The sequence below is a fragment of the Octopus sinensis genome, linkage group LG8 (genome assembly GCF_006345805.1).
Source record: "Octopus sinensis linkage group LG8, ASM634580v1, whole genome shotgun sequence".
NCBI lineage: Eukaryota > Metazoa > Mollusca > Cephalopoda > Octopoda > Octopodidae > Octopus > Octopus sinensis.
The window spans coordinates 106,337,567-106,625,924 of record NC_043004.1 but is presented as its reverse complement, the minus strand read 5'-3'; the positions used below and the strand labels follow the sequence as shown (position 1 = coordinate 106,625,924).

The window sequence follows — 288,358 nt, the reverse complement described above, 5'->3', positions numbered from 1 at the left end:
CTCGGGCCGACCAAAGCCTTGTGAGTGGATTTGGTAGACGGAAACTAAAAGAAGCCCGTCATATATATGTATGTAAGTATGTATATATATATGTATATAATATATATATATATATATATATATATATATATATATATATTATATATATATATATATATATAATATATATATATATACATATATATATGTCTGTGTTTCTCCCCACCAACATCGCTTGACAACCGATGCTGGTGTGTTTACGTCCCCGTAACTTAGCGGTTCGGCAAAAAGAGACCGATAGAATAAGTACTAGGCTTACAAAGAATAAGTCCTCAGGTCGATTTGATCGACTAAAGGCGGTGCTCCAGCATGACCACAGTCAAATGACTGAAACAAGTAAAAGAGTAAAAGAGTAGAAGAGATGAAAAGACGTCCTACAAAACATATCACACCTGTATTAGTTACAAAGGTAAACTATGTTGTTATATTCTGAATCGACATTCTAATCAAGTGGAACATTTACAAAAAGAGAACCCCGAGTCAAGTTTACAAAAAAGAAAAAAAAACACAGCTCTTGACATACTGATTCACTCTCTATAGCAATACTCGAGTATCAAAGTTGTCAGGCATGTATACACTTGCATAAATGATATTCTACAATAAGTTACGTCCTGGCATTTTTCCTAAATTTCTCTTGGCTCTCGGGGTTATCGAACAACTTTCCCTCGTAGACCTAAATGTCTGTTTATAAGACATTTCTGATATATTCGCAACCGATTTGAAATATTACCAATAAGGCGCAAGCATAGCTGAGTGGTTGAGAAACTCGTTTTAGAACTACGTACGTGGTTCCAAATTCAGTTGGCATATTGGGAAAAATGTCTTCCAGCTTCAGCTCCGGGTCAGCGAAATTTTTTTCCCACGAGAGTTCCGGACCCCAGTTATGAACTCATTTGCATACAGCCGATCAGAGCTAAACTATCAAGCTGATTTATGAGCGCATAACATGTGAGGGACGATAAGGTAAGGTCACTTGGGTCAGGAATGACCATATTTCATTTCTCTTTTAATAATGCTCGTTGTTCTTGTTCTTGTTCCAACCATGGCTGCCTCTGCGTAGTTATCTGTGTTGTTGTTTACTTTGTAAAACAGTAAGGGAAGAGGGGTTGCCAGGATATCACCCTCTACCCACATTTTCTTCATCCGCATCTTTACCGTATGGGGCCCTAACAAAATCCGGTATAGATTCAAATCTGTCTAATTACTTGTCTCCTTCTAAAATCAGGCATAACTTGGCGATCGGTCGACTTACAACACCGTTCTTCGTCCTGAGTTTACTAGTAGAGTGTGTTTGTTAACTTGACAAGGTCAAGGTGAGCTCTGCTTGGTTGCATGCAAATGAGTTCATTACTGGGGTCTGCAACTCACGTGGGAAAAAAAAATTTCGCCTCTGGGCCCGACCAATGCCCTGTGAGTAAATTTGGTAGATGGAAACTGTGCGGATGCTTATCGTGTGTGTGTGTGTGTGTGTGTGTGTGTGTGTGTGTGTGTGTGTGTGTGTGTGTGTGTGTGTGTGTGTGTGTGTGTGTGTGTGTGCGTGTGTGTTGGAAAACTAGAAGGAAGAAGAAACCGGAAAGACAGCTGGAAAACATTTGATGGTCGGTTTTATCAGTTTGTCTTCAGAACTTTGCAAATTCGTGGGTGGGACAGAAGATCGGGGAGATCCACCACTGCCAACGCCTGAAGGCGTGGCACATGAAAATCACTTTATTAGTTAATGCATGAAAATAAATAACAGATGGGACGGTCACTGCTAGAATGCTTTTTATGCAGTGGTGTAGTTAGAGTGTGACACTCGGGGCAGCCCTTCAGTTTGCGCCTTTACTCCCACCTCCAGTCCCCAGTTTATACACAGCAGATCCACAAATATCACCAAAGATGGAGCTCCCTCTTACCTCACCCTCGTCCCCTCTTATTTACGCTAGTATTTTGATCATAAGTTGTTTTTTTTTTCGATATAAACCGACCCGGGACTAAACAATAATGAAACCAACAAGTAAAGTTCTCCTTAGTCGCTCCACCTGCTAGAAATAGCAACTAAAAACCTCCCATGTAGCACCCTAGCTCTCCAAGAAAGAAAAAAAAGAGCATACATTCAGATTGTATGATGGAGTCCTATACTTACAGTAAGACGGTGGTCAGAGTGAATAGAAAATCCTTGATCATCGTTCTGTCTGCTCGACCATGGGTCAATCTAGGTTTAAAGAATACCTGGGTGGATTTGGCTACTGAGAATACAGGTGTTGGGGCTCTCAATTCAAATAGACTTCCTTCTATTTTATGTACCCAAGTCGAAAAATCAGTAGAAACTCCCACTTCGACTATCAGTCCCTCATCCGCTTGTCACATTGTGGCTCCCCCACCCCTATTCAGATCAATATTTACGTATTGGTTCTGATGACTAAAGACCAAAGATTAATCTCTCACGACTCACTGACACTTGGCTACCCCAACTCTGTAATCCGGGTGCAATCTGCAAACTTCTACACGCGCGCACGCACACACATACACACACACACAGATTCAAGAGAATTTTTCTGAAGACTAAAAAGGTGGGAGGGGAGTAGCATTACCGAAAAGGTGTGGCATCCGTAATATTAAAGGTGTGTTCATAGCGATATTAAGGACGTGATTGGCTGGTTGCTTGCTTACTTTCTTATAACATAGAGGCGTGGCTAGTGAAACTCAGACACTCCCTAACTTACTGAAGTGATCACTTATTAAGATAGATTAAGGAGGTGGGTGTGGTGGTGGACAGTCCCCACCCTCTTCCTATTGTCATCCCGTATGGCAATGAGGCTAATACCCTAACAGGTAATTCAGAATAGCATAAGATAATGCTATCTTTTCGTAACTTATTTATTTGGAGTTTTGCCTTTTAGCCGTTCATGTCTGCCGGTCATTTGTTGTACACTCGAAGTAGAATTCGATAAACAAGGGATCTGGAGAGAACCGTTAGGACACTTGTAAGGGAAACAGCTTTTGTCTTACCTACACACAAACATAGTTATACTTATAGATACACACGGACACTCATATACATACATGTGTGTGTGTGTATGTGTATGTATGTGTGTGTATGTGTGTGTGTATGTGTGTGTGTGTATATTTCTTTCTCTCTCTCTCTCTCTCTGAATGTGTATGTGTGTGTGTGTGTGTGCATCGATACATAAATACAAACACATACACACAAACACACACACACATACACACACACATACACACAAACACACACACGCGCGCAAATACATACATACATGCGTATATACCTACAAACATACATGCTCAGATATGTACCTACATTCATACGTGAATAAGTACAAACGTATACACAATACATACAAATACACGTGTACGCAAGCAAGCACACACACACACACACACACACACGCGCAGAGAGAGAGAGAGAGAGGGATAGAGAGAGAGAGAGAGAGGCTGTGATCCAGCACAGACCCTTAGCCACGCTGGTTGAAATCCACTAAGGACCCCAAGAACCCAGTAATCTGTGACTCAACGCAATGCAAAACGAAGGAGAAGAACGGACGGACGGAGACCCACAGCCGTGAGAAGGTGAGTAGGATGGAATTTATTTATTGTCTCTATTTTACCAAAATATGACCGTGTGGGTCTTGTCCGTCGCTAATGGGGTGCACCGGACGACACTGACCCCTCTCTCTTCAATGGTGCACCCTCAGTTTTACAATGACACCCTATTTCGAAACTCCATTATTACAAATTAGTGCCCAACCAGAATATTCTGCAGCAATCCCAGGCACCAGAGTCTGGTGACGGGCCTGCGTGTGGTTATGAAGCTCACATTACAAGCATGTGGTTTCGGGTTCAGTTCCACTGGGTGGCATCGTTCGGCAAGTGTTTTTTTTTTGTTTTTTTACTATACCTCTGGCCCGACCAATGCTTTGTGAATGAATTTGGTAGACGGAATCTGTGGGGAAGCTCATCGTGTATGTGTGTGTGTGTGTGTGTGTTGGAAGTGCGCGTGTGTTTGTACTCCCACTGTTTGACAACCGTTGTTGGTTCGTTTACGTTCCCATAACTTAACGATTCGGTAAAAGAAATCGATAGAATAAGAAGTAACCAAATCTTCCTCTAATAATATCACAACCACCTTTGCCTGAGTGGCGTTCGTTACGTAGGTTCTGATCCCTCTTCCTACATGCACACACGCACGCACGCACGCGCACACACACACACACACACACACGCACGCACATGCAAATTCTCTCTTTCTTTTTCTCTCTCTCCCTCTTCCTTGCTCTCTCTCTCTCTCTCTCTCTCTCACACAGTTTTCTTTTATTAAAACTGAAACTGAGAGTTTGTGTCGCGACTCAGGTTTCACATCCTGTTAGAATATCTATTGAGCACTCCTTTCTCATTCGCTCGACATTAACCTACATACGTGTGTGTGTGTGTGTGTGTGTGTGTGTGTGTATCTGTAGTATATATTTCTTTACTACCCACAAGGGGCTAAACATAGAAGGGACAAACAAGGAGAGACCAAGGGATTAAGTCGATTACATCGACCCAGTGCGTAACTGGTACTTTATTTATCGAATCCGAAAGGATGAAAGGCAAAGTCAACCTCGGCGGTATTTGAACTCAGAACGTAACGGCAGACGAAATACCTATTTCTTTACTACCCACAAGGGGCTAAACACAGAGAGAACAAACAAGGACAGACAAACGGATTAAGTCGATTATATTACGACCCCGGTGCGTAACTGGTACTTTATTTATCGAATCCGAAAGGATGAAAGGCAAAGTCAACATCTGCGGAATTTGAACTCAGAACGTAACGGCAGACGAAATACCGCTAAGCATTTCGCCCGGCGCTCTAACGTTTCTGCCAGCGCTACTAATAATAATCTACTCTAGGCCGAGGTCGATAAAATAAGCAGGGTTTGAGCACTAGAGACGATGTAATACTCTGGGACACTTCTCCAAATTCCAAGAACTGTAATTAAAATAAATTGTCCTATTTAGAGCGACGTTTGGGTGTTTATGTCAGAAATCCTTATAAACTATTGCGTAAGGTGATAGCCGCTGGGCGATATGGCTATTTAGTTTCGCCCCAGAGATAACTTCTACAACAGTTTCGGTTTGACTGATACCGTTTGAGTGGAACATGTTAACCCAGTACAGCCTGTTGCACGGTCGAACTGAAGGTGACTAAACCAGCAGGATCACCAAGCTTACTGGGTGAGTAGCATTGTTTTTGGACACCCCGTGGGATGAGAACAAAACAAAATCTTTCAAAGGTTGGATGAACTCAGGAGAATCAAAGGACATCCAATTATGTAATATATATATATATATATATATATATATATTATATATATATATATATATATATATATATATATATAATATATATATATATATATATTATATATATATATATATATATATTATATATATATAGTTAATCCAAAGAAGAAAACACAAAAAAAACACAACGCGAGGACGTGGAACAAATATAGTGTTATTGGATGCTCAGGAAAGAAAGAAAGAAGGAGGGTTTAACGTTTCGAGCGGAGCTCTTCGTCGGAAACATAGGAGAAGGAAAGATCCAGAGAAGGGAAAAAAAATCGCCAACGGTACACACGAGGTCATATATATATATATATATATATATATATATATATAATTCTTTTATTCTTTTACTTGTTTCAGTCATTTGACTGCAGCCATGCTGGAGCACCGCCTTTACTCAAACAAATCAACCCCAGGACTTATTCTTTGTAAGCCTAGTTCTTATTCTATCGGTCTCTTTTACCGAACCGCTAAGTTATGGGGTGGTAAACACATCAACATCTGTTGTCAAGTGATGGTGTGAGGACAAACACAGACACAAATATATATATATATTATATATATATATATATATATATATATATATATATATATATATAATATACATACATACATACACACACACACACACACACACCACACACACACACACACACACACACACACACACATATATATATATATATATACGCACACGCATACGACAGGCTTCTTTCAGTTTCCGTCTACCAAATCCACTCACAAGTCTTTGGTCGGCCCGAAGCTACAGTAGAACACGCTTGCTCAGAGTGCCACGCAGTGGGATTGAACCCAAAACCATGTGGTTAAGAAGCAAGCTTCTTACCACTCATACACGCCTGTCCTGTCATAGAGTCTCGTCAGCCTCTCAAACCTAAAGACATGCGTGAAGTTAAGGCCTTTGTGGATGTGAAACCATTGGTCACTCTACAACCGGACATAAACGTAATTACTTTTAATACATTACTTCTCTACGCTTTTTCGGATACATGATACATTGACGATATATATATATATTATATATATATATATATATATATATATATATATAATATATATATATATATATATATATATATATACATATTACGGAGATGTACTTGCATAGCAAGTGACCTGATCTGTGATCGTGTGCTGAAACAAAAGACTATTGCAGCGTGGAAGGTGTTTATAACCCATTTAAAAACATTCACGAAAACAGTTAGATTCACTTCAACATTTAAATTTAATTTGCCAAAATATTTTCGTCGCTTTGAGACTGCGACCTGTTCCCTGACAAAATTATGTGCAGCACAAAATTTTGTCAGTGAACAGCTCGCAGTCTCAAAACGACGAAAATATTTTGGCAAATCAAATTCAAATGTTGAAGTGAATCTAACGCTTTTTGTGTGTTTCTTAAATGGCTTATAAACACCTTCCATGCTGCAACTGTGTGTGTGTATATATATATATATATATATATATATATGTATGTATCTGTATATGTATATGTATATGCATGTGTGTGTGTGTCTGTGTGTGTGTGCGCGTACACGCGCTAGAGAACTACAGTAAGAGTACACATGTCTGTAGAATGCTCACCCATTTACACATTAATTCAGGAGATAATTCATTTAAGCGAACAACAGAATCATCATCGTCGAACGACGGAGAACCACACGCGCGCGTGACACTTAAAGACGCATGGCCTAGTCATTAGGTTGTTTCCTTGGCGATCGGCAGATTGTAGGGTCGATTCCCGTACCGGGCAGCGTGTTGTGTTCTTAAGTAATGCACTTCATTTTACTTTGCTCTAGTGCTGTATAGGGACCAGCGCATGCAAGAATAGGCTCGACGTATACCTCTGTCTGTTATAAAAGGTGACGAAAAGAGGTTGGAGCAGGACTTGCACTCCGATCTCAAAAAATCCTCATTAGCAACGTCTACCCAAACAGACCCATGGGTTGAAAGGTTATCACCTAAGTGGTGCAGGGGCCTCACCCGCCAGGTGACTAGTAGGTAACTACTAAGTGGCGGATGCAGCGACGCACTGTCACAACGCAGGAGCCATGTTGCTGCTGCTACTACTACTACTACTACTACTACTACTACTACTACTACTACTACTACTACTCGACACAGCTGTGATCAAGCAGATTTATGATCAAAGGAATTCCATTCGCGACCATTCTGTTATATAACAGTATCTATGACTACATTATATAATATAGCCTTTCCTCAATTCAGATGGTAAAGTGTGATTTAAAGGTGATTAAGTTGCTATTTCTAGCACGCCAAACGATCAAGTGGACGCTATCAGCGTTGACTCGTAATGACGATTAATTATATGAACAGGTAAAATCGGTAGAGCTTCAGGAAAATATTGGGCAGCAATTTAGTTAAGACCTTTGAGATATTCTGAGTTCAAATTAAACCAAAGTCAACTCTACTTTTTCTCTCCTCCCTGGGTCGATAAAATAAAGTACAACTCAAGTGACAGAGGTGGAGAAATAGACTAAGTCTACAATGACCACCCGTCCACACGCACGTGCACACACATACACACAAACACACACGCACGCACGCACGCACGCACACACGCACGCACGCACGCACACACGCACGCACGCACGCACACACGCACGCACGCACGCAGACACTTTCTGGTTGCATGGCGTTGTTACTAGATTAAAAATGATCAAACGCTTGTCCTTTGCCCGGTTGCTTATAGCGACATCTATTACTCATTGCTAAATGAGCATAAGGCCTCGATTTGGGGGAGGGGGTGAAGAGAGTAGAAAGATGGTTGGCGGTTTCACGTCCAGTACCTTGGGCAGGTCTCTTCCTTAACTCCGAGCCGACCACTGCATTACGAGTGAATTTGGTGGACGTAAACTGTGGAAGCCCGGCGTACACATACAGGTGTGTGTGTGTGTGTGAGAGAGAGAGAGAGATAGAGAGAGAAAGAGTGTCTTTGTGGTTATCTTTGTCCTCACCATCGCTTGACGACCGGTGTTGGTTTGTCTACGTCTACATTAAATAAATGTCTGCAGGAATTCTATTCGACGTTCTAACGATTCTAGCAAACCAGTACCGGTTTTATTTTAATTGTACTTATTTTATCGACCCTCGGAGCGATGCAAATCAAACTAATCTCATTACAAAGAATAAGTCCTGGGGTCGATTTGCTCGACTAAAGGCGGTGCTCCAGCATGGCCACAGTCAAATGACTGAAACAAGTAAAAGAGTAAAAGAGTACACAGGGGACTATATGTTCAACTAAACTCTTCTAGGCGGTGCTCCAGCATGACTACAGCCTAATGACTGAAACAAGTGAAGGGCAAAAGGTAACGTGTCCTTGTTTAAGACAGGATGTTATTTAAGGGTTATTTGGCAGCCAATTTGAAGTCGATTATGCGCGCATGTTTGTTTGAAAGCTTATGCCCTCCGCCATGTTGGCTTATCTTGCAAGTACGACAACAAGTAGACGAAGACTTCCGCAGAACTCTGACGACACAATGGCTTCTGGGATTCACCGATAAGAATGTACAATATTGTATATTTGTAATGTGCGTGTGAGTGCGTGTGTGTGTGTGTATGTATGTTTTCTAACATTATATATATATATATATATATATATATATATATATATATATATATATAGGCGTAGGAGTGGCTGTGTTGTAAGTAGCTTGCTTACGAACCACATGGTTTCAGGTTCTGTCCCACTGCGTGGCACCTTGGCCAAGTGTCTTCTACTATAGCCTCTGGCCGACCAAAATGGAAAGAAGCCCGTCGTATATATACATATATATATGTGTGTATGTGTGTGTCTGTTTGTCCCCCACCCCAACATCGCTTGACAACCGATGCTGGTGTGTTTACGTCCCCGTAACTTAGAGACCGATAGAATAAGTACTAGGCTTACAAAGAATATAAACATACATACTGTAGCCATGCTGGAGCACCGCCTTTAGTCGAGCAAATCTACCCCAGGACTTACATACATACATACATACATACATACATACATACATACATACATATCTATCTATATATGTGTGTGTGTGTGTGTGTGTTATTTAATAAAAGTTTGATTGGGCTCGTGAAACGAACGTAGCTCGCTGTGCATAGGTAATCGAATAGAAGTTCAAGATGGCTAATGGAGATTGCGCTGCTATTGCTCAAGCCAGGTTCCCTGGCGCCATTGATATTGATACATGAATACAAAAAAGAAAAAAATGCAAGAATAAATAATTAATTGGATATTAAATGCAGAGGGCATCAAAAACATAAACTACGAAAAATATATGAGGCAGAAAACGAAAACTATATTATTGGGTTGTCCGGAAAGTTTGTGCCGATTTATAGTAGCTTACCTTTCGACTTATTTTATAACATGGTTGAGTCCATAAAATAGGATTTGACTACACCTCCATTTAGAGCACAGTTTAAGCTATCTTTTCGTGGAAGAAGGTTTACCTTCCTATAACCTGTGTTAATTCTGTAACCCTTTAAAATGGAAGATAAGAAAGTTCATTTTCAATACTTGATGCTTTTCTTTTTCCGTAAAGGGAAAATGCCTCACAAGCAACCAAAGAAATATGCGCAGTTTACGGTGATGTTTCTTTATCCGAAAGAACTGTACGGAAGTGGTTCGCAAGGTTCCAGGCTGGAGATTGTAGCCTTATTGACAAAGAGCGATCAGGCAGACCATCTACTACAGATGATGACCAAATCAAGTCATTAATTGAGAATAACCCACATTGCACATCCCGAGAACTGGCAGAAAGCCTCAACCTATCAAAATCCGTCGTTCATGAGCACCTGGTAAAGCTTGGGTACAGTAATCGCTACGATGTTTGGGTATCACATGAGTCAAGTGAGAAGAACCTTTTGGATCGCATTTCCATCTGTGATTCGCTTTATAAACGGAATGAAAACACACCTTTTTAAAAGCAAATTGTGACAGGTGATGAGAAATGGATTATCTACCGAAATATTCAGAGAAAGCGATCCTGGAGTAAGCGACATGAGCCACCCTTAACCACCCCAAAAGCGAGTCTTCACCCTAAAAAATGTCTTGCTCTGTGTCTGTGGAGGATTGGAAAGGAATTCTGTACTATGAATTCTCCCATGTAACCAGACAACTAATTCTGAGAAATACTGCACTCAACTGGACGAGTTAAAAGCAGCAATTCAAGAGAAACGTCCAGAATTGGCCAACAGGAAGGGTGTTGGTTTCCAACATGATAACACAAGAGCGCACGTTTCTTTGGGAACCAGATAAAAATTGCTGCAGCTCGGCTGGGATGTGTTACCCCCAGCCTCCATATTCACCAGATATTGCTCCTTCGGATTTCCACTTGTTCAGGTCTCTGCAGAAAAGTCTTAATGGTAAAAATTTCAATTCCTTGGATGATGTAAAAAGATACCTTGATGAGTTCTTTGCCATGAAACCACCTCAATTCTGGGAAGAGCGTATTTTCAAGTTAAAGCAAAGATGGAGACGCATTGTACAACAAAATGGTTCATATTTGGTAGATTAAAAATGTAATGGCAAGTATTTATTGACCTTTTTCTTCCCTTTAAAAATTGGCACAAACTTCGGACAACCCAATAGTTACTGATTGTCACTGTTTTGAATTTTTCGGCAAATAAATCAATCGTTAGTTTCGGGGATTGGCACAATTTTCACTCTTTTTGTCGAAATTGTTTTAATGTTTCTATTTACAGCTTCCCCCTCTTAAACGTTTCCTTTGCAGTAAATAAGTGCATAAGCACTGTCATTTCTTTAAGGATCTGATTCATCAATGTATATATGAAATGTCCTTTGTACTAAAATAAATTACCTTATTTACTCAAGCATAGGTCGCACTATTTTATACTTGATTATAACTGAAAAACAAAAAAACTTGGATGCGATTTGTATAGGAGGCAAAGCTAAAGCTATAAAGGGAAACGATTTTATACCAAGAGTTAACAGAAAATTAGAGGTGCGACTTATACACAAATAAATACGACGGTAAACATGCAGACGTCAGAATGATATTGTATTGCATGTTTGTTTTTTTTTGTTTTTGCTATTATGATATGTGTTGCAAATACAAAGGTAAGTTATCGATGATTTACGGGCACGATTTGGTATCGATTTGGAATCGTTTTTCTTATCGGTAATGACCTTTGGAAACGTTTGCACAATTTTGTCAAAAAAGAAATAATGGAAACCTTCCGTCAGCTGAAGAATGATAATTTGACGCCAAGAAGAAAAGGGGACTTTTCGATAAATGACTCTTACCATTTTCGGGAATAGTGGCATGATGCTGTATACTGGATTTTGTATTATGCTGTTATTCACGAGATTCCAGGGTCAGTTTACGTCGACATGAACAGCGAACAACACACAACTGCGACCTGTACGAGATGCCAATTGAGAAGACTCCTCTTCTGCAAGAAAATACCGGTTCCAACCGTCAACTTGATGTAAGGGAAATAGCGATATATTGTAACTTGAAGGCGGTGAGATGGCAGAAACGTTAGCACGCCGGGCGAAATACTCAGCGGTATTTCGTCCGTCTTTACGTTCTGAGTTTAAATTCCGCCAAGGTCGACTTTGCCTTTCGTCCTTTCGGGGTCGATAAATTAAGTACCAGTCGCGTACTCGGGTCGATCAGATCGACTGGCCCCATCCCCATAAATTCCGGGCCTTGTGCCTAGAGTAGAAAAGAATATATTGTAACTTGGGTCGAACAGGTTTGAGACAAATGGTTTCATATAGTAATGACAATATCGAAACCATTTAAGACGGCGACGGAATGGTTAACACGCCGGGCAACATGTCCAGCAGCATTTCGTCCATCTCCAGGTCCTGAGTTCAAATTCCTCCGAGGTCAACTTTGCCGTTCATCCCTTCGGGGTCGATAAAATAAGTACCAGTTTAGCCCTGGGGTCGATGTAATCATTTTACCCCTTCTCCCAGTTTGCTGGCCTTATGCCAAAATTTGAAACCAATATTGAAATTATTCAGAGAGGAAATAATACTGTATCTTGCAGCTGTCAGAAACGCAATATTTCATATGGTCGTTGTCTCTACATTCTGAGTTCAAATGCCGCCGAGGTCAACTTTGCTTTTCGTGTCGATAAAATAAGTAGCAGTTGAACACTGGGGTCGATGTAATCGACTTACCCCCACCTCGAACTTGCTGGCCTTGTGCCAAAATTTGAAATCAATATTTCGTATGGTCTGAACATTTTATTGTGCTCTCTGCAACTACAACAGTCTTTGTATTTCATAAGCTAATTAAGGATAGAGGTTATGAGAGACTGCACAGATTCTTTGGGTTCAGGAGGATTGAGAGTCGGCCAGAGGAAGAAAACCCATTCTGCACGCACAAGAATGGTACAGTTTGACAGGAAGTTTACAGCACACGAAAAGAGAGGTTGATGAAGATTTTAGTTGAGAGGCTCAGTTAGAAGGTTCTCATCAAAGACATGGCTGAAGAGCTTGTTGGTATAGGGACAGAGATGGCTGGAGAGCTTGTTGGTATAGGGACAGAGATGGCTGGAGAGCTTGTTGGTATAGGGACAGAGATGGCTGGAGAGCTTGTTGGTATAGGGGACAGAGATGGCTGTATGATTAAAAAGGCTCGCTTTGCAACTACGTGGCACTTTGGGCAAGTATCTTCTACTAGAGCGCAAATACGCTGTCGGTTTCAGCAAAACACTGCAATAGTTCACGGTAATTTCTTCAGTTAAGGCTGTCACTTCCTTCATCATTTTGTCCACGTAAAGGCAACTCTCTTGTTTACACTCGTACAACACTGCATCTGTCAACTGCTTTGTTATGTCGTTCTTTTTCCAGTTTAGCAGACTCACTAATGGCTGTCACAATATCGTACAGTCCGAAAGTCTTCAAGCTTTCATAACTACTTAAATGACTCACTGATTTACTGTGATGCTTTCAGTCACTCAGGATGTTTTCATAATTATTATAGCCTCCACCTGTCCACGACTGATTAGCTTTTAGTTGAAACAATAAATATGACCAGCCGTAGAGTTTCTCTGTGGCGCAAAGCCAATCAATTGCACAAAGCCAATCAATCTCTTTATACCATTTTGTCTGGAATGTTCGAGTTTCAACTTTAGTTTTCAACGAAGAAGTCGGCCTGCCTACTCGAAGAATTTCACGTTTTCCCGCGATATTTCTAGCCCCAAATAGCTTATTATTTTTCTTATATCTAGTACTATGTGTTTCTCCACTTCTAAGTTAAGGGTAAAAATAAAGCAAACCCTGCAAATCACAACTGATCTTTACACACAGACACACAGAATAACAGCAATCGAACAACGACAGCGGAGTGCACAACAAACACCAGCAATCCGACCGTCGCTTATACTCTTAACAAGAGATGTCAGTTAGTCTTTTACATCTACGATGCTCGTTCGTATTAGCCTGAGTTGCTGGGTAATTTTTCGTTCCTTTAAGAATATTGTAGAACGGAAACTTTTCATAGATTCGAATTTAAATCTCTACAGAAGCTTGTTGCTTCCAGAAAACATTGAATTTGAATTCCTTTTAATTTTCACGATTATAGATAACAACTCGGGTTGTAACTTCTGAGCCCGAGTCAGGCGAATGTGAACGATGTCGAGAGAACGTCTGCAACGAATGACATTTTTTGACTCAGGGCAACTCTAAGACGACCGCCAGACGGTGAACGAAAAGAAATGAACTGCGACCAGGCTCAATAAAAGGAGCCCGATTTCTTGGCTGCAATTACACACTTGAAGAAGTCAGTAATGAAATCAGCTTGCAAATACACGTTCACTTTACTAAATTTATACTCAGGTTAAGCCCGAACAGCCACAGAGCCGGGGTCACCACTGATATATATATATATATATATATATATAACATAAGGGACTAAAGCCATCTGAATATGGCTAGGGACAGGGCAGGGTGGTGGGGGTGTTACTGTTGCATTTAGCCCCAGGCGAACATCAACGTCGCCAGATAGGCTTGACACCATCACGGCGTCCTTTATCCTGCAAAGGGAGATAATTCCCCGATGAAGCGGAAACCACACACGGACCTAGGTTTCAAGGTGTATTGCCTATCATCAACGTGTGGTAGGCCCCCGCTTCCTCGACGAACAACTCACTCTGCAGGATATTTATATATAGATTTTCAAGCAAAATACATTTGCTGATTTCGAAAATCTGTTCGACAGCAATAATAATTCTCTAAATGAGATATAGACGCCGTGATGGTGTCAAGCCTATCTGGCGACGTTGATGTTCGCCTGGGGCTAAATGCAACAGTAACACCCCCACCACCCTGCCCTGTCCCTAGCCATATTCAGATGGCTTTAGTCCCTTATGTTATGGAGCAGTTACTGTCTATATCTCATTTAGAGAATTATTATTGCTGTCGAACAGATTTTCGAAATCAGCAAATGTATTTTGCTTGAAAATCTATATATAAATATCCTGCAGAGTGAGTTGTTCGTCGAGGAAGCGGGGGCCTACCACACGTTGATGATAGGCAATACACCTTGAAACCTAGGTCCGTGTGTGGTTTCCGCTTCATCGGGGAATTATCTCCCTTTGCAGGATAAAGGACGCCGTGATGGTGTCAAGCCTATCTGGCGACGTTGATGTTCGCCTGGGGCTAAATGCAACAGTAACACCCCCACCACCCTGCCCTGTCCCTAGCCATATTCAGATGGCTTTAGTCCCTTATGTTATGGAGCAGTTACTGTCTATATCTCATTTAGAGAATTATTATTGCTATATATATATATATATATATATATAATTACATATATGCACATAAACATGTGTATGCGTGTATGTATGTATATTTGTGTGTGTGTGTGTGTGTGCGCGTATGCAGGAGGGTAGTTGATTGAATAGGCCTCAGTACTTGATTGGTACTTTATTTTACCATCTCCTGTCTTCGTGTTTGTCTCCTTCATCGCTTGATAACAGGTGTTGGTTTGTTTACGATAGAATGAGTACCAGACCTGAAAAATAATAAGTCCTGGGCTCGATTTGCTAAACTCTTCAGCGCGGTGCCCCAGCATGGCCGCAGCCCAATGACTAAAACAATTAAAAGATGAAAGATAAAACAAATAATTTATTTTAATTAAACATAATCTAAATTTGTGCAGTGGTTTATTATTCATAATCTCTTTTAACATTCCATCCAAAATGTCTTTTTAGATACTTGCGCCTTTGTTACATTTTTATGGAAACTTAATAACAAACGATGAGAAGTTTTATATAACGAAATTATGTTGGACCTTGTCACACCATTCTTTCCTACTCTAGGCACAGGGGGAGGTACTTAATTTATCGACCCCGAAAGGATGAAAGGCAAGGTCGACCTCGGTGGAATTTGAACTCAGAACGTTTCTGCCAGCTCGCCGCCTTAATATGTCAGAATCATTAATCATATTTATACTCGCTGATAACACAGTCCTGATTCTTTTCTTTTTGAAAATGTGTCTAAAATATAAATATTGCATCACCTGTATCAACCACACAATCTTTTGTTGTTAAACACCGCTAATCACAATGCGCCTCCAATTCCATCTTGATTGCGCTCTTCTTTTCCATCTTGGTTCAAATTGTTTCACTAAACCATCTTCCTATCCTTACAGAACCTTTTCTGAGTGCCATTTTCCGATCTCTAGTATACCATTCGGTAACTGCACGAGTTCATCACAAATATTGCATTCCAAATTTTGAAACAAATGGACTTCGTATTTTTTCAACAATCCATCCTTTTTCATCGAATTTTTCATGATTAAAATGAATTTGTTTTGATATTTTTTCGTTAATGTTCGTCGTCATTTTTCATACATTTGTGTCATATATATGTATATGTGTATGTAGCGTTCGCAAAAAATTTTTTATCTCGTTTGGCTTAACAGCCCTCCTGGTTTGTGTTACTGTTATTCTCCGTTGTCCTGTTTATATTTTGTACTGTCGTTACTGTCCTGTTTTTGTTACCATTTTTACCCCTCCGCAAAAAAATCTCAAATTTTATTTAATTTGATTTCTGCGGGAAGGAAAATATCATTGAAGTCATGTATCGCCTGGCCTTCGAAACGTGGAGTAGATGAAATTAAGGCGACTGAAGAAGGGGAATTTTCCTTGTTTGTATGTCCTGTACTCTATTTTTTCGTCGTTTAAAAAATTGTCCATTTCCTCGGTTTTGTGTTAATGTTTTCGTTTCTCATTGTGTTCGACGTTTTTTTTTTGTGTCCTGTAGAGGTAGGTACGTACATATATGTATGTATATATGCATATGTTTTATTTATTTATTTATATATGACTGAACGCACGCATCCATTTCTAAGTAAGATTGTTCTTAATATATATATATATATATATATATATATATATATATATATATATATATATATATATATATATATATATATATATATATATACATACCGTATATACTTATTTATTTATTTATGTAATTTTTACGAGGAAAAGTCCGATGAAAGCGAAATTCGGAATACGAGGGGACGCTGAACAGTTCCTGGCTTTGGGTAAAAGAAAATACGGGAGGAGGATCAGTTAATTATGATTTCATTCAAAATATTCCCCTCCCAAATTCACACACTTATTGCAGCAGTCCTTGAGGTTTTCTAAGCCCTCTAAAAGAACTCGGATTTAAATACCTGATTTAAATATTCCTCTGCCAACACCTTCAAACATTCAGTGGACTTCATTACTCTCCATTTCATATTTGCCTCACCACAATAAGGTACATATCGGTGACAATGTGTTCTACTGACTAGGTTAAGAACCACTCATCTACACCGACGATTCTCACCACCGATAAGAAGGGGTTTCAGCTACGGTTTTTACAAGGGAGTTCAATAATATATATATATACAGACATCTCAAAAGTAAAGAGATTTGCCTCTTTATACGTAAGTATATACACACGCACGCGCGCACACACAGATGCACAATGTGTGTGCGTGTGTGTGTGTGTGTGTGTTTGTGTGTGTCTCCCTACCATTTCACAAATTGCTTTGATTTGTTTACGTCCAATAACTTAGCGGATCGGTGAAAGAGACCGGTAGAATAAATATCACCTTTTAAGAAAATAGTACCAGGGTCGATTTGTTTGAGTGTCATGGAGTGTGAACCTGTACATTGTGGATCGACCTGCAACAAATAGCGAAATATCCTTAAAAATCCCACCTGTCGTCTTAAAACCCTGTCGTCTCATTTCATGGTTGAGCTCCGTCCAAATTGCTGACACCTTTCAGAAGGACACAATACCACACGGTCTCATTTCTTTCCTCCAAGCAGTTACGTAGCTGTGGGTGGAGCTTAGTTTTTTTTTTTTTTTTTTGTGGGTGGGAGGCCTTGCACAAATGATGCTTTTACGGGGGCGGCACTTTTGGATCTAGAGCTGGGGTGGGGGACATACCTATGCAAGTGTGTTCCCCCACCACCTAACTTCGTCTCCTCGTAACTTCCAGAAAAATGGATATCTTTTAATGGAATTTTCTACAAATATGCTTCAGATGGTGTAGATTCCGATTACATCGGAATTTGTTGTGAAAACTTTTGCCGGGGAGCGGAGAGAGAAGTTTTTTAAAATTCACACGAATCGGCTTTGTTTCCCTAAAACTTTCAGAAAATGGATATTTTTTAAAGAAATTCTCTACAAATATCTCAGAATGTGTAAATTACAATTATATCGAAATTTAATGCGAAAAGGAAAATGGTGAACACGCAAACGTACATACTGACACACTTCACAATTTTTCGGGAAATTTCAAGTTCCATTTTGTGGATATTTGTTATGTGTCATTATGTATACGTGTTTGTTTGTTCCTTTTCAAGCCATGCTTGGCTCATAAGGGTCGGTTTCCCGGTTTCCTTGGCGTATAGGTTCCTCACCTGGACGGGAAGCCGGTCTGTCGCAGGTGAGCTGCAAGATGTAGGAGAGGAGGAAAGAGTGAGAGAAAGTTGTGGCGAAAGAGTCAGCAGAAATTCCCCATTACCTTCTGCCGGAGCCGAGTGGAGCTTAGGTGTTTCGCTCATAAACATACACATCACCCGGTCTGGGATTCGAACCCGCGATCCCTCGACCGCGAGTCCGCTGCTCTAACCACTAGGCCATGTGCAATCACAAGTATATGTGTAAGCCCACTAATTTTTTTTCATATAATTAATCGTAATTTCCACACTCTGAAAGGTATTTGTAGAAAATTAATTAAAAAGTACAAATTTTTCTGAAAGTTCTTAGTGTGAAGTTTTTGAAACTGCTCCCCATCTACAAAAAAAAAATTCATTGCAAAATACGATTTCATCTAAACCATATGAAGTGTATGTGTAAACAATTTCGTTGGGATTTTGCGGAGGGTCAAAGTTGGTAACAAAAACAGGACAGTGGAGATATACAAGGTAACCGAACGAAAACAAACATGGAGGATCGTTAGACCAGGCGAGGTAAAGTAGCGAACGCTGGAGAAATATTGCCTTTGACAAGAGAAAAGATAGAAGAGGAGACAAATAGAAATACGAGCAGTCTGTACGACAGCACTGAAGGAAAAGAAAATGATCACGCGAGGAAAAGAAAGATAGACGATGGTCACGTGTGAGCAACGAGAGAGAGAGAGAGAGAGAGAGTAAAGGAGAAGGGAGAGAGAGAGACAGAGAGAAAACAGTGAAGGGAATAAAAAAGAATTAGAGAAAGAATGAGAGAAAAAAACGAAAGGGGGAGAGAGAACAGTAAAGGGTAGAGTCACATCAAAAATATATTAAGATAAACTTACTTTGAAATGGATGCACGCGGGTGTTATTCAAATATTTATACTTCCGACATATGCTCAGTAACTTAATTTGGTTTCTAAAGGAACATAATAAACAATTTGGTTTGAAATGGAATATTCTATCTAGATCCTTTCCATATGATAAAGGTAAATCCTTTTGTCCGCTCTGTACCGAAGAACAGTATCTCATTCTGTTCTCGGAGAATTCTCTTGTAAACACGTTTACAAAACGCGTTTATCGTTGCAAACATTAGCAAAACCATACCTTTAGTTCCTATAAACACTTTCTACCAATCTATATAATTCAATTTTTGACTATCTTCTTACATTTCATTTCCCTTACAAACATCTATTTACACGCCTTTAAGCTTTATTTCCACTCATCTATCGTACTATATTTCGCCACTCTTAATTTTCTGTTAATTTCTTTCTTTCTCTTCCTCTTTCTCTAAATTGCCTTTGACGTTAAATCTATTAACGGTTTCTTAAAAAAATAACTTGCCAGCGTTCTCTTCATCATATACGCGGTAATCACATTTAGTTAAAATGGCTAATTGATGTATTTTGTTCTCTTTTTTCCCTGATGAGATGATTACATTGTTTTACATCATTTTATTCCCTCAGGAATAATACCAATGTTTTCTTCGAAACATATGTCGAAAGTAACACCTGCGTTTAATTCTATTTCTTAATTTTTCTATGTCATACAAGGACATTTCACTAAACCTTGGAACTTCTGCCTTTATAAGTAGGCTGTAAAATCCTTGGCACTTTTATAAATTTTTGTCTCCCTGGTAACTATTTTTTCCGTGGTATTTGTATACATTGAAAAAATACACACGCACATATAATAATACTAATAATAATAATAATAATGATAATTATTATTATTATATTATTATTATATTATTATTATTATTATTATTATTATTATTATTATTATTATTATTATTATTATTCAGTAGTTTTATTTTTATAGCGTGCTTTCACTTCACTACCGAGCGCAGCTCTGTGTGCCTTGGGTATGTGCTGTGATTTGTTGTGATGCTCTGATGGTTATTGTATGGAAAGTGTTCTGCGTAGGATGTGTGCAGTGCCTAGTAGTGCAATTTTCTGTATGTTATATGTGTTTGTAAGTCCTGGTGTTTTTGTTATGTATTTGTCTGAATATTTTTTTATCATGCCTAATGCACCTACTATGATAGGAATTGTTTCTGTTTTCAGATTCCACATTCTAGTTACCTCTATTTCCAGGTCTTTGTATTTTGAGAGTTTCTCCATTTCTTTTAGAGACACGTTGTCATCTGCCGGTATTGATACATCAATTAGAAAGCATTTTTTTCCTTCATGATCTCTGACAACTATATCTGGTCTGTTGGCCTTAATTTCTCTATCTGTGTGTATCGGCATATCCCAGAGTATGGTTGCTTTCTCGTTTTCTGTGACCTTTTCTGGTGTGTGCCTATACCATCTTTTTTCTGTTGTTATTCCATAATGTTGGCATAGTTTCCAATGTATGTAGGTTCCAACTCTGTCATGTCTGTGAATATATTCCTTCTTAGCCAGGACTGGGCAGCTAGAGATAATATGATTTATTGTTTCTTGTCCATCTCCACATATTCTGCAGTTACTTGTAATATTTCTTTTCATTACATGTTTTTGGTAATTTCTGGTGGGGAGGCTTTGGTCTTGTGCTGCAATTAAAAATCCCTCTGTTTCTGCTTTGAGTCCTGAGCTTCTCAACCATTGCTGGGATTTTTCTTTGTCTATTTCTTTTGCGTTTAGTTTAGTGCAGTATTTACCATGAAGGGGCTTTTCTTGCCATCGTTTTATCATGGTTCGTTGCTGTTCTATGTTTAGTTTGGATTTCATTTGTTTTATAGCTTTTGTTGTTTCTTCATCATCATCTTCTTCTTCTTCTTTGTGTTTATTAGGTGGTATGATTTCTTGTTTGTATTTGTCAGCTTCCTTAAATACTGAGAACAGTTTTTTGTTTTGCTCGTGTTTTGCTGCTATCTGGATCAGTTTTCCTTCCTTCTGAAGTAGGTATTTTTGCAGTCCTATGGTGGTTATTTTATAGTAGTTTTCCAGCTGTATAAGGCCTCTACCACCTTCTATACGTTGTATATATAGTCTTTCTATGTCAGATTTTGGGTGATGCATCCTAGATCCTGTCAGTATTTTTCTTGTTTTCCTATCTATTTTAGACAGTTCATTTCGTGTCCAGTTAAGGATATTGTAGCTGTAACTTATAACTGGGACAGCTAAAGTGTTGATACCTATTATCTTGTTTTTAGCATTGAGCTCTGTTTTTAGTATTGATCTAACTCGTCTATAATATTCTTTTTTTATTTTCTCTTTCATTTGTGTGTGTTGTGTCTTATCTAGTTCATGGATTCCTAAGTATTTGTAAGTTTGGCTTTGGTCTAATTCTTTTATTTCGTTGGTTTTATCTAGTGTGATGTTGTTACTCTTAACTAGTTTTCCTCTTTTCATGGTTACTTTGGCGCATTTTTCTAATCCAAATTTCATATCTATTTCTTTGGTAAATCCATGAACTGTCTTTAATAGTGTTTCCAGCTGTTTGTCATTTGCAGCGTATAGTTTTAGGTCATCCATATATAAAAGGTGGCTGATCGTTTTGCCGTAACATTTATATCCGCATCCAGTTCTATTTAGTATATCAGATAGAGGTGACAGTGCCAAGCAGAAAAGGAGTGGAGAGAGCGTGTCTCCCTGGAATATCCCTCTTCTAATGGGGATGTCTTTGGTTTTCATGAGTCCCTCTTTTGTTTGGAGGTGTAGGACTGTTTGCCATTTATTCATAGAGTGCTCTATGAATTTTATGATTGTTGGTGCTACTTTGTTAATGGCTAGTGTTTCGAGGATCCATGTGTGGGGGATGTTATCAAACGCCTTTTTGTAGTCAATCCAGGCCATACTGAGGCCTTTCTTCTTTCTGTGGCTGTCTTCAGTTACGGCTTTATTAATCATTAGTTGATCTTTACAGCCATATGAGCCTTTGCGGCATCCTTTCTGCTCTTCTGGGAACAGTTTGTTTTCGTCCAGGTGCTTGTTCAGCCTTTGCGATAGCACTGCGGTAAATGCCTTGAACATTATTATATTATTATTATTATTATTATTATTATTATTATTATTATTATTATTATTATTATTGTATACAAATACCACAGAATGCGCTCGTAAAAGTTCCTATGTATCTTGTTATCGGCCACCACAAAAAAATTTCAAAATGGACTTTTGTTTTATTATTTGCACGCCTGCTTAGCGGTATTTCGCCCGTCGCTACGTTCTCAGTTCAAATTCCGCCGAGGTCAACTTTGCGTTTCGTCCTTTCGAAGTCGATAAATTAAGTACCAGTTGAGTATTGGGGTCGATGTGATCGACTGTACCCCTCCCTACAAAATCCAGACCATGTGCCTATAGCAGTAAGGATTATTTACGTGTCTGTTCAATCATTAGAGAAACACAAAGGGTGGGGAGGTTTTCGAACTTCCTCTCTCTCTCTCTCTCTCTCTCTCTCTCTCTCTCTCTCTCTCTCTCTTAGGCTTGTCGTGATGAACCACAAGTAACGCCCAATGATTTTTTTCTCTTTCTTTTTATTTTTATCCTTTCTCTCTCTCTTTGATGAGTTGTAACGATTCATAAGTAACACCCAAAATTTAACGGAGCTTCACTATTGGTGTAAAATGGTAAACATCGGATTAACAAAAAAAAACATAAACATTAATGTAAATGCCCGAGGAAGCAACACATGTGATAAAAACATACTCAAACTTCATAGGTATTAGAAATAATATTGAATGATATCAAATGGATGTGAAAATGTTCTCACAAATGAACATGTGAGCTACAGAAACGTATGTCGCAATACATTAATAAAATCTAAAAATTTCCATCCACAAGTTATATATATATGTGTGTGTGTGTGTGTGTGTGTGCGACGAACTCTACCAAATCCACTCACCAGGCTTTGGTCGGCCCGAGGCTATAACAGGAGACACTTGCCCAAGGTTCACTTGGTGGACATGAAATCACGTAGTTAGGAAGCAAACATTTTAACAAAACAAGCATGACTGTAGTTCCGTCTTAAAGCATGGGCATACTGGACCCGTTGGGTGACTGGTTATAAAGTAACAGGGGAAAAAGTCACAGTAATAAAGTCAGAATTTTGGCTAGGAAAAAAGTTACAATTAATTTATGGGATCTGGACAAAACCCCCTCGAACCCCCACTTCCGGACAAAACCCCTGTGACTTTCTTTCTTGTGACTTTATTACCGTGACTTTTTTTCCTGTGACTTTTTACCTGTGACTTTTTTACCTGGATTCGGCCTCACATGTCAAGGGGCCCCAGTTCTTATGTGTGTAGGTTGTGACTTGCTGTCAATAACTGAATACGATAGGGCTCACTACATTGATTTGCCTAGGGACCTATAATGCAGCTAAGACTATTCTGCATGCCTTCCCTTCAATTTATGAAGAGACGATGTACCGGATTGATTCAAAGCCAGAATATAAAGGGACATAACTAAATACTATTAAACATTTTATCTGGCGCTCTAACAATTCTCAACATATATTCCTTCTAAATATATTAAAGAATCTTATAGAAATAACAGTTTCCACTGGTGTACATAACTGAATGAGGATGCATGCCTTTATTTCGATTATTATTTACTGATTTCCTTTCCTTTCTCTTTGTTTTCTCCGTTTTCTTACTGTAAACCTTTATAAATTATATTCTTTTCCACGAATTATTGCACATAAATTTAAATGTAAAAGATTGTTTCATGGCTCCTACGACTTTTAAGGCTTCTTTAGTTTATGCTAAATCCAGCACCGGCTGGGCGTGTGTTGATTGGGTCGACTTTCGTTCAAATTATTGTATCCCTACTTTTAACCAATTTCCCCTTGTGCTTATGTAGGAACTTATCACATTCTTTCGAACTCTAACCTGTCGTTATAGAACTAAAGTAGCCTCCGTTGTTCGTCGTGCTATTATAGTTCAGCCTCGCTTTGAAGCCTTCTAGTCTTAATCTATGTCAATTTATTCGCGACTTCATCCTGAAAAAGTTCCTCCGCCCGAAATGTTTAGATACTCAACTCGATGGTACACATACTACTACGCAGCAGCTACACTGACAAAAAGCGTTTCTAAACGCTTTAAGCCGATTAATAAAGATGTCATCAGGATGAATTTTAAAATCAATTATATATCTTCAAAAGAGTTTGAATATATTGTTGACGTATCTACGTATGATGCCGCTATAAATACTCTGCATGTGATGATATGTCCAACTAAGGAATGAAATATATGCACGGCATGTGTTGATTACTTGTCGACAAGAATGGTTCACTACATAAATATTACAAACATTAAAGGTCTTAGCAAAGGATCACAACATTAAAACAGTAACTGTGGAGTGTATCAAGCCAGTGTAGCATTTTCTAACGTGTCTCATCTCTGATATCCTCACTTTGTTGTGATATTATCCTGAGACAAAACTGCCATGAACTCTACTCTTCTGTCGAGATTCCGTTTGGTGGTGCTGGGCCTGTTCTAACAGCCTGTGGTCTCACTACTGCTTCAGTTCCCACTTTCTTTGTTTGACAATCTAAAAACTGATTCCAAACTCATGACTACTAAAGCTAGATCACATTCTCTGGATGACCAAGAATTTATAAATTCCGAGCTAATACGTTTAATAAAGAGGGTTATTACTGAGCCGAATACTGAGTCTCCTTGGCAGGCGCAGATCTAGTAATAGCCACGAGAAACGTATGGTCGTCGATTATTCAGACAGTAAATCACTATAGGTTGCTAAAGGCCTGCTCTGTACTAAACATCGAGATGGTTGAGGAAGTGACATAGGATAATATCTTCAGTACGCTTCACCTACGAAGTACTTACTTTCTGATGGACAAACCTTAAACTATATTTGCGACTGCCATTGCTTGTATCAATTCAGACGGATTCCTCTTGGAATCACAAACTGTGTAGATACGGTGACATAATTGAAAAAGGACTCACAGCCACTTTTGCATATATGGACAATGTAACTGTGGCCATAACAAGAGTGTTCGTGATCACAACTTGAAGTTCTTAGATACAGTGAACAAGTACAACCTTACTTTAAACAAAGTATGTTATTACGCTTTTTGTTTTAATTTTCTTTCATTAATACGCTCCAGCTTGGCACACAGATATGCTGTGGGAATAGGACGTCTATGAGCTTTATCATTTTTATTACTATTTAATCGGTTCTATACTGCTATGAACTGGTTAAATGTATATCCCCTCAACTTAAGTACTCAAGAAACACTCGCCTCTCTTTTGTTCGCAACTCCTATATTATCTCATTCCCTAGGACTACCACCATCCAATTTTCCATTCCTTTCCCCCGAAATTCCTTCTCTATGTACGTTTTATTTCTGCAGACGTCGATTTATAAGATGTTGAAGCTAAACATAGACTGTATCAACCTCATAAATTACGGAAACATTGTTCTGTCTTTGTAAATAAACAACAATAACAATAAAATCATCAAATCAGGAGATGATTTTTTCCCATTTGGTATAATTCATGCATTCGTCTTATTGTTTAGCACTGCACGTTGCGAAGTACTTATGGACGCGATATGTTATTAGTACCGTATTGAACTAGAGAAAAGTCAAATTAATACCAGTAAGTTAACTCAGCACTCCGCGGTACCAAACGATACGAAAATACTTATATCCGGCACCCTACTAACTGCCACAACTGATGACTTTAATTCAAGTGTTTTGATATAGGTTTCAAATTATGGCACAAGGCCAGCAATTTAGGATGAGAGGTAAGACGATGATATCGACCCCAGTGTTCAACTGGTACTTATTTTATCGACCCGGGAAGGATGAAAGGCAAAGTCGACCCCGGCGGAATTTGAACTCAGAAAGTGGAAAACAGACGAAGTGCTGCTAAGCATTTTGCTCGGCGTGCTAACCATTCTTCCAGCTCGATGCCTTACAAATGTTGTATTATAGGGATCAATCTTACTGAGCCAAGTTTATGATTTATTATATTATAGGGATCAATCTTGCTGAGCCAAGTTTATGATTCAGCGTCAATTCTTGATTGTAACGCTTAACGAGATTACTATGCAGTACAAGGAAAGTAGACAAAGGTGTAACTTGGAGCTTAGTGACACAAGATAATTCAACAGAACAAGACATGTGACTATTCTAACATCCGAGCAGAGGATGACATGAATCATCTGATTATTAAGACATTGAGTAGTTTGACATATCGCAGTAAAAACTGAATGCGAGGCAACTAAAGGTGGTCTGCCTCGGAAAAGTTATTCAGTTAAGTTTTTGATATTGAATAAAAAAAAAAATCTCTTTCTGTCTGTCTGTCCGCCTCACTCTCCCTTTCCTTCTGTTCAGAAACGTTCGATTTCTTTTCCCATCACGGTGTACGAACTAAATGTGTCACGTGAGTTTGGATTCTGTGATGTTTTGTGGCCAAAAACTATATGGTTTAAAACAGCCAAAATATAACTTACATCTATGAATTGTAACACAAGGTAGGATGAAAGGCGAAGTTGACTCCCGAAAGATTTGAACTTAGAGTATAAAAACAGATCTTCATGCTACAAGAACCATTACTATTTAGCCACTCCACTGCCTTCTGATTTACAATATTGTTCTGCTTCAATCTGCTTATATATAGCGTTAACACTACAACGAAAACGAGACGCCATTAGGAAGATACCTCACAGATGGCTACTAGTACCAAAATGTCGATTTCATAAAAATATTTCTTAAATATTTAAATGCCAGGCTGACATACCAAACTGGGTTGCCATAACACAAGCAAACTTTATGGCCAAAAATGAAAAGACCGCCCTGGAAGAGGACTTAGGGCCCATAGCCTGTCTTAACATTATACAAATTCTACAGAAACTGCCTGAACCAGTTCTCCTGAGACTATTGGGAGACTAATAATAGAGCCACTGACGAGCATGTAGGAAAAAAGGCGGATGCGCCGAAGAATTTTTGGTAAATAAAGGTTTGCTAAATTAAGAAAAGATCGAAGGCATCTTGAGATAGTATGGCTTAAATAAAGAAAGGCATTCGATTCTATTCCCCACTCGAGGCTATTGAAGTCAGTACAGCTGGCAAAAGTATCTATTGTCATTACTTGCTGCCAACGAAAGTCTCATAAAGATCTGCTCTTTATTCCTCACACATAACTTAAAGTGGAATGATTGCCTCTGATGTTATAAATATTTCAACGGAAATGTAATGAACAACTTCCTAGATTCGAAACCAAGATTCGAAACCTGATCTACATCATTCTATAGATTCTTTCCTTTAGCACCACACCACACGGCCGATACAATAAAGAGAAAATTGATAGAACACCTATAAATGTCAGATGGAAAAAGGAGACACAACCGTGTAGAATGATTAAGAGAACGTTTATTGATGTAATAACATGTGTGTCTGTGTGTGCATCATGTATACAGAATAACAGACAGGCCGTCATGAGAACAAAATGTATGTGTGTATGTAGACGTAGATGTATGTGCGTGTTAAGAACATATAAGGATGGCAATGAAGAAGAGACAGCGAAAGAGTCTACAGCCATCGAAGTAAGGAGTAAGTTCACAGACACAAGAAAGATAAATAAGACCAGTTCGTAGTCATTAGTACACGGTAGTTGAAATACTGTATCAAGAAATCGCGGCCATGATCCGAGCCGGTTGCAGGTACATGTCGTACGTGAAGTCGTGGCTGTGATGCTGCTGCCTGGGTCACTTGATACAGGAGTTCTTCCAGGTTGTACATTCGCTGTTGATCCATGGTGAAGTAATTCACGAACAGTGAGGTGTTGGAACCTGGGTGAATTGCTTGCTGAGCTGTGTACGTAGAGAGATGCTGCTGACATGATGGTGGCGACGAAGAAGGAGGTAGCCGTAATGCTGTTGGACGAAACTGGTAAATCTCAACGTAGCTGCTTTGGTGGTGTTGTCTGGCGTTGTCGCTGGAACTGGCTGTGTCTTTGTGGTCAGTGGCTAGACTTTAAAAGGTCTGGAACCAAAGACTTCGAAAGAGAAAAGGCTGAGTTTTTATAAGGAACTGTAGGCTCAAAACAAGGTAGAGAACAAGCTGTCCCACGTGATCTTATTTAGGGCCTCCGCCTGGGTTATACGCAGCAATTTGGCGCAATCGAGTAAGAGATAAATTGCACCAATACCAACCAATCAGAGTAGTGGGCACAACGGGATCCAAATAGCGGCCAAAGGCTAGCTGTTCCCTGCTACGTTCGAATGCACGTATATATAATAAAGGGAGAGAGGAATTTCAGAGTCTACGCTACACATTGTAGCACCAGCACTGATACTAACATTTGAGATACTTCACTGGTCTATAAAAGATCCGGTCCAAAGACATTAAAATCTGCAAGATCCTAAATATCAAAAGCAAACTTTCACAGAAAGTGATGTAGACAGACACTCAGATGAAAATAAGGAAGAGGCTTATAATCAGTGTAGACAGCCTTTGACTGCTGTATAATATCACTCTGACGTAGTTAATTATTTTACTTTGCAAGATCCAATGCCTGTGCACCAATAAGTGATCGATCCTATTGTAGTACGACCGTACGAAAGATGGTGACGAAAGAAGGTCTCTTTTTAAATGCCGCACGGTCGCCTACAAAAGAAGCCAGCTTATGTGCCAAAAGGAATAAGGAGAAAACACAACCGTATAATGTAAGAGAAAACGGTTCGTGTCATAAGAGTGTCTGTGTACCTGTGTGCGTTATAAGTATGTACATAATAATACAGAGCATAGAAAGAGTCTTTAACAGGACGCTAGATGAATGTTCAGACACAAATGGAGATAATTACCAGTTCGTAGTAATGGACACAATAGCAGAGGTTCAGAATTTGGGGCAAAATGTGGAGAGCCGGTTACTACGCGTGTAGAGGTTGTGGATGCTATCCTATGCCGGGTTACTTGGTACAGAAATTTCTCGCAGGTAGACCTTGGCGAACATTCACAAACAGCGTGAAGTTTAAACCTGGGCAATGTTGCTGTGTACGTATTGATGTTGGTGGTGTAGATAAGCTGAAAGGTGACATTAAGGTGAAGGCGACGGTGGTGAAAGGTCCTGAAATGCTGCGGTGGTTCTGGTGTCGCAGTCGCTGGAACATGGCTGGGTCGCTCGAACTGGCTGTCTGTCGCTGGATGCTCTGAGGCCAATGATGTAGAACCAAAGACGAATTACGGTTTGTTGATCTAACTTTTAAAGGGTTTTGGGAGCTCCAGAAAAGAACCTAGAAGACTCTGTCAGGGGACCTTATCTGAAGGTTACGATTGGTTGGTTTACGCATTGGCGCGAAATAAAACAAGAGATAAACTGCACCAAAACCAACCAATCAGAGTAGCGGACACAACAGGGCCTAAGCAGCCGAAGGCCGGCTGTTATACGCCACGTCCACATTCGTATTACATCTCCCAAAGAGAGATAATGTCTTTCACTAAGCGCTACACTATTATTGACTATTTCTCTGAAAATCTGTTACATGTTACCAACAGCTAAGTAAAATTAAATAGTGTTCTATCTATTAAAAAAAGTAAGCAGCTAATCTGAACCCACGAACCATGGGTAAGTAGTTTGATATACTATCCACTAGGCCATTTCATCCCGAAGTTTAAGTCTGTATCTTACAAACCAACAAGGATTGATTTATAAGGCGTAGACTAGAAATAGCTCTCAAATCAACTTCAAATAATATTCTACCGTCTTGAATAAAAGAGAGATTAGAAAATACAATTTCTGTTATAATAAAAACAAGAAAATGAAAAAAAAACAAAACAAAACATAATGATCATGACGGAACGCTTTTTATGACAAGTTTGCTCGGTCAAAGCTCATTTGGTGCTAAATGACAATTGTCATATAATGGCGATTCTTCGGTATTGGTATCCAAGGTGTCGGTATGAGGAGATGATATCATTTACCTTCTTTTTCAGCCTAGTCTCTTTGTCATGAGTGGAGATTGTGTAGGCGAATGATGTCGTCTATCATAAGCCTATATAATCTTATAATTTAAAAATTCGGGTGTTGTGAGAATAGGCGCAGGAGTGGCTGTGTGGTAAGTAGCTTACTTACCAACCACATGGTTCCGGGTTCAGTCCCACTGTGTGGCACCTTGGGCAAGTGTCTTCTACTATAGCCTCAGGCCGACCAAAGCCTTGTGAGTGGGTTTAGTAGACGGAAACTGAAAGAAGCCCGTCGTATATATATTTATATATATATATATGTGTGTGTGTGTGTGGTGTGTGTGTGTGTGTGTGTTTATCACCCCAACATCACTTGACAACCGATGTTGGTGTATTTACGTCCCCGTAACTTAGCGGTTCGGCAAAATAGACCGATAGAATATGTACTAGGCTTACAAAGAATAAGTCCTGGGGTCGATTTGCTCGACTAAAGGTGGTGCTCCAGCATGGCCACAGTCAAATGACTGAAACAAGTAAAAGAGTAAAGAGTAATGAATGAATTTCATTATTATAGAGTTAAAGGTGCCCATAGTCTCTGCAGGACTTCCCAGGTATCTGAGATTGATATCTGAGTTGACGCTGAGGGTATTGGTGATATTATTTTGCCCTGTCACCACAAGGATATTCTAGCTACGAATATTCCGTCGGTTATTACATCTAAGACTAAACTGTTTAATATAAATTCTTTATTTTGAAGACGATTAGGACGATACGGTATGACTTGAGGGGCATTTGGCTGCTATTTTTAACAAGCACAGCGATTGCGTAAAAGTCACCTTTTTAACTCGTGGTGTTTGGTTGATACCTTCTTGGCATGAGCGGAAAATAGGATTTAAATTTGAGGATCGAATTTTATGGAGCTAAATTTGGACGAAGTGTTTAGTGGAAGAGGCAGGTGTACATGGTGGTGTGTGACTTTTCGGTTAAGAAATAAACCATTGTATAATTAGTAGAAGAGACAGAGAGGCTATAGACACAGTGCAACGGTAGGATAGTTAAGAAGGTGCTGCATAATGGTGAATATTTATCTTATCGAATAAAATTACCCTTTATTTTTGTTATTAAAAGGAAGGGGTATGATTTTAATTTGTGTGGGCTAACATACAATATAAAACTCTCTTTTGACATCCTATAGTACGTGAAAACAACGTTTAAACTATTTGAGCACCACCAACAACATTTCGACAGCATCGTTTACCTTGTAGAAAGTATTTCCGGTGGAGATAGCAACTGTCTGTTCCCAGTCTTTATATTTGCAGTGATCGCAAATGTTGATTTACCCCTGTTTTACTTCAAAAGAAGGAATGTTTGCTATTGATTTAGACCAGCTTACCTCAGGAATCCTCTAAATCGTTGAAATTACTGATGACACAAGACATTTGACATGACACGTAGCTTAAGACAGGCGCATTACACTGCTGTGTAGTCTTGTACTCAACTTGTGCACTCTCTGCAACTTACTGTAAAGGCTACAGTTTCAAATCTCAAAAGTTTACATTTCTACAGCTAAACGTTAGTGAACTATGACTGATGGAAGAGTTATTACATTTTAGTATTGGATGGAGGTCTCGTAGATTCAGTTGTGATCGGGAGGGCGAGTCAAGAGATCAACGTGGCATAACTACACATGTCTGCTTCGACCCTCTCCCACTCCAATTTGTTTCTTTACGACTTTCGGAAAAATGTAACGTTTTTTTAATGAAATTTTCCAGAGATACATTTTAAAGGGTTCTCAACCGGGGTTCATATAAGATCTTGTTAAAATTTATGTACAATAAACTGGTTATATTTCTACAAAACATAAGATATTTAGACATATTTTAATAAATTCTTAATAATATTTAGTCATAAAAATATAATAGGAGCTTTTAGACACCGAATAACTATGAGGGTCCAGTAAAGTAATATAGGAATCAAAGAGGTCCTTAGGCCAAAAAATGGTTGAGAACCTCTGGTGTAAATTAATTTGTTGTGAAATTTTTTTTCGTTAGAGAAGGAAAGGAGTTTCGGATTATTCACACGCCCCGATTTGTTTCCTCATAACCTTCAGAAAAATCGCTGTTTTTAGATAAAAATTTTCAAAAAATATGTTTCAGGTGATGTGCATTACAATTATGTGGGAATTTGATGTTAAAAAAAGTTGGGGGTGGAGTCGGATAAGTCAGACACCTCGACTTTGTTTCCTTCGTAAATATTGATGAAGTGGTTGAATTGGATTTCCCTTCCGAATTTTTTCCTCATCATATTCCAATATCATCGTAATCTGTTTGTTGAAATTTTTATGAGAAAATATCAGTTTTCCAGCAATTTATGAGAAAATAAAATAGGGGAAGGGCATACACACGTAGTTATACCACCAATGCTAGTGGAACCATTAGAATGGACATCAGTGCCATGGAGAGGGGAGACTGGTATGCGTAAGTGACTGCTGGTCTTCCATAAACAACTCTGCCTGGACCTGTGCCTTGGAAAGAACTGCACAAATGATTTGTATATAGTGATTGAATATTAGTCTTGTATATTAGCTCCATCAAATTGATATTGCATGTACAGGTGTATGGTGTACCACATATCAGATGTCAAAATGATTACGGAACAATGTGAGACAAAGTGTTTTGCTCAAGAACACAACAGACCACTTGATCCAGCGATCAAAATCCTGATCTACGGATCATGAGTGGGCACCCTAACCACTAGGTCATGTGTCCTCATTGTACAATAACTACACATTGAATGAATACATACCAGACTGAAATAAATACTGTGCTTGCTATAACTGACTAAAATCTTGTTAGTCTATCAACTGCTCTGGTCTATTAATCTGTCCATCTATAAGTCAACTGCTCTGGTCAATCTGTCTTGTAGCCTAACAGTCTGTCACTCTTTTCTATTTGTATGTCAGCCAATCTACCATTCTCATCTATCTGTCTGTTAGTCTATCTACTACTCTCATCTATTTGTGTGTTGGTTAGTCCACATTACTTCATAAGGGAGATGGGACTGTTTTCCTGGTTTGTTTGGCATATATGGAGCAATCTCAAGTATAACCAGCAGAAATTGCAAAGATAATCTGGAACTCGACCGAGGTTAGAAAACTCCGAATGACCTGTCCTTGTTTTCTTTGTATCGTCTGTCTGGATGTTTTGTTGTCCATTTTTTGTATCACCTAACTGTCTGGATGGTTTGTGTTCTTGTCCCATTTTTGTATTTTTTGTATATAAAAATATAGCGATGTGCATACACTTTGGTCTCTTATATGTAAACTGGTTATATTTCTACAAATTTTGTATGACTCTATTATTCTTTCTATTCTTTCCTTCTTTCTATCAGTCTTTCACACTTACCTCCTTCATTCCATTCTTCATTCTTTTGTTCCCCCTCTCTCACATTTCCTGGCCTTCTCTTCATACTCACTTTCCCCCCCCTTTCACTTTACTCTGTCCCTTTCATTTTTTCTTGCATCTCCTTAATTCGTCTATCCCTCTGCCTCTACCTCTTTCTCTTCTCTCCCAACCTGACCGGTGTTCAGCAAAGCCTGACCTTTCTTTCGTGGTTTGACTACCATCCGTGCAACATCTGTATTCTTCCCTGTGTCTGTCAAATCTTATGTCCCTGCTGTAAGCCCTTACTTCCACACATACCAGCTTAATTTAATTCATCTTTAGTTGAAATATACCTTTGTTATGTCCTGTTATTTGCACTTGTATTTGTGTAACATTTCTCCGGTTTTTTTCCGGCCTTGTTTTCATATACATTTGCTGCTTTCTTCCATGGAATCTAATGCTCTTAGCTTAGTTTTTTCCTTGGGACTGGCCAGATTGGAGCAATCTCGAGTATAACCAGCCGAAATTGCAAAGATAATCTGGAACTCGACTGAGGAAAGAAACCTCCAAACGACCCGTCCTTGTTTTCTTTGTATCGTCTGTCTGGATTTTTTGTTGTCCCTTTTTTGTATTACCTAGCTGTCTGGATGTTTTGTGTTCTTGTCCTATTTTTGTATTTTATATATATATATATATATATATATATATATATATATATCATCATCATCATCATCGTTAACATCCGCTTTCCATGCTAGCATGGGTTGGACGATTTGACTGAGGACTGGCGAACCAGACGGTTGCGCAAGGCTCCAATTTGATCTGCAGCTGGATGCCCTTCCTAACTCCAAAAGATATATATATATATTCCTCCTTGGATGGGACACCAGTCTGTTACAGGATTACTCATTTTTACCAGCTGAGTGGACTGGAGCAATGTGAAACAAAGTGTCTTGCTCAAGAACACAATATATCCTCCAGTCCAGGAACTGAAACCACAATCTTGCGATAATGAGTCCAACACCTGAATCACTAAGCCATGCACCTCCATTTCATTTGTCTGTTAGTCTGTCTTATATTCTTGTCTCTCTGTTCGTTAGTCTCTCCATACCACTGTCTCTATGTCTGCCAGTCTATCTATCATATTCATCTGCCTATCATTCCATCAAGCATTCACCTGCTTAACCAGCTAACACTATGTTTGCCTAATCTGTCTCATAGTCTCTCTTTTCACCTTGTCTCTGTACAACAAGCATCTTCAAAAGCACTTATCCAACAGACACACTGCTCTCTCTCTCTCTCTTTCTCTCTCCCTCTATCTCTCCGCCCCTCCCTCCCCCGCTCATTCCATCACCTTGTCCTCCATACACTTTCTTATATGTAATAGGACCATAATATCTCATCAGATAACGCATCATTATAGTTAAGTGTATTTTTTATCATCAAAGAGTTTGCTCCAATTTCCAATAATAATAATAATAATAATAATAATAATATATATAACATGAGCTGTTTGTCTTGCCTTAAAGTTTGTTGTCCTCTATAACAATTACATATGTTATGTATATATATATATATATATATATATATATATATATATATATATATGTTTGTTTGTGTCTGTGACAATGTTCTCATGTAAATGTGTACTTATATGTATTGCTTCATTTTAATATGTACATGACTATAGTTGCGTACGCCTGAATATGTACACATTTATACTCTTACATGTGTGTCGGTTAATTTGTGCGTGTGTATGTTTATGTGTGAATGTATGTACTATCTTAATCTATATATGCATGTATATATGCTAGTCCTGTGTATATTAACTTAAGTGAATATCTGTGTATACATATATCAGTATTCATCTGTGTGTATACATGTGTGTGTATGTATATCTATTTGTTCCTGTCTCTGCACATATGTATTTATTACATATACAGCTATGTTTGTTAATGTGTATTTATCTTATTGATAGTTGTGGGTGTTTGTCATATTTAACCCTGTGTGTGTATACACGAACTGTATATGTTTGTCTGTTGGTGGCTTTCTGTGTGTTTGTATTTATCTGTGTGTGAACATGTGTGCTGATAAAATTCATACCCACTCGAGTCTGTAGTGCGTGGGAGTAAAGCATTTAAAAAGCTTTGCACTTTTCTCTCCTCCCACTACACAATCATTGGTGAATGTATGTGGTTGTGTGTGTGTGTGTGTGTGTGTGTGTGTGTGTGTGTGTGTGTGTGTTGTGTGTGTGTGTGTGTGTGTGTGTGTGTGTGTGTGTGTGTGTACTTTAATATACTAATGAGTAAATATATATGCCAGTGCCGCTGGACTGGCTCCTGTGCAGGTGCCACGTAAAAAACACCATTTGAGCATGGCTGTTGCCAGTACCGCCTGACTGGTCCTCGTGCCAGTGGCACATAAAAGCACCCACTACACTCTCAGAGTGGTTGGTTTTAGGAAGGGCATCCAGCTGTAGAAACTCTGCCAGATCAAGATTGGAGCCTGGTGCAGCCATCTGGTTCACCAGACCTCAGTCAAATCGTCCAACCCATGCTACCATGGAAAGCAGACGTTAAACGATGATGATGAAATGAATATATGTATATATATATATATATATATACACACACACACATACACACAGACACAAACATATATACATACACACACATATACACACACATACAGACACGCGCACCCACACACACATACACGCACACACACATACACACACACATATATATCCTATAACTTGGTGGTTCAGCACAAGAGACTGATAGAATAAGTGCCAGGCTCAGAAAAATAAGTTCAGGGGTCAATTCATTCGACTGAAAATTCTTCTAGGTAGTGCCCCAGCCTGGCCTCAGTCTAATGACAGAAACAAATAAAAAAAGAAGGGAAAAGATATACATGTATATCTGAACCTCCCAGATGAGGATGACAAAGGACCAAGATACCTGGCGCCTTGTACTCAAAAGGATCCATCCTTCACAGCAGGAGTGTTAAGGCCACTCTCCCTGTGAAGAGGACTGATGAGCAAGAGTCATGCGCCAGTACCATTTAAAAAGTACTCATGCCGGTGCCATGTAGAAGCATTTGTATGGTGCCACATTAAAAGCACCCAGCTCATGCTGTAAAGTGGTTGGCATTAGGAAGGGCATCTAGTCAAAGAAATCAAGCCAAATCTGACTGGAACTTGGTGCAGCTCTCCAGCTTGCCAGCTCTGGTCTAACAGTCCAAGCCATCCCAGCATGGAAAACAGATGTTAAAGGATGATGATGCACACACACACACACACATACTTAGTGCAGTATATCACACACGCACTACACATGCACACACGACCCATTTCTTCCCTCATACTCTAACTTCTAATTTTTCACCTTGTAAGCTACAAGATGACCCCTCAACTGCTGGTGCCACGAGAAAAGACACTCTGTGAGTGATTGGTAAATCAAACAGCAGCAATGCATGGAGTTTCTTAGTTGCACTGGCACACGACTGTTGCAGGCCAATCCTCTACACCAGGGAAGTGACCTTAATGCTTCTGCTTTGGAGGAGGGGTCTTTATGAGTACAACTAGGCACCAGGTATATCGGTCTTTTGTTATCTCGTCTGAGAGGTTCAGATATATATGCATATACATATATATTTTTCATCTTTTTTTCTTTACATTAGACCGAGGCCATACTGGGGCACTTACCTTGAAGGAATTTTCGTTGAATGAATTGACCCCAGTATATATTTTTATGAGCCTGTTACTTATTCTATCAGTCTCTATAGATTATGATATATCTATAATACATTAAAAGTGAGCTTGAATCTTGCTTGCTTGCAATGTTACTCAGCCAAACTGGTGCATAATGGGAAAATACTATGAATTAAGTTGCCCTTGAAATGTAGGGGTTCTTTGGGATATAAATATCCAAAATGGTGCATAATGGGAAAATATTCCAAAAATAACTTAACCCTGAAAGGGAAGTACTCTTATCTTTCGATTAGATACACTGATGTGACAACGAAAAATACAATTTGTTTTTTATAGTAAAGGTTTCTATTTTCACTTTCATTAAACACAATATTTTAATAATTTAGAAATATTTCTAAGTGAATGTGATTTCAAAAATGTAAGTTGTTTGTACAGTAAGTATTTATATTTTAGCTTTCTTTAAACTGACAATATTTTAACGTTTTTTAAATTATTTTCAAGTGAATATCATCACAAAAATTATTTTGGCATACCTAAAAAATATTCTGAAGTGAAAATGACTTTAAAAACATGGTAAATATTTTGTAAAAGATGCGTTTATAACCTCGGTGTTAAATAAAAATTTCCATAGTTTTTTTTCGAGTGCATTCAATGTATCTCACCTCCAAAGATTTGGCTGCTATTTCTAGCACGCCCTGCTATCGCATAACAGCCATTTACGATAAAGGACCTGAAATACCTGTTACATGATAGTAAGGTGTGCAAGAAATAGCAGCCAAATCTTTCCTTTTCTGGGGAAAGGAGCCATTTACGTGTGATTTTGATGTCACATTTGTTGAAAGCATGTAAAATAACCCGGAAAAGAAAAAAAACCCACAAAACAAAACTCAGACTTTCCCAGTAACCCAATGGGTCACAGATAGTCTATCATATATATATATATATATATATATATATATATAATTAATGTAGGATAAAATTTTTTTTCGGGAAAAAAATTTCATCAATGGCCAGCATATCAAAAAATACCTTTAAAGGTTAAATTTATAAATAATTTACAAGATAAGAGCGAAAGAAAAATTCTAATGCCAAATGTGCCGAAACAAAAATTTTCAATAACCATTATAATTTATGTGTCTCGAAACAAACCAATAGAAATTTCTAAAAAATTCGTTATTACCGTATTGGTCCAATTACGGAGTTAATTCATAAGAATTTTCTCCTCTTCAGCGGCAAATACGCGAGATATAAGTGAAATACTTACTCATACCCATGGAAAAAGCAAGCACTAAGTCCTGAGCAGACCTAAGTACCCCAAATATATCCAAAATAGAAAATCTTCGGCACATCTTGAGACATGATTTATAAATTTAACCTTTAAAGGTATTTTTTGATATGCTGGCCATTGATGAAATTTTTTTCCCGAAAAAAATTTTATCCTACATTAATTATAAATTGAATAGTGTTCACTTCTGGATTCTCTCAATCTGTGAAAGTTTCTAGTTCGAATCACACGTGTCTCGAGATGTGCCGAAGATTTTCTATTTTGGATATATTTGGGGTACTTAGGTCTGCTCAGGACTTGGTGTTTGCTTTTTCCATGGGTATGAGTAAGTATTTCATTTATATCTCGCGTATTTGCCGCTGAAGAGAAGAAAATTCTTATGAATTAACTCCGAAATTGGACCAATACGGTAATAACGAATTTTTTTAGAAATTTCTATTGGTTTGTTTCGAGACACATAAATTATAACGGTTATTGACAATTTTTGTTTCGGCACATTTGGCATTAGAATTTTTCTTTCGCCCTTATCTTGTAAATTATATATATATATAAGACAAAAAACTATCAATTCTTGTATTTTAAATGTCTCTTGCATCAGAAGGTACATACATATAAACGAACTGAAAAGATGGAATAAAGCACAAGGATATAAATTACAGAATCATCGGTTCTATCCTTACTACAGTACTGTTTGGTTAGTTGCATTATTTTGGATACCTTCATGATTAATAATTGGGGTCTAATGGACTGCTAACTTCCTCTAAATATGGCCTTGTGTCTAATGCTTAGTGCCTGCTGCCACACACACACACACAGTCATCAAAAACTGACTGGCTAGCCTATGTTCCATGGAGAATAATCAATATCCTGGGTAGGGTCCGATGGTACCCAATTGTCTTGCCTACGATACACAAGTTGATAAGTCAGGGATAAACTCAGAACTCAACAACCAGTAAAACTCCCAAGACACTCTCAATGAAATTTTTAAAAACATCAGATAGTGCACAGGCATGGCTGTGTGGTTAAGAAGCTTGCTTTCAAGCCATTTTGTCTTGGGTTCAATTCCACTGCATGGCACCTTCAGCAAGTGTCGTCTTCTACTACAGCTCAATTCCAACCAAAGTTTTGCAAGTGGATTTGGTAGACAGGAACTGGAAGAAGCCCCTTATATATATATATATCATCATCATCATCATCATCGTTTAACGTCCGCTTTCCATGCTAGCATGGGTTGGACGGTTCAACTGGGGTCTGGGAAGCCCGAAGGCTGCACCAGGCCAGTCAGATCGGGCAGTGTTTCTACAGCTGGATGCCTTCCTAACGCCAACCACTCCATGAGTGTAGTGGGTGCTTTTTATGTGCCACCGACACAGGTGCCAGACGAGGCTGGCGAACGGCTACGCTCGGATGGTGTTTTTTATGTGCCACCGGCACGGAGGCCAGCACATATATATATATATATATATATATATATATATATATATACACATACATATATACAGGGTGTCCCAAAAGTCACTGATAGATTTCAATTTTTAATAACTTCCTTAACTTTACAAATAAATGCTTGAAAGTTTGATACAATATAAAGGACATAATGAAAATTAATATGTACAAGTGAAATTATGCAGCACCACTACATCACAAATGAAAAATGACTGCCATTTTCGGCTTCGCACACCCGTGCTCTTCCCAGAACTTGCACCATAACACCTTCAAGAGTTTCAGACCCGACTTCTTTGATTTCTTTATTTATGTTCTCCTTCACTTGCACCTGGGTCTCTGATTTGTTGATGTAACCCCTCTCTTTCAGGCATCCTCGCAAGAAAAAAATCCAGGCTAGTCAAGTCTGGGGAACATGAAAGCCATTTAAAGTAGACCTCACCCATGGTCCCAGCAAGATGGAGCAACTGCTCATACCACAAGAGAAACAATAAAGTTGCTACAGCAGTGCTTTGGAGAGAGAATAATCTCCTGCTACGGCAATGTCATCTGGCCTTCACATTCCCAAGACTTGACTAGACCAGATTTTTTCTTGTAGGAATACCTGAAAGAGAGGGTTTACGTCAACAAATCAGAGACCCTGGTGCACCTGAAGGAGAACATCAATAGAGAAATCAAAGAAGTTGGGTCTGAAACCCTTGAGGGTGTTATGCTTTAAGTTTTGGAAAGAGTACCGGTGTGCAAAGCTGAAAATGGCTGCTGTTTAAGCGATGTCATTTTTCATATGTGATGTAGTGGTGTTGCAAAATCTGGTGTTGCATTATGTCCTTTATATTGTATCAAAATTTCATGCATTTATTTGTAAAGTTAAGTAAGTTATTAAAAATTGAAATCCATCAGTGACTTTTGAGACACCCTGTATATATATATATATATATATATATATATATATATATATATGTAGTGTATTGTTCTGTAATGGTTAGATCAACAGAAAAAGTACTCCATCTGATGAGAGATAAATATTGTTAGTTTGTTATGCCATGTGGGCAGTGTCTGAAGATTGTGCTAGGACACCAGATGTGTTAAAAAATACTGTCTGGCATGCTCTCATCACATGAAACTAATAGTAGCACATGAAAACCTTATATTGTGTTTATTAAATAATATACACACACACACACACACACATATATATGTATATAAATAGATATATGCATACATACATAAATAAATAAATAAATAAATATGAATGTGTGCGTGTGTTTGAGTATACCTTTGTCTTGAAAATCCTATAATGGTTGTAAAATGAATGAATATTACTGTCATACAAGTGAAGTTGTTCATTTCCAGTTTTCCGTGAAAAATGCCTGGCTATGGGAAAATGTTACTTTGTTAGGAAACAGGCGAAGGTTGGTGACAAGAAGTGCATCCTGCTGTAGAGAATATGCTTCAACAAATTCCATCAGACCCATACAAGCAAGGAAAAGAGGACATTAAATGATGATGATGATAATAATAAGGATGAGACACTAAACTTATTTTGAGTCCCTTATTCAGTAACTGTTTTGTTTTTATGCAGTTTTTTAAAAACTAAATACCTGTGTGTGTGTGTGTGTGTAGATGAGATTAAATGTATGTGCATAAATATTTGTGAATGTACATGTGTATATGCTGAGAGTAGACAAGGTATATGTAAGCGTGTATATATTTCTATGCGCCTGTGGACATGTGTGTGTGTGTGTGTGTATGTGTGTGTGCATGTGCGCTTGGTTATGTCCTTATAATCCCTTAAAATAAAGCCAATTCTTCTAAGAGGAGACCAAGAAAAGTATGTGGAACCATCAATGTGTGTGTGTGTGTGGGGGGGGGAGATGTGTGATGTGTGAGGATATTGGACAATAAGGAAATAGTTAACATATACTGGAAGAGATATATTGACTCAGGTTGTGGAAGGGTAGGATTAGGGTGGAGAGGAGTGTGTGTGGGGGGGATAGACAGAGTTTCAGTAAAGGTCATCTGACATACTGTGGATGGGGACTGGACATTCCTTTCAGTCCTTGTTGATTTGGTAGAGAGTGGGGTAAACACCAGCCTTCCTGTTTCATAGTGACAGTAGTGGTGGTGGTGGTGGTGGTGGTGGTGGTGGTGGTGGTGATGGTGGTGGTGGTGGTTGTAATGATATTGATGATAGTTGAAGTTTGTGTGGTGAGGGCGTAAGAGATGGGTGTTGGGTTTTCATGGTAATGAAAGTTAGCGATAGAGTGGTAGTAATGATAGTAATAATGATAATAGTAGTAGTGGTGTTGGTGGTTGGCAGTAATGATGGTGGTGGTGTTGGTCGTGGTGATGATGTTGGTCTGGTCATGGTGATAGTGGTTATGATGCCATAATGGTGGTGCTGGTAGTAATGTTGTTATTGTTCAGCCCCAGTCTGATCAAGCAAAACCTGTAATCAAGTGTGCTCCAGATATGCCCATCCTATTTTTATTTTCAAATGGTGTATCTAGCACTGTACTATCCAATCTATATCCCCTTCTTAGATTATAGTAGAATTTATGGGGGGATTTGACTGCTGACATACTGGTGTTGTTGCTATTTATTGTTGCACTGTCCAAAGTTAGCCCTGAGCAAGAAGCCCTATAGCACAGAGGTAGTCAACTGATCCCTTTTCTTACCTCTCTCTCAGTCCTATCAAGTACTTCCTCCAATTCTCATCCCCTAACAGTTATCACTCCCCTATCTTATGGTACTACTCAGCTGCTGTAATTACCTGAGAGCAGAATCACTCATATGACACCCCCTCCTTTCTAGTTATCTCATCTCTCTCCACCCTGCTCCCAGGAACCATTTCCATTCCTCATTATCATCCCTGCCCACTCTATTTCTACCAATCACCTCCTTGCTGTCCCTTCAGCCACTGTTCCCTCTCCTCTATTTTTACTCCATTCTTAACACTTCTTTCATCTGCTATTATTTTCAATGTCCTCTCATATCTATCATCATGCCCCACTTATGTACCTCTATATTAAGGTGGTGAGCTGACAGAAACATTAGCACGCAGGGCAAAATGCTTATCGGTATATCGTGTCTTTACGCTCTGAATTCAAATTCCACCAAGGCTGACTTTGCCTTTCATCCTTTTGGGGATTAATAAATTACATACCAGTTATATACTGGGGTCGATCTAATCGACTGCCCACCCCCTCCCCAAAATTTCGGGCTGTGTACCTATATATCCCCTCACTTTCTGCTCCTACAACTTGCACATCATCCCACTACTGTCTCATCTCTTCCCATTCTTAAGCCATTCCTCTATCCCTCACCTTACCCTCTCCATACTGGTGTTTCCTTTCAATCTCACATCCACCATTATCACTCCCTATAATTACCTCTACCCCTATCTCTAGCCATCTGTTACTCTCACCTCACTTTATTATACAAGTATCCTCTTTCTCATCCCTTTCTATCATCTACTGCCTGTATCCTCTCCTAAGCTCACCCTCTTGTACCCCATTTCTACCTTCCTTTATTTCCTTCAGCCATGTATCTCCTCTACAAGATTCTTGTACTTGTCCCTTAATCATACTTCAGCCTTTCAAAACCTGGCATAAAGGCACCTACCTTCACTCTCCCCTTGCAAGTAGTGGGAGTTTTCTTTCCCCCCCCGCCCTGGTACTTTTTCTATCTTGCAAGTTTACTCAGCAACCACACTAGTGCCGGATCACACGGTATGCTCTGTAAATTGGTTGGTATTAAGAAGGGCATCCAGTTGTAGAAACCATGCCAAAGCTGACATTGGAGCTCAATGCAGCCCTGCAGCTGGCTGGATCCAGTCAAACCATCCTTCCTTTGCCAGCAAAGAAAACAGATATTAAATAATATGTTTGTATGTATCTATGTGTATATCTATCTACCTACACATATCTATCTATATCTATATATATATATATATATATAAGAGACAAATTAAAAATAAAGATCAATACATATAATTCTTTTATCAGAGCAAATTTGGCTTACAGTTGTTTCCAGTAATCCTTATAGGTACATTACTGATAGGTTTATTCAATTGGTCTATTGATCAATTAAGGCAAATTGAATGACCTAGGGAAATTAATGCTACTTTTGTCAGAGCCATTTCTGGATATAACAAGCAGAGCCCTTGATGATTGGCCATTCCTCAAGTGTTCTGTTATATCCAGAAATGGCTCTGACAAACGTAGCAGTAATTCTTTTAGGTCATTCAATTTGCCTTAATTGATCAATGGACCAATTGAGTAAACCTATCAGAAACGTACCTATAAGGACTACTGGAAAGAGCTGGAAACCAAATTTGCTCTGATAAAGGAATTATATGTATGACTGTTATTTCTAACTCGTTTCTTACCATTCTGTGTGAAAAACCAGTTTATCTGGAGCCCATCCATAGATTTACAATATAGAATTGTGATGAAACATAATGTGGGACCCTACCAAAAGATTAATTTGAGTTCTTCATTAATCTAAGTACTCTTGTTAGCCTGATGCGCCAACAGAGAGCTTATGAAATATTTTGCCTGGATTGATAATCCCACACTATTTGTTCTGTTATAAATATCATAAAAATCCATGTAATTTATGCACTTTTTTCGCAAAGACAAAAATAAACTTCAGTGGGCATGTAAATTACATGAGTAGATCGTTTCCAGAATTTTTTTAGAATTTCTTTTTTTTGTTGAAGAATGACATACAAATGTAACATTTGTATGGGAAGTTGACACATTTAGAATACATTTTCACAGAAAAAAATATAATGAAGTTGACTTTTATTTAGGCTGGACGGTATAAAGCTTACTTTTTCTGTATAAATTTACTAAAACCATTAAATGGTTACCTATTTTTTGAAGTTTGACATTCATGATGGCAATCACAGTCTGGGCCATATTTTACATTGCTTGGAGTTTTCTACCCATCACAATGGAGCCCAACAATTTCCTTAAATAAATCAGTTTTTCTCCGCTTAAGAAGTCTAGCTTGCATTTGCCTCCAGGAAGCTATTGCTCACTTTCTCCACGTTAGGACAACGAAATTCATCACTGCTGACATCACCCCTACCAGCTCTTACTGCACCTAACGATGACTCAACATGATAATTCATCCTTGTGCATGTAAACTTACTAAGTGAATATGACTTAGCATTCCTATAGAAACCTTCATTTACCTTGTACGATGTTTAATGTCATTTCACATTCATGTTGAATTATGCAGCAATCTTATGTTCTCTTCATAGAACACTTGTAATGTATGTATTACCAGTTCTTTTGGTATAGTAGATTTTTGCTATTCTTGTTTATGTCTCTTCACAGACGTGTACATTCTAACAAGCCGCTTCTTAAACTTCGCACCTCTCTTATTCAATAAACACTGGGTTAAACTTGCGAAGCTGTTTATTTTCTCCTTTCGATTTTTAATGTTTATTTTGGTGGGTTACCAAACTATCAGTTTGGTCCCCTGGCTAAAACAGTAATGACAAATTTTAAAGTTTGCTTGACATTTTATAAGTGTGAAAGAGATCAAAATTTCGATACTCCGTATCAAAGGTTCTGACAAGAATGGGCAGAAAATCAGAGCTTGAGACAAGAAGGCACTTTCGACCAATCAGAATTCTGTTTACATAATCAGTTTGATCGGTCACCTTTCTTTGTCGGTCGAGTAAAGTGTCATCCAAGCTGATGTTTATTGGTAATTAAACTTATTTTTCAACACTTGTGCGCATTTATCAGTTCTGTTTTGTTGATAAGAATTATCGACTTCTGTGATCATGATTTTGAGAAGACATACAGAAGTATGCTAAAGATCAGACATAATCTCTTGTGGGCAAGAAATGTAAAATAAAGTTTATTATAAACACCACAAATACTTTGTAATTTAATAGCATTCAATGTGAGAACTGTTGAACAGAAATTATTTTTGTTTAATGGAAATTTAATAAAATCTAGTCAGGCGTAAGAGTGGCTGTGTGGTAAGTAGCGTGCTTACGAACCACATGGTTTCGAATTTGGTCTCGTTGTGTGGCACTTGGGCAAGTGTCTTCTACTATAGCCTCGGGTTGACCAAAGCCTTGTGAGTGAATTTGGTAGACGGAAACTGAAAGAAGCCTGTCGTATATATGTATATGTGTGTGTATATGTTTGTGTGTCTGTGTTTGTCCCCCCAACATCGCTTGACAACCGATGCTGTTGTGTTTATGTACCGGTACTTAGCAGTTTGGCAAAAGAGACCAATAGAATAAGTACTAGGCTTACAATGAATAAGTCATGGGGTTGATTTGCTCAACTAAAGGTGATGCTCTAGCATGGCTACTGTCAAATGACTGAAACATGTAAAAGAGTAAAGAGTATAAGTAAGTGAAATTATGTTAAATACAACTAAACTAAAAACCTTTTTCCCCTAGCCATATCAGCAATTCCGAAAACTTTTGGGTGCAAATTTTACACAAGAAGAAGCTTTTTTTTAACAATTTTTATCCTGAAAATCACCTGCGTAAGTTACACAGGTGTGTAAATTTTTATGGTATATATATATATATACTGTAAAAATTTGTACACCTGATGATAATATATCCTTCACAGATCTTTCTCATTTAATATTTTCATTTTGTTGAGAAGGTGGTCTGAGCACAACTTATTATGATGTGTAGCGTGATGTCTTTCATTGTTCGTTGTGAAGAGATTGGTAACCGAGGCCAGGCTGGTCTTGTCCATGATGGATCTAATGTATTGCATATACATCACTGTTGTCGTTTCTTTCACTTGGTTGGATATGGTACCTGTGATTGGATATGGTACCTGGGATTTCTCTCAGTATGTTTGCGCATCATTCTGCTTTCATTTCTGTATCTTCAAAATGAGTTATGAATATTTTGGAAGAGTTATATGTAACTCCAGATATTTTTGTCTTCTGTTTATGTTGTTGAGTGTGAGAGCTGGTTGTATTTTATGTCCTCATATCCATCCACCACATGTGCTGGTACAGACATGTCCTTTGCCTCCTTCCAGATTATCCTACCAGGACCTTACTCTTGTTCAATGTAGCAGCTGTGGGCTGGAAGAGGCGCTGAGGCAGGCCCCACATTAGATAGCTGGATGTGATTAAGGAAGATTGCCAGAAACTCAACATCATCTTGGAGGATGCAGAGGAGCTGGTACCAGACCACCAGCATTGGAGGACACTGGTAGACCTGGTCGGCTCTACTCACAATGATGCTTCTGGAATCATTAACTTGGGAAGACCCTGGCCCCATCAAGCAAAAGCATGATTGAGTAAGTGGTTTTACTAGCAAAAAAGGAGAAAGTGGATTTGATAAGTGCTACTTTGACACAGTGTTGCCTGAAGAATGGTGAGATGTTGATGTCATCTATATATAAAGATGACTGTGTGTAGAGATATGGGAAAGTTGTGTAGATATAAACTGAAAACAATGCCTTCTGGTTAATTAATAATTATCATTCTGACTCTGGTTCACCAAAACCAATTGGTAAAAAATTATTTTCAGTAATAAAATACGATACACTGAAATGTAAGCAGTTCAGCCAATTGCCTTCATACCATAATTCTGTTTGATTCAGCAAAAGATACATACTGACCTTCATCAATAACGGTCAAATTAACTGGCTGTATACAATAAAAAAACAGAACTGCAATTGAAGCGGGGCAGATGCTAGAACAGATCCAGAAGTGCAAGTGGGGATGGATAAGGAACACGTTAAGGAAACCAACATCCTGTGTAATAAGTCAGGGAGTGAGGCAGGAAGAAGAGAGGATGCTCTAAAGACAGCTGGAGGTGGGATAGTGGGGTAGGGTGAATAAACAGGGGTCCAACTGCAAAGAAGCAGAAAAAAAGGCTCAGAGTGGAGATCAGTGGAGAAATATCATCAATAGCTTAGGCTCTACAGCGAGCATAATTATCAAGCATCATTGATTAAGGCTACATGGAAAAGTTCATGGTTCAATGGTTAATAATAGAGAACATGCTGTTGTACACCAACATGGTAACATAGAAAAATAGATGTCCTCTTTCTCTCAGTGCATCACATTCATTCCAAACACATGTTCCTCCAATTGCATCTTGATTCACAGAGACACATCTCATTCCTCTGATCCTCTCATAGCAGATCATTGGCACACACCTTTCAGCTTTTCTCCATGCTAAGTAACTGGACAACATGAGTACACACAAATATATATATATATATTGGATCAACCCATAAATAATGCATTTTTTTCAATTGCATGAATCAAAAGTTGGAGGGGGAGAGGATAAACTACCTGCATCAACTTGCAATAAAAGCAGATAGTAATTTTACCTTGTCCTTATTCTTAGTGCAAGTTTTAAAGAGTGCAGTTCGATTTTAACACTTATTTTTCCAAAGCTATAATGGAAGTGACAAAGAAGCATATTCAGCATATTTTACTTTATGAGTTCAATTTATTGCCTTTAGGCAAGAATGCAATGGAAAATGCAAGGAATATTAATGCAGTAAATGGGGATTGGACAATAAGTGTAAGCCAGTGACAATGGTGGTTCCAGAAATTCTGAGCTGTAAACTACAACGTAGATGTGCCTTGTCCTTGAAAATCTGTTCAGCTCGATGAAGATGTCCTGCAAACCCTGGTGGAACAAAATCTTATTGTAACTGTTAAAGAACTAGCAGAGAAGCTAGGATTTGGTCATTTAACCATTTATTGACACCTACGTGCCATCGGAAAAGACAGCAAATTGGGTCAATGGGTTCCCCACAAACTTTCCATGCAGAAAGTGAATGCATACTTTTCTTTGCTGCCACGTCCCATGAATGAACCTTTTTTGGACAGAATAGTGACTGGTAATGAGAAATAGGGTCTCTATAAAAATGTCAAATGCCGAAGACAATGAGTAGGGAAAGGAGAAACACTGGCGCCCCAGGCTAAAGAAGGTCTTCACCCACGTAAAGTGTTGTTATCTGTTTGGTGGGATGTGAAAGGTTTAGTCCACTTTGAAATTTTAAACCCAAACCAAATAATAATAAAGGAGATCTACTGTGAGCAGCTTGAGCAACTCAGGTCAGTGCTAGAAGAAAAACAACCATCTTTGGTTTCAAGATGAAAGATGTTCTTCCATCAGGATAATGCTCAGCCACATACAGCGAGGATGACATTCCAAAGGCTGAAGCAGTTTGAATGGGAAACGATACCCCACCCACCATATTCACTGGACATTGCCCCATCTGATTATCATTTATTCCACAGTCTTCAAAATCATTTGGATGGAATAAATATGAATTCTGTAGATGAGGTCAGAAGAGGCTCCTCTTCCAAAGTTCACTTTGGAAGATGGGCCTTGAAAGTCTACCAGATAGATAGGAGAGCATTGTTGAAAATGAATGGGAGTATATTTTAGATTAAAGAAGAACTTTATAGAAATTTTGAAAAATAAAAGATGTATAAAAAAACTACCTCATTTATGGGATGACCCAATAAATATATAGCATCATCATCATCATTTCAACATCCCCTTTTCCATGCTTGGATGGATTAGACAGAGTTTATTGAGACTGATTTTCTACAGCTAGATACCCTACCCACCACTAGCCCTCACCTGTTTCAAATCAAGATAATGTTTCACCTTGGCCAAACATGTATTTGCAGAATCCTGGAAACGAATGACACTCCTTGTATAACAGTGACACTCATTACACCTATCACACAATGTCAAGACAAGAACACACACGCTCACACAAACACACACACAACAGGCTTCTTTCACTTTCCCCTCAATCAACTCCACTCACAAGGCTTTCGTTAGCCTGTAGCTTTAATAGAAGACACTTGCCCAAGGTTGTCACATAATGTTACTATGTAGTTGAGGAGCAAGTTTTTTAACAGCCATACCTATGCCTTGATGATGATGATGATGATGATGATGATGATGAACTATATAAACCAAAACTGTTTTTCTTATATCAGAATCACACAACATAAAAATTAAAGGAATCAAACTATAGATAAAATATGATATAAAATAAAAATATATTTGAGACAATAGTTACATTACAGTAATTATATTCTCAGTGTGCTGATGTTCCTTCAAAAAAATTAAATAATGAAAGTTCAAAAGTTGAAGGAACAACAGCTAAAAAACAGTGAAGAAAAGTGTCTGGGATCCTGTAAGAAGGTCATAAGCCCTTCCAGCAAATATGATTGAGGGGTCAGCTGTTAAATTACTTCACTGCTGACAACACATTATAAAAGATGACTGAGGTACAAGATATTATCACCAATGGTTACTTGTTGTCTCTCTTACAGCATCACCCTTTCCTTTTTTGATATTGTTACATCGTGTATTACATGAAAGTTGCAGTGTAACAAGTGTTTGTGTATAATAATCTATATTTCTCTACGATGTCAAAACATTTGTTAATAGTACAATCTTTGGTTATCAATAGCTTTTTCCACAATTTTGACTGTGTGGCAGTACAACATATAACCATTCACAAAGAATTGTATGTTGTACTCTAACAAATAGTGACTAGTTTTTAAAGGTAAAAATGCAGTTATCTTAAATGTTTCACTAAAACATGTGGTTGCCTCAAATGCATGTCATGTTACAATAGGTTATATTAGTACATGGCAACAACTAAGATTTATAAAACAACCTGTTGCTATATTGTATTACTATATGCAACATGTTTTAACTAAACTGTATGATACAACCTATTGTTAAGTAAAATCCATATTAGCAATGTAAGAAAGTTTGTAATACAAAATGCTTTTAATTAAAATCTATCTTAATTCCCATGGTTACTAAAAATTTATAATACAACCTGATATTAACTAAAATCCATATTGATCATTGATTACCCAAAGTTACGTGTTGCCATGAATAATTTCTCCAAAAGTCATTAACTAAAAAATGGACATTATAACAAAAATTAACAATTTCAACAACCTATATCTTAATTTTAAAACAGTTATTCTCATTATCAAGTCTTTGGTAATGACAAAAATTTTCTTCTTATAGAAGAAAGTGCATAAAAATATGGTTACTATTAACTGAAGAAATAGATTGATCATTTTTCTTTTTTTGTAACTTCACCTGCACTGTTACACATTTTTTTCTGCTTCAAAAATATGGAATGCAATTCACCACTTCTTGGTGGTGATGGCCTTTCTGACTGCTGCTTGGCAACTGTACACAAAACGATGCCAATATCTTCCAAATAAGTTATATATATGTACATGTGTGTGTGTGTATATATACATATGTGCATGTGTATACATATATATATGCACAAACATATATATGTACATATATGTATATACATATGCATATATATTAAGATTATTTACAGTTGTCTTAAACTGTCTCAACCAATTTTAAAATTCTTTCAGGTGATGTACAGCCTCAAGTGAATTCCAGTCATAGAAAAGTCAGTATATCCAATAAAAATTCTGTTTTTTCTCAGTAATCGAGCCCATAGCCAAGCCCACTCCATCTGTCAGGGACAGGAGGAAAATATCGATCCATGGCTTCTAAGAACCGACTCTTGTACAATTCAGGAAACACAACTGTTGGCATTTTAGCTGTAATTATATAAAAAGGAAAATGATATTAAAAAGAAAGGTTGAAAAGAAACAGATTATAAATTTGATTAAATGAAAGTACAAATGAGTTGTGAAAATTATGCAACACAATTTGAAACAACTCTTGAAATATAATAAAACTTACAGGCACCACCCAGGAATCCTGTAGCTTTTACAACCATCTCAAGCTTTTTGTCCCATGTGAATGTTCGAATGTAATCTGAAATAAAGAAAATATAACAATATCCTGTATTTTATGCTATTTTAAGTTATTTTATTGTATTCTATGGTTTATCTTTAAACAGAAATATTTCCCTAAGAAAATTTAGGATAAGAAACTACCATTTTTGAGTTCAAATGTTTATTTTTCATGCATTTTGTCTTTATTTTCTTTTAATTATCTCTTCCCAATGTTTTCATGTTTGCATACAAAAACTTACCCTTTTATTTACAAACTATTTCCATCAAGCCTCATTAAAATTATTGGGAAGAAAAGAAAGAAGTTATTCTTGCACTGGTGGCCTGGTCCAATTGTTTCAAGCAGAGTGAAGTCCATCAAACGCCCCAAAGTGCCAGATGGTGGTGTGAAATTAGGCAAAGAGGTAAGACAGCCACCCAAGAACAGGTTCAATCATCCAAAAGATTTTCACATAATTTCTATGTATCTAATCGTCTTATAAATCTTGGGTTAACTAAATGCTTTTGTAAAGACACCAACCAATGAGATACACTGTGAGAATGAACCAAAGGACGACAGGATTGCAGACTGCATAAACAAGAAAAAAATAGATTTGAAAAAATCCACTTACCTATAATACCAACCACTAATTCTTTCATTTGATCGTCCTGTCCAACCAACAAAGAGTAGTCCATGATGAAGTTGCTGGCTAGAAATTTGGAATCACTGTCAATAGCTTGAGCTAGAACAGCTTTCGAGTGAGGTCTGATGTAGAGAGGAGAGTCAACACTGACTGAAAGAGGGAGAGAGAGAGAACACACAGATCAACAACAGGGTAATATAAAGTTACCATGTTTTATCTTGGTATTTGCCATTGTCAATAAATGATCAGGACATTATATGGCCCAGAAAGCCTCCCTCAGAGTTTTGTTTGGGTGTGAACATAGAAAAGAAAAAAAGAAAGCTGGTTTGGCAGAAATTGAAAAGTAAAGTACAAGTTTTGTGGTATGTTATCAATTACAATCACTTCCAATGAATGCCAAAGAATTCAATGTGTCATTCCCTAACTGAATCTGTTTAGCTTGTCTCTACTGTAACAATCACTACAACCTATGAACATAGACAGACTGCATGGCAAAAAGACCATATGGCCCTAAGGGATTCAACAACATTTAGTGGCAAATACATGAGTGTATACCAGATCTGAATAGAGAATCTTTTCTATTAACTAAGACTAGTGATGTCACCGTCTAGTAAGCCACTAGTGTATAAATAGTATATATAGATATTGTACATAAATATATATTTTCAAAAGGAAAATAATAGTCCAAAAAATAATAATTTTGAAAACAACAATTAATCTCAGACATTTAGGCCTCTGATTATCAATAGTTTATATATAACCATTTTATAGACCTGGGTGGTCATAGCAGATCAACAACAACAGGAGTTCTTCATGCCACTACTTCCAGAAACTTACTAAAAATTGTATTAACATTGTTTTTAATCTTTCTGAACATTTTCTAGTCTCTTGTAAACAATAATCCTGGATTCCCAAACTTCACAGACACAATAACAGAAGCAGCAACAGCAGTAAAATTAAAAATCAATCCTAATGAGATGGTTGTTCCTCATCAAAATGTTTTATTAGAAGACCTAAAACAAACCATTAGAATGTTGCCTTTTGCTGAGCTACTGTAATGGTTTTTAACCAATAATTTCCAGTTTTAACCAATTATTTCCTGATATTTCTGCAAACTCACCTTGAAGAAAATTCTGATCTAACAACACTTCTTCTTCCTGTTTCCCAGATAAATTGACCAATCGATTTCGAACAGATCCTTTCAGGTCAAACGTCTATAATTAGAAAATATTTTGACAAAAATTTAATAAAGTGTAATAAAACAGAAACATCACACATTCAGTTGTTTGTGGTTTATATTCACAACAGCATCATTGGATGATTCTACAAATTTTGAATATTTACATATAAAGAAATCAAATCAAAATTGCTGATGTGGCTGATGATAGTCCATTGACATTTCCTCCTTGAGGTCCAACATCCTGAGATCGGTCCTTACCACTTCATCCCACGTCTCCCTGTGTGTCCCTCTTCTGCAGGTACCATCTGCTTTCAGTGATCGGTACTTCTTTATGTAGCTGTCCTCATTCATATGAATCACATATCCAAACCAATGTAATCTTTTCTCTTGCACGCTACATTTGATTCCTCTTATGCCCAACTTTTCTTTCAATACATTTGCACTTTGTCATACAAGCACACTGATGTTGCACATCCAATGGAGCATACTACCTTCATTTCTCACCAGTCTACAGATGTCTTCTGCTTCAGAACCCATGCCTCACTACCATGGAGTATAGCCATTTGCAAATAAGCATCATATAGTCTACCTTTCACTCTGAGAGAGAGTCCTTTTGTTGCCAACAAATGTAATAGCTTTCTGAACTTCCTCCACCCAATTCTTATTCTAGAGACAATACTTTCAGAGCATCCTCTGCCATTGTTAATTTGGTTACCTAGGTAACTGAAACTATCTACAACCTTGAGATCCTTCAAGGCATTTGAGAGAATCTAAGTCCTGCCTGCTTTTAGTGCTTATTGTCCCTGCACATCTGCCACATGCAAAGACGACTTTATCTGTTAATCTACCTGTGATACCACTGCGTCTCTTACGTGTCCCTAGTTTACACTGGGTGCAGCAAATGGAATTTCTTCCGAATCCTTTCCTACATATTGAGCAAGGCCATTTACCATATGGAAAGAGAGTTTCATCTTCTTTCTTACTAACAACAACTTTGGTCTTTGTTAGGTTAACTTTAAGGGCCTTTGATTCTAGGTTTTGTTTCCATGCCTGGAATTTCTTCTCCAATTCTGCTAAAGATTCTGCAGTAAGAGTAAGGTCATCAGCATATAGCAGTTCCTACAGGCATCCAGTTTTGAATTCCTATGTTATGGCCTGGAGGACTATAATGAATAAGAGTGGGCTGAGATATGAGACCTGGTGAAACCCTACCTGTATGCTAAATTCATCACTGTATTCATGGCTGACTCTCACCTTACTGACAGCACCACTGTACATGACTTGTACTCTCCTTTACTCCTCTACTTCCAACTTCCTTAGAGACCACCATATAACAGTGGAGAACTCTGTCGAAAGCTTTCTGCAGGTTGACAAATGCTAAGTACAATGGCTTACTTTTGGTCAAGTACTTTTCCTGCAGCTGTCTCACGAGGAAGATGGCATCTGTGGTACTCTTCCCAGGTACAAAACCAAACTGCATCTCATCTAGTTTAATTCTATTTCTAATCAATTGAGCTATAACCCTCTCAGTAATTTTCATAACTTAGTCTAGTATTTTAATGCCTCTGAAGTTGTTTCTATTTAAGACATCACCTTTACTCTTGTAGCAGTTAAATATAATACTACTCCACCAGTCATTGGGGATGGTGCCTTCCTGAATAACTTGATTAACTATATATATATATATATATCTGTATATATAAAAGGCAGGATGTGTGTACGTGAATATAAATTATGCACGTCCACGAATTAGCATGCATGTCGCTCCAATTTTAGGAGGACATTCGTCATGACTCTACTTATTTTTCCCAGGGGCACCAGCAAAAAGCAGTAAAAATAAATTTTCAACCAAAACTTTTAACAATTTTCAAGTTGGAGAAATCACCACTGTTTGCAAACAGGCGTTATATCCCCTTCTAGCGATGAGTATGTTTTTGTTAAAACTTTTGTTGTCTTTTTTTTTCCATCGATGAAAAAAATATTTTGTTGATATATGGGCAACACACACACGAACACGTATGCGTACAAAAAACATGTATGCAATAGGTGTACGTACGTGTGTGTTGACCATATATATATATATATATATATATATATATATATATATATATATATATATATAAACCAATTTCAATGGATTTTGCCCAAATTTGACATCGATGTTACTTAGTTTGGTTTGAAATAAAGAACTTGATTCGCTTAATAATCCTTACTTAATCCCAGGCAAAGCTGGGTTATACTGCTATGCCAGCGCCGCCCTGACTGGCTTCCGTGCCGGTGGCACATAAAAAGCACCATCCATTTGTGGCAGTTTGCCAGCCTCGTCTGGCACCTGTGCCAGTGGCACGTAAAAAGCACCCACTACACTCATGGAGTGGTTGGCGTTAGGAAGGGCATCCAGTCGTAGAAACATTGCCAGATCAGACTGGGCCTGGTGCAGCCTTCTGGCTTCCCAGACCCCAGTTGCACCGTCCAACCCATGATAGCATGGAAAGCGGACGCTAAACGATGATGATGATGATGATATATATAAATATATATATATATATATATATATAGCAGGAAAGCGGGAGAGAGAAAGAAGCTAATTTTTAATTACAAATGTTGATTCAAATGACTACTGTAAATATAAAAAGGAAGAAAATAGCAATATCAAGTAACATGGATTTAGAACAGAAAGATGTTCAGTTGTGCTGTTTACCTGAGAGACTTTTCGATTGTATAACAAGTTCTCCATCACCAACAAATCCTGCTTCATTACTGTGCTGGTTTGATTGTTACGAAAACCTATCGTATAAACTCCTAGAATCTTTGCAAGAACTGTTGGTTTCTGAAAAATTAACAACCAAAACAAAACCATTAAAAATCTTTATATTTATGCAAAAGTGCATCACAAATTAAATAATTACTTGGAAATTATAATTATTATTGTTGTTATGTGAGCAGTATGAGATGTGATGTTGTATCATCCAAATTATCTTCCTGATCAAAACAACTTCACTTTGTGGTGCAGCTGTTCCTTTAAAACTGGACATGAAAAGGTGACAAAAGCAGGAAAAAACTGGAAATCTTAAAATGCAGTAACATCAAGGAATGTTTTTCTCAGAGAAGGGTCCTATACCAAATTTTAGTCTCTACTTTCTAAATCTCTTCTGAGAAAGTCTCTATGTGGCCACTCAAATGGTTAAAATCAGCAACTGAATCTCTTCCAAATCATATTCTACCATCTAAAAAACACCTTAGAAATTGTATGATGTAGTCCTAGATACATTTAGTCCGAGGGGAAGAAGACAGGACACTGATGGCTTCATTGAAGGCTTGCTTGCTTAAGACATAAATGGTACAGAATGACAACAAAGAATATATTTTCTTCCTCACTTTAATTCATAATAATGTCAAAAGCCATTCAAGAACCAACTAAAGAACAGTTGGATGACCACTCAACCTGCTGGAAGTAGCAGCCAAACCTCATTCAGTCTTACAAAAGAAAAAGAAAAAACAATTTGAACAATGTATATCTAAAGATAAAATTGGATAGTCGAAGAGCTGGACTACTTTTGATCAGGTCTGATCAATGAAAGCAATTGTTTATGAAGTAAAATGTATGACCAGGATTATAAAGCAGAACATTAAGAGACTTACTTGTTCTAGGTAAGCTTTGGTAATGTATTGGAAATAGTTGGGTGCAAACACTTGGAAAGAAACTGCCTCTGCATTAGACATCTGTTTCAGGATGAAACGATTATCTGTAAAATTCAACAAAAATAACAAATAATGGTATAAAAAAGCAATATATACACAAACAAAATTTTAATCTTTTCCAGTGCCTCTGAAAGAAATATATTTATTCAAGCATTTTGGTATTAAATGATGCTCAAATATCTGTAACTTCTTAAAGTTAATGTTTGGCTTTTATCTGTTGCCTTAAGAATGTAAGTAAACAACTATTAAACAAAAAATTTTGCTAATATTTTTTAAAAAAATGTATGCAATATTTATTATGGATTTAACATCAAAGAAACAATATTCTCAACAAGACTGAGGGAGTGGAATGGAAGAAAACAACACAGAACGAAACTAGATGCTTTACAAAATGCTTAGAAGATGGCTGTCATTAATCTGCCTGAGTCATCACCAAACTAATGTCATCTTGAAAAAAATCCAGTCACTGGAGATGGATGCAAAGGGATGATGGAACCTGGTCAGAGAAATGATGTACAGGTGTGAAGCAGGTTAATGATGTTTGCCTGTAGGCAAGTCAAACCTGCAGGACTCCACAATTTGAATGGTGGTGATGATCTCCTGTGATGAAAGGACTTAAGACTGAATGTAAATGGTTAAATACTAGTCAATTGATCCAGTGGGGGCAAGGGGATCGCATCAGTAATAGGTATGCATTCTATCTAATGACCCCTATCATCCTACTGGTGACCAGTATAGGGAACTTTCAAAAGGCAGCACTGGCACAAACAAGTTGCTTGCAACTGCTAGTAATTTGTTTTATCTATCAATTCTAAAAATTCTCTTTTTAGGAATAATAAAATGAGTCCAAAGGCTGGTTCTCTTTCTTCTCCAAGCAAATTAAAAGGCTTTGTACTTAAGAAGAAATCAATATCTTCAGTAAAAGAGAGAGAAACATATTCAGTTCTTAATACTCTGGTTATGAAACTTGAGTTACAGCCATACCACGTTGAAAGCACCAGTTCTCAACCGATCACCGAAGTTAAGCAATGTCCAGCCTAGTTAGTACTTAGATGGGTGACCGCTTGGGAAACCTAGGTGCTGTAAGCGTCACACATTTTAATGGCAGTGCATCAGCATGGCTGAAACTACAGCAAAAACAAAACAAAAATGACTGAATCTTTGTGGTGAAAAATAAAAATAAATAAAGAACCAGAAGATATTTACTGAGAAAATTTGAATGTCCTGACTGAGCTCCATATTACTTGTTTTTGTTATTTATCTAACAAGTTTGACATATTTTCTAACTTAGCAATAATTATTAGCTTATTAATATTTTTATAAAATCTATCTTTTAAATTTTCTATGAGTGGCTGTGTAGTAAGTAGCTTGCTTACGAACCACATGGTTCTGGGTTCAGTCCTACTGCGTGGCACCTTGGGCAAGTGTCTTCTACTATAGCCACGGGGCTGACCAAAGCCTTGTGAGTGGATTTGGAAGACGGAAACTGAAAGAAGCCTGTTGTATATATGTATGTGTGTGTATTTGTTTGTGAGTCTGTGTTTGTCCCCTCAACATTGTTTGACAACCGATGCTAGTGTGTTTACTTCCCCGTAACTTAGCGGTTTGGCAAAAGAGACCACTAGAATAAGTCCCGGGGTCGATTTGCTCGACTAAAGGCAGTGCTCCAGCATGGCCACAGTCAAATGACTGAAACAAGTAAAAGAGAGTAACCAATTAAAAAGAATATCTCAGGAATTTATTCTAGAAATCCTTTGAGCTGATCTCCTAATATTAATAATTTTGTTATTTATATTTTTCATGTTTGTTTCCTGTCTTAGAAGTCATATGGCAACGTCACTAGTGCTGGTTGCACGAAAGAAGCACTCAGTACACACTGCAAAGTGGTTGGCATCAAGAAGAGCATCCAGCCATGGAAACCAAACCAAAGCTGACATTGGAGCTTGACACGTCCTTACGGATTGCCAGATCCTGTCAAACCAGCATGGAAAATAGACATTAAATGTTGATAATGATAATGATCATGGTGATGATGATGGTGGTGATGATGATGGCGATGATGATATATATGTATTTATGTGTGTGTGTATTTAAAAGTTTTTGCGAAAAATACTTGATTCAATCATAATATTTAAAGAAAGATTTTCTTAAACATTATTAACTATTTGAAAATAATTTTTTTGGAAACCGTAACGTCTCAAATCTTATGGAAAGATTTATATATACATAGGCAGTATGGCACCGACATGAGTGGCAGCAGGCCATAAAAGGAAGAGTAAGTCAGCCGTTCTGCAGGACATTGGATAACTGATACGGCAGAGGAGTCGTAGACCAACTGTTTGATGGTTATTGTGATCAAATAAAATGTCTGATGGTTATTGTGATCAAATGAAATGTCTGTACCATCAGACAACAGTTGGATGTCAAGCAGCAAGTGAGTTGCTACGGTAGGGCAGCCTGCACTCTTGTACACCACTTGGTATTTAGTATGGAGGCCCAGAGAAGCAGTCTGGTGGCAGTGGAGGATGCCAACAGCATTACTTACTGTCCAAGGGCATTTTGTTCAGAGAAGTCTGAACAGAACAATCAATGTCAATTTATAATGGACAGCTTCCACACCCGATATATATGTGTGTGTGTGCATACAGACATGTATATGTGTGTGTTGTTTTGCATTCATGATTTACACCAAACAGATTTTTTTCAGAGCTATGATTTAAAAGGCCAAGTCTACAGAAATATGTATACATACCACAGGTCTTTGAAAAAGCTGATCTCGATTTTCCACCTTTAGCCGACCAATGTTGACAGTGATTCATTGAGCGAATAAAACTGAAACAGATGACATGAATAATATGGTCAAATTCCAAAATGACAAAAAACGGCACCATTATTACCATCAAGTGAAGGGACTACCATCAAGGGAAGTGGGGCAGTACAGAAATGGTAAATAGTTTACAGCACAAAAGAAATCACTTTAAACTAGCTATAATAGTATTGAAAGTGGTTTATATGATTGGAACTATAATTTCAAAGTAGTCATGGTGTCATAGTTAATTGCGAAGACTGTGCAATTAAAAAAAGTAGGAGAAAACTTTTCAAATATAAAGTGGAAGTATACAAAAATAAACATTATTTTCTATCTTACTGTTAGTTTTGTTTCATTTTGGAAAATATATTTATTTTATGGTTTATTATTGTTTATATTTTGAATTGCAAATATATATGAGGCCACCAAAATCTTTTAAGTGCTTAGGGTCTTTATGGGTCTTATTCCAGCTCAGTGCTAGACATGCCCATCACTAAGGAGGTACACTGGACAGCACTACTCCCACACTATTCAATGGTGCACCCTCAGATTTAGAAAATACAGTTTGCAAAAAACCTTCCCACAATACATGGTTCCGGATTCAGTCCTATTGCAAGTGGGACTGAACCCATTTGGGCAAGTGTCTTCTACTATAGCCTCGGGCTGACCAAAGCCTTGTGAGTGGATTTGGTAGACGGAAACTGAAAGAAGCCAAATCGTTTATATGTATATATATATATATATATGTATGTGTGTATATATGTTTGTGTGTCTGTGTTTGTTCCCCCAACATCGCTTGACAACCGAAGGTGGTGTGTTTACATCCCCATAGCTTAGTAGTTTGGCAAAAGAGACCGATAGAATAAGTACAAGGCTTACAAAGAATAAGTCCTGGGGTAGATTTGCTTGACAATAATATCTTATTCCCACATGAAGCTTCAAGACTTAAAAATGAAAATTTATTTTTCTATATATGCAAAAATTTGAATGAAGATATTACAGGTCTGAGGTGTCACATCTCAACTCAAATCCCTCGTTGCAACAAAAACAAAATTGTTACAGTTACTTACACATCTTCTCCGGCAGGAAATACCAAAGAACGTAGTTGTCTGAAATGTTCAGCGAAATGTACACGGCAATAGAAACGAGATGAGGAATCAGAAAATTCTAGAAAATGGAAAATAAATTAAAGTTAAAATAATTAAGAAAAAAAAATGTTTTGTTAATTAAATCACAATTTTTTAGACTCATCTTTCTTCAAATTGGGTTCAAATTGGATGAAACCAGAGAGACTGACTTGTCTGTCTAATGATATCAAGAGAAACAGATACCAGAAAACATTCTATTTACAGGAGTTATAAGGCAGTGATTATATTATTTTGCTTGTTATGTTACTCAGTAATAAATGCTCTTTTGAAGCATTGATTTATGAACAAAGGAAATATAACAGTAAAGACTGCAGGGTGGGTAGGTACCACTGACAATAAAGAAGCTAGGGGAAAATGAGAATGGAGAAAAAGATGAAATGCAGCAAAAATTATGAAGATAATGAAATAGCAAAAAGAAGAAGCAATAAGAAAAAGAAGATGAAAATAAAAGATGATTTGAAAGATGGAAAAGGAAGAAAAGAATAAAGTAGGAGGAAATGTTGAATTAGAAACAAAATATGATGAAGGACTTACGGATATCAATATGTGGGTTAATGGCCACCTTGCAGGGTTTGCTTTTCTCCCCATCAACAGGAATTGAACTACTTCCATCATTAACATCTGGAGGAAAATATTAGGGAATAATGATATGTACACATTTATTACAAGAACATTGATGTACAATGATTGTTTGTCTCAAGAATATAGGATATTGGAGTTCAAATTTTGCCCAGTCTCAACAGAATTAAAAACAGATTAGACAAGTAAAAAAGAAAATTGAACATGTCCAGGCCTGCATCCCACTCAACCACACATTTTATGACACAGTACAATCCCAGAGTGAAATACAATATTGACTAGTTACCAGTGGACCCATAGGTCACTTCCATACTCTTTTGATCAGTAACTTCTGTGCCACAGGTCTGCTTGAACAATAAGACCCATTCAACTGATGTTGATATGAGTCAGCAATATTGTATCACCACTCACCTCAATCTTTTGTCATGTCATCTGGGACAAATCCAACATCTTCAGATTTGACTATATCACATCTTCCTGTAACCATATTTGATCATCCTCTTCCACTGCCCATAGCCAGAATTAGTTTTCAACTGACACTCATAATCTATCCACATCATACATTACCTTTGCCGGTGCAATCATCTCTCTTGCAGATTTCAGCTGATGTCTTTAATGCCCATATGCTCTCTCAGCTCACTTGCACACTGCTTTTAAGCAATTTCACATTACACATCCTATACATCAATTCATTTCTCTCAAATGCAGATAAAGATCTGCATTCAATACATGTCATACCTACATGTAGCATCAAATCTCTTAAATAGATATGTTTCATTTAACAAATATAATGCTTCTTTTTTTCAATTTAAGAGACTTATATAACCAACTGCTTTTTTGAACATCATTTACCAAGGAAGCTGCAAGTTCTATTTAATATCAAATGGGGGAAAAAATATAATATTTATATCAAAAAGGGTTTCATTTGTATCAAACTAATCTTTTGATTAAGTTCAGGAGTTTAATTTTTAATCACTCTTATCTTCATTTTTACCCCCTAAAAAATGTACAAGTCTATCAAAATAAGTAGTATGTTTATTAAGTTTCTATGTACACACACACACACACACTCATATATATATTAGTAACAGTAGGTAGGGACACCATATATCATTTTGCAACCATTATATATTACCAAGTATATTACAAGTTTATAAGTCATATATATATATATATATATATATATAATATATATATATATATATATATATGTAGAAGATTGAAAAGGAACACATGAGTTGATATATATGGAAAAAAAAGTCAAGATAGAAAATATAGAAAATGCTAAATAATTTTATAAAAAACATTTGAAAAAGTCTCAATGACTGAAACCGGTACTGCAATGTTTTTTTATAAAATTATTTTAGCATTTTCTATCTTGACTTTTTTTTCCATACACACACATATATATATGTATCATCATCAGCAGCAGCAGCATGGAAAACAGACGTTAAACGATGATGATGACGATGATGATACATATATATATGTGTGTGTGTGTGTGTGAGATCATCATTGCTTCTTCATATATATATATATGTATATAATGTAGAAAACTGAAAAAGACAAAGTGTAGAAATTGTGTTGGTAACACCATCTCAACAAACACCCAAAACTTTAGATTAGTAAGTGTAGCTACGTAGAATGTATATTTATTATTGCTCTGATTCTGTAAAAGTGAATATGCTTTCTGCATTTGTAGACGAGTGTATAATCACATATTGCATATGTGTGGGAAATGAAAATGTTTCAAGTTAATAATAACTGTGGACAAATTACATCATGTCACTATGACATGCTGTAATTAACAAACACATAATCAAAGCAAACATAAACAATGTCACACACATTGGCACAACTGTTCTATCACTAGCTACACATTATATTACATATACAGGACAGACATAAAATCACATCAATCTTAGCAGAATTTTTCCAATTAACCAAACATTGAGAAACGGCAAAAAAAAACAAGAAGCTGCTGGAAAATTAAGAAAAATTTTTTGTTAAAAACAGCTAATAATTGGACTTTCAAAAGTCTGAGGAAACTGTACAATATTAATTTCAGTTGGTAATAATAATAAGAAAAAACACCAAAACACCATGAATAAAAGGCATGTACTATTGCAACTAGCTGAACTATGGGACAAGACAGATTAGTAAATGGCTTTATGAAAGAGCATACAATTCATAGAATGTTAACATGCAAAGCAAACACTAAGATTACAAAGCATACACGTGCAACAAACAGTGTATTCATCATAATTCCATGCATTACAAGACAAACAACATCTTGTTTATTACAATCATAATATCAACTGCCACCACAAGCATTCTAGTGATATTTTTTGCTGGAAAAGTAAAATTCTCACCATCATCATCTTTATCATTAACATCATCCTCATCACCACTTTCATCATGCTGTTCTATTTCTTCCTTTGCAACTTAACCAAACTTATTTTGTGCCAACCATCTATTTCTTTGCCAACATGTCCTCCCACTCATCTCACCACATGTCTACTCTACACTAACATATTACAATGACTATATACTAATTAATCAAGGGTAACATTTTCATTCAACTGCTAATTGGTAATGATGACTTTGTCCTAATCGTTATAACATTGCTACTGAGAAACTGGTTTAAATTTGGCTTTTGGGCATTTGTACTTCCAAACTGGAAAGTGTACAAAAATGCCACTTCTATGACATTGGTTCATCTTGTCATTTTATGAGCCTGCAAAAATAATCCCTCTTGATGCTGTCTTTATTGAAATAAAGTAGCTTTCTAGAATTAAAGCATGTTATCTTCTTAATTCATCTAAACAAGGTTTGTTTCTAAGACTGAGTCATACCTCCAGTATTAGTCGTAATCTCCTATCATTCACAACTTTGAACCAACCAAATATGAACCAACAATATAGCCTCTACATGGTCAACTAGCTTATTAGAAACAGCAGTTAAACCTCTCTCAAATTACACACTGCTGTCTTAAAAAAAGGATACATTTCATAATGAAATGTGTCCTCATTATCATCATGTAATATCTGTTTTCTATGCTGGCATGGGTTAGATGGCTTGACAGGAACTGGCAAGGCCAGAGGCTGCACCTGGTTCCATGGTCTGTTTTGGCTTGGTTTCTACAGCTGGATGCCCTTCCTAATACCAATCATTTTATAGAGTATACTGGGTGCATTTTACATGGCACCAGCACCAGTGCTTTTTACATGGGATTCAGAGAATTTTACAAATTTCAAAATAAATGGTAATCTGATGGTGCAAGGTCAGGGCTATATGGTGGATGTAACTTCACTTCCCAAAAGTTAGCAAAGACATGTGTGGTCTAGCATTGTCATGGTGGAACACGATTCCTTTACGATTTGCCAATTCTGGCCGTTTTTCTTTGATTGCTTCCCCCAGTTTCATAGTTGTTGACAGTAAACATCTGAATTGATTGTTTGGTTCCTTGGAAGCAGCTCAAAATACACAACACCTATGTAATCCCACCAAATTGACAGCATGATCTTTTTTTATACAATTCAGCTTTCAATGTGGTTTGTACTGGTTCATTATGCTTGGACCATGATCGTTTTCGATTGATGTTATGGTAGACAATCCATTTTTCATCACCAGTGATGATTCGTTTCATAAAGCGGTCGATTTCATTGCGTTTGAGATACACATCACAAATAATGATTCACTGTGTTAAGTGAATCTCTTTCAATTTATATGGAACCCAAATATTGAGCTTCTTAACGAGTCCAATACATTTTAAGAGATTTCCAATTGTTGTGTGTGATACATTTAACCTCTCTGCAATCTCTCATACAGTTATATGACAATCAGATTCAATTATGGCTTTGATTCGGTCATCATCAATTTCAGTAGGTCGATCAGAACGCTGGTCATCTTTGAGTGAAAAATCTCCAGAATGGAATTTTTCAAACCATTTCTGACCATGTACGTTCTGTTAAGCAATCACCACCAGAAACTTCACATATCTCTTTGTGAGCTTCAGCAGTTTTCTTGCCTTTACAGAAATAAAAACGCAAAATATGGTGAAAATGTTCATTTTTGCACTCCATGTTAAAATTGACACTGAACTAACAGCTTTAAACAAAAGTATGCACAATTTGCTTCTAAAGTAAGCTAACAGTAATGGCTATCAAATGTCAAAAGGTAAAAATCATAACATTGACAAAAGTCATTCAAAAATATCGTAACTCTATCTATTTGGGAAAAATGAAATTACTTTCTTGCCAACCAAATACTTATGTGTGTGTGTGTGTGTGTGTGTGTGTATATATATATATATATATATATATATATATCATCATTACCATTTAATGTCCACTTTTCATGGCATGGGCTAGACAGTTTGACATGGAACTGGCCAGCTGAAAGCTGTCCAAATTCCAATTGTCTGTTGTCACATGGTTTCTATGGCTGGATGCCGTTCCTAACACCAACCACTCAAACAGAGTGTGCTGGGTGCTTTTTATATGCCACCAGCATTTATACATATATATATGTGTGTGTGTGTGTGTGTGTGTGTGTGTGTGTATATGCACACACTGTGTATATAAATACCCACCACAAGGTCAAGTCCATGTTGCAGGATGGTAGCTTGCATGCCTCAATGACCTTTGAGATCTATGCTAATGGAGTGCAAGTTCCTAGTGTTTCCCATGCTAGACAGCTCAAGAGATAGAGGCCCAACTAATAAGGATTACCTCTTCTCAGACATAAAAATGGGTTTGTGTAGGGCCAGCTTCCCTATTTAGATAAAATCAAAGTTGGAAAAGCATCCATTGCAATTGAAAACCAACAAGACCTGGGAGAAGAAGAGAGAAGGTAGCTCAGAGTCGAGAATAGTGGAGAATAGTAGTCATCAATGGCCTATGCTTCAGTGGGATGGAAGAGCTTAAATAAGTATGTATATATATATCTTTTATTTTTTACTCATTTCAGTCATTTCCCTGTGGCCATACTGGGGCATCACCTCGAAGAATCTTTAGCTGAATGAATCAACTCTAGTACTTTTTTTAAAGTCTGGTACTTATTGTATCAGTCTAATTTCCCAAACTGCTAAGTTATGGGGATGTAAACAAACCAACATCAGTTGTCAAGCTGCAGTGGGACACACATACATTTATATATTACAATGGTCATCTTTCAGTTTTTTATCTACCAAATCCACTCACAAGAATTTGGTCAGACTGAGGCGAGTTACTTCAGACCGAGTTACTTCCCCAAGGTACCATGCAGTGGGACTGAACTTGGAACCATGTGGTCAGGAAGCAAACTTCTTACCACACAGCCACATTGGAATCTAAAAGATAAATTACAACATCTTTCCACAAGGAACCCAAAGGCAAAAGCATTCTTTCCAAACAGAGAATTGAACCTTGGCTGCTGCGGTGAGAGTGCAGAATCCTAACGACTAGATCATTTGGGACACCTGCATGTATATATAGTTTTCTAAATGGTTACATTTTATACAACTTTCTAAATCACATCAAATGGTGCTAAGTAGGAAATGAAACAAAAGTGATGGCAGAAAAATGACGTTTAGATGATGAATTATTAAAATTAATCAACTGTAGTTATTTGTGAGGAAATAGTCAAGATAAAAGCATATTGTACACATCAGCAATCCTCCAGTGAGGGTGAATGACAGCCGTGCAGAAGTTCAAGATTGAAAATCAGGAACAACACAACTACAAGTAACAAGTCCATACCCATTCCACTTTCTACACTGTCAGCATCCAGCTTTGGATTGTAGCGGACTATGTCTATGAGATCAAACTTGTGAGTCAGTTTGGGGCTTCTTTCTTTCGAAGTACTGCCACGTAGAAAGTCAAGTACCCCAGAATGTTTGGATCCTGTTTGAAAGAAGGTAGTTGACCAAAGCTTAGATTGAGTCAGGATTAGCAAATCATTAACAAGAAATACTTTGTGTGTATGTAGGTGTATGTAAGTGTGCACATATACACGTGCATTCATGCATGTGTGTGTCTGTGTGTGTATATGTGCATTTAATGCTTTGTGACCATATTTTTAGTGAAATGCATGACATACGCATTTTAATTAGATCTGAAAATAATCAAGAATTTGAAAGAATTTAATAAAAATGAGGTTTTTCATTAATCTGATGTTTGGAACAAATTGACAAAAAAATTCTCACAAATTTTTGATGGAATATCTTAAAATATGAATATTTTAAAATGGGAAGGTTTGTATCATGGAACCAGAAGCAATTTCAGGTGGGTTGGTAACAAAAGCTTGAGATACATTGAAAAGAATATAAATAATATGGAGAGAAATGTAGAAAAACAGGTCATGTCAACAAGGGGTAAGCAGATATACTGAGAAAGAACCTGAAAACTGAGTATTAGTATTTAATGAAAAAGGGTCTGTTATCTATATTGTTCTCTTATGCACATCTGTTGCCATGCAGGAATATCTTACAGAAGATGAAAAATTATGATCAATGATTTAAAAGCAAATATGAAATTATATAGATACGAATAATGTTGAGTTGCAGGATTCTTCCCACCATGTAGCTTGGTGAGCAAGTCATCTTGTATTTTCTGCCTTACCTGTTTATTTGTTTGAAATCACCTGAAGATGGCAAATTTTTGTCTTGATATCATCTAAGAATGTATCAAAAAATGCTGCCATAACAGCTGTTGTGAATTTTGAACCCCATTTCCCACTTGTGTTCTTTTATGTATAAAAGACACAAACACAGACACATAACTTTCATCATCCTTATTGTTGTTGTTGTTGCTTGTTCATTTCTAGGCTGAATAGATTTGATTTGTAATCAAAGTTACAACTTCTTAGGAAGGTCAAAAGATCATATTTCACTTTCACGTTTCATTTTTGCTTTGGTTTTTGGATGCCTTTTACAAAGTGTAATGGGTGCATTTTATCATGTCACCAGTTTGAGTGGGGATGTTTTACATTCTGTAAGATTAAAGAGTTTTCATTACTCTCTAATGTATTTCTTAGCTGAAATCAAAGTGACTGAGAAGGTGAATAAACGAGAGAGTAATGACCAGGAGAGTGGCGGAAAGTTGTAGGCAGGGACAGAAAGAGAGTGTGGAGGATAATAATGGAGGTGGACAGTGGTAAGAGTGAGGGATGTCGATAACAAATGACCTGACACAGAAAGGGTTGTGGTGGAGCATATCTCTAGCTCAAGTACAGTAACATTTAAGGAAAAAACGATGCATTTAATCAGACTTGGAGAGAAATTCTGAGCTTTTACTACATGGTTGACGTGGTCAAAAAATTGTGAGAATAGGATAGTAGTTTTAGCAAGAAGAGAGAGGATAGTAGTTTTAGCAAGAAGAGAGAGAAAAGGTCAAGGTAGATGAAGGAGTCAGTATCTTTACAGTGAACAGAGGTGAAAATGAGAATTATAAATAAGTGACAGAGATATGGATGACAGTAGCAGAAATATTGGAGCTGCTATAGATATATTCTAAAGAGAGGTAAAAATGAAAGGTCAAAAAAGATAAGAAAACAATAAGTTAATTTGTAGGGAGTAGAGTAATGCTGATATAATCATCACTGTAATGATCATGGAAGTCTAGGGAAAGATGAAGAAAACAGAGCACAGATCTGGGTCTCAATACAGCCCAAAAGAATGTTAGTATCTGAGTTGCCACGGTCATACTGATAGTTTACTGATAGAATTTACTAGAGAAGTAAAAACAGTTGAAGGAAAGAATGAGTTCAGCTAAGCAGGGAAGGTGACACTGAGTTCAAGTGAAGAATAGTGTTTAAAGAAATGTTTAAGTGTTAAAAGTATATCATTAGGGGGGGACGACAGTGTATGAGGATTTTACACCCATGGTGAACAGGTATGTGTAAGTCAATGACCAGGAAAAGAAATTCTGAAGGTTAAAGCCATTGCTGGTATCCTAGATATGTGATGGCAGGGTAGCAACAGGAAACGACATGGGTCTATCAAGCAGTTGACAGGACGATTAAAATGATAGGGTTTCTATAGCATAGAAGCACATGGCTTAGTGGTCAGGGTGCTGGACTCATGATTGTAAGATTGTGGTGTTGATTCATGGACCGCGTGATGCATTGTGTTCTTGAGCAAAACACTTCATTTCACATTGCACCCAGTTCACTCAGCTGGCAAAAATGAGTAATCCTACAATGGACTGGCATCCTGTCCAGATGGGGAATATATACACCATAGAAACAGGAAACTGGCCCTATGAGTCTATATAATTCGGGAAGGAACTTTACTTTATTTACTTTGTGTAGCATATGAAGAAAATACCATATTTTAACGTGTATAAAGAACCCCCAATTTGGGAAAAGGTTTTGTAAGGGATTATAATACTATTCATGTATAAAAAACTCCCATATTTTTTAACCTAATTTTTGACAGAAAAAGGGTTCCTTATACATGCTAAAATACGGTGAGTATGAAAATAAGAGTTATGCTGATAATGAGGTCAGCAGCAGAGGAAGGAAAGGCAACAAGAGAGATTATTTCTTTAATAATATGAGATAGCAGTTGTTGGTTCTGAAGTGTGCAATTCTTAGGTAACCTCACCAGATGATTTGATTCTTTCTCATCTCTTTTATGATGTACTCTTCACTGCATGATCTCCTGACTTCTCCAATCTTCCTCTTCCATGAGACCTATCCATTTAGAATGCTTGAAACTTATTTTAAAAAACTGACGTCTTTCATATGCACCAGATGCCCATAACAGCATTGTTGTCTTTCTTGCACATGCCATCAAATGCCTCTTTATGTATTTCATACAAAATACTTTAAATAAAACAGTCTTCAGTACACTTAATGCTATGTGCATGTGTGCGTGCGTGTATACTTTTTTATTTATTTGTTGGTTAACAAAGTTACCAATGGTTTCATGTGAAGAGAAATCTCTTCACAATTATCAGACCTGGCACATAGGAACATTGGTGCTCATCTCCATTTTGGATGAGAATATATGAAGCTACACAAGACTTTATGAGATTTGGGGATAAACAAATATACAGCTCATGGGAGGTCTTAATCATTTTATGTGAGGACATTTGTGCACATGCATATCCATACAAAATATGTGCACACATAAACACTCACACACATAAGCGCATGTGTGTGTGTGTGTGTGTGCATGGATAGATAGATGGATAGACAGATACACACACCCACACCTGCATTATGCATTTTGTGTTTGAGTATGTGAACATTATTGTGGAGTTTTACAGATTTTGATACCAAACTTAGTCCATGGGGTTGTAAATTCTTAAATCGATGGGGTTTTGAATTCCTAAGTTTGTGTATATATGTATTTTTTCTGTGAATCATGTGATGTCATGAATATGTGCAATGCATATATATATATATATATCTATGTAATGAGAAAATCCAGCATAAGTTTATGGGGGTTGGTGTGTGTCTTTTATGCACAATGTATATATAATGAATATAATCAATGTGTAGAGAAGAACCTATCCAGGTTGAATGGGTGGTGAAGTGGGTGGGTAGTGGGAGTCAGGATCATGCTTGAAATTTTGATGTATGAATTGTTGCTTGTGTTTGCAGGTGGAGGCTTCCTCCCTCATCTTAATAAAGTTCACTGCTGATGTTATGATATTTACTTCTTTTGGTGATGCTGAGCTTGCATTTGCTGCCCCTTACTCTGTATTTGCTAGCCTTAGCTATAACACTCCAGTTTATGGGGGGAAAGGGCTGCTCATGCCTCTCTCTTTAAGTGTCCATACCATATTGGCATAAGATGTTATATGTCTTTTGTTTTTATCTCTGAATGAAGCTAAATACTGCATATATCTCTCTTTGAAAGTGTTTCCCATCATTCCAATACAAGTTTTTTGTTCTGTTCAAATCTGTAATGCTGGCCTTGTACACTAATTCTTTTTCCAAGTACAAATTGTTCAGAGGATAGCTGTCCAGAGATCTAAAATTACAGGATCTTTGGGGATGTTCTGAGTGTTGTTATTTTCATTGTGGTTGAAAATGATTGACTCTATATTGGGGAGGCAACTATCACTAACTTTGTATTTCTATTGAAAATTATGTGGTACTTATGAGAGTATTGGAAGTGGTTATTTACAAGTTTCAAGAATTTTCTAGCTATGTTCGTGGCTACATTCCAACTACATGGGGGATTATACCATAAAATTTTCCTATGTCTACGTCTTCTTGGTCTATCTACATTAGGTAAAATATAAGCTATACTACTTTTTAAAGTTGGACTTTTCTAATGCAGCATTGTAGTATGGAGTAGCCTTTTTGGAAGTAGATTTATCAGCATGTAGGTTGGAAACTCACCTACTAATGCTATTAACTGATTGTTTGTTAATTGATAACGCATAGTTACAGCCTATGTCCATATAGGATATATTTTCATTTGTTATATGGTAGGGTTTAAATCTGCCTGTACTAAGATTCATATTAATGTTTAGGAAATTAACTTCTTTAAGATTAGTGTTAGTTGTAGTTCTTAAGTTTCAGTTGGTTAAATATTGTCCATAACTTTTTCCATATCTTACCCATATTGTGCCCATTTTTGTTATATATATATAGCATAAGCTTTTCAATCCAGTGACATTTTAACTTAACTCTATTTAACATCAATTTTTCTATGGCAGAAATGGATTAGACAGGTTGGTAAATCTTAACTTTTTTTAAATGGATACTTATCATTACATCAAGTAGTAGACATTGACACAACCAGTGCTGTAATGTGAAGATATGAATATTCTGTGTGTAGCAATGACTAGGTAGAAAGAATATATTTGACGGAATCTAATTAAGGTGGGTATTTGTACACATAACAGTCTAAGCTCTTTAATATATTTCTGACATTGGTACAAAGACATAAATTTGCTGGGTAGGGGTAGAGTTGACTGAGGTGCTTCATACATAACTGACACTAGTTTTATCAACTCAGAATGAATGGAAAGCAAAATACAACCTAAAGTAGTAAGACCAAACATCATATATATATATACATGTGTATGATGTAAATACTTCAACAGTGAACAAATATATTTGTATAACAAATATCTAATAGTACATAGCTGGTAAGTATATTCAGCTGCATATCCACAAATTCCAGTACACAAGAAAATGCTATTAGTTGTACATGTGTGTGTTTGTTAAAGCACATGACCTAGTGGTTAGGGTGTTGCATTTATGATTGCACGATCATGGCTTTGATTACCAGACCAAGTGGTGTGTTGTGTTTTGGAGCAAAACACTGCGTTTCACTTTGCTCCAGTCCACTCAGCTGTCAAAATCGGCAACTTTTAGATAGATTGGCATTGCATTCATGAGGAATGTTGGCTTGCTTGCCTAGCCAGTGGGGTAGCATCATTCAAAAAGCTACAACAATGCAAGAAAATGCAATGTGACCAGTGGTCTATAACGTCATCCAATAGTCTGGTCAGTACAGTGGTGTGTGTGTGCGCGCGCATGTGTGTGTGTGTATAAGTTTTTGCAATTTTGCAATGACGAACTCCTAGGTACTTGCTTGACTGTATCCATGTTTTAGATCCGTTTAAAGATGGATGACGAGGCCTGTTCAATGGCGGCAAGCTGGCAGAAACGTAAGCACGCCGGGTGAAATGCTTAGCGGTATTTCGTCTGTTGTTACGTTCTGAGCTCAAATTTCGCTGTGGTTGACTTTATCTTTCATCCTTTCGGGGTCAATAAAATAAGTACCAGTTACGCACTGGGGTCGATGCAATTGACTTAATCCCTTTGTTTGTCCCCTCTGTGTTTAACCCCTTGTGAGCAATAAAGAAATAAAATATAACAACTATATAGCAAATGGGGCTTCACTTTGGCAATAAAAAATTCAGTATAAACATTGTTTCAAGTGTGTTGTACAGGCTAAGATATAACATAAATGTATTCAAAGGGAACATTGGCTGTTTTGATAAAAATATCAATTAATAAAAATTATACAAATTTAAATGAATTATAAACCATAAAAATTATATAATACAAAATTAGAAAAAAAATAGATGAACTGATAATATTTCATCTAATGAGCTATACAGAAATACAATCTTCATTATTACTGATACACTAACAACATGATGATCATAGAAGCTAAACTATTTAAGATAACAAAAGGTAGACATTGTGTTAGTATAGTGGTTTATGCTCTACTAAGATATAATAGTTACAATCCAGTAAAATCAAAGTTATTAAAAAACAGTTACCTTGCTCAGGGTTAGAATTCAAACCTACAGTAGAAGTCTTCAGTGGAAGATTCCTTGCATTTTCAGCCTTCAGATTTCTCCGTTGATGTTCTGGACTGAAGTTAAAATAAAATAGATTAATGCTAAATCTCAATTCAAGGTCTGGAGCTTCTTAAATGAAAACAAATATATTTTCTATAACTTCTGAATATGAACTGAATGTTGTTAAATGTATGGAGGTACATGGATTAATGGAGGTGCATGGCTTAAAGGATGCACATGGCTTAATGGAGGCACATGGTTTAGTAGTTGGACTCATGATCCTAAGATTGTGGTTTCAATTCCTGGACTGGGCGATGTGTTGTGTTTTTGAGCAAAACACTTCGTTTCTCATTGCTTCAGTCCACTCAGCTGGCAAAAGAGAGTAATCCTGAGACAGACTGGTGTCCCATCCAAGGAGGAATATATATGCCAGAGAAACCAGGAAACTGGCACTATGCTCCTTACAGAGTAATGTCAATCAATCGTAGTGTATTGTTGAAACTTATTATTAGGTAATATATATTGTCTGGAAAATACTTCAAGTCTGTGGTTTGTTGTATAATATAAGTAATGGAAGAGTATAGTGTATCAAAATATTGAGTTATATTCAGATGAAAGATCTGGTTTGAATGTTTGCAACAGAGTAGACTCTGCAAAAGGCACCTAAGGGCCAGGTGGTGATGTTAAGCCAGATACAGATTAAGATTATCACCCAAACTGGAACTCACAACTGAAAGAATATTACACAGTGGCAAAGTCCTCTATACATATGAGGATCAAAGTATTATTGTCATTATCATTTAACATTTGTTTTCCATTTGGACAGTTTGACAACAGCCAGAGGACTGCACCAGACCCCACCGTCTGTTGTGACATGGCTTCTATGGCTGGATGCACTTTCTCATGCCAAAGTAATGAATTAAAAATCAATTAAAAGTACCACAGTAGAATATAAATCACAATGTTTACTTGATAATAAAAAGTTTACATAATTATATTACATAGCTATATTTCTAAGAATAGTAAGAACTAATTAAGCTTCTATGTAATATTCTTTGATTTTATTTACACAATAATTCAATTGATATATTCTCAAATCATTTTCAAGTGTAACAAATAGTTTTAATACACATATTTTATTAGTCACAGTAACTCATAGTATTTCAGACAAGGTATATTTTTGGATGTGAGAATATAACAAGTCAGATGAAAATTAAAATGATAACAGTAGCTCAAACAGTTGCTAATTTAATAAACACTAGCAAAAGCAATAATTAATTTTGAGTATCAATTTATTACTTAAGAGGAAATTATTTATTTCACAACTGGTTAAAAGCAGCAAAAATAATTTTCTTTTTATAATTAAAACAAAGGAATTATACTTCTTTGAGTCTACTTAATAAATAAATAAATGCAAAAATAAAATAATTAACAATATTAAAAAGGTATAAAATAATGTGAGCATACCTGGGTTTGTGGTAAGACTATCTGTTAAGTATACTACTAGTTTAACAAATTGTTAAATTGAAAATATACTACATTCACGCAAGCTAAATAAGCATATTATAGAATGTTACAAAGAAATACCATACATTGACTTATTTCTATAATGAACTTTGATGTAATTTCAAGCAATAATGCCAAAAAAATTTTTTTTTCTTTTCATTAAGATCATATTTTATAGGTAATATATACAGTGACAGCAATAATAACTAACCAGCAGATGATATATGTATAGTTGATGCACATAAAGAGAACAGCAATCATAACTAAATAAAACTAAATATAATAGTTTGAACCTACCTTGCAGAAGGTGAGTCTCTCTGTACAGAACCAAGTTGACTTTGAATTTCTTGGAGTCGACAATGATAATCCCGAGAGCTATAAGAAAAAGAAATAAATGTTAGACTATTAATTTTAATATTGGCTTCAAATTTTGGCACAAGGCCAGTAATTTTGGTGGAGTGGGTATGTCAATTACATCAACCCCAGTGATCAACTGGTACATATTTTACCAATTTTAAGGCAGTGAGCTGGCAGAAACATTAACACACCGGGCAAAATGCCTAGAGGTATTTCGTCTGCCATTACGTTCTGAGTTCAGATACTGCCGAGGTTGACTTTGCCTTTCATCCTTTCGGGGCTGATTAAATAAGTATCAGTTAATCACTGGGGTCGATGTAATCAACTTAATCCCCTTGTCTGTCCCCTCTGTTTTTAGCCCCCTGTGGGCAATAAAGAAATAATTATTTTACCAACCCTGAAAGGATGAAAGGCAAAGCTGACCTCAGTAGAATTCAATTTCAGAATGTAAAGATGAATGAAAAGCTGCTAATGATTCTGACATCTCATTACCTTACATATTACCTTACAATGTGTCAGTTATTTCACCTTTTCATCCTGTGAACATGCTTTGTTCCTTTACAAGAAAATACCTTTAATCATCATCATTTAATGAACTAGAAAAGGTGATGCTGTTTCATAAGTCTAAGACAATCGCTGTGAGTTGATGTCTGTGTTTTCCCTGCTGGCATGGGTGGATGGTTTGACAGGAGCTGGCCAGCTTCCCAGGTTTTTGTTTGTCTATTTTAACATGATTTCTATGGCTGGATCCCCTTCCTAATGTCAACCACTTTACAGAGTGTACTGGGTACTTTTTACGTGGCACCAGCATAGGTGCTTTTATATGGCACTAAATCACAGAATAAAATTATAGCTACAAGTAAAAGAAATCAAGTGCTTGATCAATGAAAACCACAACCTACCATCTTAAAAAAGGAAATATACATCAGATAATGGCAGTCTTAGATACACACAAAAAAAACAGACAGTATGTCATGGGTGGATGCACTTGATCATAAATTTGCTTGATTTGGGCTGACTAAGCACAAAACAATAACAAAAAAACAATAAATGATTTTATATCTCGGATATCATTAATAAAGAAGAAAGAACAACAATGAAGTGGGTCTTACCTGAGAGCATATGCAATGATGGAGCTTGGTTCTGTATCGTAGACAATAACAGGAATACGTTCACATTTAGCCAGCAGAGGATGTTCATGAGCTTCACTGAAATTAGAGAGGACAAGAAGAAATATCACCAGGATCTCTTTTGAACAGACTCAAAATCCACAAAGAAATGTAACTAGGGATTCTTTGAATAGACTCTACATTATCTATTTGACTGGAATTAGACAGTCTAGTCTCTTTCCTTTATCATTAAGTGGTTAGTCCTCCACATTACTTCAAAAGGGGCACAGGGCTAGTTTCAGGTTTCTCTATTGTATATCTTCCTCCCTGAACAGGACACTGGTCCCTCGCAGGATTACTCATTCTTACCAGCTGAGTGGATTAGAGCAACATGAAATGAAGTGTTTTGCTCAAGAACACTATGCATCACCTGGCCCAGGAATTGAAACCGCAATCTTATGATCATAAATCCAACACCCTAACCACCAAGCCACACGCCTCTACTTCATCATTAAGCAAGTAGTAATATCTGCAGAGACACATAGTCAATGACACACATTGTGCTGATTGATGTTATCTAACCTATATTTTGAATAACAATATTTAGTCATTAAGCAGCATAAATTCACCACTGCTCTATTTTCACTCTCTGATCATGTAAGTCATCTATTCTACACTCTCAAAACTATCATGGTATTCTAAACAAGAAAAGGAATAGGGGAACTGTTGATGCTGAAAAATAAGTAAACCAGTAATGTATAAGGGGATAGTAACACACACACAAAACAGGTTTCTTTCAGTTTTTGTCGAGCAAATCCACTCACATGGCTTTGGTTGACCTAAAGTTAGAATAAAAGACACTTGCCCAAGGTGCCACAAAGCAGGACTGAAACAGAAATTGTATGATTGGGAAGCAAACTTCTGGTCACATAACCATGTCTGCACCTATATATATATATATATATATATATATATGTACATAAACAGTGTGGGATTATTAATCTGGGCAAATTTGCTCCAATAAAGGAAAACTATGTAATGACCATTATTTTTAGTTTGTTTTATATATACAATATATGCATACATACACACACACACATGCACACATACATATATACATGCACATATATATACATACACACATGCACACACACACACATACACATACATACAGAGAGGGGGTTCAGGCAGACAAGCAGGCAGACAGCCATTATTTAGATATAACTCTCAAGCAGTTAATACCTTAGACAAGGTGATCATTGCTGATATTACAGTTAAAATTCTGCAGACTTCCCTACCAAATTCTGTCAATACACTTACTTTATCAATTATGGAACAGTTACATACTGTTATTTTTAAACTAAGACAAACCAAAGAAGAAAAGAATATATTATAAAGATATTCATATCCATTACTCACAAAGGCATTCTCAAACTTGCCATGTTTCCAGTGGATGTACGGAACCCAGGTATTCGACTCAATACTGTCCGTTTCTTTTCTTGTTCTTCATTCCCAATATCATCAGTGTTATCTATTGGAATGGAGAGCAAAATTTTACAATTGCTGACGGCTTTGCTAGAGAACGTAACAAAGATGTTTCCATTAAGCACAACATTTTGATGAAGAGACTAAATATGAGAAAATTAAGAATTGATATAGGGGAATGGAAGAGATAGAAGAATGTGCCAAGCATTATCCTAACATTTTACTCATACAAAACAGTAAAAGAAACATAATAGAAAGAGTTTTCTGGTAATAATTACACATCAGAGCTCCTAATCTAAGCACCAAAACTTCCCATCAAGTGTAATAAACCAGCCTAAAACAACACAAAGTAGCAAAGGAACTTTATTAAAGGCACATGATTTGTAGACAATGAAAGAACTTCTCTTCAAACTCATTTGGTTTACCAATACAACAGCCAAATATTTTTTCAAATAAAACTTTAAAACAAGACTCATAATCTTTGCAGGCTTTCCCAGTCTAATGAGATTGATGGAGTTGATGGCCATATGAAAAACAAGTATGGGGAAAGAGTTAAGTATCTGCTTCAAACGCTTGCATCAGAGTAAACACAACTAAAGAATGTTTCTAGAACTAATCTCAACAGAGAAGTATTATGTTTAGAGAGCTGATCAAACATGAACACTTTTGTCGTTTTATTTCTTTTGAAATAAACTGCTATTGTTTCTATTTATTTAAAAAATTTAGCAAAAAGGAAAAAAAATTAGTTAAAATAACTCATTACTAAAGTGGTGTTTTGGACATAACATGGAATTTTGCAGAAAGGTTTTAATTACGATCATTTTAAAACATGATTTTCTATACTGTAGAACCAGGGCTGGTCTCAGACAGTTGGTATCATAAGGGCTAATAGTCCAGCAAATCTAACAGCCAAAAATATCACAATAGTTCAATAGATTTTATGCCACACTGCTCTGTGAATTAAGTTTTTGGTTCACACTTTCTCATAATCAAACATAGTTTATGAAATAGTCAACAGAGTTTATAAAATGAATATTATAGTCTTACATTGTAGTAAGAAAAGAAAACAAAGCAGACCACAACTGGGGTATTGGACTTGTAAGTATTCTCATTTGTTACAAATGGTCTATACATCTGCCTGATTATATAACTGGATGGAATTACACAAAAAATAAAAATAAAAAACTAAATTTTAGAAAAGAGAAAGAAAAATGACAAATAATGTCTCATTGATTTTGAAAGATCTGTTGAAGGAAAGAAAACAACTCACATTTCCTGTCCCTTATTACAACCCTCAGTTTACCATCTCTTTCATCTCGAACATTTCCTGGTGAAGAAGACTCTTGACTTCCAAAAGGTACATCACTTTTAGGTGATGAATTTAGATTAGAATCTAAATTACCAACTAATAAAGTATCTTTGGTTGCTAGATGATAATGAAATGGATAAAATAATTGATCCATTAATATATTGAAAACAAAACAGTAACAATCACACAGTTAGATAAAGTCAAAATGAAGAAAGTTGAAAAATTCTTATAAACAAAGTATTTAATTCTTCTTGAAGATGTATGAACAACAGATATGGAATGCAGTGGAAACTGTTATTAGTTGAGAAGGAAGGTTTAATGAATAGGGTGATGATAACATCATGAATGGTGATGTTAAATATCACTTGCTTATTTCATGGGCCCAAAATCATGTAAATTGTGAAAACAGTCTAAGCATAAGAAAGAAAATGGGAAGATGTCCAAATACTGTAATCCCTCGACTGTCATGGGTGTTATGTTCCAAACTGCCCTGCGATAGGTGAAAATCCGCAAAGTAGAAACAGTACTGTACTGTATATTTTGTTTTATTATTTTCATAATTTGTATGTATTTATTTTATTATAAATGCAAAACAACAACATGGAGGAATCGACGTAAGCTTAAATAATAAACGGTGATAGGGGAACCGCTACATGGTGAGGGATTAGTGTACAAAATATTTGTTACAACTACAGAATCCCTATACTTTCCTATGACTACATATAAACAGTGCATATAAGATAACTGGCAATTAGAAATAACTATTAGACTCCCAATTCAGTGTAGATTATGAATAACTGGATTTGTACCTATTCATATTTAGTTTCCCTTTGAAAATAGATGTACATGGCCTTTATTTGGCAGTTTAGAACTGACCAACTGATGCTAATTGTTATTTAACAGTTCACAAGGATTCAGTGACCCATAAACACGAGTCTGTATATTTATTTAATAGAAATGATTTTAACCTGTCCAGTTTTACGTCACTGGATCATTTGGAAAAGCGGATTATGCTGAGCAAATTACACTAAATCGTAACTCAGACTTGACTTGCAAAAGGATGAACTGGTAGAGTACTAGACTTCTAGCTGAAAGGCCAAAGGTTCATATAATTAAACCCTTACATCCTCAGTCCTCAAGAGTAGAAAACATTGCAGAATTATTGGCAGATACACAACAACAAATGCATACAGTCATAATCTAGATAATGTACTGAACTGCTTGGTGGCTGTTACTCTACTATTCAAAAGATCTTTGTTTGTTGTGTGTACCTCAGAATGGTTGTACAACAGCTGAAGTACATACACAAAATAGAGGACCATCAATTATTCAGTGCAGGTGTATTTTCTAGCACTGAAGAGGAAACCCTGTTTTTCTCTATGTTAGGGAGATATGTCTGACAAGAAAACACATTAGTGATATCCAAACCTATTATCTGTAAAACCTGTGAAGTTTTAGCTAAGTATTTAAGAACAATAACTCATTTATTCCCCAACACTAAGAATTGATTGGCTACTTTCACTTCACATATCCTCCTCCTCAATCAATTTAAAGTAACTCTTTCATCAGGTATATGTCAGTCACCAACATTTCATCTCCATGCTAGCTAGTGTGGTTGTCTCCCTTGCATCCATTTGCCACTGTTTTTAATAATAATATAATAATGAAATTATTGTACACAGTGCTCAGGTGCACCACAACTTGTCAAGAGTGCGTATAAAGCATATGCAGTAATGTGCAAATGTTTGAAAAGTGAACAGTGTATGAGTCAGATACATGTTTGCGTGTGTATGGAGGGGAGAAAATCAGGTGTAGTGTTGGAAAATCTCAGGAAGCATGGAAGTTTTGAAGAATGCAGTTTTGCCCAGTCACTTTCGTAACTCATATGCATCCAAGCAATTCCACAATGTAGGAGCCTATGTGTAGTTATTTGATCTACTAGATATGGTAACCAAATCACTCTCAGACAACATCTTACAAGCTTGAAAAATAAAAATTGAAAACTTTTGCCCAAAGTACAGCATGTCTGTGAAACAAGCAGACAGGATGGTCCTAATTAGAATATTCCTGATCATAGCTCTCAGTCAGAGGCAATTTGGAGCTGAACAACAACCAATTTTGCAAATAAACATTGTTCATCAAACAGATTCAACTCACCGTGTTCTTTAATTGTTACAGATATTCTGCCTTGTTTCATTACCATACACTATCACAATCCCCACAGATATATGTTGTATAACTAGCTTTTCATTCAGAGATTACTTCATTGGAGGAATATCATTTAAGATTAGTGATTTTTGCTTTGCTTCAAATGATTTTTTTTAAGGAAGAAAGCAGTCAGTCTAAAGGGACCTTCCAAGATTAGTAACATATGAGATGTCATCAACATCATCACTTAACATCCGTTTTATCATGCTTGCATAGATGAAGCAAAATTTATTGAAGCAGATTTTCTATGGTTGCCCTTTCTGTCACCAACCCATACCTGTTTCCAAGCAAGGTAAGATTTCCCCTTGGCTAGACATGTTTTTGAGAATATTGGAAATGAATGGCATTCATTTACAACAGCTATACTATGATAATACAAAGCAACAGAGACACATGCACACACAATGGGCTTTTTTCAGTTTTTGTCAACCAAATCCATGAGCAAAGCTTTGGTTGGCCTAGGGCTACAATAGAAGACACTTTCCTAAGATACTATGCAGGTGAGACAGAACTAAAAACCATGTGGTTGGGAAGCAAACTTCTTAACCACACAACCATGCCTGCACCTACAAGAAATGTTAATTTGGTAAATGTTATTAGAGTGGTGGAGTGATATCAAAAGCATTCGACAGCTAGACAAAATATCTTGCAGTATTTGATTATGTATATCTATATTCTGAGTTCAAATCCTGCCTATATTGGCTTTGGTTGCCATCCTTATGTAGTTATTATTGTTTGCACTAAGTCAACCTTGTTTGAAAGAAAATCTATGAACAAAGGCATCACAGCCAAGATCATTATATCTTTCTTTCAGGGGAGGTCTCTGCTATATTTGTCTAGGTCAAGCAAATATGCAAAGAATCGTTTGTTAGTGTAGTCCTTCTCTGATCTATAAAACAAGTAGAAGTAACGTACTAAGACTGATTCAATTGTCTATATAACTTCAGTATAGATTTAAGGTCTTGTGTTATAGTTAGACATTGATGTGGTTAATGATATTTATAAAAAGTTGTAGGTTGGTAAAATATGCGAGGAATTAAAAGACAGAAAGGGAACTAAAGGTAGTTCTAAAGAGGAAAGTCAGTGTACCAGTTGATAAATAAATACCGAGGACAATAAACTGAATATAAATACAATTTATTGTAGGTGCAATAATGAAATCAACAAACTATACCTGAAGTTCTGTCAGAAATATCTACTTCAGTGTTAACAGAGATATCTTTATCATCTTGTGGAATTGGTAAAGGCGACGAAGATGCTGGAAAAACAAAAAAGGCTCCAACTATAAATAGGTGTACAGGAGATATTTTTTAGAAAACATTTTACATCTGAAATATATGTTGAGTGATGAGACACAGAGCAACTTTATATAAAGCTATCATTTAAGGGAGCCACTTGATCCAACAAGGAAACCTCATGTGGTTCATAAGCAAGCTACTTACCACACAGCCACTCCTACGCCTACTATATATACATGAAAAGAAACGAAGTGTACGTACCGGCTGATATAGTAGTACCACTGGAAGCCTGAGAATCAGCTGATTCCTCTTCAACGTAGATGTCAGGTGCTTCAACCTGTGGTGTGTGATGAGGACTGTTTGACAAAGTTGAATTGTAACTACCCTCTGCAAATGATTGGACAGATGCTGGATAATTGTCCACCTGCAAGAAACATCAACCTCATATTATGCTGAACCTGCTTATGTTATTTAAACCACAGAAAGTAAACAACACAACAGATAAATAAACAAAGGTCAGTAGTATTTATACAATAAATGTTCCAATTAACTCTATACCAAAATATATCTCTAGAATTACACTAAAACAATGTTAGAGTTCTACCATTAACCCATTAGTATTTAAAAAAGCCATTTCTGGGCCAAATATTTAATCTGTTTTATGTTCAAACAGATCTAGCCTCTCACACCTACCATACAATGTTATTTTAAAAATAAACAATCACAACATCAAAGTTTTGGAGATAATGCATGATTAATTAAAAACAATGTGAATAAATAAGCATTACATTTGACGAAGTAATATGAATGTTAATGGGCTAAGGAAGACTATACCAGTTTAGTAAGTTAATTAATTAGGTTTTATTCAGCTTCACAACAGTTAATATCCAAATATATTTTGTACATAGAATTATATAATTTCATGATCTACAGTGTATTATGTAATTTTCTTAATAAGTGTCATGGCTGTGTGCCAACCAACAGATTCTCACTTTTTATAGAAGGGATCAGTAGCCTTATTCAGAAGGTTCCTGTACTATGAATATATTCCCCAGGAAAGAAGTCCCAGCCTGAGACATTTGTAGAAATGGATGAAGGTTTGATGCTTGAATAACATGCTTCCCACATGGCCTTAGTTTCACTAAAATGTAATCCTATGTTAGCTATGTAATCCTATTTAGAAAAATGGATTAGCACTTTGGAAAGTGATAAGTGGTCACCATTTTTTTCCAGTTTTCATTCTGCAAGAGAAGGGACATCTATAGCCACTTGTTATAATGAGTTAGAAAAGTTAATAAGTAGAAATCTCCTGAAGCAAATTTATTATTTAAGCCATTCAGTGAAACAGTCAGATCAAGATAATAGATGGTTTCTTGATGTCTTTGGCTGGGAGATATTACTAATGGAAAGGGAAGCACTCTTCTAGTCCAAGAGAGAAAAACTCTATCAGCACTCTAAATGTGAGTCTCAGGAACCTGTAGTGGTGGGTTCTTGTTTAATGCTGCTTTTTGTGTTCAGACATTCACAACTAAATCATTAAATATATTCTGATAAAATAGAAATGATGAACTAATAAAATAGTATATGTATCATTTTACTAGTTTCAGTCATTGTCTTTAAGAGTCTGGTCAGACACATTGACCCAAGTACTTATTTTAACACACTCAAAAGGAAGAAAAGCAAAGTCAACTTGTTGCATGGGATTTCAACTCAGAATATAAAGGGATGAAACCACAAAGCATTTTGTGAGATGCTATACCATTTCTGTCATGCAGCATCATATATAACTTATAGAGATTGTGGCATATACTGTTGGAATATGTTCTAACAGACAGATGTCTGGCTACATTAGAAGGATAGTAGCAGTGCATTGAATCTACTAAGCTGCATATACACTCTTTTACTCTTTTACTTGTTTCAGTCATTTGACTGCGCCCATGCTGGAGCACCACCTTTAGTCAAGCAAACTGACCCTAGGACTTACTCTTTGTAAGCCTAGTACTTATTCTATCAGTCTCTTTTGCCAAACTGCTAAGTTACAGGGATGTAAACACACCAGCATCGGTTGTCAAGCGATGTTGGGGGGACAAACACAGATGCACAAACACATACACACACATATACATATAAAGTTAATCCAAACAAGAAAACACAAAAAAACACAACAACGCGAGGACGTGGAACAAATATAGTATTATTGGATGCTCAGGAAAGAAGGAGGGTTTAACGTTTCGAGCGAAGCTCTTCGTCGGAAACATAGGAGAGGGAAAGATCCAGAGAAGGGAAGACGGAGGAAAAAAATCGCCAACATATATATATATACACACATGTATACAATGGGCTTCTTTCAGTTTCCATCTAGCAAATCCACTCACAAGGCTTTGGTTGACCCAAGGCTATAGTACAAGACACTTGCCCAAGGTGCCATGCAGTGGGACTGAACCCAGAACCATGTGGTTCGTAAGCAAGCTACTTACCACACAGCCACTCCTATGCCTATATATTTATAAGACATTTACAATCGATTTTTAAGACAGCATGTTTCTACAACATTTTGACATTTACAAAAGACAAGTACCAATGAGAAGTAGCTGTCAATTCTTTCCAAAACCACACCCTGCCATCTTAAAAACACACATATTGGATAATGTAGTTCAGATATGCTATTTTCTTGCAAAAACAAAAAAAAAAAAAAATGGTTATGGCTTGATTAAATTTGATCATACATCTGCTTCATCATCATCATCATCATCGTCGTTTAGCGTCCGTTTTCCATGCTAGCATGGGTTGGACAGTTCTACTGGGGTCTGTGAAGCCAGAAGGCTTCATCAGGCCCAGTCAAATCTGGCAGTGTTTCTACGGCTGGATGCCCTTCCTAACGCCAACCACTCCGTGAGTGTAGTGGGTGCTTTTTACGTGCCACCCGCACAGGTGCCAGACAGAGCTGGCAAACGGCCACGAACGGATGGTGCTTTTTATGTGCCACCGGCACGAGGGCCAGGCGAGGCTGGCAACGGACATGAAACGGGGCGGTGCTGGCAACGGTCACGAAACGGAAGGTTCTCTTACATGCCACCGGCACTGGTAACACATCTGCAATTTCCATTGATCGATTTCGATTCTGATCCTCACTTGCCTCAACGGGTCTTCACAAGTAGAGTTTTGTGTCCCAAGAAGGGAAGGTATGCATACGTAGGCTGGCTCCATCCCATGTAGAAGGCCACGGGTTATGGACTCACTTGTCCTGCCGGGTCTTCTCGCGCACAGCACACTTCCAGAGGACTCGGTCTCTAGTCATTTCCTCAGTGACCTAAAGTTCGAAGGTCGTGCTTCACCACCTCGTCCCAGGTTTTCCTGGGTCTGCCTCTTCCACAGGTTCCCTCAACCGCTAGGGTGTGGCACTTTTTCACACAACTATCTTCATCCATTCTCGCCACATGACCATACCAGCGCAAACGTCTCTCTTGCACACCACAACTGATGCTTCTTAGGTCCAGCTTTTCTCTCAAGGTACTTACACTCTGCCGAGTGTGAGTACTGACATTACACATCCATCGGAGCATACTGGCTTCATTTCTTGCGAGCTTACGCATATCCTCAGCAGTCACGGCCCATGTTTCACTGCCATGTAGCATGGCTGTTCGTACACACGCATCATACAGTCTGCCTTTCACTCTGTGCGAGAGGCCTTTTGTCACCAGCAGAGGTAAGAGCTCTCTGAACTTTGCCCAAGCTATTCTTATTCTAGCAGTTACTTCTTACTCTAGCAGTTACAAGGTAGGTATTTGTGTGTGTGTGTGTGTGTGAGAGAGAGAGAGAGAGAGAGTTTGATTGAGTCACAGTAATAAAACTTGCCTACGGAAACAACATTATGGCTGTTTGAGGATTTGAAGTGATGATATTCCAGTTATTAGTGGAGTTTTTTAGTTTACATATTTGAATCTCCATAATATTTTTATTACAGATTGATTTTATTAGATTTGTAAAATGGGATGAAATAACACTTACCACATCTAAAGATGACTGATGTTCCTTCACAGCAGGGCTTTGTGTTTTGGACTTCTCTTTCTTTTGCACCAGAAAATCTTGAATTCTTCAAAGAAACAGTTTAAATTATTATTTGTATTGTTAATTATAGCACTATTAATAACATTAATGTATAGAACTGTGAAATATATTCAAGTTAAGCATTTGGGATATAAACTCCTACTAATGAGGTAAACATATTATTACAAAATCTAGACAAATCTGAATTCAAAGACAGGAGAGGTTATCAACTCTATGTTTAAACTTAAGGGTTCTAAGCAAGTAAAGAGTTTGTGAGCTAAATCAGAGAAATATACTCTTGCCAGGAATATATTCATTTCACAAACTGATTTGGATTAAACTTTATCATAAACTCATCATCCAAATGTTTGAGAGAAAAAATTGCTTTAGAGAGTTTGGGCTAAGACATGGCTCCTGTGCCGGTGGCACATAAAATGCACCATATAAACATGGTCAATGCAAGTACCACCTGACTGGTCCCATGCTGGTGGCACATAAAAAGCACTATTCAAGTGTGGTTGTTGCCAGTGCTGCCTGACTGGCTCCCATTCTGGTGGCACGTAAAAGGCACCATTTAAGCATGGCTGATGCCAGTACCGCCTGACTGGCCCACATGCCGGTGGCATGTAAAAAGCACCCACTACACTCTCAGAGTGGTTGGCATTAGGAAGGGAATCCAGCTGTAGAAACCTTGTCAGATCAGATTGGGGCCTGGAGCAGCCCTCTGGCTTGCTAGTCCTCAGTCAAACCGTCCGACCCATGCCAGCAGGGAAAGCAGACGTTAAACGATGATGATGATGGTGCTGACTGAGCAAGAACAGAGTTCACCTATTGGCCTTGTTGTTTTTGACTTTATGTTATATTTTTCTGCTGCACAATGTCAGTACTTATGCCATTTTGTCGGGTAGTGAGCTAGTAGAATTGTTATCATGCTGAGTGAAATGCTTAGTGGATATTTCATCAGTCCTTACATTCTGAGTTCAAATTCCACTGAGACCGACTTTGTAGTTCATCCTTTCAGGGTCAAAAAAGTAAGTACTAGTTAAACACTGGGGACTATGTAACTGACTTAACTATTCCTAGGTATGAGTATAAAAAACACTGCACCCCTCTGCCAACCTATGCTGAGTAGGCTCATCAAACCAGTATGATCTCAAGATCAAATACACAGTATACATATCAGACAATGGCTGGGTGGTGAGAATATGTTGAGGCTTTTGTCCTGCAGTGGGCTGAAAATGGGCAATCCAATCCAATCCACTGCCATTTCATATACTTAAGAAAGCTGAATGAACTTAAGAAAATTCAAACAAATTCTTACTTTGCATTCCAGTTTACCACTGCTTCTGCAACCATCTGTGTTAAACTTGTCAGACTGTCTGCGATTTGATTGCTCAAGGAAAAACAAACTTCTGTCAAAGAGAAAGCATAAAAAAGATTTTCATGAAATTGTTGTCACTGAAACCTACCCAACAGCCACAGCTCTTTAGGTCATCTAAAGCTGCAAAGATGCAAACTAGCTGTCAATGTTGAGTTACTAGTCTTAAAAAGGTTACTCAGATTTTTAATAACTTTACTCATGCTACAAAACTGTAAAAGCAACACAAAAAAATGGCCTTACCTTCATTTTCAAATTTTCCCTCACTGTTTTTTTTACTCAATGACTCTAATAACTGCAGTTTCTGGTGGATTTCATCAGCATGTTTATTCAGGGAAGCCCTCTCACTCTATAATTCATGACAGAAAAACAAAATCAATAATAATAGTGATTTACGACAATTGTAAATATTTTTTGGAGGAGGGCGATAATTAATTTATAATTGACTTAATCTTATTCAATAACAGACTGGGCTTATTTTATCAAACTTTGAAGAAAGAAAAATAAAGTTAACCTTGGTGAAATTTGAACACAGAAAGTAAAGCAATGTACTACCATATTCAATGGCATATAAGATGCACTTTTTTCTGAAAAGATACCTCAAAAAAAAAAAAAAAAAAAAAAATCACCCTGGGTCATGTATGTGAAATTGGATTTAGATTTCATGCTTTAATGAACTCAAAACTTTTTTGTGTGGGTATGTGTATAATACATGCTATTAATTTTGATTATATTAATGTTGATGTGTTTCTCAGTTGTGGTCGTCTGTGTCTTTTTCTCATTGTTGTAGTAAAAAAAAGTGTATTGTGCACAGGTCTCGATGACGTGGTGTAACAGCTGTAGTGAATGGTGGACATTGTCATCATGTGGTGTGCAGTAGACAAAGGATGTATTTATGATTTAAATTATATTAGATAAATTAGTATTTAATTGTTAATACCAACAACTATAGCCAAGAGGCTTAGAAAATAATTCTTAGTAGATATTATAATAAAAAAATATATTGTGCACAAAAACAGACTGAATTTCATCATGGTCATGTGGTACATGGTTAAAGTAACTATGATTTATGTTTTAAATTATAAAAATTAAAAAATTAGTATTTAATTATTAATACTAGAGGTTATAACTAGGTGACTTACAATATAATTTGTAAGTGATTAAAAAACTTTGCTGATATTTCCGTACTCTCACAAGTAATAATTAAAAATTAGGAAAAAATGTTTTTAATTACAATTGACCATATCAAATTATTGTTTAGGCAACCTAACACCTCCTTTGTTTTTCAACACATTAACCACACACACATGCACGAATAAACTAAAACAAGGTTGCATATACACAAGTAATGTTTTTTTTTTAAATACATTAGAATGCACAAGTGCACAAGTATCTGAATTGAATGCTGAGTCTACTAATGATATACCAACCCATTGGGATGTGGTTCCTTTTTCTATCAAGTTCTGACCCTGACGAAATGCTCAATTCACTATATTCAATATGAATCTTTGATTTAATTTTTCTAATTAGAATTAACTGATTGGACAGGGAAACAATTGTAGGTTCTGTGAGTTTGATATTGTTTGAAATTGGATTTGTTTCAATAAATTGATGTCTATATGTCATTTTCGCCATTTTCTTCTTTTTCTTTTATACACACACACACATACATATACACTCACACACACTGACCTTGCCTGTGCTTGTGCCACATAAAAAGCACTCAGTCCACTCTGCTGTGTGGCTGATGTTAAGAATGGCATCCATCCATAAAAACCCTGCCAAAACAGACACAGAAGCACTTGTGCAGGTGCCACATAGAAAGCATACAGTACACTGTAAAGTGGTTGGCATTAGGAAGGGCATCAAGCTGTAGAAACCATGCTGAAACACAATTGAGGTCTGGTGCAGCACTCTGGCTGACTCCAGTCAAACCATCCAACCCATGCCAGCATGGAAAACAGACATTAAATGATGATGATGATAATGTGCTGCTGAAATTGGGATGCATATGATATGCCTATGTGATATTCATGCCATCAATTCTGTTAATGTTCTACTGAGTAAAGCATCGAGCTGGCAGAAACGTTAGCAGACCAGGTGAAATGCTCAGCGGTATTTCATCTATCTACATTCTGAATTCAAATTCCGCCAAGGTCGACTTTGCCCTTCATCCTTTCGGGGTCAATAAATTAAGTACCAGTTGACTGGCCTCCTCCTCAAAATTTTCGGGCCTTGTACCTAGAGTAGAAAAGACTATTCTACTGAGTCTATCACTTATTACTTTAAAAACACTTACAAGAATGTTTATAATGCTTGTTTTATACAGACATAATACTCAGTAATATTCATTTAGAAGATAAGAGAATTGGAAAGCTGACATTCATGGCTTTCCCACTTAGTAATATAAGGGAAATAGTGCTAAGTGGAATTCAAAAACAGGCTGGGAAGTCACGTCAACATACCAAAACCTCTACAGAAGAATAATAATATTTTCAAAGAAACTGCAAAAAATTTATTTCAAGTTAGATTTTTTTATAGTAAAATTATACAAAAGTAGAACAGAGTGGAAATATAAACAGAATTCACCTTCTGGAAAGCCAGATAGTCTGTGAGTATCTTTGACTGGTTCTGTTGTAAGGAGTAATCATTTTGCAGTTTGATAGTTTGCTCCCATATAGCATTGTATAAATCCATACCTCTGTAGAGAGACAGAAAACTGAATTAAAATAATCGTAAGATTAAAATATACTTTACAAATACAAATCATTCTATATTTGTGTGTTCATGTATACATATGACCTTATTGTATGAAAACATTAGTGTGTTCAACAAATACTTACGGTGAACAATGAATGAAGCCCCCTCTCTCTCTCCCTATATGTGTGTGTGTGTGTATATATATATATGTGTATATATATATATATATATATATATATATATATATATATATATATATATACATATATACACACATATATATATATATACACACACACATATGTATTAGAGGGAAACCACTATGTGGACACCCATATGCTAGAAATAGATCCGATATGTAATCGTGGTGAGACCGTAGCGGACCTATTTCTAGCATATGGGCGTCCACATAGTGGTTTCCCTCTAATATATATATATATATAATACAGTTTTACTGAACCTTCAGTTTTTTTATGCTAGACCACTGGTGTGCAATCGATGTTAATTAAATTAATATCTAATTTCTCACCCTTATTTTAAATTTAAAATTAAATTAATAAGTTCTCTAACCGGCAAAGGCTGCTGTAGTAAAGTATTATCTGCAGCATCAATTTTTCTGGTAATTTAGTGCGCCAAAAGGAGGACATTTAAAATAGTAGCCACAAGTGTAATGGGTAGGACAGTTTTACAAGTCTGACTCTGTGTGGACGTCTTAGTATGCAGTCCTACAAATTATAGTCACCTTGGACGGTCGTACTGATGATCTACGGACAATTACGTAAGTAAGATTGCATAATTTGTTAATAGTGAAACATGTATATGAATAATCCATATTTTTATTGCTTTTTCTTTTGTCTTGCTCGATTACGTTTTGGTTGTTTTGCTAAATTTTACTTGAGAACATTTCTTGGTGGTGAGACCGTAGTGGATCTATTTCTAGCATATGGGTGTCCACATTGTGGTTTCCTCTAATACATATATAATACAGTTTTACTGAACCTTCAGTTTTTTTATGCTAGACCACTGGTGTGAAATCGATGTTAATTAAATTAATATCTAATTTCTCACCCTTATTTTAAATTTAAAATTATATATATATATATATTATATATATATATATCCTTTATCTTTTACTTGTTTCAGTCATTAGACTGCAGCCATGCTGGGGCACAGCCTACAAGAATTTTTGCCAAATTGATAAGCCTTTACTTATTCTATTAGTCTTTTCTACTGAAACGCTAAGTTATGGGGATATAAACACACCAACACCAAATGTCGAGCAGTGGTAGTGGATAAATGTGACACACACACGCAAGCATAAATATATGTGTATAGTATTTTTACACAGGTTGAATAAGCCTACCCAACCATCTACCTTTTTTACTGGCTCATAAGCGAAATATTAATGTGAGTGGTTGAAAATGTTACTATTAGCAACTCACAGAAAAATCTTTATGAGAAACTCACAAAGAAACAATAACCTGTAACTTACTTGTGACTAAGACTGACAGCTCTTCTGTTAAGTTCTGCAGGAAAACAAGGCTGATGATGATATTCAACAACAATAGAGGGCAGAGCAACCTCACAAAGTGAAACGGTGCTGTATCTGAAATAGAGGAAACCAATATAACAATGTTAGATTAGTGTGATTTTATTTAGTATATAGTGTTGTATATATGACGGGGTGCTGAAAAGTTCCTGGCTTTAAGGGTATCACAAAGGGCTTGGTTGGAGGTCCCAGCCTTCTTAGTTCTTTTATAGAGCTTAGAAAAACTGAAGGACCGCTGCAATAAGTATATGAATTTGAGAGGGTATTTTCTTTTACCCAAAGCCAGGAACTTTTCAGTACCTACTTGTAGATTTGTAAATTTTTCAGTTAATATGTACTCACTTGAAATATGCTACAATGTCCTTGTATCCAAAATATTGACAGTGGTCATGATGTAAAGAATGATTGCAAGGTTCAGCACTAACTCGCCTTTTGTACATACTTCCATGAAATCTCAATTCTAAGTATTTAGAGAAAGACATGTTCCAAGTGTCCATTGTCATACGCCCTAATGGGGTAACCTGAAAGAATGAAGTCATAGTGAGAGTGCAAAGTTCACTACATGGTCTCTATTGCACAGAAGAAGAATGTATTTATTCTGGGAAGGTTAGGTACTGCACTTAATTCATTAAATACACATCCGATTTGACTACAATCTCATTACATGTATTTCCTAGAAGTAGTACAATATCATTTTTGTATGTATTTTTATAGTCATACAGCAAGCCTGGCCAGTGCCAGACACCTGAAACTAGCAAAAGAGTATATAGAAGTAATCTCCATATTAACATTCACTGGTCACTTTCATTGGTGCCATAACAGCTTATGCTTTGGTGAACTCATTCATTTCCATAATTACAATCCAAACAAATACAGAAACTACTAGTGAATGGACTGAGAAAAATGGTTTCTAAAGTATAATTAGCTTTTGTTGTTATTTAACTCTAGATTAGTCATGGTTGAGCAAATCAATGACAAAAGGTATATCCCAGCAAGACAGTCTTCCCTTTAGTGTTCTAGGAGTACATTAATGAATGCTTTTTTTCCCTTTTAAAACAGGAGCACTTCCTTCTCTTTTAAGACAGTAGTACTTTCTCCTGTCTACTTTCAGTATTTCGCCACATCTAGAATCCCCAACAAATCTAAGGGGAATTCTAGATCATCATCATTGTTTAACGTCCATCTTCCATGCATGCATGGGTAGGACAGATGTGGTGAAATACTGAAAGTAGACAAGAGAAAGAAAGTCAGAGACATCAAGTGAGTCTACCTTACTTAATGGTACTAACATAATGATAAATGAAATAATGAACCAGTGAGTCTAGAGTTTTGGTAAAATGTTACCGGTAAGGTGGGAGAATAGCTCCTTGGACATGATCTAAAATAAAAAAGGGGTGGTAAGATGTATGATGTACATCCAAGTTATATAATGTCTTTCAGACCTGGAAAGTCAACTATGAATACATCTGTTCAAACAACTTCTATAGAGATATTTAAATATGATGAAATTATCTATCTTATTACAGATGATATTCTTAATGGAGTATGTCTGTGTAGTTAAAAAAGAAAAGGTATAAGAAATCACAGTGCATTACCTGTTTGCATTTGCGACACCGACTCCACATGAAAATATTCTTTTCAGCTCCAGGAATGATGCGGTCAAGCTTGCGAAGATCCACTGTGATACAACTATTCTCATGTACAAAGCGTCTCACGTGATCGACCATTGGAGTGTCACAGGACTTTGATGGGCAAACATAAGACTCTCTAAACAAAAAGAAAATTTTAAAAAAATGTTTAATTGATGGAAACATCCATAACAACTTTTACAATAAACATTTCTAGAGTGCAAACATCTTTATTTTAAATTTAGCTTATTTTTAATTTAGCTTCATCTCTTGCTTTTTCCATCATCACCATAACTGCTATCCTCGTTATCTTTGTTGGTACCATCCGCAGTGTCATTGCTATCATGATTCCAAACATTCTCAATGTCATAATCACCATCTTCACACTCATTGTTATAATCATTAGGGTCTTTATCATCATCATCATTGTTGCAGTGAGGGTAGGAAGCAGTTGTCCTGTTGCCATTCACCTGTACTTCATATAACTTTCTATCAAACCTATTATATGCCTAATGTACAATAGTTTCCCTAATGTGTTATGAGAGCAAGGTTATATATTAAAGTGGGGGAGGATCAACTGGCATTTATTTAGAATTCCATAAATTATTTGATATTTTTCTGCTTTAGAAATTCTTTACAAAATATTCAAAGACATGGCTATGTGGTTGAGAAGCCTGCTTTCCAGTCTTGCTTTCAAGAAGACACTTGCCCAAAAATTTTTCGAAAGTTTTCACGGAAAATTTTATCCAAAAATTTTCACCGAAAATTTTACCCAAAAATTTTTCGAAAATTTTACCAAAACATTTTTCGAAAATTTTACCCAAAAATTTTTCAAAAATTTTCACCGAAAATTTTACCCAAAAATTTTTCTAAAGTTTTCACAGAAAATTTTCACCAAAAATTTTTCGAAAATTTTCCCTAAGAATTTTTCTAAAAATTTTTCCAAAGAATTTTTCGAAAATTTCAACCAAAAATTTTTCAAAAATTTTCACCGAAACTTTTACCAAAAACTTTACCGAAAATTTTACCCAAAAATTTTTCCAAAATTTTCACAGAAAATTTTACCCAAAAATTTCTCGAAAATTTTCACCAAAAATTTTTCGAAAATTTTCCCTAAGAATTCTTCGAAAAATTTTTCCAAAGAAATTTTCGAAAATTTCAACCAAAAATTTTTCAAAAATTTTCACCGAAACTTTTATCAAAAAATTTTTCGAAAATTTTACCCAAAAATTTTTCCAAAATTTTCACAGAAAATTTTACCCAAAAATTTCTCGAAAATTTTCACCAAAAATTTTTCGAAAATTTTCCCTAAGAATTCTTCGAAAAATTTTTCCAAAGAAATTTTCGAAAATTTCAACCAAAAATTTTTCAAAAATTTTCACCGAAACTTTTATCAAAAAATTTTTCGAAAATTTTCACCAAAAATTTTTCCAGAATTTTCACTGAAAATTTTACCCAAAAATTTTTCCAAAATATTCACCGAAAATTTTACCCAAAAACTTTTCAAAAATTTTCACACATTTTTTCGAAAATTTTCACAGAAAATTTTACCAAAAGATTTTGCAAAAATTTTCCCCAAAAATTTTTCGAAAATTTTTCCCGAAAATTTTACTCAAAAATTTTTCGAAAATTTTCCCCCAAAACTTTCCCCAAAAATTTTTCAAAAATTTTCGCCAATAATTTTTCGAAAATTTTCACCGAAAATTTTAAGAGCATGCCGACAAATATCAAAGATGGTCCGAAAGAGATCAAAGAGGAGTGTTGACAGAGATGAAAGAGCGTGCCGACAAAGATCAAAGATGGTCACGAAAGAGATCAAAGAGGAGTGTTGACAGAGATCAAAGTGGGTGCCGACAGAGATCAAAGAGGGTGCCGACAGAGACCAAAGAAGGCCCCAACAGAGGTCAAAGAGCCTGCCGACAGAGATCAAAATGCGTGCCGAAAGAGATCAAATAGGGTGCCGAGAGAGATCAAAGAGCCTGCTGACAGAGATCAAAGACGGTACCGACAGAGATCAAAGAGCGTGCCGACAGAGATCAAAGAGGTTCCTGAAAGAGATCAAAGAGGAGTGTTGACAGAGATTAAAGAGGGTGCCGACAGAGGTCAAAGAGCCTGCCGACAGAGGTCAAAGAGCCTGCCGACATAGATCAAAGAGGGCGCCGACAGAGCCTGTCGACAGAGATCAAAAAGCATGCCGAAAGAGATCAAAGTCGGTGCCGAAAGAGTTCAAAGAAGCTGCAGACAGAGATCAAAGGAGGATGCCGACAGAGATCAAAGAGGGAGTCGACAGATATCAAAGATGGTGCCGACAGAGATCAAAGAGCGAACCGACAGAAATAAGAGGAGTGCCGACAGAGATCAAAGACGGTCCGAAAGAGATCAAAGAGGAGTGTTGACAGAGATCAAAGAGCGTGCTGACAAAGATGGTCACGAAAGAGATCAAAGAGGGTGCCGACAGAGATCAAAGAGGGTGCCGACAGAGATCAAAGAGGGTGCTGACAGATATCAAAGAGCGTGCCGACAAAGATCAAAGTGCGTGCCGACAGAGATCAAAGAGGACGCCGACAGTTCAAATAGCCAGCCGACAGAGATCAAAGAGCATGCAGAAAGAGATCAAAGAGCATGCCGACAGAGATCAAAGAGGGTGTCGACAGAGATCAAAGACTGTGCCGAAAGAGATCAAAGAAGGTGCCGACAGAGATCAAAGATGGTGCCGAAAGAGATCAAGGAGGGTGCCGAAAGAGATCAAGGAGGGTGCCGACATAGATCAAAGAGCATGCCGACAGAGATGAAAGACGATGCCGAAAGAGATCAAAGAGGGTGTCGACAGAGATCAAAGACTGTGCCGAAAGAGATCAAAGAAGGTGCCAAGAGAGATCAAAGATGGTGCCGACAGAGATCAAAGAGCGTGCCGAAAGAGATCAAAGGTGCCGACAGAGATCAAAGATGGTGCCGACAAAGATCAAAGAGCGTGCCGATATAGATCAAAGATATCAAAGAGGGTGCCGACAGAGATCAAAGAGGATGCCGACAGAAATCAAAGAGCGATCCGACATAAGTTAAAGAGGAGTGCCGACAGAGATCAAAGATGGTGTCGACAGATATCAAAGAGGGTGCCGACAGAGATCAAAGACTGTGCCGAAAGAGATCAAAGAAGGTGCCGACAGAGATCAAAGATGGTGCCGACAGAGATCAAAGAGCGTGCCGATATAGATCGAATAGGGTAACGACAGATATCAAAGAGGGTGCCGACAGAGATCAAAGAGGATGCCGACAGAGATCAAAGAGCGAGCCTACATAAGTTAAAGAGGAGTGCCGACAGAGATCAAAGATGGTGTCGACAGAGATCAAAGAGGGTGCCGACAGAGATCAAAGAGGGTGCCGACATAGATCAAAGAGCGTGCCCACAAAGATCAAAGTGCGTGCCGACAGAGATCAATGAGGACGCCGACAGTTCAAATAGCCTGCCGACAGAGATCAAAGAGCATGCCGAAAGAGATCAAAGAGGGTGTCGACAGAGATCAAAGACTGTGCCGAAAGAGATCAAAGAAGGTGCCGACATAGATCAAAGATGGTGCCGACAGAGATCAAAGAGCGTGCCGAAAGAGATCAAAGAAGGTGCCGACAGAGATCAAAGATGGTGCCGACAGAGATCAAAGAGCGTGCCGATATAGATCAAAGAGGGTAACGACAGATATCAAAGAGGGTGCCGACAGAGATCAAAGAGCGAGCCGACATAAGTTAAAGAGGAGTGCCGACCGAGATCAAAGATGGTGTCGACAGAGATCAAAGAGGGTGCCGACAGAGATCAAAGTGCGTGCCGAAAGAGTTCAAAGAAGATGCTGTCATAGATCAAAGAGCCTGCCGACAGAGATCAAAGAGCATGCCGAAAGATATCAAAGAGGGTGTCGACAGAGAACAGAGATGGTGCCGACAGAGATCAATGAGGGTGCCGATATAGATCAAAGAAGAGTGCCGACAGAGATCAAAGATGGGGCCGACAGCGATCAAAGAGGGTGCCGACAGAGATCAAAGACGGTGCCGACAGAGATCAAAGATGGGGCCGACAGCGATCAAAGAGGGTGCCGATAGATATCAAAGAGGATGCCGGCAGAGATCAAAGAGCGAGCCGACAGAAATTAAAGAGGAGTGCCGACAGAGATCATAGAGGGTGTCGACTAAGATCAAAGAGCGTGCCGATAGAAATCAAAGAGTGTGCCGACAGAGATCAAAGACGGTGCCGAAAGAGTTCAAAGAGAGTGCTGACAGAGATCAAAGAGCGTATTGACATAGATCAAAGAGGGCGCCGACAGAGGTCAAAGAGCCTGCCGACAGAGATCAAAGAGCATGCCGAAAGATATCAAAGGGTGTGTCGACAGAGATCAAAGATGGTGCCGACAGAGATCATAGAGGGTGCCGACAGAGATCAAAGAGGTTGCCGACAGAGTTCAAAGAGGGTGCTGACAGAGATCAAAGAGGTTGCCGACAGAGTTCAAAGAGGGTGCTGACAGAGATCGAAGTGGGTGCCGATAGAGATCAAAGAGGGTGCCGACAGATATCAAAGAGGGTGCCGACAGATATCAAAGAGGGTGCCGACAGAGATCAAAGAGGATGCCGACAGAGATCAAAGAGCGAGCCGACAGAAATTAAAGAGGAGTGCCGACAGAGATCAAAGACGGTCCCGAAAGAGATCATAGAGGGTGCCGACTAAGATCAAAGAGCGTGCCGACAGAAATCAAAGAGGGCGCCGACAGAAATCAAAGAGGGCGCCAACAGAGGTCAAAGAGCCTACCGACAGAGATCAAAGAGCATGCCGAAAGAGATCAAAGAGGGTGCCGACAGAGATCAAAGAGGGTGCCGACAGAGATCACAATATTTTTCGAAAATTTTTGCCGAAAATTTTACCCAAAAATTTTTCGAAAATTTTCACTGAAAATTTTACCCAAAAATTTTTACCAACAATTTTTCGAAAATTTTCTTTTGAAAGACATCATAGTATATACATTATAGTTATAATCATAGTATATATACTTTCTCACACAACAATTACAATATATTTATTTTAAATCATTTATTTATTTTAAATCGTTCATCTTTCTTCCCCCTCTCTCTCACTCACATTACTTTGGGTGCGAAAGAGTTTTGTTTTTATTTTACACCGAGTAAAAAAGTATTTTGTTGACAATCCATCTATTTAACAACAAAGAAACAAAGAGGTGAGTAGCAACTTGTCAGTGAATTACACAATATAAATGGGTACAATTTCCGGGGCTTCCACCACACCCACTCCGATTCACAGACCACAAAAAGGGTTTTGTTGCATATTAGTAGTTGATTCCACGCTAAAAAAAACCGATTATTTTTCTTAGTGAAAATCGTGAGAGTGTTAATCTACAAATTTAACATTTTTCCATTCATTTCTGTTTATGAACATGTATGCATGCACAAAACATGCAATAGGTGTACATACATACATGTGTGTTCGTGTCTGTTGCCCATATATATTTATATTATATTATATATAGATATATAATATAACCAATTTCAACGGATTTTGCCCAAATTTGACGTCGATATTACTTAGTTTGGTTTGAAATAAAGAACTTGATTAGCTTAATAATCGCAACTTAATCCCGGGCAAGGCCGGGTTATACTGCTAGTATGTGTACATATTACATGTACATCTATATATATATATATATGTATATATATATATATCTACACATAAAATGCAAAATACAAAGTTATATCTTGATATCGCTAGTGATAACAGTACTCAAAATATATAACAGACTGGAATTGTTAGCCCGTCTCTTGTAATTTCGATCAATTGTATCTTGTCCTTCCTCTTGTATAGAAGTGTGCTACAATCCAGCCTACCTCTACTTCTGGTGGGGGGTGGGGGGCATTTTAAATTTGTTTCCGGGACGTCCTATGTCCCAGATATAAAGGTAAAAATAAAATATTTCCACTTTGCAAGTTCGAGTCAAGTACTCCCTTGCACGCTCCTTTGACTCGAACCTTGTTTCTATTGTGGCGAATTTACCGCCTCTGATTAGATATCTTTCATAGTCGCACCAAGACACTTTCGAAGGTGCTTTCCTCCATGTGTTCAAATCTTCTTTTTTCTCTACATTGTATACTTTTTAGACAACAAGTGATGCGCCATTCTTCGTTGCGGTGACCCTCGCGTAAGTCTCCATGACTGAGGGTCAACGCTCCTTCTATAAAAAGTAACGACACGCAGCGACAAGCGCCTCGCGCGATTCGATCCTGTTTCGTCTCTTTCTACAATTTTTCACTTTTTTCACTCTTTCACACAAAAATAACGTCTGACTCTGACAGCATAATATCAGGTACTCAGTAGAAGCATCTTTCGAGAAAACAGACATTACATACAGCCAAATTTCATATAGATACTTAATGCTAGCTAATTAGCAAATAATCTAATGTAAAAGCCGTGCACACCTCCATCTGGACTATTCCATTTCTGCACGCTAATTTTATTTTTTATTTATTCCCATTCATGTGAAACCACTGATTCAAGTTCAAGTCATGGATGCAATTTTATACCAATTGCTATTTTTACTTTTTTTTTATGTTACGATTATATTATACTTTAGTTTGATTTTAATTATTACTTACTACATATAATTCAATTGTTATTATTATTTTATTGCTAAAGTGAAAGTATCTGACATAAAATAGAGAAATGTTTTTGTTTCACTTTTAACACATAATACTGAAATAGTGGAGAAGATATGATATTGCTATGGGCTCGCTCTAGGTAAGAAATTGAACATTTTTTTTTGCCCATGAAACTACATGGACCCTAAGTAAGGCATGTGTAAAATTTGAATGAAATCGGTTGTGTAGTTCTCAAGTTTTAGGGAATCGTAGTGGAGAAGATATGATATTGCTGTGGGCTCACCCTAGGCAAAAAGTTGAACCTTGGGCAAGTGTCTTCTACTATAGCCCAGGGCTGATCAAAGCCTTGTGAGTAGATCTGGTAGATAAAATCTATGAGATACCTACTGTATATATAACATACATATGTGTGTGTGGGGGGAGGGGTCATGTTTGTTCCCCACTACCACTTGAAAACTGGTGTTGGTTTGTTTATGACCCTGTATCTAAGCAGTTCCGGACAATAAGTATCAGGCTTATAAAAAAAAAGTACTAGGGTGATTTGTTTGACTAAACACTCAAACATGAAAAAGATAAAAAGATAACCCTTCTGTAGTTGAGATAATAAATACCAGTAATATACTGGTTCATTCTTCAGTGAACACTTGACCTTGTGTTAAGTATGAAATAAATAATTTATCACACACATTTATGATAAATAAAGTATCTAACTGTCTGGCATTTGTTGTTTAGCCCCAGGCCAACTTGGATTCATGATCAAAAAGTACCCTGGTTATGACCATTGTATTTTTTGTTTTGTAGTTTTTCTACGGTGTATCTAGGATTGCATTACCTTCCATGTGCCTTCTTTCAAGATAGTAGGATGTGACCTGAAGGAGATTCAGCAACTATTCATGTAAGTGAGGCAACCATGGATAAGCTCCCTTTTTGGCTCAGTAGACGTCTCCAGTGTCAGAGAGTTATCCTAATTAGCCTTGAGAAGAAATACTGAGAATTGGCATTCCCCAAAACCATGAAAGTAACAGGAAAATCCATATAAAACAAAATTAAATTAACTACACCTGAGAATAGAAACAACTTCTGACAATAAGTATTGAAGAAGCTTCTTTTCTACTGCACAATGACTATCATAAATAAGACAAGAAAATATTAAAATACTAACTCACCTGAAGCAAAATCGCTCAAGAAAACCTCCAAGAGTCACATCATTCTTGCCGTAAAATTCCATTGTCACAATCCTAAATTTCAAAATAAGAAATCACAATGAAATCATTTGCAGTACTGGGTAGTACTGAGTCTCTGAAAACAAATTTCAGCAGTACAGACATATATAAATATTTGATATTTTTCTGCTTTACAAATTCTTTAAAAAATATTCACAGACATGGCTATGTGGTTGAAAGCCTGCTTCCCAACCATGAGGTCTTGCTTTCAAGAATACACTTGCCCAAAGTTCCATTGTGTGGCACCTTGGGCAAGTGTTTTCTACTATAGCCCAGGGCTGATCAAAGTCTTGTGAGTAGATCTGGTAGATAGAAACTATGAGATGCCTACTGTATATATGTATGTATGTATGTGTGTAGCATTGTGTTGACATCATGTAAATGAGTATCGTACAAGTGATAGTGTTCATTTCCAATCCCTGCTTTGAAGCAGGTGAGTGTCGGCAACAGGAAGGGCATCTGGCCATAGAAAACCTGCCTCATCAAATTCAATGAAACCTAGGCACATCAACACGTAAAATGCTAGAAATGGCTATTTCACATGAACAACAATAAGATAAACAACAATAAAGGTATAAAGTATGGGTAGGACATTGCAGATGTGTAAGTACCAAATTCAATTTAAACCATAGATCTGACTCTGTGGGTGGTTCCAGGTGTGGTGTAAGTATAAAAAAGTTCTGTAACACTATGCTATTTATGTTCTCTCAGTACGTGGAATCCTGAAATGTTTTTTTTTCCTCTCTCCATCTTTTTTCTTTCTCCATTTTCTTTTTCCTCTCACCACTTTCTGTCAAAGAGTGTAGTCTTGAGATGTCAAAGACTTTTCCATTTTTCCCAGCATCAAACTAATACACCTGCTTGCTATTCCTTCACCTGTCTCTGTCTTTCATTTTCTGTACATTTAAAATATATACACTAGTATCCAAAAGTTCAAGCTCACCTACAAAAATTTGGTTTGAAGTGGAACTTTTAATTCAATGTCATTGATTTAGATGATCTTTTTGTATAAAAATATGGAATAACAGATTGCATAAAATTTGGGGTTTATTCAATATGGAATAACACTATTTAGTTTTATATGCAAATAATCAGATTTCTTGATAGCAAGCTTATTTGGGAATGTGGTCAAAAGCATTTTAGCAACATTGTAATACATTTGGATTATTTCCACTGCTTATGTGCTGGCGGTTGAGATAACATCATTTAATGACTGTGTTAAATGTGTTACTGTTTCTTTCAGGTTCAGTTATTTAAAATAAGTAAAATTAGTGAAATTCCTAAAAATCAACCTAAATAGGGGCAAAACCAGTAGTTTATTATTACATAATGAAGGCTATAGTTTTTAAGATCAAGTTTCCTACACTGCCATCCACTCCACCATTGTAAGGTATAGTGAAACAGGATAAAATAATGACAGGGCTGAGTCAGGTCATCCAAAAGTAACTTCTAAATCACAGGATAAGTCCAGCAGAATTACCAGTCTTCGAAATAGGCACCTGACAGCAAATGAAATCACAGCACATGATCTAGTAGTCCTCTACTAGAATGATGAATCAAAGTTTGAAATCTTCGGATCCCAGCGTAGAGTTTATGTGAGGTGAAGAATTGGTGAACAGCTGATTCCTGAGTGTATAGTTCCGACTGCAAAGCATGGTGAGGGAAGTGTGATGGTCGGGGTGTGTTTTGCAGGGAATAGTGTTGAGGACATTCATTGAGTAACAAGAATATCAAACCAAAATTGGTATCACTCTATCCTCCAGTGTCATGCCATTCCATCTGGGACGAGGCTGATCAGTGATAATTTCGTGCCGATGCAAGATAACAATCCTAAACAGACTTCTAAGCTATGCAAAAACTATTTACAATAGAAAATGGGTGGAAAAAGTTTACTGTAATGGAATGACCAACCCAATCCTCCGATTGCAATCCCATTGAAATTGTGTGGGATGAATTGGACTGCAGAGTCAAAAAGCAACAACCAAGTAGTGCAGAAACCCTCTGGACACTCTTACAAGAGGAGTGGTAAAATATTACCAGTGAATATTTGCTTTCATTGCTCGAAAGAATGCCCAGAGTATGCTCCGCAGTGATCAAGGCCAAAGGCGGATATTTCAATGAGTCTAAGATTCAGAGTTTTCCTCAGACTTTTCACAGTTTTGCTCAGTTGCTGAGTTAATTGTCATCCATTGAATGTAACTATACATTAATAAAATATTTCACCAGGATCTCTCACTTATTTCCATTTTATAGATGTTTTTTCAAAATAAGTTGTGGTGTTGGTGGTGCTGGTGTTGCACCTGCTTTTAGACTAGTGTGTGTGTGTGTGGTGTGTGTGTGTGTGCGTGTGTGTGTGTGTGTGAATGCATTTGCCCGTATGCAACAAAGTTAACAAAGCATAATTCAACCTGAAAGAACAAAGAATGAAACAACTTGAAGTACTGAAAGAAAAAAATAATAAATGCAGCAATATTTTAACCTCTGACTCAGTTGTAAGTAATATAAAATGATAACATTTACCAAGGATTAACACATGGATTAGGAGCATTTGAGGAGTTGCTGGAGAAACTGCTGAACAAAACAGACAGATGTTGGTGGCTATAAAGATCTAAACAGTCACGCTGAAAACAGAGAATGAAAACAGAAACTTAGATTGGTTTGGGAAACAAATCAATAAATATTGTATTATAGGGATTAATTGGATAAAGTTAATACTGTCAATGTTCAGAGTTAATGGTTGAGCTAAGGAACAAACATGTTCAGGTGTGATGGCACTCAGAGAGGAAGGATTAGGGTGGCACTTGCTGTTGGGTCTAGACAGTTAGTAACACATACGAAAGATTGAGGGAAAGGATGAAAAGTGAAGAGGGAGGCAGGACTCTGTGTGTGTGTGTGTGTGTGTGTGTGTGTGTGTGTGTGTGTGTGTGTGTGTGTGTGTGTGTGTGTGTATGTATGTGTGTGTGTGTGAGAGAGAGAGAGTCTTTGTTTGTAGTCTCATAGTAAAAATATTGTGCATTGATTGTAAATAAAATCACCGTTCACACAAAAATGGTATCATTTCTTTGCAACCTTCCATGAAAACATGTTCGGTCATTGAGATATCTGTTCATGATTGAAGGACCAGGAGAAGTATTAACTTGAAAACAGATGATAGTTGGTGACGGTAAGAACATCCAGGTGTAGAAAATCTACCACATTGAATTCTACCTGACTCATGCGTGTATGGTTACGAAGATGTTACAGGTACAGCACCAATGACACAGCAATCCATAGCTAAATGTATAACCTGTCTGCATTAAATGTACACATTATTGTTGCCAGTTCTTAGACATACTGTAGCCAATGGTTTTCATAGCCAGTCATTTCCTTAACTTACTTGTATTCAATATCTCTCCAAGTTATCATTCTCTATCGGATCGATTATACCTTCCTTTTGCTCTATTCACTGTAGATCTTTACATTTGCAGCAAATACCTCAGATAGCAGCTGCTATACAGAACAGAGACCAAATCAATAACCGTAACCCAAAGAAGTAAAGTTGTGGTTGAGCTCACACAAGAACTACCATCTATTCACTAAAGTGACTTTTACCAAACTACCTACAACTCATATACACAAGGCTTTTCATAGCCAAGTGTCCACTAATGGACTCTTCCTAATATCAATCATCACTACTAGTGAGGTCATCATGCAGCCTGCAAGACGAAGATCCTTTTTGACTGAGTTGGGATGCAGTAGAGAGGGAGATGATTTTATGCTATGGGATTAGGAGTTAAAATATGAAAGAAGGGGCCAAAATAGAACACACACACACAATCACCATCACCATCATTTAACATGTTTCCCATACTGACATAAGTTGGATGGTTTTCTAGGACTGTACCAAGCTCTATTATCTGCTTTGGCATGGTTTCGGTTGGTGGATGCTCTTTCTAATGCCAGCCATTTTACAGAGTGTACTGGGAGATTTTTTTGCATGGCACCAACACCCAATACACTTTGCAAGACAAAGATCCCTAGACTGGAAAGACCCCTCGGTATATATAACTGCTCACCAAAACAACAATGTTATATTATTCATATGATTCTCATATTCTCCTCAACATTCATTCCTTTCACATTATTTATGACATTCCTCTCTTCTGTATGCATCATTTGCATATTACTTCATTTGCATATTAGTTTTGTGATGTTCGAATCTGAGCTGCATGATATGCACTATTTATAATGGTTAGAGTAACATGTCACAGCTACATTGATTTATCAACTAGAAGAGAATCCAAATTGAACCATTGTTAAAAGTATTCCTGAAGTTTTATTTATCATGGACAGAATCTATAAACAACAACACAGTTTTCATCCATTTTTTTCAGCATCACATATCACATTTCTCACACATCATTCATAAAGTCTGGCTTATATATTATATCTCCAATATTTATCTACAGTGCTACCACTGTGATTAAATTAGTCTGGTAGCCTGCCTTCAATACTAATAGTATCACCAAGGTAATATAACTTACTTACTATTTCCCATGAAACATCTGCTTACTAGACAACCTTCAGCAGATCAATAAAATTCATACCATGAAATATCTTTTATAAACAATTTATAAAATCTATAAACAAATCTATAAAATCCATAACTCACCTTCTGATCATAATAGAATGATACATAGTTAATATCATTTTTTATTTCTCCATTGCTTGTCTTTTTAGCCACCTCCTTGCATTCATCATGATAGCAGCTCCCAGACTGGGTTGTTTTAATACGTCCACCTCGAGCACGAAAATCAGACAGAATGTCCTACAAATAAAATAGATGAATTTCTTTCTTTTAAATTTGACTCAATGAGACAAGATCTTGTTGGCTCAAATTAGAAAAACTGGAAATTTCATTCATGCATAACCCAGATAGAAATATAGATGATGATGATGATTATGAAGATGGTGGTAGTAATGGCGATGATGATGATGATGATGACAATGATAACAGCAATGACAATAATGGTGGTAGTGTCAGCAGTGGTGGTGGTGTCATAATGGTGAGATGGTAATGAAAAAAACAATAATTAGGTTTGTGATGCAGATGAAGAGCTAAATATGATGAAAATTGGCCTCGATTTTCAAAGGACACCACATTCTTCTACACAACCTACGCCACTTGGTAGCTGGGGTTCATGTCATGAGAAGTTAGAAGAATCAAAATAATGAACTTATCATCATCATCTTTTAATGTCCATTTTCCATGCTGGCATATCTTGGACAGTTTGACAGGGGCTGTTGAGCTAAAGGACTTCATTAAGATCCAATGTCTGATTTGGCATAGTATCTATGACTGGATGCCTTTCCTAATGCCAACCATTTCACAGAGTATGCTTTTTACATGGCATCAGCACAGCTAAGGTCATTAAGTTACTCACAAGACATGACCCCTTAACTGAGAGAGTGGGGGTGTAATATTGGCTTCATGCCAAGTTATAAGAAGTTAAAGTATGATAGAGGGACAGGCGTATTACAGTAGAAGAAATACATGGCTATGTCGTGTAATCTACACGTGTTGACTGAGCCAGTGAGAGCCCCTATGTGATTGCTTGATCTGCTACAAATTGCAAACAAATCTTTTACAGATAACATCCTACCTTTCTTCAAGAAAACATGCAATGGATATAGAGGCAGAAAATGGTCATGTCTAGAATAATTTTGATCATAGTTCTTCCTGGTCAGGCTTGATATAAGATTAAGCAACAACTACACATCTTGATAAATAAAAGTGTTTGTGGTTAGTGAGAGCACAAGTCAAGAGGAACCCTGGTTTGATCACATACTGCCTTAAATCTATTTTTCTATTCTTACATAAATTCTATCTCTACAGTCTACAATATAAGTACAGCTCAGTCACCAAGCAAATATACTAGATTACACATCTTCAATGACTTGAAAAGAAATATTGCCCCAGTTTTCACATTTGAAATTATTTTGAAAGAACATGGCAAAAATACTGATTGCAGAAATTTTTTCTAAGTAAATTACTGTGATACTTTGTTGAAATTAAGCTGCTTTAATTCAACACACTTCAGTGAACATTCTAGTACATTTACTTGATGATTCTCTCATCACTAGCTCAACAAGTATAGTGAAGTCAATGATTTTCTGTTGAGGTCATAATAAGACTGGAACATGTTCAAAGTTCTCTCTCTTGATGAAAATAATTAAAATAAAATTAGTCATGACTAACAGTGATTTTTTTCTTTTTCACATAACTTTTAACTTAATTATATAGAGAGATATAGTGGCAGTAGTATCCATTAGATACAATAGCTTGTAAAATACATAATATATTGTAATCAGTCTTCCCTTGGAATTGAATACTGTTTTAAGATACTTGTCTGCACTTACATAATACCTCTCTCTTTTCCTCTCAATACACACGCACACAGTACTTTTCTCTCAGGTACAGAAATATTTATTTGCTTATCATAATAATGTCAAATACCTACCTGTACAGATGGGTCTTTCACTGGTTTTTCAAGTTTCCACATGATAAAAGGATGTGCCTCCGTAATTTCTACATTTTTTTTGTTACTGATACGTGATACAACATCGGTATCAAAATATTTTGGTCGATTGTCAATGTTCTTTTCACTTAAAGCTGGAGAGAAGTACATCTCATCAGGGAAATACTTCCGCAAAGTTGACTTCAAGCCATTAGTAGTCTCTAAATATGGTGGATCAATTTTTATGTAAGGTGAGACAGATAGAACTAAATCTTCCAGTGCTTTTCGAATTTTCTGCTGTTGAGCGACCTTCTGCTCTTGAAGTGCAACAGAACTGTGAAATATGGAGTCATCCTTCGTTGTGAGATAGTTGTGTAAAGGATCAGAAAAATCAGTGAGTTCTTCTATGCCAGGTTGTTTTCGACTGTTGCTCATGACATCTTTGCATAGTTTATTGTCACTGCTTTGACTGACTTCTGTTGAAATGTCTAGAGACGGATCATCTTCTTTACTAGATTCAATGTCCTTCTCTGAAGGTTCACTATCAACTACGTCTGTATCACCAACTTCTTCAACAAGCTGAAGAGACAAAGTCATTGAACTGGCTGTTTTAAAAGCATCTCTCCTACATTGGTTATTAAATACATGTCCCCTGTTATCTATCACATCTTTCTGTTCACTATTTACATCTTGTTGAGAGTCTCTCAATTCAGAATTAACATCTGATATGTCAGTGTCTAAATTAAGACCTATTTCATCCCCAGAGGGTGGAGGAAGGCCAAATTCGTCCATAATAAATGAAACTTCAAGTTGAGAATGATATGCTGCATAAGTCATAAACTGCATTATTTTTTTCACCTGAAATTAAAATAGAAAATGTAAGTAAATAGGTGCAGGCATGGTTATAGGTGTAGGTATAGCTATAGGTGAAGTCATGGCTTTGTGCTAAGGTTTACATCTCAACCACATGCTTTCTGATTCAGTCTCACTGCATGGCACCTTGGGTAAGTGCATTTCACTACAGCCTCGGGCTGACCAAAACCTTGTGAGTGGATTTAGTCGATGGAAACCCTAGTGGTTAGGGTGCTGCACTCATGCATGGTTGTTAGGTCGTGGTTTCAATTTCTGGCCTGAGTGTTGCATTGTGTTCTGGAGCAAAACACTTCATCTCACTTTGCTCACTGTGACACCTGACATATGGTGCACAGTGCACCTGTCCAGGCAGCATCAATTTGATGGAGGGACGGAGCTTATGTACAACACTTGCATTTGATCACTATAAACAAATCATTTATGCTGGTCATTCAGCAGAAGCTAAACACTCACATATCGTCTTCAATGGGAAAGTCCATTGTATGCATGAGCACAACTTTTTCCTTCTCTCTGTCTAATTTTCATATGATGATGATGATGTGTGTGTGTGTGTGTGGTGTGTGTGTGTGTGTGTGTGCATCAGTGAAAGATATATACAGTGGCAAGAAACTCCTGCTAAATTGATGCATGGAACAAAAATAACTTGTGGTATTTACTGCACCATGATTACAAACATTTTCCTTCTACCCTTACCATAATAGACAAACAGTGAATTTGTGATTGGTTCATTAGAAACCAATAGGCAACAGAAAGTGTACAATGTAAACTAAAAAGAAATATAATGAAAATAAACATAACAATTTTCAGATCAATACAATCATCTAATCAAGACAATCATATAATACATTGTATTAGAAAAAGGATAGACAAGGATTCAAGCAGACACCATCATGGCTGTCTAATTAAGAAGCTTGCTTTGCAACTCAGGGGTTTCTGGTTCAGTCTCACTGCACAACACATTTGCCAAATGTCTTCTACTTTTTTTCCCCCACCTTTCTTTATTCTGGTTATTTGGCTTTCAGGAATGCCAAAAGTAACCAGAAAATATTTAGTTATATACTCTGTTATACTGAAGGAAGATGATAAGAAAGATTTTCATATCAATGTTTACTTACTCTTTTCAGTTCACTGTTATGAGACCCTCTCAAAGTTACTGTACAAGCAAGGTGTTTGGCACAATCATCAAAGTATAACAGTGTCTTGGTGTGACCTTCAAAGGTACATTAAAATATTTATTAGGCATATTATATATATTTACACACACAGAGACATACACAGTCATGCCTATATTTATATATAAACATATGTACATGCAATCTATTTTAAACATATATATATATATTAAAGGAAATAGAGAAATACAATTGATATAGTAAGAATTTATTTACATTATAATATGATTATACTATAAAAAGATATAATATAATATAACAAATAATTAAAACAAATATATTTCCTACAATTTGTTTTGACTTATATCCACTAGTGAATTTATAAAAATTCACATTTATGAATATGAGGGTAATATTTGTCTAAAAAATAGACAAAATTTCATGCAAGCGCTGCTAAATCATAAAATAGACTGATTTAAAATATACCTGTGTTTACAAGCATGAGTGTTAATAATTTAAAAATAAATTAAATAAACAAAACAATATCTATATATGTATATATATATATAAATATATATATGTATAAATATATATGTATACAGTAGTGAACAAAAAGTTTCTTTTTTGATGTTAAAATTTGATATATTTCATCCACACAGAAGTTATATCTATTATCAGCAATTTTATACCATCTAGGATGACTAAGTATTTGACATTTAATGTACAATTTCATACTATCCTTTAACTTTCATATAAACTTACTTTAACTAGTACTGTTCAATCTATCCCTGTTCCTAAAGTATGTTCATGATTTGCAATTCGCTTTTTAATAAAATTTTCAATTGATCCTATGTAAAAATAATGTTTCCCGTTAAATTCAACTCTACACCTATATACAAGGTTATTTTGCGTACAAAAATTATTGAAATAACATTTATCCTTAAATCTACAATCACAAGTTCTAGCAACATAATTTTCAGTAATAGAATTATTATTATTTTTATCATTATAAAAAATGTTTAATTTTTTGTTATTAATTGAAGAGATAATTCTAAACATTAGTATTTAGTAGAAACTTTTGAATTACTGAATTGTTGATTAAAAGTGTTTTTTTAATGAATTTAGTGTCTGAATAAAATATATCCTTGTTTATTTCTTCAAAATAGTATATAGAAATTTTAAATAAAATATATTTCCTACTCCACCATAAATTCTTAACATATATGTTTTATTATATAATAAAAATGGTCAGTGATTATTTTTAGATTAAAATATCTTTAGATTAATATTATCAAAGATGCACAAGAACATTTTATGAATGTTGTAATTGTTTTGTTTATTTGATTTATTTTAAAATGATTGATGCTCATGCTTGTAAACACAGGTATATTTTAAATCAGTCTATTTTATGATTTAGCAGTCCCTGCATGAAATTTTATCTATTTTTTAGACAAATATTACCCCTGAGGGGATTCATATGCATGAATGTGAATTTTTATAAATTCACTAGTGGATATAAGTGAAAATAAATTGTAGGAAATATATTTATTTCGATTATTTGTTATATTATATCATATTATATTATATCTTTTTATAGTATAATTATATTATATAAAAGAAACAGGCTTGGAAGGCCTGGAAGAACGGTGGTAGCAGGGAAGGGTATCAGACTGCCAGAAGGGAAGCTAGGAGACAGGTCTATCTAGCCAGAGGGGAAGCAGATAAGAGAAAATTTGCCAATGTGCTGCGCCGTGAGGATGAAAGACTTGAGGTATTTCGTGTTGCAAGACAGTGTGTGAGAGAGAATCGTGATGTGGTAGGAGAGAAATGTGTTCGCATAGAGGATGGTTCACTTGCGCTAAATGAGGATGCAAAGAGAGAAGCTTGGAGACGCCACTATGAAAGGTTGCTGAATGAGGAAAATGAATGGGATAAAGAGAGTCTGCCGAATGTTGACCCTACAGAGGGACCAGCTATCCGAGTTGATAGTTCCGTGGTAGCTAAGGCAATTAGAAGCATGAAGACAGGGAAAGCCCCAGGCCCATCAGGAATTACTGCAGAGATGCTCAAAATATCTGGCAGTGTCGGCTATAACCTAGTCACCCGTATAGTCAACCAGGTGATACACGAAGGAGTCATACCCAATGACTGGTGCAGCAGCATACTAGTCAACTGCTACAAAGGTAAAGGTGATGCCCTAGATACAAATAATTACAGAGGTATCAAGCTGTTGGATCAAGTAATGAAGGTTACGGAGAGGGTCATAGCCCAACTAATCAGAGAGAGAGTTAGTTTAGATGAGATGCAGTTTGGGTTCGTGCCAGGGAAAAGTACCACTGATGCTATATTCCTGGTAAGGCAGCTGCAGGAGAAATACCTAGCCAAAGATAAGCCCCTGTACCTGGCTTTCGTTGACATGGAGAAAGCTTTTGATAGGGTCCACCGATCCCTTATCTGGTGGTCAATGAGGAAACTAGGGATAGATGAATGGCTGGTGAGGACTGTGCAAGCCATGTACAGAGATGCCGTAAGTAAGGTTAGGGTTGGCAACATGTACACAGAAGAATTCAAAGTAGAGGTTGGGGTCCACCAGGGTTCAGTACTCAGCCCCCTCCTATTTATCATAGTACTCCAGGCAATTACGGAGGAATTCAAGACAGGCTGTCCCTGGGAGCTCCTCTACGCTGACGACCTTGCTCTTATTGCTGAGTCACTATCAGAACTGGAGGAGAAGTTCCAGGTGTGGAAGGAGGGTTTAGAATCAAGGGGCTTTAGAGTCAACCTAGCTAAAACCAAAGTACTAATAAGTAGGAAGGTAGACAATCCACAAATATCTTCAGGAAGATGGCCCTGCTCGATCTGTAGAAAAGGTGTAGGTAGAAACTCTATAAGATGTACCCAGTGTAAGCTATGGACACATAAGAGGTGCAGCAATGTCAAAGGTAGGCTAACTGGGAAGATAGTTTTTGTATGTGGCAGATGCTCGGGAGCATTAACCTCCGAAAATCTGCAGAAAACAACTTCCGTCACTTTCCAGGGGGAAAAACTAGAAGTAGTTGATAGCTTCCGTTATCTAGGTGACCAAGTCAGTAGTGGGGGTGGGTGCGCTGAAAGTGTAACTGCTAGAATAAGAATAGCCTGGGCAAAGTTTAGGGAGCTCTTACCTCTGCTGGTGACTAAAGGCCTCTCGCTCAGAGTAAGAGGCAGACTGTATGATGCGTGTGTACGAACAGCCATGCTACATGGCAGCGAAACATGGGCCGTGACTGCTGAGGACATGCGTAAGCTCGTGAGGAATGAAGCCAGTATGCTCCGATGGATGTGTAATGTCAGTGTACATACTCAACAGAGCGTTAGCACCTTGAGAGAAATGTTGTACCTAAGAAGCATCAGTTGTGGTGTGCAAGAGAGACGATTGCGCTGGTATGGTCATGTGGCGAGAATGGATGAAGATAGGTGTGTGAGAAAGTGCCAATCCCTAGCAGTTGAGGGTGGAAGAGGTAGACCCAGGAAAACCTGGGACGAGGTGGTGAAGCACGACCTTCGAACTTTAGGCCTCACTGAGGAAATGACCAGCGACCGAGACCTTTGGAAATATTCTGTACGTGAGAAGACCAGGCAGGACAAGTGAGCCCAGCCCACTTATGAATGCCTTTCCTCCCTTGGACACAAAGACCTGTTGAGGCAAGCGAAGTCGATATAGAACCTCATCCGACGACAGACACCCATGCCAACCCCCCATGCTTGCGAAGACATGTTGGGGCAAGCGAAACCGAATTGAACCAGCCAGGATCCCTGGCCTGGTGGTACGTAAAAAGCACTATCCGACTCGTGGCCGTGGCACGTAAAATACTCCAATGCGACCGTACGACAGGCACCCATGCCAACCCCCTTTGCTTGTGAAGACATGTTGGGGCAAGCGAAATCGAAATAGAATTGAACCAGCCAGGATCCCTGGTCTGGTGGTACGTAAAAAGCACTATCCGACTCGTGGCCGTGACACGTAAAATACTCCAATGCGACCGTACGACAGGCACCCATGCCAACCCCCTTTGCTTGTGAAGACATGTTGGGGCAAGCGAAATCGAAATCGAATTGAACCAGCCAGGATCCCTGGTCTGGTGGTACGTAAAAGGCACTATCCGACTCGTGGCCGATGCCAGCACCGCCTCGACTGGCTTCCGTGCCGGTGGCACATAAAATACACCAATCTGACCGTGGCCGTTGCCAGCCTCGCCTGGCACCTGTGCAGGTGGCACGTAAAAAGCACCCACTACACTCACGGAGTGGTTGGCGTTAGGAAGGGCATCCAGCTGTAGAAACATTGCCAGATTAGACTGGAGCCTGGTGCAGCCTTCTGGCTTCCCAGAACCCCGGTCGAACCGTCCAACCCATGCTAGCATGGAGAACGGACGTTAAACGATGATGATGATGATGATGATGTAAATGAATTTTTAATATATCAATTGTTTTTCTCTATTTCCTTAAATATTTATATATTGAAATTATACTATTTTTAAGTTCGGATTATTTCTCTAATATATTGTCGTACCTAACTGAAGAACCAATGAAAATTAGATGTTTTACATCCCTTTGAAGGAAATGAATTTTTTCATTGGATTGACTATTAATAATTATATATATATATATATATAATATATATATATATATATACATATATTGTGTACATGCATAATTCATTAAATATATGATGTGTGTAAGTTCTACAGCACAACAGCTTGGGCGGGTGGCTTCTACAGTTTGATCAAAGCCTTTTGATTGAATTTGGTAGATGGAAACTGAAAGAAGCCCATCTTGTACCTCTGTGTATTATTGAGAGTTTATAAATTGATGATCCGTCATATGTGTACTTTATTATATTAACACAAGATGACACATGAAAGAAGTGGTAGAGTAATGAACTTAATGCCAAAGAGCATTTAGTTCCATCTCTTTTATCAATGATATAGTGTAGAAAAATATCAATTGACTTAGCTCTTCATTTCCATATTTCTGGTCATGCACTAAAGTTAGAAATCAACATTGAAATATCATAGATATAAGTACATACAGCTAGATTGAAACTATCTGAATGTTTCAAACTGAAAATACTTAGAAGAATTACATTAATGTTACATTTACCATTTGGAAGCTGGAAGTTTTTCACTTTAAATGAATTGCAAAACCCTAATTTTGGTTTATTTACCAGTCCATCAATAGAACGAACTATTTCTGCCTGAGTACATCTTGATAATCTTTGCATTACACTCTGAAAAAGAATTAAAGTATTTTTTCTCAAAAGTTTACACATTTAATGCTGTATGAGAGTACAATGCCCACCCCCCTGGCAAGAATGGACTGGACCACTACATATAAATAGAAGCGGTCTGAGTAAGTGAAGTAGTCTGTGCTAGTTCCACAGTTTGTGTGTTGATAGTTCAAAATTTACAGTTCAAGTTAGCATGTTGGATTGTTGGCTCTCAAAAGATTGTTGCTATGTCACATGTGGTTACTGTTGTTTGTTTTGATTATATTGTTATTACACTGTTGCATTGTATTTGTTTATTCATAAGGATATAACATTTAACATCAAATATAATGCACCATCGAAATTAAGTATTTTGTGAACAGTAATTGGTCTCAAAAGTCACCACAAAAGTTAGGGATGAGCTGCTGGATAAAGTTAGTGTGGTTTGGGAAAGGAATTAGAGAAAAATGCCATTTCAGAAATCAGAACTGGACTAAGAGATTCTGAATTTTTAAAAAATTGAACCCTGAGGTTGAACAACCTTGTCATATATGAAAATAAATGCAAACTGACTTGACAACAACTTATCCCACCATATAATCAAACAGTGTACAACAGAATGCATATAGTACAATAATAAATCAGATAAAAATACAGCATACCAGATGAGCAAGATATCTGAATCACCTTCCAATATTTAATTGGTTACATGTCAACAAACATGGTATCAACTGTGTGAATTATCAAAGTCATGAAAATATTAATAATCAAGATGCCTTAGTGTAGTCCATATGAATAACATTCTTCTATATCCATTATTTCTTCAATATAATCATTCTTTAGGAGTGAATATACTTTTCTTAATAGAGAAGGAAGGTTCTGTTGTTTGATAAGGAACCTTCACTGAGAATCCATTCTTTCTCTGTAGATTAAAGCTGCAAACAAATCCACCAAGTGGACACTTAAGAACCCTTATAATATTGTTTATGTCTTTTTTAACCTCCACATCTCCCATTATTGAATTTGAAGCTGACCATATTTCTATGAAACTAATTATAAGATTTTAAAACTATCTCTATCATTTTATCAACAACTTCAGAAAATCTGTGGAGACACGTGGCTTAGTGGTTATGGTGTTGGACTCATGACCAGAAGATTGTGGTTTCGATTACCCCGATTACTTAGCCAGGCGATGATTTGTGTTCTTGAGCAAAATGCTTTATTTTGTGTTGCTCCAGTCCACTCAGCTGGTAAAAATGAGTAATCCTGTAACAGACAAGCATCCCATTCTGGTGGGGAATTTATGTCATGAAAACCAGGAAATTGGCCATTATGAGTTGGCATGATTCAAGCAGTTACCTTTCCACATACAACCTTTGAGAAAATCTGCCTTCAAGCATTGGTTGTTAATTATAATTCCTAGTCAGTACTAACAACCCATCTCTTCTGCACCATTGTATTGTCATTGCTGTGTCACTTAATTCAATACAAGTTTCTACAAATATTAAATTTATTAAAAGTTTTTAATTTGTGTAAAAATTTAATTTGAAAAAAAAAAATTGTGGCTGTGATGTTAAGGTAGTGAGCTAGAACAAGAGGCACAGCAAATGTATGGTTTAGGTACTGGATACTAATGCAGATCTTATTACTGTTATTTTCCTGTATCCCTGACTTAACCCTTTCATTGCTGTATTTATTTTGAGATGCTCTGTGTTTCTTTCAATTACTTTAAATATAAGAAAGAATTTAGTAAAATAACTTAGTTATCATTCAGCTAGTGTTAGGAACATAAATTGTGACTAAGGTTTGGTGGAAGATTTTAATTCAAAACTTATGAAAACAAGTGATTTGTACTCAGAGTCAGAGCCGGTTTCAGCCAGGTTGGTAATGAAAGGGTTAAAGTACTTAAATCTGACAGAATAAAAATACAGGTCTCATTTTCTATTTCAATTGGACAGGTTAGTTGTAGGGAGTGCATCCTAATGTAAAATTAGTCTCCTGGTATTATTTTTCTTTAATGATTTGGTCTGAAGAAAGGGTTTGTCACAATACGAGATTGGAGAGATAAATGCAACTGATGTTTTTAAGCAACTACAAATCAATGACGGTAGAAAAATATAGGTAGAGAGGAAATTCAAGAGAGGACATTGTGAGGAGAAAGAAAACCTGAGTATAGTGGTTTGGGTGAGGTCGATAACATGAGTAAGCAGAGTTTGGGTGATGAGTGGACAAGAGATAAATGAGATAATTGGCTTTGGGTAGAGGTGACCCATGACCAGCCATCTTTGAGAAGAATAGGCCACAGTAATAGCAGTAGAAAATCCAGATGCCTGCATGCCAAAGATCAAAATACTGGCGAGTGACTCCATATGAACTGGATAGTGTTTTCTTGGATGCCATTTAGGATATTGATGTACGTAGCAGCAGCACTGTCCCAGGTGTAGGAGTTGTATTCCATTGTAGATTTCACTTGAGCTTCATTGAGAGTTAGCAACAGTTGGGAGCTTAAGTATTTTCTGGTCCTAAAGAGGAAAACCAGTGTTTAACATGCAGTTTTGCTACATTGTGGATGAGAGATCACTCAGAGAGAGCATTAGTGATTGTGAGACTTAGCATTTGTCATAATTTGGAGAGATTTAGTTGTGTGTTGTCTATAACTTAGTGGTACTATTTGTAAGTGGTGTACAAAAGTGTTTTGTTGATATGTGAAGGGAGGATATCTTTGTGTCTTTGAAGGAGATAAAATTAATGTGACCCCAAGGCTGGACAATGTTTTGAGATTTCTGTTCTAGCCTGTACATGCAAGCATGGAAAAATGACTATAAAATAGAAACAAAAAAGAAAAACCAACATCCAAATAGTGCATAGTTAATGTAGCTGACACAAGTCCAAGTTGGTCCCTTATCTCTACCCTCTGGTTTGGTGTGGTTCTTAAGTTGTCTTTCAGTAGTTTTTAAGTGCATGAGAACTATCATTTCAATGGAAACCAACAACTAAAATTCTTGAAATACATGAATCTAAAAGTGTACTTACAGTTTTGGTATTGAAAATTAGAATGATACCAGCTTCTAAGAGAAACTCTTGTGCAAGTCGACATACTGATTTCTCCACCACAACGACATCTGGTTTCAAAGCACACACTTTCGCAACACTATTTTTTAAAAACTCTCTTTCCTAAAAATATAAAATGTAATTTAATTCATAATTACAAAAGTGAATTTGGTATGTAAAAAAGGTACATCATAATGTGTTTGTGCCTATGTATTAATTATACAAACATTTCTTATCAAATATCAATTAAAGCATACAAAGGATGTTCATTAAAGATTTTCCCTGACCCACTTCTAGTTATTGCAGGAAAAAGAACTTGAACAGGTAAAATTATACATGTCTCTACATATCACATTGTAAATAGCCGCTTTCCACTAGTTTCTGTTGGTCTTTTATGGCTGCTGAAGTGTACTAAGGTGTCATAATGGAGGCAGCTAAATGCAGATCACTGATCAGGTTCTTATATTTGTACACCAAAAGAGATTTTCAATGAGCTGAAAGAAGTTTATGGTGATAATGCACCACCATACAACGTAGTCTAACACTGGCATTGCTTGTTCAAATGTGGTTGGACATCGGTGGAGACTGCTCCTATTCCTGGACAACCAAATTCTGCTATTGATGACAACACCATCCATAAAGTGGAAGCTGCCATTTTGGAGGATTGACACATAACTATTTGGCAACTAGCCCAAGAAATGAAGATAAGTGTAGGGTCCATAGAAAAAAATCATTCATGACCATTTGCACACGCGGAAGTTGTCTGCATGATGGATTCCCAAGATGCTCACACCTTTTCAGAAGCAGGAATGAGTTAATTGCTCCTAGGCTCTTTTGGCAATGTGCCAAGAAAATGAGGAGGACTTTTTCAGCAGACTTATCACACAGGATGAAACATGGGGCCATCACTATGATCCTGAGACTAAAGTCCAGTCAAAGCAATGTTAAGCTTGGTTAGTAATAAATCAAAAACTATGACGTGCATATGTATGTATGGATGTATGTATGTATGGATGGATGGATGCATGCATGCATGTATGTATGTATCATAGCTTTTTTTAATGAAATAAGTGTAGAGCTTCATAATTTATTGCTTGATGGTATTGTTTTGTTCTTCTAAGTGTATTAATATGAATTCTGTACTGATCAAATTTGCTGAAACAGCCTCCAGAACTAATATTCTAATTATTTTTGTTTGCTTGTTTCTTTCTTTCTTCTTTTATTTATTTCTATTTTTTAAATGTATATGAGAGGGGAATTGAAATTTGAAGCTCACCTTTCGAAAAGATGCCTCAGTAAGATAACTTTTACAAATAATTAAATGATCAGATGACAACAGATGTAGAAATGAACATTTTGAACTACTACGGGTATTGTTATTTTTGATGTTCTTTCAAATGTGGTGGTGAGTGTGTGCACATATATATCTTTATCTTTTACTTCTTTCAGTCATTAGATTACAGCCATGCTGGGGCACCACCTTGAAGAATTTTTAGTTGAATGTATCCCCCCCACCCATCCAGTGCTTACCTTTTATAAGCCTGGTACTTATTCTATCATTCTCTTTTGCTAAACCACTAAGTTATGGGGATGTAAACACACCAGCACTGGTTGTCAAGCAGTGATGGGGGACAAACATAGACACACATATATATATGCATATATATGATTGGCTTCTTTCAGTTTCTGTCTACCAAATCCACTCACAAGGCTTTGATCAGCCTGAGGCTATAGTAGAAGACTATAGTCCAAGGTGCCACACATTGGGGCTGAACCCAGAACCATGTGATTGGGAAACAACCTTCTTACCACACAGCCACATCTGCACCTATATATATATATATATATATATATATATATATATATTTCAAGTTGGGAATTTTAATCTGGTTTAACACTTTTATTACCATACTTCTACTGAAATATACTGCCTTTGTTTCAATTAGACCCGAAAATGATGAAGAATTTAATAAAATAATTTTGTCATTATTAAGCTGGTGCTTGAAACAGATTAACATGAAATTTTGAGGGAAATTTTAAGCTGGTTCACTGTAAAACAGAAAGTTTGCACCATTTCAGACAGGTTGGTATCAAAAGGATTAAAACTACGACACCCTTGCTGGAAGTAGAACAAACACACACAGACAGCATAGGCAGCATCAATGCTTTAACATCCAATCACCAGAAATAGTTTGGATAGGCCCATTACATAGCATGTCACAATCATGTTGGTCATTTATTAAATCTTCTGCATAGTCCACCATCCTGACGTTTGAATTCTTCATACTCTTCTTTGACTTCTTCAATTTATTTCACTTCAATGAGTAGCCACCACCTACAGTACACAACACATTTTCACCCAGTGTTCAGTTTCCATTCACATCACAGGTTGATGCTAGCAAGGTTGTTTCTCCTGCACACTTCAGCCACCCGCTCAGCTCACTCTCAATCTCTCACAAAGATAATCATTAAGAATCAAACCAAACTTCATGAGGATTAACATGGTGCTTAAAAGTGTAATTTGTTCTGCATTGGACAGCCAAAGCATGGTCCACTCTAAATAAACCAGACGTCTAGAAATCAACCCTGTCAGATAACCTTAAGAGGAATTTTTTTCTGTACATCAGTAGAGTCAGTCATTTTATGTGGAGCAACAGCCTGAATGTTTATCAAAAAACTGGAATCCAAGCTAGATGGAACTTACACCGGAATGGTAAGAGCAGTCTTAGACGTGTCTTGGAGATTTGCCTGTTACCACCACTATGACAGAAAGGTGCTTGCACTTTGTAGGACATTGGTGGCATGCTAAACAAGAGCTGGCAAGTGACCTACTGCTATGGATGCCAAAGCATGGCCATACTTGAGCAGGTCATGTGAACATAGTGCATGTAGATCAACTCATCAGAGACACCAGATACTTGCCTGATGACTTCCCTCAACTAATGCAGAACCAAGATGGATGGTGTGTTAGAATTTAAAATGTCTGAGCAAGCTCAATCAGATGATGATAATGATGATGAACATGACACATTCATAGAGAATAAAATTATAAAAATTACCTGAAGTATTAAGGGTTCCAGAGAAGAAAATTTGTTCTCAACTCGTTGATAATCAATGGCACCTTTCAACAAGAGAATTTTTGGCTTTGAGACAGTTGTCTGCATTTTCTTGTGAGCAACATTTTTGCTACAAACGACCCCATGGATGACAGCAGTCTGATTTCTCTGACCTCCAGAAATCTAAGAAGATAATATTTGGAATTAGAAACTAGAAAAACTACGCATATGCATGGATATGTATGTGTGTGTGCTTTTACAAACTAATATATAGCAACCAATTGGTAAATTGCAAACACTTTTTTGATCTGAGAGCAGTCTGAGCAACATCTTAACCCCCAAAATAAAAAAAGTGAAAAAAATTTTTCCCAAAACCTTCAAAAGATGGTCAAGACCAGAATAATAATTAAAACTTGCATCATGATAGAAACCTTGTAGCCAATTCAAACACACTCACTTACAACCACTACATGATATGAAGACAAAGAGACAACTACACACATACACACACACACACACACACATTATGCATATTTACATACATATATCTTTGGTGATGTAAACAAGAAAAACAGAATTCAAAACATGAGTATATATGATTTTTTTACTAATAATCAGAAGTTACAGAGGGGCTCAAGGGTTGAGAGTTTCATACTTGAAACCCTTGGCACTTGAATTACTCTGTAACTTTGGCCAATAAGAAGAAAAACATATATACGAACATACATTTCTATATACATATATATCATCATCATCATATTTCTATCTATGAGATCCACTCACAAGGCTTTGCTCAGTCAGGAGCTATAGTAAAAGACTACAGCCAAAACTGGTTAGGAAGCAACACCTGCATCTATATGTAAGTTATTTTACATGAACACTTACTAGTTGTTACTATACACTGAACATCATGAAATTTATAAGCTAAGTAAAATAACTACCTTTTTTATTTGTACATATTTCCGTATATCCATGTCATCTCCTTCATTACGTACATCAGGACTTACAAACTGGCTGACTTTGTGGGCTGTTTGCATGATGGTGCCTTCCCAGGAGAGTGGTAAGCCTTCTTGATTGAGCAACTGGCGCACCAAGTTTGACAGATGTTCCTTATGAACTTTTCTGGATATAATAAAAGAACCAGCTTATCAATATATTCCTGTGAATGTTAGTTCAAGTACATGCACAGTCAAACCTACATATATACAAATACAGACATACATATACATGGTGGCTGTCTTCTACTCCTCATGCAAAGTCTGACCACCTACTGTACCTACACCTTAGATCCATCATGGTGTCTGATGTGGTTTTTTAAACCAGACAATATACTGAAAAGATACCAACATAGATTGCATATTCTGATTTGGACCACCAAGAGCTACAGTTAAGTTCTGATCTTTTTGGATCTTAAAATACACATACATACATGCATGCATATATATACATACATATGCAAATACATGCACACACATACACACACATACATACATTGTTCAGTCATCTAACATCTGTTTTTCATTTATAATTTTCTGCAAACAGGTTTTAATCTATACAGAGCTTTACACACAGCATTTTTTTCAGAAATAAACTTATTTTCGGAAAAGGAAAACATGCATGTGAGTGCATCTCTCTCTCCACCGTGTATCCTTACAGGAATGAATTTATAAAAAAATATTCTTGTCAAAATGCAAAGCATTATTCCTCAGCAAAATCAAACTCCATCTATTTTATATTTAACTTTTTGAATAATATCTTTGAAAACTAAATATTACTCTTTTACTTGTTTCAGTCATTTGACTGCGGCCATGCTGGAGTACCACCTTTTAGGTGAGCAAATCGACCCCAGGACTTATTCTTTGTAAGCCTAGTACTTATTCTATCGGTCTCTTTTGATAAACCACTAAGTTATGGGTATGTAAACACACCAGCATCAGTTGTCAAGCGATGTTGGGGAGACAAACACAAACACACACACATGTATATATATACATATATACGATGGGCTTCTTTCAGTTTCCATCTACCAAATCCACTCACAAGGCATTGGTCATCCGAGGCTATAGTAGAAGACACTTGCTTAAGGTGCCATGCAGTGGGACTGAACCCGGAACCATGTGGTTGGTAAGCAAGCTACTTACCACACAGCCACTCCTGCACCTATTAAATTTCTTTGTGTCATATAAAAGTTACACATGGAAAATCGGATTTACTGGAGTCATTTCCTATAAAAACCAACAGACAGAATAATTTTTTGATACAACACAAGCCAATTTTTGAGAAAGTTGGAGAAATGCTCTTTTATGTAAAGGAGAAATAACAAGCATTTTAGTTAAATGCAATGCTATAAGAAAACATAGGACTGAAGCTAGAAAAATAAAATATTTATAAACCCAAAATGAATTATGTAAATCTATTATGATGAGAAGGATTTTGTGAAAGAAATTTTATTTTATTTTTGAATTTTTGGTTAGAATGATTACAACATGTAGTGTATTTGAGACTAGATTTGTAAAAAGTTACAATTATATAGCCATCTGTGTATCATACTTGATGTATACACACTGTTTATAGGTCAGTTACAATAGTATTTGTCCTGCAGTCTATATAAATATACAAACCTTAGCCTATCATATGCCAAACAGTCTTCTTTCTCTCGAAGTTCTTCAGTAGATCGCCACCCTTTGGCACAGATAATAGGTTCTACAGCATTTCCAGATTTAGACACAAATAATGTACCTTAATAAACAACAAATTAACAAAGAAAACATCAAAACAAAGTATAATACTTCATATAATACTTCATAGGTCGTTATATTTCCAAAAGGAATTTAAAGGCATTTGAAATATAATTTAAATGACTATAGCATAATTCAAGAGCAAAAAAAAAATTTTTTCTTTATATGATAAAAATTATGAAACTTCTAGCAACTAAAAATAAATCTTTGTCATTAATGATGAACTCAAAATAGAGAAAACCATAAATTATAGCATGTTAGGTTAAAAAAACCTTTGGACAGAGCAGCCTTCAGCTTTTTCTCATCCAAAGGTATTTTAAAATCAATATTTACATCCTGTTATTACTTTATCTATTTTAAGTTCCACCATTAGAAAAGCTGTTTATTATTACTCATATAATATCATATGCAGATAATAAGACAATTAGTAGAAAATATTATCTTTATGAGTTTTAAAGTCTAGATATTGTTATTGGTGACAACTGGCTTTACTAATAAAATTATATCTAAATTTTCATTGCACCTATAAATCACCTGGCAACTTAAAATTTCAGTTTCTATATCTGGTTGGTTTAGGAAGAAACCTCTGCGTATTAGCATGACCTGTGAAAAATAGCAGCTAAATGTTTTTCATATGACACATCTACAGTCTTAGGAAAAATATGAAGGGACACCTTTAATAATGTAGTCCTAGGTAAACTACAGGTAAAATCAAGATGATGTGGTAACAGTTGAAACTCCTGATCAGACATATAATAATAATAATGGTTCCAAATTTTGGCACATGGCTAGCCATTTTGGAGGAGGGAGTAAGTCAATTACAACAGCTCCAGTGCTCAACTGGTATTTATTTTATTGACCCTGAAAGGATGAAAGGTAAAGTTACCTCTGTAGAAATTGAACTCAGAATGTAAAGACGGATGAAATGCCATGAAGCATTTTACCCTGTGTGCTAACAATTCTATAGCTTACCACCTTAAATAATAATAATAATAATAATAATAATAATAATAATAATAATAATCCTTTCTACTATAGGCATAAGGCCTGAAATTTAAGGGAGGGGGACAGTCAATTACATTGACCCCAGTGTTCTACTGGTACTTAATTTATTGATCCCGAAAGGATGAAAGGCAAAGTTGACTTTGGCAGTATTTGAACTTATAACACAAAGATGTACGAAATGCTGCCAAGCATTTTGCCCAGTGTGCTAATGACTCTGTAAGCTCACTATCCTAATGATGATGATAATAACAATAAAAGGGTTGATTGCTACCTAGCTAAGATATCAGGATAATAGTGTTCATGGGAACTGCTCATATTCTATGTAAAATATTGTCTATGTAATCCCCCAAACATTTTAATCTGTAAACAGTGTTAAAATACATTTAAATGTACATAACAGCAAACACCTTTTACTGTCAGCTTAACGTCACAGAATCATCTTCTAATCAAATTACTTTTAAAACAAACTTTTAATCTGCTTATGTTTTGACAGACATTCTCTAGAACAATACCCTGTTCAAAACCAAATATATGGCACCCTAGTCACAACACCAACTTGAACTTCTGACTTGCTGTCTCTTAAGGTCTCTGGGTGAGACTTGGAGTCAATTTGTACAAACACAAAGCAAAAGCCAAACAACAACAACAACAACAGCAACAACAATAACAACAAATGCCCTGATGCAGTACCAGACAGTGGCTCTCATGGCTTCTGATCTTAACTGATTGGAAGTGTTATCATGTACATTGTTTTGTCTTGGTATAAAAGATGGGCTACAGCAAATATTCTGCTCAATACCACAGATTTGCTTGTCAGTTGTTTGACCTTAACCAGTTGAGCATGTCCCTTAGTGGCTGACGATATGTGCATCTCTGATCACGAGCAGAAGTAGTGGGGGAGCATCATAGCCATGTGTTGAGAGGGATTCTTTGGGGTTTGAACAATTTACCTCTGGAATATTGGGTGTTTCGTTCAACATCCTTAAGCAACCCTTATTCGGGGACATTTTAAGCAGGATGGGCTACTTGACCTGAAGAAAATTCTAATTGGGCCCCATCTCCAAGGTCATGTGCTGTTTATCTTGATATGAGATCACCATGTCACGCACATATGGTTGTGATGCATGTGCCTAGTGTACCCTTATCAGACGGGTAGTCATGATGGGTATACTGGGCTTTGTATATTTTACCCCAGTGTCACTTTGATGGCATGCACTGCTCTCTCACTCAATAATAATAACAATAATAATGGTTTCTGATTTAAGCACAAGACCAGCAATTCTGAAGGGAAGTGTGAGACAATATATATCTTCACCTCCGGTACTTGCCTGGCACTCTCTTTTATTAACTCCACAAAAATGAAAGGCAACATTTATCACAGCATGATTTGAACTCAGAATGTAAAGAACTGCAACAAATGCAATGAGGCATTTCGCTTGATGCTCCAACAATTCTACTAGCTCACTGCCTTTATAATAATGTTTCTGATTTAAGAATGAGGCCAGTGGTTTCAGATAGTTATTTGATTAAACTAAGCCCAGTACTTGACTGGAGGCACAAAAGGCAAATTTAATCTCAGAGGGATTTGAAGAGAGAACGTAAAGAACTAGAACAAATACCACAAGACATTTTATCCAATGCTCTAAAGATTCTACTAATCCACTGCAATGATATCATAATGAAAATGTTTTAAAGAAAGAAAATTCATAGTAACGTACCAGTAAGAAAATCATCTGGGAGTTCTTGACGACATTTTGGTAAAGCATCAAATTCATTCAAATCTGATGATGAGGCTGGAAAGAAGACAAAACTTTGAAAATGTAATTGGGTTAGATTGCCCATAAGCCCACTGCAGGATGAGGGCCTCAGCATGTTCTCTCCACCAGAGAATGGGTTGAGATCACACTGGTTTGATAAGCCTGCTCTTTCACACCAGCTCAACATGGTGTGACAGAAGGATGCAATTTTTTACACTCATAAGCATTTTTAAGCAGTAGTTTAAGTCAATTACATCAATCCCAGGGCTCAAATGGTGCTTATTTTATCAACCCCAAAAGAATAAATGGCTAAATCAACCTTAGTGGTATTTGAACTCAGAATACAAAGATAGACAAAATACTGCTAAGTATTTTGCTCAGCATGCTAACAATTCTGCCAGTTCACTGCCTTTACTAAAATGTGTCTTTTTTAAAATGGTAAATCTGAGAAGGACTCTTTTGAAACTTTGTGAAAGAATATTTCTTTATTGCCCACAAGGGGCTGAACATAGAGGGGACAAACAAGGATAGACAAAGGGATTAAGTTGATTACTGGTACATCCTGACTGGATGAAAGGTGAAGTCGGCCTCGGCAGAATTTGAACTCAGAATGTAACGGTAGATGAAATACCACTAAGCATTTCGCCCAGCATGCTAACGTTTCTGCCAGCTTGCCGCCTTCTTGTGAAAGAATATTTCTGAATTGGAAAGGGCAGAGTAGTGGAGCTGACTAGATGTTAGCAGGGAGTGAGTACTAGAGAACAACAGATTTAACCCTTTCATGAACAACTCGGCTGAAACTTGCTCTGAATACAAATGTCTTTTTTTCGTAAGTTTTGAATTAAAATCTTCCACCATACCTTGGTCACAATTTATGTTTCTAAAACTAGCTGAATGATAACTAAATTATTTTACTAAATTCTTTGTTATATTTAAAGTAATTGAAAGAAACACAGAACATCTCAACAGAAATACAGTAACGAAAGGGTTAAGGAGTACAAATGGGATACACTGCAAATGTTAGGTGAACATGTTATAATAAAGACATATATGGTTATGATATGTTGTAGTATTGTTATTTCCATAACTGCATTATAGAAATAACAGAGCTGGTTGATTGATGGGTTGATAAGTTGAGAAGGTGCCAACTGGAATCTTATATATAATCATCATCATCAGTGTTTTAATGGCCACTGTTCCATGCTTGTATGGGTCAGATGGAGTTTACTGAGGCATATTTTCTAGGGCCAGAGACCATTCCTGTTACCAACCCATACCTGTTTCCAAGCATGATAATATAATTCTCATGGCTAGACATGTTTATGCAGAATATCAGAAATTAATGGCATTCATTTACAATAATCACATAATGTCAAGACAAAGAGATAAAAGCATGCACACACACACACACACACGACAGGTTTTCTTTTTTATCAAACCCACTCACAAAGTTATGGTAAACCAAAGGACTATAGCAGAAGACACTTGTGTGAGATTGAACCCAAAACCATGTGGTTCAGAAGCAAAGTTCTCAACTGCAATGCCTTGTGAGTTACTTTGGTAGTGGGAAACTATACAAAGCCTATTGTAAATGTGTGTGTGTGCATGTATGTGTGAGTGTGAGTGTGCATGTGTGCATGTGTGTGTGTGTGTGTGTGTGTGTGTGTGTGTGCATCTGTTTCCGAGAAAAAAATTACTGAAGTACAAACTGTCATTTCCCTTGTTAACAGATGTTTTGCTGGCTCACCACTTTTGAAAACAGGAAAAAAAAAAGATAAAGACACCTTTGTTTGGAAAACGAGCAAGAGTTAACAACAGGAAGACTGGATCAGCTATAAAACAACACCACAATAATATGTTTGTCTAACTCATGTTAGCATAGAAAAACACATGTAAAAAAGAGAGAAATAAAGTGTTTTGACAAAGAAACAAGAAACACAGGATTAATGACTAAGAGAGGGGCGTAGGGCGACCTGCTGTGCTTGAGGAGACCTATTGAGTCAAGTACATCAACATTAAAATAAAAATCAAATGGATTTTGTAGTTGTGATACCCGTGCTGGTGGCAGGTTGGGCCTCACAGAGGCAATGACGGAATACAGACACCTCTGAGATATGCTGTGACTGCAAAGACCCAACAAATGAAGTGAGTTCAAGACTCGCAGGACGGTCTGCTGTACTAACCTTGGATTGTAGGGTGACCTGCAGTGCTTGAGGAGACCTATTGAGTCAAGTTCATCAACATCAAAATACAAATCAAATGGATATTGTAGTTGTGATACCCGTGCCGGTGGCAGGTTGGGCCTCACAGAGGCAACGACGGAATACAGACACCTCTGAGATATGCTGTGACTGCAAAGACCCAACAAATGAAGTGAGTTCAAGACTCGCAGGACGGTCTGCTGTACTAACCTTGGATTGTAGGGTGACCTGCAGTGCTTGAGGAGACCTATTGAGTCAAGTTCATCAACATCAAAATAAAAATCATATGGATATTGTAGTTGTGATACCCGTGCCAGTAGCACATAAAAAGCACCATCCGAACATGCCGATGCCAGCAACGCCTTGACTGGCATCCATGCTGGTGACATGTAAAAGGTACCAACCGATCGTGGCCATTTGCCAGCCTCCTCTGGCCCCTGTGCCGGTGGCACGTAAAAAGCACCCATCACACTCATTAGGAAGGGCATCCAGCTGTAGAAACACTGCCAGATCAGACTGGAGCCTGGTGCAGCCTCCTGGCTTCCCAGACCCCAGTTGAACCGTCCAACCCATGCTAGCATGGAAAACGGATGTTAAATGATGATGGTGGTGATGAGAGACATATTAGTGTTCAGATTAAAAGAACTGCAATATGGTCACATGACTCAAGATATTTCTACAATGAGATTACAGAAGAAGATTTAGAATCTCTGAGAAACTTGAAACTTTAGATTTTAAATCATCAGGTTCATAATCTGTTAATGATTGACATGTCTCAAACATCAACAGCTATTCATGTTAGAACTGAAACAGCTCATGCACAAATTTGCAAAGTAATTCACGGACATCAAACTCAGTTGAAGAAAAGGGAATTATGAAAACCAGACATAAGTGCCAGTGTCATGGGACAGAAAAAAAAACCATCCAGAACACAGTGTAGAGTGGTTGGCATCAGGAAGAGCATCCAGCCATAGAAACCAAGCCAAAGCTGATTTGGGGGCCTGAGGCAACTCTGCAACTTGTCAGATTCTGTCAAACTGTTCAACCCTGCCAGTATGGAAAACAGACATATGATGATGATTGGGGAGGAAGAGGAAGAAGGTGAGGAGAGAGGGAGAGGAAGGGAGGAGGAAAGTAGGGGAGGAAGGGAGGAGGAAAGGAGGGAAGGAATAGGAGAGGGGGAGAGAGTAGAAGAGTGGGAGGCAGTAGAAGAGCGGTAGGAAGGATAGGAGGATAAGGGGACGGAGGGGAGGAGAAGCATGGAAAATCAGATGGTGGAAGAGATTGTGGTGACAATGAAGGAGATGAGCAAAATGATAAAAAGAAGGAACTAAACTCTATTAATAAAACTAATAATGACAAAATTTGAATCTCTTACATTTCTTATTTTCAGAAATCCTTGGTTTGGTTGTAGTCGTCTTGTTTTGAGAGGAGTCAAAGTGGTTTGCATGAACATATAAATCCCCTTCATTGTACTTCTGACTACCAAAGAAATTACTAACCTGTTGATCATCAGACAATGAGACTACAAAGAGAAGAATGAAGTTTATTATTTTATTTTAATATAAAGCAACAGAAAAATGCACAATTATAAAGAGTAAATAAGTGGAGGCACATGGCCTAGTGGTTAGAGCAGCAGACTTGCGGTCGAGGGATTGCGAGTTCGAATCTCAGACTGGGCGATGTGTGTGTTTATGAGTGAAACACCGAAGCTCCACGTGGCTCCGGCAGAAGGTAATGGCAAACTTCTGCTGACTCTTTCCTCCTGCATCTTGCAGTTCACCTGTGACGGACCGGCGTCCCATCCAGGTGGGGAACCTATACGCCAAGGAAACTGAGAAAATCGGCCCTTATGAGCCAGGCATGGCTTGAGAAGGAACAAACATAAAGAGTAAATAATAATCTTAGATATTCTTTTATGCAAATATTAATAAATCTAGTAGGCATAGCTGTGTGGTTAAGAAGCTTGTTTTGCAACCACATGGTTTCAGGTTCAGTCCCACAGTGTGACACTTTAGGTAAGTGCCTTCCACAATAGCCCCAATGCTTTGTGATTGAATTTAATAGATGGAAACTGTGTGAAAGCCCATCATATATTTATGTGTGTGTGTGTGTGTCTATGTGCTTGTCCCTAACCACCATTTGACAACCAGTGTTGGTTTGTTTACAGCCACATAACTTTGTGGTTTGGCAGAGGAAATCAACAGAATAAGTATCAATTAAAACCTTCAATGTGGTGCCACAGTTCAGTGACTAAAGCTCATAAAGATAAGATTCCATTTGGCAGATATTTTCTAACTGCTTTACTTGAATTAAAAATGGAACCATTGTCAGCAACCAAGTAGAAGACTGACTATTCTGCTGCCATAGCAATCAGTAAAATAAAGGGTAAAGAACCCCTTCAGTTATTAATGACCATGGGATTGCACCTTGAAAGTTCCCCTCCAAGGCACAAGTCCTGGCAATGTTGTTTATGGAAGACCAGCAGTCACCCATGCACACCACCCTCCCCGCTCCATGCCACAGATGTTATCCAAGGGAAAGGCAAAGGGGCCGACACAGCTTGGCACCAGTGACATCGTAACTCATTTCTACAGCTGAGTGAACTGGAGCAATGTAAAATAAAGTGTTTTACTCAAGAACACAGCACACAGCTTGGTCCAGGAATCGAATTCACTACCTCATGGTTGTGAGTTTCACACTCTAACCACTGAGCCATGTACCTCCACTTAATGAATTCCAATTACTTACTGTTAATACTTTCATCTTCATATTCCTTGTTGTTGATTTCTTTTAACCAGGATGGTTCAAAGTTTGTTTCAACACAAGGAGGCATATTAGGAGGTGGCGTCTGTTCCAAAGCATTGGCAGCCTGAAATAGAAAGAAAAAGATTTAGCATCTCAAAGGATATCTCTTTTGTATTTGTATCCTACCCACACTGGTCCTAAATCCTAACTGATAAAATATTTCCCATCTACAGTGAATCTATTCTTTTTGTGTCTGTCATCCTTCTATGGACTCCTTGTAACCAAAATGTAAGTCTCAATATTTTAAAATGTCACATCATACACTAAATGGTAGACTTTCAAGTTGATTGATTAGACAGAGCTACTCCAGTGAGTGCTGGAGATTATTCTCTTAGTCAACATTCTCTACACCACTAAACCCTGACTGACCATTCTCAGAATATACTTCAATCTTGATCAGTAGCTGACTTCCTATAAACCTTAAATAAGATGCATATTGCAATAATTGTCACATATCTGTGACACTGTTGCAGCATGATACATAGGTATTCTAGAGAATAACTGAAAGATGACCATTTAAATTGGTTAAAAACGCCTTCCCTATAACACTAACCACTGGCTTACACACTCTTTCTTCTCTTAGATGCTACTTCAAAAACCTCTTCTCCTCTGACAAAGTTAGCTGTACACAACTCCACTCAGGCCCACTAAACATATCCATCTCCCCTTCTCTCATCATCCCTGCTATATCTCATTCCTGATCACATACCAAACCCTCTTTCCCAATACTTCCTTTTCAAAACCACTACCCACTGGAATTATCTCCAATAAATATCAACCTCCAAGATCCTTAAACTCAATATCAACCTCATTGACTTCACTAATCTGAAGGGACCAACTCAAAGTTATGAGCACTGTTCCTTTCCCTCTGAGATGTTAAAAAGAATTTTAACTAGCTCTACTGATGTAGTCTACAATACACGGAGGAAGTTCATCACTGTTATCAATTAAGACACATTCATACACAACTAGAACTTACACAATTCAGACTGGCTTCTGTGCTGGTGGCACATAAAAAGCACCAACCGATCGTGGCTGTTGCCAGCCTCCTCTGGCCCCTGTGCCAGTGGCACGTAAAAAGAACCCACTACACTCACAGAGTGGTTGGCGTTAGGAAGGGCATCCAGCTGTAGAAACACTGCCAGATCAGACTGGAGCCTGGTGCAGCCTCCTGGCTTCCCAGACCCCAGTCGAACCATCCAATCCATGCTAGCATGGAAAGCGGATGTTAAACGATGATGATGATGATGATAAAAGATGTCTTTGTGTGAAATTAATGCTTCCAGTTATGGTTATGCATTAGTGAAATTACAACTAGCTGGAACTTGTAAGTTTCAATCCTTCAAAGGAACTATTGAGCCATTCCAGTAAACAAAATTTATTAAGAGCAACAGAAATACGAGAGATATAAATTTCATATATTTAAAAAGTAAAATCTTGGTCTTATGAAGTGATGTAGAAGTCTTTTTGTACTTCTGTGGTTTGGTCACTGAGGCAACCGTATCTGTTGGAAATCAGTTACTGACGAGTTTTTATAAACCTTAGTAGTTTTCATTCTTTCTGCTATTTTTCTTCACTTTTTGTTTTCTTTTTTTAATTATATTCAACTTTAAGTATTACAAATACATATATATGTAATCATCTCTCCATCATACATTAGTTGATCAAGTCAAAGAGAGAGTATCTACATGGTCACTGAACCTGCTAGATATAGCAGCTAAATCTTCCTCAGATTAGATAATGCTCTCTTAAGAAAAGGAAACACACATTGGATGATGCATTCCTAGTTGAATTATCTTGGAGAAATTGAGAGGATTTCAGCTGAACAGGAACAATAACAACATTAACTGATATTTTTAATGCCCAGTTACTCATGAAACACAGAAAAATACTAACCTTATATTACAATAAGTTAAGGTAGTGAAACATCAAACTCATTCAATCTTTTCAATATTATAGAATTCAAATCAACTCATCACTTTAGATTTTTCTCACCCAAAGCATTGTTTAAATAAAGTTCACATACTGACCTCTCCTGGTTTGTAAAGTGTGTAATCATCTTGAAAGAAGGACAGCTGTCGGCAAACTGACTCAAGATATGAGGCATCAATAAGTGCTTGACCAATTGCAACAGCTTGAACTCTGAAAGAGAAAATAAATTACATTCAGATATGAAATAGGATTGGACAGTTAACCCTCTAGTCCATACTTACTAACTTTAAAATAATTGAATTTCATTTAACCATTCCTTAGTTGAAAGCTGAAGAAAGCCACAGTTAATGTGATTCCGTTTCAGACAAACAAATACAAATAAAATGTTAATTAGTGTGCTGATTTAATTACAATAATAGTTGCAGTTTGAAAGGAAATGCGAAAGAGAAAAAAGACCCTGAAAATACAGTCACTGACATGACTGTATGGTTAAGAAAGTTACTCTGTAATGACATAATTTTGGGTTCAGTTCCATTGCACGGCACCTTGGGCAAGTGCCATCCACTATAGCCCTGGGCCAAACGAGGTCTTGTGAATGTGTGTGTGTGTGTCTTTGTGTATGTCTCCCATCACCACTGCTTGACAACTGGTGTTTGCTTTGTTTACATCTCTATAACATGGCAGTTCAGCAAAAGGAACTGATAGAATAAGTACTAGACATAAAAAAAAATAAGAACTGAAACTGATTTGTTCAATTAAACCCATCAAGGGTGGTGCTCCAGCATGGCCACAATCTAATGACTGAAACAAGCATCAGATAAAAGCCTATGCTAAGATTTATGCCAGAACGGTAATCCTCTAAGTACAAACACAATAAGAAAATATATTCACCGTTTTGCAGCCTTTCCATTCCTCAGAAGCCATTCGACCAGTTCTTTTCCGGTCACACAATGTTGGTAGGTTTTTAAACGAAATCGGTGACTCTGCATTTCAACACCATCTTTGGGATGTTGAATGTGACGCCAAAGTTCCCGTAACTGCAGAGAATTCTACAAAAAAAAAAGGCAAATAGAAAAACAGTAATATCCAGCTGTGCAACGTATTTAAACCTTGAACTATTGAGCTTTAATGATTATTGCCAGTTCACTTCAGTTGCTTAGAATATCTTGAATGTCTTGCCTAATTTAGTTCCATGGATTAAATAGAATAAAGAATTCTCTTTTCATTTGCAGTCTTTAGAAAATAAAGAAAAGAAGAAGAGACTTAAATCTGAAAATAACATTGGGATCTTTAGCATGACTAAGTGCTGTTTGATAAATAAATAAAACTCAGAGTTCAAACAAAATATTAGTAATTTGCATTGACAAAAATCATTTAATAAAGTTTGGAAGTTTGAATGAGTTTGTATGCAGATATAGAAGCTTAATCTAATTTGTGGAATTGATGGGGGGAAAAAGAAGAAGAGTTACCTGTGTTAGTTTCTTACTTTCATTTGCAATATTTTCAATACTAGCAAATTCTGGTTGATGAGTGAGGTCAAAAGGTGCCGATACCTTATTTGACTCACCATTGGTAATATCTGGAGAACTGTGAGACCTAAAAAAAAAGTTAAATAATAATATCATTAATGATTTTTTTTATATTGGCATACATAGGAAATTTTCTTTTAGAAATGAAGACAATAGTAACAAACAGTAGAGGTGAGGTAAGAAAAATCATGGTATTCATGCCTTTCTCAACAGCATTAACATAACTTTACTGTTTTTATGGCTGATCAAACCTTCTTCAATACAGAAGCTTCCCGGTTTGTTTTTGTGTAAGAGTAACATAATTATGCCAGTTATGCTCTGTGGTGCAGAAACTGGGACATTGTACAGAGAAATGAAAACAGATGATAGATGCCTTTGAAGTGTGAATCTTTCACAGACTGAGCAGAAAAAGCTGGGAAGACAGGATAACAAATGCTGCAGTACTAGAACAGCTGAAAGTCCCAAGACACTTATTGTTAAGAATCAAGTCCACAAAGCTATCATCATATTTTGGACATACAATGCAATACAAGCCATTGCCCAAGACTGTTCTGATAAGTAATGGAGGAGAAAAGAATATGAGGCTACCAGAGACACTTGTGGACCAATGACATAAAAAAATGGACTGAAAACAAGAGCCTGGCTGATAATATTCATGCAGCACAATTCAGAGAAAACTGGAGAGTCTTAGAAAGCTGACCCTTGGACACAGAGATGACACCTGGGAGATGGATGATGAGTCAAAGCTAACTTTTCCATTATGCACCTTTACTGTATATGAGATAGGTATTTCAAATTTTTTTGCTATTCCAATATATTTATCAATATATATAAATTCTGTTCTTGAATTCAAGACCTGGGAGAGGAAGACCTTCCCCTTAGGGAAACTTATAATATGGTACAACAAAATCCAAGAGGAACTCACACTTTAATGAAACTAACAGCCAACATTACACTTCAAACCCTGACCTTGGAACCCACAAGAGAGGCAGAAGAGAGAGAATGCCCTAAAAATAACTGGAGGTAGGATTCTGAAGCAGAGCTGAAAAACAGGGATCTAATTGGAGGGAAGCAGAAAAGACAATTCAGAACTGGGAACAGTGGAAAAAACATTGATGGTCAATGCTCCACAGGGAATGAAGGCTTTGAGTAAAACTTCACAAACTCTCAGAGATGAGAAAAAAATCTGACTTTTTCTTTTTTTAAATGTTGGTTTATAAACTCATGAAAAATAATCTTTGGATGGTTAACCTCTGATTTACTGATTTTTAATAGAACAACATTTTAAATGGTTTAGTCTCTGCTCAACATCAAATACCCAGTAAGTACACATGTGCCCAAGCTGAAATTGAACTCATTAATTATTAAATACAGAATTGCCAGCAGGGAAACTGGATGTTAAATGATGATGGAAGGTCCAAAATTCTTATTCACCATGTTATAGAAAGCTTAACAGTAATTTTCTAAAAAAGTAATGAGAAAAACTATGACAGTATAGCTTAACAAGGGATTCTAGAGACTAGAGAGATACACTAACTACAATGGCTTCCTTAATTTTTTTTTCAACCATTTCTTTAAAATATAGTTTCCAAACATAACAAAATCCAAGTTCATTCCAAGCATCAAACTGCCCATGATGTAACTGAGTTGTGCACTATTAATGAACTGAAAGTTTATATCTACTACATTTGCTATGTGCATTTTGTTGTGTCTCTGGCCAAGACTATTCCTTCTTGTCATACTTCTCTGGAAATATATAACAATAGATGAGTGTTCTATCTATAAACTAGTGTTGCTCTCCCCTACTTAATGCTACAGAAAAGGGAGTTAAGAAATAACCCTTTGAAACTTCTGCCCATTTTTTTTTTTATTGGATTGGTCTGGAAGGAGTTGTGCCCATGGCATTTGCAGGCCCTATATTACTGGTAAGGTAAATGCAATTAATGTCTCTCTTGAACAACTCCAAGTCATTAATTGCAGGTAAAAACACACACAAGGAGGGAATGCCAGACAACCAATGTTCTGAGACAGGAGTAATGCAGTGGTTACTGTAGGAGGTGGGAAGGTGGCTACAATATAGGTGATGGTAGACAAGTGAGTCAGGAATATCTTAACAGAGGTGACAGAAGAAGAACCAGCTCTAAATGGCAGAAGTCATTTTAGTAGCAATAGAAAAGAGATTTGTGGGGGGTTAGAGGCTGAAGTGTGTTTGTGAGTGAATTCATGTCAGTTTGTTGGATAATCTTTCTTTTGGATGCAGCCAAGGGGTGAGTGTGTCTAACATCAAAACAGTCTCACAACTATGAGTTCACTCTTTTAATTAAATAACTTACCGGCCATGAGGAATTTGTTCATCCATAATTGAACTAGTGTACCTCTTCTGAAGAACAGGGGTCCACCAGCCACTATCTTTACCACCTGATCCACTATTGGCAGGTGGTAAGCTCTCCCCACTCTGAAGTGGATTCAAATTCTTCAAGTCATCTTTGAAATTCTGAAGGTCTCCAGAAGTGCTACCTTGTTGTTTTGTATATGTTGTAACTGCACGACAACAATACTCACACACACGCACACCACCTACAAAAACAAACAAACAAAGAAAGCAATAAATATATAGTCATTATTTATGTCAGGAAAAAGGGGAAGAGGATTAGCCGAATCAGTCGTAGTGATGGGCAAAATACCTTGCAGCCAATCAAATTCTAACGAGGTCAAATTTGCCTTTTCTCCCTCAGGGATTTGATTATATAAGTACCAGTACTTTCATCTTTCAATCAACTTTACTCCATCCAGATAAATTTGGGACTTTATGCCTATGTTGAAAATCACTGTCATATTTTAGTGCTGTTGATACTACTGGATTGAATGGTACTGCCCAGGTGTCGAAACCATAGTGATATCCACAGCTTATGATGGAGGTACGTTGGATTGTTGGTATGGCTGTTATTGTGTATGCGGAATAGTTTTATAAGACATCCATTTGATACAATATAAATCTGAAGAATAAACAATGCATCAGACAAATAATTCCTTACAATATTTGTTCTGGTACTCTATGTTCTGAGTTCAAATCCCAGAGAGGCCAACTTTGCTTTTCATCCTCCTGGAAATCAGTGAAATATAATACCTGTCCAGGGTGGTGGATTTGAGGAATTGTTAGAGTGTTGGACAAATTTACAATATTTGGTGCCAGTGCTGGTGCCATGTAAAAAGCAATTAGTTCACTCTATAAAATGGCTAGTGTTAGGAAGGGCATTTAGCCATGGTTACCATGCCAAAACAGACAACTAGAACCACAAAATTACTATGATTATCACATAGCTCTTGTCAAGAAAGTCACCAGGACTCATTCATCAACCTGACAGTGTAAAAAGAAAGACAAATCTTTATTATGTTATATTCAACTGAGCAGCCTTTCTCAAATCACTGGTTCATGAAATAAGACTGGGCTCTAACACTGGTTGGATAGTTTCAATAAAGTTTCATTGATTATAATCTAATCAAACAAATATCTGATGTTCACCAAGATTACTACAGGCAATTGAGATGGTGGACTCAGCATAATTTATTGATTTACTAAGTTACTCATTTTATCTTGTTATTAGAACAACACATGTCTTGGCACCCATTATGGGAAGATAAAAAAAGATCCAAATAAGATCATGATAACTAAGCTGCATAGGAGCTAAGATTCAATCGGAAGTCCATATACTATAAGTTGAAATTTTCCAACAGACTGTCTATCTCTTATGATGGAATGGCTTAGCTCAAATAAATGCTTCTAACCATAAAATACTTGATTCAAAACATGTCTAACCTATTCTAGAATGGTGACACGACAATGAATATCATAGTTTTGTTCTGAGTATTTCACCAACAGAACAATATGAATAAACATCAAAGGAAACTAGAGTACATGCCAAATTCATTAAATTCAATGCCTACATATATCACTTGTTCAATAGTATTATTGCATTTCACTGTTCGAACAACAGCTGGCAAGCAACTCAAAAGTGACACCGTAATTGAATTCTATCCTCTGAATACTAAAGCCTCAGACATCTACTAAATCTTAACAACGGCTGTTAACTACATAAAGCCTGACATATTTAAAGAAAGAAAGCATTAACCTAGGGAGACTCATACTCAAATGTTTCATGACAAAAGTGATAAGAAAAATGGCTACTTGATAATGAGGAATGATGATTACAGTGAAAACCTGTTTTACCTCTGTGGCCCATGATCTTTCCTGGTAATTCTTGATTACAGCATTTGCTGCAAAAGATCTGGCCACAAATCCGGCAGTGGTGGCGCCTTCTTAATGTGGTAAATTTATCCCCACAATCATAGCACTCCCTACAGCTGCTGTCAGGCATCCAATATTGCTTAAAATCACTTTCTTTCTGCAAAAAATATCAAATAAACAATATTAACCCTAAAATATTACAGTTCAATATCAACATCATCATCATAGATGTGTGTGTGTGTGTGTGTGTGTGACTATATTGTGACAACTTTCAGTTGCTGATGAGTAATTTTAGAAATTGTCATCATCATCATCATCATTTAACATCTGCTTTCCATGCTGGCATGGATTAGCTAGAAAAATATTCAACCCTTTTGCATTCAGGTTTCTTTGTCAAATGCATGGCTTATTTATTCATTGCTTTGAATTAATCATGCATTATCTTGTAGCTTCAAGATTTCAACGGTGTGTTTGTATATTTTTAGAATGACATTGAAGGGTAGGTGTGAGAGGTCGGATTTGGTCAATTTTAACACAAAACTAGCTGGTGCCCTGCACTCCGCACAGAGTGGAAGGAATTAAGAAGAAGAACAGTGCAAATTGAAGTAAGCTATTACGGATGTACTTAATTAATTAGTCTTGATAATTGTAATGTAACACAAGGTAAAGCATACCAATACTTTTAATTATTGATTCATAACAAAGTGAAAGTGTTGTAGTCAGAAATCCAAAATGATAAAAATGCTTGAAGACATGATCCATGACCTGCACATCTTTATATCCAATCCACTTGCCATGTGTATACAGACGTATATATATATATATATATATATAGACGTATATATGCCCAAATGGAACAAAACAGTTATAAGATGTCACATTAGAAAATGACTTACTGAGCTTCCTCTATCTAAAATACTGCTAATGCGACTAAGAACACTTGTCAGACTTCGACGTTGAGGGTTCATCGGGCTATCAGGGTGTTTTGTCTGCAGCTCAGCATCCTCGGAGACACTGCTTTCTTCCTCAGTCTCTGCAATATCAAAGGGAAAAACCATGTAATGATACAATTTCATAAACTCATTATATTTCTAGAACACAAATGTAAAAGTAAATAAAAACAAGAGCACTCAGAGAGCACAAATCTCCGCCAAGGCAACACAAATGTCCCCTCAACGATTAGCCAGAGATGATTTTTAAAATGAGAAAATCTGAAATAAACTTGACTGTTCTCACAAACAAGAATACTAAAAATGAACCCGACCACTCTCATAGATTAAGTAAAAAAGCCAGAAAAATAATACAGAATCCCTGTCCGGTACTGGATTGATCCCAAAATCTTATCAGTTCATGCCAGTCATGAGGCCAAACCTCCCGGAAAGTTTCATCCGAATCCATCAAGCGGTTCTTGAGATATTTTGTCCACAGACAAACAAACACGAATGAAAACAATACCTCTGCCTTAGCGAAGGCGGAGGTAATAATTGCAAATATACACAATGTGGAAAGACAAAAGTAATCAAAAGGTTGTTGTCACTATATTAGGTAAGAGATCAATAGATACATACATAATAAGCTGGAATAGAGATAACTCTGCAATATTTAAAGCTAACCAATGGTGATGGTCACAATAATAAATTATTAAGTCAACAGGAAAAATCAAAGGAATAGTATGTTGGTTTCAAATTTTTGGCACAAGGCCAGCAATTTCAGGGAAGAGAGCAAGTCAATTACAGTGACCCCCAGTGCTCAACTGGTACTTATTTTATCAAACCAGAAAGGATGAAAGGCAAAGTTGACCTCAACAGAATTTGAACTCAAAATGTAAAGATAGATGACATGCTGCTAAGCAATTTGTCTGGTATGCTAACAATTCTGCCAGCTTGCCTACTTAAAATGAACAGTATATTGTCATCGTTTTAATGTCCACTTTTACTTGTTAGCACGGATTGGACAGAATCCGTTAAGACAGTTTTTTTTTTTTTTTTTTTTCACAGTTGGATGCCCTTTCTCTCACAACCCTCAGCTGCTTCAAACAAGTTAATACTTCTCCGAGACCAGATGTTGCAAAAGATTGGAAATAAACAACACAACTTGTATGACAGTGATACTCGTTTGCAGCTACCATGCGATATGAAGACAAGGAGACACAAATACACACTCTCTCTCTCTCTCTCTCACACATACAATGAGCTTCTTTCAGTTTCTTATTTCTTTACTGCCCACAAGGGGCTACACACAGAGGGGGCAAACAAGGACAGACAAATGGATTAAGTCGATTATATTGACCCCAGTGCGTAACTGGTACTTATTTAATTGACCCCGAAAGGATGAAAGGCAAAGTCGACCTCGGCAGAATTTGAACTCAGAATGTAGTGGCAGACGAAATACCGCTAAGCATTTCGCCCGGTGTGCTAATGTTTCTGTCAGCTCACCGATTCTTTCCGTTTCTACATACCAAATCCATTCACAAAACTTTGGTCAGCCTGGAACTATAGTGGAAGATCACATAGTTGGAAAGAAAACTTCTTACTCTCATAGCCATATCCGCACCTATAGTCATACTTTTCAACAAAACAAAAATATAAAAGAGAGTAACTTCAAAACTAAAGAACATCACAGCATTAATACTAAATAAAGAGTAACAACTGCCTGAATCACTATATCTCTATTGTAATTCTCTAAAGAATTGACAGTTTGTAGTTTGTCCTTGGTTTTACCACTGTATCTGGTAAAGGCACTTACTATGTGATGTATTTGAACTCTACTTGAAAATAGGTGGTATTAAGAAGTGAAGTACAGTTCACTACTGTATGTAGATATTTTGGAGAAGTACAAATTATGGTTATAAATAAGAGTCATTGAAGACTGAAGACAAAATTACTGCTGTAAGTAGGTACTTTTTTTACAAAGTACATTCATTGCTGTAAGCAGTGTATAAACTCTTAATACTTTCATGTTCAACTTTGCTTTAAGATAAATTAAGGTCATCATACTTCAAACCAGCAGGGAAAAAAAAGTAATTAATTAATAGGACAATAGATTTTCTGTAGACTTACACTTTCCTCTCTGTTAAAACTCATAAAAATTGAGTTTCAAAAGAAGAGATACTCAAGACCAGCTAAACGAAATTCAGTTTTAATTATTTTTGCTATTACAGTAAATAAAATGAATGACGAAGCTACTTCAAACAATGGACAATGATTTATGTATTTTAAATTAGTGAGGTCATTGCCCCAGATTTCATTGTCATCATCATTTAATATCCGCTTTTCTATTGCAAATGGATTAAGCCAATTATATCGACCCCAGTGCGTAACTGGTACTTATTTAATTGACCCCGAAAGGATGAAAGGCAAAGTCAACCTCGGCAGAATTTGAACTCAGAATGTAGTGGCAGACGAAATACCCTTCCAATTGCAAAGCCACACCTGTTTCCAAGCAAGGTTAATATTTCCCAATAGCCAAACAGGTTTTTCATGGAAGACTGAAAATAAACAACACTGCTTGTAGGATGACGATGCTCATTTATAACCATCATGTGATGCTGAGGCAAAATTGCACATCAACATACACACACAACAGGCTGCTTTCAGTTTCTGCCTACAAAATCCACTCACAAGCCATTTGTTGGCCTGGGGGTGGAGATATAGCAGAAGACAGTTGCCTAAGATACTACCCAGTAGGATTGGCACAAGATCACATGATTGGAAAGCAAATTTCTTAACCACACAGTCATGCCTGCACCTATTTGTGAGTTCAAATCTCAATAGTGCAGTGACTGATTTTTCTCTTGCTGAGGTTGATGATGATAGGACCAAGTAAATTGATTGCATTCCACGACTTAATAAATAAAAGGTCCTTTGCTTAATGTATTTTATTATTTTCAGGTAGAAATAAGGCAGGGAGCTCGTAGAATCATTAGCAAACGAGGCAAAATGATTAGCAGCATTTCGTCTGTCTTTATGCTCTGAGTTCAAATTCTGCTGAGGTCGACTTTGCCTTTCATCTTTCCGAGGTTGATAAAATAAGAGCCAGTTGATTACTGGGGTCGAAGTAATTGACTTACTCAAAACTGCTGGTTTTGTGCCAAAATTTGAAATCATTACTTTCATACAGAGAATGAATAAGAGTGACACAGAGAGAACCAAAAGATGTGAAGTGCCACAAAGGATTAGTAAAGTAAAAGTTTTCTCACCAGGTGATGAAGTATTGCTTTCCGTCTTGAGCGGGCATTGTTTAACGGCTGAAACATTCTCCACTGCTGTTTCTTCTGATGGTTCATTGGCTGGAGATGGTGAATTACTTTGTGCATCTGGAACATCTAGAGTGATGAGAAAGAAAAAAGTGAATATCTAATTTACAAGTATGCCAACATTTGTAAACATCCATCTATTTATAGATTTCTCTCCAACCATTATTCCCCTATCCATTTATATGGGTGTGTCTGTCTATGTGCCTCTAACTTCTAGTTATAGATTATTTTACATAAAAAGAACTTATTACCATCATCATCATCACTATTTAATGTCTGCTTGCCAGGCTGGTATGGTTTGGGTGGTTCAGCAGGAGCTGACAAGCCAGAATATAGTGCCAAGCTCCAATGTCTGCTTCGGCATGGTTTCTACAGCTGAATGCCATTCCTAATGCTAATCACTTTACAGATTGTACAAAGTGGCACCAGCACCAGTGAGGTCACCAAGTAACTCACAAGACAAGACCCCTCAACTGAGATGTGTGTAATACTGAGAGAGGTGGTAAAGAGAGGTTAAAGTTTGACAGAGGGATAGAAACAGGTGTCTTGCTATAGAAGAGCCCTGAAATAAATGGAAAATATAAAACTTTCATATTGATATTTTGTAATTGTTTACTACTCATACAAGTGACACTGGCCAAATCATATTGAATTGAGAATTCATATTGAGCAACTGTCTATAGTTGAACATGGAATAGTTGAGCACAAGCATAGCTCTGTGGATATGGAGCTTGTTTTGTTACCATATGATCTTGAGTGTTGGGTTGACCAATACATTGATAGATGGAATCTGAGTGCATGGAAACCCATCATATACATATAGAGGTGTGTGTGTGTGTGTGTGTGTGTGTGTGTGTGCATGCTCATATGAAAGTATTGAGGTAAAAAAAAAGAAAATCAGTGATGTCTTGTAACATTTCCAACCCAAACAATTATCCCCTAGCTCTACGCTTTCAAAAATAAGAAGCATAAATAATCCCTCACTAGAAAAATAGGTAAGGGTCAGTGACAGAAAGGACCGCCAACTATAAAACAATGCCTTGCTGCGTATTCATCCAACCCAAGCCAGGATGAAAAAAGAAAAAAAAAATCAGGCATAATAAAATGAGTTGGACAAACAAACAAAACATTAAAATTGTTTCCAGATGGCAAGAATGGTTTCTGTTTCCTGAGCAATAAATAAAGCAATTTTTACTACATAATATTCAGAACACAGTAATAGGATATCATAGCATTTAGATTAGTGACATACTTAAAGACAGTCAAAGAGTTACACTGTTTAGAGGACAAAATTAAAAAATGAAAGTCAACCAACTCTTATGCCACTTGGTAGGGCCACAACTGAGAATTTTAAGTAGTTTCAGCATACAACAAAAACATAAAATATAAAACACAACAAAAGAAAGCTTTTTCATCGGTCAATGCTGGAAGCAAGTTAATGGAAATTTTTAAATATATTTTACAAATAAATATAATACATATACACATCCTCCTCATTATCATCATCATAATTTAACGTCCATTTTCCATGTGACGTGGACTGGACAGTCTGACAGGAGCTGGCAAAGTGGAGAGTTGCATCAGGCTCCAATTGTCTGTCTCAGCATTGGTTTCTATGGTTACTATGGCTAGATGGCTTCCTAATGCCAACCACTTTAAAGAGTGTACTGGGTGCTTTTTATGTGGAACCAGCAAGGCACCAGCATGCGTGCTTTTTACAAAGCACCTCCCAAGGCGCTAGCACAACTGGTTTTTATATGGCACCAGCAGGTTCACCAAGTGGCTTACAAGATAAAGACCTCTCAGCTGAAAGAGGGAGTGTAACTGAGAGAAGTGGCTGTGTGCTGGGCAAGTGGTTAGAGTATGATAGAGAGAAAATCAGAGGGAGTAAAAGAGGGCTAATCACAGGGAACAGTGTGAGGGAGTATAAATAGTAGAGGGGATGGAGGGGGATGTTCCATAAGAGTGTGAGAGGAGATGTTTAGGGACAGCATGTGATAGTGAAAGAAATTGGAGTGGCTGAGAGGGGACTATGGCATACATGTGAGGGCATGGAGAGTGTGCGGATAGACGTGTGGGAGAGTTGAGGGGCCAGCATCGAGTGTTAGGGGTGCTGGAAAGAGGAGTTGTGAAGGTGTTTTGACAGAAGATAGATTGTGTGTGTATGTGTGTGTGTGTGAGTGGGGCATGGCCATACAGGATGTGCCTGTATGTATTGATGGTTATGATTTTACTTAGCTTGACGTGTGTCTTCTCAAGCACAACAAATTGCCAGAAGTCTCGGTCCCTTGTCATCTCCTCTGTGAGGCTCAACATCTAAAAATCATTTCTCATCATTTTATACCACGTCTTCCTGGGTCTACTCCTTTCACATGTTCCCTCCACAATTAGAGACTGGTACTTCTTTATGCAGCTGTCCTCATCATACCTGACGACACACTGCAGTTTTCTCTCTTACACACTACATCTGATGCTTCTAACACCCAATGTTCCCTATAAACCACTAACACTCTGTTCTACATGCACACTGACACTACCCATCCAATGAAGCATGCTGGCTTCATTTCTTTCAAGCCTTCACATGTTTTCTGTAGTCACAACCCATATTTCACTGTATGTAGCTGTTCATAGACAGGCATCAAACAATCTACCTTTCACTCTGAGGGAGAAGCCCGTTTTTACCAGCAAAAGTAGCAGCTCTCTGAACTTTGCCCAGACTGTTCTTATTGAAGCAACTATACTTCCAGAGCTTCCTCCTCCACAGCTAACTTGGTCACCTAAGTAATGGAAGCTATCTACAACTTCTAAGGATTACCCTGGACATTTGAAGAAGTCTATTTTCCATACATTCTTAGTGTTTATTGTACTTTCAATCTGCACTCCTCACAAAGACTACTTTCTCTGTTAACCTTCATGTGATACCACTGCACCTCTTATATATCTATAGCTTGCACTGGGTACAGTGTATTGAATTTCTATCAAAACCTTTTCGACACATTGAGCCATGTGAGCATGTCTGTGTTTTCTTGAGTGTCGCTATCATACCAGCATAGTAATTTCCAATATTGCTTGGAAACAGGTGAGGGTTGGCATTTAAAACTTGCCTCAATAAATTCCATCTGACTTACACAAGCAAGTAAAAAATGGACATTAAATGATATATATATATATTTCTACATATTCTAATTACCTCTAAGTCTTATCAACAGATATAAATAAACTTTGCTAAAGAGACTCTACCAAGATCAAAAATAGATTTCTTACCTTCACTAGTTAGCTATCAATACAAGATCGCTTAACTTACACACACGCACACACGCGTATCTATTGCTTACTCCGGAAATGTTATATGAGAACATATCATGCAAAATCTGAAGTTTTGTTAAAAGGTGAACAACACACACAAAGAAAAGCTAATAAATTGATTTCAGTATTAAAGTAACAGCCAGGGAGAACATTGACAGGCAAAGTCAATGTGAACAAACAAAAATCTTTAAATTACAAAACTAAAAACTAATTTAAGAAATACTATAATAAATGTATGAAGGCACATGGCCATGTAGTCAGGGTGTTGTACTCGTGATAGCAGGATCATGGTTTTGATACCAAGACCAGCAGCATGTTGCGTTCCTGAGTAAAATGTTTTATTTTGTGTTGCTCCAGTTCACTCAACTAAAAATGAGTAACTATGCAATGGACTAGCATCCTGTTGAGGGAGAATGTTGGCTTGCCCACCTGGCCAGTTAGGGTGACACCATTTGAAAGCTACAACAATGCAAGGAACACATTGTGATCAGTGATGATAAATCTATATGAAACAAGAAAACTTTTACTAAAGAACACATGACTGAGAGTAACTTCTAACAGAGCTTTAAAGCCAAAAACAATTAAATCCAAGAATATTCTTTGAACTATTTGGGCCATTGTGTCTGAAAGATTTAGAACTACTGACTTAGTGTCTTAATAATTTAACCTCAAAATAATAAAAAGAATTACTGTATTTTAACATAAGGAACCTTCTTTTGTCAAAAATTTGGTTAAGAAAATATGGGAGTTTCTTATACATGGATACTATTATAATCCCTTACAAAACCATTTTTTCTAAATTTTAAACCCCAAAATTAGGGTTCCTTATACACGTTAAAATACAGTAATTTTTCAAGCTGATTTTTCAGTTTTTGTATTCCATTATTTTAAAAATTCTTTCACTTGTCCAAGATATGATAGAGTTACAATGAAGAAAACACAATATTAATCTATGTTTAGTATTATTTTCAGTGCTTTCAGCAAGTATGAGATACAACTTGACCATGTTTCAGCATTTATCTGAAGTCATCAGCAAAGCATAGCTTTCAGTGTACTTGCCAAAGTATTGATCACAAAACAAATGTAAATGTACTTAGTGATAAAATGTAGTAAAATTACAAAGTAAGCAATATTGTACACTGCATGGCATAACTCCAGATCAAACAAAGGTTAATGAGTGTGATTAGGTCAATGGAAACTATCAGGAAGCACATCAGATGTAGGGTAAAGTTTGGTAAATTATTCCAGAGTGGTAAATTTAATTTGTTACCTTGTTTATCACTAACACCTGGCCTTTGATTACTTTTTAGAGGAGTCTATTCTTATGCAAGCATTTGGGCCAGGACACTACACTAAAGATAAATTCTTCCAACCAAAAAGTTTATAGATACAGCCTTTTTGTCTATGACTAAAACATATAAATGAGTTGCTTTAAATGAATTCAATACTAGCACAGCCATTTGACGCTCAATTACTTTTCTTGGGTCCCATGGAAGAATGCATAAGAAAAGCAGTCAAGTATTGATTTCTAAATTATTACAGGAAGAAGTCTTCATTAGGTGTCCCCAAACCCTATGACTTACACAACATTTCTACTAATAACAGGATTAGAGGGAAGAAAAAATAACACATCAAAATATTGTTAGTATTATATAGCAAAATATATTCAATACATGCTGGTTCAGACATTAAAAATAATAAATAATTCTTCACATACTAGTTGTTGTCTCTAAAGGCATGTTTCTGAAAAAATATATACAATTTATATATATATATATATATATACAAATACTGGTAGGAATTACAAAGTGTATGTGTACATATGTTTTATGAATTACATATTTAATTAGATAATGAATTTCAATAGTTGTTGCATTCAACACATGAAATTAAAATCTGAGATTGTGAATTGTCTCAAATCCATGAATTCCATTTACTACAGTAGACCCTTCCCTGAAAATGCATACATTATACTATTTCCCACTGTATATCTCTTGTCTTCTATCAAACCTTATTTTCTATCTTAGTTCTTGAATCCATTACTAACCCTCCCTGCCTGGCTCCTTCATTGGAATTTCAGCATCAACAACAGGGTATTTTTGTTTGTATGTATATATGTATGTGCAGATTTGTATGTTTTATGTCTCTTATATAGTTGCATATCTAGACATGCTCATATATATTTAAATGATAAACTTCTGGAAAGTTTTACAGATTTTTACAGTTCCAGTGATTGACTGGATGTGTAGTCTTCGAATTAGCTTTCTCCTTTCTGATTTTGAGAAACCTAATTTCTCAAGATTGGTATTTAGGCAGTGTGTTACATATCCCACAGCCCCAATAATTACAGGTATAAACCTGAACTTGTCATCTGGATAGAATAACTACAGATTTTTCAATAGTTCAGCATAAGTGTTCTCTTCTTCACTGATCTTCAGCTTTACGTTAACATCTGCTGGGCAGCTAATTTCCACAACTGTGCAGTTTCTCTTCTCTATCCCAAATCTTTATATCAGGTCTGTTGTGCTTACATTTTATTGAGGCCTTCACTGGTACATTCCACCAGTATTCCATTTTATTACGAGTGGCTATGGCTTCTATCATATTGTGGGCTCTTATTTCTTTGTCCTCGGAATTATCCTTCCAACAGATTTCATTATAGAGTGTCCTAGCCACAACATCTCTCCTATTTCTTAATTATTAAATCTTCCACTGAAGAGAGAGCTGGTTTCCAACAAAGATACAAGGCTCCATCTTTGGGATGTAGTCAACACAGACAAATTCACATTTGGAACTTGAGAAAAGTTTTGCATATTTTTACTGTTCCACTCACAGATTGCATTTGTATGAATTAGCCAGTCATTTTCTCTTTCTGAAAATCTCAGTTTATCCAAATTCTCCTTTAAGCATTTACTAACAAAACCTAGTGATCCATTTGTTATTGGTATGAATATGAATTCATAGTCTGGATATAGAAGCTGGAGGTTTCAAAGCAATTATCCATCGATATCCTCTTTTTCTTTGATTTTCAAAGAGATATTTACATCTACAGGGCAGATGACCTCTATGATAGTACATACCTTTGCCCCTATGTCCAAAACAACAACATCCGGCCTATAATGCTTACATTTGGCAGAAGTTTTGATGGGAATATTCCACTAGTATTCCTTGAGTTGGTGTTTATGAATGTATTCCATAACTGAAGGATTTACTAAGTTTATTTCAGGACAGTCTTTTTTGCGGATGGCATTGTAAATAGTTTTAATGACAACATCATGCTGCATAGGGAGGTAGTACCATGACAGCATTTTAGGGCAGCTGCTAATCACATGCGTGATGTCTTCCACAAAAACATGACATAGCCTACACACGCGGTTGCACCTTGAGATTACAAGAGTGTCACTGTCTCTCTTGTTCACCAGGTACTTTGTGGCAATCTTTTGTTCCTGGATTGCAAACACAAAGCCTTTGAAGTGTGATGTGATGTAGTGGTCTTGGGTCCAAGAGAGGGTGCACTTCGTGTCAATTCTGCTATCTTCATCAAGCTTCCGGGCAATATATTTGTAACAGGATCAGTTTCAGTATCACTGGAGGGGTGTCCAATCTGATCCCGTCACATTCAATTTTAGTTAAAATAACAGACAAGTCAGGCGATCGATGAACACAGCAAAATGGTTGTTTATTTCTCATCGAAATGTAGAACTGGTGTACGTGTTCTCTGGAGGGAAACCGACAGCTGAATCTGTAGTACTGATTCTTGTTTGTTAGTCGAAATGATTCGTCGTGGTTCACTGCTTGGTTGGTATGAAGTCTTCAGAGACTGCCAATACACGTCCGTTCACGGGTGCTGCAAGGGCCAGAAAGGATGAATGAGCGAACCGCGTTTTAGGGGTCAGTTTCCCGCACATGCGCATGGGGAAGACTTCCGGTGGCCAACCGGAAGTAATCCCATTCTGCGCATGTGCGCTGAACCTTACACAGCAGCATCACTACATATTCATGCATAGTATGTATGTATGTATGCATGTATGTATGCATGTATGTATGCATGCATGCATGTCAAATTAATGTGTTTTAGTAGACAAGTAATAGCAGCAGTATTCTAGTATGTTACACCTCACCAGGAATGATTGACATTGAGGCACTTCAACAAAGAATACTTGGAGAGTGTTTGTATTATCTTCCCTTGTGTATGTCATTAGGTTGTTTCTTCTCGGCCCCTGATTTTCTGCAGTTACCAATTTCCTGCTGTCCAACAAGAAGGACCACACTGGTCTCACTAGTCTCAAAATTTTTGCAAAGGCTATGGGTACGACTCCTCCCTCCAGATGAAACCGTTATAAAAAAAACAAATAAATAGATAAATAAAATGCACATGGTATCTGGGTACTTTATAATTTTATGATATGTACAGGCACAGCCTAGCACATACATGTATCATTTTCTTGGGGTATGTAGGCATGTGTACATGTATGTATGTATGTATGCATGCATGCATATATGTATGTGTGTGTGTGTGTATGTATGTATGTATGTGTGTGTGTGTGTGTGTATGTATGTATGTATGTATATATGTATGTGTGTGTGTATGTATGTATGTATGTGTAGAGAGAGAAAGGAGAGGAAAGAGAGAGGAGAGAGATAATATAGATATCTCTATAATTATAGTGAGAAAAGAGATAATATAGTCACCAGAAAGTGCTCAGATAAATCTGAAGGTCAGAAGATCAAACTCCTTTGTCCATGGTAGGTAGCTCTGATGTAGGAAATCACTCCTCATCCCTGCTTTTGCTTATCTGCCTTTTCTGCGCCACCTCGACTGGCTTCCGTGCCGGTGGCACATAAAATATACCAATCCGACCGTGGCTGTTGCCAGCCTTGCTTGGCACCTGTGCAGGTGGCACGTAAAAAGCACCCACTACACTCACGGAGTGGTTGGCATTAGGAAGGGCATCCAGCTGTAGAAACATTGCCAGATAAGACTGGAGCCTCGTGCAGCCTTCTGGCTTCCCAGATCCCCGGTCGAACCGTCCAACCCATGCTAGCATGGAGAACGGACGTTAAACGATGATGATGATGATGATGATAACAAGCATGTGAACTGGCTTCTCCAAGTACTGAATGTGTCAACAGACAGCATAAATTCTGAAGTATGGTCTGAGCTAATGACCATGAAGTCAATAATGGACAAATTAAATCTTAAAGCTACTATGTTACAATACAGACAATTTAATTACATTTTTTTACACATCATGTTTTCATATTCCATTTCATAATATCCTATGCTTCTTATTAATTTATTGAAACAATAGCTACATTACTATTTTGTCTCACCTAATCATGAAAATATAGTTAATTACATTGTTAAACATTTTTTTTTTTTAGAAATTCAAATGATTTAAAGATAGTAGGGTGTGTTTTGGGGGAGAATTAGCTGCTATTTCTAGCAGTCCAAACAACCACATCAAGGCTTCTGCACTAACTTGTCCTAGAAAATATGAATCTCATTTTTGTCCTCCTCTTTTATTCCAGTAAAGAATTGTCTAATTGTAGTATAGCAGCTTTAACCCTTTAACACGAGATTACTCTTTCAATGCTAATTTATTCACGTTGTTTTGAATTTATAATGCATTATCTTGTAGCCATGGGATTTTGATGAAGTGACTGTATATTTTTTAGACTAACATTGTAGGGTAGGTGTGAGAAGCTGGATCTGGCCAGTTTGAACGCAAAACAGGAAGAATATTTTGGCCAGATATGACCAGTTGAAATACTAAAGGGTTAAGATTTAATTTGTTCAGGAGTGACTAAAGGGTCATCAACTCTGGTCATACTATAGCATTGAGTAACCTGTCTATTGACACACTGAACACTCAGAGTGTTGATACAGGTACTGCCAGGTAACTTGTTTGTTGACATACCTTGATGACATCGCTGAAATAAATGATGCCAGGGAAAAATTAAGGTCTGAATATATGCTACAAAATCTTAGGTTGTTGCCAACAGAATTAGAACCACAATACAGTGACTGGAGATGACTGCTGATGATAGTAAAACATCTCCATAAAACTAAATAGCACTTTTAATGGAGACTAAAATGCCAACAAGTCAATGACTGGTCAATGATGTGGTTATTTGAATAGCTAGAAGTAGCAGCTAAATAGCCATCCCCTTGTCCCACAAAAGCCACTACTATTCTTTTATTCTTTTACTTGTTTCAGTCATTTGACTGTGGCCATGCTGGAGCACTGCTTTTAGTCAAGCAAATCGACCCCAGGACTTATTGCTTGTAAGCCTAGTACTTATTCTATTGGTCTCTTTTGCCGAACTGCTAATTTACGGGGGCATAAACACACCAGCATCGGTTGTCAAGCGATGTTTGGGGAGACAAACACAGGCACAAACATATACACACACACATACACATATATATATATATATATATATGACAGGCTTCTTTCAGTTTCCGTCTACCAAATCCACTCACAAGGCTTTGGTCAGCCCAAGGCTATAGTAGAAGACACTTGCCCAAGGTGCCACAGAGTGGTCTGAACCTGGAACCATGTGGTTGGTAAACAAGCTACTTACCACGTAGCCACTCCTACTATCTTTAAAAAAAATTTAAAAAACAAAAACACACTAGATTGTAGTCTCAGTTACATTTATGTCCGAAGAAATAATATGGTACAGTCACAGGCTGACAGGGATGAACAGGACTAAACACAACTAAAATATCTGATTTCTTAAAACAGTGCAGCCAACATACTACTTCTTGTTAGCACAATAACATACCAAATGTACTTCTTCAGCTGACATCGTTTTTTTTCTTTCTATTTTAGAGCCATGCTTAATGTCACTGAGAACAATAGGGTGAGCGACTGTTTTATCTCCTAACAAAAGCCAGTCTTAATTGAGTACTACAATTTTTCTTCTAGTCAATTAAAAACATATACAACATAGACATATATGGGTGCTTGTTGGCATGTATATAGGTGTGTATTGTGTGTGTTGGTGTGTAGGTGTCTGTTATTTAGGTGTGCTGTGGGTTACATGAGTAAGTATTAACATGTTGACTACACATTTGTGGTAAAGTTTAGAGTGTCTTCTATATACAGGTGTAGGAAATTATGTGTTAAATCAACACAAGGATTTCCCCAAATGGAAACTCTGGTTATGATCATAGAAGTGGTTGCACAGTTTTGAGTTTTCATTTTGTTTTTGGATTTTGTTTTTTTTGTAAGTGAAAAAATTATGTTGAAATTCATTGCAATTTAATAATGGGGAAATCATTGGGACAGTGGGTCTTGCATTATGGAATTTCCTCATTACAGCAAAGTTTTCAGGAATGAATATTATAGTTATGTGTTGGTACTCAAGTGGAAATCAGAGGTAATCCTCAGTTGGTGTAAAGCAAAGTAAGGATGGGCATCATCACTGTTGGTATCATTATTTAATGTTCATTTTTCATGCTGGCATGGGTTAGATGGATCGACAGAAGCTGGTAAGGCCAGAGGCAATACTAGGTTCCATAGTCTGTTTTGACTTGGTTTCTACAGCTGGCTGCCCTTCCTAATGCCTACCACTTTACAGAGTGTACTGCGTACTTTTTATGTGGTGCCATCACCAATGCTTTATGCATGGTACCAGCACCAACACTGATGCGCTTTATGCGGCACCTTAGTGCCAGTACCTACATATAATCCAAGATTATATTCACACATTCAAAACAAATTCACCAATGTGTGTGTGTTATATATATCATCATCATCACTTAATGTCCATTTTCCATGCTGGTATGGATTGGATGGTTTGACAGGATCTAGCAAGCTGCAGGACTGCACTGAGCTTCAATGTCTGTTTTGGCATGGTTTTTACAGCTGGATGGCCTTCCTAGAGCCAACAACTAGACAATGTATACTGGGTGTTTTTTTCGTGTATCCAGCACTAGTGAGGTCATCACATAATTTGCAAGACAGGAAAAAAGGAAAAAAGCCTCCCTTGACTAAGTGTATGTGTGTGTGGGGGGGGGAGAGTATCTGCGAAGGAGAAGTGTCTGTATGCTGGGTGTTGAGAGGATAAAGTATGATAAAGGAACAAGAAGAGAAGCCTGACTAAACCACATTATATGAGGGTTGGTGGGAGTAACTGAGAAGAAAATAAAGATGGTAGTGATGGGGTAGCAGAGCAAAGTCACAAGGTGCCAATATTTGTCTACCTTGTAACAATGTTACCATTTGCTAAGGAATCTTCAGCAAAATTTCACCCTGAGGCATAACAGGGTGGTTAAATTGTTAGAATCATGATCCTGAGATTGTGGTTGTGATTACTTGACTGGGTAACATGTCATGTTCTTGAGCAAAATACTTTATTTCACATTGCTCCAATCCATTCAGCTGGCAAAAAGTGGATAATCCTGTGATGGGCTGATGTTCCATCCACAGGGTGGGTGGGAATTATCATGTCATGGAAACTAGAAAACTGGCCCTATGAATCTATATACATCCCTAGTGATAGCATAAGATATATGTTTTTCTTTTTTCTTTCTTTTTTCTCTCACTCATACATATCCAAACACACATATATGTACACACATACACCAAAAATGTAGATTATGTTATATTTCTGCAGAAGACAACACATGTGATTGGTAGTTGTCCAAAAATGTCATCAAGGTACTACCTCCCTACATGGCACAACACTGTTGCAAAAACAATGTACAATGCCATTCAGTAAAAAAAAGAAACTGTCCTGGAATAAATACAGAGAATACACACACAAACATCAATACATTCCCATCAAAACATCTGTCAAGTGTAAACATAACAAGTCAAATGTTGTTTGAGACAAAAAAAGTATGTATAGTCATAGATGTCAGCTGTCCTCCTGATGTGAACATCTCTTTGGTTTTCAAAGAGAAAGAGAATAACTATGGACAACCGCTTCAAAACCTCCAGCTTTTATATCCAGATTATAAATTTGCATTAATACCAATTTATACCAATTTGGTTTTGTGAGTAGATTCCAAAGTGGCAATATGGGTAAGCTAGGGTTTTCAGAAAAAGAAACCAATCAACTGATTTGCACATTACAAATACAAACTATAAGTGAAATAGTAAAAATATGCAAGACTTTTCTCAAGTTTAAAATATGACATTGATTTTGTTATCTATATCCTAACGATGGAGCTTTGCATCTTTGTTAGAAACCAGCTCCTTCCACATGGGAGGAATTTAAATAATTATCATAAAAACAGAACACACACACAAGCATTATGTATTGGAATGCTATCATTATAAAAATTGTACATTTAAGTCATATCTTCAAAAAGTTAACATGCAGTTTCAAATACTATGGAAGATAGAAAATAATCTATTCTTTAATATATTTCAATTATGAATTTGTTAATATTTCTAAAATATTCAGGTTTTATGATTTTATAGAACATAAAAATTGAACTGCTAGTTTTTATAATGCTCGAATATATTTGAAATTTTTTAAGCAGTTTAAAAGTGTAAGAAAATTTAAATGTGAATGAAAGATTCAATTATTTTCTGTTTTCCATGATATTTGAAACTGCATGCAAACTTTTTGAAGATAGGAACTTTAGTGAAAGCAGCATTCCAATATATATTGTCTACATCTTTTGTGTGAAATATAATTGTCTTCCAGGTATTGTCACAGACAGTGGTTGAATTCTTTAAAAAAATATGGTTTTGTATCTACTATATAAATTCAAATAGACATAATTTTTAAATGGAAGATTTTAATAGCCTATTTAAATCTCTAACAATTCTTGCACAATATTCATGGTTCAACATACTCCAGGACTTTAAAACAGTTGCTCAGTATAACTGAGCAACATACCATGAAGCCAGCCAGAGAAAATGCCTCTTCAAAGATGATGACACAACAAAGCAATGAGCCAAAAAAGAGGCTGCAGCTTTGCATTCTCTGAGCAAGATGAGCTTTGTTATTATTATAAGTGTTTACTCATCATCTGATCCTTAGCAACTTTGACTTAACCATAGGTCAGTGTTGATTCATTCAGCTATCTCCTAGATGGTGATGCTCCTGTATAGGCATTATCAAAATCCATTGACTGAAATCAGTAAAAGAATATGTTATTCGAAGTTCTTTCTCAAAACATATTAACTCATATTCAGTGAAACTGATGTTCCCTTTCTGTATGATGAAAAGTTACAATAACAAAACTTAGTACCAGATTGTTAGAAAGTTATAAGAGCTGTAGGGTTGGCTTGAAGACGGAGAACTATACCTCCCTTTTTTCTAAATTATGAATATGTCTTCTTCAGATAAATTCCTAAGATTCTTTAGTAAAATTTATTGTTTACATTTTTGTCAACTAAAGAAAAGGACAGTGAGTATACCAAGTACAAATTATTAAGAATAATGAAACCAACCTTTGTTTCTTTTAAAGAACCAAGAAAAAAATCCAGTTGATGGCTTTACATCAGAGATTAGAGGACCAAATTCCGTGAATTCTGAAGGTGTATTTTCCCAGTGTTTTTTGTTTGCCATGTGCAAAATATGGCATCACTTTCTGTGGACCCTAGCAAATAAACAAATAGCAATTTCTTACATATTGTAAACATCCTCATAAAAATGAAAATAAGGATAGTGTTACATTGTATACTTTTTATTACGGCAGAAAATTTACAAACAATTATGGTTATTAATATTTGGTTTTTATATCAAATCTTTTCCCTTTTATATAGAATCTTATATGGCCTTCATATTTCTTAAATTATTCAATCACCAAGGGAGACTGCAATAATGAACAAACCAATGAATAACTCATGGTTTGGTCTATTATGATAAGTCTGAGAAATAAACTATGTTGTAGCAAGTAAAATGTTTAACCTTTTTCTTACCAATATTTGTTGAAATACACTGATATTGTTTCAATTAATTTTGAAAATTATGAAGAATTACGTTAAAAAAAAAAAATGACATTATTAAGCTGATGTCTGAATCATATATTAATATGAAATTTTGACAGAAAATTTTACTTTAGATCACTTCAAGACAAGAAATTTTTTATCATAAAACCAGAGGGGTCTTCTAGAAGTAAAATCACAGGAAAACTAAATGAAATGAATGTTGTTCAAAATCCCATGATAACAACCTGCCCAAAACTGCTGGTATTAAACTGTTCATATTAAATTAAAATCTTACCTGAAATCTTATTATAAGAGTAATAACACATTTCAGAGTTAAAAATTCCATAACACCATGTGAGAACCCTTTTCCCTTTGAGCTGTATTCTAAACACAAGCTTATAACAATACATGAATGAGAAAGCTAGAGAGCTTTCATGTAGTCACTTACCTGCAAGAAAATAACAGCCAAACACCTCTCTCATTATATCTTATTGCTTTAGAAGAAAAATGCATTGACTAATGTAGTAATAGATACTCTATGTCTTAAAAAGATAGTACAGTCATGGCTAGAATTTTGTCAATGGTCTGTTACATTAAACCAGGGGTGGGGAAACCCCAATGCACTAGCACATTTTATTGCATCCACAGGCTCATATACTCATATGTACAAAATCTAATAAATTTTTCAATTACACAATTTATACAATATTCATATGCCTATTTGCAACATAGGTCACATTTCCATTATGGCTAAAATGGTTAGACTTGAACAGAAATTATCTGGTAATTGCCATTTGAATGAAAATTTTGTTTACACTACAAAACACATATTGCTAGGTTTGTACCACCCCCTTGAGACCCAACAACACTCTAGCTGAAAAACATAGAATACCTCATAAACAATATAAATGTCTTAAATTCAGTGGCAGTGTTAATGAAGATGTTACATGTTAATTTAATGTGTTACATTTATCTTTATTAATGTATATCGAATTACAGATAGATATATACAAGATTTACACAGATAGAAGAGTATTTCTTTGGAAATTTTTGCCCACCCCACTAAAAAGTTTGCCCACCCCACTAAAAAGTTTGCCCACCCCTGCATTAAACTGACCAAGTAAACAACCACTAAATCAGAAAAAGTTGGTTATTTTTAATCTAACCCCCTCCAAGTTGTTTATAACTTTGAAGATGAAATGAAACAAGGTATTGAATCTATACCTGTAAGAAATATGATCACAAAGGTGTCAGCTGAATGATGGATGTGTTTGAAAATTACTAATTGGTGAACTAATGTACAAATGAAAGCGGGTAAGGAGGAAGTTCAATAAGGTAAGGTTAAATATGCAGATACCAAGATTCTGGTAAAAGAGGAACAAAACTTTATCTCAACAGAAAGATTAAGCATTATTATCACCAAGTGTTTAGTAATCAAGAGGAAGCCATTTGTTTCATAGATAACGTTCATGATATTGCTCATTTGTGATTGATGGAAAGTCTTAGATATGAAAGAAACATATTCTATAATGATGGAAGGTCAGCACTAGTTTCACGGCTCCAGAAGCAAATGATATCCATAAAATAATAAAGCCTCTTGAATGCAGTTAGAAGATGTTAATGATTTGTTGTTTGTTTATTAGATCCAGAGAACAAGAAGCTGACCCATTCTAATTGCAGAAGCTGACTACTGTTAGTAGATGGATATTTGATTTGACTTTGAAATAAAGTAACAGTCGTGTTGTTTCTAAACATTATTTCTGTTTCAAAATTTTATTCTAATATACCTTTTTAAATATATATAAATTATATTTATAACCAGTAATATTTCCCAGTGTCTACTGCAGCATCTAGGATATATATAGAGAGAGTAAACAATACTCTTAGTTTTCTGTCTGGAGATAAAAAGAAACAGATTTCAGAACCAAGTTTCGTAGCTTGTGACCTTCTCCTTGAAATTATGTTCCTCTATGCAAAACTTCAACATCTAGGTGCGGAATTGTGGTCTACTACTTAGAACATAGATACATGTATACATTCATTTTTAAGATATGTTATTAATATCTGAATGCATGAGGTGAAGAAGGGCTAGAGAGGTAACAGATCCTACAGTAACAGATAAATTCCTGGAGTAGAGATTAGATAATGGTACTATTAAAATATATAAAACATCAATTCAAGTGACTAGATCAGAAAGTAACATTGGGGTCTGTTAAGGTATAAATAACCTACTAAAAAAACTAAGGCACAAGTGAAAAAGAAAATAGCAGCTAACCTGAAGTCAGAAAAATAAGGAAAAGAAAACAGTATTTGACCCAAGTTATTCATTTTAAAAGAAATAAATTTAATATTTAATTCTGAAGTATTCCTTTTCAATGGTGCCAAAGATCCTGAATCTTATGCAAAATGAGAAAAGCTTTTAACTACTAGGTTAATGGCTATGTTAGCTGAGTTAGACATGTACTGGATATAAGGGACATCTGAGAAAAATATACCCCCACCAGAACAATTAAAAACTTCATGAGCCCTAAATGTGCAAAAGTTGTAATTAATAGTCAAAGTGACATCTCTATAATTAAATAGTAATAAATTGTGAACCATTTAAAGTCGATAGCCTGCAGCAGAGAAATTCAAGCAACGTAATACTTGACAAGAAGTCTTTATGAAAATAACAGATAACAATAACACATTCACAATCCTGTCCTTCATTCAGAGTTGCACTCACAACAATTATATCCCCATCCATTTCATTATCATAAAACAGCTATGACAGCCAGAAACTTGAAATTAGGTTTTCTCTAAAATAAAGTTAATAGTTTGACTTTTTTTTTTTAGCTAGATTTAATTGATTCTGGAATAATTAGTATGCAGTTACTTTTAATTATAAATAGCCTGTAGCTACATTATTGTCAAAACAAAGTTCTCAACCAAGAGAGATGCACTAAATAAACAAAACAGAAATACAATACCTAAACCCTGCAGATGTTAGAATCTAACCAGTTTCTGGTAACTTGAAATTTCCAAACAATACAGATTGAGCAGAATATAGTTTAGGTACAGGCATGGCTGTGTGGCTAAAAAGCTTGCTTTGAAGTCATATGGTTTTGGGTTCAGTCCCACTACGCAGCACCTTGGGCAAGTGCCTTCAACTATAAACTCAGGGTGATAAATGTCTTGTGAGTGTATTTGGTAGATGGAAACTGTGTGTAGGCTCCTCTGTGTGTGTGTGTGTGTGTATGTAAACACACAGCATTCAAGCTAAATTTGAAAGTTTGCATAAAAAGAAAACACAATATCCAAAACCAGAAGTATTTCAAAAAATATCAGCTAGATTGTGGCTGGGAGATAACAAACCACTCAAAGTAGCCACCCCCAGCTTCAGAATCTGGTGCATGCCTTCCTCACTGTATCCCTGGGTAGATCTTCAAACACCTCTTTGATGTTGCCCACCAGCTTGGCCTTGGTGTTTCAGGCAGAATGGTTGGTGCCTTTCTAAACTGTGCCCCACAGGTAATAATCCATGGGATTACAATTGGGGGAATTTAGGAGGCCAGAAATTGGGATCATAGAAATTCTTCCACAACCACTTCTGAATCTCTCTGGAGGTATGGCAAGGAGCCAAATCCTGCTGCTATGCATATGGCCTTCCACCAGCAACCCTCTCAAGTCAGGGTTTGATCACAGTTTCAACAGCTTCATATAGCCATCTAAAATTATATTAAAGCTCTGGTCAAAGATGTGGGACAGCTTGACATCACCATTACTGGAGGCCCATGCAAAGACCATCACAGTTTAAGGGAACTTGGTTTTCATGATACATGGTATATCACATGGATTGTAGACAAGCCACATGTTGTTTTGAGTGCTGTACAACTGGTCCTAGCAGTTCTTTTCATCTGAGAAGAACCAGACGATCCCTGGGCCAACAGGATGCTGTAGCTTGTTGAGGAGCTTCTTTACCTTCATCAAGCTGTTCTCCTTGGCCTTGACTGTCAGAATTTGACCCTTGTGTTTCTTGTACAAGTGGTAGCAAAGGTCCTCATTCATGGTGGCGACTCGAACACACACTTCTCTTGCCAAAGCCTGGGTTCCTTTGGTCTTCCATCACCTTGTCTTGCAGCTATTGGATGAATTCCAGCATGCAGTTTCAGTCAGAACACCAGTTGTGTCTCTTCCTGCAGGCAATGGCTTTGTTGTGTCCATTGCAACTATCACATCTTACAATCTTGACAGTGTTCACAGAACATTGAGTAGTTGTCATGATGTCGGCATTTTAATACCCAGCGAGTCATCATGACAGGTAACAGTACAGTCCAAATTCTACAATTGGCAGTTCATTCTTAAGAATGCTTAATAGGAACAATCAAACAACATCGGCTACCTCAGAGCTATTTAAACTACCTGAAGATACATTGAAAAGCTCATCATGTTTTTTCACTGAAAAATAGCTGTCATAGTATAGCAATGATTTTCTAGCATTTAGAATGAGGTTGATGTCAGTTTCAGAGATGGCTGCATAGTTTTTGCTCAACTCAGAAGATATCAAACTGGATAAACTTGTGGCTATGCTTGTTCATGATGTTGTGAAACCACCTAACAATCTCACTATTACAAACCCATTGTTTAAGATCACTGGCCATCCTGATTCTAATGTTGATGATGTCAAGTATATGCTCACTGATCCTGTCTATTTCACTCTTCATAGAGTTGATGAGTCTGCAATTAGGGTTTCCAATGAAGTTATCCTTGTAATCTTTCAGTAGGAGTTAAAGTTTATGCATACTACACCTATGTTTCTAGGCATTTAGCCTCATTATTAAACAAACTGTTGGTACTACGGCTGTTTTTTTTTTCATAAGTGTGCACGAAGTTGCTTATTAAGAGTGAGACGTAAGTTTATCAATCTAATTGATATGCATTTTTTGTAATTATAATCATTATTGCATGAAAGAGCAATGCATGCCATCAAAGTGACACTGGAGTACAAATATACAAAGCCCAATATACCCATCATGACTATCCATCTGATAAGGGTACACTGAGCACATGCATCACAGCCATATGTGTGTGATATAGTGATCTCATATCAAGATAAACTGTGCATGACTTTGCAGGTGGGGGTCTAGTTAGATTTTTCTTCAGGTCGAGTAGCCCATCCCACTGAAAAGGTCCCTGAATAAGGGTTGTTTAAGGATGTTGAATGAAACGCCCACGTTTTCAAAGGTGAATTATTCAAACCCCAAAGAATTCCTTTCAACACATGACTATGATGCTCCCCCCACTACTTCTGCTTGCAATCAGAGATGCACACAACATCGACCATTAAGGGACATGCTCAACTGGTTAAGATTAAGCAACTGACAAGCAAATCTGTGGCACTGGGCAGAATATTTGTTGTAGCACAGCTTTTATACCAAGACAAGACATGTACATGATAGCACTTCCAATCAGTTAACATGAGAAGCCATGGGAGCCACTGTCTAGTATTGCATCAGGGCGTATTATTATTATTATTATTATTATTATTATTATTATTATAACCTCCACCTTAGCGAAGGTGGAGGTATTGTTTTTCAGTCATATTTGTTTGTTTGTTTGTCTGTGAACAAGATATCTCAAGAACCACTGGATGCATTCAGATGAAACTTTCAGGGATGCTTGGCTTCATGACTAGCACAAACTAATTAGAATTTGGGATCAATCTGGTACTGGACACAGCTTCTGGATTATTTTTCTGTTAATTTACTTAATTTTTGAGAGCGGTTCGGTTCATTTTTAGTATTCTCGTTTGTGAGAGCGGGTGAGTTTATTTTAGATATTCTCATTTTAAAACTCATCTCCAGCTAATCGTTGAGAGGACATTGGTGTTGCCTTGGCAGAGGTTTGCACTCTCTGGGTGCTTTTGTTATTATTATTATTTATTATTATTATTAAATACAATAAACACACACACACATACATACATACATATATATATATATTTATATTACACACGCACACACCATGTAAGAATCCATAAGTCAGAAAAAATATGCACTCGTATATTAGTCAATAGTATATTAATCAAAGTGTACAGTATTTATAATCATTATGGCCATCTTACAATCAGTTTCACACTAGGGCTTCAATGGAGCAATGGAGTTATGTATGGATGTATGTAAAGACACACACACACACACACACACATCTCTCTCTGTATATAAAACACACACACACACATATATTATATATATATTTATATATATATATATATATATATATATATATATATATATATATATATATATATATATGTATATATATATATATATATATATATATATATATGTGTGTGTGTGTGTGAGAAGTTCACTTCACAACCGCATGGTTGTAGAGTGAACCTCTGATCTTCACAACTATATCTGCACTTATACACTGCTGAAAACTAAATCCTCACACAAAAAAAAGGAATAAATAAAAATAATAATAAAATAGATGTAAAAAGTAGGTAAGAGAAATATTGAAAGAAAAGAATTTAAAAAATGGTAAAGAAAAGCTTTGGAAACAATTAATTTAAACAACAGAAATACATGTGTGAAAAGTAATCCTATGACAACATAAAAATTGAAACGACACAAGATATAAAGAGAATATTTAAGTGTAGCATGTGGTGAACCTATGAATAGATATCGTCATAAATAGATTGTTGATTGTGGTTGACTCCTCTGCCTATTAAATATACACTAAGAGGGTAAGGTACTGGAATTATAGGAGTCATATGAGCTGAGTGGTGATTAAGATAATTAATTAGTTCAAATCTTTCAACAGACATTGACACTTCTTTTAAGCAAGGTCCCAAAGGTCACTGAAAATAGGCTGCAATCATAATAGAGAGTGGTACAAGGTGAAATAAGTTTGGGGGATTTTGGATAGAGCCCGTCTTTGAATAGAATAATGCAGTGGTTGTCAGAGAGAAACTCTAGCTGTGGAATACTCTGCTCCATAGAATTTAAATTCATAACCCAGATTTGTAGGAACCACTAAATAAAATTTTAGCATTGAAAAATGAATATGAAAAATAGCAAGAAAAGCAATTCATATGAGTTTAGTATTTTATTCAGTTTATTTAATCAATGTCACATGCTTGTATAGAGCTTTCACTATCAAATTAATTGGAACATTTATATAAATAAAGTAATTAAGTGTCTACTATAAGACTTCTGCACTGTAATATTTCAGTTTGAAACACATGATCTGAAATCAAGCCAATTGCCAAGCCATCCTGTAATTATTAATAGATATGGTTCTATGTTGAATATGGCTTTATTCATGTCAACCATGGCAGCGTGGCTGAGAAGTTTCCTTTGAAACTACATGGTTTGGGGCCAAGTCCTATCCTGCAGCACCATAAATGTTTTCTAAAGCCCCAAGCAGACCAACACCTTGTGAGTGAAACTTAGCAAATGGAAACTGTAGGATTACCAGTGAACAGATAGATGGATGGATAGAAAAAGGAGGGAAAGAGAGAGAGAGAGATTTGCATATGTGAGTGTGTGTGTGTGTGTAATGTTGATAAATAGCAGCTTGTCAGTATCTGAGTGAAATAGTGATGATGTTTACATTCCTTACTGCTGCCAAAGACCTGTGTAAAGCAATCCTTTTCTTGAAGAACAGGTAAGGCTTAATGACACAAAAAAGACATAAGGCCCTGTAAAATCCTGCCACAAATAAATCTCTGTCCAACTCATACTAGCATGGGAAAATGGTTGTTAAATAAATTAACAAGTGAATGTGTTTGTATGTGTGTGTGTGCATATCTATTAACAGGTTCACTTTACTTCTCGTATTATTTAAAGTTTTGTGGGTGTGGAAACATGACTCAGTGACTTTGACATCAGAATCATTATGAATGCTAGGATGTCACTTCTATTTCATAATGATCCATACAGGGTAAAAAGAAGGGTGACTCGCTATTTAACATATCCATAGGTTATATGACAGGGCCAAGGTCACTGACCTCACAGGGCTCTTCATCCTTGATACTCTAAGAAAATATACACACCCACACAATTTGGCCCAATACAGAGTAGACATATGAGTAACTATGCCATGGATAAGTTTAAGAAGAACCTTATTAGCTTCTTCAAAGAGTTCAGCTTATCCATAAATGTCACCACCAACTTAACAAAAGTTGAATTCCTGGATTCTAACCTACACTTCAAAGCAAGCAAGTACTTGCTACTCCAACAATGAGAAAATTGTTAATAAATATTCTAACCACCCACCATCTGTAATTAGTAACAGGTATCAGAAGAATCTCCAGCTTAACATCAGACTGAGAATTTTTCAACAGGGCAGTACTCTATTACAATACGGTTTTAGCAAGAAATGGCTTTACTGATAAGTTAATATACATGGAGTGTTACCTACCATATCCACGCACAAAAGAAGAATGGTTATCTGGCATAATCCTCTATTCAACCTAGATGCTTCTACTGAGTTAAGCAAAAGCTTCCTGATCTTAGGCAACATTTTCATAAAAGTGATAGATACCATAAGCCTTTTAATTCCCATAACATTAAAGTCAGTTATTCATGCTTAGAAAATATCACTTCCAACATCACATGCTATAACAGAAGCAAACGCACAACCACACAATCTTCATCCTACACTCCCAATTGCTGAAATCCTACCAACTGTCTAACAGGAGGATCCTACGTCTTGAAAGCTGTGGTCTATACAACCACCCTAACACCATCCAATGGTATTTATAAGCCACTATACAGGCTTGACAGTCAAGAACTACAAAGGGAGACATCCACTGCATGTGTACCCCTGCAGATATAGGGACACAGAAAACCTCATTTCCTTATCCTGCTTTATCTGGAGATCCTATGACTGCAGCAACATCTCGGCCAACATCAAATGGCATATAATTGACAGTCCCACCTTATTTACTTGGAGTTCACAATTGCCAACTCTGCCTCCAAGGAAGGTTTACATACTCCAACAGCTTGCAGTATGCATTAATAGAATGTACTTCTAATGTATATTAAGCTATTGACTTGGATCTTGATATATCACCCTAAACTGGGTTTATACTATGCTTGTTGAGCATACAGAGATTACCACACCCATTCCTGCAAATCAATGATCCAGCAGACATACCACCCACATCTGTACCAATCATCAAAAGCATGGATGACATAATGGCATTCACCCATTGTTGCTAAGTTATCACTACATCTACATGACCATAACTGATCATCAGACATTAAACATTCTTGATAACACAGAAGCTATTCCTTAGCATCTCATATTTCAAGAGCTGACATCAATGACACTCCAGAGAACATGCACTGACGACAAAACGACATTAATATCCCACTTGATTCAACACATGGAGTGCTAAATCTGTTATGCTAAGGAATTCTGGGCCAGGAATGCAGAGGATTTCCAAAGACTAGAAATAAATGAAACACAATTGTTCCATTTGATGTAAAATTTGTGTTTATGAATAATGGAGAGAAAAATTGGACACAAGAGGAATGGAATGTAGTAGAAGAAAGGAGAGTGTGCTGGTGTGAGTATGTGGTGTGTACAGAGGATAACAGCTGCATGAAGAAGTGCTACATGCTCAAGTGGAACCTGTAGAAAAGGGACACTAAGGAAGAACTTATGATAAAATGATGAAGACTGATTTGAAGAACTTGCATTTCACAAGGTAAGGGAGGAGATAAACAACTGTGTCAACTGGTGACACATTGTGGGATAAGACCATTCCACCTATGCAAGAAATACAAGGCAAATGTTAAAATTGGTATTCATGATGACTGGGAGGAATAGCTAACACCTCCACTCTCAAGTCTACATCTGCTGCCTAACCAACCTCTTTGTCACTCTCTCCATCACTCATTTTACATTCATTCATCTCTCCATTACTCACTTCCTCTTCCATTCACTATACTATGCAGGAGGTGAAAATAAGGATGGCAATGGATTTCTCCTGTCCACTCCTCTCATCCACCAAGTATACTGTGTACACTGCATAATGAAGGATGATACCAGATCTACCCATATTTCAATCTCTTTCCTTCCAGACTATCATCCTTCTCAGTTTATCTCCTCCTCGCAATACAAGGCCTGTGTATAAGATATTATATCAAACTTGCTTGTACCTGACACTCTCTACCATCAGCCTTCCAAATGGATAATGGTACGCTTGCACTTAGTGATTCAGAGAAGAAAGATGCACGGAAGTGTCACCATGAAAGGTTACTAAACATGGAAAATGAATGGGAGAAGGAGTGTTTACCAAATATTGAACCAATTGAGGGACCAGTCATCAGAGTTGATAGCAGCATAATAGATAAGGCAATTAAGGACATGAAGACAGGGAAAGCCCCTGGGCCACCAGGAATCACTGCCAAAATGATTAAAATTTCCAGTGGCATGGGATACAGCTTAGTCACCCATATAGTTAATCAGGTTATTCCAGAAGGCACCATCCCCAACGACTGATGTAATATCATTATAGTTAGCTGCTACATGGGTAAAGGTGGTGTCTTAGATAAAAACAACTACAGAGGTATTAAACTGCTAGACCAAGTCATGAAAATTTCTGAGAGGGTTATAGCTCAATTGATTAAAAATAGAATTAAACTAGATGAGATGCAGTTTGGTTTTGTACCTGGGAAGAGCACCACAGATGCCATCTTCCTTGTGAGACAGCTGCAGGAAAAGTATTTGGCCAAAAGTAAGGCACTGTACTTAGCTTCATTGACCTGGAGAAAGCTTTCGACAGAGTTCCCCGCACTGTTATATGGTGGTCTCTAAGGAAGTTAGGAGTAGAGGTGTGGCTTCTCAGAGCTGTCCAAACCATGTACAGTGGTGCTGTCAGTAAGGTGAGAGTTGGCCATGAATACAATGATGAATTCAACGTTCAAGCAGGGTTCACCAGGGCTCAGTTCTCAGCCCACTCTCATTCATTATAGTCCTCCAGGCCATAACAGAAGAATTCAAGACTGGGTACCCATGGGAACTATTATATGATGATGACCTTACTCTTATCACAGAATCTTTAGCAGAATTGGAGAAGAAATTCCAGGTATGGAAACAAAGGGCCTTAAAGTTAACCTAGCTAAGACAAAAGTGATTGTTAGTAAGAAAGTAGATGAAACTCTCTTTCCATATGGTAAATAGCCTTGTTCAATATGTAGGATAGGAGTTGGAAGAAATTCCATTTGCTGCACCCAGTGTAAACTAGGGACTCATAAGAGGTGCAGTGGAATCACAGGTAGATTTACAGATAAAGTCGTCTTTGAATATGGCAGATGTGCAGGGAGAATAAGCACTAAAAGCAGACGGGACTTAGATTCTCTCAAATGCCTTTGAGGATTCAAGGTTGTAGATAGTTTCAGTTACCTAGGTAACCAAATTAGCAATGGCAGAGGATGCTCCAAAAGTATTGTCTCTAGAATAAGAATTGGGTGGAGAAAGTTCAGAAAGCTATTATATTTGTTGGCAACAGAAGTACTTTCTCTCAGAGTGAAAGGCGGACTATATGATGCTTATGTGTGAATGGCTATACTCTATGGCAGTGAAATGTGGGCTCTGAATGCAGAAGACATGTGTAGACTGGAGAGAAATAAAGGTAGTATGCTCAGTTGGATGTACAGCATCAATGCACATGTATGGTAAAGTGCAAATGTATTGAGAGAAAAGTTGGGCATAAGAGAAATCAAATGTAGCATGCAAGAGAGAAGACTATTCTGGTTTGAACATGTGATGCATATGAATGAAGACAGCTGCATAAAGAAGTACCAATCACTGAAAGTGGATGGTACTCATGGAGGTGGGAGACCCAGGAAGACAGGGGATGAAGTGGTAAGGACCAATCTCAGGAAGTTGGGCCTCACGCAGGAAATGACAATGAACCGAGATGTCTGGCAATATGTTCTTGAGAAGACCCATCCACGTCAATGAAACTGAGTTCTTGAAGTGCTGTGTCCCATCCACACTTAACAAGACAACTTCTCACACACTCTAACCACAACAAACCAAACTACGTCTCTACATCTCTTCTTTTCTTCACATATCTGCTTCATGTACTTTGTTTACCTTCCACACCCCAATCCTGTCCTCTTGGCCCTGTGCCACTGTATCATTGTTCTCCGCTTACCCCCATCCTGTGTATTCTACCCACATGTCCTGTTTCACTCTATTATTGCTATCTGCTAGCCTCTGACCTGTGTATTCTACCCACATGTAACTCCATACAATATGCCTAGCTCTCAATCCCCAATCCTGTTCCTCTGTATCATTGCTATCTGGTAGCCTCACCCAACTCTATACATATCCAGGTCTTTCACCACTTACTTGCATTCTTTAATCACATTCCCTTCACAATAATCCTGCCACTCATATTATGGCATTTGAACCTCAAGGGTATGCACTGGCACTTGCCCCCATCTATCTCTTTCTTTCTTCACTCAACCATTCCATTTATATTCTGATCCTTGTTCCTTGTGAGTATGCCCAGCATTTTACCACCATCTCTATCCTGCTAACTCCCACTCTCTCTCTCCTTCTCCTGCACTTCCCTCAGGTTGGGTAACTGTGTATTTCCTTTGTAGTAGCACACTTGTTTCTTTCTTCATTCCTGATTTTTCTCTCTCTGGCCAGGTAACCTTGTACTTCCTCTACAGCAAGACACCTGTATCTGTCTCACTATAACCTTTTCCTCATCCAACACAAGATCACCTCCTCCAATGCCTCCTCCCTACTTGCAACTTTTTTTTCCTTGTCTTGCAAGTACTTGGTGACCCTGTCAGTGCAGGTGCCACTTAAAAGCACCTAGTCCACACTGTAAAGTGGTTGGTGTTCGGTAGAGCATCCAGCTGTAAAAACCTTCCCAAAACTGACCTTGCCTGTGCTTGTGCCATGAAAAAGCACTAAGTCCACTCTGCTGAGTAGTTGGTGTTAGGAAGGACATCTGGCTGTAAAAATCCTGCCAAAACAATCAGAAGTCTGATGCAGGCTTCAGCCTGACCAGCTTTTGTGAAACCATCACACCCATGCTAACATGGAAGGTGGACATTAAACAATAATGATGATGGTGATGTTGATTTATACTATAAGAAAGGATACACACACAAATACGAGGCATATGACATAGGGGTTAGGGTGTTGCACTCATAATCATAATGGTTTTGATTTCCGAGACTGATGGTTTGTTGTGATCTTGAGCAAAACACTTCATTTGACATTACTCCTGCCTACTCAGCAGAAAACGTGAAACCTTGCAATGGATGGGCATTCTGTTCTGGGTGAAATGTTGTGATCTTGGTTACTTATATGCCAAGGAAACCAGATAACTGTGGCCATATGAGTTTTAGGAGTCAAGACAGTATTTACTTTAATTTACATGGTTTCATATCTTTTTATAATTAAGATCTAAACTGTTAATATATGAATGCGAAAGAGAAAGTAGAATAAGCGTAAACCTACTTTGGGACCACCCTATATATACATATATACACACAGATAGTATATATATGTATGTGTGTGTGTGTACAATACATATAGTTCAATGATGAGAATCAAATATTCTCTGTATAGAATACACTTAGTAGTGCTCAAGTTTAAACCGCTTGAGTTTTATGTACAGTACATATATATGGTGTATATATACATACACACACACACACTTACAATATGTGTGTGTGTGTGTGTATGCATGCAAACACACACACACAGATAACAAAACATTACAAACTCAGTTCAGGTAACAAGCCTGCTAACAAATATCACTAGCCATTTCAAATAGCTCAGATGACTTAGTCTATGTGTTACAAAAATATATGCATTTTATGAAAGTAAGCTAATTATAAAAAAAGTTTCAAGCTCAGAAAATCTTATGACAACATTGGATGGAAAACAATACCAATGATAAATGTCCTCTCTCTCTCTCTCTCATTTTTTAAAAATAGAATAAACTTAAGCAGCTGTCAGTTTTTGACAAGCAGAAATTTCAAGTGACAATTTTAGAAAATCTGTGAATGGATTAAGGAGATAGTAATCAAAGCTATTAGTCAACAGGAGGAAGAAGATAGCACACATATATGCTTATGTCATCATTTAGCCTCAAGTTAAAATCTGATCAAGAAGACCTGTGACCAAAGCCAGTCCAGCTGTGACCATCCAGTTTATTCTAATATCAGGGGCAATGTATCCTTCTTTACTGAAGACAAGACAGAGTGAAACAAAAGGCAGTTGTTTGCTACTTCTAGTAGGTCAACAAACTGAGCAGCAAAATAAAAGTTTGACTTGTCAGTTCAGCTCTACATAGAACTATTGGTAATCAATGAATGTTACTGAAATATTCTGAATGACCAAACATCAATGATTAGCTGGAAGTTTGTTGAAGAAAGGTTAAAGATAAATGCATTGTTAGGCATTTGTACATGGTAGATACTCACATATGCCATATAGTGTGATGAAAATTTTGATTAACTGAGACTAACCTTACAAGTAGTAGACAAATGCTCCCTCTACTGTTATTCATAATCTAAAATCAACAGCAAAAATTCCAATATTATCAGCTAACCCAAATATTTGAAAAATAAAGATGATGCATCCAGTAGTGGTATTCGACTGTACAACTGGTGACAGCAATAGAAATGTTTCAGTCTTCTTAGATCTCCTCAGCAATGTACATTCAGCACAGCTGACAAAATTTAGAGATCATGGGTAGGAGTCGCTTTTTCGCATTCACATGAACTCCTTACCTATGCACTTCAGGCAATCCCCTACCATCCCATTTATATTCACATCTTCATACCTTAAGAGTATGACCTGGCACATCATCACTATCTCTCTGTCTCTTCCTTGCTCTCTCTCTCTCTGACTGGAGTAATCATATACCATCTCTACAGCAAGATACTTGTTTCTGTCCCTCTAATCACCTGGCACAAAGTTACCTCCTTCAACACCATCTCCTCTCCAAAGGATCTTTGTTTTGTAAGTTGCTTGGAGACCTCAATCATGCTGTTGCCATATAAAAAGCATCTAGTCCACTTTGCAAAGTGATTGGTGTTTGGAACGGCATCCATCCATAAAAATCATACCAAAGCAGACCTTGCCAGTACTGGTGCCATGTAAAAAGCATCCAGTCCACTCTGTAAAGTGGTTGGCATTAAGAGGGGCATCCAGACATAAAGACCATGCCAAAGCTGACCTTGGTGGTAGTGGCTCCATGTAAAAAGAACCCAATTCACTCTGTAAAAACCCTGCCAAAACAGACAGAGGAGCTTGGTGCAGTCCTCTGGCTTGCCAGCTCCTGTCAACCTGTCCAACTCATGCTAGCAAGGAAGAAAGACATTAAATGATGATGGTATAAGTACAGGGATGGTTTTGTGGAATGAAGTTTGCTTCCCAACCACATGGGTACATGTTTTGTTCCACTGCATGGCACCTTGAGCAAATGTTTCCAACTATAGCCCTAGGCCAATTAAGGCCTTGTGAGTAAATTTGAAAACCTTTGTTAACTCAGGTTATCTTAGCAGTTAGTTAGCAAATCTCCCTCTAGAAGTATCAAAATTGTAGATACAACAATGTAAATATAACATGTATACACAGCTAGCAGAAGTCACCTTTGAATTATTTTAGCTTACACTAATTTCCCTGGGCAGAATATACTTCGTTGAGGTGATCAAAACAGATTCACTGCTTACACTAGTTTTAAAGACTTGGTTCACTCCGAATAGTATTGTCATCTTTTCCCAATAATTTGGATTAAACAAGGCTGGGTGATCTCCCCTATTTTTGTTTATTTTTTAAAAAATTTTAACAACCACCCACCTTATGAAAGAGTGTCTAATTGTAAGGATAATCTATGTTAATAGACGATTTTACAAGTTTACTATTATACGTATATAAGAGAAACTATTGTACGTGACTTACGTACGCAGAACGCTCCTCTGAGGTATTTCTTTAAGTTCAATTGTCATTTTTGCTTGTGTTACATAGAATATCAAAATATTGGCGAGCGTTGAATTTTGCTGAGAATACCATCAATAACAAGTCTGAGAAACAGCTGTGTATATGGTAATCGTTTCAGATAATAAAGAGTAGAGAAATATTCAATATTCCCCCACCACCACCACCACCACCGAAGAAAGTTGACAAATTTCCAGTTGTTGATGTTTTAGTCTCAAGTCAAACCTGACGGAGCAGATCTATGAACAAGAGTAACCATCTCGTCGTTTTAGGGGCTTCACTACGAGTCATTCTTTTGAATATACCCCTTATTCGAAAGAAAAACAAGCAAAATCTTGAAAATTACACTAAAATATTTATTTTAGTGCTCCAGGTCGAATCTGATCGAGCAAAAATATTATCAAAGGCGTTCTGGCCATGACCATCATCTTGTCTTGTTTAGACGTAGTCACTTTGGACAGTAAAAAGTGATTTGCCTGTTATTTCTTATTTTGGTTAGTAGTAAGTATCCTCATAGGCTCGTAAAAATCTTGTGTGATCGTATTTCTGAGAAAGGCGGATGACGACGGCAAGGGTGGAATGCCATTGAAAGAAGTTTCATTTTAATTATCAAACTTAAGGAAAACAAAATACGATCAAATATCGAGACACAGTAAATAGGAAACTATAGCGAGAAGGTATCCGTCGATACAATCGTAACTGAACTTATAATTGATTAAATAAAGAGAGAAAAAAACCCACCAAATAACGGAAGACAGTCATAACACACACACACACGCGCACACACACACGCACAGTGTCACACATTTAACCACGCGACAGTGGGTGGACACCAATGTATGTGTATACAATTTGAATGTGAGCAAGAGTAAATATATACATACATTTACACGGGTACGTGAATGTATATAAATGTATAAACATTTACGTTTACATATATATGTGTGTGTGAGGATATCTAATCAATAATGATGTTATTATAAGACTTACGAAGAGTTAAAATAATCATCCAGGTAGAAAATAGCTTTAACACCATACTACTCTCTCTTTTTCTCTGTATATATATATATATAAAATATCTCTCTCTTTCTCTTGTTTCTCAGTCCCTTTCTCTTGTTTTCTTTGCCAGCTATCTTCTTTCTATTCCTCTTTCAAAATACTTATAAAATGCCTCGCCATCCACCCAACTGTAGATATTAGTTCTCCGTGTGACATAATGCAACAAAGTGTTCCCCGGTGAGCTCTGATGGTTAAGCACCCAATTGCACTCGGAATATCTCATGCAGGGTTCCAAGCAATCACAATCGTGAAACGGACGTAAGAACTAATTACTAGAAATTTGTGTTTATCCTAATAATAACAATAATAATAATTATATATATATATATATATATATATATATAACAAATATATAACAAGCATTTGTAGGTTTGCAGTAACAAGACACACATTCTTCCTGTAAATATATAAATACGGTGAATGAGAAGAAAACAATTTTTTCCCTAAAAAACAAATATTTTTCTTGAAGAGCAAAAATATGCAAAACAATTGGAATTTGATAACATTTCAATAGCAAACAACGACAAAGACGAAAATATATGCATTTAAAAGAATGTGTTTAGGCATGTATACTTACGAATGAGTAGCTGGATGTTTTACATGATACAGAATGATCACGGTTGAGGAAAGAGAAAGCAAAAATGCAGAAATTGTTAATTAAACAATCGAATGATTCTCGTCCAACTCACAAAATACCGTCTGTTAATAACGTACAGAGCTAGCATTGTTTCAGCTTTTACATCCGGCAGAAAACAATACCAAAATAATTCACTGTTTGTAATTATAATTTTTTTTTCATTTGTCATAGTTTTTAATAAAGAAGTTATTGTGAAAGAAAAAAACTAATAATAAAAGAATATAATATATATATGTGCAGTCAGAGATTTTGGCTTTTAATACGAAAACTTTACACTTGAGTGATATACGTACTTCCGTTTCGGTTTCGTTCGAACAAAACCGGATAATAACACGTTCTCTGCATACAAATAGACACACACATAGAGTGTGTCTGTATGTAGATCAGATAAGGAGTGGGTACAATGAGTAATATTTACTACATTTTTCATTGAGAAAAATGTTTACAAATGTTCACTGCCTTACAAAAACTACATCAGTACAATGAAGGAGAAAAGAGGGAGTAAGATCATTTTAGTTGTTGCTCTTCCAAAGGCACGATGAGTGTGTGTATGTGTGTGGTGTTTGTGTGTGTGTGTGTGTGTGTGGTGTGTGAGTGGGGGAGACAGCATTTTAAAGACATGGATTTTTAAAATTCTTGTTTTAAAAAGGCTTTCCTTCAATGTTTTGCAATGCATGATTTAAAAAAAGGGGAAATCCCGACAAGGAGGTGGGTGGAATTCCAAGTTAATTTGAACAGTTGTTCTGAAAGTCCACTTTTCCAGTTTCCAGTAGGGTTAGTGGGGCACAATGAGTAATTTACTGCATTTTTTACTTTAAAAAATTTTTTCTTTTTTGCAAATATTCACTACCTTACAAAAGCTATATCAGCTAAGCAAATGACCTTCTCTAAATGCATTAAAAACACTATAACACATGCAGGGCTGGCCCTAGGGTTACTGACGCAGCGTGTACAAGGTGACGGTCGTGGAAATTTCCTTGTCTTTGTCTCGTCCTACTTGGCGCCTCGGGTGATTGCCCGAGTTGCCAGAATCTTGAGCCGGCCCTGATCGTAGGCAGAACACTTTCAAAAAAATATATTTTAGCATACAAAAGAGAAATTTACATGGGACAAAATGAGTAAGACATGATAAGGTAAATTTATCACTTCAATTCTCTAGAATTACATTTGAAAAAAGACTTATACGGATCGGTATCTTTCTTAAGACACCAGAAAGGCCAGGAATGCAGCAAAAATTTAAAATATCAAGGGCAAATGAAAGAGCATCAGGGGAAAATGGCACATGATATAAAATTAACGAAACTCGATTGATATAACTTTTTCATGATCAGCCGGAGAGGCTCTCTTCCTGATATATTTACATACCAACATGGACTAATTCCAACAGGGAGATGGATAAACTCTGTTACAGTGGAGAGCTGGGGTTGTCAGATCCTGTTACAATTGAGGATAGACGGAGGCAGAGAGTATGGGACAATCTGCGTTCAAGTGTCACTTTCAACTCTCTCCTTGATCAATCCGATCAATTTTCAAGGTGTCGCCGACTTTCTGCCAGTCCAAAATTCTCGGGGGACTGGATTAATACCCAGCCTGTGGTCAACATCGGAAATCTACTCAGTCTAGATGAGCTCCGTATCTCCATCGCACTCAGGGTGGGAGCTGACGTTTGTAGGGAACTGAGATGTCGCTGTGATAGGCCCCTTGATACCGCAGGCCTTCACGGTTTGTCTTGCCGCCTAAATGCTGGTCTTTTCGCCCTTCACACTGAGTTAAACCGAATCATTAAACGAACCTTGGCTCGGATTAATATTACCTCAGTTCTGGAGCCGGTAGGATTATACAGAAGTGATAGAAAGAAACCAGATGGTCATACCCTCTGTCTCTGGGTTAGAGGTAAGTGTCACATCTGGGACGTCACAGCCTGTGACTCTTTTGCTCCTTCTCACATCCTGGATGCTACGGTAAATGGAATGGTCACAGTTTCCGTAGCCGAACGGAACAAAAACCTGAAGTATTGGAACCTGGCAGAGAAATATCTCTTCCAGCCTGTGGCGCTTGAGACGTCTGGAGGGACTGGGCCACTAACCGCAAAGTTCTCATCGTTGGCAGCTTGCCTCACCGAGGTGTCAGGGGATGCCCGTAAGATGCTTGGCTTTTCCAACACCTTAGCCTCGCAATCACTTATGGTAATGCTGCGAGTGTGCTGGCTTACTTCAGTAGGTTCCGTTGAATTTTCTGGTGTGTGACCAAGAGAAGCACTTGGTGGTGCATTGATGGTTTATTTTTTCTCTTCTCTTTTTCTCCGCATTTTCCCCTTTTCTCTGATTTTTTCTTTTGTGAAAACTATATTAGATAGAATAAAGTATCATCGAAAAGAAATTGAAATTAGTCATTACTCATTTTGCCCCAATCTAAACATTTTATTGAAAATTATTTCAAGTCTAAACCCTGCTACAAATCATTTCAACCTATCATTGCTTGTATATGGTAATTTTTCTGGACATTCTAAAAATGTCTGAAACCTGTTTTGGTTTAACTTCATGAGAGCAGCCAATTTATATAACGCGGAAGTCTACACACCACATATCTCTATGTCTTCAACCTACATGCATCAAATTTTAAGTTCGTATTGAAACCTAGCACATGCGCAGTTCATATATTATTCAGAAAGACAAAAGATTTAGCGGATCTTTTCCTTTTGAACGGCACATGTCAACACAATTTCTAGTTAACTAAACACTTTAAAACTTCGTATACTGGTAGAATGTGTCAAAATAAAACATTTTTTCTCTTGGCTTTCTTGAGAAAATGGTAATTCGTTTGTTTAACGTAGTTTAATTTTTCGAATTTTAACCAATGAATCGCCTCTAATTGAGCTAACATCATTTGCTGCGTCTAAAACTGAGACAACATCCTGTCACTTACCCTAAACCTCACCCTAACACTAACCCTAATTTTTTTTTCTTAATTGTTACGCGTGTAAAAAAACGGAAGGCTAAAACGAAATCGTAACAATTAAATTAATTTAACAATTAAGAAAAAAAAAATTAGGGTTAGTGTTAGGACGAGGTTTAGGGTTAGTGGCAAGATGTTGTCTCAGTTTTAGACGCAGCAAATGATTTTAGCTCAGTTAGAGGCGATTCATTGGTTAAAATTCGAAAAATTAAACTACGTTAAACAAACGAATTACAATTTTCTCAAGAAAGCCAAGAGAAAAAATGTTTTATTTTGACACATTCGACCAGTATACGAAGTTTTAAAGTGTTTAGTTAACTAGAAATTGTGTTAACATGTGCCGTTCGAAAGGAAAAGATCCGATTTAGCTTCTGTTCAAGCAGTGTTCGTGTATAGGGAGAAGTAGACGAGAGTAAAACGGAGTTGTGAACATAGAAGTCACCCAAAACAATGACTTCAGAGAATGGTGAAGTGAGATATGATTACAAGAGATAGTTAAACAGTTGCCAGGAGTTTGAAGAATTTGGAGAGTGTTAATGACAACAGGAAAATTTAGAGGTGTGGGGAGAGGAGACTTGTTACTGAAAAGCATGTTAGATGATATAAACGCCGTAGCTGGTGTCGGTTGCACTGCCTTGAGCTGATTTCAGCTGCTGCGCTTTGAGTTGGTTTCAGCCGCTCTGCATCACTTTGGTATTTAGTTGTTTGGGTTCCAGTCCACACTGGAACAGCGCACCAAACTACAAAAAATGTTAATTATTTGATATTTTCCACTCTGTCAACTGTTAGCTATTCTTAAAGAAAAGGACAAATAATTTCAAGTAATTAATAATAAATCTTTTAAATCTAATTTATTTGCTTAGGTGAGAGTCTGATCTTTGCAAGCAAGAAGCAACAACGGTTTCTGCCAATCAGACTTCATAGGTATTGTTATAGTCTGTTGAAAGCTACTTTTATTCAGTTGGTTTCCTAAGTCTACATCAACCTGATAAAACCAACGCGAATAACAATGAATCTACATAAAGACGGATTTGTAATTCTGTAGGAAACGGCATTCACTCTCCAACAATCTGTTTCTGGTTTTGTATTTTTTAATACTAAATATACATGATGTGGAGGCAGATGGCCAAGTGGTTAAGGCAGCGGACTCGTGGTTGAGAGATCATGGGTTCGAATCTCAGACTGGGCAAGGTGTGTGTTTATGAGTGAAGCTCCACGCAGCTCCGGTAGAAGGAAATGGTGAACCGCTGCTGACTCTTTCACCACAACTTTCTCTCATTCTTTCTTCCTGCATCTAGCAGCTCACCAGCAATGGACCAGCGTCCCATCCAGGTGGGGAACCTATACCCCAAAGAAACCGGGAAACCAGCCCTTATGAGAGAGGCATGGCTTGAGAAGGAACAAACAACAAATATACATGATCGTCAGTGCGTCGGACAAGACGTTTTGCAGCATTTCTATACATCCAAGTTTCAAGTTCTGCTGAGATAGAATTTGCCTTTTATCCTTTCGGGGATGAGAAAATAAGTTCCAATTGAGTACAGGGGTTGATGTAAATCGACTAAACCCTCTCCCTAAAATTGATAGCCTTGCGCCAAATTTGAAAGAATGATTAAAAAATCATCACTATCATCATCAATATCTATATATCTGAAATGCGAAAAGTTTGTTTGGTTTTGGCATTGGAACGGGTTAAAGGGCACTAGATCCCGTCGGATTGACTCCAAAATTTACAGGGACATGTAAAATGAGGCCAGGATATGATTGGGCTAGGTTAGAAATCCCTATCTTAAAAGGTGTGGTTACTAGGGAAAAAAACGCACATTTTGACAAGTCTACTGTCATTCTATTATCTGCCTATCTTCCTCCGTGTCTCTCTCTTTTCTCCCTTCCTTTCACTTTCTCTCTATAACGTCGTTTGACGGTGTCTACTATCTTTCCCCCGCCGCCTTCACTCTTTCTTCCACATCCTCTCTCTCTCTCTCTCTCTCTTTCTACGTCTGTCTGCATTCATAAAGAGAATTATTATCGCCACCACCACCACGCAATCATGAGAACAAATATTATGAATCAGATATTTATTGGGTTAATTTATATATGTGTTAATTTATATATGTTAATTTATAAGAGCGTAGGCTCGAAACGTTAAAGACTTGTTTTATTTATATTTCCTGAGCGCCATACTAATACAATTGTTTGTTTGTATTCCACCTGCCTTCGTCTTTTGTTTATTTCCATAAACCTGCCTTCGTCTTTTGTCTATTTTCATAAAGCTTCCCGTTATATATATATATATATATATATATATATATATATATATATATATATATATATATATATATATATATATATATATATATATGTATATATACATACATATATATTGCGTATATATGTACATATATATATTTAATGCAAAAGGCGTGACCTCTAGGACAAAATTCCTCATCTTATAAAATGTGGCCCGAGTAGACCCGAATGAAATCGTGTTACATTAACCAAAATGTGAAAAGGGGTCTAAATGGGGCTGGAAGGGGATTAAAATTTACAGGAGCGGGTGTTTAGGAATTCTCTGTTACATCAAGCTAAAAAATTTGCGCCAGCCTTTAAATCTTCAATGTGTTGCCGTCCATGATGAAGAAGTTTTGAATGCTTGCCATGGTGAGTCTACTGTCGTGAGAAAGAATTACTTCAAAAGTTGTTGTTTAGGAATTTTCTTTTACATCAAGTTCAAAATTTTACGCCAGCCGTTAAACTGCCACTACGTTGCTGTCCGTCGTTAAGAAATGCCAGCCATGGTGACTCTACTATCCTCAGATTCTATCCCTTCAAACTTTGGTTTCCAATATTTTTTTATTTTTATTCAGCTCGCAAGATCGTCTGCCTTGAAGCAGACCTTTCCGTTGTCACTGCCTGATATTTATGATTGATCTTTCAAAATATTTTCTTTCTCAACTTACTCAAGATCTTTTGTTGTTTATAAATGGGAGAGAGATAGATAGATAGATAAAGATAGAGAGTAAGAGAAAGCGAGGGAGAGTCCGAGAGAAAGAAAGAGTAAGAGAGTGGGAAAGTGAGAGAGAAAGGAGAGAGAAACAAAGAGGGAGAGTGTGGTGATAAAAAACAGAAAGGAAGCAACAGAAAGTAACAACCACAATCTTACCCGCGCGTAGAGCGGGTCACCTTAGGCTAGTCTCTATATCAGGGGTCTCCAAAGTTTTCCAGCGGAGGGCCACATTGCTGAATTTTTAAAGCTACGGGGGCCAAGGTTCTAAATTATTTATTTTACCAAAATAATATAAATAAATAGTGAATTAATAATTAAAAAAGGTTATTTATTCAGTACATAATCACAATGTATATAATATCAGTAACAATTAACATGTTTTTTTTAACTTTGATCAATAGGGGAAACATGAAATTGTTTCATTTCTGACAAAATTTTGTCCAACTGAGGTTCAAAATGAGTGGTTCCAATAACAAGCAATGCATTTAAATGTTCATCAGACAATTGTGATCTGTAGCAGGATTTTGTGTATTTCATCTTTGAAAAAGTCTTCTCACCAAATATGTGGTGCCAAAAACTGAAATGAATTCACAGGCAAACCTCCTTAAATGAAGAAATTGTCGGATGGAAGGCATTTGTAGAATTCAATCAAATTTCCCTCTTTATATTTGTCCTTCAGGATGTCATTGGATGCAAATCAATAACTTCCATTTGTAACTCAGAAGGTAAGTCTCCAATAACAGAGTTAAATGGATTTTCAAAATTCTTAGTTTTGAAGAACATGCATCAGATCAAAAACGTTCTTCAAACTGTTGTTTCAAAGCTAAAATGACATCTTGAGCAAACAAGTTTGGAAATGGAGTGGCAGCTTCCTGTCTATATTTGTCACATCGTGAAAAATGAGTAAAGCAGCTTCTTGTTAACTGACTTTCAAATAGTATTAATTTCTTACGAAAAGCTTTCACCTTTGAGTACAAATCACAGATGAGTGAAGTTTTCACCTTGTATCCGTAGGTTGAAATCATTGAGATGCATAGTTAAATCGCTGAAAATGCTAATTTCCAGAGCCATTCACTGTCTTTGAGCAACACCTGTGAATGGTTTTTCTCATTTAAAAATATTTCAATTTCAGTTCGAAGCTCAAAAAATCTAGCCAGAATGAATAGCTCCATAGCGAAGTTAATTCATTTTATGGTGGTTCTGATGGTCAGTTAAAAACGGGGGGAGTGGAAAAGAACCTATATTTACACTAAAGTTTAGTGTATAAATTTTTAATTCGCCGGCGCAATTTAAAGACATTAATTGATGGCAAATCAATTAGCGTCGTCTTGCGTCTATTGCTGTACTATATTGGTCAAACGTATTAAAAGGGGTGTAAAGTATATTTGTTTTTGTATGTTTCGGCAAGGCTTGTTTTTCGACATTTGTTTTATAATTTTGGAGGACAGCTCGGCGGGCCGGATTAAAAACCTTGGCGGGCCGTACTTTGGAGACCCCTGCTCTATATTATAATTCTGAAATGCAAAAAGTTTGTTTGTCTGGTTTTGGCATTAGAACGGGGTAAAGGGCACTAGATCCCGTCGGATTGACTCCAAAATTTACAGGGGCATGTAAAATGAGGTGAGGATGTGAGTGGGCTAGGTTAGAAATCCCCATCTTAAAAGGTGTCGTTGCTAGGGCCAAAAACGCACACTTTGACAAGTCTCCTCGCATTCTTTTATGTGTCTGTCTTCCTCCGTGTCTCTCTCTTTCCTCCCTTCCCTTTCTCTCTATAACGTCGTTTCACAGCGTCTACCTCCTTTCCCTCCAATTTCTCTTTATAACGTCGTTTAACAGCGTCCTACATCTTCCCCCGCCGCGTTCGACAGCGCTTTCATACTCTCTCTCTCTACGTCTGTCTGCATTCATAGAGAGAATTATCATCGCCACCACCACCACAACACAATCATGAGAACAAATATTATGAATCAGATATTTATTGGGTTAATTTATATGTGTGTGTGTGTGTTCTATATATAAATATGTATATATAATGTATATATACAAAGTGTATATCTCTGTATATATATATATATATATATATAAATATATATATATATATATATATATATATATATATATATATATATATATATATATATATATATATATATATATATATATATTGTATACATTTATATATATATATATACCACACTCTTACCCGCGCGTAGAGCGGGTCACCTTAAGCTAGTCAATATCTATAAATCTGAAATGCGAAAAGTTTGTTTGTCTGGTTTTGCCATTGGAACGGGATAAAGAGCACTAGATCCCGTCGTCGGATTCGCTCCAAAATTTACAGTGACATGTAAAAAGAGGCGAGGATGTTAGTGGGCTAGGTTAGAAATCCCTATTTCAAAAGCTGTGGTTACAAGGGCAAAATAACCCACACTTTGACAAGTGCTTGTCGCTCCTCTTTTTCGTATATGACCCTCTCTTCCTCGATCTCTCTCTTTTCCCCCGTCCCTTCAATTTCTTTCTATAACTACGTTTGACAGCTTCGCCGTCTCTCTGTTACTCTTTCTTCCACAACCCCTCTCACTGTATGATTGTCGTTTCTTTGGCTAACTGCCTGTCTTCCTCCGTCTCTCTCGCTTTCCCCCTTCCCTCCAATTTCTCTCTATAACGACGTTTGACGTCTCCGCCGTCTCTCCTTCTTCTCCACCGCCTCTCTCAATGTATGTCTGTTTGTATCTATAAAGACGAAACGTGACAGCCGCAGAAGTTTAAATATTCCCACCACAGGTCTTTCAGAACGGTGAATTATTATCGCCCACCACCACCGCACAATTATAACTGATATTATTTATCAGAAGATATGTTATTATTCTGCGTGGATAAAAGATTTGTTGTGCTGAGAAATTTAAGAATTTATTTGTGTGCTCAAGGCGACCGTCGTTAACAAAAATTTGTCGGTAAATTTGAAAACATTTTCCATTTTTGAAATATTTACTTCTTAACTATTTTATTCGTTTTCCCATTGTAAACCAAACCATCTTTTGGTTTCAAAATATTTTATTTCTCAGATTTGCTTTTCAATATGCCTCTGCGTAAGAGCTCCATCTTATCAAACCACCGAGCTAGAGTGAGGAAATTGCAAAAGAGGGAGGCACATGCTCGGGTAATTGTTTTACCTAAAAGAAAAATACTTCTAATTCGGGCTTTTCGCTTGCCTTCTGGTGATAACGTTCCGTTTTAAAATTTATTTTTTTTACATTACTGACAACATTAAAATCATACCTCATTTGTTGTTTTTCTCTCCATTTTTCTAAGCTATACTTAAAGCACATTTTTTTCCATGCTTTAACTGTCAATTACAAAAAAACCTATTCATATTTTATACATTAAATGTAAATGAGTTCTTCGTTCTTTTAAAATTTACTGAGAAAAACTGACCAGATACGCCCCTATTTTTAATAATTTTTTAGGCACATTGCTGCTTTTTTCCTCCTTTTCTCCATGAAGTCTCACTCCTTGGAATCCTCAACTGCCCAAAACTCGCCGATGGAGCAAATATAAAGAGAATCCGACACCAAGCGCTCGCGTTCTGGTGATCACGTAGGGTTTTTTTTCATCTATTACATTTGAACGTTTATTTAGAACCCTGCACATTTTTCGTGCTAAATTTTCATTTGTTACTACTTTAAAAAATTTTTTTGAAAATTGATGCTTTTATTAAAATAAATTCTAATTCTCCTGGTCAACAGTTCGTTTCCTCGGAGGATAGGGAAATTCCTATTACCCGTCAGAGAAGTAACTCCACACCCCTATTTTTAATAATTTTTGAAGCACATTGCTTTTCTTCCACCTTTTCTCCATGCTTCAAGGCGGCCGTACGGCACATTGTGCATTCAAATTGCCCATGGACATTGGAAAAAAAAGATAATCCTATATGTAATACACTGTTCCATTGGTTTTTTTTGGGGTTTTTTTCAAGTTTAGGTGGTGTCGAAAGGATTGACACGGGTCACCATATAACCTGTGTCAGTCGAACTCCTAACTCATGCGTTCACGTTGCGATACTGTTTCTACAAAACTGAGCTGGGTGTGAATTCTAATTTCATACACTTTTGCAGATGTAAGTTTACAGTCAGCCTTTTTGGGTTTAAACTATTTTCCTGCAGGTTAAAAAAATTTTTTAGAGTCCTCCACAATATTCGCCACCGAAATCCCATTTTTCAATTCTATGGTTATACCCAGAGTGCTCTTATCGAATATGAACTGTCTTCCCATTGGCGGACGTTTGCCTTATTTTTTAGAAATAAACGCATTGCCTCTTTCGTTTTAAACCAATAAAACAATGCTACATTAATCCGTTGATCCCCTTCTTATTTGACCTGTTTAACTGAGAATGTGTCTACGTTTTATTTTACCACTCATTTTTAGCGATGCAACGCACACACAGCGAGCCTCATCTACTTGGACGCCAAGAAACATTAAACACAAGGGTATTTGACGCAAATTTGTTCTAATTACTTAAATTTCTGGTATCACGATTTTCCTTTGCGCTTGCTATTTTTTTAAACTTAACCTTTTCCAATTAATGTGCCAAAGACTCGATCGGGATTTTAATTTTCTATGCTTTATAACAGGTTCCAAGTCCTCTCTATCAGAAGTCTTCCGTTAATTCCTCCAGTCGCTATTCCACTCCGAGGGTTGGCTTTTAATTTTACATTTTTTTGCGTGTTGCTGTCTTTTAATTTGATTTCATAGTTAAATTATTTAAGAATGTGGTTCTGTTGAAGAAACTTTCTTATAACCACCATGCATCCTATTTTTTATCTATCATCATCACAATGTAACCTTTAATTTGTGTGTTACTTTTTAGTGTCTACCTGATGCTGAAGAGTGGCTACCTAGGCAAAGAATGTTTTTCGATTGGGCCACGCGCCATCGGAAATGTAATGAAAAAAAGGAAAAAAAGAAAAACACGTTCAGCTGTGAGTTTTTTTCACTTTCCATACTCTTTTATCATCTTCTTCATTATGCTATTGGGGTTTTTTCTTCTTCTGAATTAACTTAGTTGTCTCCCAGTCGACAAGGTTCTAATGGAACCTTTAGAAATAATTCAAAGCTTTCCAAAAACAGTGTAAGTTTAATAAATAATTTATTCTTTTCTTTCGTACCGGTTTGTTTCTTTTTTATGCAGTGCGGTTCCTTTTAAAAATTATTTTTTCCATCATTTGCAATTTTATTCTTAATTGGACTTCTTTTTATTTTTTCTGTCACAGACAATCACACATGCGAAATACAATGGGTTTACATCCCGTCCGACGAGGGAAAGGGCTCATGTAAGAATACTGTTTTTAAATCTTTTTATACTGATCATTTATTCTTTTTCTTTTTTGGTTAACCAATATTTATTAAAACGTGGCACACACCGATAAACACATGTATAAAACAGAAATTTGCTACACATGTACTGCATATAGTTTTATTTTTTTAATTAAATATAGCCAACTCAGAAACCGAAGCTAGGAAACTCTGGTGGCCGCCGTCCTTTCGGTCAAAAGAGTAACTTTGTAAGTTCTACTGTCATTCCAAAAGACTTGGTACCGTTTCTCCATAGCACTAATGCCTGGTGAAATCCTTCACCTTGTTCATCGGACACTGCTCCAAGGTTATCTGCGAAGAAATTCAGATGGGAGTCTAAGAAGTGAACGTTCAATGACAAGCGACAACCCATTGCTGAGTAACTTTTCAGAAGATTCTTGATGCCATCCTTGTAGTCCATTGCCTTCTTGTTGCTCAAGAAATTCTCACAGATCCAATTGAAAGCATTCCAGGCAGGCAGTTCCAGTTCATCCAATGTTGTCTTGAAGTTGACATCTTTGAGTACTTCTCTAATTTGGGGTCCAACAAAAATACCTTCTTTTAACTTCGCCTGTGTGATTTTGAGAAACTTTTCTAGGATCTTTTCCTTTTGAACAACAGTTTTCAAACACTTTTAAACTTCGTATACTGGTAGAATGTGTCAAAATAAAACATTTTTTTTCTCTTGGCTTTCTTGAGAAAATTCGAGATGTTGAAAATACCTATTTCATCAGACAAACCTTGATTGGTTAATTTAAGATGACGAAATATTGCATCTGAACTATGCAGCAATGAATAATGTAGGTTATCTTAAAGGTATGTTTCCATGATGTAAATGAAATACATGCATACACGTCATTATTTGGAATTTCTATATAATGCATGAGCTAAAACCAAAAAACTTTTTCATCTTGAAAACTGTACGTGATGTCAAAAAACTAATTGTATATTTGAAATCAGCAATTAAAAACTATATTTGGTACACCTCGACATATGCTTGATGAAAAATGCTTGTTGACCAGTGTTATGAGAGACTGTGTAAACCAAGATATACAAAACGCGTAATGATACGGTTGAAACGCCTTTAATCTTACGTCATTTGATCAAAGATGACAATTTCTGAGCGATTTAGATTCTTCAGCAATTAAAAAGAGAAGTCCGTAATAACGGCTTCACATTTTGGCACAAGGGCAGCAATTTCGGGGGAGTGGGAAGTCGATTACATCGATCCCAGTACACAACTGGTACTTATTCCATCGTTCCCGAAAGAATGAAAAGCAAAGCCGACTTTGGCGGAATTTGAACTCAGAACAGAGAAATCTGCAACAATACATTTAAAAAATCTGTTTCGTATATTCCCCCCCCCCCCCCAGTTATGCAGAGTAAAAAAGAAACAAAGATCGCCAAATTCTGCAATAAGAAGCAGTTGTAAGCATGCAAAATTGTCCAAACCGTTATACAAAAACTCGTTCAATGATGTTTTTCTTTACGAATAGCTGGCGGTTAACTAGTACACCCCCACCCGCCGCTGCCACCACTACAAGCATGAATATGGTCTCGGGCACATACAGTGTGACTAGTGGCTCTTAACTTTTTTTTTTTTTTGCAGCGCTCTCCTTTTAATTTCTGCCTAGCGCTCACCTAAGTGGTGAGTGAGATATCGACCAAACTAACTTAACATGGACGATAATTTATAGATTTTACTCTAAAAATGGGTTGTATAAGCTTTTTGCAGTGAAATGATAAGAAAAATTAATAAAGACAAAAGTAAATTTACTTTATACACTGCAAGTTAATGACTTCACTGTGCCTGATGAGATCTCATTTTATTTTAATAAACATTACTAGTTTTTGTTTGCATTATTTACAATTGGCGAATATTTGTCATCTTGTTTGTTAACAAATTTCGGCTGATATACCCTCCAGCCTTCATCAGGTGTCTTGGGGAAATTTCAAACCTGGGTTCTCATTCCTAAGGTATTTTTCGATGTTGTTATTATTATTCAGGTCACTGCCTGGAATCGAACTCGGAATCTTGCTGCTAGTAGCCCGCGTTCTTAACTACTACGCCATATGCCCGTAGTGGATAACAGCGAGGGCTACTAATCCTGAGATTCCGATTTCGATTCCAGGCAGTGACCTAAATAATAATAATAATAATAATATCAACAACATCGAAAAATACCTTAGGAATGAGAACCCAGGTCCGAAATTTCCCCTAAGACACCTAATGAAGGCTGGAGGGTATATCAGCCGAAACTTTGCGTTAACAACAAACAAGATGATGACAAATATCCGTCAATTGTAAATAATGTACATAATTCCTCATCTCTATTCTGAGTTCAAATTCTGCTAAGATCGGCTTTGCTTTTCATTCTTTCGGGGACGATGAAATAAGTACCGGTTGAGCACTGGGATCGATGTAATCGACTTCCCACTCCCCTGAAATTGCTGGCCTTGCGCCAAAATGTGAAACTATTTCTAGTTTTATCATGTATAGTATAATAAATACTACAGATAAAATTTAGTATGTTAATTATGTTACTACACGGCCCCCTAAAGCCTTCGACATGTCCACGTTGAGAACCTCTGAATTAGACAATGCTAGGAGGAATATTTTATATCAGTTTCATCTTTAGTAAAATAATTTTAGGATACAGGGTGGATTACCCCCCCCCGCCCCACGGCTTTTTTTTTTTCTCAAATAGGTTGTTTACTTTCACTTTTGTCACAAGAGCTTCGTAATTCGCTCTATTTTTCCTGCCTGCAATTACGATGAGCGTCGTTGTTGATGCTCTAAAACAACAAAACTAGAAAAAAAATAATCTAACAGATCGAAAAAATAAAAAAGAGAAGCAAATTTAAAACAACAATTCGAAATAATTCACATAATTTTACTTCACGATGGAGTCTCATAAAAGAGGGAAACAGTGAAAGCAAACAAAACAATCTTTGTCAAAATTAACAAGGAAAAAAAAAAGAAAGGAAAAAGATAAACGGGCCGTGATACAGGATAACTTTAAAATCAAGATGGTTCATGTAAGTAAAACCGATGTTGTCAACCCACGGTCCACTATGGTTTGAATTGAAAAATCAGAAAACCCCAGTTTAACAAAAATAAAAATGAAGGTAGTTCTAATGTTTGTGAGAAGTAAGAGGAAACTTTTTTAATTTTCAAAAACATAGGATTGTTATCTACTAAAAACTCTCTCGATCACATATTGAAGAAGGCATTCCTTCGATATAACTCGACAAAATCGAAACACTTCACTTTGGGTATTTCCGTGGAAGCAAATGACAGTTCGGTTCGGTTCTGTTTTCTGCTTGGAAATTTGCGGATTTTAGATACACATATGAAACAATTAAGAACAAATATGCAAGGCTTTTGAGACATTGCTGGCATAATTTCGTTATATCTATAGTCCACAACCCACGGAAATACCCAACTCTCTCGCTCTCTTTCGATCAAATATGGAAAAATATAAACCTCTGCTTAGTTTAAGAAAGTCATATGCAATAGAAGGCAGTGTTTTGGAAGAGTTACAAGTTTCTGAAACAGAAGGGTGGGCAAATAGTGAAATATTTGGAAAACATTTATTCAGAATAGTAATTTAAACTATTCTTTTCCTTTTATAAAAACGAAATTGGAGGGGCGGTTATTTCAAAACTCCGCTCAATAAAATGATCGGAAGAAAGCAGATAAAGAGAATAATTTGCAAAAAGACACCACCTCTTCTTTACAGACATTACACAACAACGTCGGGATAAATGTAAACAGTCTTGTTGTTCTTGGTAACCGGAAATCAATTAACCGGAAGTGATAAAGTTGCTGCCTAGCAACGGTTACGCTTCTAAATATTATATGCTGTCCGTTGTCTAATAATGGGGAGCAGTACCAACAAAGTCCGAGTATGGTGCCGAATTAAACCAACTTCTAATTTTGTCTCTAATGTGATAAATATATCTCCCGACAAAAAGGTCCGTATCGACATTGCTCCTTTTTTTACTTACTCTTAACGACTCTTCTTCACACGCCTTTTTCTCTTATTCGTCAACGAACTTTTAACAGTTTGCAATCTCTTATTGATATAAATATTGCAGGGATCGTAGGATATAATTATAGTTGAATTAATGGTTTGGATACAATACAATCAAATTATGACTAAGAGGAATGAAAATATGGGACGTCCACCCGGTTGAGTTGACTGAAACAAATAGAACGATGAACCCAAAACGATACTAGAAACACGATTCGAACTCACGTCCTTTGCATTAGTAAATCAGTTATTACCTCTTTAAAACATTACCGAATAGTTTAAGACGATATTTCCTTCAAACGTCGTCCATTTCATTTCAGGAGATGATGGGGTCAATTTCTATGTGTTGTTGGATGGCTATTATCCCCGTAATAATGAAAAATAAAACCGAGTAGAATGGGACTGAAGCATCTAGATGGGTTTTATCAATTAGTGTATGTATGTATGTATATGTGTGTAGGAGTAAGAGAAGTATGTGATTTATCTACCATTTCCATCACCTTCTTATGGTATAATGATTGTCATAACTACACAGAAAATCAATTTCTTATCAAAGCGAGAACTTATGGTCGATTGTACATTGCCACTGTATATTTGACATTGTATGTTACTTCGCTTTATTGTATTGATCTTGAAATAACAAAGGTAAAATTAACCAAGATGAGATCTGAATTCAGAATATAGAATATATCTCAGGGAATGTTCTACATCTAATATAATTAACGTTCAGACAGTTTTGTTTGTTTGACTGTAAGCATGCATGCGCGCGTGCGTGCGTGTATTTGTGTGTGTGTGTTAGTAACATGTATAAAACGTATAGTCGAAAGGCTTGAGAAATGAGTATATAGTTACTACTTGGACTCAGAGCCGAGTCTGTAATAGGAGCTTTCTGAGATAGCCAAACGATTCTCAGAATCCACATCTTATACTGTATGTATGCATGCCAACACCCACATCCATCTTTCCTTCTCAAATACCTCTCTCCCCTCTTTATAGCGGGAGTTTTTCTGTTTCCTTTTCCCGTTCTATTTCCATCTTGCAAGTTATCTGACAACCTCACGAGTGCTGCTGACATAAAAAACAGAGTACCCAATACACTCTGTAAAGTAGTCGGTGTTATGAAGGGCATCCAGCCACAAAGGCCTTACCAATGAAAATACTGGTGCTCAGTGCATCCTTGCAGCTTGCTAGATCGTTGAGCTGTCTAAGCCATAGAAAACAGGCGTTAAATGATTAATAATGATGTAGACACACATTGATTACAAGGTTAATTTCTGAAAATGGAGAATAGCTAAAAGGTTTTACCTAGTGAATTATTGGTACGTATTTCATTAATTAGTCAGAGATGAAAGAGAAAATCTACTTGTAGTTTGAACTCAGAATGTGAACGGATAGAAATTTGTGAAGTATTCCATTTTGGTACTGTACTGTAGTCACCAATTTACCATCATCGGTTATACATGATTTGGTATGATTTGAATTCACAACACATAAGGACCTTAATCAACAGCATAAGGCATTACTGCAAATACTACCCGTTCTGCCATCCACTGCTCTTTCCCTGCTCAAATATATTAGTTTCAAATTTTAGCACAAGGCCAGCAATTCCAGGGAGAGGGCATAGGCTGATTACATCGACCCCAGTTCTCAAATGGTACTTATTTTATCAACCCTGAAGGGATGAAAGGCAAATCGACCTCTACGTCATTTGAACTCAGAAAGTAAAGGCGGACGAAATGCTATTAATTTTGAATATTAGTTGAAATAGTTGAGTACCTAATTGAGCCTTAGAATATTTAGTTTCGTCCTAAAAAGTATAGTTGATATGAAAGAAATTGTATACAGTACTCAGGTGCACAGTACACACACACACACACACAGGCGTAGGAGTGGCTGTGTGGTAAGTCCCCTGCTTACCAACCACATGGTTCTGGGTTCAATACCACTGCGTGGCACCTTGGGCAAGTGTCTTCTACTATAGCCTCAGGCCGACCAAAGCCTTGAGTGGATCTGGTAGACAGAAACTGAAAGAAGCCCGTCGTATATATGTATGTGTGTCTGTGTTTGTCCCCCAACATCACTTGACAACCGATGCTGGTGTGTTTACGTCCCCGTAACTTAGCGGTTCAGCAAAAGAGATCGATAGAATAAGTACTAGGCTTACAAAGAATAAGTCCTGGGGTCGATTTACTCGACTAAAGGCGGTGCTCCAGCATGGCCACAGTCAAATGACTGAAACGGGTAAAAGAGTTTGTGTGTGTGTGTATATATATATAGTTTCCTTTTCCAGCCATGCCAGGCTCATAAGGGCCAGTTTCCCGGTTTCATTTGCATATACATTCCTCACCTGGATGGGATGCCAATCCGTCGCAGGATTGCTAATTTTTGCCTGCTAAGCCGACTGGAGCAACGTGAAATGTCGCTCGGGCCAGGAATCAAAACCGCAAACCTACAATTATGAGTCCAACATCCTAACCACTAAGCCAATCGCCTCCACTATTACAGTATGTTACTAGTGTAAACCGTAAATCCTCGAGTATAATCCGCCTTTTTTCCCCAAAAAAATTTAAAGGTGAAAATCCCTAGTGCATACTATATACGAGATTAAAAATGAAAATTATTTTCTAAGCAATGTCCGAGTCTCTATTTGCTGTCTGGCAATGTTTATTCAGACGCATTTTGTGATGTCTGGCGCGAAAATACTTTAAGCTAAGCCTGAAAGCAATGAAGTCATTAAAGAATCATCCATAACTTGCATTAAGCAACATTTATTAAACGTTATTACTGTTATTTCTTTATTTTCTGCAAACAAAATGCACAAAAAAAGCTACACGTTTGCATTTTGTTATATATACAATAATAATAAAGTACGTTACCGTATACAGTTTTACAAACCATGGACGTTGTATATGTCTCATCTCTGTCTGCCTCGAATGTGCCACGGACTTTCAGAAGAAAGAGCCATCATAATGCTATGATGGATGGACTCTGGAAGATGGTTCAGCTTAAATCTTGGACTTTTCAGTGTCAGGCCTGCGTGCCTCCACTACCGACGATTGTGTCTCCCCCTCCCACTCCCGTGGAGGAAGTGGAACAGCAACAACAAAATCAACCACAACTAGAGCAGCAGCAGCAACAACAACAGCAGCAACAACAAAATCAACCAGAGCAGCAGCAGCAACAACACCAATTGACCAGTGCGGTTCTTGCAGAACTGCAACAATTGATCTGTGCTTTAAGAGGGGAAGTAGCAGGAATAAAAGCAAGCATTCAGGTTGGACTCCACAATGAGGGGTCTTATTGGAATGCTCTGCTAAAGAACCTCCCTGTACCTCTTGCCGCATCTAAGACCGCGGATTCTGCTACCCATGAAGTTATTGCCATTGGGGTGCCAGAAGACATGGCTGACCTTCAGGCATTTGCTGCCAACTCAGCCAAAGACCTAGGCTGCGTTCCCCCAACGGGTGCTCTCCACCTTGGATGACCTGGCCCAAAACCCAGGCTCATCAAGCTGTCTTTTTCAGACCATGCTGAGGCAACCTCATACCATCTGGCCTCAGTTAAAGCTGGGCGTGAAAATCGAACTACCTTCCGAACACGCCCAGGCTTACCATCCGATGTACATCCGAAGCTATGTGTAGCAGCTTCCCTGAACCGGAACTCAGCTCTGCAAGAAAGTTTCAGTCTTCGTGAGGATGGACAAATCTGGAGATTTGTTAAGACTGGTGAAATGTGGAAGAGAGATACCAGCTGGTCTGAGTGCTCTCTACCCACAATAACTGAAACTGGAAAAAAAATTACAGCAACTCAGGGAAACTAAACCAGAACAACCTGCCATCCTCTACACACCATCATAAACTGCAAGCAGGGTACAAATTGTTGTCCTTAAATGCTCGCAGTTTATGCAACAAAATACATTTGTTCAACTCCTACGTCAGAAGTATTGACCCTGACTTCATCACTGTCACAGAAACATGGGCACATTCCTTACTCTGTGATGGGGTTTTCAACATTACTGGGTACCTCCTCTTTCGCAAGGACCGTATTAACCGCCATGGTGGTGGTGTGATGGTCTACGTTCGTTCAAATTTTTCGGTAATTCCTTGTGCCGATTTGAACGAATCACAAGAAGTTTTTTTCTGTGACGTACGTATGACCATGTCAACACTCCTGCTTGGCGTTGTTTATCACCCCCCAAATTACCATCAAGACACACAGCTTTGCGATATCCTCCGAGCTGCTGCCAGGAAAACAGCCACTTATGTTTTTATTGCAGGCGACTTCAATCAATTGGGAAACCTTCCATTGGCCACAGAGTGCAAACGATTTCGTTGAGCTTGTGCTGGACTCAAACTGGTCACAAGTAGTCACCTCTCCAACAAGAGGCGACAACACCTTGGACCTGCTCTTCACCACAACTCCTGAAGTGATTATCAATTGTACTACGGAGGAACCTCTAGGCGACTCTGATCATGCTATGATCATCGCCAATCTGGCTCTTGCAGGCAACAACAAAAACCTGAACCATCTCCAATCTGCTTCCTTCGATTGGAAGAGAGCAGATTGGAACCTGTACCACACTGAATTACAGCACCCAAACTGGCATGAATTCTACAACTCTGGAGATGTGAATACTATACTCCAGAGTATCCTGGACTCAATATGGGCAGCATGTGCAGCATCAGTGCCACGTAAACAGAAAAAGAAGAACCGCCCCAAAAGGGCAATTTGGGAAACTTCAGCGGTCCGACTTGCCAGGAAGGAACGTTGGACTGCTGAACGGGAATACAAGTTGCATAAATCAAACACTAACAGGAAAAAGCGGAATAAATCTTCCAACCATCTCAAGCAAGTGACAAAAAAAGCAGTGCTTGAATTTGAACAGTGCATAGCAGCCAATGCTGACAGCAAGGTTTTCTGGAAATATGTGCATTCGAAGCAGAGACCTCACTCTCCAGTGGGCCCTCTTCGCAACCCTCACACAAACCAGATCACTGACGATTCCAAGGAATGCGCAGAACTCATTGCCGAGTGCTATGCAAACATATTCACTGTTGAAAGTCAAAATGTACCATCATCACCATCTCTAACAGCAAATTCCATAACAACTATGGAATTTATACCTGCAATGCTGCAACGTCACCTTCAAAATAAGTGCAACTATGCCTCCCCTGGTCTTGATGGAGTTACATACCTGCTTCTCAAACGTGGCAGGTACTTCCTTTTACACCAGCTTTCTATTTTTTTCCAGTACTGTCTCAACAATGGTGCTACTCCGGAGCAGTGGAAAACTGCCAGTGTCATTCCTCTGTTCAAAAAGGGCGACCGCACATCATCTGTCAACTATCGCCCAGTCAGTCTCACTAGCTGTATTGCAAAACTGATGGAATCGTGTGTCAGAGAAACACTTTGTAACTTCTGGAGCTCTCACAGTCTCATCCAACCCTCACAATATGGATTTGTCCCTAACTCCAGCTGCAGTGATCAGCTTGTCGAGTTCCTTGAGGACATTACTCAGATCACTGACAGTGGCTCATGGGTGGATGTTGTCTACCTTGACTTTGCTAAGGCTTTCAACTCTGTGCCACACAAAAGGCTTATGGTGAAACTCTCTGCAATGGGTGTGAGGGATGATCTTTTTAACTGGTTGAAATCCTTCATTCTCAGCCGAAAGGAGGTAGTCACAGTTCTAGGACAGCATTCTACACCATATGAGATGTCATCGGGTGTACTACAGGGATCTGTCCTTGGTCCCCTCTTGTTTGTGACATACATTAATGACATAGATGCCAATTTAAAGAATGCCACAGTATTGAAATATGCAGACGACATCAAGCTGTACCTTGAAATCAAGAGGACAGATCCTGTTGTCTACATCTCTTTCCTGCAATCAGACCTGGACACAATGCAGCAATGGATCACAGACTGGCAACTGAAACTGGCTGTGGACAAGTGTACCACCATGCATTTTGGGAGAAAAAACCCTGCGTCTACATACTCCCTCCACAACACTGATATCAAGAAATCCTCTTGCGAGCGTGACCTAGGCATCACTGTCAGCAGTGATTTGTGTTGGACAAAGCATATCTCTAAAATTGTCAAGAAGGCCGAGGGTGTCTTGGCATCACTCAGCAAGACTTTTGTTAGCCACTCTCCAGCCATCTATTTAAAACTGTATACAGCTATGGTACGACCACACTTGGAATTCGCATCATCAGTTTGGAACCCCTATCTTGCTCAGAACATTGACCTCCTGGAATCTGTTCAGAGATGTGCAACCAAACGCATACCCTCCATCAGACACCTACCATACTCTGAGCACCTTGTTTCCCTGGGCATGGATTCACTGAAGCTCTGGCGATGGACTTGGTAAACACCCACAAAGTTATCAACCACCTCACCAACAACAACACTGAACACCTTTTTGATCTTCATGTGTCTAACACACGTGGACATGCCTACAAAGTCAGAAAACAACACAGCTCCCATGACTTTCGGAAACATTTTTTCACGCTCAGAGTTGCTGAAGCATGGAACAAACTGCCTGCGTCAGTTGTTGACTGCCATGACACTGCATCCTTTAAGGCCCTCATGCTTTCCGAAATCCGCCAAAACTACACCTGATTATACATACACTTTAGATGAGTTGTAGTGCACCTGAGCACTGTACACAATGTTTTTATTATTATTATTATTATTATTATTATAGACCTCCTTGACTCAAGTTAGAGAAGGGTGCGTATTATACACATGGTTTAGGTTTTTCAGAGGTACAGCCCCCTAAAAATCCCCCAGCGTATTATACTCAAGGGCGGACTATACTCGAGGATTTCCGGTATTCCATTTGTATCAACAAATGGGGTGATGGAAGAATATCTCAAGAGTATATGCTGAATGCTTGCTACATAGTCTCACATATGTGATAGTGAGTTGAAAGACTTCGATTAAGTGGTATTATCGTTGCAAAGATAATGCAAAACCTCAGTTGAGCCATATTTTTCGAAAATGAAATGCAGGCATTCTATGAAGTTAAGAAGTTATAAACCTTAACAGTTGTGCATGCATATATGGTAGATTTGCAGTTTTTCCCAACCTATAAATCTGATACGGTCAAAGTATGTCCGTTGCTTTTACCAGTTAGTTTTGAACAGAAGATGCATTCGTAACTGCATTGGCTTTATTTCCCCTAAATTTGAATTAACCAATTTTTATGGGTGTTGTCTCCCTTGCATGTTTTAACCATCTCTAGAATAGTTTTTGACTTCTGAATAAGGATAATATCGGTTAATCAAAGAAGTTTATCAACTCACCATATCATGGATGTATGAATCTATGTTAACATGTATATAGCAACTGGTTACTGGTACTGCTATTGCAAAAGGTAATTATATATACTACATTTACTCGTGTATAAGTCGCACCCCAGTCTTTCAGTTAAAATCAAGTATAAAATAAAGTAGCTGATACACTAGTAAATACAATGTGTGTGTGTGTGAATGTATATATGTATGTATATCCATACGCATTCACTGTGAAATTAAAATTTATGAAGTTGTTTTGAAAGCCTGAAATAAAGAATGAAACCACTTCTGTCATAATTTAACGATTTAACAACTCATTAGGATCTGCTTATGTGTCTTTCCCATGATGCAATACAAACAGGGTCAATCAGTTATCTCGTGGGTGGGTTGAAAGAAATTGATATAAATTGATGTTAACTGTATAGCATTCTTATTTTGTAGAGCATTAACATACATGCTGGTCAAAGTGTCAAGCAAGATGTAGTAAACAACCAGATTCATGACTGGTTATTTAAACTTGATGGTGTACTACATAATGTTAGTCAAGAAGAGGTATACAATGAAGTTGCTGCAGACCTTGTTAATGCCGCCCTAATGGGTTACAATGGTGAGTCTGAATTTTACTCTTTAGAAATCTGTGTGCAAAATTGTATGATATGAAATATGCAGAAACTCACAAACCATGAGTAGTATTTAATATCTAACTCTTTTTATATATTTAATCCTTTATACATGAAATTGTTAGGTGATGGCATTTTCTTTTTCACTAATGACTCGTTTCTATACTCATTTATGAACCAACCATTTCTTACCATATTTCTGTTGAAAACTCAGCCTTTGATTTATTAACTTTTCATCATCATCATCATCGTTTAACGTCCGTTTTCCGCGCTAGCATGGGTTGGACGGTTCGACCAGGGTCTGGGAAGCCAGGGGCTGCACCAGGCTCCAGTCTGATCTGGCAGAGTTTCTACAGCTGGATGCCCTTCCTAACGCCAACCAAAATGGGTGCTCTGTAATCATGGTTTGAGTCCCACTGTGCAGTACCTTGGGCAAGTGTCTTTTCCTATAGCCATGGGCTGACCAGTGGTTTGTGAGTAAATTTGTTTGACAGAAACTGTGTGAAGGCCTGACATATGTATATGTATATCTTCAGATTTTTCTATATGCTAGATCACTGGTTTTAAATTGATATTAATCAAATTAATATTCAATTTTTCACCCTTATTATTTTGAATTACACACATACACACACACACACATAACTGTAATTATATATCATTTTTTATAATAATATATGTTCCAATTAGAGCAACTAATCTAAATTTAAACAATTTGACTGAAAAACGATGGACTGACCCTCTAGGAACTGAATGTGGCATCAATGCTTACATGGCTCTGCATGCATCCAACTCAACCATATAATATATATATATAATATATAAGTACAAAGTGGGATAGGGTTTATGAGTGTAACCCACTATGGGATATCAGTTATCCAATATACAGCTGGTGAAGTACCCAAAAGGCAAATACATAAATGCTTACAATTGCAATGCAATTAATTCATTTATTGTATTAGATGGGCGAAGGTAAAATATTTTACCTCAAATTCATAATACAAATAAGAAAATGGAGGAACAGATTCCTTTCAATCATCGACTTCCAGATATTACCAATTCATATTATTTATTAACTACTTCAATAGGAACATCCAAATCCAACAGAATAAAACAATATACATCAGTAAGTAAGATAATACCATAAGTCGATGATTGAAAGGAATCTGTTCCTCCATTTTCTTATTTGTGTATATATATATATATTCAATTTGACTGAAAAACGATGGACTGACCCTCTAGGAACTGAATGTGGCATCAATGCTTACATGGCTCTGCATGCATCCAACTCAACCATATAATATATATATATAATATATAAGTACAAAGTGGGATAGGGTTTATGAGTGTAACCCACTATGGGATATCAGTTATCCAATATACAGCTGGTGAAGTACCCAGAAAATAAAGAACTATATTTCATAAAAAAATTTAGACCAAGTTTAAACACCCTGGGCCAGGAATACTAAAACAAAAGATAAGTCCTCCGAAAAGGAGAAGCAAAATTCCACCACAGCCGCTACTTCAAACAGACACTCACTCTGACGGAAATATGCCTTAGTAAAAAAGGGAAAAAAATTCTTTCGTGCAAATCTGACCCTGATACATACGATACAGCTAAGGGTCAGACCCGATTCTGATTGGTCAACAAGTTGATGATGTCTAGCTCTGCTAGAATGGACAGGATACAAACAGGGGACAGTCATTAGTCAGAATATTGATGACGTCCTTTTCTGCTTGAATAGTCACCTAACAAGTACAGACAGGGGGCAGATCTAATGTAGCTATAAGTCGTGATTGGGCAGAATCTGGATGACGTCCCGCTCTGCTTGACTAATGAAGCGACTGGTCAAAACAGGAAACAAACAAGAGGCAGATATAATGCAGCGATTGGTCAAAATAATGATGACGTCCCGTTCTACTTGACTAACGAAGCGATGGTCAAAACAGGAAACAAACAAGAGGGAGTTATAATGCAGCGATTGGTCAAAATAATGATGACGTCCTGTTCTACTTGATTAAAGCCACCTAACGAAACGATTGGTCAAAACATTGATGACGTCACGCTACGCTAGATTGACCACCTAACAGGCATTATAAAACCGAGCATTTCACAAAAACTCACTAGAAACCACCCAGCGAACTTCCACCATGGGTCATCACAATTGCTTAAGGTAAAAATGAATTCCTCGCTCTTTCGGAAACATCAATCTTCTGTATTGACCGCTTTCCACCACTTTGATCTGTTTTTGTATTGAATACGTATCGCCACCGTGGGCCACTGCATCAAACACTTTGAACATATACTTCAAACTATATATCAACTATACATGAACTATATATCAACTATACATGAACTCTAAGATGTCTGACTCCGTTGTGTATTATAAATGAATTTCTTGTGTGTTGACGGCATGAGCTGTCTTTTTTATATATAACTTTTTTGATAAGGTTCATTTCAGGAACTGAACATGTTATAATGTATATATAAAATTAAAAATTGTATAATACAGCAGCATTTTCGAACTTCATTTTTACAAATATATATATATATATATATATATATATATATATATATATACACAGGAGGTTGATTATATGGCTGGCCATAGAGTGACCAATGGTTTCACATCCATAAAGTGATTAACATTAGAGATGACTCCTCAGACTCCAATGGGCAGATAACCCACAGTCACTGGAGTCTGACAATTTATTTATAAGGCTAACCACTTATTATAGATCTGCTTACAGATGTAAAACCTAACCATTTTATTATGTGCTGTGAATGGCACATTTTGAAAATATTCTAATTTACATACCACTCCTGTACAATATCGAATATAGACTGAGTGATGCTCTCAACTTTACTTTAGCAAGTACAATCATCATCATCGTTTAATGTCTGTTTTCCATGCAGGCATGGGTTAGATGGTTTGACTGGGGACTGGTAAACCAGGAGGCTGCACAAGGATTCAATCTGATCTGGCAAGGTTTCTACTGCTGAATGCCCTTCCTAATGCCAACCACTCTGAGAGTGTAGTGGGTGCTTTTATGTGCCACCAGCACAGGAGCCAGTCAGGCGGCACTGGCATCAGCCATGTTTGGATGGTGCTTTTTATGTGCCACTGGCACAAGAACCAGTCAAGGCAAGAGGGCTGGCATTGACCACATTTGGATGGTGCTTTTTACATGTCACCAGCACAGGGAGCCAGTGAAGCGGCACTGGCATTGATCCATGCAGGAATGGTGCTTATTGCATGCCACCAGCACGGGAGCCAGTCAAGCGGCACTAGCATTGGCTACAACTACAATTTCTATTTGATTTCAATTTGATTGACATCTGATTGTGATTTTGATTTAGATTTTACTTGACTCAATTGGTCTCCTCAAGCACAGTGTGTTGCCCAAAGATTCACAGGTACCTTTTAAATGGGCTGGTTATGTGACACTGGTATAGGCTACGGCTGTGATCTCACTTTACTTGCCGGGTCTTCTCAATCACAGTTTATCTCCAGAGCTCTCGGTCTCTTATTGCTTCAGTAAGGCCCAATGTTTGAAGGTTGTGCTTCACCACCTCATCCCATGTCTTCCTGTGTCTCCCTCTTCTATGGGTTCCTTCTACTGTTAGGGAATGACACTTCTTCACACAGCTCTCTTCATCCATACACAGCACATGACTGTACCAGCGCAAACGTCTCTCTTGCACACTACATCTGATACTTCTTATGTCCAACTTTTCTCTCAGGGCATTTACACTCTGTTGTGTATGCACACTGACATTACACATCCAGCGGATCCTGCTAGCTTCATTTCTTTCAAGCCTATGCATGTCCTCAACAATCATGGCCTTTTTTTCCACTTCCGTGTAGCATGGCATTTTGTACACATGCATCAAACAATCTACTTTTCACTGAGTGAGAGGCCCTTTGTCACCAGCAGAGGTAGGAGCATTCTAAACTTTGCCTAGGCTATTCTTATTCTAGTGGCATTACTCTCAGAGCGTCCACCCCACTACAGACTTGGTCACCTAGGTAGGGAAGGCTATCAACTACTTCTAATTTCTTCCCCTGGCATGTGATGGAGCCTGTTTTCTGAACATCTTCAGTGTTTATTGCCCCTGTGCATCTGCTGCACACAAAAACTAACATCCCGGTTAACCTTCCTTTGATGTTACTGCACCTCTTATGCATCCATAGCTTATACTAGATACATCTTATGGAGTTTCTACCTACACCTTTTATACAGATTGAGCAGGGCCATCTACCTGAAGGAATTTGTGATTTGTTCACCTTCCTACTTACTCATACTTTAGTTTTTTACAACATTGTCTCTAAGGCCCTTTGATTCTAAACCTTGCTTCCACACCTGAAATTTCTTCTCTAGTTCTGGTAGTGATTCAGCTATGACAGCAAGGTCATCAGCATAGAGGAGCTCCCAGGGGCAGACTGTCTTGAATTATGATGAATAAGAGGGGGCTGAAGACTGATCCTTGGTGAAACCCTACTTCTACCCAGAATTCTTCACTATACTTGTTGCCGACTCTTATCTTACTGACAGCATCCATGTATAGCTATCACTAACCACTCGTCTATTCCTAATTTCCACATCGCCCACTAGATAAGGGATCAGGGAACCCTGTCAAAGGCTTTCTCCAAGTCAACAAAAGCCAAGAATAGGGGTTTATCCATGGCTAGGTATTTTTCCTGCAGTTACCTTACCAGGAATATAGCATCAGTGGTGCTTCTACCTGGCACAAAACCAAACTGCATCTCATCTAGCTGACTCTCTCCCTAATTTGTTGGGCTATGATCCTCTCTGTGACCTTCATCACCCGATCCAACAGTTTGATACCCCTGTAGTTATTTCTATCTAAAGTATCACCTTTACCTTTGTAGCAGTTGACTATTCTGGTTCCTTCAATAACCTAACAGGAGCATTTTTCATGGAAAAATTACCACCATTCTTGAAGCCATACTAGCATACTAACTGCTGACCAGATTACTGGTAACTGTTAAGGACCAGAAGGGATATGTTTGAAGCAATAACAAAGGAATGGAAGAAGACTAACAAAAAACTTGGTTGATAATGACAATGGTTATAGCAAATGATGACACAAATAGCGAAAATGCCACAAAGGTTACACAAGGAACCAAACAAAAAAAAAAACAAACTTACATATGATCCCTGCTGGTCCATACTACAAAATTGTAGATTGGGGATCTGCAGTAGTAAAACAGCGTTCAATACTTGGAAACGATATGTGGAGTCCACTTCTACCTCTAATAAGCCAATTCCCAGTAGAAAATAATCAATTCATACTAAAATTGTTGAAGCTGTGAAGAAACAAATGAAGCAAAATCCCTGCAGAAGTGCAAGAAAAGCTGCAAAAGCTCTTGATATTTTGAAATCGTCAATGCACAGGATTTTTAGAGAAGATTTAAAGCTAACTGCATACAAGAAGCAAAACCTGCAGTTAATTTCAGCAGCTTTCAAGAAGAAATGGCTGGACAGAGGTAAAACCATGTAGCTGAGATGAAACACACCACAAACAAAGTGTTCAACTGGTCTGACAAGATCTTCATCATGGAGGCAGTTACCAACAAGCAGAATGACAGGCACGTGATGCAGGAGACTTGCCTGAAGGTAGCAGGAGTTATCTACATGCCAGAAGTCAGCTTCACTCATGGTGTGGGCTGCACTTGCATTTTCCCGGATTTTAAAAAAGAAAGACAAATTCTCTTCTCTTGCCACACCTGTGAATTCATTTCTGTTAAGTCAGTGCCTGACACATTTTTGCTAACTCGTGCTTATTGAGACTTCTTCCACTTTTGTTGTGCAACTGTTTCTAATTAGTGGCTGAAATGAGTCATTCCACTTTGCCTGTATTCAGCTGGACATAAGAGTTTGGTTTGCACAAATTGAAGCACATTTCGCAGCTAACAAGATTTCTTTGGGCCAACAGCAACTACACATATTACTTAGTGCCATTCCTATCTCTTGCCTAATTTGAAGGATCTTGTCACAGACCCACCTCATGATGTTTTCTTACTACTCAATCAAAAATGAGGTTCTCAGACAAACGTCTCTCTCTCTGGCATCAAAGTCAACAATGAAGTTCAGGTGGAAATGTTGGATAAGAAAGTGCTACCATGGGTCACAGGAACCTTTGGTGACCGTTACATCTTCACTCAAGATAGGGCACATCCAATTTGACACAGAAGTAGTGCAAAGAGCACTTCTGCAGTTTCTGGGACAAGATGATATAGTTTCCCTCAAGTCCAAAGATCAGTCCCATGGGCTTTGCTAAATGGTCCATCTTAGAGAATAGTTTCTGTTCGCTCCTCCTCAAATATGTTAGATCTAAAGAAAGCCCATCTGTTTCCATGGATCAAGTTGGATGAAAGGTGGTACAGCACTCATGCAACTCGGTGACCACTCATTTGCAGGCTAAAATCAAGGTGAAAGGTGGTCATTTTGAAATGTAATTACTGCAATGGATTGACAATTTACATTAGAACATGTGCCAAATTTCATTATTCTACCTTAAGTTTATTTTGAATAATTAAGAAATATCAAATGGGTAAGTCTTTCTGGGACACCCCGTAAGTTTAAAATGCTATCAGAACCCTTTCTCTCCCTTTTTCAGTATTTGGTTTTCATTTTGGTATTTCATGTCAAGCTTGGTGTTTTTATACGCAATTTCCTCCAATATTTACCCACCTCTTTTTTCTCTGACAATGTTTATGCTGTTCATGACTGTTTTTATATATTTAAAACAGTGTTATTCAATTAAATTCATTTCTTTAAAGCACCCTAAATATAGTAATCTTGGTTTAGCTGAAGGGGTCTAATAACACCAGAGTATGTCTGAAGTTGTCAGAATAATTCAAATATTACTAATCCTTTTTCTTCTTACAGCATAACTATTTCTAATTATCTTTGTGATGCTCACTGAATTAGATATGTCTTCTATAACTTAACTATGGGAACTTATTCTAAAGTTATACAAAGTGATGTATTTAAAACTGAACTTCAGTGATTTGAACATGACTGTAGTGGGAAAGAAGTAACAAAATGTGTTGAGGTAGTCATGTGGACGACATCAATGGGAAAGCATCAGATTGTGGTTTGAATAATTTATTTAAACAACACTTGCATTTACTTGTATGCACCAAAAGTTTTACTACATGATATTGCCAACTTCAAGCTGGCAAAGAAGAAATTAACAGGGTGTGTCGATATGATGAGGTAGAACCGGACGTGTTTTGGGTTTGTGTGTGCATTGGTCATTCACTGGTGTCTGTTTATGTTTTGCGACTGCTACTGTATTGGGTCATTCATGCTGGGTCATATGTGGCTTTCTGTTGGCTGTCTCGCCTGTCGCTATCTCTCTCTACCGTCCCTTGATGGATTGCTGTATTTATACTGGTCATGACAGCTAGAAGGATAGACATACCACAGGAGAAATTCCTACCTATGTAGGTCACCTCCTGTCCACTTGAACCTTAAATGATACGGCTGTGGTCATAGGTTGAAGGGAAAAACCAGCCATCACTTTTTGACAGGACAAAGAAATTTCTTTTGTGCCTGTTTGGCCGGTGATGGGTCAGATGAGTAAGAATCCTTAGATTCGGTTTTGAATCTCACCTTGGAAAAAGAAAGTGTTAGTTTTTACATGACCTTTAGATTAAGAGACCTGTATCTTGAACATGGTGTCTATCATCTTAAAAGTGGAGCAGTTTCCAATTATCAATATTATAGAGGGAGTGAACTAAAAGAATCATTAGGAAGTTGAACAAAATGTCTTGCAATCTTTATTACGAGTTTAACCTTCATCATTCCAAGGTGATAACATAAAACATCAGTCTAATACTAGTAGAAATTTAATCGACTTTACACTTGTGAAATGTGTGGTCCTGTGCCAATGCCAGAAATCGATATTAGAAAAGTTAAGCTTCCAGCCGAAAGAGTTTGTAATCCGTTAATGATTTTTATTTGCCGTTATTTCACTTCACGTACGATGCGGACGATGCATTTATGAATGACATCAACGTCACACCGTTTATTTCCCATTGTGTGTTACTTCTGATTACAGTCAATAGGTTAACACCATACATCGTACTGGTTTTCGGGGGAAATAATTATCTATCTTTACGTACTGGAAAAAACACATCTTAAAAAATCTCCCCACATCAAAAACCTTTTCAGCGTGTCAAGCTACGACCCTCGCATTCCTTAGCAGTAAAGGAATTCAATAGACTTTATACCGACGAAGCCACAAATTTGTTGGAAAGGGTGGGGATTATTTACGTGTTTGGTAAATATTTCATCAGTTTCTGGAGTATGACTGCTATCGCCGATGCTGGCAGCATTGGAATTTAAGGCGTAGAGGTGCGAGACTAGACAATTTCTTATCGTGTATTTATCAAATTTATCAAAATAAACCAGATCGCTAATTAAGACAAATCTATCAAGGGAAATAACTAAAGAATTGAACAAGAGTAATCTCCCTTTAAACCATACTTTTTCTCTTTCTCTCTCTCTCTGTCTCTCTCTCCCTCCCTCTCTCTCTTTCTCTCTCTCTCTCTTATCAGTCGTGTTATTCTTTGCTCCGCAGTGAAAGATTATTTTTGTGCAAAAAATTTGCTTGTTTTGGTCGTCGAGGCCACTTCTTTTCTGCTGTTGCAGCAGAGTTTTGCTGTTCTTTCCCCCTTGTTTCAAGGGGGAAGCGGCAAAAAAACATGAATTTGCCGCCAATTTCTTCCGAGGAAAACTTTGAAAATTTGTTTGAAGGCATTAAGACGAATAGTGGGAGGAGGAAGGTGAAAGTAAAGAGGCGTCTCCCGCGCGCGTTACAAAAGCAGACGACAAAATGTCTAGCGAGGCTACGACACAACAGGCAAAGTCAAAAAGAAATTTTGCGAGTGCAGCAACTCGCCCCTGTGAAAATATAGTTATTAACAAAGAAGAATTAAAGAAATACCAAGGACTACTAAAAAAAGAAGGTGATAATGTGAAGTTGCTCCCTCCCAGTGAATTAATTTACGCGACGGAGAGAAAGACAAAACATATGTAAAAAATAAACAAATCGACTTTGTACCGAGGGAAGCGATAGAAAAAGTTACATAACGAGGGTTAGTCGCTTCGGCACTGTAGAGCTGCATTTCCCTAGCGAAGAAAAAGCTAAGGAACATTCAACAAGGACATTGAAGTCGGAAGAAGTAGTTCCCCTGCCAAATTACTTAGGAAAGAGAACTTCAAAAATCACAGTCACGGATATACCACTCGAAATAGATGTGGCCTGGGTGATAGCCGCTATTCTCATAGGCAAAGAAGAAGAAATTTCAATTCTTCAATCTAAGAGATACCACCACATGAACTGGGTTGGACAAGATTTAGAGCTTGTCATCCAAGCAAACCCCTCAGACTTAGAAAAATTGCCCAGTTCCCTTACAATTGGAGAAAATACCAGCATGATGGTGGTAGTCAAGGGGAGAAAGCCCAGATGTTACAAATGTGGTGAGAAAGGCCGCATAAGGTCGAGCTGTACGAAACACCTTGCACATCTCCACAGGTTCGTTTACTGATCGACCATTTGGGTCCGTCAAAGATCGAATGGTTGAAATGTTGCCACGCTGGCCCTCTACCACCTGGGCCCATCCGGCTGCATTGATCCCTTCCTGTCTCATTGCACGGATCTTAGCCCTGACAATCTTCAATCTGCTTGAACAGTTTGTATAACCTGTTCTTATTTCTGTTTTGTAGCATTTCATTTCAAAAATAAATATTCACCTGAACAGGTAGCAGGTCTATTTTAGCACACTTATCCAGCAGTGTCAATATGCGTTCCTTGGGCCCGTTAAATCCAGTCAAACCATTCAACCTATGCTAGCATGGATTGTGGATGTTAAATGATGATGATTGCAGTTGTAGACTAAGCAATAATGAAGCTTTCATAAATGAAAGATTTGGTGCATGACTCTGTCTCAGTATTGGCATTGAAGTTTTATACTGAAAGAATTTTTCAATAGTTTAGTATATTCCATTTCCACTTGGGCTGCCTTTTGTGAGTTAAACAGTTTATCTGGTCTAAGAAGAATTCACTAAGATTGATGTGTGAATAAATGATTTTAATCAACTTTGTTTTATATTCTTGCTCTGCACTTCACCAATTTCAGGAACCATCTTATGTTATGGACAAACAGGAGCTGGTAAAACTTTTACTATATCAGGAGTGCACGAGAATTTTCAGTATCGGGGACTAATTCCCAGGGCAATTTCTCAACTCTTCAAGCAGATTGAAGATTGTACAGAAAATGTAATTTCTGTAAGGTGAGCTCTTTCTCTCTACGTATCTTTCCTATTGTCTGGTATTGTCTATTAGTTGTTTTATATTCTTTATGGAAAATGTATTAGAGCCATTCTGCATGTTAGAAGATTCAAATTTCAAAAATATTACCACATTTTTTTGAAATTATGAAATAGTCACACCACATAACTTTTAGGTGTAATGGTAAAATGGATGAAGTGTTAAACTGCTAAACTATTAATACAAAAGGCTATGATACAAACTTGTACATGATTTGGGTATCTCAGATCAGAGAAATGGAAAAATTAGTGGACTTAGGCACACTCAGGAATTGCAACTACCCTCATCATTTAGAAGGGAAAAAACTGAAAAAATAATTCATTTCCCTCTCTGTGAGATTGGATTGGATTGGATTACCTATGTTCAGTCTACAGCAGGATGAAGGCCTTAGCATGTTTTCTCCACCAACCATGGTGGTCTGATGTGGAGGCCGTGAATTTGAGCTTGAGATCAGACTGGTTTGATGAGCCTACCCTGCCATACTGGCTCAACATGGCTTGTCAGAGAGATGCATTTTTTACTTCTTTATACTCATACCCATAGTAGTTAAGTTGATTATATGAACCCCAGTGTTTAACTGGTACTTATTTTATCAACCCAGAAAGGATGAAAGGCAAAATTAGCCTTGGTGGAATTTGAACTCAGAATGTAAGGATAGATGAAATGCCACTAAGCTTTTCACCTGGCATGCTAACAATTCTGCTAGCTCACTCCATGAAATAATTATAACTATTCTAAAAGTCTGCCAATCAACTACTATACCAGTCTCAGCTTCATTACTAATCTTTTAGTAAATACAAAATAAATTGACTGTTTCATATTTGTATTTGGTTTGCAAGATTCTTGATGTGAAATCATGTCCCAAGACACAACAAAATTTGTTTCAACAAATTGATTGTTGAGAAGAGGAAAATACTGACAATCAACTCTTCAACAATTGATTTAATAAATGTTGCAAGAACATTTGTGTTTGAAGCCACTTTGCAATATGGATTTATGTACGAGTTGGTATAATTAGGTTTTTGGCTCTGTCATAAAATTCTGTAAAATACTTTACTCTATTTCTTTCTGATACATTGTTGCAAAATAGTTACTTTACGAGGTCTGATCAATAAGTATCCGGACTGTTGTCATAGTAACGAAGCTAAAGGACACAGTGAAGCTGCTTGCATGCACACCTGGTTTTAATGTTCTAGCTCACTTCTGCTGTTTACAGCAGTGCTTGGAAGGAAGGTGTGTAGTGTGTTATCATTGCATTGATCATGACAGAGCAAGATGTCATGGCGATACCTGCTCAGAGGTCTATGCAGAGTTGCAGAAAGTGTATGGAGAGGAGTGTATGAGCTGCACACAAGTGTACAAGTGGTTCAGACGTTTCCAAGATGGCCAAAAAAATGTTAATATTGACGAATGTTCATGGATACCTGCAACCAGCAGAACTGAGAAAACCATCGCAAATGTGCTTGCAGCTGTGAGGGGAAATCATCGAATAACCATCCATGAGTGACCTGAGGATGTGCAGATACGGTTCAGTCCAGTCCATTATCACTGAAGAATTGGATATGAGACACATGTTTGCCAAGTTTGCACCAAAACTGCTTTCAGCTGACCAAAAAGACACTTGGGTTTCAGTTGCACAAGATCTCCTTGATTGTGTGAGAACAAGGAACACTTTTTGAAAACCTTACGTAGGCCTCTGAGCAGGTATTGCCAAGCTTTTGGCAAAATTTGATGCAGATTCTCTGCTCAACTTTCTCTGTCATGGTCAATGCAACGATCACTTGCTACACACCTTCCTTTCAAGCATTGCTGTAAACAGTGGTAGTGAGCTAGAACATTAAAACTTAGTGCACAATCTGTGGCTTCACTCTCCTTGCTTTAGCTTCATTATTGTAGCAAGAGTATGGATGCTTCTTGATCAGATCACGTGTGCATTAGATATCAGAGAAGCTGGTATTATAATGGTAAATAGCTGTGAAATATATATGCTTATATAATTCATACAAAGCGTTATAGTATATTACTTATACTTATAGTATATTACTTGCTATCTATTCTGTCACTTGTTGCTTCTGAAGGGATTTTAAATTTCACATGCATTAAACCATTTTCAATTCATACTTTATATGGCTTTTAATGTGTGTGTGTGTGTGCGCATATGTTTGAAACTGATGATTCATTGTATTATTACTCAGAGTTTGTCACCATGTGTGATTTTGTTTAGTGATGGATCGAATCATTAGCTTTGAAGAACGTATAAACTTTACAACTTTCCTTGTTTTTAAATTCAAACACACACACACACACACACACACACACATATGTATAGCAATATATATATATATAAATTTTTTTTTTTTTTTTTTTTTTTTGCTGTGGAATAGAATTTCCTACCTTGAAATTTACAATGAAACCTTGTTTGATCTTTTGTCAACTCTGCCGGAATATGTGGAGCATTTTGTTCCTGACCAACTGAGCATTGTTGAATCAGATAAGAACGTCTACATCAAGGGGCTGTCATACCATTTGGTGCGCAATGAAGAAGAGGCTCTTAATTTACTGTTTGAGGCAAGTCAACTTTTTTTTTATATTTCATTATAACATACATATCTGATGACCATGATTCATTCAGTTATTTAGCACTCTCGACTCTTTGCTTGTCAAGTGATACACATGTGATACACAGGACATATTTCTTTGGCACTCAGGCATCATATATAATACACGTTCCCATTTTTTTTCAACCCCCAGAGTAACTTGGGACTTATGACAAGAAAGCTTCATATTACTCTAAGCACATGAAGCAAGGGTTAATTAAAATAAAAGTATGAAAAGCATGGACATTCAGGACTTAGGTGCAGGCATACTCTATTACTTGTTTCAGTCATTTGACTGCGGCCATGCTGGAGCACCGCTTTTAGTCAAGCAAATTGACCCCAGAACTTATTCTTTGTAAGCCTAGTACTTATTCTATCGGTCTCTTTTGCCGAACTGCTAAGTTACAGGGACGTAAACACACCAGCATCTGTTGTCAAGCGATGTTGGGACAAACACAGACGCACAAACACATACACACACACACACACACACACACACACACACATAGATATATATAAGTGTGTAAGTGTGTGTGTATGTTTGTGTTTCCTTGTCTGGCCACTGTGCGATTGTTGACATTCCCAATATTCTGTGAAAACAAGTCTGGCCATGGGGAAATTATTTTACCTTACTTGGCAACACGAAAGGTATCTAGTGGTAGAAATATCTCTCAACAAACTCCATCTGACTCGTGCAAGCAGAGAAAAGTGTATGTTAAAATGATGATTGTCATTGCTGTACTGGAGCTAAACATTACCAACACAACAACCATTTCTGTCAGTAGCTATACTGGGTAATATGATGGTTAAGCTCATCAGTTATGGCTAACAACATCTCCCCACCTGAAGGTAATTGATTTTCTGGAAATATTCCAGATGGATAGTTGTTGGGAGAGACATCTATCTGACTACAGGCTGAAGTTTATTAATAAATTCTGTTGATCCTTTATTTGTCTCTGTTGTTCTGAAAAATCTGTCAGTAGGCATAAGGTGAAGCAATTACCCATAAAGTGGGTAAATGTTAGAAAGTGTGAGCTTTAAGGTGGCCAGCTGGTAGAAACGTTAGCATGCTGGGCAAAATGCTTAGCGGTATTTTGTCTGCCATTACGTTCTGAGTTCAAATTCTGCCGAGGTTGACTTTGCCTTTTATCTTTTCAGGGTTGATCAAATAAGTACCAGTTACGGACTGGGGTCGATATATTCGGCTTAGTCTATTTGTCTGTCCTTGTTTGTCTCCTCTGTGTGTAGCTCCTTGTGGGCAATAAAGAAATAAGAAAGTGTGAGCTTTAAGTAAGAGTCATTGATGACAATAATAACTGGTGTCTTAGCTAATCTGTGTCTTTGCAGTAATTGCAGATATGTAGTTCTTTCTTCTATAATGACTTAGTTTGGCTGGAAAGAGATATTTCAACATTTATGTTGGTCCAAGAGAAAATGCAATACTAGCTGGCACAGGTCATCATTGGTGATGAAGTACTTTAGTTTTAAAGGATAGGCTTAAATCACAAGATTAAGTATTATACAAGAATTGAACCAGTATATTGTTTTGAAGGAGGTCATAATGTTTTGTTACAGTTTTATCTTGCTACTTAGGTCCATAAAAGATTGTGTACGATTAAACAGGACATCAGTGGCATGAGATAAGATCATAGCTCTTGTCATGTTTTAGAGTGTTCTTGGACCATGGTATCATAACTTATTGATATTACAAGAGATCTGACTTTGACTACTACTCTAATCACTCATCATAATCATTTACATTATACTGTCTTCTTTTTGCCCTTTTCAAGCCTAGCCAGGCTCATGGGCCCGGTTTCCCAGTTTCTATGGCGTATGTGTTCCCCCCAGCTGGACGGGATGCCAGTCCGTTGCAGCGTTACTCAAGAAACAGGAAGAGAGAGTGAGAGTAAGTAGTTGCGAAAGAGTACAACAGGGGTCGCCACCACCCCCTGCCAGAGCCTCGTGGAGCTTTTAGGTGTTTTCACTCAATAAACACACACATTTGTGTTCAGATTCTGCAAGGCTGACTTTGCCTTTCATCCTTTTGGAGTTGATAATGTAAGTACTAGTTGAATACAGGGATTGATGTCACTCCTGTTGGTAGTGATTGTGCTCTTAGTAATTGTTGGGGTTGTTGTCTTGCATTTGAAGCTTCAGCAGCAGAGGTGAACTTCTTTATGGTTTTCAGTCTGGGCAAATAACCCTTATGTAGTCTGTTGCAGACATACATGATACTTAGGCTTTCTCCCCTCAAGGACCACAAGTAGTTGATTTCCATCTTGTAGCTCAAGTATATCAGGGAAGGTTTCAATTCTTCGCTAATCAGCTTGGGCCAAGAATTGTATATCTATCCCTGACCAGTTTTGCTTTCATTTCAAATATTTATAGAATATTTGTGTCATCCATGGAGGCGCAATGGTCCAGTGGCTAGGGCAGCGGACTCGTGGTTGTAGGATTGTGTTTTCGATTCCCAGATCAGGCATTGTGAGTGTTTATTGAGTGAAAACACCTAAAGCCCCACGAGGCTCCAGCAGGGGGTGGTGGTGAACCCTGCTGTACTCTTTCACCACAACTTTCTCTCACTCTTTCTTCCTGTTTCTGTTGTACCTGTATTTCCCCGAGAACTACATTAAGGGTACACATGTCTGTGGAGTGCTCAGCCACTTGCACGTTAATAAATGAGCTGCGACATCACTGGTGCTAAGCTGTATCAGTCTTTGCCTTTCCCTTGGATGACTTGTGCCTCAGAGGGTAACTTTCTAGGTGCAATCCCATGGTCATTCATGACCGAAGGGGGTCACAACAACTTGTGTCATCCATATCAAACAAAACAGTTGCTATTAACCACCAGTAGGCATGAGGACAGAATCCTCCTTTTAAACAGAGGATGATGAAATGGCCACTTGTTTCTGCTTCTGAAGCAAATCTGACCTCCATTATGTCAAATTGTTTTCTCTGACTAATCAACTGTAATTATTTGTGTATAAATTTCATGCCTAATTTAATGTTAAAGTTTTGTACAATATTTCTTCCCTTCATAGTTTTAGCTTTACCCTCTCTGTAAGTCACACCCCTGTTTTTTCGGTTAAAATCAAGCATAAAATAAGTGCAACTCATGCACGAATAAATATGGTATGTCTTATGCACCCACACAAATTTCAGGCGTCTTTTTGTGCTTGTGTTAGCTTCTTCACTCCAGGAATTTTTGTGTTTATACATTGACAGGTCACCAAGCATCTAAATATTTTTTTACTCTGTGTAACCTCCTGTGGTACATCCAACAATACCCTTCTCCCTTGCCACCTTACAAAATTGCAAGAATCTTGTATTTCTTGCAGCTGAATCTCACATCTTTCAGTAATTCTTATTGTTACAGCTGCTACCTTCTAAACCTCTGTTGATATTTTGACTGGTATTAGAACTGGCTGCCACAGAGGAAATGGTGTTCGGAGTGATGTAGCAATGGTAGTGGTGTTTGTGGTTGCTTTTATAATGCTCAGCCAATTTGTTGCCAAACTGCTGTTGCATTTGTTTTTGCTCCATTCCCATTTCACAAAAAGAGAGCTGAAAAATCTTCTCCATCAAAAGTAATGCATGTGGGTGTCTCATTACTGTTGATGTCATTATCATTGCTATTGTTGTTGTTGTTGTTGTATCTTAGTTGTTGTCTCTCATATTGTTCTCATTGTTTTTGCTGCTGCTTCTGTAGTTGATTATATCTTTTACTTGTTTCCATCAGTGGATTGTGGCCATGTTGGAGCATTGTGGCCATGTTGGCCATCTTAAAGGATTTAGTCAAATGAATCAACTCAATACTTATTCTTTATCAAGTTTGGTATTTATTCCATTGGTCACTTTTGCCGAACTACTAAGTTACAAAGACATAACCAAACCAAAGCTTATTGTGATGTAGTGGGGAGCAAGGAAACCACAAATACACACACACACACACACACACACACACAGTGGGCTTCTACATAGTTTCCATTTACCAAATCCACTGACAAGATATTGGCCAGCCTGAAGCTATAGTAGAAAACACTTGTTCAAGGTCCTGTGCTGTAGGACTGAACCCAAAACCATGTGATAGCAAAGTGATCTTCTTAAGCAACATAATTTTTATGATTGAAATTCTGCTTTATAAATGAAAAACGGTGGTTATTTCCTCTATCGCTCTTTCTCTCTGTTCACTTTTCCTCCATGTTCTCTTCCATTCCCTGTCATTCTTCTTTCTGGAATCCTCTCTCAAACATTGTTTAGCTGTTGCTTTCCATTTTAAAAGTGTGGATTAAGAATCAACTCAGCACCAATTTTGAATTCAAAAACTCACAGATTTCTTTGGAGATTCATTATGACTCAGCTAGCTGGTCCTCTTCCACATCCAGTTATTCTTTCTCTTTTACTTGTTTCTGTCATTTGACTGCAGCCATGCTGGAGCACCACCTTTAGTCGAACAAATCAATCCCAGGACTTATTCTTTGTAAGCCTAGTACTTATTCTATCAATCAATCTTTTGCCGAACTGCTAAGTTATGGGGACGTAAACACACCAGCATCGGTTGTCAAGCAATGCTTGGGGACATGCACAAACACACGAATACATACATACACACACACACACACAACACAACAACACACACACCACCACATGCATATATATACATACATATATATATATATATATATATATGTGAGAACTGTGAGAACTGTGCGAGCCATGTACAGAGACGCAGCTAGTAAGGTGAGGGTTGGCAACGAGTACAGTGAAGAATTCCGGGTAGAGGTTGGGGTCCACCAGGTTCAGTCCTCAGCCCCCTCCTATTTATCATAGTCCTCCAGGCAATAACGGAAGAATTTAAGACAGGATGCCCCTGGGAGCTCCTCTATGCTGATGACCTTGCTCTAATTGCTGAGTCACTATCAGAACTGGAGGAGAAGTTTCAGTGTGGAAACAAGGATTAGAATCGAAGGGCCTTAGAATCAACCTAGCAAAACCAAAGTCCTAATAAGTAGGAAGGTGGACCAACCACAAACGACTTCAGGTAGATGGCCCTGCTCGATCTGTAAAAAAGGTGTAGGTAGAGAACTCTATAAGGTGCACCAAGTGTAAGCTATGGACACATAAGAGGTGCAGCAATGTCAAGGGAAGGCTAACTAAAAATAGTTTTTTGTCTGTGGCAGATGCTCAGGAGAAATAAACACTGGAAATGTTGCAGAGTCGAACTTCTACCACGTTCCAGGGAGACAAACTAGAAGTAGTTGATAGCTTCCGCTACCTAGGAGACCAAGTCAGTAGCGGGGGTGGGTGTGCTGAAAGCGTAACTGCTAGAGTAAGAATAGCCTGGGCAAAGTTTAGAGAGCTCTTACCCCTGCTGGTGACAAAAGGTCTCTCGCTAAGAGTAAAAGGCAGACTATATGATGCGTGTGTACGTACAGCCATGCTACATGGTAGTGAAACATGGGCCGTGACAGCTGAGGATATGCGTAAGCTTGCAAGAAATGAAGCCAGTATGCTCCGATGGATGTGTAATGTCAGTGTTCATAATCGTCAGAGTGTAAGTACTTTGAGAGAAAAGTTGAACCTAAGAAGTGTCAGTTGTGGTGTGCAAGAGAGACGGCTGCGCTGGTATGGTCATGTGACGAGAATGGCTGAAGATAGTTGTGTGCAAAAGTGCTACACCCTAGCAGTTGAGGGAACCTGTGGAAGAGGTAGACCAGGAAAACCTGGGACGAGGTGGTGAAGCACGACCTTCGAACTTTAGGTCTCACCAAGGAAATGACTGAAGACCGAGTCCTATGGAAGTGTGCTGTGCATGAGAGGACCCGGCAGGACTAGTCAGGCCATATCCTGTGGCCCCTACCTTGGACGTAGTCGATCCACCTGTGCATACCTTCCTTCTTGTGACACTTGTGAAGACCTGCTGAGGCAAGTGAAAATCAATCAAAATAGATGAACATCAATGGAATTTGTATCTTTGTGGTACCAGTGCCTGTGGCACACAAGAAAACCATCTGAACGTGGCCGTAGCCAGTACCGCATCGACTGGCCTCCGTGCTGTGGGCACGTAACAAGCACCATCCGATCGTGGCCGTTTGCCAGCCTCATAAAACAACACCATCCGAGCGTGGCCGTCTGCCAGCCTCGTCTGGCACCTGTGTCGGTGGCACATAAAAACACCATCCGAGCGTGGCCGTCTGCCAGCCTCGTCTGGCACCTGTGTCGGTGGCACATAAAAAACACACATCCGAGCGTGGCCGTCTGCCAGCCTCGTCTGGCACCTGTGTCGGTGCACATAAAAAACACCATCCGAGCGTGGCCGTTTGCCAGCCTCGTCTGGCACCCGGTTTCGGTGGCACATAAAATCACCCACTACACTCTCGGAGTGGTTGGCGTTAGGAAGGGCATCCAGCTGTAGAAACACTGCCAGATCTGACTGGACTGGTGCAGCTTTCGGGCTCCCCAGACCCCAGTTGAACCGTCCAACCCATGCTAGCATGGAAAGCGGACGTTAATTGATGATGATGATGATGATGATATATATATATATATACATGACAGGCTTCTTTCAGTTTCCGTCTGCCAAATCCACTCCCAAGGCATTGATCGGGCCAGAGGCTATAGTAGAAAACGCTTGCCCAAGGTGCCTTGCAGTGGGACTGAACCTGGAACTATGTGATTGGGAAGCAAGCTTCTTACCACACAGCCACTCCTGCACCTATCAAGTCTGGTTTTTATTTCATTGGTCTCACAAATTTTTTTTTTAGATATTTAAGCTCCTTTAGGTGAGTAGGATGAATTATGTGTGAAAATTATCAAGGGTGAACATGACTTCCAGGTGTAGTAGCCATCATCAGCATCATCATCATTTAATGTCTGTTTTCTATGCTGGCATGGATGGTTTGACAGGGGCTAGCCAACTAGAAAGCTACACCAAGCTCCAATTGTCTGTTTTGGCAAGGTTTCTATGGCTGGATGCCCTGTCTAATGCCAACACAAGGCCAGAAATATGGGGGAAGGATCTAGTCAATTACGTTAGTTCTCAGTTCCTCACCTCAAAAGGATGAAAGGCAAAGTTGAGCTTCAGAGGATTTGAATTCAGAATGTAGAGTGCCAGAACAAATACCACAAAGAAATTTGTCCAATATTATAATTTAATCTGCCAGTCTACTGATAATTATTAATCCATTTTATTTGCCACCAAAGTGAGGTGACGGATAAGGGAGACAATCACAAGGACCTGCATAAAGTGTGGGGATTCACATAAGAAAATAGAATGAGAAAAAAAACTCCAAAACTGAAATACATGTATGATGTATAATGAAAGATGATGCAAGAGGACCTTGATCAAGGGCCAGTCTTGTGACTGGTTTGATTGATGATGTATTGACCTGTCTGTCTTTAAAAGCATATGTATACAAGGAATCTTATTCCTGTATGTAAGTAATCCTATGAATGTATTCTTGAGTAGACATTTTTTGTGGATATTATAGTTGATATTTGTAGAACTTTATGATTATTATTGTAGAGTTTGTTGAGTGAAAAGCTATAATGTTTGTTGTTAGTTGAAGGATTATTTATAGTAGAATAGGGGTAGAGGTGAGGGATTGTCATGTTTAGTCACTGGAGAAATTAATTTATAGGTTTGAAATGTCTTAGAGTTTTGAAGATTTTGTGTTTGCAGGAAGAGACTAATTCAGAGTATGATTCGGTAGTTGGGTCTTAAAGAAGAGAATTTGGTACAATTCAGCAGTTTACTGTTCGCAAGGTTTGTTGCTCACTTAATATAGTTGTGCATGGGAAGATACTTTTGAATTAATGCTAAATGGGGTCTTTTCAATTTTAGTGTTCATATATGTTTCGAGAGTGAAGTGCCATTTTTTCCTGTTTGGTTGTGAAGAGTATGTGTTGGTTGTATCGTAGTTTGAATTGGTTTGTTGTTGTCTCTATATATGTGGCTGCAGTTGGTGTTAAAGTGTTCATGATTAAGTCTAATGTTTCTTCAAGAGTAGAACGAAGAGACGTTACAATCACAATTGATGGTTTTAGGTGTGTGGTTTTGGTTTTCATATTCTCTAAGTTTTTGGTGGTTATAATTGGCTACAATTTCTTTTTTTTCAAAGTTGTTAGTTGTGGAGTATATTTTTATTTTGTGTTTATTTATTAGTTTGTGGGACATGCTGTTGGGCCAGAAGGGTTTTTGAAGTATTTTGAAAAATATACTCATGAAGGGTGTTCAGATGTGTTTGTTGGAGAGGGAATCAGACTAGATAATTTTTCATTTTCTATCTTTTGTGTATTTTGTTTATTGTGGGGTTGTATTATTTATGTAATGTGCTTTTTCCTTGTTACTGTTGTTAAGAGCTTTGTTATATGGAGTTGTTACAATATTCAATATTTTTCCATTGGTATGTTCTTGACTAGGATTTTAATTACACTTTTGAAGTGATCAGATTGTGTGTGTGTGTGTGCATGCGTGCACATGCATGCGTTTGTGTGTGTGTGTGGTGTGTGTGTGTGTGTGTGAGTATGCATACACACAGACATATATATATATATATATATATATATATATATATATACACTGGATTTTTGTTTCTTTTTTTAGTCATTATAAATAGAAGATTCTAAGTTTGGGGTGATGTCAAAAACGTTAACTCATTTAAGATGTTTGTCTATTGTAATGGAGAATCTTAGGTCTTTGAAGAAATGTAATTTTTCCCAAATTTGTTAGGTGAGGTTGAAATTTCTTAAGAGTAGACTGAACTGTAAGCACTAACAAAATTCTCATCTCTCTCTATATAAACGGCAGTTTGTCTGTGCGTGTTTCTGTGTGTCTGTTTGCTTGTACCCTCACCCTGACCACGGCTTTCAACCGATTCTGATGAAACTTGACACACACATAGCCCAATGTCATAATTCAAAACTAACGCAGCGAAAATTTTGAAAAGTTCCCCCAGTTCTGAAAAAAATCGATAAATTCGACATGGGGTCGAGAATCAGGAACACAAACCACAAACTGTGTAGGGGACGCAACTCCACCTTTTTTAACTATCAAAAAAAAATTTACCATAATTTTTTTTCCATTTTTTTGCTGTTTTTTGGCTATAACTCTCTAAAAATGCTTTATAGTTATTTCCCTTACAAACCTGAGCAACGCCGGGCGATACTGCTAGTATCAAATAAAAATAAATCTCCTTACCATAATTTTTCATCAACCCACATCCTACAAGCTCATACATTTTTCCTATCCTCCACTGTCACCCTTTCCTACACACCTACCTTCTTGGTCTACTTATCCAAAAGCAAAAAAAAAAAAAAAAATGGTCAAAGATTATTCGAAGCCGAAAAGAACCCAAATAAAGCACAGACTAATGGCTGGTGAAGGTGAGCCAACAAAAACCTTAAAGTCACTATCAACTTTTTTCATGTAAAAGTTAAAATTATCTTTACACACACACACGCACTCATTCATACATAGATTGTGTCATTTTTTACTAAATTTAATTATAATATTCTCTGCAGGGCGAAACGAACCGGATTATTGGTCAACACAGTCTCAACAGTCACTCGTCACGGTCTCATTGTATTTTTACTATTTTTGTGGAGGTAAATATTGGTAATTATTATTATTATTGAGTGAGAGAGCTGTCAAATTGATACTGAGGTACAAATATACAAAGCTGTCATGACTAGCCATCTGAGAAGGGTACTTGCATCAGAATGATATATGTACAGCATGGTGACCTCATATCAAGATATACAGCACATGATCTTGCAGGTAGGGCCCAGTTAGAATTTTCTTCTGGTCATTGCACTCAAAAGGTCTCTGAATAAGGGTTGTTTAAGGATGTTGAAAAAACACCAATATTTTCAGGGATGGATTATTCAAACTGCAAAGAATCCCTCTCAACACATGGCCATAACTCCCCCTGCTTGTGATCAGAGATGCACATATCATCAGTGACTAAGGGACATGCTCAACTGGTTAAGGTCAAGCAACTAACAAGCAAATCTGTGATATTGAGCAGAATATTTGCTGTAGCCCATCTTTTATACCAAGACAAAACAACGTACATGAGAGCATTTCCAAACAGTTAAGATCAAAAGCCATGAGAGCCACTGACTGGTATTGCATCAGGGCATTTATTCTCTGTCAAAATCATCATCATCATTTAACATCTGTTTTCCATGCTGGCATGAGTTGGATGGTTTGACAAGAACTAGCAAGGCCAGGGAACTCACCAAGTTTCATAGTCTGTTTTGGTTTGGTTACTACAGCAGGATGCCCTTCCTAACACCAACCACTTTACAGAGTGTAATGGGTGCTTTTTATGTGTTACCAACACCCACACCAATGCTTTTATGTGGCAGCTTGGTTTCAGGATCTCACTTCTGTTGTGGTGGGTGGCTCTTCTTGAGTACAGCAATGTGCCATTATTAATTTTTTTATTCTAAGAGATGCATTTAATTACCTCATTTTATTACTGGTAGATCATGACATAATTATATTATTCTGTAAAAGTACTTTCCAATCTATAACATTTTATATTACCCAAAGTGGAATGCAAGCACTTTAAAGAAGAGGTGAATTGTCAATGGACTGACTTTGTGGCTCAGACCTAATCTTAATTGGTTCTGTTTTATTTTTACTAATTTACTAGGACCTTTGAAAAGTTAGGAACATCACCATTTCCCACTTTATTTTTCAGAATTGTTGGAGAAGGTGAGTTACAGTGGTTGAGTGAGTAAAGTCACTTGGGTGGGTAACAGCATCTCTAATATATTTTTGGCTAAGACACTTAAATTTTAATTTTTCTATGACTTTTTCCTAACTATCATATCTGACAGTTTGCATCATTTTATAACTGACGTCTTTGACTTCTGTAACTCAGGTAGGTAACGCTTACTCCATGGCAAGTATTGGTTTATGACCGAGTGTAAGCATATTTTTTAATTACCTAAAGTCGTCATTCCTAATTAAGAAATCATTATTGGAAATTGAATTTTTATATTAATCTCATGTTTCATTCATGTATTTTAAATGACTGTTCTGCTGCTGTTGATGATGATGATGAGCAGTTTTTAGATTTTACTTCTTTGATATTTAGTTGCTTACATTTTCATCTTCCTTCTCTTTACTTCTGAGTCTTTTACCAACCTCCTCCTACCACATATTCTTTGATTAATTAAACTTTGCAGATTCATTAACTTAAGTAGATTTTTTTTATTCTTTTCTTTTATTAAAGTCCCATTCTTCTGTGGATTCGGACGCAAAATATACTATCTCAAAGCTCAATTTCGTTGATCTTGCTGGCTCAGAGAGGCTCAAGAAAACTCAGGTAGATGGATTTCATTGACTGTGTTTTCCCATTCGTCATTTATTCAATGTAAAAGAAATTGGTTTTAATGGTGGAACTCAAAGCAGATGAAGTTACAAATAAAAGCATGTTAATATTGGGATAAAAGCCCCTTGCTTGGAAAAGGTCAAAGGGGCTTTTTAAGCCAGTATTTTCATGCTATTAATTATGACAGTGGTTCTCAACCGGGATCCACAGGATCCTTGGGGGCCCATATAAGATTCAACTTTTAGATATTATATGCAATATATTGGATATACTTCTACAATACACAAAATATTCCAAAAACTTTTTAAATACAGTTCCTTATTTATAAAAATATAATGCGATTTTTTTTAAAACTTCAACTGGCTATGAGGGTCTGGTAGATAAGACAGGAATCAGAGAGGGTCCATAGACAGAAAATGGTTGAGAATCACTGATTTATGGCTTTATCTATTTGGGTTCCATCATTAAAAATAATTTATATCATGTCTCTTAGATTTTCTATATTCTTATGGTGTAAACAATCAAAGTGAAAGGCTTTTACCTGTTGAGTATTATGAAAGCTGAAGACAGCTGGGAGCTGTTTCTGTTTCAAAGGCACTTGAAATCAAAATATATGCAGAAGAAGTAGTAATTCCAAGTTTGCAATTTTCCATTTGGGAGTGGCTCTAGAATTTAACAGCTTTTGAAGCAGGATGGGTGTTTCTGATTAACACAGTTTTGGGAAGGAAGCGAATGTTAATTAGGTTATGGCAAAATAAAAATAACAAAAAAAAAATGGTAACATTTTGAGAGGTACCATAGAACCATGTCTTATCAGTCATTATTTGCAGTATAATTAAGTATGAGCTAATGTGAGGTCCTGTATGCACTTGCTGGAAATAGCAACCACATGGAAGTGGGCATGACTCTATGGTTGAAAAGCTTGCTTTCCAACCACATGGTATCAGGTTCAGTCCTACTGTGTGGCATCTTGGGCAAGTGTCTACTATTATAACCCTGGACTAACCAAAGCCTTGTGAGTGGATTTGGGATTAGGGTTAGACAGTAAATGAAAGAAGCTCATTCTGTGCGTGCATGTGTGCGCATGCATGCATGTGTGTGTGTGTACTCTTGTCTTGACATTCCATGATAGTTGTAAATGAGTGTCACAGATAATGTCATTCATTTCCAATAATCTGCAAAAACATGTCTGTTTAGCCATGGGAAAATAGTACCTTGCTTACTTAAAAATGAGTGAGGGTGGCTACTGGAAGGAAACCCAACTGCAGAAAATCTACTTCAGTAAACATTCTCTGACCCCTGCAAGTATGGTGAAGTGGATTGAAGTTAACATTAAAATGATGATATCTCTGAAATCCACCTTAATACCTTAAAAATAGGAAGTACCTATGGTTGAAGTACTCCTTGTACAATATATGTGAAAAAAACAAAAACAAAATGAATGATGGTATCAGCTGGACTAATTTTAATCAGGGCTGACAGGTATTAGAAGATGCACATTGCTTTAGCTATTTCCAGTCATCTTTTAGTAAAGATTTTCTGTTAATTATCTACTTATTATCAATTAAGAATTCCAAAATGAGTTTGTGTTTTAGCTAGAATTGGTGGCCAGAAGTGTTGTATCTTTGTTGTTGTTATTGCCATCACCAATGTCCCTCATCCCACAAAGTCAATATTGATCAAACAGTTCTATGACGCATAGGTTGTTGTATTTGTTTTTCTGTCTAACCAAGGACCATGTGCTCCCAGATATGCTGCAATGGGGTGCTGTACATTTTAATGAGAGGTGGTGATGAACTATAACTAATTAATTCTAAATTGAGTTTGACTAGTATTAATCTTAAATATATGTCAGACATACACAGACATGTATACATGACAGGCTTCTTTCAGTTTCTGTCCACCAAATCCACTCACAAGACTTTGGTTAGCCTGCAGCTATAGCAGAAAACACTTGTCCAAGGTGCCATGCATTGAGACTGAACCACTTTGTCGCCATCCTGGTAATGTGCACTTGGAAAGAGGTATCATCACTCATGTCAATACCCAGGTCCCTCATAGACTTAGGCTCTGGGATTGAAATTCCCTGTGGACCGGTGTATCCTGTAAGTTTAATATTCAGTTTTGGATGCTGGTAGCGCAGGGCCTGGAATTTTTCAGCATTAAACTGCATATTATTATCCTCAGCCCATCTGTAGATTGAGTCCAACTCCTGCTGCAGGTGTGCAAAATCGCTGGGGTTCTGTATTTTCTGCGAGACTTTCGTATCATCTGCATAGCTTGCCAGAGTGGCTATCCGGACATTTGGGGGCATATCTGAGAGGGCCACTATAAAAAGCAGTGGTCCCAAGGCAGTGCCCTGTGGAATACCACTCACTATTTGTGTGTTCATAGAGGTGGCTCCATTAACCACTACTGCCTGACTCCTATCTTTCAGGAAGTCATGTAACCACACTCCAAGTTTTCCAGCTATGCCGAGGTCACGCAGTTTGTGGCATATCATACCATGATCCACCTTGTCAAAAGCTTTTGTAAAATCTAGGTAGATTACGTCTACATTTGATTTGTTGAGTTACTGCTTCAACACCCAGTCATAATGTTGTAAGAGCTGGGTCAGGCAGCTCCTACCTGGTCGAAGACCATGCTGGGTATCACTCAGCATGTGCTTTTGAAGCAAACTTCTTACCACATCCCACAGGGTGTCTACGGCACATGTGAACATCCTAATCCTCATTTCCTAAAGAAATACCATCTGGTTGATTCATGAATCTCACCTAACAACACATAACAGCTAACTCACAGATGACTATTTTTATTCTCTCTGCCTCTTTTACTGTTTCCCTAACAACCTCTCCTCCTCTCAACTAACAAGATGTCTGTCACCTCTTCCCAATCCCTACTTCTCTATTTGTCATCCTCATTTCATCACCTTACAATCCCAGACTAGCCACATTATCCAGTTCTTTTTATGAAGAAGAATAGGACAATATTCTTTTCTACTCCAGGCACAAGGCCCCAAATTTTTGGGGATGGGGCCAGTCGATTAGATCAATCCCCGTATGCAACTGGTACTTAATTTATCATCCCCGAAAGGATGAAAGGCAAAGTCAACCTCGGCAGAATTTGAACTCAGAATGTAAAGACAGACAAAATACCGCTAAGCATTTCACCCGGCGTGCTAACGTTTCTGCCAGTTCGCTGCCTTGAAAAATAGGACAATATTGACATTCTTCTCTGTCCACATTTTCCTAAAAAACATCAACTTACAAAACTCCAATTTGGACTTCTAACCATATTGGCTTCACCAGTTTGTGGGGTTCACAAAAGGCAAAGACAAAACCCTTCCTCTCCCTAAATTATAAAGAGATGAGACAATGAATAAAAAGGTGCCATGATTATAACATTGCACAAGACATCACGAACTACTGTATAACAAATGAACATGTGCAGTGTCGGCTGAGACGAGATTGGGTCAAAGCATGTCCTGCTGGATCTGTGGGTTATAAGAGAGTTGGATCAACTATCTCATACAACCATTTTGTAAGTCTGAGTCACCAAAATGCCATAGGTTCAAATCACAGTCATGCTATAGTTATTCCCATTGTCGTTTATTCAATTTCTTACTATGCTCTGTACTCAATTACTGCTTTTTTCTCTGGCATAACAATATTGAGTTCTAACACTGGGCTATTAGTATCATTGTGCCTAAGTGAAATGTTAAACCACTTTCTGTTAAAGCTGTATAGTTTTCAGCCAACACTGCTTATGTGTAAATTAAACTAAATTGAATACACATGACAAATATAAACAACAGTTCTGTATAATTGTCCTATATATTTGAGTTTAATTTACACACATGCAGAAAGTTTATAATTATTGTAAATTACATTATAGGGTCAAATTACACACTGCTTACACATCATTAATTCATTGCATTATATGTTTTCTGACTTTAAGACGACCATATCACTATCTTGCACTCATTGTTGAAAACAAAAAAAAAAGGTGGTGAATTGGCAGAATCGTTAGCATGTCGGGCGAAATGCATATCGGTATTTCGTCTGCTGCTACGTTCTGAGTTCAGATTCCGTTGAGGTCGACTTTGCTTTTCATCCTTTTGGGAGTCAATTAAATAAGTACCAGTTACGCACTGGGGTTAATATAATCGACTTAATCCGTTTGTTTGTCTCCTCTGTGTGTAGCCCCTTGTGGTTAGTAAAGAAATAAGATGACCATATCACAAAAATGTACCACAAACTTCTTGTAGGACTGTTCTACAATGGTACCATAGCATTCTAACACAGCTTGGCATGGTTTCTATGGTTTCCAGTCAATGTGGCCATTAAAACCATGTATACAGTATTATACTTGTACTTTGTTATTATTTTATAATGGTGATAATATACAGTAACTAGAAACATTATATTTCTAAATCTCTGAACAAGAGATGTTCAGTAACAGTACCTTAAAGTGAAGATTATTTGCCAACATAATGTGGCAGTACCGGTTGGGACGAATGTTACTGTTGTTTAGCCCAAGGAAACATTGTTTCCAGCTGGCTATATGACACACTATCTGTGTCCTTATATATTTTCGAACAGGGGACTTCAGCAACCCCTGTTCTTTGTACTGGGTGCGGATGCTAAACTCCCCTGTTCGAACATATATAAGGACACAGTGTGTCATACAGCCAGCTGGAGACAATGTTTCCTGGAACTAAACAACAGGTATATTCGTCCCAACCAGGGCTGCCACATTCTGTTGGCAAATAATCTTTACTATAATATACAGCATTAAGTATCAAACCTTTTCATTATAGTTTTAAAGCCTGGTTATTGACATTCTACTTCAGTTTCTATGTTTATTTACTGTATAATTCTTATAATTCTCCAAGTTTCTCTTCTTTTTTTTTTTACCATTTTCCCCTCCTTTCCAATTTCCATTGTGGAACCAGTCAGCTGCTAAGACACAGGCAGAAGCGTTGTACATAAATAAATCACTGTCATTTTTGGAACAAGTCGTCGTAGCAATGGCGGACAAAAAGAGAGATCATATTCCATTCCGTCAGTCAAAACTGACTCACTTTTTGAAGGATTCAATTGGAGGTCACAGTAATACTGTGCTCATTGCAAATGTCTGGGGAGAATTGCAACAAATTGAAGAAACGGTAAGTAATAGATGAATAAATAAATCTCATATCAAGTTGACTGTTTGATGTTTGTCCTAATATTGGTGTATTTAAGTTATCTCTTCCTCCTCACCTTTGATGGTGGTGGTGGTGGTGGTGGTCAGTGGCTCAATTATTGCTAAATCAGGAATAAAATCATATTCAGTTAACCTATCAATGGGCTCTGTTGATGATTGCTTTGGTTGGTTTGATCTCATCATCATCATCATCATCATCAGTTCTTTTACATCCACTTTTCCATTCTGAACATAGGTTCAAGAGTTCTGTTTTAACTGAGCTTCTTTCCATTCATTAATCCTTCATAATTTCTTTTGTGAGATTTGAAATGTTGCCTACTGTAGTTTTAGCATAGTTATTTTACCTTACCCTACTGTTCTAAGACAGCTATTTTAGTCTACCATAAACTTTTAATACATTTATTAAACTATTTTAGTCTACCACACTGTCTTAACACTGTTATTTTAGCTTACTATATTGTATTTACAACTGTTTAGTCTAGCCTGCTGTTTTCTCACAGCTATTTTAGTATGTCTTATGATTTTAATACAATTATTGGACATTTCAGTCTACCATACTATTTTAATTTTGTTATTTTAGTCTACCATACTTAATACCTCTGTTTCAGTCTACCTATTTTTGTTTTTATTATAGCTATTTTAATCTACCATACTGCTTCAATACTACCACTTTATTCAACAATACTGTTTAACATTGCTATTGTAACCTGCTTTATTATTTTAATTCTGCTGTTTTAGTCTACCATACAGTTTTATCACAATTATTTAATTTCCCCTACTTTTCGTTTTACATTACTGTTGAATTGTGACTTGATTAGTCCTCCATAATTTTCAGATTTCTTATCTAATACACATGTTCCTGTTTGGGCTATTTCTGTACACTGTATGACTCCAATTGACTCATTTTATTGTAGCTATTTTCTTTTTTGTCTGTAATTATTTTATTCTACCATGGGACTTTATAAATATTTCATTTCACAGTAGCAGTTTTCATTCTTCTGTCTAGGTTGAATTTTTTTTCTTATTTTATCTTTCTATAGAACTTATCTCTCCATCTTTCCCTTCACCTGTCTCTCTTCCTCTTTATCTCACCCAGTGTTGACATATCAACAGAAAAACACCAATAAACAATGGAACTACCATTTTATTACTCTGTATTAGTATTATAATTATGACCATTATTATGTTACATAGGCTTAGGTGTGGATATGTGGTTAAGAAACTTGCTTAACAACCATGTTGTCTCAGTTTCAGTCCCACTGCATGGAGCCTTGGGCAAGCTTTTTACCACACATTATATAAAATGGGCTTCTTTCAGTTTCCACCAACCAAATTTGCTTCCAAAGCTTTGATTAACTCAGGGCTAAAGTATAAGACACTTGCCCAAGGTGCCATGCTGTGGGACTGAGGTAAGAGGCACATGCTTCCCAACTGCATGGTTCCAGGTTCAGTACCACTGTGTGACATCTTGGGCAAGTGACTTCTATTATAGCCTTGGGTTGACCAAAACTTTGTGCATGGATTTGGTAGATGGAAACTAGAAGAAGCCTGTTGTATGTATGTATATATATAAATCTGAAATCAGTGCTGATGATTCCATCTCACTTGCTGTAGGAAGCTTGTCTCCCTCGTCAGTCATTAGAAAAGTACTCTTACATGGCTAAGAGTTGATTTGACTCTTATTTCCGGCAGTGCTGGTTGCTCACCAGCACTCCCTGTCACTTTAGTGACAACTATACATGTTGCCTTTCTGTTGTAAATTGCAAATAGACACCTTAATAATTTATATATATATATAATATATATATATATATATATATATATATATATATATACCAGAGTAAGCACAAGGTGGTAAAAAATAGTACTCGAATACCAGAGATAGAATAACATGCTTTATTAAAAAGCAGCAAAAATATCACAAAAATTGAAATCCTGCTGAGGTCAACTTTGCCTTTCAGCCTTTTGAGGTCAATAAAATATAGTATCATTTCTTGTCTCTTCCCTCACGATTCAAACCTTGTATCTGTACTAGAAGGAAAGAATTATTATTATTAATTGGCTGGATCATTAGAACTTTCTTTCTGTCCCTTTACATTCCAACTGCAAATTTTGCCATGATTGTCTCTGCCTTTTATCCTTTTAGGGTTGATAAAATAAAGTACCAGTCAATTATTGGGGTTGATGTTATCAACTTTCTCTCTCCCCTTTAAATTACTAGCCCTCTGCCTAAATCAGAAAGCATTATTTTTTTAATATTAAAAGGTGATGAACTGACAGAAGTGTTACAACATTAGGTAAAAATACCTTGTGTTATTTGTTCCAGCTCTTTATACATCCTGAGTTCGAATGCTTTTGAGGTTAATTTTGCCATTCATTTTCTGAATGTCAAAAAAATAGTGCCAGTCAGATAGTGGGACCATTGGTATCAACTTCCCTCAAAACTACTGGCTTTGAGTCTAAATTAGAAACAGTTCATCGTCGTCATCATCATCATCTTCATCACCATCATTTAATTGGACAATCAGAATGCAATCAGAACATTTAATGTCCATGCTGGCATGGATTGGATGGTTTGACCAGAACTGGCAAGCTGGGGAGCTGCACCAGACTCCAGTCTGATTTGGCAGGGTTTCTATGGTTGAATGCCCTTCCTAATGCCAACCACTTTACAGTGTGTGCTGGGTGCTTTTAAATGGCATTGCACAGGTGCTTTTACGTGGCATTGCCATGAGTGCTATACACTACCAGAGAGAGTGGTCTTAACACTTCTGCTGTGGAGTACATTTCTTCTTGAGTACAGCAAGGCACCAGGCATTTTTCATTATATTAATTATTTTCTTTAATATTAACCCTTTTGTTTCTGCGTTTATTTTGAGATGCTCTGTGTGTCTTTCAGTTAATCTTAAATATAACAAAGAATTTAGTAAAATAACTTAGTTATCACTAAGCTAGTGTTAGGAACATAAATTGTGACTAAGGTTTGGTGGCAGATTTTAGTTCAAAACTAATGAAAACAAGACATTTGTGCTAGAGAGCCAGAGCTGATTTCAGCTGTGTTGGTAACAAAAGGGTTAATTTCTGTTATGAGGTGATGAGCTGGCTGAATTGTCAGCATACTGGGCAAAATGCTTGATGGCATTACATCTCTTTATGTTTTGAGTTCAAATTCCGCTGATGTTGCCTTTACCTTTTATCCTTTTGGAGTCAATAAAATAAGTACCAATTGAACACTGGAGTTGATATAATCAACTTACCCGCTCCCCCGAAATTGCTGGCCTTGTGCCAAAATTTCAAACCAGTCTTAATTTCTGTTACAATATCTCCCTGACAGATATCGACCCTTCGGTTTGCCACTCGAATGATGTGTGTGCCAATGGTTCCTACTGTGAATAGATATGATGACCATAAGGTAGGTTTACCTTTTTAAACATATATACATGTATTATTACTTCAAAATCTTTTATGAGTACCATTTTGATGCTTGCGTATTTGGTACCATTTGGGTACATATTGATTGTATTACATTACACAGGCTTCCTCACTGCTTTCTTCTTTTATAGCAAGAATTCATTGAAGGAAGCTAACTTATACCTCAGTCTTGGTTAGGATTGTGCAAGGCTTATTATAACATATTTTGAACGAGCTTATTTTTCCCATATTTTAAACTTACTTTCAGTTCTTGGACAATCAAAATACAATCAGAATGTGCTTTTCTCCATACAAAAAATTCCTATGCTTTTTCTGATTTATACTTGCTTGAGGAAGTTTCAAGGATTAAAAGAAACATAGAGATAAAGGTAGAACCTCAACAGACACCTAACTTAGCTTTTTCCTAAATTCACTTCAAATAATAATTTACTTTTAACGTCTTCATATTTGGTTCAAATAGCCACATCTTCCCTGCTTATTTCTCACCAAAGTACAGCAGATAGGATTCAAGCTGCACTTTATTCACTCTAGCTTTCTTTTCCACCAATTTCATTATGACTTTTTTTCTCACCTACTTCATAACTCAATGCAGTAGTTTTAGAAATCTGTAATTTACCTTTTCTAGAGCTTTCCATTTACTTTTATTGTGGGTGGTGATAAAGCTGTTATGTTATGCACTCACAATTTGATTAAGTACGCAAGTGGCAAGTGTGACACCAGTTGGTTATAGAATCAAGATTATGGCCACGGAATATAAAAGTAAATAAACTGATTTAACTTTAGTTAAATGAGTAGAAGTTTTTTTTTATACTTGAAACATTAGAAATGCTAAAATAATCTCAAATAGGAATTGAAATTGTTATGTGTAGTTTGGGTTCTAATGGGATGGACAACCAAATGAAGACCATTGTTATTGTTACGTGTTTATTTGCTTTACATGATACACGGACTTGACATTCAGCGTAGTGTTACATTATATACTTTACACACAGTTGTACTGTTCACTAACAAAATAGTGCCAAGAGTGGGGATGTAGTTTGGCATATGCAAACACATAGATATGAATGTGTAACATCCCTTCTTCTTGAAAAAAAAATAAAGGGGTCTTTTGGCAGTGAAGACAACAAGAGTAGTCTCCCTTGCTCTATGGATTGTCAGCCTGAGGTGGCAATCCTACAGCAGAAGTCGTGAGATTATTCTGCCTCTGCTTTGTAGTCTAGCTGAATTAGATACTTCTCTTTTCATTTTCTTTTTTTTTTTTCTTTAACGGTATCGAACCGGTGGCAGAATGTTCTTTCTCCATCTGGTGGATCTTATGCTTCACACCGGTGTCTGAGGTGTGTTGTTGGGCTGCTGATAGGTGGTTGGTGCACGTTGGGGTGATGATTCTGTGGGTGTTGTCACTAATGCAGCAGGTGTTGTACACGTTGTCCAAAACAGCTCTGGTGTTGGGCGGATGTGGGCCCTGTTGCGTCTCAGCTGCCTACCAGATTCCGTTTCTATTATATATGATCTTGGAGTTTCAGCTCTACTGACAACCTTTGCTGGGATCCATGTTTTAGTTATGGGATCTTGAGTATGCACATGTTGTCCTCCAAGTATCTCAGGTAAATATTGTGCATGTTTGTTGTAATACCTCTGTGATTGTTCTTGAGTGGCTGCTAGCTTTGCCCTTGTCTCTTCCTGGTCAATAGGAGGTTGGATCTTAGTTGGCAGGGTAGTTTTATACTTCCTGCCATTCAGCAATTCTGCTGGGGATTTCATATCAGCTCTCAGTGGTGTCGCTCGTAGGGACAGAAGTGCCAGGTGTGGGTCTTCCTTAGTCTCTCGGCATTTGACTAGTGTTCTCTTCACTGTCTGCACCTGTCTTTCTATAAACCCATGGCCTTTGGGATAGTGTGGAGATGAAATTGTAATATTGAACCCATACTCATCGGCTAGCTTTTTGAATTCTTGTGATGTGAACTGGGTTCCATTGTCACATATGATCTGCTCTGGTATTCCTTGCTCTGCTAGGAGTCCTCGAGCCACTGTAGTGATTGTTTTGGCCGTCAGGTCTTTCACTTTTCTCACAAATTGAAATTTGGAGTAGTAGCAGGCCATTATTAAATACCATTCTTGGCCCTCTGTGAATAGATCTACTTCAATAGTTTGCCATGGCCTTCTTGGGATGTCACTAGATATCATTTCCTCCTTTTGCTGTGAGGTTCTGTACTTTTGGCAGATGCGGCATGTAGAAACTGTCTTTTCTATGTCTTTGTACATGCCTACCCAATATACTGCTGACTTGGCTCGGAGCTTGCATTTTTCCATTCCTAGATGCCCTTGGTGGATCTTGTCAAGAATCTCCCTTTGCATTGACTTGGGTATAATGATTCGGGATCCAGCCATCAGGATTCCATTCTCCACTGATATATCATCATGGATGGCCCAATATTCACGAATCAGGGGTTGCACCTGATGTCTCTTTTCTGGCCACCCCTGAATCACCATCTGAGTAAGGAGCTGAAGTTCTTCATCTTTGCTGGTCTCCTCTTTGATTTCCGCAAGCTTTGTGGTTGTCACATTTACAATGTGGTGGACCTTTCTGCTTAGTCCTTCCATCTCCTGTTTGTTTGTGATTGGTGGTCGGTCTTTGATAGGCATATCACTGTCAATCCTGCTTGGAGCTGCTTTCACTTCAGCATTGACCGACACAATATTTAACTTCCTGCAGGTATCGAGTCCAAGAATTGCTGGGCCTTCTGTTCTTGTGACATAAAATGTACACTCGATTGTTTTCCCTTTGTGTGTCCCCCTAATCGTTGTTTTCCCCAGTTGTGGAATCCTGGTACCTCCGTACGCAGTGAGGACCACATCACTTGGTGTGAGGATTCCTTTCCTGACCCTATCCTCTTCTGTCATATTTTCTGGGAACATCTTCTTGTATAAGCTGACAGGCAAGATATCACTCTGGGCCCCAGTGTCTATCTTCAGCCTTAAGTCTATGTTTGTTCTTTTCCTTCCGGCCTTCTTTTGAATTCTTATTGTCGTGTATGCCTCATCTTCTTTCTTCCGGTTGTCCTTTCCCATCTCATGCACATTTATTATGCCGATTGCCAAGAATTCCTCCTCTGAGGTGTTTTGTTCCTGTTGTTGTGCATGTATCTCTCTTCTTCTATTTCTGCTCCTCTTTGAAAATTGGGGCTTGTATCTCTGGGATTTTTTTACCCTACACATTTTTTTCCAGTGGTTAAGTTTTCCACATCCTTTGCAGTGTGCACCGAATGCAGGACATTTTTTTTGGTTATTAAATTCATGCTCCGTACCACAGTACTGGCATGTTCTTTGTTTGTGGGTATGTGTCCTGTGCCTAGATACAGTATCTACACTGCTACCAAGTGAGCTTGTTTGTAAGCTAAGTGAGGCCATCTGTTTGGTAGTGGCTTCGAATGCTCTTGCAGTGTCTACTGCTTCTACCAACTGGAGAGTGTCCTTACCTATTAGTGATTTTTGTACTTCTTTGTGGGCACACCTCCATATTAATTGGTCTACAATTCTCTCCTCCCTGTCTTTGAATTTGCATTTCTCTGCAACATTTTTCAGTCTTGACAGGAAATTGTCAATTGTTTCTTGTGGGGCTTATTTCAGGCCCTGGAATTCGTATCTGTGAATTCTATGGTTCGACCTGGGCTCTAGGTGCCTTTCAAATTTCTCAAGAAGTGTGTCTGGGTTATTGCAGTCGGATTCTGACATATCCCAGCTATTGTATAGGTCTATTCCTTTATTACCTGACCACAAAAGGATATAGCTTACCTTCTCATCATCAGTTGTGCCTTTCAGGAAACTTTTGAAAGCTAGTTGAGTTTTCTGTTTAAACTTTTTAAATGCTTCCAAAATATCATCGGAGTCCCAATCCATAATCGGATGTAGATTCATCTGTACGGCGACGGGGGTCGCCATCTTGGATCGTCATGTATGTTGTCCAAAGACGAAGCCATGTTTTGTTTGTTAATTTCTTGGTTCGTTGCGTTTCTGATTTGTTGTAAAGGCACAGTTTCCGTTTAATTATTTACCGCTGCCACCATGTTATGTGTAGTTTGGGTTCTAATGGGATGGACAACCAAATGAAGACCATTGTTTTTGTTACGTGTTTATTTGCTTTACATGATACACGGACTCGACATTCAGCGTAGTGTTACATTATATACTTTACACACAGTTGTACTGTTCACTAACAAAATAGTGCCAAGAGTGGGGATGTAGTTTGGCATACGCAAACACATAGATATGAATGTGTAACAGAAATAATTATTGACTACCATTATCTTTTCATCTGCAAGTGTGGGAGATATGTCTAGACATTTCATCTCACTCTACCTGCCAAAGTATAATTGATAAGATCACTAAGTAAATATGGAGAGAAAGAGAGAGAGAGAGATTGAGAGAATTTAATAAATGATTTTTAGGTTGTTTGAGAAATGATAGTAAGGTGGGAGAAATTTTTTTTAATGCATAGAAATTGAAAAGAAATCTTTGTTCAGTTTGTTAGAACCTATCCGATTGTTATTAAGCTGTATCCCATCTTAGTCATCATATATGTGTACCAGACCATCTGAATCTTCACTAATTTATATATCATTGTGCTTGATCAGAAGCTGAGGATTAATTCAATTCACACTAAGGCATATCATTGCGAGCATGGATAAGGCTATTATAAAACAAAATGCATGATTTTTAAAAAAAAATAAACGCATAAGGTGGTGGGGAAATTATATATATTCAATGGTGATTCAGTCTTGCAATTTCCAATTACAAATGGACAGTTGAATGAAAGAATTTCCATGGTTGTTGGTTAAGTCCTGATCTAGTTCAATCTCCCTTTTCCTAATCAAGCCCCTGGAGAAAATTATGACCTCCTCTTCCCTTTTCTTTTTACTGAGTGCCAAACCAGGAATGCAGAATCTTTTTTCCTCCCTGAAACCCCATCTTGTACCAACAAAAACATAAACAAAACAAGATTGCATATTGTCTTAGATACTTTATGTGAAAGAAAAAGATGGAATGGTCACAGCTGAAATGTCATTAATCAAAGGTCTTCTTGATCAAGGTTGACCTGGTGCTAAACAACAACAACAAACCATATTTTATTTCCAGACCAAACTGAAGCGTGGTATACTTACAGTAGGCAGGACTACATACAACTGACGGGACTCCACACTATAAGCAGGACTCTGTGGATTAGCTTCTAAGGTTTGTAAAATAAGCAGTAGCAATATAATGTAAAATGGTACGAGAAAAAAAATCAATGCTTCTTGGTTATTCTTATCCCACAGTCTTCAAGTAACAAAGAAAAAATGCCTACAGTCACAGTGCCATCTGAGTTTCACAAATGAAGAACAAAAGAGACAATAACCAATGAATGAGCACAAAGCATTGCCATGTGGCTCAGGAATTGACTTCAAAACATGTTTCTATTGTGTGGCACTTAGGTCTCCCTTCTATAAACCTTGGATTGACAAAAGCCTCATGAGTGAAACATGTTGGATGGAAACTGAAACTGGTGTGGAAGCCAGTGAGAGGGACTATATTTCTCCACCACCTGCTCTTTGGGTGCTTTTAGCAGTGTACAGTCTAATGCAAGTATTTGGGTTGAGTTTCAAATGACTGTTGTTCTGCTTTACATTTTGGTTTTTCCCTTTTAGATTTTGGTAAAGAAAATGAAACAAGAAATTTCTCAGTTGAAGGTAGAATTGGCTATGCACGACACACTTGTAAGTTTTACAAATCTTTCATCGTTGCCATTTTGTCATTTCCTCACATCATCACCACTACCATCAGATTTACCTTTAGATTTTTTTTATTCTTACAAAACAAATACATAAATACAAAAACTTATGATCAATATCTTAATAATACATTCATATAATTAGTATGAACATTTTTTTAATCTTTATGTAAAATTGATCTTCACCTTATTGTTTATTTATTTATCTATAGGCAAACAGAACTCAGATCAATTATGAACCATTAACATATCAACAAAAACTTGATTTGAAAAGACAACTTGAAAGATTCCTTCAAGGTTCCCTGGATGAATTAGAGGTAAAGAACCTTAATTCCTTAACTAAAGATTAGAAAAGTTGGTAATTGTGATGATTATGTATTTCCCAAGATCTTTGATAATGGTTCCAAATTTTAGCACAGGGCCAGCAATTTTGGGGAAGCAGGTAAGTCGATTATATCAACCCCCGTGCTCAACTGGTACTTATTTTATTGACCCTGAAAAGATGAAAGGCAAAGTTGACCTCAGTGGAATTTGAACTTATATCATAAAGACCGATGAAATGTCATTATAATGATTCTGCCAGCACCACACCACCTTAAGATCTTTAACAATAACTATGACAAATAGAGATACACTGAGTGTTCACTCCATTTTTATCTGTTAAATGGAGAAAAAAAAAAAACTAGTATTAACCAAAAGGGATACAAAACACTAGCAGATATTTTGAACTTGTGATGCATAAGGTCATTTCTCTAGAATGAAGCAAATAAATTTCATTCCCATTCTCATATTTTTCTCTAATTAAACAATTTCGTTTGTTTGTTTCAGATAATTAATGTTTGTCAGATTCAAACTTTATTTGATCTGTTTCGAGAAATGTACAAGTAAGTTCTTCAAATGATCATCTTTCTGTGTTTTGTTTAGTCCTCAGTCGTCTGGAAATAATCATGTTGTTGTTGTTGTCGTTCTTGCTGTTGTCGGTGGTGGTGGTAGTGATGGGGTTATTGCTGCTGCTAATGCTGTTCTTGTTGTCGTTGTTGTGGTCATTGTTGCTGTTATTGCTGTTGCTCTTGTTTTGTTGGTGTGTAGTTCTAGGCCAGTTCTAATTGAACAGATTTCTGATGTGTATGCAGTGGGTTAAATAACCAAGTGCCATTCATGGATCTATTCTGTCTACACCCATACATTCACCTGTTGTTATTATTTAGTCCCCACTCTCAGTAAATCCTAATGAATGAATACAATGCATATATATATATATATATATATATATCTATATATATATATATATATGTATCTATATATATATATATGTATCTATATATATATATATGTATCTATATATATATATATGTATCTATATATATATATGTATATATATATATATATGTATCCATACAAAGCACCAAGTGCATAGAGAATATATTCTCTTACGCCTAAAACCTGCAGAGGACCCACGAACTACAACACACATACCTAGTGCATGTGTGTTCAAATTTGTTTATTAAAAACCTCACACTGCTTCTAATGCTTATTGAATATATACATACATATGTGTGTGTGTGTATTTAGGCTATCATTGGTTTCGTGTTAAGAAAGTTATCATAATATCTTAACAATTGTTAAGATATTGAGATAATTTTCTGAACATGAAACCAATGGTAACCTTAATACACAAATAAAGAAATTTTATTCACCTATGTGATGTTGATCACTCATTCCCATTGTTCGAAATTTATGTGTGTATATATATATATATATATATATAATATATATATATATATATATATATGTATCTATATATATATATATATGTATCCATACAAAGCACCAAGTGCATAGAGAATATATTCTCTTACGCCTAAAACCTGCAGAGGACCCACGAACTACAACACACATACCTAGTGCATGTGTGTTCAAATTTGTTTATTAAAAACCTCACACTGCTTCTAATGCTTATTGAATATATACATACATATGTGTGTGTGTGTATTTAGGCTATCATTGGTTTCGTGTTAAGAAAGTTATCATAATATCTTAACAATTGTTAAGATATTGAGATAATTTTCTGAACATGAAACCAATGGTAACCTTAATACACAAATAAAGAAATTTTATTCACCTATGTGATGTTGATCACTCATTCCCATTGTTCGAAATTTATGTGTGTATATATATATATATATATATATATATATATATCTATCTCCTTGTGATACTTGTGAAGGCCTGTTGAGGCAAGTGAAAATCAAAATCAAAATCAAATCAAAACAAATCAAAATAGATGAACATCAATGGAATTTGTATCTTTGTGGTACCAGTGCCGGTGGCACACAAGAGAAAACCATCCGAAAGTGGCCGTAGCCAGTACCTCATCGACTGGCCTCCGTGCTGTGGGCACATGACAACACCATCCGATCGTGGCCGTTCGCCAGCCTCATCTAGCACCTGTGTCGGTGGCACATAAAAACACCATCCGAAGACCCGGCAAGACTAGTCAGGCCATAACCCATGGCCCCTACCTGGGACGTAGTCAGTCCACCTGTGCATGCCTTCCTTCTTGTGACACTTGTGAAGACCTGTTGAGGCAAGTGAAAATCAAAACAAATCAAAATAGATGAACATCAATGGAATCTGTATCTTTGTGGTACCAGTGCCGGTGGCACACACTTTGTGGTACCAGTGCCGGTGGCACACACTTTGTGGTACCAGTGCCGGTGGCACACACTTTGTGGTACCAGTGCCGGTGGCACACAAGAGAACCATCCGAACATGGCCGTAGCCAGTTCCGCATCGACCGGCCTCCGTGCTGTGGGCACGTAACAAACACCATCCGATCATGGCCGTTCGCCAGCCTCATCTGGCACCTGTGTCGGTGGCACATAAAAACACCTTCCGAAGACCCGGCAAGACTAGTCGGTCCACCTGTGCATACCTTCCTTCTTGTGACACTTGTGAAGACCGGTTGAGGCAAGTGAAAATCAAATCAAATCAAAATAGACAAAATAGATGAACATCAATGGAATTTGTATCTTGTGGTACCAGTGCCTGTGGCACACAAGAAATCCATCAGTGCTGTAGTCAGTGCGGTGGGCACATGACAAACACCATCCGATCGTGGCCATTCGCCAGCCTCATCTAGCACCTGTGTCGGTGGCACATAAAAACACCATCCGAAGACCCGGCAAGACTAGTCAGGCCATAACCCATGGCCCCTACCTGGGACGTAGTCAGTCCACCTGTGCATACATTCCTTCTTGTGACACTTGTGAAGACCTGCTGAGGCAAGTGAAAATCAAAACAAATCAAAATAGATGAACATCAATGGAATTTGTATCTTTGTGGTACCAGTGCCGGTGGCACGGGGCACATAAGAAAACCATCCGAACGTGGCCGTAGCCAGTACCGCATCGACTGGCCTCCGTGCTGTGGGCACGTAACAAGCACCATCCGATCGTGGCCGTTTGCCAGCCTCATCTGGCACCTGTGTCGGTGGCACATAAAAACACCATCCGAGCGTGGCCGTCTGCCAGCCTCGTCTGGCACCTGTGTCAGTGGCACATAAAAACACCATCCGAGCGTGGCCGTCTGCCAGCCTCGTCTGGCACCTGTGTCGGTGGCACATAAAAACACCATCCGAGCGTGGCCGTCTGCCAGCCTCGTCTGGCACCTGTATCGGTGGCACATAAAAACACCATCCGAGCGTGGCCGTTTGCCAGCCTCGTCTGGCACCTGTGTCGGTGGCACATAAAATCACCCACTACACTCTCGGAGTGGTTGGCGTTAGGAAGGGCATCCAGCTGTAGAAACACTGCCAGATCTGACTGGACTGGTGCAGCTTTCGGGCTCCCCAGACCCCAGTTGAACTGTCCAACCCATGCTAGCATGGAAAGCGGACGTTAAATGATGATGATGATGATGATATATATATATATACGTTTATAAATATGTATGTAGAGTATGTGTGTGTGTCTTTGTGTATATAAAACAGAAGAAAAAGTACATGTGTATACACACAGATCTACTTTTTAAGACATGCAGACATATTCATTCTCCTATTTGCTTTCCATTTTAGCAACCTAGAGAAGAATATTGAAGAAAACCTAAAACAACGCTACAAAACGTTAGAAAGCGCAGAAACTGCTGCACCAGAAGTAAGATTTGGTCTTTTGTTTAGAAGAAATGGTTTTGGTGGTCAGTCTGCTGTGACTACAAGTTTGTTGTGGCAGGCATTAGGTCTGGGATGTTTTTATGGGAAGTTTGTTTTGTGAATAGTTCCTTGTTTACATTTGCTCTCCATGAAAGTTACTCACTACAAGGGTTCTGTCGTCTCTTTTAATGTCACTTTGCACCTTCGAAGAGATGTGAAATACTAGATCCCTTACTTGAATATCTGGTAAGGGTTAGTGACAGGAAGAGCATAAGACTGTAAGACAATGCTTCAATAATATATTCATATAACCAATGCTTGCATCAAAAAATGGACCTAAAATGAACAAGCACATGAAATACATACATTCAGACATAGACATACATATATGTCCATGGCTATTGGTAATGATATTCAATAGCTCAGTTTATATATCTATGTTTCACTGTTTCCACTCAGCATCAATTGCAACTTCTGTATGCTTTGTCCATGACAGAAGCACATCCAATATCACCCTTAACTTCAATTCTGTGATCACCAGTGAACTTGAGCAAAGAAGGAATAACAATCACAACAGCTGAGATGGTGCTTGTTATGTATCTCAGTTGATTTAACCCTTTAGCATTCATTTTAACTTGCTCATAAGTAATGCTTATTTATTCACATTGTTTTCAATTAAATCATGTTTTAACTCATAGCATTGAGATTTTGATGATTCGATTGTTATTTTTATAATGACATTGTAGGATAGGTGTGAGAGGCCAGACCTGTCTGGTTTGGACATAAGACATGTAGAATATTTGGGTCACATAGGACCAGTTTAAGAGGTTACACTATTATTTGCTCTCTCTCTCTCTCTCTCTCCCTCCCTCTCTTTTTCTCTTTCTCTCTCTGTCTCTCTCTCTCTGTCTGTCTCTCTATCTCATTTACAGTCTGTCTCTAAACCTTATTTACTAACATATTCTATCACTCATTGTCTTACTGATTCTCACCCTTGAACCTTTCTAAATTTCTTACTCCATCTTCACCTCTTTATTCCTACTCTCTCTCAATTCCTTTGTGTTTGCCTATCTCTTCCCCTCTCTCACTATCTTTCTCTTTCTCTCTCTCTCTCTATCTATGTGTCTCTATCTCACCTTACCATTTCTTCCAGACCACTACTATTTTACCAGATAACTTCCCCTTGGTTGGGGAAATCGATAGCCAAGGCTTCAGTGTTGGGACCAGTGTCCGGTCAGCCAAAACTGACCAATCACCTGTTGTACAACTGAAGAAGAGTGCCAAAGAGAAGGAGAAGAGGAAATCAAGAGAAGTTAACAGGTTAATGGAAACTGGTTTTTATCTTCTGAGAGTTTGCTTTTGTGATTCTTTCATCCAAAATAAGATAGCATGTCAACATGTCTCCCCACATGGCTGTGTGGTAAGAAGCTTGCTTCCCAGCCACATGGTTCCTGGTTCAGTCCCACTGTGTGGCACCTTGGGCAAGTGTCTTCTACTTTAGCTTTGTGAGTGGATTTGGTAGATGGAAACTGAAAGAAGCCCATCATATATGTGTTTGTTTGTTTGTTCCTCACCACTGCTTGGCAACCAGTATTGGTGTGTTTATGCCCCTGTAACTTAGCAGTTCAACAAAAGAACCTGATAGAATCAGTACCAAACCTAAAAAAAAAAAGATAAGTCCTGGGGGGTGATTCATTTGACTAGAAATTTTTCAAGGTCATGCTCCAGCATGGCCACTGTCTAATAACTGAAACAAGTAAACAATTCTTTTGTAACGATTATTGTTTATCTTCAAGTCAGTTCTGATTGAGCAGAGTTATGACCAAAGACATTCAAAGCCACAATCATCCCAGCTTTTTGTATTCTCAGAACTACATTGTATAATGTGTCTTTCCTTTTTAAGAAGATAAGTTATAATTTGAAGGAAATCTTGCTGCTATTTCTAACAGTTCAAGTGAATATTATAATAATAATAATGAAATTATTGTATACAGTGCTCAGGTGCACCACAACTTGTCAGAAAGTGCGTATAAAGCATATGCAGTAATGTACAAATGTCTGGGAAGTGAACAGTATATGAGTCAGATACATGCTTGCGTGTGTATGGAGGGGCGAAAATCAGGTGTAGTGTTGGCAAATCTCAGGAAGCATGGAAGTTTTGAAGGATGCAGTGCTCCGACAACTAACAACTGATGCCGGCAGTTTGTTCCATACTTCAGCAACTCTTAGCGTGAAAAAATGTTTCCGAAAGTCATGGAAGGAGCTGTGCTGCTTTCTGAGGCTACTTCTTTGGTGTATCTTTATGATTTGCCCATTAAATGTTTAGTATAATTTTTCAATGTGGAAAAGCTTCTTTTTTTCTCTCTGGTTATATTTATCAACCTCTTTCAATGATAATTCAACAATATTTTCTTTCAGTCGATTCTGTTAAATGCTAAGTGCACAAAGAGAATCATACTTATAATAATTTTTCAATGATGGGCACCAGGCCTGAAATTGTGGGAGAGGAGGTGAGTTAAGTACATTGACCCTAGTACTTAACTGGTACTTAATTTATCAACCTTTAAAGGATGAAATGCAAAGTCAACCTTGGCTAAATTTGAACTCATAATAATAATAAGTCATTCTATCAAAGGCACAAAGCTTGAAATTTTGTGGAAGGGGACTAGTCAACCACATCAACCCCAGTACTCACCTGGTACTTATTTTATCAACCCCAAAAGGGATGAAAGGCAAAATTGACCTCAGTGGAATTTGAACTTAGAATATAAAGATGGACAAAATGCCACTTAGCACTTGGCACAACACCTGAAATGAATAAAGGGATAAAGACTGAAAGAGACTGGAATTAAAATTGACATTGTCGACCTACAGGAAAGTATCAACTGCAAGAATCCTAAGAAAGATTCTTGAGACTTCACCGAACCTCAAGATAAAACCACAAGATAAAATTCCTGCTAATTAAATTAGCATATATTATCTTAATAATAATAATTTCTAATTTTGGCTCAAGACCAGCAATTTGAAGAAATGTGGCAAGTTAATTGCATTGACCTTTGTATTTGGCTGGTATTTCATTTTATTGACCCAAAAAGGATAAAAGGTAAAGTTGTCCTAGGCAGAATTTGAACTCTGATTACAAAGTGTCAGAAAAAATGCTGCTAAACATATTTCTGAAACACTAACAATTCTGCCAGTTCACCGTTTAATAATGATAATAATAACAGGTTTCAAATTTTGGCACAAAGCCAGCAATTTTGTGGAAAGGGGTTAAGTTGGTTACGTCTACCCCAGTGTCCAACTGGTACATAATTTATCAGCCCAGAAAGAATGAAAAGTAAAGTCGACCTCGGTGGAATTTGAACTCATTATGTAAAGATGGATGAAATGCTGCTAAGCATTGTTACCTGATGTTTTAATAATTTTACCAGTTCACCACCTTAATGATACTAGAAACAATAATAACCCTTTCTAGGTGTAGGAGTGGCTGTGTGGTAAGTAGCTTGCTTACGAACCACATGGTTCCAGGTTCAGTCCCACTGCGTGGCACCTTGGGCAGGTGTCTTCTACTATAGCCTCAGGCCTTGTGAGTGGATTTGGTAGATGGAAACTGAAAGAAGCTCGTTGTATATATGTATGTATGTATATATATATATATATATGTATATATATATATATATATATATATATATATACGCAGGAGTGGCTGTGTGGTAAGTAGCTTGTTTACCAACCACATGGTTCCGGGTTCAGTCCCACTGCGTGGCACCTTGGGCAAGTGTCTTCTACTATAGCCTCGGCCTGACCAAAGCCTTGTGAGTGGATTTGGTAGACGGAAACTGAAAGAAGCCCGTCGTATATATGTATATATATGCGTGTGTGTGTTTGTCCCCCTAGCATTGCTTGACAACCGATGCTGGCGTGTTTATGTCCCCGTTACTTAGCGGTTCGGCAAAAGAGACCGATAGAATAAGTACTGGGCTTACAAAAGAATAAGTCCCGGTGTCGAGTTGCTCGATTAAAGGTGGTGCTCCAGCATGGCTGCAGTCAAATGACTGAAACAAGTAAAAGAGTATATGTATATATATGTTTGTGTGTCTGTGTTTGTCCCCCCCAACATTGCTTGACAACCAATGCTGGTGTGTTTATGTCCCCGTAACTTAGCAGTTCGGCAAAAGAGACCGATAGAATAAGTACTAGGCTTACAAAGAATAAGTCTTAGGGTCGATTTGCTCGACTAAAGGCGGTGCTCCAGCATGGTCACAATCAAATGACTGAAACAAGTAAACGAGAGAGAAGAGTTTCTACGAATGACACAAAGCTTGAAATTTTGGAGGAGTTTGGCCACTTGATTTCAAGGATGAAAAGCAAAGTTGACCATTCCAGAATTTGGACTCAGACTGTAAAGATGAACAAAACACTGCTAAGCACTTTGCCCAGCATTCTAACGATTCTGCCAACTCACCACCTTAATAGCAATAATGATAATGATGAGTACTTTTATTTACTGCAGGATGAAGGGAATATTACAAATATAGGTTACATAAAGTGTGGGGTTCTACATAAAAATGGATAAAGGAAAAAGGAAAGAACAGGATAAAATATATACATATTAATTAAATACATGGACTAGTGACCGAGACCTTTGGAAATATGCTGTGCTTGAGAAGACCCAGCAAGCCAAGTGAGACCATAACCCATGGCTGATACCAGTGGTGTAACCAGCCCACTTAGGTGTACCTTTCTTTCATTGGACACTAAACTCTGCTTACGAAGACCTGTTGAGGCAAGTGAATTCGAAATCAAATTTGACGATAGCACTGCATGTATGGCACACGTGCTAGTGGAGCACTAAGATCACCAGCTGAGCATGATTGTTGCTGGTGCTGCCGACTGGCTCCAATGCCGGCGACACGTAAAAAGCACCATTCGAGCGTGATCATTACCAGTGTCACCTTACTGGTACTTGTGCCGGTGGTACGTGAAAAACATTTGAGTGAAGGTGTTGCCAGTGCCACTGGACTGGCTCTTCTGCAGGTGACACGTAAAAACACCATTTGAGCGTGGCCGTTGCCAGTACCACCTGACTGGCCCTCGTGCCAGTGGCACATAAAAGCACCCACCACTCTCGGAGTGGTTGGCATTAGAAAGGGCATCCAGCTGTAGAAATTCTGCCAGATCAGATTGGAGCCTGGTGCAACCATCTGGCTTACCAGTCCTCAGTCAAACCATCCAAACCATGCCAGCATGAAAAGCAGACGTTAAACGATGATGATGATGATGAATGATGATGTTACAGTCCTTCGGATAAAGAATCTCCAACTAGGGTCAATCTGAGAACCCCAAAACTTCTAATTCCTTTTGATTACCAAGGACAAATACACCCTTTGGACTTTAAGCCAGATGCTTAAAATATTTCCATTGTAAGGGCACATGATTCAGTGTCAGACTTATAAATGTGAGGTTGTGAGTTCGATTCCCAGACTGGGCTGTGTGTTGTGTTCTCGAGCAAGACACTTTATTTCATGTTGTTCCAGTTCACTCAGCTGTAGATATGAGTTGTGATGTCACTGGCATCAAGCTATATTGGCCTTTGTCTTTCTCTTGGATAACATCAGTGGCATGGAGAGTGGAGACTGGTATGTATGGATGATTGTTGCTCTTCCACAAAACAACCTTGCCTGGGGTTGTATCTTGAAGTGGAACTTTCTAGATGCAATCCCATGGTAATTTGTTGTCAAAGGGGGTCTTCAGTCTTTACCCTTTACTATAGTTACCTACCTTTTGAGAAATTCACTGGAAAGGTGTACTCTCCTCTCCACCTACACCTTCGTTTTCAAGTGGAGCTAAAAAAAGTTGATTAGTGTTTGGTTGAAGAAGAAAGTATCTGTCCTCAGATCTTTCAGTTTCCAATTCAATTGTGTGCACCCATCCCTGAATTTATGTAGTCTTGCCTGGCCTATAACAGTTTCATTCCCTGTCTAATGGTTTTCAACACAGCCTCCAGGCAGAGAGAAATTGTCTGCCCTGTCTTCATGATGGATTCAGCCAGAGGCAAGATCTGTCCTACATTAACGAAAATACAATAACGAAATAAAAATTGATAATAGTGATACTAATTACAATTTAATTACCTCTTGCTTTAACAGCAGCAAACTAGTGGCTTCAACACCAACAAGGTATGAAAGGAAATCACCACCTACTGTTTCACCCAATGGTATAGTTGAGAAAAAGTCTGATGAAATTGTTGTCACACCGTCTGACAATGTTTTAGAAAAACTAAGTGAAAGACCGGGGTTTGTATTTAAAGTTTCACTCTGTTTTTGTTTTATGATATTTGAGAGGATTATTTCTAGAAGTTATGGGGCTAAAGGTCAATTTTTAGACACACAGTCTTGTTTATTACTGATTTGCAGGAGAAAATGGTACACTCAATTGTGAACCATGTTATGCTTATGACAGATTGATCTATGATAACATTGGATAGTGATAAGTTGAAGATTCTGCTTGTACTTCAAAACTGCACCTGAACAATTGCCCACAATACTTAGCTACCCAGAATGCACTAACTGTTGCTTGTGTTTATATGACTGTGTTGCACAGCTTCACATTTTCTATACAGCTTTGCATACTCGTGCCCATCAAGGTGGGACCAGAGAATAGAAAAGCTACAAAGGCACTTGATTCTAACAAATGAGAAACATGAGTGTATTCTCAACAGGAAAAAGTACAGATGATAAAAACTACATGCAAGATGGTGGAAGCTTGGTTTTAGTGAATCTTCTATTCATTCCATTTACAAAGTATGTAGAGGTGATTCATTTATTACAATGTCTTTTTTTTTTTTTTTGGAACCAAACGCCTGTGATAAACAAGGATTGATGTATTTATGGATATGATCCAATAAATTGTAAAACTAACTGCATTTAGAGCGCAAAAGACAATGGTCTTGAAAGATAGTGAAAGGGAATATATTAAGAAGAGGTTGAGATTTGTTGTTCTTCAATTGTTTTGATTCTTCAGAATGCTTAAGTAATTAGAGTTCTTGTTTTGTGCATGATTTTTGACTTTTGTTAGAAATAGAGAAGGGGACAAATGTAAAATAGTGGGGTTTAGTTTGACATATGTACTGGTTCTTTATTGTTGCTTATGATTTAACACACCTGATTTAATCATGTACTTCATATTGCAGCACTCCTCCACAAAGGTCTGTTGCCTTCGAAGAATTTAAACATGACCAAGGCAGTGAGGTGAATAAAGAGTTGTCAGCAAACAAAGGTAATTTATTTTAAAGAATGGCTAGATTTTCTCTTTTGCTCAGTTCACCTGATTGTAAATAGACACTATGGAAAAGTACTGTTTGTTGCAGGTAGCAACAGCAAAATTATATTAAATGTTTTGTCAGCTTATCTATTAGGTTATCCGGAAATGTCTGAGTGTTTTTAAGCTAAATCTTTTAACACTTCATTGAACACACCTGATACGTACCACAGTTAAAACTTTGGCAGTGCTTGAAGTGGTAGTGCATCTCTTCTTATTTTTCTTACTAAAAATAGATTTGTTTCATTCCGGTTACCGTTTTTGACATTTGAAATGGATAACCAAAAATTTCATGTTTGTGTTGTAAAGCTGCAAAGACTTGCAAAAACATTTGTGAAGTTTATGGTGATGATGATGCTGTAGGTGAATCAACTGTTTGGAGATGGTTTGCAAAATTTAAAACTAGTGTAGCTTGGAAGATGGATGGTTGCAGTGGTAGACCTTCAAAATTGGATGAAGATGTTTTGAAGACAGAAATCAAAGAAAACTCAAATATCACTAGAGAACTTACAGAGGAGTTGGAAGTTTCTAAAAGTATGGCTTATGAACACCTTGTGAAGCTAGGATACATTTGTTGCTATAATGTAAGGATCCCTCACAAACTCTCAGAAAAGAATTGCTTGGGCCGGTATTCTATTTGATTTGCTTTTGTAACAGAATGAAAGCATGCCTTTTTTGAAACAACTTGTGAGTGGAGGTGAAAAATAGATTGTGTTTATGGAAACTTAGTGCAGAAAAGATCCTGGAATTTGCATAAGGAACGCCCAAAACAGCTACCAAAAATGAATATCCATGCCAAAAAAGCTATGCTTTGTGCTTGGTGAGATCATAAAGGCATTATTTATTATGAGTTTCTCTCACAAAACCATATTATTAATTATGTTGTGAACTGCTATCAGCTGGCTAATTTGAACCAAAAAGTAAAGAATTGAGGCTGGAGATTGCCAACAGGAAAGGGGTAGTGTTCCAACAAGACACTGCTCAACCACGTGTCTTTGGTTACCCAAACAAAGTCACATGAACTTGGCTGGGATCTCTTACCCCATCCACCATGTTTTCCTGATATTGCTCCATCTGGCTACCACTTGTTTTTGTCTCTATAGAACTCATTGCAAGGGAAAACATTTAACGATTTAGATGGAGTCAAAATACATCTAGATAAATTTTTTTTCTTCAAAGCCAGTCAAATTTTATGCTGATGAAATATTTAAATTGCATGATAGATGGGCAAAGGTCAATTATTTATATCCCTTTTTGTATATTAAAAAAATGCTCAGAACTTTCCGGACAACCCAATATTAATTTATGTCTTATTAATTCTATTACCATTTGTTGATTCAGTAAATACTAGGTTTTGTGATTTTCTTGTCCCAAATTTCTGGCAATAAAAAGTTCTGTTTATTCTCTGAAGGCCTTCATTCATCTGCACTTTATATAGCTTTAGCAAAAATAGCCTTCTTGTGTTTGTCAAAAAAAAGGGAAGCAGATTTTGCAATTGAGATGAGTCAGCTGCTAGATGACTACTGAATTCCAGTTGTTTTATGAGCAAGAACCATAACAAACATCTAGTTCGAAGCCAAATTTTTAACCAGGTCTAACACCACTGGTGTTATATGAATTGGTATTTGAGTCTCAGATAGGAGCATCTTTTGATGAAACTAAATGCAATTTTTTCCCTCCCTTGTTTCTGCAGAAACTCTTAACACACTAAAGAAAAATTATGTAACGCTGGCACGAGAAATCAACATGATAAAGTGTGAGATTGACAACACAAAATACAGACTCGAAGAAAGCAAAGCTGAGAGAGTAAAGCAAGGTGAGACCTGATTAGTATTAAGGCACTAAAGTTTGGATGTTATACTAACAGACTACTAACAACCTTTAATACAGATATTGGTTGCCCCAGTGTGCTTGGATGGCAATAGGTTCTACTTATACTTTATGGTTAAGTGATTTCAGTAATATCTAGGTATCTGAATTTTGAGAGGACAGCATGTCCTTCATGATGAGACCATTTTTTTTTTTTAATTTAGTCTTTAATAGGAGCTGTGCCCATGATTTTTGCAGGCCTTTCATCAGTTTATGACAGTACCAAATTAAAGGAACATTTAATGCAGTTTATGGCTGATTTTGCTCTTAATTATTTACTTACCACACTTCACAACAGTGGATGAAGTCAAACCATACCTCATAGTTGACAGCATATATTGGAGCTTGGCTAGTTTTTCAATCACAGAAATGCTGGTCTAAGAACATTCATCTATTTTTGTGTTTGGTACACTTCAAACCGTTATCCTTGTTTCACATCAATGATGATTATTATTCTTTTTATTTAACCCTATCTCTTATCTAATCCCTGGATCCAGCCTTGACTATCCATTATTTTGTATATCAGGGGTTAAATTGTGTAAGATTATCCTTTACTGAAGATAATATTGTGCAATTTGGGTGATATCTAGCTACTCTTTTTAGCCATCTCTCTTTTATATGGGCCACATGAGTCTGTTTGACATCATTATTTGTTGTCTATGAATCACGTTTTGCTCAAACATTATTGTTCTTGCTTATTTATCTTAGTTAAATATCTACCTTTGAGAAAGATGTCCAACTTTGTAAAGCTGTTTATATGTCTGTAATATATAGGGACCCTATATAGTGATGAAGGAGAAGAAGCAATTAGTGAAGAAGAATTCCAACTTGTAAAAACTCTGAAAAATCTCAAACGAGATTATCGTTCTAAATTTGACCAATTAATGGATTTGAAGACTGAAGTGTCCTACTACCAAAATTTGGTGCACCATTGTCGGCAAAAGTTAGTTCAAGGTAAGTGTATTGTCTGTTTTACTATGAAAGTACTGGAGATATATTTATTATTAGCTGTCTGTTACAGTCTATAGCATTGGTTATGACAAAGACTTGATGTCAACTACATATACATAATTTATGGCTATGTTTTTTACGAGGCTTCATGAAATACAGACAGAATCAATCTTATAGGAACATTGTGTTTTACAGGTGCTAGAAATTTTCAACAGATAGTTGATGATTGGGCTGATTTTTCTCATCACTGCAATTACATATGACCACATTGATTCTTTATACATCTCTGAGTTGGGTATAGAGCTGTGAAAACAGCTATTAGGAGAATTGCATTGGTTTGAGTATGAAGCTGTGAAAACGTCTTTGAAAGTGGCTTTCATTTACATCTATCATGCGATTCAAGACAAGGACACACTCACACACACACACATATTCAACAGGCTTCTTTCAATTTCCATCCACCAAATCCACTCCTAAGGCTTTGGTCATCCTGGAGTTATAGTGGAAGACACCTACCCAAGGTGTCACACTGTAGTCCTGTACCTGAGACCATGTGGTTTGGAAATAAGTTTCTTAACCACATAGCTCTGCATGAACCTACAGATGCAAACATGGAATTTTGGTCTAACAGCAATTTTATTTTTTATTCCCAGAGTTTGAAAACTGGTTTGTAGAATGTTTCTTACCAAACGGAGAAGATGTGACAAGTGGAAACCAACGTTTTAAGTTAAATTCATCTGTAAGTATTCTATTTATTTTCAGGATGAAATTCTTTTCCATTTGCACACATTCTGGTGTGTAGAAATATATTTCTAGATGAAATACAAACATTCTTTCATCTGTACATATGCTTTAATGTGCAAAGGAAGGGAAGCTAACAGACCGAAGACAATGTAGATAGATGTTATTCTGGTTCATATCAACCCTTCCATGTGTTGTCTCAACCTGAGAATAACTCTGGGTTTCATAAAATATAAACCAATGATAATCTGAGGAGAGACCAGACTCTTAACCTGCTTCATTTGACGTCAGAGAAACTGGAAATGGGCTAGAGTTTAGCTTTTATTTTTATGTCTTTTACTTGTTTTTTATCTTTTACTTGTTTCAGCTTTGAAGGGTTTAGTCAAACAAAGTAACTCCAGTACTTATTCTGTCAGTTCTTTTGTCGAACTGTTAAGTTACACAGATGTAAACAAAGCAACCAACACCGTAGTATTGGGGTGGATACATGTGGCTTAGTGGTTAGGATGTAAGACTCGTGATCATAAGGCTGTTGTTTTCAATTCCTGGACTGGGTGATACATTGTGCTCTTGAGCAATACACTTCATTTCACGTTGCTCTAGTCCACTCAGTTGGCAAAAATACCATAAATCCTCGAGTATAATCTGCATTTTTTCCCCAAAATTTAAAGGCCAAAATCCCTAGTGCGTACTATATACGAAGTTTGGAAATGAAAAAATATTTCCTAAGCAATGTCTTAGTCTCTATTTGCTGTCCAGCAATGTTTATTCAGACGCATTTTGTGATGTCAGGCGCGAAAATACCTTAAGCTAAGCCTGAAAGCAATGAAGTCTTAAAAGAATCATCCATAACTTGCAGTAAGCGACATTTATTAAAATGAAAGTATTCAGAACACAGAATAACATGTAACAAAAACAATTTGCAAACATATTTACATTCCACTATAACAGTTAAAAGCATCACCATTATTGTATTACGCATGTGCGGAAGTGTTTGTTGGACTAGGTGCTGCTGGCTTAATTACGTACGACTCAGGTTAGAGAAGGGGTGCGTATTATACACAAGGTTTAGGTTTTTCAGTGGTACAGCCCCCTAAAAATCCCCTGTATATTATACTCAAGGGCGGTCTATACGCGAGGATTTATGGTAAGTATTCCTGCGACAGACCAGTGTCCCATCCAGGTGGGGAATTTATATGCCATGAAACCAGGAAATTGGCCCTTATTAGTTCGGTTGACTCGGGAAAGTAACTTTACCTTTACTTTTAAGCAGTGGGGGTAACAAACACACACACACACACACATTTATATTGACATGTCTACAATGGGTTTCCACACAGTTTCTGTCTACCAAACTTACAATGGTTATGGAATGGCCTGGGGCTATAGTAGAAGCTACTTGCCCAATATACTGTATAGTGGAACTGAACCCAAAATCAAGTGGTTGCAAGGCAAGCTTCTTAACCACATAGTCATATCTGCTCCTAACCATGACCCCTACTTACAAATTTTTCATCTATTGGATTCTGAGCAAAATTTGTTGACTCCAATATTGATAGATATCCTCTTAATATGTCAGTCAAAATAGATGAGATTGCAAAATAACTAAACTAAATGCATTATTTCTGCCTTTGCATCAGTGAAGACTTGGTCTTTGGATTTACTTAATAATATAATATAATTAACTTACTGTATACAGTGCTCAGGTGCACTACAACACATCAGAAAAAGTAGCCAAAAGTGCATGAACAATACATAAAATAATGCACAGGAAGTAAACATTAATGAGTTGTTACGATATGTATGTATGTATGTATAACATGCATTCCAATGATATTTGTTAATTTCTCTTCAGGCTTTCTTTTAATTGTAGTTGGATTTTCATAAGATAAAAACACAGTTTCTAATGCCAGAAATATGAAGTAGATAATCCAATGATAAGTGTTAACTAACTGGACTAAATGAATTACAGAATTTAGTCTTATCTACTGGTGATGAGAATGGCAATGGGGAGTTGTATTTATAATGTATTAATAATATTGGTTATGCTATTGTTGCTTGTAAACTGTGATTTCAGTTGGAGGATGAATTGGAAAAGTTTGACCGGCTTCAGAATGAGCTGCTGTTGACTGAAGAGACTGCTCTTCCTTTCCACAAAGCTTACATGAACACACAACAGAGAGTAAGTAATTCATTCCTAAGTTTTATTTCTAAACTTATATTTAATTTTCACACCATGCCACTGATGAATGTTATTGGATAAGGAAAACATTGTAATATTTAGTATAGAGATCAGGTTTGAATCTTGTCTGAGGCTATATACACATCATGAAACAATATATTTGGTGGTGAAGATTGGAAATCAAATGAAACATAGTGTAGATGACATTCATCATCTTTGGTATTGTTTAACATCCACTTTCCAATGCTTGCATGGATCAGTTGGAATTTATTGGGGCTGATTTTCTACAGCTGGATGCCCCTCACCAGCCTTCACCTCCTTCCATGTTAGCTAATATTTTCCCATGACCAGACATGTTTTCAGGGCAGATTGGAAATGAAGGATTCTTCTTTTGTGATGATGACACTCGTTTCTTTTATAACTATTACATGATGTCAATTCAAAGTGACAAATACTAACAAACACATACGCACATACACACGCACACACACACACACACACACACACACATGTACACATATTATGAGCTTCTTTGAATTTCTGATGACCAAATCCACTTATAAGGCCTTGGTCAGCCTAGGGCTATAGTTGCTGGCACTCATCTCAGGTGCTAAGCAGTGGGATTGAACCTTGGGAAGCATAAAGAGGGGACTAATAGTCTGAAAATGTATTACTCTAAGTAACAATAATTCTTCTTAGTCACTTGGACATTTTTATATGACTACTATGGACACATCAATGTCATTGGTTATTTGTGGTAGAAGCTGGCTGAGTCTGCAAAAATAAAAACAAAACCAAAACTGATGGTGGTCTGTGTTGTCGTCGTCATCATCATCATCATCATCGTTTAATGTCCATCTCCCATGCTGGTATGGGTTGGGCAGTTTGGCAGGAGCTGACGAGCCAAAAGACTCTTGCTTTGGTGTGGTTTTTACAGCTGCATGCAATTCTTGCCACCAACCATTTTACTGTGTGAACCGGATGCGTTTTATGTGGCACCAGCATCACAAAGTCTACTCTGGAATGTGGCACCAGCACCGGTGAAGTCTGCTCTGGCATGGTCTTTATGGCTGGATTCCCTTCCAAATGTCAGCAAATATAGAACTCAGATAAAATTTTTTACTCTCTCCCAGGTAAAGGTTCATCCCTGTACTGTCGGTATTCTCCTCTCCCCATCATAAAATCTTCCCTAAGTGAACAATAGATCATTTGTCCATAGCAATACACCAGAAATGTATGGGAGCATTTCAGTTTATAAACATGACTAGGAAAATAATGTACTGCACATTACACCCCATTTTCTTCTTTCTCTAAGCCTATTATGTATGTTTACATATCTGGAACAGTGTAGCAATTATCCACACAAATAAACATGAAATGGAAAAAAGACCAGTGTTAAAGTTGTGGTCATACTTTCAATTCTAATGTTACAAAAGAATTTAAAAGATATTTCCTGTAAACCTTCAAGATAGTAAATTCAACAAAACAGCTTAACAAACCAATGTTTATTTTGTTTCTTTTTAACAGAAAAACTATATCAGAAATACAAACCAGACGAACCAAAGTGAAATTAAGAAAATCATTCCACTCACCAATAAAGCATAGATATTTGATAAGAAATTCCTTCACGATATACAAAGAATGGATAAGAAACAAAAAGGAAACCTTTTTGCAGTGATTGCGATAATCATTAAATTTTCAGCAACGATATTTGGTATAAAGCTTTCTTAATTTCTGCTGGTAACTGTTGCAAGGCATGAAAGTTAGTTGTTGATGAGCTGAGTCTGTGACTTCATTTAAAGTCTTTGATCAAAAGGAATCATATTTTCACTCACAATGTTTATGCTCTTGTGCATGAATGTAACAACAGTATAAAACTTAGTACTTTTTTTTTTAATTTCCTGCACTACAGCAAAAGGTAATACCCTTATTGAATAGCATTAACCACATATCCATGCCTGCGTATCGGGTAAAACCATTTCACTTGTAAACAAAACATTGTATCTTTTATGCTGCTAATGTTTGGATCGCAGAAGAACATGACATTTTATTTCTCCTTTCCTAAAAATATAGGGTATTTGTACTTAATCCAAATTAACTAATATTCTGCTATAATCTTTAGAGCAGAGCTAAGTCCTTGCCATATTAAATCTACAGTAACAACTCATAGTTCCAATTCTCTGTATGAACCTCTTCAATTTCTGTCATACAAGTTTCCATGTGGAAAGCTGAGTTGAGAGATCTGCAGTTGAAGTCCTATCACTACTTTTGAATGTGTCTGGAAACTGGCTAAATCTTCCTTGTGTCAAATGTGATTATATATATATTTATATATATATATATATGTAACCCACTGTTGAAAGAATTGATTGCAATATAAAGCTATTGATTAGACACCTTGCAGTGCTGAGTTCAATTTCTCTCTTATCTGCTTAATGTTTCAGAAACCAGGGATAAATGCCCCTCTGGATTCTTGTGATTTGGAAACAGATGAGCTTTTTTAAGAAGAATTTATTATGGCCAGATGTTTATCACAATGTAAATACATTACAAAAAGCAAATTTACTGTTGTATTTGTCTAGAGACAAAAACAGAATCTGCATCGGAGGCAGATGAAAGTCATCTGAACAGCTGACCTTTTTTTAGTCACTTGTCACGTATTAAGCAAAAATATTTCTTGGATGCTGTTGGTTTTTTTTTTGTCATTTACTGATACTTTGAAGCTCAGACTTAACCATTTAAAATATTTGGTCTGTGGAATGGACAAGGATGGTAATTAAGGAGAGTGTGTACTCTTTCAGCTTTAGTGTCGACAGCACAATATAATGCACCCAGTTCATATTGTGAAGTGGTTGTTAACAGGGTTGACATTCTTTTTGCATGGTTTTTATATCTGAATAAGAAAAATACTTAGCAATCCTATTGGAGAGTGTTCTTGTTCTTTGGTGGAAAACTTAATTAATAAAACTTAATTGAGTACCTTTAGCAGAGTCCACCTGGATGAGCCTTGGGTACCTTTAGCAGAGTCCTCTCTCTTCCAAATTTTCAGATCAGACCTTCCATCTGAGGATAGCTTCTTTTTCCTTCTTCTGACTGAGTTCTGTTTTTTTTTTTTTAATGCTGCCATAAGCTAGACAAATACATATTATTGAGACATTGTTTTACAGCTAGTTACCCTCCTGTTTGTAACTCTTACCTGATTTTTCAAGTATGGGAAATTTCCATTCCATTCAGTGATATTTGTTAATGCTTCCCTGTCAACAAATCATCCATTAGGTCTATGCTTTTCCATGCAAATCGCAGACTGTAAACATTCACATAGATGTATATCCACACATTTATATATGTATCTAGCAGCAGGCTCCCTCACAGCTTCCATCTATTGTATTCACTCATAAAGAATTGGTTAGTCAGAGTTATAAAGGAAGGTACTTGCTCAAGGTGCAGCAGAGCAGGACTGAACTTGAAGCCATTTGGTTAAAAAGCAAACTTCTCAATTATACAACTTTACCTGCATCAAGAACAATTTATAAACATGTCCCTTTAAAACGATGATGATACTTCAAACAACCAAACAGGGAATTTTCAGTAAGTGGTAGACTGATTTCATAACTTTATTTTAACAAACTTGATTATTGTTAATTTCAGGATTAAGTCAACTCGTCCATGCTTTAAATTTTCTTTATAGTTTTAAGTTATTTCAAAATATTAAAAAAAATCTAATTGGTGAACAAAAGTTTTCCTGAATATCCAGTCCTGAATTCTGTTAAGACAGTAAGCTTCAGAAATTAAATAGATGCTCACTTGTGCATTTAAATTTGTTCATATAGTTTGCTCCCACAAATTATTGTCCACATAGTTTGCAATCCTGTTGCTGTCCTTCATTGGATCAACAAAACCAAGGTACATCCTACTCGTTACACCATCAATTTTTTAGTCAATTAGAGTTATCTCCCTTCCCTTCCATGATAAACATTATCATTAACACTAACAATTTTCTTTTCCGTTATAGGTTTAAATTTTAATTAAATATTTTTCACTACATTAAATAAATTGACCTCCATTTAACATAGTGGTAGTGTCTTGTTCTATCCAAGTGGCTGCTTTTACAATTCTCACCTTAAATACACCATATATGAAAGTGCATGGCCTAGGATGTTGGGCTCATGATGGCAATATCACCGGTTCAATTCCTAGGCTGGGTAGCACATTGTCCTTGAGCAAGACACATCATTTCCCATTACTCCAGTCCATTTAGCTGGAAACATGTATCGGCCAAAGTGCTGCAGCAGCCCTTTCTCCTTCCAAACTGTCACTCAAAGTTCCTCAATGTTTCACTGGGCCAAGAGGGTGTGAAGGCATTATCTACTTGTGACTACGTAGAGCAAGTTGATATCAATGGTTTCCATTCGCTGCAGTTTTCTCTACATCAGCCATGTAATATTGGCCTCTCTCATGTTCGTTGTGGATATTCAGCACAATGTAGGTTTTGGCCTTCCTCTGCTGCCACTATTCTCCTCTCCCCATAGTATTCCATCATAAAAACTTCTTTAAGTTAACAATTGATCATTTGTCCATAGCAACATGCCAGAAATGTATGAGAACATTCAAGTTTATAAACAGGACTAGGAAAATAGTGTATTGCACATTACACCCCATTTCCACTACAAAAGCCCCCAGTGGGGCCCATGTGAAAGCTATTTTAGTATGGTATTGTTCTGGTTGTTCTACTAGTTTTAAGTTTTGTTCTGAGATGATTTTATTAAGCAGTCTTATGTTGGATCTTTTCAGAATGTCTTCGTTGGTTATGTCGTCCCTGACAATACATTCTCAGAATCCTTCTCTGGCCTCTTTGGTGGAACACATTTAGCTTTCCACCAATTTCTCATGGTATTCTTCCATGTTTCACTGTTGGTAGAACCATGCTATTACAGAGTTGGATCTTTCGGGTGCAGGCTGATGTTGCAGGACCCAGATAGTATGTATTTTCTACTATATAACAAATCTATGGTTAACATCAGTTTCAATACCACTATGGTTACTGATAATGCTATCTCTTTACTTTCTCTTTTAATTGTTTCAGTCATTTGACTGTGGCCATGCTGGAGCACCGCCTTTAATTGAGCAAATCGACCCCAGGATTTATTTTTGTAAGCCTAGTACTTATTCTATTGGTCTCTTTTGCTGAACTGCTAAGTTATGGGGGACACAAACACACCAGCATTGGTTGTCAAGCGATGTTGCGGGGGGACAAACACAAGACACAAAAAAAAATAAACACACACGTACATATATATACGATAGGCTTCTTTCAGTTTCCATCTACCAAATCCACTCACAAGGCTTTGGTTGGCCTGAGGCTATAGTAGAAGACACTTGCCCAAGGTGCCACGTAGTGGGACTGAACCCGGAACCATGTGGTTGGTAAACAAGCTACTTACCACACAGCCACTTCTACGCCTATCAACTAGAAAATGTAATCAAATTTCTAACATTGCACTGTATTAGCCTAAAAAAGTAAGCAACATGTAATCTGCAATATAGTAAACAAGATGTTCATGGTAGGAAGACCACTGATATGTTTTCTCTGCAGAATCTGTTGAAAAAAAAAAGAAACTAATCTGTAACAGGCGTAGGAGTGGCTGTGTGGTAAGTAGCTTGCTTACGAACTGCATTGTTCCGGGTTCAGTCCCAGTGCGTGGCACCTTGGGCAACTGTCTTCTACTATAGCCTCAGGCCGACCAAAGACTTGTGTGAGTGGATTTGGTAGATGGAAACTGAAAGAAGCCCATCGTATGTGTGTGTGTGTCTTGTGTTCGTTCCCCCAACATCGCTGGTGTGTTTACGTCCCCGTAACTTAGCGGTTCGGCAAAAGAGACCAATAGAATAAGTACTAGGCTTACAAAGAATAAGTCCTGGGGCCAATTTGCTCGAGTAAAGGCGGTGCTCCAGCATAGCCGCAGTCAAATGACTGAAGCATGTAAAAGAGAGTAACACCGTTTTTTTATTTATGTCTTTACAGTCCTGTAATTATATCTATTTTCAAATCTTACACAGTATTTCCTGTCTGATCTCTACATTTTCTTCTGATATATGGTAACAGCAAGCTGTTTGTGATTGTCTGTGGGTTATGCCTTTGTTAAGGACCATAGGCCACAAGGAGAAAAGAAATCAGTTTCAGATAATAAATGCAGATTTCAGAAAAAGTGTGGACATTGAACAGATTGAGGTTTCTTAGTCAATCCATTCTACTCTCTGAGAAAAATCAAAATTTTCAAGGAATCCACAAAGAAATATTAAGTAAGCTCTAACCTACAGAACAGTGAATTTATTAAACCATTCCTCTACATGCCATAGCTTGCTGATAAATAAAGCCAATAACAGGATCTTGGGGCACCATTGAAAATTATGTAGTGGTCCGAATGAGAGATTTTCCATCAGTTTTGCAAGCTTTAAAAAATGTCATTTAACCCCAAAACATTGAGATCACTCTGTAAACTGTAAAGCTAATTCATTCACACAGTTTTGAATTCTTCATGTATTATCATTGTAGTTTCAAGACTTAGATGATGTGACTGTTTATTTTTAGAATGACATTGTAGGGTAGGTGTGAGAGGTCGGATCTGGTCAGTCTGAACATAAAACATGGAAGAATATTTTGGTCAGATATGGCTGGTTTAAATGGTTAAACAATGTTGCAGCAGTTAGGTAATCCTTAGCAAACAGTACATCATCAGCACCATTTAACGTCTGCTTTCCATGCTAGCATGGGTTGGACGATTTGACTGAGGACTAGTGAACCAGATGGCTACACCAAGCTCTAATCTGATCTGGCAGAGTTTCTACAGCTGGATGCCCTTCCTAATCCCAACCACTCCGAGAGTGTAGTAGGTGTTTTTTACGTGCCATCGGCAGGGAAACCAGACAGCTGCTCCGGCAGTGATCCACTGGCACGGGTGCCAGTCGTCGAATTTGGTTCAAAGTAAGTTGGAATACAGAACAGATAATCAATACTTTGTGTAACCAGCATTTTGTAACCCTCTGTGCTTTTATCAATACTTAGTCATACACCTTGTCCTATACACTGACAGAAACACCAAATCTCACAAACAAACCTGAAAAATGAAAGAAAAAAAGAAAGACAAAAGCAGCAAATTATATAACACAATTTTTATTTATAGTCGAATATCTGCCACTTAATGTGAAAGTGATGTTGAACAGTCCCTGGTTGCAGCAAAATGGGATGGAGAGTTTGCCTCATCACTGCCACACCCCATTGGAGACAACTATTCGATCAAGTGGTAGCCATAGATTCCATGGCCATACACACACACTCACATGGAGTTTCATACATGCACACAATCATGCACACACATGCACAAGAGACCTGTTCAAGATAACTGCTTTAGTGCCAGCCAAAACATCATGGCTACACACTCATTAGGATACAATGAAAGTATAGTAGCATCTAAAAAAAAAAATACCATGGCGGGGGTTTTGCTGGGCTCTTTCTAACCAATTTGGAGCCAAACTAAACAAGGCAAAGTTCTCAACCAGGTGCAGAATTAAAAAAAAAAAAAAAAATAACCAGGATTCCACTGTATATTGCTTTGAAGATTTCTTTCTGAGCTGACGTCACTGACTTTATAATCTTGTCTTGTGGTGGCGACATGAGCTGTGGAAGCTGTGGCCCTCACGGACTTGCTTGTGAGAACGGCTCTGCGCTAGAAAGACTTCTCGGTACAAGTGTGCCATTTTATTTTAACTGCCAAACTCAACTTTTGACACAGCATAACAACGGAAAGAGGTGGGCAAGAAGGGAGAGTCTGAGGATAGAGGGCAGGGAATGGGGGAAATAAAGAGAGTTGTTAATGTTAATACAACAAACGTCAGAAGAAAATGAGGGGGGAGGGGCTATGGGTAGTCTGATTGGTGGTGGGGGTGGGGGGAAAGCATGAAATTTAAACAAACAAACAAACAATTCAGTAAAGTCTCTTGTTTTACAGACTGTATAATATGAAACGGTCAGTTGTAGGAAGGAGGGAAAGAATCAGAGCCAAGAAAAAAGAACAATAAACTTTGGGAAAAAAAAAATAAATAGTTATATTTATATGTATTTAAAATAAAAATTAAGGGCAATATTTAAAAAATATTTTCATGTTTTGTATATTTTTAAATAACTTTTCCTTCCTCACTCCCCCTGTTTCAAATGGGATAACAGATGAAAAAATAGCTAAAATATTTGGCAAGGCTCTATATACAGAAATAAACCAATAAACTATATATATATATATATAGTACCTCAACTATAAAGATATCTTGATATGAGGTACCCCAAACTAAATAAAGTGCCCCAAACTCTACAAGTATTCGCAAGACAAGTGTGAAATGTCTTGTTAAAAAAAGTAGCCAAAAAGAAAAAAAAATCATCAGGATAAAAAAGCAGATGCTGTTAGATTTTTTTTGTGGTCGGTGTCAGATTTGGAAGGGTCACAGTCTTAAAGACGTATCATCCCCAATCTTATGGATGGTATAAACTTAAAGTAATGCTAGTGTTGTTGGTATAGTAGTATTGTTTCTGTTGTTGATTATGTTGTTATGTCTGCAATGGTTTGTATAATTCCAAAAAGACGGACACTGAAGCATTTATACAAAGGTATAAATGGAAATATATATATATATATACATATATATATATTATATATAAATAAAGCACCATTTTCAAAACAAGATTTATTTTAAGTATCAGCAGGAGCTGACAGATTCCATCTCTCTTTCAGAAGTTATCTTTCATTAATGTAGATTAGATTAAACAGATCCAGTAAAAATGAAATCAATAAAACTATCAACAGTATTATTATTATTATTATTATTATTATTAATAATAATTTCTTTTAAATAAAACAATAACAGTAATAATAATTACAATAATGATGGTTTCTAAACCAGGTATGAAGCTTCACATTTATAGGGAGAGGAAATGAGGAATTGTGCTGTTCACGCCTTAGTTAAGAACATTGGTAAACAAAGAGCATTGGTAAACGGTCAAAGTGGAGTGTTCGCAACCAGCACTTGAAACTAGGTGTCTGACTCAGCTCACTAAGAAAATTACCTCTGCACTATGGTTTTTGTCACATAAAAATGATTATGATGATGACAATAATAATAATTATAACAACAACAACAAAAAAAATAATGAGCAAGAAGAGGGAGTATCATAGTTTCTATAATTATTTTTGTTACATATTTACAGGTTTGCAGGAGTCTTATTCGGGTGGATTATTTGAAATATACAACTAGCCCATAATGGTGTATAAATGCAGTCCTTGTTGAGGTCAAAGACACTGTTGAACAATATGGAATATTGACTTCTACTAGACTCTGACCCAAAGTGGTAGGGGAACTTTACGGAGCGCAACATCAATTGAACTGACTCTAAACAAGAGACCTACCGTCTGTGAATAAATCAATTGAAGAGACAACCAGCTTGTTTTTATATATGTATCTCATACATACATAGAAAGAGAGACAGATACACATACATATGTGTGTTTGTGTGTGTGTATGTATTTATAAATATATATATATATCAGCATCCAGAGTTGCAAAACATTATCATCATCTTCAAGATCTAAAGTCGATCTCAATGAAAGGATTTGAAGTAACAAAGTGGGCAAGAACAAAGAAACTGCAGTACAAGACTGACTAATATGATAAATAATAATAATAATACTATTATTAATAATAGTAATATTGATGATGATGATGATTAATTTAGGCTATACACAAGGCCAATTTTGTAGAAAGGTATATAGTTGATTGAATCATATTACTGTACCTATTGAACCCAGGGCATGAAAGGCAAATCAACCCCAGTGGGATACTGGCAGAGTCTATGTTGAAAGAGCTATGAAACAGAAAGCCCTCGAGGGCCTAGCCATACAATTTCTAGTCAATATTTTGGGATACATTTCCACAAATTTTAATTGGCTTTATTCCAGGTAGAAGATTTTTAAAAAATGACAAAAACAACATACGACCATGCAGAAAAACTTTTTCCAAACGTAAATATTAAAAAAATAAAATGGGGCAAAGATAAAAATTTGGGCTTTTGGCATTACATTGCATTGAACAATGTGGTTGGCAAATAAAAAGTATAGAAGAAAACCTTAAATCAACTATTCAGATAAAATGATCAGGGTGGAATGGGAAACGGGACATGGATGAAAATAGAATATCTACAAAGCCCTGCTGCTCTCCATCTACTAACAGTAGCAGCAGCAATAGTAGTAACTGTAATAGTTGTACTAATATGTATAGCAATATCAGTACTGGCAGCAGTAGAAATAACAGTAAGAAAATAGAAACAGGTAATGGAGGAGCTGGTAGTTTTATTAGTTTAGTCTCTGCATTGTAGGTAAGGAGTTGGGCCCCTTAAATATCACAAAGGGATGGCTGGAAAGGTTGACCTTTATTTTCAACTGTGAGGCTGGTGGTGGTGGTGGTACTGGGTAAACAAAATAGATGTTTAAACCGAGACTGCATCCCTCCTTGCACAGACATACACACATGGTACGTCAACAGGTTGACTGTCCCATGGTGAATGGTGAACGCTAGACCCACAACTCCATCTACTCTCCCCAAAACAACAAAGAAAATCCAGCTCAACAGCCACTGTTGACGCTAGTTTCTTCTAGCAGTCTCATGTAGAATAACAAATTCCACTTATTCTGGAAGATAGGGACAGATTGTTGGGCAGAAACAAATTTTCACACAAACACAAATATCTGGGTATGTATGTGTACATCTAAATACACACAGGTATTTTATTGTATTCATGTGTATCTATGTAGATAAATATATATGTATATATCTATATATATATATCAGTGTAAATACTGATATACATATATATCAATATATATATACTTTATACATACAACACATACAGATTTGAAGATACAAACACACAATGATGTTGTGATGTATATATAGATGCACACACACAGGAGATATTAGTGTTTTCAATAATTACAGGATATCAGAAGATGAAGGCTTCAGTTCTCCAGGAACCAATGTGGTTAGTAGAATAAAAAAAAAATAATTTGTTTCCACTTTTCACCTGTGAATAGTTTAATAACAATTATTGTAATTACAAATCTCCCTCTCTCTCATCCATTTACATATGTATACACTCTCATCCAAACAAATATATATATATTTATATATATATATATGTATACAAAGATATATATGTGTGCATGTATACGTATATTATACACACACACACAGATGTGTGTGTGTGTATATATATATATGTATATATATATATTCTTCATATGGTCATGTATGCATAAACACCCACACACTCTCTCTCTCCCTCACACACACACACATACACACATGTTTCTATTTCAATATGTTAGTCAAAAGAAGATTGTTGTTCACTGAATCATTTGATTTTGTTAGGTCCCACCATTACTTTGGTGACAAAGTTGACGATCGCAAAGGCAGGCTGTTCCGGGTCAAGTTCAGCAAACAAATGGCAGGCATTGTCAGAAACTCCTCCTTGTTTACGTGCAATAAAACCAAACACCCTAGAAAAAGAAGAAAAAACAAAGAACATCAATAACTGAACGTTTGATAGATTTGGAAGTCAAATATATTGCTTTCAGTCATTGTATAAGCTGAGGCCCTGTCTTTATGTAATTGGTTGAAAGTGGTGCCTCAGCTTATCAATAAGTAGCTAAAAGTTGATGTCAGTTATACTGACCTCAATTATATATTCAATATGTCTCAGCAATGGTATGGCTAAAATGTGTACTGCCTGGGGCAGCTCTTTGATGCCAACCCCACAAATCTTATAAAGGCTTACACAGCAGACCCAAAAGTGCCACCAGGGGACGGACATTCTCCCCATGTTGTCCTAGCTATGCTACAGCATCTCAAAAGAATATAAAACAAAGTTGACTCCAGTGGGAGTTTGAAGTGAGAATGCAAAGGGACTTAACTCAAATGAGCCAGTGCATTTTGCATGATGCTTTACTGATTCTGTAATAGATCAGTAACACATACAAACTATTTGTTAAAGCCCAAGATGAAAATTTGACAAGGTAAATACATATAAAATATAAAATGTGAACCATATACAAGAATGCTTGAAAGGTGATTGGATTATATCTATATTGTCAGAATATCTTCTACATATACCAGTACAAATAATATCTTACAGCAGCATAAGTGGCTGGATTTCCATAGATCGCTATGCTTCTAGTACCAGTTTCACATAAAAATAAAAGCACCCAGTACACTCTGTAAAGTGGTAGCTTCAGAAAAGGGCATCCTGCTGCAGAATCCATGCCAAAGCTGACACTGGAGCTGGTCATAGCCCTCAGGTTTTTCAGATCCTGTCAACCGTCCAAAACATGGAAGACAGATGAGGTTCAAATGTGTGTGTACATACACACATAAATATGTACATACACACACATATATATATATATATGAAGTATATATTTGGTATAAAGCAAATAGTCAAAGTCAGTTGGGTGTGAAGTTGGGGTATTTCTAGAGAAGCACTGAAACTGAATACTGGGCTATCAACAACACTGTCGGGATCCAAGCCAAGGCTGGAATACTTCTGGTGTAGAAAATCCAAGTTTCACGATGATTCTACCATCATAGGGTTTGGCAAAGAGTAAATGATACAATCAAAAGAAGACAAAGAAACTTCTTTAAATATAATTCACAGGGTGTGATCAAAGCACAATTCCAGCACTGAGAGCAATGAAGCAACAGAATTCAGTGTAAAAGGAAGATTTAAAGAAGACAATTTACTCACTTGGCTCCTCCTGTTCCAGGTACATTGACTTTGTTCCATCTAATAAAAATGAAAAAAAACAAAAAAACACATCAATTCTACATTAAGGTGTTTGTGAGTCATTTTGAAAGTTAACCCCCTTTAAACTAGTATTCCACATACTGAGAGACATTAGTCAAGGTGATGTATATCTCATTGATATCAGACTACAAATGAGAGGTATTTACCCATGGAATTCTATTCTTTCATTTGTTTCAGTCATTTGACTGCGGCCATGCTGGAGCACCGCCTTTAGTTGAGCAAATCGACACCCAGGACTTATTCTTTGTAAGCCTAGCACTTATTCTATCGGTCTCTCTTGCCGAACCGCTAAGTGACGGGGACATTAACACACCAACATCGGTTGTCAAGTGATGTTGGGGGGGGGGACAAACACAGACATATATACACACACACACACACATATATATATATATATATATATATTACGGGCTTCTTTCAAATCCCATCTACCAAATCCACTGACAAGGCTTTGTTTGGCCCGAGGCTATAGTAAAAGACACTTGCCCAAGGTGCCACACAGTGGGACTGAACCCGGAACCATGTGGTTGTTAAGCAAGCTACTTATCACACAGCCTCTCCTGTGCCCTTGAAAACAAATTTAAGATATTTAAGTTACACTAGGGATAAATTTATCAGAATCATTTTAGGGAAACTATTTCACATTTCAGCACAAGGCAAGCAAGTTTTATGGGGAGGACTAAGTTGATTGCATTGACCCCCAGCTCTTGAATGGCACTTTATTTTATAAGGATGAAAGGCAAAGTTAACCAAGGCAGAATTTGAACCCAGAACATAATAAACTGGAAGAAATGCTACTTAGCATTTTGTCTAATATGCTAGCAGATCTGTCAGCTCACTTGCCTTTCGAGCAATTTTATAATACAAGATTATTTCAGATCGGTTTTTGTGGAGAGTTATCAAATCTGCTTCAATACACAGAGTTACTGTTAGTTTGCATTCATATGACTGTTTTTTTTTTGTTCATTCATATGTTGTTGTCAAGTTTAGTTAACTTGAAGAGACAGATAATATGAAGGCATACTGTAAAACTTATCCATCTGCGACCAATACAAAGTTATGATATTTAGTGTTTAATTTGATGGAGATTGTAGTCAGTGGGCAGTTTAGCTTAATGGTAGATTACTCAGCTGGCATCAGAGGAGTTTGGGTTTGAGTCCTGTGGCTGTCTGCTGACATTTTTTTCCGTTTTATAAGGGTAAAATACCCAAGCTTACTGCTGTTTTCATGTGTATATTGTGTTCAAAATCCTACTTTATAATACATTAAGGAAGGCCTGGCTGCTACACTGAATAGGTCAATCAACTACATATACAAAGTCATTGCTTTGTCAGGTGATAACATCATTAGCCATTTGGAGTATGGCCAGGACTAACAATAAGGTAACAAAATATAAATTATCTTAAAAGTATCTATAAACAAGAATTTCTGAAGTCTTAGGAAATTTCTTCACTGAAGGATTTCCTGAGAAAAGTTTTGAAAAAAATCAATCAATCTCTTAAATTTCTTTCTACTAACCTTCGGTCTTCAGGGTCAATTCCACAATATGTCACTGCAGTAACTGGATAATGTCGCCGGAAGAAGAGTCTAGAAAAGAAAATGCAACAAAGTCAGTCTGACATACATCACTGAGATGTTGATGTACACAGACACATGCTTGCACACACACACACACACACACACATGGAGTTTACAAGGTGTGGTTAAACAACACTAAGCTTCTCAACCAACAACCTAGAGGCTCCCTTGGGAAACGAACTTCATTGAAAAATAGTAACTTTCACCAGAGTTTGGCTGTCCAAAATGGAATTTGAGTTTACCATAAGCACCTCTCTCATACTCGTTGATAATGATAGTATCTGTCTATGACATTATAGAACCCAGGCTAACTTTTTATATTGTGAATAATAGAGATTAAACCAGTGGAGTGTTCATAATAATGATGACATAGAGGGTGAACAATGAGCTGGTGCTGTAGAGTGAGCTTCTAATACAGACTTCTTTTATATTGGTTTCAGATTTAAGCACAGGGCCAGCAATTTCAGGGTAGCGGTTAAGTCGATTACATTGAACCCTCCAGTGCTCAACTTATTGTATCGATCTTAAACGGATAAAAGGCAAAGTTGACCTCAGTGGAATTTGAACTGAGAGTGTAAAGCCACATGAAATGCTGCTAAACATTCTTGTCCAGTGTGCTACTGATTCTGCCAGACTTCTTTTATCTTAATCCTTTTGTTACCAACCTGGCTGGAACCAGCTCTGGCTCTGTAGTACAAATGCCTTGGTTTCAATAGATCATGTAATACAAACTGAACCAAAATTTTCTTTACACTGTAAATGATGACAGTAGAGGTAATAATGATGCCTGTGGTGGAGACCATCATCATCATCATCCTTTAATGTCCACTTTTCCATGCTTGCATGGGTCAAACAGAATTTGTTGGGGCAGGTTGTCTACAGTCAGATGCCCTTACTATCACCAACACTTAACTGTTTCCAAGCAAGGTAATGTATTTCACCATGGCCAGGCATTTTCTTCTTTGAGAGAAGACTGTAAATGAACAACCTGTATGACTTGTATGATGATGTTGATGATGATCATTTACAACCATCATGTGATGTCCAGGTAAGAGTACATACAAACACATATGGGATTCTCTTGGTTTCCATCTACTAAACATACTCACAAGGCTTTGGTTAACCCAGAGCTATAATAAAAGACACTTGTCTAAGGTGACATGCAATGGTACTGAACCCAAGACCATGAGATAAATCCTACTTACTTTCTGTTGTTGTCTGTCAGTGTAATGCCTTGGGAAGAAACTTTGAAATGTACGACAGTTGTCTTAGGTATGGGGTCTAAACTGAAGGTCACTTTGGCTGCTTTAGCAACGGCTTGAGGCCCAGTCAGGGATTCTGTATCCACAGTATTTAGGTAGAGAACATTGCAGGCTGTAAAGAACATAAACCACATGAAATCGTTATTGGTGACTAATTATCAACAGGTCAATAAAGCAAAATGATGGCTCTCTATTAATGTCTATAGCAGTTTTAACATTTACAGTATGTGGTGACTGAGTGGGCTTAACAGGTGATCTGTAATATAAGGGGTTAAGAGTTCAACTCTTAAATGTTGAGTAATTACTAAAAGAGTACAATCACAAATATATGCAACTGAAATGGGGTTCCTCTGAAGGATTTCTAGAATAATGTTACTCAACAGGATGCATAGCTTGGAGATCAGGGAGTCTTTCCAGGTCAAGATGCTATTTCTCAGCATTGATAAGTCATAGATCTGGTACTACGAACATGTGATTAGAATGATGTAAGAAAGGATCATCAAGATAGATTCTTCTAGCTGAATCATCTGACAGGAGACCAAGGGGTAGAGCCGGAGCCACCCCACCAGCAATGCAGGCACCTGGGAAAATTATGCACTAGGTCCTAAAGTATTTATTTATTGACAGCAAGCCACAATATAGATAGGTCAGATTTAGGCCCCTAAATCTGTAAGGTCATGGGCAACTGTGCAGTGTGCCTAAGCCTTAAGACAGCCCTGAGTAAACCGAGAACAAGATGGTTGGCTAATATCCATAGTCTCAAATGGTCATGTTTGAAAATCTTTCAAGAAATTGACGGTTGCTTTTGATAGTACACTTTGTATGAGGTACTTGAGGCCTCAATTTCCATGATCCTCCTGGAACAGAGGGAGGCAAAAAGGAATGGAGAAAAGAGTTTAACTTTTTCTGCTGCCTTTTTCCTTCTCATCAGGAAAGACACATGGTGGAGGAGGGTATCAAACTTAAAAACATTAAACACATGATATGGGTGTCCATAAATTATTGTTACAATTTGAAAAAAATTAGGGGGAAAAAAAATTAAGTAAACTCAGCAGAGTTTATTGGAAAACAGAGACAAACAAATAAAGTGTATTAGAAACATGAGAACAATTGTACATGGATTCCATTGATTGCATGCAACCTGCTAAATTATCCTTATCCCTTAAGTTTTCAAAGTGTAAAGGTAATTTATGGATACCCTCTACACATGCAAATGATAAAACTGCAAAAACCAAAGTGAAAAAACCCCATCAAACTTCAAAACCTAGTTCATATCAGACTGCAGTTTATATTTAATATATACAGTTAAGAGAAGATAATATAGATTTTACTTTGTTCTGAAAGACAGTATGGATATATTGAGCTAAACCTGCTGATTACTAATTATCAGAAATATTTTTTAACAATGAGGATACCGACTCTGTGTTCTCACAAGTTCACATGTTTGGAAGAGAAATGGCTGACATTTAGATATATAACCAAACCCTGGAGTTGAAAGAAACTTAAATAGCTGCAATACATCAGCAAGCTTTGAACAGAAATAAAAATAAAAAATAAAAATATTCTACGAGCAAATATCAAACAAATTACAGGGGTTGTTTATATACCACAGCTAACAGAGTATTTAAATAGCTTATGTGGAAATAAGGACAATTATTCAAAAACGTATCTGAGTAGCTATGTTGCTGTCCAGTTACAGGTCAGCTATGATGAAGCGAGCGTAGACTAATATGCCAACTGCCCAAAGAGTCAGTCAGTCCATTTTAAGACAGGAAGTTATAACCTGAGGAAGATTTGGCTGCAGTTTCTAGCTGGTCGAGCAACTACATAGAGGTTTGAATGGCAAATTAACAATAGCTGTTCTGAAAGAAAGAAAATTTTTTAAAATCCACAAAAGCAGTCTCAAGTGAAAATATATCTTGTGTCCATCAAAGGATGCTGGTGGGAACAGAAGTGAAATTAAGACCCTTTTAGCACTTCTGTTATGGTCTAGAAGAGGACTTGAACTCAATACTGTGAAATAATGAAATATTTGACAATCTTTACAGTGAGACTGCTGCTGCTGCTGCTTATAGTAATGGACTTTTCTCCCAAGGGTTACCTACCTATATCAGGATGAACAGAACCATTCAGAGTCAAGTCAATACCTGAGACAAGGTAAAGTGCTGATGACAGATTAACATCTACTAAACTAGTAGCCTACCAATGCAGTTCTCAGTGGAAATAGATATAAAAACGATACAAACCTGCCCCTGTAGCCAGCAAAGCAGCTGCTGAACTAGGAATTTCAGAACTGTGAGGACTTTCAGGATTGCTAACATCACCTGCTGGATCTGTAACAAACGAAAGGTATGAAGATTTTTGGTTTCATAAAGGATTTCAATTAACTGAATAAGACTGAGCCTATATCAGGTATGAGATGTGCATGTGTGTAGATAATTTGGTATTAAAATAGATTAAGAGATATCTTCAAAGAAATTGGAAAGATCTCTGCTATAAGTGAATTAGTGAATGAGGATATTATCAGGTTAGTAGTTCATTTTTAACTAAGAAACATTAAGTAATATTTATAGTAAATTTGAGAATATTTTTAGACACTTTAACATTTGATAACTCTTCTAGAGAAGGCCCAAGGATATTAGAAAAGGGAGTTTATATCCTGCTGTAGGTATTATGTCATTCAACTTACCCCACAGCCAAGATACAGTCAGACGTATTTAAATATTTTCTCTTCGTTCACACAACTAAGAGGAAGATTTTAAAGTATTAAGGTGGAAGGGCATCACCATTGTGAAATCAGACAGATGATGCAACCAGTACACTCTTAGAGAGTGTAGCTCCAGAAATCATGCCAAAACTGATAGTCCTCTGGCTCCCCAGTTCTTGTCAAACCATCCGACCCATGCCAGCATGGAAAACAGATGATGATAATGATGATGACTTTTCAAGTACAACAATAAATATTTGTTTTACTGAAAGAAAACTTTACCAGAACATGATTTCTGAAATAAGTATAAGGGGTCAGATTTACAATTTTTTAATGTGATCTAAGATACTTGTGTGTGTGTGTGAAGCTGAGGCTGTGGCTCTTCACAATGAATTATAATTAGTTTCCTTCCATAATAAAAGATTATTGAAAGTCACATTTTGATAAAAATATATAATTGGAGCTTTTAAAGGGTTTTTAGACAGTGCAGACTTTAATAACTTCTTTCTTTTAGAAAAAGTTATAGATGCCAGACTAATTAACAGTAATTTTCTTTATTATAGAATAAGATGTGAGAAATGCTCCAATGTTGGGCTGATTTTAGTTTTGTAGAAGGTCGGCATCTGATAAAGCCTGGAGTAGTTTTCAATCCTAAACAAGCATTCTAGACTGTTATGAGAGGTTATGAGATTGCCATTGAATGATGTATCCATGATCTTTATTCATAGAAGCAGTCTGTGTCTAGAAAGCGATGTTACATTAAATTCATAGACTTACCTGATTCAGGGAGAACTAATTTACATGGCAGTGCCAGTGGAGTGATGGAATGCTGGTACACAAGAGCTGCCAAAGTTCCTGAAAGACAAACCAACAAACATCAGAACAATTCATTAAGCTTACGACAACATTTGCAATTGTTTTGGTTATACAGAAAAGATTTATATACTTTCATCATCATAACTCAAAACAGAAAAGATGCAGAAAATTAACCAGAAGATGAATTTACTTACTTAAGTTTAATCCTACAGAACTCAGATTATTCCGTCAAGTGTAATGCTTATTTATTCACATTGTTTTGAATCTATCACCTGTTATCTTATTACCTTCAGAAGATAAATTTCATTTATCTGTTCTTCTGGATCATCATTTGACTATTAATGATGTGGAGTGTAATTTCTACATAATGCCTACTCACTTGCTTCATTTACCTTAAGAAAGGGTTACAAACTTCATTTTATCTTGTATAAATCTCTGGTTTTAGTCAATCGTCAGTATGAAGAAGAAAGCAAACCAGAAGATGCTTATCTGGCTGGAATTTGATGCACACCAATAAACTGGTTTAAAATGAGTTTAAATCCTGGGGAAATTTGACTTGACATTATCCTCTTTCAATGACATAATACTGAGATCTGCCTGTCCAAAGCATTTCCATAAGTTTGTCTAAAACGTCCATGCTTGTATCTAGACTTCTAGTTAACTCTTGTTTCATTTATTCTGAGTAGTATAAGGCTTTCCTTTCATAAGTACTAAGTTACTTTGGTGGTTGGAAAAAAAAAAAAAGTTGGGAATACACATCATATACGATGCATGGACGTCAGGGATGTATGTCCTGTGTGTCACCTGATACACAGAATAGGAAAAGGGTTAAGTTAGACACTTGATCTGGTATATCAAATTTGTGGGTCACTTTCAAATACTTGACATTTCTACAAGTTTACTTAACCAAATCTTATTAAAAGGTACACTATAACTACGAAAGTAACAACATAAAAAAACCTCCCTATTATTTTGGAACTAAGGTTAGAAGATCAAAAGAGTGAACCCTAGCATCCCAGAAGTATTGTTTACTCTTCATGAAATATCCTTACCAAAAACAGGTTCGTTACTGCATCCTCGTAGACGAACACCTTTGGGTGTAGGTTCAATCAAAAAGTGGCGCACTAGCTCTGATGCTGGATCAGCACCTGCCAAGAAAATAAACACTCAATGAGTATTACAAAGAAATAAGATGGAAGAAGGTGGTACGTGATTTAAAGATTGATTTATGCCATTTGAAGGCCACTTTTACAACAATTGTTTTTCTCATGACAACATGTGTTAGTTGATTCTACACTGCAGGGTCTTAAAAGAGCTTTACAGCTTGCTATTCAGCTCTAACAACAACCAATAAAACGTAAATTGGAAAAAGTAATTTCTTTTTCAATGAGATTATTTATTACACAAAGCAAATAGAATATTTAAACCAATTTATAAAAGTCTTAAAAAGAGTTTGAACTCAAAATCTATCACTTGTTAGCCCAACATGTTACCCACATAACCATAGGGAAAAACTGTGATTTTCACTTTAGTGTGTGAGTGTGTGTGTTGTGATATTTGAAAGTCAACTGTAATGGTGTCTCATAAAAGAGTAACTTTCAAATTAAAATTTCAAATTGTTTTATTTTTTTTTTTGGAGGGGGTGCAGCTGACTTGAACTTTAACAACCTTATTCTCTGTAGAACTAGGTCAGATGCAATATAGGATGTGACTAATCTGGGTTTAACTCACAATAAAAACAAAGGGTGACTTGATGTGTCTATGTATATATTACACACACACACACATATATAAGTGGTATCATAAGAATGTCCTCTGAAAACCAGCAACATATTTTATGTCTATTGACTGAATATGGTTTAGATGGTTCAGCTTAACAATATCTCATTCTAAATTTCAGCTGTGTGACTATACAACACCCAACCATCTGAATCCTGCCTTTTATTAACCTATTCTACAATGTCTCAGCCTCCTTGGCACTAAGTAGAGATCTTTTTCATCTAATATGTATTTAATATAGATTGTAGATAATGTTCCTATTACAAAAACAATCAAACAACTAGTTTTTTTGTTTTTTTTGCCAATTGTTAACTATAAGATGGAAGAAGTCCCTATTTTCAAATGGATGAGTTGAGCTATATGCCTCACCGAAGGAGTGTTTGAACCAATGAGGAATCAAACTGGTGGCTCATCTCAACTTTTTTCTCTCATACATATTTACAAGGACAATTGAATTAAATTAACCTGTAAGATGTTTGCATATGATTAAAAAATCATATAACATCATATTATTCAAAGGTCAAATGAAGTGAAGACGTAATAGATCAACTAAGAGACAAACTCACTACCTTCATGAGCTGTACCCAATGAAGATTGCACTTCATTTATTTTACTATGACTAAAAGAACCCCCAAAATTAAGGAACACAATTTACTTCTTCACTTATCAGTCAAACTGGGTCACCATATAACAATTGATGAAGTGAGATTAAGAGAGGGATTATGTACACCTGAAGAAACAACTGATTACAGAAGTAAAAACAGGGTTCTGTGAAACCCCTTCATCTATCAAATAGAGATCTTTATTCAAATTTTTGTGATTTAAATGCTAGATTCCCACCCGCTCAATCTATACCCCACAAACCATGACCATATGGCACTGGTAATTATCATTTAACCTCGCCACTTATTACACTCTTGCTATCCCCCATGTTGTCTTATCTCTATCTCCTTCGGTGCTTTTGCCATCGTAAAATACACCCAGTGCACTCTGTAAAGTGGTTGATGCTATGAAGGGCATCCAGTTGTAGAAACCAAATCAAAGATGATACTTCTGTATTGTTAAAAGAGTTACAGAAAGAATCCCAAGAAAATAGTAGAAGTTAAATTTACCTGCTTTAGTCTGTACATTTGGTGGCACTTGAGCCACTTTGAGAGCAAGACCAAAAGCTCCAGGGAAGGAGTTGCTGTCACGGACAACAAAGATACCTGGGGCTTTATCTTTGAGCATCAAAATTGCTGCAAAAAAATTAGGAAGAATCTTGTTAAATCATTTCAGTTTTGTAGTAATCATGTAGGTTGTTTAAATATACACTTTTATAAAAAAAAAAAAAATGTAATCAGTAAAACATACAAGCAAACATAAGTATTATGGAAACATATCTATCTAAGGCAGCGAGCTGGCAGAAATGCTAGCAGGCCAGGTGGAGCGCTTAATGGTATTTCATCTGCCGTTACGTTCTGAGTTCAAATTCCGCTGAGGTCGACTTTGCCTTTCATCCTTTCGAGGTCGATAAATTAAGTACCAGTTACGCGCCAGGGTCGATGTAATCGACTTAATCCGTTTGTCTCCTCTATCTTTAGCCCCTTGAGGGTAATAAAGAAATAAGAAACATATCTATCTTTTATCTTTTATTTATTTTAGTCATTGGACTGTGGCCATGCTGGGGGCATTGTCTTGAAGAGTTTAATCAAATTGCCTCCCAGGACTTGTTTTTAAATTTGGTACTTATTCTATCTGTCTTTTTAACTGAACTGTTAAGTTACAGAGATGTAAACAAACCAACATCATTTGTCAAGTGGTGTGTGGTGGGGGACAAGCATAAAGGCACATATATAGAGGGCTTCTATGCAGTTTCTGTCCACCAAATTCACTAATAATGTATTGGCAGACCTGGTGCTATAGCAGAAGATACTTGCTCAAGGAGTTGTGCAATGGAAATTAATCCAAAGCCAAACAATTGCAAAGCAACCGCTTAACCACACAGCCATGCATGCATAGGTAAAAGTAAATAAATCCTCCATGGTTCCAACAATGAGTATTCCAATGGTTTAGTCCCTGGTCCACATGTTCATTGAATTGTAAGAAGTGGCTGAATATTCCACAGACACATGTACCCTTAATATACTTGTATCTGTGTACATTAATGGGTAGAACCAGCATGACAAGGTTGGCCCTTTGAATTTCACTCACAAAGCTGGGTGGGGGTTCAGCTGAATCTATATTAGGAAACACCTGCCTAATAATACCATAGTGTGGGAAACAAACCTGAGATCTGATTGTAAAGTGACCTACATGAGAAATCAGCCATATTTGTTTATACATAATGGCAATAGAAATTCAAAATAATACAGAAAAACACAATTGTTCTTGCGATCAAATACGTCAATGACTGCACTCAGCAGTACACAATGACATTAGTTGCAAGTCTACGTACTTACTGCATATATACAATGGCTACAATCACACACACAATTTTATATAAGAGTTACAATCATTGACATCACACATAACCACACATTACATACAGTAGTTACAATCAATGACATCACACATACACACACACACAAGTGATACAAATCTGTCACTGTAGACAGGAACTTACCATCTTCTCTGCTAATGTTAGGTTTATACCAGAACTTGGACGTATCTTTCACGAACTTGGGTGTACTCTGAACAAGGTCCGATTCTATAAGAATAATTAAACAATTAATAACAACAATAATTAGAGCAATAACAGTTTCTTACAAAATTTTTTTTTTTGTAAAATCATGATATAACCCCAGTATATTACTGGTGTTAATATTATAGAAGTTTGTAAGAAGTGATAAACTGTACAGCAGTATCTATAAAGAGATAATTAATTTAGCCTACCTAGAAGTACATATGTATAATGTGAGGCACAGCTCATCTCTGTAAGCAGTAGTAGGGTGGACACAATATTTCTTTGCTTAAAAGACCCTTCTCGCATAGCTTACTTGAGAATGGATGGGTACTACTAGCTATGTATGTATGTATGTATGTATGTATGTATGTGTGTGTGTGTGTGTGTGTATGTATGTATATCACTGGTATAGATTGCACAGATTACAACTAATATATAGTGAGATTAACTGGGTGCATGGCTCAGTGGTTAGAATACTGGGCTTACAACTGTGGAGTTGTGAGTTTGATTCCTGGACTGGGTTGTGCGTTGTGTTTTTGAGCAAAGACACTTTATTTCACGTTGCTCCACTTCACTCAGCTGTAGAAATGAGTTGCGATGTCACAGGTGCCAAGCTGTATCGGCCCCTTTGCCTTTCCCTTGAACCACATCAGTGGCGTAAAGAGGGGAGGTTGGTATGCATGGGTGACTGCTGGTCTTCCATAAACAACCTTGCCCAGACTTGTGCCTAAGAGGGGAAATTTTTAGGTGCAATCCCAGTCATTCGTGACTGGAGGGAGCCTTTACCCGACAGGGTGCAATTTACCCTGAAGTGTAGTCAAAAGAACATGAGCGAAATGTCCACTGGCTGCCAATGAATAAATCTATATTCGATCATAGATGAATTATGCTATCATACTTGGCTATAAACATGTATCAAAATGATATCACCCTATCTTTCCTTAGCATTTTATCCCTTCCTCAGCTTAGTTAAACACCACCTTCTTTCCCCTGGTCAAAGACGACATTATCTCTCTTTACTTTTCCTCATTCCTCCTTCATTCACAAGTTTTTCCTATTTGGTAGAGTATACACTGTTTATATTCTATGAGGCCTAACTACAGATAAAAAAGAATCTGGAGTGAATTAACAGACTAGCTAAGAATGTTCTATCAGTAAAATCTAATTGAGGCAAGCTAAGATATAAAAAAATACTTATTTGATGGACCCTGCTAGGTAGGTATAAAAGAATGAATTAATTTTTAATTTAGATTCCTGGTATGCCCACCCTGCCAAGAAAAAAGATAAAAACAGATCCAGTAAGAACAGAGGGAAATTCTTCCTGGCATTGAATAATGACAGTAGTGGTTGTTCTTTTAACAGTAAAATCAGTGAAGGTTGTTGGAATGAAGGCGGTGTACAAAACAATTTGTATCTGTGAACTTTTGGTTGCTAGAAAGGGGGAAAGGGTGTAAAAATAATTAAGTTTGAACAATGTTGTCTTTGTGTTCATAAGGCCTCAACAAAGTTTACACATTAGCACGATTGCATGAGGTAGTGTGGTGGATAGACAAAGTGGTTATCAACATAAGGAAAAATAATGTTTTTCTATGCACCTCTATCATCGGAATAGAGTGGTCTTTCACAAAAACTGATCATCTATTAAGCACGATAACAAAACCATGAAACATTCTAGTTATAATGAAGAAATTATTAACAATAAATTAGGATGTGGCTAGCATAGATGGTAAAATGCAGGACAAACTGTCTTGCAATACCAAATATTTAATGCTACAAAGTAGCGTGCTGACCAAACTATTAGCATGTTGGACAAAATGCTCAGTAGCATTTTTTCCAGTTCTTCTGAGATCTAATTCCATCAAGGCCGGCTTGGCTTTTTGTCCTTTCGAGGTTGATAAAATAAGTTCCAGTTGAACAGTGAGGGGGGGGATGTCAGTGAAATCAACTTATCCTTGCCCTGCCATAGAACTTGGTGCAGTTAGCTTCATACTTCATCTTTCCATTTCCATAACAAAAAAAAAAAAAGGGCCAGAAATACACTGAGAACATCTTTCAGCTTCTACATGAATTTCTCTCTAAATTCAGATTCTTTTCCTTATCTTCAAAGCCTAAATTCATTAATTACTAAGCTTCCTTGTTAGACTTTCCAAAGATAAACAATTTAATTAGGTAAACATCTTAGGGAAGTGGAAGAGGATTACCCGCCATTTTGATATAATTATAGCAGATGAGCTTGGCAGCATCTTCTCTGTGTATTCACAAGCGTATGATGATGTTCTAGAACAAAAAGCTGCAGTGGTCATAAATCAAACTGACAACTTATTAAGCTGGCATCAGAAAGAAGGGCCTAGGCTTATTCACACTAAACTGTAACTTCTTTCAGCTTATTTCTATGTCTTTCTTTCTGTTTGCTTATGTACCTGCTTAGCTAATATATGAGGGGGTGCTGAAAAGTCCCTGGCTTTAAGGGTAATGTGAAAGGCCTTGGTTGGAGGCCCAACCTTCTAAGTTCTTTTAGAGGGCTTAGAAAACCTCAAGGACTGCTGCAATAAGTGTGTGAATCTGAGAAGGGAATATGTTGAATAAAATCATAATTAACTGATCCTCCTATATTTTCTTTTACCCAAAGCCAGAAACTTTTCAGTACACCCTCATGTGTGTTTGTGTGTGTGTGTGTGTGAGTGAGAGAGCACCTCCTCTTTTGACATTGTGTGATAGGTGTAAACAAGTATGACTCATTTATTTCCAATTTACCATGTAAACAAGTTCGGTCATGGGAAAACATTATCTTGTCCAGAAAGAAGAGAGGGTCAGCAGCAGGAAGGGTATCCGGCCTAGAAAACCAGCCTCAGTGAATTCCATCTGACCCATGCAAGCATGGAATAATGGACATTAAAAAATAATTTTTTATCTGTCGCACGTCTCAGTCATTTGACTTTGACCATGCTGGATACTGCTTTGAAGGGTTTTTACTCAAACAAATTGATCTCAGGACTTTTAAAGCCTAGCACTTATTCTCCCAGTCAATTTTGCTGAACTGTTAGGGATGTAAATACACCAACACCAGTTGTCAAGCAGTGGTTGGGGACAAACACAGACACAAAGAAAACACACACACACACACATGTTTATATATGTAAACATAATAAATAATATTAGGGTAACAAGAATTATAAAAATTATTATTACCAGTGGCCTAGCACAAAAAAAAAAAAAAAAATAGTCAACAGACTATCTAATGTACACAATATTTTTATGTGAATAATATATAGTCAATTGACTATTTTTTTGTGCTAGGCCACTGGTAATAATAATTTTTATAATTCTTATTACCCTAATATTATTTATTATATATATGTATATATATATACACACACACAATGGGTTTCTTTCAGTTTCCATCTTCCAAATCCACTCACAGGTTTTGATTGGCCAGAGGCTATAGTAGAAGATATTTGTCTAAGTGCCACATAGTGAGACTGAACACAGAACCAAGTCATTGCAAAGCAAGCTTCTTACCATACAGCTACGCAACGGTTATTATGATTACAAATATATACAACATGCCAATAAATAAGCTTATAGACACAAAGAAACACCTGATACTGACCTGCTAGTGAAGACATGCTCCCTCTACGAGACAGTCCAAAATAGACACTAGGTGAACTCTGTCCACCCATCGACAGAGGGCCAGGACTTATAGCGCTACTGCCCATATGTTGTGCACTCAGCTGCTGTCGCAGTATGTTCAGACTGCCTGGTGAAGGGGGACTGTAATAGAAGAAGAGAAACAGAACAGTTAAGCATCATCGAGTTTGAGCATTCCAACATGAAACTCTTTACATACACTAGACTTGCTAAAAACAACAGCCAAACTTTCCTCAAAGACATTTGTGTTGGTGCCACATGGAAAGCACCTAGTACACTCTGTAAAGTGGTTGGTGTTATGAAGGACATCTAGAAGTTGAAATTATGCTGAAACAGAGAATTGAAGTGTGATGCAGCCCTCTGGCTTGCCAGCTCCTGTCAAAAAGTCCACCTCATGCCAGTATGGAAAACAGACATTAAATGATGATAGTGGACAGTTCAGCAAAATTGACTGGGAGAATACGTGCTAGGCTTATTTCATCCTACCTCTTTTTTTTTCAGCATGCTTTCATTTTTAAGACAATAAAATGTGATTGAAGGGGAGATTTGACTGTTATTTTTAGTAAGTCAAGCACCCATATCAGGGCTGGCCAACCTGAGGCTTGCGGGCTGCATGTGGCCCACAGACTATTATCTTGCAGCCTGCTTGATACTTTCTTGAAGTATTGTGTTTAATTTCAAAATAAAATTGTTTGTGTAAAAGATTTGTCTCAAAATTAATTTAAAATTTATAAATAGCAATAAAGCAAAAGACTACAATTTTATAACTTTAAACAAACGAAAAGTATGAAAAATTCTTGATTCTGTGATTTGATTATTTGACTATTATTGCATAAAGAATATAAGCGGCCCTCAAAAAGCTTTCTGTGATTAAAGTGGTCCGCAATGTAATTCAAGTTGGCCGGGCTTGATCTATATAGAAGTCCTCTCCCTAACTTGCAGTTAATTCAATGCAGATTGATGCAGACAATTCAAATGGATGAAGAAAATTAGAGAGGAAGGGAAAAAAGGATGAAAGAAAAATTTTTTGACAGAGAAACAAATAAAAAGAGACAAGATATGAGAATGGGACAAACTAATATTTTGAAATGAAAATAATAATAATAATAATAATAATAAAATTATGTAAAGGCAATTTTAAAAAAAGGGGAAAAATAATTGCTAGCTTAAAATAGAAAAAAAAAAGATAAAAACAAATGCCCAAACCCTACTGAACTAATTACATATGCAATTAATTAACGATACAGACTCAATATGCGTAACCTATAAATATAACGACCTACAGTCAAGTGCGTGTAACCTATTAATGATCCACTCTCATGTACAACTAACCTTTTAGCAAGGCAACAAGGAGTCACTACAGAGCTGCTTCCCCTGCCAGAAACAGCAACAAAATCCCCTTTAACTCATACCCTACTATCATAAAAAAGAAGAGGCACACTGTGTAATATAGTCTTATGTAATCTCATATCTATGTAGAGCAGTGTGCTGGCAAGATTGTGAGGCAACTGGAGAAAATGCTTAGTAGCATTACTTCCATCATCATGATATGAGTTCAGGCACCACTCAGGTCAACTTTGCCTTTCATCCTTTGAGGGTTGATAAAGAAGGTACCAGCTGAGCACTGGGGTTGATGTAACTGACTTTTTATTTCCACTGAAATAGCTGGCCTTGTGCCAAAATTTGAAACCAATATTTATAACTAAAAATACCAAACTGTCATAGCTGGAATTTGTCTTTTATCATTGGTCTACTGTGGCAGACTCGAATTCGGGCCAAACAACAGCAATAAACCTTTTAGTACAAATAATTTCAATAAATAAATAAATATGGTGCACAAGCAAGGCCTGCTTGAGAAGCTTGCTTTGCTATCATGTCGTTTCAGGTTCAGTCCCACTGTGCAACACTTTGAGCAAGTATTTTCTGCTATAGACCCATGCTTTATGAGTGAATCTGGTAGACAAAAACTGTGCAGAAGGCAGTAAGCTGGCAGAAACGTTAGCACACCGGGCGGAATGCTTAGCGGTATTTTGTCTACTGTTATGTTCTGAGTTCAAACTCCACCGAGGTTGACTTTGCCTTTCGTCCTTTCAGGGTCGATAAATAAAGTACCAGTTACGCACTGGGGTCAATGTAATCGACTTAATCCATTTTTCTTGCCTTTGTTTGTCCTCTCTATGTTTAGCTCCTTGAGGGCAATAAAGAAATAAAAAACTGTGTAGAAGCTCATTGTGTGTGTGTGTGTGTGTGTGTGTGTGTGTGTGTGTGACCTTCTGTTTGTCACCTCCTCACCACTTGACAACCAGTGTTAGTTTGTTTATATCTCTGTAACTTAGTAGTTTGGTGAAAAATACCGATAGAATAAGAAGCAGACTTGAAAAAAATGAACAAGTACTGGGGCGATTTGTTTAACTAAACCCCTCAAGGCAGTGCCCCAACATAGTTTGCAGTTCAATGACTGAAACAAGTAAAAGAAATCCCATTACCAACTCATATGATCACCTTATAGAAGTACTCTGCTGTTGATGGAAGATCAATTTTTATCATGTCTCCAAAGGTACGGTTTTTTGAAGCATGCACTGAATTCATCAGCTTTTGATTCTTTAGGGACAACTGACAATATTTGATGAAAATTTCCTGCAAAAGGAACTGTTACTCCTCCCATGAGCATGCTATTGTTTTTAAGTCTTGGAAGGTATGGTGAATACCTCTGGAGCTCCACAATGTGACAGTGCACTCATCCCAAACAATGAGGCAAGTTTGTTGGAGAACTGTTGCCATTGCAGAGTTTTAGGAAATGTTGCACATTTGAGATTCTTTCATTGCAAGGTTTAGAGGGAGCTTGAACATGGAATGAGCAGTTCTTCCCCATTGAGTGGGCTGGCTACATTACCAGAACATGCAACACTGGAAGAAGGTTAGATTTTATTTCCTCCCATTTAGGATTGCAGTTGAAAGTGACAAAAAGATCAGGTTTTCCATATGTCCTAACACATGCCATAGCATCTTGTGTTCGTTTGTGCCTATATTGAGGATCGACTGTGAATGACGATGGGGGGATTATAAGTTGCTCCATGTTTTTAATATCACCATCTTTAATATCAGACCATCTTGGAGATGAAGATAGTTTTTAGACCTTAACTTTTTTGGGTTGTTACAAATGTAGAGGAGATGCTCTTAACTTTAGCATACATACCAACAAGGTATTGCTAAAATAGATAATGATACATGTATAATTGATTTGATTGTTCTGGACTTAACATCAGTTGGAAAGAATATTAGTCATTTGACAACACCTTTTTTTTTTTTTTAATTGGCTCTCCTCTCCTATTGCAGGTTTAGTCTGGGGAATATTCAAATGATACCCTTCTTGTCCATTCCACAGAATAAGAGGATACTGGAGAGCATCATAAGAGGGATGGGTCTCTGAAACACATTTAAGGTTGTTATCTTGAGCACGAATGAGAATATCACAATTTTCATGGGAATCACCTACCATAAGGATGGCTACTTCATTAGATGTGGGCTCGTTAAAACAGCGTAAAATATTTTTTACTATAGTTTACTATAGATGTAACGAATGCAGAAATAGACACACAGACACTCATAGAATTGATAATATGGGAAACAGCAAAATGTACACACATGAAGTTCAAGCAAAACGAAATGTACTCAATACAGGTGAAAAACATACTTTCTGTAGCATAGGTATGCTATAAAAATTTGGGTGGGGGGATATTTCCAAAAATATTCCAGCATCAGAAAGTCACCAATTTAGCAAAAGTTACTATGTGTCACTAATGTAACACAGTACAGAAAGTCAACATTTATTTGGAATATGTACTAAATGTTATAAAATTCAGGATTGAATGTCATGGTGAAGGAAGTCAAGCTCCAAGAAAATTCAGATGACATAAATCAATTTTTCATACAAAAATAAATTATTTTACAATTTTGAAACGAACACTGAACAAAGTGTGTAAAAAGGAATATGTTGCTGTTGTGAACATTAATTGATTTAAAACATTTGCTGAAGAATTTATGTAGCAAGACAAATTAATTTGATATCACTTCCTACATATCTTAACTGTGTAAGGTTATAGGCTGTAGAATAAATACTGACTAATGCAGTAAAGTGGTTGTGTGACATTGAATACTCACACTGATAAAGCAACATAGCAGGACTACAATAAGGACGCTAAGACTATCAAAAACGCATTATCTTTAGATTGGTTATAAGAACAAGAAATTTCCCCAAGACACCTGATGAAGGCTGGAGGGTGTATCAGCTGAAACGTGTTGACTACAAACAAGATGAGGACAAATATCCGTCAAATGTAAATAATGTAAATAATGTACATATTTGCAAGTGTTGTGAGTGCTGTCAAATCAACCAAATCTTCATGTTGGTCATAAAAAGCAGAATAATATTTCAGCACAAAAGTAGTGATAATTATTAATGCTGTTTAAACTGCAAGTCACCATGATGAAAAGGAAAATCCAAACAGTGGTACTTCAAAATGAACGCTGTTGTTCGTTCAACATCCAGGCCGCAACTAAACTAAACACTTTCAAGATCGGTGCATTTCACTGCTGGGTGGTACAGTCAGATACATATACTACGACAGACACACATAGACATTCATGCACACCTCAGGCCTACCTCTGTCCCTCTGTGTGTCTGTCTGTCTTTAGATGTGTGTATGTGTGTCAGTCCTCACTAAAATGCATGTATACTGCCAGACACATACACAGTCACACACATATACTTGTCAGTCATCAGCCAAATATACGTAAAGAATGACAAACACACATACATACACTGACAGACACAGACACTCATGTGGAAAATGTGACATGGTGGTGGTGGTATAAAATTAGTTTACGATAGTTGACTTAGAGAAAGATTATAATGTTAAATTTTTGTAAAACAAATGAAAATAAAGTTTATTTGGTAACCGAAAGATTACTGAAACTTTTGATACCTCATATGTCAAAATCGGCAACTCAGTTTCCGAATCCATAAGGAACATATGTACACACACACACACACAAACTCTCTTTTAGGATAATGCAAGCAACAAGGGAGCCTCTACACTGTTAT

The 288,358-nt window shown here is 37.2% G+C and overlaps 3 protein-coding genes, 1 long non-coding RNA gene and 1 pseudogene across 24 annotated transcripts in view; 3 read left to right on the top strand and 2 right to left on the bottom strand.

Moving 5' to 3' along the window:
* Positions 1 to 50,047: 50,047 nt before the first annotated feature.
* Positions 50,048 to 176,785, bottom strand: LOC115214903 (1-phosphatidylinositol 3-phosphate 5-kinase). 4 transcript variants are annotated; one of them, XM_036505661.1, is made up of 47 exons: positions 176,639 to 176,770; positions 173,529 to 173,572; positions 158,545 to 158,693; positions 144,761 to 144,886; positions 141,459 to 141,595; positions 140,545 to 140,719; positions 138,650 to 138,893; positions 136,257 to 136,383; positions 135,679 to 135,836; positions 134,886 to 134,997; positions 132,799 to 132,919; positions 131,426 to 131,572; positions 127,808 to 127,882; positions 124,968 to 125,085; positions 123,288 to 123,468; positions 122,350 to 122,529; positions 119,273 to 119,413; positions 116,134 to 116,260; positions 110,995 to 111,089; positions 109,010 to 109,864; positions 107,161 to 107,316; positions 105,030 to 105,130; positions 102,453 to 102,524; positions 94,606 to 94,777; positions 93,353 to 93,531; positions 92,954 to 93,067; positions 91,351 to 91,462; positions 89,005 to 89,110; positions 88,705 to 88,795; positions 87,345 to 87,429; positions 83,598 to 83,760; positions 83,273 to 83,356; positions 79,852 to 80,007; positions 78,516 to 78,627; positions 77,100 to 77,195; positions 75,928 to 76,005; positions 74,104 to 74,198; positions 67,606 to 67,749; positions 61,820 to 61,906; positions 61,208 to 61,304; positions 60,081 to 60,160; positions 57,269 to 57,372; positions 56,328 to 56,456; positions 53,567 to 53,660; positions 52,435 to 52,596; positions 51,771 to 51,845; positions 50,048 to 51,625 (listed from the first exon to the last, which is right to left on the bottom strand). In XM_036505661.1, exons 3-47 carry the CDS (start codon positions 158,660 to 158,662, stop codon positions 51,504 to 51,506), a joined length of 6,303 nt encoding a protein of 2,100 aa, XP_036361554.1. In that variant the 5' UTR covers positions 158,663 to 158,693; positions 173,529 to 173,572; positions 176,639 to 176,770; the 3' UTR covers positions 50,048 to 51,503. The 4 variants fall into 4 exon arrangements, with proteins under 4 accessions (XP_036361554.1, XP_029639819.1, XP_029639820.1 ...); XM_029783959.2 differs by lacking the exon at positions 173,529 to 173,572 and having other exon boundaries at positions 176,639 to 176,785; XM_029783960.2 differs by lacking the exons at positions 67,606 to 67,749; positions 173,529 to 173,572 and having other exon boundaries at positions 176,639 to 176,785.
* On the top strand, positions 58,299 to 58,417 carry LOC115215302 (annotated as a pseudogene).
* Positions 176,786 to 186,126: 9,341 nt separating the features above from the next.
* On the top strand, positions 186,127 to 187,667 carry LOC118764662. Its single transcript, XR_005000480.1, has 3 exons — positions 186,127 to 186,257; positions 187,086 to 187,147; positions 187,528 to 187,667. It is a non-coding gene; the product is annotated as an uncharacterized LOC118764662 (long non-coding RNA).
* A 4,186-nt stretch (positions 187,668 to 191,853) lies between these two features.
* LOC115215106 (kinesin-like protein KIF9) lies at positions 191,854 to 257,608 on the top strand. 2 transcript variants are annotated; one of them, XM_029784277.2, is made up of 20 exons: positions 191,854 to 191,990; positions 199,792 to 199,957; positions 210,149 to 210,302; positions 212,724 to 212,907; positions 222,459 to 222,542; positions 224,183 to 224,275; positions 229,236 to 229,448; positions 232,821 to 232,898; positions 238,603 to 238,671; positions 238,898 to 239,002; positions 239,514 to 239,569; positions 242,761 to 242,839; positions 243,989 to 244,155; positions 248,985 to 249,131; positions 250,028 to 250,113; positions 251,849 to 251,971; positions 252,799 to 252,978; positions 253,629 to 253,714; positions 255,794 to 255,898; positions 257,426 to 257,608. In XM_029784277.2, exons 1-20 carry the CDS (start codon positions 191,895 to 191,897, stop codon positions 257,501 to 257,503), a joined length of 2,349 nt encoding a protein of 782 aa, XP_029640137.1. In that variant the 5' UTR covers positions 191,854 to 191,894; the 3' UTR covers positions 257,504 to 257,608. The 2 variants fall into 2 exon arrangements, with proteins under 2 accessions (XP_029640137.1, XP_036361553.1); XM_036505660.1 differs by lacking the exons at positions 242,761 to 242,839; positions 243,989 to 244,155.
* Positions 257,609 to 267,179: 9,571 nt separating this feature from the next.
* LOC115214900 (tensin-3) overlaps positions 267,180 to 288,358 on the bottom strand; it is a 930,040-nt gene continuing 908,861 nt past the window's right edge. For all 17 annotated transcript variants that reach the window (XM_036505648.1, XM_036505645.1, XM_036505643.1 and 14 more), the window contains 10 exons: positions 283,217 to 283,377; positions 279,547 to 279,630; positions 278,054 to 278,179; positions 276,215 to 276,310; positions 275,124 to 275,201; positions 273,886 to 273,972; positions 271,583 to 271,751; positions 270,318 to 270,386; positions 268,740 to 268,778; positions 267,180 to 267,495 (listed from right to left, as the gene is read on the bottom strand). In XM_036505648.1, the coding sequence (XP_036361541.1) occupies positions 267,351 to 267,495; positions 268,740 to 268,778; positions 270,318 to 270,386; positions 271,583 to 271,751; positions 273,886 to 273,972; positions 275,124 to 275,201; positions 276,215 to 276,310; positions 278,054 to 278,179; positions 279,547 to 279,630; positions 283,217 to 283,377 (1,054 nt within the window). In that variant the 3' untranslated portion in view covers positions 267,180 to 267,350. The remainder of the gene's footprint in view (positions 267,496 to 268,739; positions 268,779 to 270,317; positions 270,387 to 271,582; positions 271,752 to 273,885; positions 273,973 to 275,123; positions 275,202 to 276,214; positions 276,311 to 278,053; positions 278,180 to 279,546; positions 279,631 to 283,216; positions 283,378 to 288,358) is intronic.

Coding starts and splice junctions, on each gene's coding strand:
- LOC115214903 (XM_029783959.2), bottom strand. CDS start 158,662: ATGGCAAACAAAAAACACTGGGAAAATACACCTTCAGAATTCACGGAA. Junction 140,720..141,458: donor TTTTAGATAGAGGAAGCTCA/GTAAGTCATTTT, acceptor TATTTTTTGCAG/AAAGAAAGTGATTTTAAGCA. Junction 109,865..110,994: donor ATAACAGTGAACTGAAAAGA/GTAAGTAAACAT, acceptor TTTTAATTTCAG/GTGAAAAAAATAATGCAGTT.
- LOC115215106 (XM_029784277.2), top strand. CDS start 191,895: ATGGGGAGCAGTACCAACAAAGTCCGAGTATGGTGCCGAATTAAACCA. Junction 238,672..238,897: donor TGGCTATGCACGACACACTT/GTAAGTTTTACA, acceptor ATTTATCTATAG/GCAAACAGAACTCAGATCAA. Junction 250,114..251,848: donor AGAGTTGTCAGCAAACAAAG/GTAATTTATTTT, acceptor TTGTTTCTGCAG/AAACTCTTAACACACTAAAG.